The 268,366-nt window shown below is 52.9% G+C and overlaps 9 protein-coding genes across 26 annotated transcripts; 5 read left to right on the forward strand and 4 right to left on the reverse strand.

Moving 5' to 3' along the window:
• Positions 1 to 5,840: 5,840 nt before the first annotated feature.
• On the forward strand, positions 5,841 to 58,567 carry huwe1 (HECT, UBA and WWE domain containing E3 ubiquitin protein ligase 1). 13 transcript variants are annotated; one of them, XM_088932838.1, is made up of 82 exons: positions 5,841 to 5,884; positions 14,380 to 14,449; positions 14,714 to 14,812; positions 15,123 to 15,329; positions 16,094 to 16,246; positions 16,365 to 16,427; positions 16,801 to 16,878; positions 17,115 to 17,162; positions 17,252 to 17,320; positions 17,420 to 17,519; positions 17,963 to 18,063; positions 18,306 to 18,456; positions 18,593 to 18,720; positions 18,839 to 18,979; positions 19,644 to 19,749; positions 20,058 to 20,168; positions 20,832 to 20,933; positions 21,056 to 21,136; positions 21,281 to 21,387; positions 21,725 to 21,917; positions 22,111 to 22,202; positions 22,441 to 22,640; positions 23,297 to 23,354; positions 23,763 to 23,939; positions 24,098 to 24,343; positions 24,589 to 24,722; positions 24,944 to 25,053; positions 25,302 to 25,499; positions 25,741 to 25,957; positions 26,485 to 26,607; positions 27,249 to 27,486; positions 27,698 to 27,940; positions 28,088 to 28,210; positions 28,749 to 28,844; positions 29,897 to 30,166; positions 30,589 to 30,741; positions 31,290 to 31,417; positions 31,992 to 32,073; positions 32,816 to 32,992; positions 33,504 to 33,672; positions 34,579 to 35,072; positions 35,850 to 36,054; positions 36,534 to 36,701; positions 36,893 to 37,041; positions 37,374 to 37,440; positions 37,807 to 38,021; positions 38,171 to 38,382; positions 38,504 to 38,686; positions 39,121 to 39,293; positions 39,477 to 39,616; positions 39,806 to 39,881; positions 40,175 to 40,273; positions 40,650 to 40,780; positions 40,936 to 41,095; positions 41,390 to 41,618; positions 41,934 to 42,112; positions 42,330 to 42,419; positions 42,690 to 42,850; positions 43,053 to 43,098; positions 43,993 to 44,301; positions 44,441 to 44,651; positions 44,774 to 44,898; positions 45,579 to 45,799; positions 45,973 to 46,367; positions 46,949 to 47,594; positions 48,289 to 49,030; positions 49,532 to 49,632; positions 50,140 to 50,296; positions 50,412 to 50,544; positions 50,955 to 51,157; positions 52,517 to 52,770; positions 54,235 to 54,334; positions 54,473 to 54,622; positions 54,785 to 55,030; positions 55,279 to 55,396; positions 55,569 to 55,709; positions 55,852 to 56,139; positions 56,322 to 56,427; positions 56,514 to 56,631; positions 56,890 to 57,071; positions 57,152 to 57,342; positions 57,793 to 58,567. In XM_088932838.1, exons 2-82 carry the CDS (start codon positions 14,405 to 14,407, stop codon positions 57,893 to 57,895), a joined length of 13,734 nt encoding a protein of 4,577 aa, XP_088788964.1. In that variant the 5' UTR covers positions 5,841 to 5,884; positions 14,380 to 14,404; the 3' UTR covers positions 57,896 to 58,567. The 13 variants fall into 13 exon arrangements, with proteins under 13 accessions (XP_088788964.1, XP_088788997.1, XP_088788925.1 ...); XM_088932871.1 differs by having other exon boundaries at positions 52,517 to 52,599; XM_088932799.1 differs by having other exon boundaries at positions 50,412 to 50,543; positions 50,942 to 51,157.
• Positions 58,568 to 60,360: 1,793 nt separating this feature from the next.
• hsd17b10 (hydroxysteroid (17-beta) dehydrogenase 10) lies at positions 60,361 to 65,066 on the forward strand. The gene is made up of 6 exons (XM_088940504.1): positions 60,361 to 60,424; positions 61,537 to 61,701; positions 62,680 to 62,844; positions 63,037 to 63,165; positions 63,509 to 63,617; positions 64,138 to 65,066. The coding sequence occupies exons 1-6, from the start codon at positions 60,401 to 60,403 to the stop codon at positions 64,326 to 64,328; spliced, it is 783 nt and encodes a 260-aa protein (XP_088796630.1). The 5' UTR covers positions 60,361 to 60,400; the 3' UTR covers positions 64,329 to 65,066.
• A 673-nt stretch (positions 65,067 to 65,739) lies between these two features.
• On the reverse strand, positions 65,740 to 70,188 carry ribc1 (RIB43A domain with coiled-coils 1). The gene is made up of 8 exons (XM_088934380.1): positions 70,142 to 70,188; positions 68,696 to 68,923; positions 67,951 to 68,180; positions 67,494 to 67,608; positions 67,268 to 67,386; positions 66,847 to 67,068; positions 66,166 to 66,332; positions 65,740 to 65,982 (listed from the first exon to the last, which is right to left on the reverse strand). Exons 2-8 carry the CDS (start codon positions 68,892 to 68,894, stop codon positions 65,901 to 65,903), a joined length of 1,134 nt encoding a protein of 377 aa, XP_088790506.1. The 5' UTR covers positions 68,895 to 68,923; positions 70,142 to 70,188; the 3' UTR covers positions 65,740 to 65,900.
• A 204-nt stretch (positions 70,189 to 70,392) lies between these two features.
• On the forward strand, positions 70,393 to 89,020 carry LOC148839024 (structural maintenance of chromosomes protein 1A). Its single transcript, XM_088934365.1, has 25 exons — positions 70,393 to 70,794; positions 73,072 to 73,260; positions 73,792 to 73,904; positions 74,271 to 74,474; positions 75,222 to 75,460; positions 75,879 to 76,137; positions 76,448 to 76,588; positions 77,498 to 77,580; positions 78,344 to 78,551; positions 79,791 to 79,976; positions 80,536 to 80,715; positions 81,280 to 81,426; positions 82,187 to 82,324; positions 82,484 to 82,600; positions 82,701 to 82,807; positions 83,117 to 83,258; positions 83,449 to 83,594; positions 84,616 to 84,769; positions 84,979 to 85,092; positions 85,200 to 85,356; positions 85,618 to 85,772; positions 86,311 to 86,462; positions 86,994 to 87,063; positions 87,214 to 87,324; positions 87,563 to 89,020. The coding sequence occupies exons 1-25, from the start codon at positions 70,686 to 70,688 to the stop codon at positions 87,641 to 87,643; spliced, it is 3,702 nt and encodes a 1,233-aa protein (XP_088790491.1). The 5' UTR covers positions 70,393 to 70,685; the 3' UTR covers positions 87,644 to 89,020.
• A 745-nt stretch (positions 89,021 to 89,765) lies between these two features.
• On the reverse strand, positions 89,766 to 159,175 carry l1cama (L1 cell adhesion molecule, paralog a). Of its 3 annotated transcripts, XM_088937258.1 has the most exons (29): positions 159,066 to 159,151; positions 134,368 to 134,475; positions 128,192 to 128,552; positions 123,144 to 123,158; positions 118,606 to 118,711; positions 117,577 to 117,770; positions 116,036 to 116,158; positions 115,689 to 115,859; positions 112,154 to 112,265; positions 111,496 to 111,680; positions 110,095 to 110,226; positions 109,612 to 109,755; positions 108,454 to 108,565; positions 108,085 to 108,242; positions 106,939 to 107,098; positions 102,722 to 102,846; positions 102,379 to 102,480; positions 101,221 to 101,418; positions 100,744 to 100,814; positions 100,018 to 100,243; positions 99,641 to 99,756; positions 99,022 to 99,280; positions 98,497 to 98,619; positions 97,204 to 97,380; positions 96,994 to 97,107; positions 96,038 to 96,187; positions 95,081 to 95,212; positions 94,709 to 94,781; positions 89,766 to 93,743 (listed from the first exon to the last, which is right to left on the reverse strand). In XM_088937258.1, the coding sequence occupies exons 3-29, from the start codon at positions 128,319 to 128,321 to the stop codon at positions 93,503 to 93,505; spliced, it is 3,849 nt and encodes a 1,282-aa protein (XP_088793384.1). In that variant the 5' UTR covers positions 128,322 to 128,552; positions 134,368 to 134,475; positions 159,066 to 159,151; the 3' UTR covers positions 89,766 to 93,502. The 3 variants fall into 3 exon arrangements, with proteins under 3 accessions (XP_088793384.1, XP_088793394.1, XP_088793403.1); XM_088937268.1 differs by lacking the exon at positions 134,368 to 134,475 and having other exon boundaries at positions 159,066 to 159,175; XM_088937277.1 differs by lacking the exon at positions 123,144 to 123,158.
• Positions 159,176 to 204,287: 45,112 nt separating this feature from the next.
• On the forward strand, positions 204,288 to 216,036 carry LOC148839026 (vasopressin V2 receptor-like). The gene is made up of 5 exons (XM_088928966.1): positions 204,288 to 204,315; positions 209,807 to 210,165; positions 211,681 to 211,926; positions 212,399 to 212,840; positions 214,179 to 216,036. Exons 2-5 carry the CDS (start codon positions 209,809 to 209,811, stop codon positions 214,376 to 214,378), a joined length of 1,245 nt encoding a protein of 414 aa, XP_088785092.1. The 5' UTR covers positions 204,288 to 204,315; positions 209,807 to 209,808; the 3' UTR covers positions 214,379 to 216,036.
• Positions 216,037 to 228,406: 12,370 nt separating this feature from the next.
• Positions 228,407 to 233,632, reverse strand: cav4b (caveolin 4b). Of its 3 annotated transcripts, none has more exons than XM_088928999.1 (5): positions 233,373 to 233,601; positions 232,810 to 232,943; positions 231,345 to 231,511; positions 230,420 to 230,607; positions 228,407 to 229,782 (listed from the first exon to the last, which is right to left on the reverse strand). In XM_088928999.1, the coding sequence occupies exons 3-5, from the start codon at positions 231,489 to 231,491 to the stop codon at positions 229,632 to 229,634; spliced, it is 486 nt and encodes a 161-aa protein (XP_088785125.1). In that variant the 5' UTR covers positions 231,492 to 231,511; positions 232,810 to 232,943; positions 233,373 to 233,601; the 3' UTR covers positions 228,407 to 229,631. The 3 variants fall into 3 exon arrangements, with proteins under 3 accessions (XP_088785125.1, XP_088785108.1, XP_088785117.1); XM_088928982.1 differs by having other exon boundaries at positions 232,760 to 232,943; positions 233,373 to 233,543; XM_088928991.1 differs by lacking the exon at positions 232,810 to 232,943 and having other exon boundaries at positions 233,373 to 233,632.
• Positions 233,633 to 237,427: 3,795 nt separating this feature from the next.
• On the forward strand, positions 237,428 to 240,280 carry LOC148839028 (caveolin-3-like). Its single transcript, XM_088929042.1, has 2 exons — positions 237,428 to 237,592; positions 239,793 to 240,280. Exons 1-2 carry the CDS (start codon positions 237,428 to 237,430, stop codon positions 240,132 to 240,134), a joined length of 507 nt encoding a protein of 168 aa, XP_088785168.1. The 3' UTR covers positions 240,135 to 240,280.
• An 898-nt stretch (positions 240,281 to 241,178) lies between these two features.
• arhgap4b (Rho GTPase activating protein 4b) lies at positions 241,179 to 266,004 on the reverse strand. Of its 2 annotated transcripts, none has more exons than XM_088929018.1 (23): positions 265,035 to 266,004; positions 257,424 to 257,619; positions 256,792 to 256,954; positions 256,329 to 256,391; positions 256,062 to 256,247; positions 254,695 to 254,823; positions 254,369 to 254,590; positions 254,177 to 254,278; positions 253,128 to 253,325; positions 252,741 to 252,825; positions 252,266 to 252,293; positions 250,032 to 250,059; positions 249,445 to 249,505; positions 249,015 to 249,092; positions 247,864 to 247,998; positions 246,805 to 246,910; positions 246,087 to 246,311; positions 245,795 to 245,877; positions 245,506 to 245,686; positions 244,455 to 244,553; positions 242,445 to 242,611; positions 242,091 to 242,205; positions 241,179 to 241,980 (listed from the first exon to the last, which is right to left on the reverse strand). In XM_088929018.1, exons 1-23 carry the CDS (start codon positions 265,099 to 265,101, stop codon positions 241,974 to 241,976), a joined length of 2,724 nt encoding a protein of 907 aa, XP_088785144.1. In that variant the 5' UTR covers positions 265,102 to 266,004; the 3' UTR covers positions 241,179 to 241,973. The 2 variants fall into 2 exon arrangements, with proteins under 2 accessions (XP_088785144.1, XP_088785136.1); XM_088929010.1 differs by lacking the exon at positions 250,032 to 250,059 and adding an exon at positions 251,921 to 252,017.
• Positions 266,005 to 268,366: the final 2,362 nt, after the last annotated feature.

The following is a 268,366-nucleotide window of genomic DNA, read 5'->3' on the forward strand; positions in this document are numbered from 1 at the left end:
TTTAGTTTGGGGGGGGGGCGGGGGGATGGGGGTGGGGGGGAGGCTTGTATATAGTTTTGTGTAATTTCTTTTGATAGGTTTAAGAAAACAAGTTAAAAAATGTTTTTTGTTGTTTTTGTTTTAATTAGTTACCTATTTTTTACAGAATAATTAAAAAAAAATAAGTTAAAAAGTTAAGTATAGGAATAAACTAACAAAAAAATGAAATCTATAAATGATAAGAGCTGATTCTAGAAGCAGCAAGCAGCCTGTAGATGTGAAAAGTGTTTTGTTTTTCTTTCGGTATGATGTGAGGAAATTGTTAATGCTGTTAAGACTGGTTCTGTCGTTCATTTTGCAGTTGTTGCTGTTGTAGTGTGTGGGAAGACTGGACTGTAGCTGGTGCACTATGAGTGGGCATTGCTGTCCTGTCAGCAGTGGTTCTGAAGGTTTTTAGTTGGCTCTTCGGATCACCAGCACCTACAACCTCCAGAGCCCTGGTCCAGACTGCCCGTCCAGACCAGGTGTGCGTTACTGCCGCAGTCCTGGAGTTTTTTGCCTCGTTAAAGCCTGCGGTCCATTAAAACTGGCCTGGAACTGAGCTAAAGGCAAAATTGAAGCCCTCACACGGGGGGCAGCTGGAGTTCACAGCTGGGGACAGTGGCTGCTCATTTCCCGTGACCACAGGACACCCCCCTTGCCTTAAAGGAGAGGCCAGCCTTGTGCGTCAGAAAAACAGCACTTTCACCTTGAGTCTCACTTTCCTGTTGGTTCAATAGAAAAGTGGGGACCTGTCTTCTGACCTGCGTTCCTCAGCAGAGTAGAGTGGGTCCGTCCTGTAATTGGAGGAGCTGAGCTGGAGTTAAACCTGCAGGCTCAGTGGGCCCTCAGAGCCAGGGTTGGGTAGCCCAGCTGTACCAGTGGTGAGATACCCAGTGCCACGCTGCAGTGCCCACCACACAGGTCACGGGTTCGAGTGTCTGACCAGGGCTCTCCGGGCAGAGGCGCTCAGTCAGAGGGTGGGGTGGGATTAGTCAGCATGGCTCTCTCAGTGACACAGCGACCCCTGTGGCCTCCATGTGGGCAGAGCTATTAGTGGCAGACACTCCTCTCAACCAATCAGAGCTGATGGTCCAGCGGGGGGGGGGTGTTTCCTGTGACGTGTTAACAGACGATTGGCCGGAAGGTGGGAGAGTGGGAGGAGTCGGGGTTCCTTGTTCTCCCCTGCGTGAGGTCACAGGGGTCGTGGCTGAGAGTCCAGCCGTGAACAGCACACGGGTAGAGTTTCCAGTTCGGGTGGATACAACAAACGTAACTGGCTACTCTAAATTTAGGCAAAGAAAGGAGTTTGCTCTGGTCCTGCGTTTTCCCAGACACTGTGAGGAGCTGTTTGCAACCTGGCACTCCCTGGTCTGGGGGGCTGCTTTCACCATGAAGCTGATCCTTCTGTGCTCCTTACCTTAGCGTCACCCTCTCCATACCTCTATACATCTCTGCTGTGTGTGTTGGTTTAATTGCTGTCATTACGATGATTAATAACTCGGTTACTAGTTTAAAACTCTGCTTGCTCCTTTTTTAAGTCAATGATCCGGTTCTTGAAACGTTGAACGTCCAGAAGTGCACTAGCTGAGGACGCGGGGCAGGGGGGAGAGACGAGGACGCTGGGCAGGGAGAGGCCTGGGCAGATCGCCTTACATATTTCTCCCACTTTCCCGTTCTGTCTCTCTTACTCTGGCCAGGGCAGCTCCTTCAGCGTCGATTGGAGCTGTTGGTCGTACATTTATAGATGTGTTTGTGTGTGCGTGTACAGTAATGCCTACCAAGGTCTCTGGGCTGGTCCAGTCTCCAGCCATCAGATACCTGTGTGCTGGGAGTCAGAGCCAGAGCTCGAAATAGACTATCACAGGAGAGTGAGGAAATATGGGCAGACTCCTTGGACCTGCCCACCTTCCGGCCACTTATCTGTCAGCATGTCGCAGACAGCACCGCCCCCTACTGGACGGTCAGCTCTGATTGGAGGAGAGGCTTGTTACTCACTAACAGCACCGCCCCTCTCCTGTAGCATCAGCTCTGATTGCAGAAGAGGAGCGTCCCACACTGGCAACTCCGCCCCTCTGCTGCCTTCCTAACAGAGAATCATCTCTGATTGGAGGAGACAAGCGTTTCTCACTGACAGCACTCCCTCCCTAATTGAGAATCAGCTATGACAGGAGGAGAGCTGCCTCTATCACTGAATGTACCACATGCCTGCAGGCACCAGGGAGACCACAGGGGTCACTGTGTTGCTGAGAGCTGAGAGATTCCTGGTGGCGTTGAGCCAGTTCTGCACCACTGCCTAGGAAATTCCCATTTCAGTCATCTAGGGATGTAATCCAAATATGAACTCTGGATTATAGACTTCAATGTGTGCCTTTCTCATTGAATAAAGCACGGACTCATGGGAATTTCCGATAAAAGTAATTTTTAGTGCAGGACAAAACTGATCGTGTCTGGAGCTGCAGCTGAGAAGTGGACTGGTTGCTGAAAACTCTCATGAGACTGAAGACTGAGGACCCCACTGCTGCACATGCTCAACACACAGACAGCTGGAGCCGGGCTCAGCCAATCACAGTGCTCAGCCAAGCTCATGGGTGGAGCCTGAGGACCCCACTGCCTGCACACGCTCAGTACGGATAGCTGGAGCCGGGCTCAGCCAATCACAGTGCTCAGCCAAGCTCATGGGTGGAGCCTGAGGACCCCACTGCCTGCACACGCTCAGTACGGATAGCTGGAGCCGGGCTCAGCCAATCACAGTACTCTGCCAAGCTCATGGGTGGAGACTGAGGACCCCACTTGCTGTACACACACTTTGCACAGTGGAGAGCGAGACTTGAGTCTCTCTACCATCCAGTGCTAAAGTCGTGTCTTACAAGGATGCAGATGTATAGGGAAAGTTTTCTTTTTTGAGTGGAGCTCAGTATCACTCCATGCAGGCTGCTGTTTCGGTCTGGTGACAGTCTCAGGCCTGTTCCTCCTGCACCACTGAGATTGGGCTTCCATGTCCTGGCTGGGCAGCACAGGAGAGCCGATTGGAGAGGGAGAGAGATGCTGGGGCTAAGCCCAAGGGGATGTTCTGTTTCCTTCACGTTTCTTAAAAAATATATTATCGTGTGAGAGACATAGCAGTGGTTGAAGAGGGAAATTATTATTTTTCTAAAGCGCTCATCTTTTGGAGAGAAGGCCTGTCTTTGTTTAGATAAGAGTGAGCTCATTTTTACCCCCACTGTGAAGCACGGCCATGGTAGTGTGCTGACAGCAGTAAAGAGTTAAAGGAGTCACAGCATAACTCCTCAGTCCAGACTCCAATCTACACAAACACCTGGCACTGTCCCTGTGTCTGTCTCTCTGTACAAACACCTGGCTCTGTCCCTCTGTACAAACTCCTGCCACTGTCCCTGTGTCTGTCTCTCTGCAGAAACTCCTGCCACTGTCCCTGTGTGTCTCTCTGCAGAAACTCCTGCAACTGTCCCTGTGTCTCTCTCTCTGTACAAACTCCTGCCACTGTCCCTGTGTCGGTCTCTCTGTACAAACTCCTGCCACTGTCCCTGTGTCTGTCTCTCTGTACAAACACCTGCCACTGTCCCTGTGTCTCTCTGCAGAAACTCCTGTCACTGTCCCTGTGTGTGTCTCTGTACAAACTCCTGCCACTGTCCCTGTGTCTGTCTCTTTTTCCTTCATTTTCTCAGACACCTGTCTGTTTCTCTTGTTCTCTCTTGAACTACCTCCTTCACTTAATCCTTTCCTTTATTCCACACGTCTGGTCATCTGTCTAGAAAAGTCCATTCTTGTCTGGTGTCTGGCACAATTCTGTTATCTCCAGCACATGAGTGTTGCTGTAATAACTCTTAAACCTTCCTTTGAAAATCAGAATCAAAATGATGAAGTACCAAAAAGGGTTTTTAGCTGTGTACTGGACCCAGCCTTGTACTCCACCCTTTCCAGACCTGCTTTTCATACAAACTGAATGGACTCTTAGTTAATTAAAGAATATTTTTAAAACCAGGTGCTTGGTGTGAGTCTCAGTGCTGTGTGTGTTTGAGAAGGGTTAACAGTCCTGAGCTCGTGCGTGGTTTCTGTGTTACTGTCCTCTGGTAGGACTGATTCACAGACCAGCCGACGCACTGTGAAAATGACAGCACGTTGACAGACGTACAGTAGTGAGTGAAGGAGACTCGGCTGGATAAACTGACTGGCACGCTGATAAAGTCAGGCACTGTCTGATGATCTGACTAACTCCTGTGACTCGGATCAGTGACTGACTGGCTCTCCTGTGACAGACACACGGACTGACTGTTTCTCCAGTGAGTCTGACCCACAGACTGTCTCTCCTGTGACTCTGACACACACTCTCCCACAGACTGACTCTTCTGTGACTCTGACCCACAGACTGTCTCTCCCATGACTGACCCACAGACTGACTGTCTCTCATTTGATTCTGACCCTCTGACTGACTCTCCTGTGACTCTGACCCACAGATGATGAATTCTGATGAGGAATCCTTCTGGATAGCTCCTGTCATCCCAGAGGATCCCAATGGGACCTGTTTATTTCAGTCTTAAAGACTACCCCCCACCTGGGAGACACAGCGGCCATTCTGCACCAGCATGTCAGGGGAAGGAGAGAGGAACTGCTTCCTGGTTGACTGAAGGAGAACTTGAGAGAGGCCTGATTGTACAAACCCAGAGTTGAATTGACCTACGGTGCAGCCAGAACCTCATTTTAAAATCTCTTCAGAAGATACGGCACCTCCTGCAGCATGGTGTGTGTGGTCGCCACTAGTTTTGAAACTATGGTCCCCAGGGGGAGAAGCGCCACCTACTGTCCACCAACACTACTTACAATACAAACCCTTCTCCCAGCGCACTTCAAATCAAAAATCAAAGCTCACCTTTCACATATCACATCCCTTCACTTTATTAGCCCTATACAATTTCTTGCATTAGGAATTCATCTTTTCACAGACCCCAGCTTGCTCTCCATGAGACACACAGACAGGGAGAGAAGCTGGGATCAGCCATTTATACAGCACCCCTGGAGCAGCTGGGGTTAAGGGCCTTGCTCGGGGGCCCAACGGTGTAGGATTCTTCTGCCGGCTGTGGGATTTGAACCAGCAACCTTCCAGTCACAGGCACAGATCCAGAGCCACAGAGCCACCACTCCGCCTCTCTGCTGGGGCCTATGTCTGATTGCCCTACAGTTCATCTTGATTGTTCTCATTTGGAAGTTAATGTATTGTATTTTTGTCTTTTTCTATATCACTATGTACAATGTCATTCACTCACACTGCCCCACCTCCTCTGTCTCGATACAAAAGTGGGTAAAAGTGTCAGCTGAAGAAGTTAATAATAGTTCATATTCTATTAAAAACTCCTCGCTCTCCCTGTGGTGTCTGAAAGCAGACATGACTGACATCAGTCTTTACGGCCTCTTCATGTCTCTGTCTCAGCTGACAAACTGCAGTTACAGGGTCACTGTTTGAGAAGAGTGAGACTTCGCTGGACAAGAACACTGACAGCATTAAGTTCCTCAGAGACCCACTGTTTTTACCTTGTGTATGCACAGTTCAGGGTAAAGGCGTAGATATATACATTCCTCAGTACCGAAGCAGGAGAGAGGCTGCATTGTTCCGTGCTGCATCATAATAGCGTCTTGAGGCAACGCGGGCGTGTATGGGGGGAAAAGGATTTCAGCTGCTTCATGGCGGCCAGATAGGCGTGCTGGCGGAGCCTCGTTCTGATTTCAAGATGGCGGGCGTTGTGGGAGCGCCCCGCTGACAGTTTAGGAAGCCCCGCGCACTCTCGCGAGCCCTGTGTCTCTCCTGCTCGCTGGTGTAAGATGGCGGAGGCGAATTAAGCCGCAGCCCCAGGTAACCGATTAGATTTGCTCTTGTGTCGGCGGACGGGGAGCTGAAGGTTTCGGGAGCGGGGGAAATGGGACCCAGAAATCCCGGGAACGCAGGGTGAGGGGCGCCGGGGGTCTGTGTTGGACGGTGACCGCGGAAAGCAGAGGTTTTTCCCTCTCTGGGTCCGGGCAGACTGCTGTGTGAACCGCCATTTTTAATTTGCAATCTCTGAGTGAAAAGTAGTTTAGAATCGGAGGGGGGCTGAGGAGGCGGAGGGGGGAGGTTGGGTCGAGCGCTGTGTGTATGTATGTGTGTGTGTGTGTGGGGGGGGTGTTAGGGTTAAACGGGGTTATACCGGAGGGCCGAGCCGGAAGACCGGGGAGAGGCAGCGGCAGAGGGAGAGATTGCGGGTGGATGTGTGCGAGAAGGATGACAGGTCAGTGACAATGGCAGCAGCGCAGGGGGGCGGCGGGTTTGGGGGGTACAGGAGGAGAGAGAGGGGGTACCCCTTCAGGTCGGGACGCTGCTGCGAGTGCGAATGGCGGCGGCGGCGGCGGTGGAGGAGGCGGAGGAGGAGGGGTACAGGAGAGATTAAAATATTGGGGAGTCACACCTAGGAGAAAAGACGAGGAGAGAGGGGGAGGAGGAGGAGGTAAGGTTTCGGTGGGCCGTGTTGGGTTGAGCTCTGGCGTCTGTCCGCACGCTGTTTCATGTGTTTTTTTAGCACAGAAAAAAAAACCCCAAGTACCTGTCCTCTCACCACCAGGCGCGAACCGGCCAGTCATCGGCCGGCCGGTGCGCCGGCTTCTCCCGTTTCGAGCCCGGCCGAGGCGACATTTCTGTTATTGTTGATTTTTTTTTTTTGAATGTTTCTGCGTTGCGGCCGGCCGTGTTTTCAGTGGCGGCCCCGGGCCGGGTTGCCGGGGGTGGCGGACTGGACTGGACTGGGCCGGACCGGGCCGCCGTGACTCAGATACGGTGCCGGTGGTGCCAGTGTGCTGTCGGGGGGGGGGCGGCGGGAAGGCCGGACGGTTTGTCGTTCGTCGGCGGAGCGGAGCGAGGGGGGCACGGGGCCGCGCGCGCGCGAGAGAGAGAGCGAGAGAGAGAGAGCCGCCGGCTTGGGGGGCCTCGCCGCCCGCGAGGGGGGAGCTCGCGCGTGCCGGGGTGGTGGTGGTGGTGGGGGGGGGGCGCTCGAGCTGCTGCAGTACGGCAGGGGGGCAGAGCCCCCTCGCGCCGGGCCGGGCCGGGCCGAGCTGCAGCAGCGGCTCCGACTCCGACTCCTTCGCCGGCGTCTTCTGCCTCTGGGAAAGAGGCGTTTGATTAAAAAAAAACAACTATATGTACATACAGGGAGGCCGGCTGGTGTAACGGACCAGCCTCCCCCCCCACCTTTTCGCTGGTGCGACATGTTGCGACGCGCTGACACCTGTCCTTCAAGCGTGTGTTGTGTGAGCTGGAGTCGCACCGTGGAGACGGGTGCGAGGCTCCGAGGGGCTCCCGGCCGCTCTGCGGGCGGCGTGCTGGCCGCTCTCAGCTGCTCCACGGACAGCCGTGTCAGCTGTGGCGGAGAGGAGAGGTCTGTCCAGTTGCTGATGGACGGTTTTCGGATGCGAACAAGGCTGTGGCGTTCCAAAGCCCTGGGCGGGCGGTTTCTGCCCTCTGTGAGGCTCTCCTGTCCTTAAAGCATCGCGCTCTCTCTCTCTCTCTCCATCCCAGGATCTCTCTTGTTTTGGTTAAAATCAAGGGCTGCGGTGACCTCGTCTGGCCCAGCGCTTCTCCCTAGTCTAGCGTCGCCAGGCCAGAAACGTTTCCGATAGTCAGTTTCACAATTTTCCTGTTGTGACAGGAAGCCCTGTTTTGCGCGGGTAGCGCAGCTCGTGTGAAGAGTCTCCTGGCCTTCCTCCTCTCAGAAACGGCTCTAGATCAGCTGTTTCATCATCGGTGCAGTGATGATGATGAAGCTGTGTTGCTGTTGCTGTTGCCGGCCTTCAGAGACGCTGACGGGGAGAGTCCAGACTGGTCCAGTCTTGGTGTTGTTTTAATTGCGGGCCTTGGCTTCGGTGTGTGTAGATGTGGGGCGTTCTTCAGGGGATCCCAGACACTTGTGAGTTTCTGTCTCAGCCGAGATCTGTTCCACAGCTGAACCCCAAACGGCAGGATTGATTTGAATTTGTGCCATTTTTGTGATGTGGATTGTGATGTGATTTGCACGATTGTTTTCAGCTCTTAAGCAGGTTGGTCGTTGGATGTTTTAACTGTTGCGTTTCGTGAGTGATGCACAATTCTAGCCTCCCGAGCAGAAAATGTATCTTGCAGGTGTGCCGGTCGAGCAACTATTTTTTTTAATTTTATTTGATTTCAAACTTCGATGAAGCAAACGAGCTTCAGTTTCCATCTGGGGTGGAAGCCAGCAGCAGCAGGACTCTGGGGGGCCCCCGTCCTGGAGCCCTATGGTTCTGTTTGGCTGTTTGAACCCCCAGCCATCCCCAGAGTTACGCTGCTGTTTGGGAGCCGGGCAGGGCGGTGAAGTCGTGGTTCGCCTGGCGCGAGTGGGGGAGCCGAAACCGTTCCGGTGCTGAAAGAGCGTGGCTGTGGGCCCTCGCTGGCGTGCGGGCCCAGCGTGGGGTAGCGGAGCCCACAGGGAGAGCCGGGCAGCGGCGTGGAGCAGAGGTCGGGGTTCCGGACTGGCACCTGGAGGGTTGCGGGTTCAAATCCCAGGTGTGACACAGCCCGTTGGCGCCCCCTGAGCTGGGCGCTTGCTTGCTCCAGTAGAACGCCCAGCTGAGTGTCGGTGTCAGGGGCAGTGTGCTAGTGAAATACCGCACTGAGGGCGCAGACATGGTCTCGCCGTCGCTGGGGTCTTCAGTCGCCGCTGGCGGCTCCTCACACGGGCTGAGCCACAGAGAGAAGAGACGAGCGGTGTGGCACCCTGATCGGGTTTTTTTTTATTTATCTGTTAAACGCAAGACGAGTAGCGAGTCTGTACTTCGCGGAGCGGGGCCCCGCTGCAGGAAGTCCCCCCCGGAGCGCTGCTGACCAGCGCAGCTCTACCGCCCTGACCGCACAGGCGCTCTCCGCAGGCCCGTGTGCGCGATGATTCAGCGGTCTGCCTGCAGCACCGCAGCCCGGGGCCTAACGCCGCCCGCACGGCGGCTGTGCCCCAGCCCCAGGGGTGGGTGGGTGGGGGGGGGGGGGTCTGGAGAGCTAGCGCGGCTCGGTTCGTGGGTACGCGCGTGTGTGTGCCGGGCGAGGTGCGTGAAACGGGCACCCGGCTGTGGGAAACCAGCTTCCCCGTAGGCCTCAGTCGGAGCCGGGCGCTTGATTTCTGTTGAGTGCGGGGAAAACACAGGCGGCTATCGGGTTACAAAGCCGCGCCGCCAAAAGCCCAGACCGTTGCAGCGCCGGGCTGGAGACGTCCCTGAATAGGAATAAGCAGGCATAAAGGATAGAAGCCCGGTCCGCAGCTGTATTTTTAACCCTTAAAGTCCGCCTGTGTTATATGCGCTTTGTATGTGCCTGTGCTCACCGATCACTATGGCAACGAATAATATATACACGTTGTTCTCAAAAGAAGACTGAAAATCTCGCTATACACACTTGCTGCTGAAGTGTCTGAGCGCAGTAATACCTTGCTCACAGTGTAGTCTGATCATCGCGGCCCTATCGCCTGCTCTGCGTGTTGTGTGGCTGAGCAGCTGGACCCAGCTTCGCCAGCTCGTACGCGAGCGTCTGAGTCAGGCCCTGCGCGGTGTGTGAGGCTGAACTGTGCTGGGCGTGTTGCTGTTTGACTCTCAGTGTTTTGATGCTCCATCTCCAGGCTGAGGCTGACCGGCCACTCGTTGCACAGCCGGTCGAGCCCTTCCTGTCTTGGTACGGATCGGACCGAAGAAGCAGGGCGTCCCAGGCGCGTGTAATTGTACGTGCGGTGGCGTCGGCTCGGGTTCGCTCGCAGGAAGGTTGGCAAGGGTGGCGCGTTTCCTGGCGCTGGTTGATGCACAGCGGCCTGCAGCTGGCCAGCCCTGCAGCTCTGCCAGAGTCTGATCCGTTTTGCCTCCGATGGACGTATCAATGCCGTTCGTTTTAGAAACGGCAAGGCTTTGACTGACTGACTGACTGTCTGTCTGTGTCTCTCTCTCTGCTGCATGTCCAGCTTGGAAAGATGCGTTTCTTGGTGTTGTCTCGTACAATGGCCTAGTCATCAGAATTGCTGCTGTGGCCTTGGGTTCATTTCTGTACGCGGGGTGCTCTCCACATGGAGTTTGCATGTTCTCCCTGTGTTCACGGGTTCTTCGGTTTCCTCTGGATGCTCTGGTTTCCTCTGGAAGTCCAGAAACATACTGGTGTGATAACTGTGTTCTGTGACAGTTGGCCCTGGTGTGAGGGTGTGTGTCGGTGTGTGCGCCCTGCGATGGGCTGGCGTCCCGTCCAGGGGTGCGCCCTGCCTTGCGCCCGTTGCTTGCTGGGACAGGCTCCGGCTCCCCCGAATAGGAGGAAACGTTTTGAAAGTTGCTGGATGTTCCTCGGTGTTGTGCTGGTGCTCTGGGCGTCCAGACGGCAGCTGTGCTTTCCTAACGTTGGGTGTGGAGCCGCGGCAGTGTCTTCCTGACCTGAACGAGCACAGTCGCCCTTTGGCTTGTCTACACGTGTCCGAGTGCTGGGCTGTGGCTTGAATGCCCCCCCCCGCCTCGAACCCGTAAGGCTTTCGGTGACGCCGCTGGAACGGGCCCTTCGCTGGAAGGTGTGTGGGGGGCTCGTTTCCAAGGGTTCGTTTCTCGGCGTTGTGCTGGACGGTGGCGCGGTGGTGATCGTCGCCGCCTCACAGCGCTGTGGCCCTGGGTTCTGTCCGTGTGGAGTTTGTATGTTCTTCTGGAGACGCCAGCAGGAGGGCGGACTCAAATGGAGCCGGTCCGGACCGCTCCGGCCACCGAACGGGCTCAGAATTGGGACATTTTGGAGGGAATCCGAAGGCGGACAGAAATCTCTTTAGACGGGACCTCTGAGGGTATTGAGGTGAAAGCCGTGGGCAGGCCCCGAAGAAGCCGGTTTCTTGAGGCGCACGTGCAGCTGGAGACGCAGCGCCCCTTCCTGTTGGCTGGTTGACCCTTCCTGTGCCCTTGGGGTCCCGGCTGGACCAGCGGAACCTGGAATCCTGACTGTCGGCCCCCTTTTTCACGCGACATCTCGGTTTTCTTTCTGGGGTAATTAACGTTTTTGGTTTCGGGGTGCTGCGGGAGAGATTCTTTCCTTGTTTTGTTTTTTTTGCGGGCTGCTGCCACAGCTGCTCCGTCTTATCCGACGGCGCGGTGGGTGTAGCGGCGTGTCCGTGGGTGCGCTCCACGTGCGTACGGGTCTTTCGCCGCTGCCGAGCAGGTCCGCGAGGAGCGGACAGCGGGTTTCTGGCCTCGCCGTCGAGCTGTCCGTCCTCTTCCGCACGTCTCTGGTGCTCCGCTCGGTGTCTCTGGGTGTTGAGCCCGAGGGACAGAAGGAGGGCTGAAGCACTCGGACCTTCAGCTTGATGAGTGACGCCTGTTGATGAAGAGCAGTGAGGTGGCAGTTTAATTTTTAGGAGGAACTTCCATCTCTCCTTCCATTTTCTAACAGCTTCTTCCAGTGCTGGGTCACGGGGGAGCCGGGGCTAGCAAGCAACAGGAGCAGGGCTGGGTACGCCTGAGACGGGACGCCAGTCCATCGCAGGGCACATGCTCACGCCAGGGCCGGTTTTATCAGAAGCCAATATATATGTTTTTGGACTGTGGGAGGAAGCTGGAACACCCGGAGAAAACCTATGTGAGCCCAGAGAGAACGTGCAGACTCCACACGGATAACACCCCAGCTCCAGCCCCAGCGCTCCAGAGTAGCTGTGCTAACCACTGCGCCACCAGTGGAGCCCAGACTGGGAGCTTGTCAGGGAGAATTGCCCCACGGGAGCCCGTTTTCTGAGAATACAGGACAAATTTCACAGTAGGCGCGGACTCTTTCGGCCAGGTGGAGCTCTCCTGCTCTGCGTTCTGACAGCCTGGGTGCAGCAGTTTATTTCCATGCTGTATGGGTCTTCTCTGTGTCAAAAATTAGTTGTCAGTGCTGAATCTAGTGAGCCCCGTCTAAACAAGGTTCCTCCCCTGCTCGATGACCACAGTTCGCGACGGACTGGGCTCACTTTCTGTTCACTCTGTTGTGATCCCTTCCGGGTCTTCCGGCGAGCTGCAGGGTCTTGTGCATGCTGGCCTGATGAAGCAGTGTATTTAAATGAACTTCACGAGCCGACCGGCTCTTAATTCATGCACGTTTGTCCTCGTCCTCTTATCGCTGACTGCCCTTGGCTCTTGGGGTGGCTTTTGGGTTCCCTTTACGTAGCGGGCGGGTCCGTTTCCAGCTTTCGTAGGAGGTACGGGCTCTGGTCCGACCTGTGTTGGATGAAGAAGAAAAGTAACTCTGCGTGTCTGTCCATACAGATTTACTTAAATTTAGGTAATTTTCATGAAATGTGTAACTGCTGTTGGCTTATATGTAGAGGGGTCTTCAACCCATAAATAAACCCCAAACGGTCCAAGCTGCTGTGGAGTGGGAGTCTGGTCTGTTTTCCTGGTGTGGCACCGCTCACATCAGTGGGCAGGAAACTGGATAACTGCCCACTGGCCTTGGCCTTTAACTGAAATTCCCTCGGTTCCCTTTTAATAATTAGTTCCTTGAGTTGGTTGCCGTCTCTTGTTTCTGAACCGCCGATGGTGTTAAGCTTGTGGCAGCCGCGTCTTCCCACAGTGCACTGTGGCAGCGGAAGCTGGCCTCCTGATTCATTGGCGGCCGGCTGGTCTCGCTGTCGTGGTGCTCCTGGGGGTTTGGCAGCCGTCATTGGGTCGTATCGCCTCGTGTTTCCTAAAAGATTGGTGAATCGTTCGTGGCAACCCATGATAAATTCACGTATCTGCACACTGTCCGTGCAGTGGAAATCGGCGCGGTGCCCTACAGTAAAGAGGCATGCATCAGTACAGTGCAAATAAAGTTCAGTGCTGTCTGGAACGCAGTGGTCTAGTCCTGTACAGTACAGTGCTGTCTGTACAGTGCTATAAAGCAATAGAGTGTGTAACAGTATCGAAGACAGCGGAGTAATGCTGGAGCAGTACTGTGTTCAGAGTATAATGTCTACAGATCAATGCTGGAACTTGGAAGCAGCAAAGTAGCTTTCTTCTTGCAGTACATTGCAGCACATCTTAAGAGTGAACGGTGCTGTACTGCGCTACCGCACCCTACAGCACGTTCATCTCAGCACCTGTGGTTTTTGAATATTTTGCATGCATTTTGTCGAGGCTTGCAGGACAGCCCGTCTGTTGCAGGGCAAAGGAAGGACTGAAACAGTGTTGGGGAGTGGGAGACGGAGGGGGAGCAAGGCCGAGGCAGAGTAGGTAGGAGAGGCGGCTTCAGCAAGAAGGCGAGGAAGGAAGAGTTAAGGAGAGGAAGAGGGAGGGTGAACGAGGCAGAGCGAGATGGGGGGGGCAGGGTGCCGCTCCTGGCAGGGCCGGCTGTATTGATCTGGCAGGGTGCTCTCCTCCCATCAATCTCCTCGCGGGCCGGCAGTTTAATTTCATTAAGTGGCTGCGCTCTGCAGATCTGTGTGGTGCTGCGCTGTCCCGCTGGGTCCGTGGCTGTCTGTGTACGTCAGCGTGTCTCTTGAGCGGGAGGGAGAGCCTACCGCATGTTTCCGCGTGGCTGTTTCTGCCTGGGCCGTTTGTCATATTGCAGACCCGAGATAAATGTGAGCACTGGTGATGAACCGAAAGGGCTGAATGAGTCCTCTCTCGCTGGAGACTGGGAATGAGATGGCACCTGCTAACTGCGAGCACCAGCATCTGTTCGCTCAGTTGTTTCGAGTGATCGGAAAGACTGTTTCAGTGATGGCTAGTCCTGGTCCTGGAGAGGCCCAATCCAGCTGGGTTCACAGGTCACCTTTAAATTGACCGCTTCAAGAGACCGAACAGCTGCACTGTGGTGACTTAAGTGGTTAACGTTCAGTGCAGCCATTTAGAGGTTGTGTAATTAAAAACCTGCACGTCCTGGAAACCTGGACTCCCTTGACTGGAGTGAGCTTGCTAAATTAATTAGCCTGGTTGTTCCGAACCTTTAGAAACGCCCGATTTAAGTACATGACCTACTGGAATAGGGTTCTTGGACCTGGGCTGCGTGCTGTGGAACAAGTAGAAATATTGATGTGCTGAGGGACTTCCTGTTCATAATGTAGTTCATAAATCAGGCTCGTAGGGGCTGCTTGGAGAAAATGTCAGCTGTCAGTTTTCAATGGGGTGCCAGAATCTGCGGTTTTTCGACATCAAATGAAAAAGAGAAAGCAGCACAGCTGTCCCTGTATTATTCCTTCCCATGGGTGGAGTTCTAGAGGATTGGGGTTTGGGGCTGAAATATTGGGGCTGGCAGGAGGGAGCCCTCTCACAGGCGCAGTGGCATGGAGAGTTTCTCTGGCCCTCTCCCTCTTTCTCCCGATGCTCAACTCCTTCTCTTCTCCCCCGCAGGAGCAGAAAGTAGAAACTAGTGACAATGAAAGTAGACAGAAGCAAGTTAAAGAAGACCCCCACAGAAGCGGTGAGTCTTTGATGTCTTTCACTTTCCTTTTGCACCTCTCTCCCTCCCCTCTTTCTCTCCACCTCTTCTACAGCCCCCTTTTACTGTCCCTCGCTCTTTGTCTCCGTCCAGTTTACTTTCTCTCTCGGAATCAAAGGTGGTTTGATTTATTTGAGACTTCTGGAAAGCTGGATGCCCCTACCCTAGCTGTGTTAATTTAGTGTTGACACAGGCTCGGGATGATCAATGTGATGCGAGTGACCTGCCCTGTCTGTTTGCCCACAGCCTGCGGACTGCAGGACGCTGATAGACAAGCTGAAAGCATGCAGCGACGAGCAGCTTCTGCTGGAACTGCAACAGATAAAGACATGGAACATCGGGAAGGTAGGAGTCTGGGACTCGGTATCGCAGACTTTAAAAGCTCAAGTACTTGGAGCTCAAGCAAACTCCTCATTTACTCCTTGGTCTTTTCTCCTCTGTCCCAATCTCCTCTCCGATCTTCCTCCCTCTGACCTGTTCTCTTGTTGTGGTTTGTTCCTTCTCTCTCCATCTCTCCTGGTCTCCTCCCTGCTCTCGCTGTGTCATCCTCTCCCTTCCTCTCTGCCTCCGTCCCCCTTCTCCTGCTCCTTATCCCCCCCCCCCCTCCCTCTGCCCATCCTCTGTCCATTCCCCCCCCCCCCCCGCCCCTCTCCAGTGTGAGCTGTACCACTGGGTGGACTTGCTGGACCGGTTCGATGGAATCCTGTGTGACGCGGGGCAGACGGTGGAGAACATGTCCTGGATGCTGGTGTGCGACCGGCCGGAGAACGGCCAGCTCAAGAGCCTGCTGCTGGGCGTGCTCAACTTCACCGCGCTGCTCATCGAGTACAGCTTCTCCCGCCACCTCTACAGCTCCATAGAGGTACTGTGCCGTCAACACGGGGGGGTTGAATTCCACTGTTATCTCACAGGGGTCCTCCATTGATGTAGGAACCTCCAGGCCTTGAGTGCTGCGCCCCTTCCTTTAGAGCAGGGGTGCCCAGCTCTGGTCCTCAGTGGCTGCTGCGCGGAAGAGATTTTAATAGGTCTCTTTAAACCTCCAGCTTATTTATTAGGAGCAAAGGAAGGCTTCCACCTGTCCATTAAGGCTAAGGGCTCGGAACGAAAGAGAGTGGCCCTCTGGTCTAGATGTTCCTCTCATGTAGTGCTTGATTAAGACCTTGATCAAGCAGCCAGTTTTGCTTGTGGTTTAGTCGACTAATTCGTTCACTTAATTCAGATAAGTCATTAAGGTATGAGATGGAATGAAAACCGGGTGTTTGGCGGACGGTTTGGAAGAAGCTCCCCAGCCATGATATTATTCAGGAAATAGCCAGCTGAGTTCTTCAGAGCTACTAACCACAGAACGGGCTAGATGAGCCAAATGGCATCTTCTTGTATGTAATGATTCTTGTTCTTGTTTTGTTAGTTTTGGTGCTGCGTGGGAGTTAGACTATTAGTGTCTTAGAGAATGTCTTGCATTTTTGTAGAGGTGTTGTTTACACACTTTTAATACGCTGTAATACTGTGAAATAAACTGACATTTTTTTTCTTTCTCTTCTTTTCTCATTCTCATCTCTGTCCTGTTACCTCTCCCTTTTCCTTTCTTTTCTGCTGCCACACCCTCTTTCTCATGGGCCTCTGCAGCACCTGACCACCCTCCTGGCGTCGTGTGACATGCAGGTGGTGCTGGCTGTGCTCAACCTGCTGTACGTCTTCAGCAAGAGGTCCAACTACATCACCCGGCTTGGCTCGGACAAGAGGGCGCCTCTACTGGCCAGACTGCAGCACCTCGCCGAGGTTAGTGTGCGTGACTTTCTGCCTGGGTTCTGGTGTGCTCGTCAGCCTGCTGCTTTTCTTATCCTGTTTTCTCTCTCTATTCCCCCCCCCCCCCCCCCACCTGTGTGTCTGTCCGCAGAGCTGGGGAGGCAAGGAGAACGGATTCGGCCTGGCGGAATGCTGCCGGGACCTGCCTATGTCGGTGAGTTCCTGCAGGGTCTTCCCGCAGCGTTCCCACACCTCCGGGGAAAAACCACGTTCCCAGGCCTGGAAAGGCTGAGGTGTGCAGAGAGGAAAAGTTAAAAGAGGGAAATGAAAACGCAGGAAGTTTGGGGAAAATGTGGGTAGGGCTGTTGCGAGGTTTGTATTGAGACAGTTGCGAAGGGGTGTGGCACAGAAGGCCGGTGTGCAAAGACAGCTTGGAAACACTGTTCGTAAGGATGGGAGTGTCCAGCGGTCAAACATGGGTCCACGTGTGGTAAACCGCTCGCGAGGGAGAAATGAGGCTTCTCTTATCGTGTAGTGCTGCTGATTCGGTGCTGACTCTCTCTCCCTTTCGTTCTCTGTGTTAACAGAAGTACCCGCCCAGCGCGACCACGCTCCACTTCGAGTTCTATGCCGAGCCCAGCACAGAGGTCAAGGTGGACAGGAAGGTAGGCAGATGAATGTTGGGAAGAGAGGGATGTGGGAGAGGGGAGTGTTGGGAAAGGAGAAGAGTGGGAGGAGGAGGAGAAAGGGGAGGAAGGAGGAGAGAGGAGAAGTCGGGGGGGTGATAGAGGCCGGAGGGAGGGGATGATCAAAAGGTGGAGGAGTAAGAGTGAGTGACTGTTTGTCAGCTTGCCAGACACCTGCTTTAACACTGTGTCCTCTGTTGTTCTCTCTCCCCCAGTCAACCAGTAACACACTACACTACATTCACATTGAACAGCTGGACAAGGTAAGGCCACCTCATAGGTGTGGTCATTATTGTTATGCTTCTTTTCTATCCACGTTTCTCATTGACCCCGGCTATTCTGCCTGTTCCAGATCTCGGAGAGCCCTTCGGAAATCATGGAGTCCCTGACCATGATGTACAGCATCCCCAAGGACAAACAGGTGGGCCGGGCCAAACGCTCTCACTCACTCGCGCAGCTGCTTCGGTGCAAAAACAGAAGTGTCAGGTGCACTAACCCTGCCACCCTCTCTCTGTCTCAGATCCTGCTCTTCACACACATTAGACTGGCTCATGGCTTCTCCAACCATAAGAAGAGGCTGCAGGCAGTGCAGGCGAGGCTGCATGCCATCTCCATACTGGGTGAGGCACGGACGCGAGTGGTGTTGTGAGCTGTGATTCTGCCTGTGGTGCTCACAGCTGCAGCCAATCTACGACTGTACTAGAGAGAAACTTTATTTTAAATTGCGCCTTTTAATGTAGCCTCTTAAAGCGCTGTACTCCATGAAAAAAACAATGATGGGCGATGAAGAAAACAAGGGTTTTGAGTGTGGTGTAAGATGCAAATCAGTTAAATAAAAGCCCCACTGACAGGGAAGGTTTTGAGTCTAGATTTGTCAGATTTGAGGGAAGGTGAGTCTCTGATCCTTGGGGATGGAATTCCAGAGTTTTGGGGGCGTAGCGAGAGAAGTCCCCGTCGCCCACAAACTTTGTCTTCACCATAGTAGTGATAAGTTGTGATTTTTTTAAAGTGTTTGATTCCGCTTCAGTCATACCTTTTCCTCCCCCATGTGTGTGTGTTGCAGTATACTCCAACGCTCTGCAGGAGTCCGCGAATAGTATCCTGTACAACGGGCTGATCGAGGAGCTGGTGGACGTCCTGCAGATCACAGACAAGCAGCTAGTGGTGAGAAGAGCCTTCTTTCCTTTTCTTGGTCTCGGGCCTTTTTCCTTCCTCGGGCTTCCTCTCGCTTGGCAACCTTTCTGCATTGAGTATACCGGTGTCTCTCTTGTCTTGGGGCTTCGTTTCTGCCTCCTCTACGAATCTCTTCCTGTCTGTTTCTTTTCCCATCCCTGTCTCCCTGTCTGCCTGTCCTTCTCTGTGTGTCTTGAGTTATTTTCTCCTCACCTGCCTGCCCGTGTTTCCAGGACATCAAGGCGGCCTCGCTGCGCACCCTGACGTCCATCGTGCATCTGGAAAGGACGCCCAAACTCAGCAACATCATCGACTGCACCGGAACAGCCTCCTACCACGGCTTCCTGCCCGTGCTGGTCAGGAACTGCATTCAGGCCATGATTGGTAGGTTTGCCGCACAGGTGCAGAACCCCGGTTACCGAGAAGGGGGTTTAACTGGATGAGCTGGAGCTAGCTGATAGATCAGTCAGGTCCTGGCCTATTCCAATCATGCGGCCTTCTCCCTCTCTCTCTTGCCCAGACCCCATGATGGAACCCTATCCTCATCAGTTTGCCACGGCTCTATTCTCCTTCCTGTACCACCTGGCCAGCTACGATGCTGGGGGGGAGGCACTGGTCTCCTGTGGCATGATGGAGGCCCTGCTGAAGGTCAGCGAACGAACACGCCTCTCGGTTTCTCGGTGTCCCGCCTCGGCGTCCTGGTGCTTGTCGGTGCCTCTCCAGCTTGGTGTGTCTCAGCATCTCGGCATCTCCCCGTCTGTTCCAGGTGATAAAGTTCCTGGGGGACGAGCAGGACCAGATCACCTTCGTGACGCGGGCGGTCAGGGTGGTGGACCTCATCACCAACCTGGACATGGCGGCCTTCCAGTCCCACAGCGGGCTGTCTATCTTCATCTGCAGGCTGGAGGTCAGTATCCGTCCAGCCTTGCGCCCCGGGTCTGTTAGTTCGTTTGTTCACTGTCCCCGGCAGATGGCCTGCAGCGTTTTCAACTGTGAGCTTCGGTTTGCGCTGCATCTTGTTAGACCCTTTTTCTCTGGAACCACACAACACTGGTTAATCAGGCTGGAGACTTCTTTATTGTAATAAAGAAAGGAGGGCAGACAACATTAATAGGTTAACCTGGTCTCTCTCCCCCTTTCCTAAGGATGTCGACAGGCTTTTATTCTTGTAGATGTGCAAAATTGCCATTTCAAAAGCATAGCAGGTTGTTACCATATAAGGTGGGAACAAGGTCAGAAGGTTAGGGGGTGGGGGTCACTCTTTGTGCAATTAGCTAAGACCCCTCTTCCCTTTCATGTTGCTAAACCAAGTGTAGGAGTTACACCACCAGGAAGAAAAAACTTGAAGAAATGTAGGTCTGCTCAGAATGCACAAAGTGGTTAAGCAGTTCTTGAGGGCTTAGTTGCTAACTCATGAGATATATATATATAGGTTCCTTCAGTCTCCTGTATGTGGTCGGATGAGGTGGAGGCCTGACCTGCACATAGCTGTGTGTGGCTCCCCCTGTGCTGTGGGGTGTGTCTGAACAGTGCTGGGAGCATGTCTGACCGTGTTCTCTGATGCCCAATAGCATGAGGTGGACCTGTGCCGGAAGGAGTGTCCTTTCGTCATTAAGCCAAAGATCCAGCGGCCCAGCACGGCCACGGAGACCGAGGAGATGGAGACCGATATGGAAGGTCAGTCTCTTTCTGCCATCCCACTTGGTCTGTCCTCCTCCTCCTTCTTCCTGTTCTTCTCAGTGTCCCTTTCACTTTGCCTTCCTGCTCTCTTCTTGGAGGTCTTCATCACTCACTGTGCCCCATTCTCCCATCTTTCTAGTCCTGCCTCCGCCTCCTTTTAGTCTTTCCATCTTGCAACTCTTGCTGCCTGCCTTCTTTGATTCTTACCCGTCTCTTTCTGTCCTAACCTCTCCCATCCCTCTCCATGTTTCTGACTCTGCTTTCCCCTCTCACTCTTTCTTGCCTTGCTGTTTTTTTTTCCCCAGTTGCTGATGTGGCAATGGAGAGTAGCTCCCCTGGCCCCTCCACGTCCGCGGAGCAGAGAGCCGAGACCGAGGCCCGAGCTCAGAGCAGCGCTGCCTACACGCCCAGAGCGGGTAAGCACACCGCCGACTCTTGCTTAACACAGGGGCCTGTGACGGGCGGACATGCTTCACTTACTGCTGTGGGCTTCTTGCTCTCCACCGAGCTGTGCTGCCCATTTCAGGTCGTTGCATTAGCACATTTTGCGGTCATGAGTGTAGAATTGTCTCTTAATTTTTTTATAACTTATTTAATGATGAAAGGATTCAAAAATACAATATATACAAGGAAAATAATTTACTGCTTTCATCTTTCATTTTACATTATATTGTGCCTCTGCAGAAGCTTTAGGGGCCAAACGCTCCTCGTGTTCCTAAAGAAAATAATGATGCATGATGCTCTGTACTGCAGTGCTTCGTTTGCCCGGGCTACAGCAGTGCACTGAACTTCTGTGGCAACGGCTAGGTTAGCTCTTGCCCTTTAAGGGGTATTCTGACCTGTGGGCATTCAGTCATGATCCCTCAGCTGGTAGTTTTGCACCCTTGGCTCCTCAGCCAAGCGCCATCAACAAATTTTACGAATTCCTCTCGTATTGAGCAGGATTACTGTGGCAGCAACACCTAAATCAGTCGTGCAGATGTAACCCAAGAGGTACAGGAGTACAGTACCTGCCACTCACCTGTCTGTCACGTGCGTAATCAACAGCGATCTGTACATGGCTTGTGTGTCCTCCCCAGGTGTACAGTGTATCCCCCAGAGAGCTGCCCTGCTTAAGTCCATGTTGAATTTCCTGAAGAAAGCCATCCAGGACCCCGCCTTCTCCGATGGGATCCGGCATGGTACTGTGTTCCTCTCTACTGGATGCCTGCGGGCAAGATAGTTCTAATTAAGAAGTTTACCCTGGTGAGTTAGTGCCCTGGTCTCATCACTCTCATCATCCCCCTTCTCCCTGTCTGTGCAGTAATGGATGGGTCCTTGCCTACCTCACTGAAACACATCATCAGCAATGCGGAGTACTACGGCCCCTCTCTCTTCCTTCTGGGTGAGTGCTGACTCTGACCAGGGGATTGCGCAGTGATGGCAGATTCACGGTTTCACTCTCAAACAGTCATGGTCTTAAAACCTGAATTAAAAAGTCTGTAAATGTCCCTCCCATGCTTTCTCTCTCTCTCTCTCTCTCTCCCAGCGACGGAGGTGGTGACGGTATTTGTGTTCCAGGAGCCCTCTCTCCTATCCTCCCTGCAGGACAATGGGCTGACCGACGTCATGCTGCACGCACTGCTCATCAAAGACGTGAGTCCACACAGGCGCGGACTCCCCTCCCTCGCTCCCTTTCTCTCACGCTCCCTCTGTCTCTTTCTCTCTTTCCCTCTATCACGCACGCTCGGCGCTGAGCCCAAAACTCGCTCGGTTTGCATCCTCCCTTGCCGACAGTCGAACTCGCACTTCACCTCGTGGGCCGCTCTCTTGCTCATTGTCACTTGTGCCTTCCCTCTCCCCTCTCCCCTCTTGCCTCGTCTGTCTCGCTCACTCTTCCCTTTCCCTGCTCCCTCCCCTCCCCTCCCTTCCCCTCCCCTCCCCCCCCCCCCTCCCCCTTCACTCTGTTTCCCTCTCTCCCTGTCTCTCACAGTCTCTGTCTCGGCAGGTGCCGGCGACACGGGAGGTGCTGGGCTCCCTGCCCAACGTGTTCAGCGCGCTGTGCCTGAACGCGCGAGGGCTGCAGTCCTTCGTGCAGTGCCAGCCCTTCGAGCGGCTCTTCAAGGTGCTGCTGTCGCCCGACTACCTGCCTGCCATGCGCCGGCGGCGCAGCTCCGACCCCCTGGGTGAGCCCTCCTCGCCAGCCGTGGCTCTGCCAGCTGCTCTCCTCCTCTTCTCTCCCTCTCTCTCTCTCCGTGTTAGTGCACAGCCGTGTGCCAGCCGTCCCCTTTTCCTCCCTCTCACCCCTCTGCCACTCCCTCTCCATCTCCTTCCTCGCCTCCCTCCGTCTGTCTGACTCTCTTGCTCCGTCTCGTCCAGGAGACACGGCGTCCAACCTTGGCAGTGCTGTAGACGAGCTGATGAGACACCAGCCCACGCTTAAGACTGACGCCACCACTGCTATCATCAAGGTTGGAGCAAGACGGAGAGGGCGGAGGGTGGGGAGAGTGGGAGAAAAAAAGACCTGGAATTGTCCTGGAGTGCAATTCCCAGGTGCGGGGGTTCTTGGGTATCGGTACTGACATGTTGAGGGAACTGTGCCGCAACATGGAAACGAGGGAGAAGTGAAGAAAGTAAGAAATTGGCGGTAGAGATCGGTCACTTTTAGCCAATGGGGTTTATGTTGCTTTCTCTCTTCATGCGTCTCAGCTCCTGGAAGAGATCTGTAACCTGGGTCGCGCCCCGGAGTACATCTGCCAGAAGCCGTCCATCCAGAAAGCCGATGGATCGGTGTCGGCCCCGCCCCCACGCTCCAGCCACGCCGCCGAGGAGGCGTCCAGCGAGGATGAGGAAGAGGAGGAGCAGCTGCACACCTTCGCCCAGCCCGGGGAGACGGAGAGCAGCCGACAGTAAGAGAGAGAGAGAGAGACGAGGGAGAGTGGGAGGCCATTGTGTTCATACGTCTTGGTAAAACGGTTGCCAGGTCAGCAGAGTACTCCTCTGCTGCGCCAGTAAGGCTAACCTGAGAGAGAGAGAAAAAGAGGAACAGTTTACTTTCACACAACACAGGGAGAGAGGAGAGAAACGGGACGGTAGAAGAGAATTAGTCTTCTGACAGCAGAGGCAGTGGAGGAGTATGATGTTGAGAGCAATGGCCAATAAGAGGGAAAGAGATTAAGCACACAGGAGTAAGGTCAGAACTCCTTATTCCACCGAAGGGTTTTTTGTTTTCTGGAATAATAGACAGTATAGAGGTAAATGCAGTATCCACAGAACAGAGCAGGAGAATGAATGAATGGACAAGAAGAACAGAGAGCCTGAATAACGTAAAAAGACGTTACAAGACTTCAGTGTCGATGTAAACCTGTGAAAACCTGAAGTCTTAACTAACGAGAGAGAACAGAAGGACCAAACACATAAGACTGACCATGAAGAAGGAGAGAAAGAAGACAAGGAAAAGAGAGAGAGCAGAACAGGTGGCAGATTTTCAACAGACTGATTGTGACCATGAGGTTCAGTCTCTACGTGGGGTTTGCCTTTAACAGACTAAACTGTGTTGTTGCAGGGTCGTGGGCACAGAGGAGCGGATACCCATCCCACTAATGGACTACATCCTGAACGTGGTAAGTGGAAAGGCATCGCTGAGCACGCTGACACTGCGTCAGCAGCGAGACAGATCTGTCTCTGTGTGTGGTGCTTGTGGGGTCACTCCTCATACACACTCTCCCCTAAAGCATGCCGGTGTTGTGAGTTCCTGTAAACGCAGGGCTGTTGTTCCAGGTGTTCTCGAACATATACGGATTAATTAACAGACATCCTGCTAGATCGCTATCTTCCAGGAAGATGGAAATGTAATATCCCAGAACGAGCCCATTGATAGGAAGTGCTGTCTTTTAGCCTCCTGGCTGGTGTGTGTGTGTTTGGTTAGGTGAAGAAGCAGCTTGTGTGTGTGCTGTGTGTGGAAGCGATTCTCTGTAGTAGTGCCGGAGCAGTAATAACCCTGTGTGTGCATGGCTGCTCTCCCTCGACAGATGAAGTTTGTGGAGTCGATCCTGAGCAACAACACGACGGACGATCACTGCCAGGAGTTTGTAAGCCAGAAGGGGCTCCTGCCGCTGGTGTCCATCCTGGGCCTTCCCAACCTGCCAATTGACTTCCCCACCTCCGCCGCCTGCCAGGCTGTGGCCGGAGTTTGCAAGAGCATACTGGTGAGAGACTGGAGCGCGGTGGGGATAGACGGGGAGCGAGGCACTGGGGGTTATGTAATCAGGACTCCCTCTCTTCTCCTTCATCCCCACCCTCCCCTCTGTTGTTCTGCCTCTCCTTGCTCCCGTTTTTAATTTTCCGCTCTCGCCTCCCTGCCCAGACCCTGTCCCACGAGCCGAAGGTCCTGCAGGAGGGGCTGTGCCAGCTGGAGGGGATCCTGTCGTCCCTGGAGCCCCTGCACCGGCCCATCGAGTCCCCCGGGGGCTCCGTCCTGCTGCGGGAGCTGGCGGCCGCGGCGCCGCTGCCCGACCCCACGCTCTCCGCCCACGCCACGCCGCTGCTGCACGCGCTCACGGCCGCGCACGCCTACATCATGATGTTCGTCCACACCTGCCGCGTCGGCCAGGTGAGCAGGAAGCTGTGGGTCGTGGTGACGCGTGGTGTTTGGCTCCGGGGGTCAGAGAGACAAACAGTGATTAAGACCTCCGTTTGTGTGTAAATATACTGTAGCATTCCTGACAAGTTTTCTTTGCGGTGTTTCTAAAACCCTTTTTCTGGACAGTATTACCCCCATCTTTCTCTTTGCCTTTGCGCAGTATGTGCGCTGACCGTCTCCCCTCCCTCTCTCCCCCCCCCCCCCCCCCTCCGCAGAGTGAGATCAGGGCTATCTCAGTGAACCAGTGGGGCTCCCAGCTGGGCCTCAGTGTGCTCAACAAGCTGAGCCAGCTCTACTGCTCCCTGGTGTGGGAGAGCACTGTGCTGCTGTCCCTCTGCACGCCCAACAGGTGAGGGCCGTGTCTGTAGCTGCTGTTGTCTGTCCTTAAACCTGTACTCCATCTCTGGTACAACTGTCCTCGCAAAGCCGAAGGAGATGCGTTTTGCTGCAACTCAAACAAGATGTTTCACTTTCTTCTTTTTCCATGAAGTTCAGAGTGTGGCATTTCAGGGGGGTGGAGGATACAGTCCTGACTCTTTCCCACACCTTCCTCCGTATTGTCTCTCCCAGCCTGCCCCCGGGCTGCGAGTTTGGCCAGGCGGACATGCAGAAGCTGGTTCCCAAAGAGGACCGGGCGCCGGGGACCGCCACCACGACTACCGCTGGGGCACGGAGGACAGGTGAGGAGGAGCTGGCACGTGTACCCGAAACACGCGAGTGCACACCCAAGGCACCAGCTACCCCCAGACCCAGGAGCTATCCTGAGAGCCACACGATCCCTCTTTCCATCGCTGTCACTCCATTCAGCTTCCCCCCTGTCTTTCATTGTCTTTCTCTCTTCACTCTTATTGAGTGATCGTGGAGTAGATGTGGTAAAGAAGTGTGTATATTAATCCCCCCCCCCCCCCTGTACGTTCTGTCTCGGCAGAAGGGGACTCCGAGCCAGGAGCAGCAGTGGGCACCGCGGACCCTTCAGCGCAGGGCCTGCTGGAGGGGATGGGCCTGGACGGCGATGCCCTGGCCCCCATGGAGACGGACGAGCCCAGTGTGGCCGACGCCAAGGGCAAGTCCAAACTGACCCCTGCCATGGCCGCCCGCATCAAACAGATTAAGCCCCTGCTCTCTGGTAAGACTCTCTGCCCCCCTCCTTTCTTTTCTGTACGGAGACCAGCCAGCCCTCTTTTTCTGTCTCCCAGCTTCTCTCTCTCTGGCTCTCTGAGGGACTCTGTCTCTTTTTCTCTCTCCACTCCATCTGAGCGCACTTAGCGTAGAGACTTTCCTCTCTCTGTTTCAACACCGTGGCGGAGTACAAGAGTCCGGACGAAGCCCTTTACCCCTCCCTGCTGTCTTGGTCTGTTTTCCTCCAGCCTCCTCCCGCCTGGGCCGGGCCTTGGCGGAGCTGTTTGGGCTGCTGGTGAAGCTGTGCGTGGGCTCCCCCGTGAGGCAGCGCCGCAGTCACCACGCCGCCAGCGCCAGCACGGCGCCCACGCCCGCCGCCCGGGCGACCGCCTCCTCCCTCACCCGGCTGCTCACCAAGGGCCTGTCCTGGCAGCCGCCGCCTTACACCCCCACCCCACGCTTCAGGTAAGGAAGAAGGGGAGCCAGTCTGGGGCCCCTGCGTGATAAAAGCGCCAGAGCCAGGGGGACAGAGGCTCTGAGTTCAGACAAGCCAAGGAAGCGAGTGAAAGGGGTACCCTCAGACGCCACATATAGAGTCTGTGTACCCCAACTTTGAGACGAAGACACTGAAACCCAGGGTTAAGGACCTATAACAGTACTGTTTTCAGTGCACTGGTTCTGAGGTCAGCCCTTTTTATGTAGAAGGAGCATCAAGATGGGTATGCTCTTCAGCTGATTAGCAAGGCCAGCATTACTGCTGCATTAAATCTAAATTTATCATTTTACATTGCTGTTAAACTGGAAGACTTAAAGGATGGGCTGTTTAGGTGTTTCTGGCTCATTTACTTGAAGAAGTGGTGCTTCTATGTTGGTAGTGTTGGTACGAGGGAGAGAACACATTAAATGTAACAGGTTAAAATGTCTTGATTAAAAAAAAAGCTTACGTTTTTCTCCATCTCCCTGTCCTGCTTTTTTTCACCCCCTCGTTTCAGATTGACGTTCTTTATCTGCTCAGTGGGGTTCACGTCCCCCATGTTGTTTGACGAGAGGAAGTACCCCTATCACCTCATGCTGCAGAAGTTCTTCTGCTCCGGGGGACACGACGCACTGTTCGAGTGAGCACTCCTTTGACTGTTTTGACAACTGGGACTTTATTGGCTGAATTGCAGGTTGGGACAGGAGATCACACACTGGATTGAAGCTCTATTGAGTTTCCTCCCCCATGAGGACTGGAAGCTGTTCTGGTTCTGGCAGGTGTGGGAATTCTAGGATTAGGCAAAAATTCATCCCCAAAATCACAATCCTCATCCCAGAGTGTTTCTCACAGTGCAGCAGAAAGCGTGCATCTCTTGGTTTCTCCCCGCCATTGAGACACTGAGACATTGTGCCTTGCCATTCCCCCACTCCTGTCCTCGTTCCCGCTTTCCCATCATGCTCCTGTTCATGACGGCACACTAGACCCTCGCTCTCGTCTCACCCTGCAAGGGCGCCACGGCGTAGGACCGCTTTGATCGAGCACGTCGGCCTCTTGGCACGTTACGTCAGTGGTGGAAATTCAGTGCAGCTGAGCTCAGAGGTGCTGGGGATGTGTGAAGCATACTGCCTAGCCATGGTGTAGGTGCTGAATCCCGAAAGGGATGTGACTGACTGGATTCTGGAAACTCCTTAGTTTCCGACAACAAAATGAGCCAGAACTGCGTTCCCTGACCTCTTTGTATCATTCTCTCTCCCCAATCCCCCCGTCATTTCCGTGCAGGACCTTTAATTGGGCGCTCTCTATGGGCGGCAAGGTCCCGATATCGGAAGGCCTGGAGCACACCGAGCTGCCGGACGGGACGGGCGAGTTCCTGGATGCCTGGCTGATGCTGGTGGAGAAGATGGTGAACCCCACGACGGTGCTGGACTCACCCCACGCGCTGCCCGCCAAGCTGCCCGGGGCCGCGCCCAACACGCCGCAGTTCAGCGCGCTCCGCTTCCTCATTGTCACCCAGAAGGTCAGTGCGTGCGTGTGTGGAGGCGTTAAACAAGAGAATAATCACCCACGTCTGTCTGGTCCTCTGACTGTGAGAGTGCAGTCCTATTTCTGTGCCTCCATCTTCCAGACTGTGCACCCCAAGAGACTGTGCTCTCACTGTGGTGCTGAGGTCCCGCTTTGTGTGACCTCTTTCCATGACCTCCTTCGCTTCTCTCTCTCCCTCTCTCCAGGCGGCCTTCAGCTGCATCCAGAGCCTGTGGAACAGGAAGCCCCTGAAGGTGTATGGCGGGCGCATGGCGGAGTCCATGCTGGCCATCCTGTGTCACATCCTGCGGGGGGAGCCGGCGATCCGCGAGAGGCTGGCCAAGGAGAGGGAGGGGGGCCGCGCCGCTGAGGAGGAGGGCAGCGCCCCAGCCGAAGAGGGCAGCGCCCCAAGGAGGGAGCCCCAGGTCAACCAGCAACAGCTGCAGCAGGTAGGAGGCAAGAGGGGAGGGCGGGAGGGGGCGTTGCTATGACAGCCTGCGGTTTTGGAGTGTTTAGGTTGCAAGGGGGTGAGGGTGGGTGGTTTGTTACAGTGGTTGACTTTCTTTTCCATCCCTTCCCTTTTTCCCTTCTCTCAGCTGATGGATATGGGATTTACCCGGGAACATGCGATGGAGGCCCTCCTCAACACCAGCACCATGGAGCAGGCCACTGAGTACCTGCTGACACACCCTCCCCCGCTGCTGGGAGGGGTGGTCAGGGTAAGACACCTGCCATTCACACACGCACTCACACTCGCACTGCGTAACCTGCACACTACCACAGCAATATTGTCACGCACTGCATTGCGGTACGCTGTTTCACACCGTGCCAGGGCATGTTGTATACACGCCGTTAATCACACCTGAAGAATCAACGAGATGCTGCAGGTCTGATTGGGTCATTGTAGTGAGTTGTATCTTCACCCTATGTTTCACTTGACCACTTGCTGGGATGAACAGATCTTCAACTGAAGGGGAAGGACTGACACAATATGAAGAGTTTCATTAAAACATTTTTACATACAGGGAATATAATACAAAGCCTGCATCTGACCGCGCAGAAACACCTCATTTTTGGCATTACATGCGTGTTTGTGAAGGCTGTACACATGCATTTACATACATCTACAGTATATATAACGTTTATCTGCAGACACCATACACACATGCACACTCACCCACCGTCACTGTACACACATGCTGTGGTGTCTCGCATGTGCTGTGTGGTGATTGCGATGTGTGTGCATGTGTTGCGCAGGACTTGAGCATGTCAGAGGAAGACCAGATGATGAGGGCCATTGCCATGTCTCTGGGCCAGGAGGTCTCCATGGAGCAGCGCTCCGACTCTCCAGAGGTAATACATCCCCACGCACCGGCACCTACCGCACACACAGGACCACACACCAGCACACACAGGGCCACGCACCGGCACCTACCGCACACACAGGACCATACACCAGCACACGCAGGGCCATGCACCGACACCTGCCGCACACGCAGGGCCACGCACACCGGCACCTGCTACACCCGCACACACAGGGCCACGCACACCGGCACCTGCTACACTCACACATGCAGGGCCACGCACACCGGCACCTGCTACACCCGCACACGCAGGGCCACGCACACCGGCACCTGCTACACTCACACATGCAGGGCCACGCACACAGGGCCACGCACACCGGCACCTGCTACACTCGCACACACAGGGCCACGCACACCGGCACCTGCTACACTCGCGCACACACAGGGCCACGCACACCGGCACCTGCTACACCCGCACACACAGGGCCACGCACACCGGCACCTGCTACACCCGCACACGCAGGGCCACGCACACCGGCACCTGCTACACCCGCACACGCAGGGCCACGCACACCGGCACCTGCTACACCCGCACACGCAGGGCCACGCACACCGGCACCTGCTACACCCGCACACGCAGGGCCACGCACACCGGCACCTGCTACACCCGCACACGCAGGGCCACGCACACAGGGCATCGCACACCGGCACCTGCTACACCCACACACACAGGGCCACACACCAGCACCTGCTACACCCGCACACGCAGGGCCACGCACACCGGCACCTGCTACACTCACACACGCAGGGCCAGGCACACCCACAGACAGGGCCACACACACAGGGTCAGCTGCACGTGGTCGCACACTGCCACGCACACCGGCGCCTATTGCATGCATTTGTCAATAAACCTTTTTTTCCCCTCTCTCTGTTGTCCCTTGTCTGTTACTCTTTTTACTCTCCTTCTCTTCTCCTCCATCTTCTTCCTTCTCGCCTTCCCCTTCTCTTCTCTCCAATAATGTTTCCTCTCTGCCCTTGCTTTGCCCGTCTCTCTCTCCACGCCACATCGCTCCCACTTCCCCTTCCTCCCCACCCCCTCAGGAGGCGGCCCGTCGCCGTGAGGAGGAGGAGCGGCGAGCGCGGGAGCGGGCGGAGGAGGAAGAGGGGCGGTGCCTGGAGCGCTTCCTGGAGGCCGAGCCGCTGGACTCCACGGAGCTGCACAACTTCACCGACACCATGCTGCCCGGCTGCTTCCACCTGCTGGACGAGCTGCCGGACACGGTGTACCGCGTGTGCGACCTCATCATGACCGCCATCAAGAGGAACGGGCCCGAGTACCGCGACATGATCCTGCGCCAGGTGGTCAACCAGGTGAGGCACAGGGATGCACCTGTAATACACACATCCTAACCACAATGCTCTAGTTGTTTAGCGATGAAATGCTGTAAAAGCATTGGGTGTCTGACATGTGCCTGTTTTACACAGTGGTAGTTCAGGTGGGGAGCTGCGTCAGCATGCATAGGCTGCAAAGGAACAAGTAATAGGTTAATTCCATGCTGCATATGGAATATTCATGGAATTATTACTATTACTTGTTTTACACAGTGTTCAGGTATGAAATTAGTATATTTGTATTTGTGTTATATACCGATTTTTCACCTTCACGCTGTGTGTTGACTAATGCGGTTTGAGACGGCTAAGATTGCCTTATGTTAATTGTAACCCGTAATATACAAGCGTTATGTGCTCCTGTCTGCGAGGACTGCTCACCCTGTCTCTCCTGCTCTCTGCAGGTGTGGGAGGCTGCCGATGTGCTGATCAAAGCAGCCCTTCCGCTTACCACCAGCGACACCAAGACCGTATCGGAGTGGACCAGCCAGATGGCGACTCTGCCACAGGCCTCTAACCTGGCCACGCGCATCCTGCTGCTCACTCTGCTCTTTGAGGTACCGAGGCACCCCACACACACACACACACACACACACACACACACAAGCCGTTTTCCTCCCCAAGTTCAATGCTTGTGCCCGACAGCATATTTAAGTCTTTCCCTGTTCGTGTGTCTGCAGTGTCGGTGTCCAGTGGTATTAACTCCTTGTCTCTCAGTGGGGAGTCAGCCTAACTCTTTTGCTTTTTCAAGTCTCAATGCAGCATCTGTGTCCAGTGATATCCTCGCCTTGCCCATTTCTGTTTCTCCCTCGGTGTCCGGCACTGTACACTAACACCTGCTCCCTCTCCCGGTGTCCGGCACTGTGTGCTAAATCCCTCTCCCTCCCTCTGCCGCTGTCTGTCCGGCACTGTGGGCTAACTTCCTCTCCCTCCCTCTCCCGCTGTCTGTCCGGCACTGTGTGCTAATTCCCTCTCCCGCTGTCTGTCCGGCACTGTGTGCTAATTCCCTCTCCCGCTGTCTATCCGGCACTGTGGGCTGACTCCCTTTGCCGCTGTCTGTCCGGCACTGTGAGCTAACTCCCTCTCCCTCCCTCTCTCGGTGTAGGAGCTGAAGCTGTCATGTGCGCGGGTGGTGGAAACCAGTGGGATCCTCAATGTCCTCATTAAGCTTCTGGAGGTGGTGCAGCCCTGCCTTCAGGCCGCCAAGGAGCAGAAGGAGGTTCAGACGCCCAAGTAAGACGGACAGCCTTGCAATTTTTTTTTTTAATGGACTTAACGCCACTAAACCCTTTATTATAAATGTAAACACTCACCTTTATTTACGGACCATAGATTTGTGGGTGGTTGGGAACCCTGCACTGAGCATGCTGTCCAGACATTGCCAGTGTGTTCACTGAATGGTATCCACGCATATGCAGCCCACAACATCCGCACACACAGACCACTCCATCTGATGTCTGGGGATCACCCTGGACAGGCAAGTGCATGTGGCAGGTGGTTTTGCTGTGTCCTGCTGTGGCAGGGTTAATCCAAGTGGAGACTTGGTTCCTCTCTGCGTTCAGCAGCATATCTTAGTCTGCGGTGCGTTTCAGCTCTCGTGCAGGCAATCGGTTGGTTTCCGTGGATGTCTAGTGACGACACGGCTGCCTGGACGGTCCGGTCCGAGAGGGAGGGCATCACTGTTTTCCCTCATCCCTAAAGACAAAGGGAACTCTGAAGGCTCGTGGCACGGTGTTTCATTGCGCCCCATACCTTTGCAGAATTTAAAGTGTCCCGTCTCTTGTTGCCGCCCTTGCCCCCCCCTCAGATGGATCACCCCAGTGTTGCTGCTGATCGATTTCTACGAGAAGACAGCCGTGTCCTCGAAGCGCAGGGCTCAGATGAATAAGGTGAGCAAAGCGGAGAAACACAGCTGCCTTGCTCAGGTGTAACGAGGCGCGAGTATATTCGCATCATGAAGTGAAGATTCTAATTGGAGTTGCTTTACCTTCGCAAATTCAGCAATAATTCTGGTTTTTGAGAGTTTGCTCAGGGCTTTGCGTCATGGTAACATAACTGTAAAAAAAAAATCAAACCACACTTTGTTGATGGGTTGTGTTAATTTTTCTTAATGTTACATTTTAAACTTTTACTGATAGACAGCAAAAGAGACTTTTAGTCAAAAACAGAGGCTCCTTTCCAGGTGTGCTATCTCCTGTGGAGGTGTCCTTCCAGGGCAGGTGTGTGCAGGAGAAGGGAGAATACTGAGGCTGAACCCTGGGTTTGGGAGGGCAGGTTATCTGTGTTTTATGAGGGTGTTAAAAGAACAGGGCTCTGCTAGTCTTTGGAACAGGAGCATTCTAATAATTTTCTTTATAAGAGCTTTATTCCAGAAGCTGAAAAGTAGTGAAATAAAATTAGTGACTTGGCCATCTCAAGGCACAGGAGAGCTGAAAATGGATGCAGAAGCATTCAGATTAAGTAATGAGAGCACAGCTAGCACTCATCCAGCCGACGGGGTCTCCTGAGGGAATAGACACTGAAGGCAGACTGCGATCATGACCTCGGGGGCGCCGATGAGGGCGATAGCGTTGGCGCCGCTCGATCTGACATCCCTTTCTCTCCCCCCCCCGCCCCCTGCTGCGCCACCAGTACCTGCAGCCCAACGGTAATAACTGGCGCTGGTTTGACGACCGGTCGGGCCGCTGGTGCAGCTACAGCGCCAGCAACAACAGCACGATCGACACTGCCTGGCGGGGAGGCGAGAGCAGCGTGCGCTTCACTGCAGGCAGGAGGCGCTATACTGTGCAGTTCAACACCATGGTGCAGGTCAGTGCTGCACCAGACAAAACCGTCTGCTGCCTGCTAGGCATTACTGTAAGCTGCTGTGCTACATGTTGTACTCGATTCACAGTGATGCATACTTCGGTAGCATGCAGTAGGTCAATGCTACACCAGACAAAACCATGTATTACCAGCAATATATTATTGTAAGCTGCTGTGCTGCACACTGTACTCAGAATGCACAGTGATGCATACTTCAGTACCATGCTATATGCTGTGCTTACTGTTATAAGCTGCTGTGAGATTAGTGCTACACCAGATGAAGCCGTCTGCTACCTGTCATACAAGGTATGATGTCCAAGTTGTATTGATGCACCATGTCAGGATTCACAGGGCTGCACTGGACTTCAGGTTAAGCTGTTCAGTCCTGTGCTCTTGTTCTGTGATATACATGTCAAAACGGTGGTCTTAACATCCTGGCCTGTTTTTGAGTGTGATGAGATCGCTGAGATGAGCGACGAGATTTCCCCTCTGTTCCCACTCCTGCACTCGTCAGGTGAACGAGGAGACGGGGAACCGGCGACCGGTGATGCTGACCGTGCAGCGTGTGCCACGCATCGGGAAGGCCTCCAAGAATGGCAACGGGCAGGAGCTGGAGAGGGCAGTGGAGGAGAGCAAGGAGGCTGGAGAGAGAGCCAAGGCGGAGAACCCGCACTCTGACACGGGTAAGGCTGGCACGGGCTCAAGCAGGTGTCCCTCCGATTGCAAGAGGGGTGCAATCCAGAGAGGGACCCATTCAGAATCTTTTTGTCCACGGAGTGTGCAGCTCTTGTTATTTTATAAGAGTAAAATGTAAACGGACGTGTTCCTGACCCCTTATTATCTCTCACTGTAATGTTCTGCAGTGCACGAACAGTGCTGTTGCAATCCACGCAAACTAAAACCCGAAAATACATTTTCTCAGGCCTCTTCCCTGTGTTCTGCTATGTTTGTATCCGGTGTTGTTGCCTGGCAACAAGGTTTTGCTGTGCCAGCAGCCGAGTATGAAGGTGTCTTGCTAGATGTTCTGAGTGTTGAGACAGAATCCAGTTGATGAAGCATTAGTGCGGACCAATAATAATACTGCAAATAAAGCAAGTAATGGTGCATGAAATAATGGTGCAGACGATTTGCAATGGTTGGGCGTGTGAGATGCTGGTGTAGTGAGCTCTTAGTGTAGCTGTGATTCGACTCAATAAGGACTTCCAAATTGCAGTTTTACAATTACATTGTGTGTTAGTGAACAATAGCATTGTAACTAGAGGCGTTTCTGTATTGCAACAGTGTTCTGTATTGCCAACTACATTTTATCTGAATATCATAATAACAAAACTACGATAAAGGGTCAGGATTTTATTACAATCTCTAGTGACGGAGAATGTCAATGCACGTTGAAAAGTGTTACCTTTAAAGTTAGTGACGCGATGGAAGAAACTTATAAGCTGAACTTCGGAGGTGGAGGCAGAGAGGGTAGCTGGCCAAGGTCATGTACTGACACTGGACTTTCAGTACAGGTGGACCCACTGGCCGCCCTGTCCATATGTCTCCCCTGTGTTCACCCCTTCTTCACTCCTCCTCTCTCTCTGTACTAGTGCCCCCCCCTGCAGCAGTAGAGATGACCCCTGCCTCCAAAGAGAAGGAGCAGCAGCAGGAGAAAGACGCCAGCGCCAGCTTGCTCCCACCTTCGGCACCAGCAGCCACGCCCACTCCAGCCCCGGTGCAGCTCGGGCCTGCCGGTCCTGCTCCCGGTTCCTCGGCCCCCGCCCAGGAGAGCCCTCCGGAACCGGCCCAGGCGGGCGTGGTGATCCAGGGCCTCTCCGAAGACATGACCACGGTCCTGATCCGCGCATGCGTCAGTATGATCAGCGTGCCGGTGGACCCGGACACGCTCCACGCCACGCTGCGGCTGTGCCTGCGGTTGACGCGCACACACCACTTCGCCATGATGTTCGCCGAGCTGAAGAGCACGCGCATGATCCTCGGCCTCACGCAGAGCTCGGGCTTCAACGGCTTCACCCCGCTGGTCACCCTGCTGTTCCGGCACATCATCGAGGACCCCGCCACGCTCAAGCACACCATGGAGAAGGTACTGCCTCCGGGGGGGGGCGTACAGACTGACACCTGCCGGTGGGGTTTAAGAGTGACCATTACCAGTCGTATTGGAATCATAGAAAACAACTCCACTTATAGCGGAGTGGCTATTCCCGATAACGTTATCCCTGCCTTTCAGTTACTCCTGAGGTGTCACGTCCACCAGTTATTTCTGACACAATCGCATGCAGCAGGTGTCCGTTTTAACCTTTGAGTACTCCTGTGTGTCACAGACCTCCAGAGGCAGTTTCCTTAATCGTGTTGTCATGACTTTAGAAATATAGACAGCAGAGGCCTGGTTCAGGGCTTAAACTGAGGCTACAGTGCACTCAAGCCAGGCCAGAGGCAGATTTCTAACAGGACCTCCCCCTCGTGTTCCTTGGAACGATTTTTTAAGTTGGCACATCGTCGAGGACCCCTGCCATGCTCAGGAACACTGTGGAGAAAGTGGCAGGGTGGTAGGGTACAGAGTCAGGAGAATGAGGGGGGGGAAAAGATTTTTGTGGGATGGACTTGGGATGTAAGCGGTTAATCTCCTGCTCTTCAAGTTAAGAAATTGGCCAAAACCTTTAAGCTTTGGAAAAAAGCCAATTATTTAGATTTGCACCTCATTCGTTCACCCAGAAGAGAGGTGAAAATACTATAAAAAAGGCAGCCTTGGTTTAGGGTGGGGATTTAATTCAGCTGTGGAGGCAGAACATCCCATCTAACTCCCTGGGGCCCACCTAGTTTCATATCATTAACCTCTCCCGCCTGGTCTGTGCCCGTGCAGGTGGTGCGGTCAGCGGTGACGAGCGGGGCGGGCAGCACCACGTCCGGTGTGGTTTCGGGGAGCCTCGGCTCTCGGGAGATCAACTACATTCTGCGGGTGCTGGGGCCCGCCGCCTGCCGCAACCCCGAGTGCTTCACCGAAGTGGCTACCAACTGCATCCGCATTGCCCTGCCTGCACCCCGAGGAACAGGGACCGGTGAGAGGGGTGAGAGGGAAGACGGCCCGAGACACCTCACATGTCCGCCCCCCCCCCCCCCCCCCCGGGCGAGCCGAGAGGCTGGCGCGCGGCGGAGTGCGGTGAAATGGGGAGAGAGGGGTTCTGGAAGACGAAGGGGAAAGGGGAAGTTCTTGCAGGGTAGAGAAAATCAGAGGGAGTAAAGGGCGAGTGGACAGAGGGTGACAGGAGTGTGCGTCGTACACAAAAAAATACCTGATGGCGTTATAAAAAAAGCTGTAAACAAACATGCTGGTCTGCTGTGAGTTAACGACGGGGTTCGAAATACAGCAATGCATTGACACGGATGTGTTCATCATAACTGCGTAGGTGGGTCGGGCCTTCCCGGGCAGTTTGTGCCGAGACCGCTTTCTCACTCCTCTTTCTGCTTCCCTCCATCACTCCCTCATCTTTCCTTCTCTTGTTTTTCCTCCCTCCCTCTCTCCCTCTGCCCCCCCCCCCCCCCCCAGCCTCCGACGACGAGTTCGAGAACCTGCGCATTAAGGGCCCCAATGCAGTGCAGCTGGTGAAGACCACGCCTCTCAAGCTGTCCCCACTGCCGCCCATCCCCGAGCCCATCAAAGAGGTCATCTACGACATGCTCAACGCCCTGGCTGCGTACCACGCCCCGGAGGAGGGTGAGAGAGGCCGGGAGGGGGCAGGCATCTTGTCGGATTTTAAAAGTACAGAAATCTGTCTTCCTGCTGTGGCAGATGTGCGTTAACATGTCTTTCCCATGCTCTTTTTCTCTCTCTCTCTCTCTCTCTCTCTCTCTCTCGTCTCTGCTTTCTGTCTTCCTCCTCCCCCGCTGTGCCCGTCTCCCCCTCAGCGGAGCGTGGGGAGCCCCGGGGAGTGGCAGCGTCGGGCAGCCAGGAGTTGTGTCAGATGCTGCAGGATGTGGGAGATGACGTCTATCAGCAGTACAGACTGACCCGCCAGGGCAGCGACTACGACGCTCAGACGGCCTTCAATATCAACGTCAGTCCGCCTTTCTGCCCCCCATGTCCCCCTTCCCCCACCCCATTTTCCTATTTGTGTGAGTGCACGCGTGCGGTGTGCGTGTCGGTCCGTCTCTGTCACGTGGAGTGGTCTGTGTGTGGCCGTCCCCCAGTCGGGCTGAGGACATTGAGGAGTGAGGGAGGGGAAGATTTAGGGGGTAGGGGTGCCGAGGGAGTCCAGTGTGTGTGTGTAACGCGAGTGTTTGAACAGTGCCTTAAGTGTTTTGGTGGGGTTGGGGAGGTGTTCACAGTGCATGTCTGTACGGTTGCCGGTCTTTCCGAAGACTAATTTATATTTCCCTGTCTCTTCAGGCCCAGGTGTTTGCAGCTGACAGCAGTGCAGCGGAGTCTTCCCAGTCCGGCACTCCACAGGGAGAGGGTAAGCCTGTCTGCTGGCCCTGTTGGCACTGTACCCTCTGTATGCTCTCATCCTTCTGCCCCTTCTCCAGTTTGTCACGGGCTTTACTGCCGCGACAGCTTGAAACAGCAGCTCCCCCTCTGCTATGAAAGTACTCTTTGTTGTGCCGCGTGTACCCAGGTGTTGCCGAAACGCTGGGATGGGGAGGCCCGCCCAGCGTGGTAAGAGCTGGGTTTCTTTGTGCGGCCCTCTCTTGTGCCCGCTCTCCATGCTTGGTCACGCCCACTCGCCGTTGCTCGTTCACGCCTTCTCTCAGCGCCATGTTACCGCGTGGGGGAGCACATGTCCCAGTTTACTCACCCCTCTGTGTCTGCCTTGCTCCTGCAGCCTCCACTCCGGAGGAGGCCCGCGATGGGAAGAAGGACCGGGAGGGGGAGCGGGCAGCAGAGGACCCCCGAGTCAAGGCCAAGGCCAGCAAGCCGCTGATGCCCACCTCCACCATTCTGCGGCTGCTGGCCGAGCTGGTGCGCTCCTATGTGGGCATCGCCACGCTCATCGCCTCCTACTGCTACACGGCCGGCCAGAGCGAGCTCATCAAGGAGGTCAGAGTTTCTCCCCCTCCTGTCCCTTCCCTCTCCCTCTCCGTTTCCATCTTTCCCTCCCTCTTTGTTGTCCTTTTATTTGTCTGTTGTCTGCTAGCATCTCTCTCCTCTTTGTCTTGACCTCTCACTCTCGTCCTTTCTTCCTCCAGGACTGCAGCGTGCTGGCGTTCGTGCTGGACCACCTGCTCCCCCACACTCAGAACTCAGAGGACAAGGACACGCCTGCCCTGGCGCGGCTGTTCCTGGCCAGCCTGGCAGCCGCGGGCACCGGCACGGACGCCCAAGTCGCCCTGGTGAATGAGGTGAAGGCGGCTCTGAGCCGCGCACTCGCCATGGCCGAGAGCACGGAGAAACACGCGCGGTAAGCGGCACGCTTCGCACCCGCACGTCTTCCTCTTACTTGTCTTCTTGTGTGTTTGTTCTCTCCACCCTCTCCTCCCCTTAATCATATTAATCATATCTCCCCCTCCTCCTCTCCGCAGGCTGCAAGCGGTGATGTGCATTATCAGCACCATCATGGAGTCCTGCCCCTCCACCTCCAGCTTCTACAGCACGGCCGCCGCCAAGACCCAGCACAACGGCATGAACAACATCATCCGGCTGTTCCTGAAGAAGGGGCTGGTCAATGACCTGGCCCGGGTGCCCCACAGCCTTGACCTGTCCAGGTACAGGCGCCAGCACACACGGCGAATGGCGTGCTCCGCACTGTCTCTGTGTAGATTTTCGGGAGACCTCCTCAAGGAATTTGGGGTTGATTCCATACCTCATTTAAATGTAATAGATTGGATGATTGCCTCATTCTTGGTTCTAGAGGCTAACATTGACATGGAAGCACAGTTGTGAGGGTAACATCCTCCAGGGAAGGAAGTAGTCAGTCATTTGTCGAAAGCAATTGGAATTTTGTGCAGGTCACCGGTGAGATGAATTGGGCCAATGGTAAGCTCTGCATGAATTGGGTGCATATGTGCTCAGCATTTTGTGTGACTGCCTCTTGTCCTTTCTGGTGTGTACCTTGCTGTTAATTGATGGTGTGAGTGTCAGCAGCGTTATGCAGCTAATGTGTTTATTGACAGCACCTGCCTGTCTGTCTCCCCCTCAGTCCTAACATGGCCAACACAGTGAACGCGGCCCTGAAGCCTCTGGAGACGCTCTCTCGGATCGTGAACCAGCCCAGCAGCCTGTTTGGGAGCAAGAGCACCTCCAGCAAGAGCAAGACTGAGCAGGACACCGCCGGAACAGCCAGGGATAGCAACAGCAACACGCAGGACACGGGTAACGCACGCCGGGCCACTCTAACCTCTACCACGCTTGTCAACGGGTCACGCGCACTGACCCAAAGCCCCGATCAGGAGGGTTAAATTAACCCAGCGGAGTTCACGAGGTCTCACGTCATTGATATTTCAGACTGCTGAACATTTAAAGACTCCTTACCTCTCCTTCCTCCTTCTGTCTCAGGAGAACCCGGAGAGGCTGAGCCGCAGGAGGACAGCACCCCGGCAGCAGGGACGGACAACGACCTCATGGATGGGGAGGCGGAGGGGGACACTGTGGTGATTGCCGGACAGCCTGAGGTCCTCAACACGCAGGAGATGCAGGTCAGTACGCAGCAGGCTACGCCCCACGCAGCAAGTTACACAACAGCCCAGCACGCAACTGTACAATGTGTAGTGTGTAACACCGTGCAGCCCTGCCCACCACACGCCCACACCTCTGTGCATAACACTGCACTCGCTTTTCTACACCATGTAACTCGCGGCTTCAAGTCTAAACTCTGTGTGCGCCAGGTGGAGAACGAGCTGGTGGACCTGATCGACGAGCTGTTGGAGAGAGACGCTGGGACTGTGAACAGTGCAATCATTGGTGAGAAGCAGGGAAAGGGGTGGGGAGGGAGGGGGTGGATTTGGGGAGGAGAAAAAAAGGAAAATGGAGAGATCCGGTGATGGTATTATTGCTGAGAGCAGAAAAGCAGGTCGACAAGGGAGAGGAATGCGAAGGGGCGAGGGAGAATGAAGAACTGTTGTCAACTTAGGCCGAAAATGAGAGGGAGAGAAGGGGGTGGGGGGGGGCAGGATGGATGGGAGAGAGCATGTGTGCATCATTTGAGAATCTGAAAAGTTCAGCTTAACTGATGGGCTCTTGGACCTGTCACTCAGTGGGCCGCAGCGGCGAGGACGAGTCGCAGGAGGACGTTCTGATGGATGAAGCTCCCTCCAACCTGAGCCAGGCCTCCACGCTGCAGGCCAACCGAGAGGGTAATGACTGTATGATAACACGTCGTAACACCAATTGAAATAACGAAACACAGTGCAGCAGTGCTGTACTAACTCTGTAATTACCAGGTCATCTGTTTGTGTTCGAATATCCAGTGCAATTACAATGTAATAGACCCTTTAAAATCCAGTGTAGCCCAATATTCTCATTTCCTCCAATACTGTTGGAGTTGCATTGCAACAAAAAGTAATATAGTGGTTGTACAAGTACAGCATGACAACACCTCTGTTCTGTATGTGGTGGCTTTATTACCTGCTACGGCAGGACTCCTCTACAGTGTTCAGGCTGATTCCTTGCTGTAGTAATCGTGCGGTAGTACTACAGTAACAGCACTGTTGTCTGCACTCTGACTCTCAGACTCCATGAACATCCTGGAGCCGGAGGACGAGGAGCATACACAGGAGGAGGACAGCAGCGGCAGCAACGAGGACGAGGACAGCCAGGACGAGGAAGAAGAGGAGGAGGAGGAAGAGGAGGAGGACGACCAGGTCAGCCCCTGTACACAGATTGCAAACTGAGGGTGGAAAACGGACACCCCCTGGAGAGATTTCTCTCTGTCTCATACAGGCTATGGCTATAATGTGTCACAACCCCTCTCTCCTTATTTTTCTACCTTCTTCCCCCCTCCCTCCCTCCCTCCCAGGATGACGAGGAGGGAGACGAGGATGATGACGACGACGGCTCAGAGATGGAGCTGGATGAAGACTATCCCGACATCAACACTGCGCCGCACATCCGCTTCGAGAGGTTCGACCGCGACGACGACCTCATCATCGAGTTTGACAACATGTTCTCCACCACAGGTGAGAATGTGCTACCTGACCGGCAGCGAAGTTTATAACACAGGGAAGTACTCCCTGATAATGGCACTGCCTTCCGCTGCTGATATACTGCACAGAAATCATCAGGGTCGCAAGGACGGCAGTTTCCCACCAGTAAAAGATAACACTGTATGTAAAACTGTTTAGATGCAATTCAGCAACACAGGGTGAAGAGAAGCAGTGTAGACACTGATAATGATAGGAGCAGGGATCTGGTGTATTTAATTTGGCTTAAAAATAGTTTGTCATTACCTCTTTCTCCATCTCTCTCTCCAGCTGACATCCCTCCATCTCCCGGCAACATCCCGAGCACCCATCCTCTGATGGTGCGACACGCCGACCACAGCACCCTGACGCTAGGGGGCGGCGCCGGAGGAGGGCGGCTGGCCCAGGGCATTGGCCGCAGCCAGCGCACGCTACGCCAGCTGACCGCCAACACCGGGCACACCATCCACGTGCATTACCCTGGCAACCGACAGCCCAACCCCCCCCTCATCCTGCAGAGGTACCCCTCCCAGTCGGGGTGTATTTGTCACTTGGCTGCAATTACTGAGCACCCTGCTTCCCCCCCCCCCCCCCCCCATCTCCATATGGTGTGCTTGTGTTCTGCAGTTAACTAGTACGGTCTTGTTAACTTTTTACCTGCTCTCTTCTGTTTCCCTTTTCCTTCTCTCTGTTCCTGCCCTCCCCTCTTTCCCCCCCCCCCCCCTTTTCTCTAACCTCTCCTCCTCCTCCTCTGCCTGGTCCCTTTTTCCTCTCTGTCCCTCCCCTCCCCCCACCTGCTCTGCTGCATCTCTCTCGCTCTCTACCGGCCCCCCAGGTTATTGGGCCCCAGCGCCGCGGCGGACATCCTGCAGCTGTCCAGCAGCCTGCCCCTGCAGTCCCGGGGCAGGGCGCGGCTCCTGGTCGGCAACGACGACGTGCACATCATCGCCCGTTCCGACGACGAGCTGCTGGACGACTTCTTCCACGAGCAGAGCAGCACCGGCGGACAGGCTGGTGAGGCGGGTGGTGGGGAGAGCAGGGGGGGGGGTGAAGGGAAAAGGATGGAATAACGAGGGAGAATTTGGTGGAGGGGGTGGGGGTGGTTGTTGGGAGAAGAGCCACAATCAGACAAGGAATCAGACCGAGACTATGAAGCAGCTCGGAAAGACAGCTCCGCGTTCCTCTGGCTCCTCTGTCTGTGTCTCATCTTTAATACCGTCTGTCTTGGCAGGCACGCTGTCCAGCATCCCCACGGCCTTGACCCGCTGGACCGATGAGTGCAAAGTGCTGGATGCTGAAAGCATGCACGACTGCGTGGCAGGTAGGACACTCGCTCTGTTGTCCATCATAGGCGACTTCCCTGAAGATGCTTCCCTGAATCTGTTGTTTGTTTAATAGTTTTCGAATAACCCATATGCCCACTAGATTCTTGAGGAACATTCAGATTTTCCACTGCAGTGCTCACAGTGCAGCCTCAAACTCTTGAATAACCGCTTCTTTCTCTGTGGCTGGTCTCTTTCTTATTATATCCCCCTCTGTGTCCCTTTCCTCCCACCATTTGTCTTTTTCTCCTCGTCTGCTACCCTCTCAGTGGTGAAGGTGCCCATCATGCAGCACCTGGAGAGCCTGAGGGACGAGGAGCTGGAGGAGAGGAGGGAGAAGAGGAGGAGGCAGCTGGCCGAGGAGGAGGAGGCCAAGCAGAGCGAGAAAGCGCCCAGCGGAGGAGAGGAAGGGCGGGAGCAGAGCCTACAGGTCAGCGAAGGAAGGACAAGATTCCTGCGAGCTTCCTGTTCAAGTTGGCACCCTTGCTTCTTTCCAGAAGCGATTGCAAGCGATCACCCGCATTTCACCCTGTTTTCCAGTCAAAACCTGTTTCTCTGTGTGTGGGCTGTATTTATGGGTTTGCACAGCAATGCCCTGAGTCTTTCTCACCTCTGCCCTTTTAACTCAACAGGGCTCGGGTATGCGTGCCGTCGGTGCTACAGGACAGAACTCTGCTGGTACGTGCCTTCGCATTTCACACACTTGTCTCCCTCCTTTTTGCAAGCAACATTTGTATCACTTTTGAAGGCTTTCCACAGTGGGTGACGGGACTTGGCAACTTGTTAACTGAGCAGGTTTACAGGAAAATAAATGGAGTGCGGAGACACCCGAGGGACGGACAGTCTGGGCGTTGTGGGCTGAGGTAGTAGTTTGTATAGTTTTAGGATCATACCCGATCTCGGAGATAACTATACAGCCTACTGTCTTTCCCACGGCGACCCGCAGAGCAGCAGATTGCTTCTGGCAGGAGGAGTAAAAAAAGGAAAGAGCCCCACAGTCAATCACGGAGAAGATTGATCACTACTATCCAGTCAGAACCTGAGATCAGCTCTGCATGGAGAGTGTACAGCAGTGGCCTCGCCAGATTCTTGCTCTGGCCCGATATCAGCTACAGTATATTACAATGCGTCTGTTTTTTCTGTATGGTTGTGTGGTTCGTTTACGCTCATGTTGTATGCTGTCTGTGCGTCTTTAAGTGCGTCTTTGTTGTTTTTCCCCTCCCCTTTGGGTGAAACTATTGAGAGGAGGACCAGGGCTCTGCTGGGGTGAGGTAGTAAGTTGTGTTGTTGTTGGGGTTTGGGATGCGTGCCCCCTTGCGGAGATAACTATACAACTTACTGCCTTCCCCAGTGGAGCAGCTCCACACATCCCCCCCACCCAAAATCGCACAGGAACATGGAGGAGATGAGATACTGGGAACGGGGGTAATAATCGTTCAGACTCGGATGCCGACGTTGCCAGATGTTGCTTTTATTGCAGTTCCTGCTGTTTCCCTCACTACTATTTCTCTTTCCTTTTTCCTTCCCATTCCTCCCTTCCCTTTCTGTTCCCTCCCCCCTCTGCTTTTTAAGAGGTTGACCAGGCCCAGTGTGTGTCGTCCTGCCTTGACGCCCCCAGGGGATCTGAGGGATTCTTGACCGCGCCGCCCTCGGGCGAGGGCACGCCCACCGCCCCCGATGCCCTGGTTACCCTGGAGACCGCAGTCGCCCAGCAGCACCAGCCCATCGCGGAGCTCCTGCAGGGAGGGCTGCTGTCCGAGACACGATCCGATTCGCTGGCGGCTCTGTCGGGGGCGGAGCTCCCAGAACTGCCGGCATCTGATAGGCCAAGCAGCGAGGCCGAGGCGACGCAGATGGAAATGTCCCCCGCCCCCACCATCGGTGAGCGGGACCGACTTACTTGGACTGCCCGACGACAATGTGCCGTTTTGAGAGCCACTTGAAGGGCCGAGACACAACGTTGCTGATGTTGAATGACTGTTGTCAGCTGAGACTTTCTCCCCCCGTCTCTCTCTCCCAGCCTCTCTCAGTCCGGAGCGTGTCGAGGGCTCGGACGCGCTGACTGCCGTCAGTTCTCAGCTGGAAGGGTCTCCGATGGACACCAGCAGCCCCGCCTCTGCCGGGACCCTGGAGGAGCCTGCCGCCACGGCAACAGCCAACGAGGGAGCCAGGGAGCTGCCGGGAGGTGGGGCAGGCGTGGAGCCCGACAGCCAGAGAGAGGGGGACGTTAGGTCAGTGCTCAGATTCACCCTGAAACACACAAAAAGGTGGCAGTGCCTAATTTTGCCATACGAGATGATGTATGCATTTAGGCAACTTGTAAGTCCTGCATTCTCCTCCCTCCTTCCTGCAGCTCCGCCCCTGTCTCCTCCCCTGGAGAGACCCTGCCTCAGGGTGAGACCGTTGACAGCCAATCACAGGCCATCCAGGAGGAGCCCCTGCCCTCCACCAGCAATGAGGATGAAGACCCGCTGGCAGGTGAGCACAGTTAGACAGCGTCAATGTGATGGGCATTAAGCTGTTCCCGTCCAAATTATTCCTTTCCTGTTGCTGTTGCTTTTGTCACAGTGGTTATTTCCATCAGTTGTAAACTCTCTGACTATACAATGGTTTCCTTCCCAGCTTCTGTGTAAGCCCTTTGTCTATTGATTTGTGCTTTAGCTGAGTTCTTCTTCACAGGCTTATTGATTTCAGTTTTCCATCTGCAGCCTGTTTTTAAAAATGCTTTTGGCTCTCGTTTAGCTGATTGGGATTTGTAATGGGTATCAACCCTGTTCGGCTCTCAGAACTGCCCTCATTCAGGCATGTTGCCCGAGATAGCCTGCAGGGCCTGTGGAGGAGGAAAGAAATTTCCTGGTGGGCATGTTTGATGCAATAGGTTCTCTTCCCACCTGCCTCCGTTTATCAATAAACTCTTCCCCTGTGAGGAGCTGCCGAGTCATAGACAGGGAGGAGCAGGCAGATCAAGGCAGAGGCTGGTTACCGTCCTGTGTGCCGGTGTTGGAAACAAAGGGCTTTGAAGTCCCAGGACTGAGGGCCGAAACAGTAAAACCAGGAGTCTAAAAGAAAGCGCAGACCCCAGACGAAGGGCTGAGCGCTGCCATCTCAGTAGTGTAAACCCTTCTGCATTAACCCAACCGCTCCTCTCTCTGTCCCAGGGATTAATCTCCCAGAGGGCGTCGATCCCTCTTTCCTGGCAGCCCTCCCGGAGGATATCCGGCGAGAGGTTCTGCAGAACCAGCTGGGCATCCGGCCGCCTGCCCGCCCCGTCGCTACGACAACCCTGCCCACTCCCACACCCCCGCTGGTGGGAAGTGCAGGGGTCACAGAGGTCAGCCCCGAGTTCCTGGCCGCCCTGCCTCCCGCCATCCAGGAAGAGGTCAGTCTTGCCCTCGTTTCTCAATCACAAGCTCTCTTTTTTTAAACCCCGCCCCCCCCCCCCCCCCCCACCTTCCCACTTTCTTCTTTCTCCCCGTCCCTGGATTTTGGGTTCTTGGCGACTTGTGCCCTCTCTCCGCGGAGCGCTGACGCCCCTCTCCCTCCCCTCTCCAGGTCCTGGCGCAGCAGCGGGCGGAGCAGCAGCGGCGGGAGCTCTCGCAGGCGCCCCCCGGCGGCGACCAGCACATGGACCCCGTCACCTTCATCCAGACCCTGCCGTCGGAGCTGCGGCGGAGCGTGCTGGAGGACATGGAGGACAGCGTGCTGGCCGTGATGCCGCCCGACATCGCCGCCGAGGCCCAGGCCCTGCGGCGCGAGCAGGAGGCGCGGCAGCGGCAGCTCATGCACGAGCGGCTCTTCGGCCACAGCAGCTCCTCGGCGCTGTCCGCCATCCTGCGCTCGCCCGCCTTCACCAGCCGCCTCGGGGGCAACCGCGGCGTGCAGTACACCCGGCTCGCCGTGCAGAGGGGGGGCGCCTTCCAGATGGGCGGCTCTGGCACCCACACGCGGTGAGAAAGGAAACGCTCCGGTCTGCGTGCCTGCGCTCGTTCCTCCGCTCTGTAACGCCTTGGACACGTCTTTTCTCCCCTGTAGTGGCCAGAGTAGTGTTGAGCTTGTCTTCATTGTTTCTGTTCCTGTTTTCACCTAGGGGTCATCTGCAGTAGTTTCTGAGGAAATTGCTAACCCTGCTTTTCTTTCCATTTCTCCCTCTCTCTCTGCCTCCCTCTCGATTCAGTTCAATTCAAGGTGCTTTATTGGCATGACCGATGAGTAAAATCAGTGTTGCCAAAGCAAAACAAACACAAAAACAAATAAAATCTACATTTACATACATGTGTAATACAGAGACATCATAAAATATTTCCATATAAACATATGGAGCATTATTGGGAGACAGGCTCACTGTTCCTCAGGCTATGACAGGAGATCACATACTGGGCTGCCAGTTCAAGTTCCCCCCTCCCTCTCCCGGTCGGATTGGGAGTTGTGATTCTGGCAGGTGTGGGAATTCTGGGATTCATTTGTAAATCTGGGGAAGAATGTTTCTCTAATCCTAGAATATTTGTCCCTCTCTCTCTCCGACCCCCAGCCCCTCCAGCTCCAGTGTGGACTCCCTCCTCCGTTTGCGCGGCCGGCTGCTCCTGGACCACGAGGCCCTGTCCTGCCTGCTGGTGCTGCTCTTCGTGGACGAGCCCAAGCTCAACACCAGCCGCCTGCACCGCGTCCTGCGCAACCTCTGCTACCACTCGCAGACGCGCGGCTGGGTCATCCGCAGCCTGCTGTCCATCCTGCAGCGCAGCAGCGAGAGCGAGCTGTGTATCGAGACGCCCCGGCCGACCCCACCCGCTCCTTCCTCCTCCCAGGACGAGCGGGGCAAGAGGGGTTTGACGGGGGCTTCTGGGAAACTGGTGGCGGCTTCCTCCGCCCCAGCCGGCCTCCACCCCCCCTCTTCCTCTTCGTCGTCCGCCGCCGCCGCCCCCGGGCCCGCGCCGTCCTCTCTGGACCTCCTGAACCGCGTGGAGTCCCGCAGCTCCAGCCAGCTCTCCTGGCTCTCTGTTTCCATGGACGCAGCGCTGGGCTGCCGGACGAACATCTTCCAGATCCAGCGCTCGGTGGCGGGCGGGCGCAAGCACACAGAGCGCCACGCCGGGGGCGGGTCCACCGTGCACATCCACCCGCAGGCGGCGCCCGTGGTCTGCCGGCACGTGCTCGACACACTCATACAGCTCGCCAAGGTGAGCGCCGTTCCTGCCCGCCGCCATGCTGTCATTCAGTTCAGTTCAAGATTTATTGCCCCGTTGGGGTGATGTCCCTACGCAACGACAGACAAAATCTCACCAGCCAGGAAGTCAGTGAAACAGCGTTGCAAGATAAGATAAGGGAGAAGAGGGTTACGATCCACTGTTTGAAAAAGAGTTTGCAGTGGGGGTGAAAGATTTTCTGGGTCTGTTAGTATTAGAGCTGGAGACGCAGAGGCGTCTCCTGAAGGGGGAGGAGTATGAACTCGCAGCGGAGGGGCCGAGAAAGATGATCCGTAATGCACATTGCTTTCTTTGCCACCCTCTGTTTGTAGAGAACATTAAAGGCGATTTGATTTGCTCCCGTTCATTTGCTGCTTCATTTGACTAGTTTTTCCAGCCTATTAAAATCCTGATGTTACCAAACCGTGAGTGAGACAGTACGTTAATACACTTTCAGTCAAATACTGTTAGGATGGTTCTGTCTACCTTGAAATAACTGTTTCCTTAGAAAAGTCTCTTTTTTTTTTTACTCTAAGATTCTGACTGTATCACGCTCAGTCTTGCTTTTTGACTAAGTCTCTGAGCAAGTTTTCTCTCTCTTGCTCATTTTCCTGTCTTGTCTTTTAGTTCTGTCTCTCTAAAAACACCTGATGCCTCCCTTCAGCAGTTTCTCGATCTCTCTCACCAGGTGTTCCCCAGCCACTTCACCCAGCAGCGCTGTAAAGACCTGCCCTCGACCTGCGACCCTGACCCCCGGGATCGCCTGTGCGGTGGGGGTGGAGGAGGAGGAGGAGGGGGAGGGGGCGGGGGCGGTCGAGCCCCCGGCCAGCCCAGCTCCCTCCCCACCCCTCTGCAGACCCCGTCCTCAGCCACGCCCGCGCCCACCCCTACCTCCCCCCAGCCCACCTCCCTGACTTGTGGCGGCACCCTACAGGCCCTCGGGATCTCCACGGACTTTTGGGATCTCCTGGTCAAACTTGACAACATGAACGTGAGCCGCAAGGGCAAGGCGTCCATGAAGACCCTGCCACTGGGGGGCGCCGGGGAGTCGGAAGGCGCGCAGGGCAGTCTTGAGGCCTCCCCTCTGGGCCAGCTGATGAACATGCTCTCCCATCCGGTGATTCGCCGGAGCTCGCTGCTCACCGAGAAACTCCTGCGCCTGCTGTCGCTCATTTCCATAGCTCTGCCTGACAACAAAGCCACCGAAGTGCCACCTGGGCCTGGGCACCCCGCGGCCCCCGCGGCCTCTGCCCCCGCCCCGTCCACTCCTGCTACTGCCCCCACCCCGGCTGCCGGGGCGCCTGCAGCGGCCGCTGGAGTCCCCGGGCCGGCCGCAGTCCCCCTGGCTCCATCACAGACTGCTGCTGCCGTCGCGCCCACGCAGCCGCCCTCCACGGCCGCCGCCACTGCTGCTACAGCGACACCTGTTGGTAAGAAACTGCCGTGGCAGGCTGCCCAGTGGGTACCGGTATCTTGACGTCATGCGCGTCCCAGCCAGGGCTTTCTGTGCCAAACGTTCTAGCGCATCTGTTACTGTTCTGCGCCAGTGAGATGCATGTAGACTAATGGAAACAGTTGGATTAGGTTGTGTAAGATTTTTGTGTCAGCGTTTCATGCCAGGTTTGTTGTGCATAGCGATGCCCAGTTTGTGTCAGTGTGTATTGATTTGCTAAATGTCCGGTGTGTATCATTGTTAATAATTGGTATCTTAATGTCGGGTCTTTCTCTGTTCCTCGCACTCTCTTTAGCCCTTTTGTCTCCCTCTCTTTTCCACGTCTTTATCCGACCTTCGTGTCCCTCAGGGACACGCGGGATGAGATGCTCAGATCAGTGAGCCGCTCGCCAATCGAACGACGAGCTCGAAGCGCCGGTTAGCCGCCTCTGGCCCGTGGCCCTTCTCATGTTCTCGTGCTCGCCCTGTTCTCTCTCAGGTGTCAAGTCTCGGTCCCCAGTGCGCAGTTCGGACCCCGTGGGCGACAGCAAGATGGCCTCCACGGGGCTGACGGAGAAGCAGCTCCAGCTCTCTGTGGAGGTGAGAGGCAGTTGGGCCCCGAGGTGGGCAATGATGCACAAGGACGGGGGCAAATGCATCCCGCTGCCATGGTGATCAGACGCCCGTTTCACTGCGGTTTGGGGAATTATCGTGAGCTGCAGGACTTGGATATTTTATTGTGGATGGAGTACATCTGCGTGGACAGTGACTTGCAGCATGCTTGTTGCACTAAAAAAAAAAGCCCCACCTCTCCCAAGTTAATTCCTAAGATCACTTTGTTTTGACAGCTGGGCTCCTTTTTAACATTTTCATAAAAAATAAACCTAACGGGTGTCTTTTAAAGCCTGTCAGAAAGATTAAGAATTGACCTTTGGGAACTTGGTTGTGGGAGAGCCAGTTTTCATGTATTCAAATATATTTATGCTAATGAAAATATTTCTGCTGAATCTTGGGGTGATGGGTGACTAAGGATTTTCTGTTCAAAAGATCGTTGCTGTGTGTCCGATTCGGTTCCTGTGCTTATAGTGTTGCGTTGTGTGTGTGCAGGTCCTGACGTCACACTCCTGCTCAGAGGAGGGTCTGGAAGATGCAGCCAACATCCTGCTGCAGCTGTCGCGGGGCGATGCAGCGACCCGGGACACGGTGCTGAGGCTGCTGCTGAGCGGAGCCCGACAGCTGGGCTACACCCTCTGTAAACAGATCGGTCCGTACTGCTGATGTGCTCGGGCACAGTGAACCCGGCGGCCATTCGTTCACCTTTTCAGTGCGGCCGTACAGCAGGTTACCTGGAGTAATGCTTCCCTGTTGCTCTTCCTCAGGCACTCTCCTGGCAGAGTTGAGAGAATACAACCTGGAGCAGCAGAGGAGGGCACAGGCAGATGCCCACTCCCCTGATGGCACACCAAACGACGCTCCACACAGCACACCTTTGAAGGGCAAGATGACCAGCAGGTGAGGATGGGTCTAGTGGGAAAGACTTCAGAGCGAGACGGAAAGAATGAGGCGGCTGCCGACACACGATAAGCTCTGATCCGGACACATGGAGAGAGATCCTAACACAGGAGCTGATGCAGACACACGGAGAGATATACTGACCCAGAGAGGCCTTGATATAGAGAGAGGTGTGGATACAGACACGCCAAGAGAGATATACAAACAGCGAGTACTGGCACACTGAGAGAGAGACAACCGCAGAGTCACTAGTACCGATGCGCGGAGATATTGATCAAGACAAACTCGGACACTGCTTAACACTGCACATATAGGAACCTGGACGCATGCAGTGTTCTGTAATGGCTGTTTTATCATCTCCGTGGTGTTAACCTGTGTGTTTGTGTGTGCGCGCGCGGGCGGGGGCGTAGGTTCGACACGGCGGAGAACGTGGTGATCGTGGCGACGCAGAAGCGCACGCTGGGTGGCCGCGAGCTGCAGCTACCCTCCATGAGCTCGCTGACCTCCAAGACCTCCACGCAGAAGTTCTTCCTGAGGGTCCTGCAGGTCATCATCCAGCTGAGGGAGGACACGCGCAGAGCCAACAAGAAGGCCAAGCAGACGGGCAGACTGGGTAACTACGCTGCCTGTCCCGCCTGGGAACCCCTGGGGTGCTGTAGAGCAGGGGTCTCCAGGCCCAGTCCTGCGGAGCCCCGGTCCAGTTACTCTTGTGTAGTGACTTTTACGGCTTCACTAGATTTCCTGTCTCGGGGGCGAAAGCTCCCCTCTCCCACACCTGAGAGGCGTCAGGCTGAATTAACATTCCCACGTGACCAAGTTGTTTTACGATGGGGTTTGTGTAGCCTGGGTTTTTCTTCAAGAAGTGAAAGTTTGCTGGTCTTATCAGAAGGGGGGCAGGGGGTCACTGTTGGGCCTGATTTTACGAAGACCAACTGTGCCCTCGTTACGTCCCCAGCATGGCTCAGTCTAGGGGCTAATGGGGACTAACATGCACACCAGGGTTTAACGGACGGAAATGCACAAACAAAAAAACACTGATTACACTATTCTACAACCCAATACCCTCTAAACCTGACTCCCAAGAAAGGGGTGGCAAAACCAAAGCAAAGTCTTGCGCAAGCTCTCTACTCCATCTAAACGAAGCTATAACAGAAAACGTAAAAAAAAACGTGGATACCACAACAATCCCAGCCCTACACCGCTGCTTAGAAAACACATCCAATACGCCTGGCGTGTTCGCCGTTTCTTCTCCTCCCGTCTCCCCCCCCCTCCCCCCCCCCCCCCCACACACTCACACACACACACCCACCCTCCGGATGTCCCGTACCGTACTGCTCTCTTCAGCCAATCCAGAGAAGAGACCCAGTTTAGGGACACACCCACCTCGCACAGGAAGGGAATAAAAAAAAACCAGAACCTAACACCCTCATTCTCTGAGATTTCCCTGTGGCTTGAGAAGATGCTCTCCTGAGGTTTCCCCTCCGTTATCGAGGCACGACCCTGCCTCGTCGATCCGGTGTTGCTGGCGGGGCGCACGCAGCCAGGCCAGGCTGATTGCACTCTGTACTCATTTAGCGAGAAAGCACTCCTGACGGTACTAACTTGTTAGGAGCTGTCCCTGCCTCTCTGCGCACACCGTCCACAGTTTATTAATAGTCTTTGTTTGCTTCCTTCCCCCTTCTACATGCTCACTCACTCCCTTTGTCGTAGATCAGAGCCATACAAATATTCATCTGTTCCCTTATCTATTAAAGCAGTTAAATGGCAAGGGTAAATGCCAGGGGGTCAGTATAAGCCATTTATGCTGTGACTGTTAAACGATGTGTAAAATGTCATGACTTGTTTTCTTTCCTATAATGAGTTATGCATGTACAGTAGATGTGATGTCTTGTATTCAGATGTTCAGAAACAGTGTGTATCCATTATAATTTTCCCCAGGGGATAATAAACTTTCTCTCTTCCTCCCCGTCAGGCTCCTCCAGCCTGGGCTCTGCCAGCAGTATCCAGGCGGCGGTCCGGCAGCTGGAAGCGGAGGCTGACGCCATCATCCAGATGGTGAGGGAAGGGCAGCGTGCCCGCCGCCTGCAGCAGGGCCCCGCCCCTGCCGGCACGACCGCTCCCAGCACGGCCCCCGCGGCTGCCTCCCCCGCGGGCTCCACGCCCCCCGCCGCCGCCGCTGCCGGCGCTCCGAGCGTCGCCCTCCCTGGCACGGCCAGCTCCGCTACGGTTAGCATGAGCCGCGCCCCCCCCAGCCCTTCCCTCCGCCGCCGACGCCTCCACCACCACCACCATCGCCGCCGCCGCTGCTGGCCCTCGCGACAGGCCCGCTGGCTCCTGGGTCTCACCTTTGACCTCTGAGGCCAAAGTGACCATTTGAGAGGCTAGAGGGAAGCTACGCCAACACAAGTCTGGTTTGGGGAGGGCTGGGTTGCCACCCTGTCCCGAGTTTTGGATCCTGTTTGCCAGGGCTGTGGCTGAATGGTCCCGTGTGAGAGGACCCTGAGGGCTGCCCGAGGGTCACTGTCCCGGAGCAGAAGGGAGAAGTCAAGGACAAACATGAGGGAGGCTCTCTCGATCGGCTCTGCCTGTTATTTACTACTCATCCTCTATCATGGGATGATGGACAAGGGTTTCAGGAAGGCCGTAAAAATAAAGGAGTGTTGCAATAATAGTTTTGGGCCAGATACCCAAAAACACTTGTACCACCTGTCAAACAGGGAACCAAGGTCAGAGAATGTGGAAAATGACTGAATCTGTGCCAGAATTTGTATGTGAGCTGGGAGCTCCGCGCCGTGGTTGAGCCACTGTTTAGATCAGTCTACCTTCCTTCAGGAATGTGAGGCGCTTGCCTGAATGCAGCTGTCAGGGCGGGACCAGTGGTGAAGTCTGGAGTGACGTCCATAAATACAGCCGTGCGAGTGGCCCTTCATATTGTCACAACACGCCCCTCTCAGGCGAATTATCAGAGGCTGTTCTCATTGGGCTGAGCCATCATTATGAAAGGGAGGAGCTGTTTATGATTGAACTTGAGCGGAGAATTGTTTGGTTTGACTTAATTTAAGTTTGTCAGTTTCTCTTTGATTTACAGTGGAGTGCGTTAGAAATTAATACTGGAACTTCTACATACCCTGTGCACCACATGTGAAACGGAAATATTCCGTTCAGTTCATCCTGATAGAGAAGCAAGACATGCAGACACCTGCATACACACTCATTTCTTGACGTGCTGGCGGACTTGACCGACTGACGCACTGGCTGCCCGAGATGACCGCTGACGTGCTGACGGACCCTGGCTGGGATTGCACACTGACTGACGCATGCTCACTGAATGGCTGAACAGTGTGATTCATAGCCTGATTTTCCTTCTTGCAAACAAAGCAGTACTGCCTCCTGTCCCCCTGTCTCTTGCTCTCATCTGTATTCTTTTTTTTCTTGAATACTCATTTTCCATGTGTCTCTCTCTTATGTGTTCAACTGTCTCTTTGTGGATTCCTTTTTCTGCACATTGTTCTCAGGCTGTCTGTTGTTGTGTGGCTGTGCATGGCAGTCAGTCACTGGTTGCAGATTTGCAAGCTGGCTGAATGTGGTTTTCTGTATTAACCTCTGTTTCCATGTCTCTCTCTCCCCCATTGCTCTTCCAATCATCCTTACTGCCTATTCCTGCCTCCTCCCACTCTCTCTCTCTCCCAGTCGGAGGCTGCAGTCTCAGAGCCCCCTCCTGCCCAGAGAGACGACTCGCCAATGGATGTGGACCAGCCGTCCCCCCTGGGCCAGGAGTCCTCCAGTCTAGGTAAGAAAACCCAGATATCCCGAGTTCTTGCGTTGTTGTGTAGGTGGCTGGGACAGATGCCAGTGTATTTTGAGACTGCAGTGTGGGTGGCGATCTTCGGTACCTTACGGTTGTGTTGTTGATGATGTTGCTGTGTAGGCGGAGAGAACAGTGGCCAATCGGAGCGCGAGGAGAAGCTGCCTGACCTGCCCCTCCTGAGTGAGCAGCTCCTATTGGACGAGCTGTGGGACATGCTGGGAGAGTGTCTGAAGGAGCTGGAGGAGTCACATGACCAGCATGCTGTATTGGGTGAGACTCTGCGAACACACTGTGCATACTGCACATCATGCACTTTTTTTTCCCCATTACACTTGGTTCTGTTGAAGTGCGTGATAACGTAACTGACTTCTTCTGTGTGCGTGTTAACCTGTCTCTCCTCCTCCTCTCTCTGCTTCCCTCCCGTGACCTCAGTCCTCCAGCCAGCCGTGGAGGCCTTCTTCCTGGTCCACGCCACGGAGCGGGAGAGCAAGCCGCCCGTGCGCGACACGCGGGAGAGCCAGCTGGCGCACATCAAGGACGAGCCGCCCCCGCTGTCGCCCGCGCCCCTCACCCCTGCCACGCCTTCCTCGCTTGACCCCTTCTTCTCCCGGGAGCCCTCCTCCATGCACATCTCTGCCAACCTCCCGCCCGACACCCAGAAGTTCCTCCGCTTCGCCGGTGAGCGCACGCGCATTTGCCCACACGTGCCGGACAGAAATCAGGGCAATTAAAGGGACAAAAGCTGGGGCCAACACCTAGGGGAATAGTGGGAAGAATTCTGCAGGCAGGCACACTGAGACCAGTGCACACATCCAGATCCTGAAACACTGAGACCCTGCTGCAGTGATAGTGACTTACGTTCTACACCAGTCTAAACACGGTACATCTGTTGACTCCCCCGCCCTCCTCCTCCTCTCTGTCTGCAGAGACCCACCGGACCGTTCTGAATCAAATCCTGCGCCAGTCCACCACTCACCTGGCCGACGGCCCCTTCGCCGTGCTGGTCGACTACATCCGCATCCTCGACTTCGACGTCAAGCGCAAGTAGGGCTGAGTTTGCTCTTTGCTTTTTCTGAACACCTCGTTTTATGTTTTCTGCCTGTTTTTTCGCTCTCTCCCCCACAGGCTGTTCCTGCGCATCTCCTCGCTTGTCAGCTTCAGGCTCAGCTCGTGTGGCAGCCGAATCTGAACGCTCTTCTCTCCTTCTCTCGTCCAGGTATTTCCGCCAAGAGCTGGAGCGCCTGGACGAGGGGCTGAGGAAGGAGGACATGGCAGTACACGTGCGCAGGGACCATGTCTTCGAGGACTCGTACCGTGAGCTGCACCGCAAGAGCCCTGAAGAGATGAAGAACAGGCTGTGAGTCTCCCCACCCTGAGACACTGTAACACTGGAATACTGAGATGCTGTAATGCAGATAAACATGCTGTACGCACTCAGTGTACCTGTTTGCCCTTTCCTGTATTGGTGTAACTGTAGCCCCTTTCTCTCCCCGTCTCAGCTACATCGTGTTCGAGGGTGAAGAAGGTCAGGATGCGGGGGGCCTGTTGCGGGAGTGGTACATGATAATCTCACGAGAGATGTTCAACCCCATGTACGCGCTGTTCCGCACCTCTCCTGGAGACCGCGTCACCTACACCATCAACCCCTCCTCGCACTGCAACCCCAACCACCTCAGCTACTTCAAGTTCGTGGGCCGCGTCGTCGCCAAGGCTGTGTATGACAACCGCCTGCTGGAGTGCTACTTCACACGGAGCTTCTACAAGCACATCCTGGGCAAGAGTGTCAGGTACAGTACCTGGAGCACACACCCCTCGGGCTTAAAAGAGTGAAGGAGGTGCCTTTCTAATCTGTCATTCATGGCTAATATGCCAGAAAATGTTTGTACACAGTTCAGGCTAGACTTCCAAGATCTTCCGCCTTGTCCCTACTTGTGTGTCGCTCTTGGCTCCATGCTTGTCTCTCTGACAGGTACACGGACATGGAGAGTGAAGATTACCATTTTTACCAGGGCCTGGTATACCTGCTGGAGAACGACGTGTCCACACTGGGCTACGAGCTCACCTTCAGCACTGAGGTACCAGGCACCGCCCACAGCCCTCTCTCGGCGCCTCGTGTGTGTAGGGCAGTGCTTATTCGGTCTCCCTTCTCTCCCTGCTTCAGGTCCAGGAGTTCGGCGTGTGCGAGGTGAGGGATCTAAAGCCCAACGGAGCCAATATCTTGGTGACGGAGGAGAACAAGAAGGAGTACGTCCACCTGGTCTGCCAGATGAAGATGACAGGTGAGGGAAAGGCACACACGCACTTCCTGTGTTGGTGGAGTTAAAAATGGACGTCCATTTTTACAAAATGGCTATCTGTGCGTTGGGAAGGGTTGGAAAACTTGGATGTGCAAAGAAGTGAGGAAACTGAAGAAATGGTGATTAGATGTTGTGTTTTTGGGAGGGGAGTATGGCCTTTGACCTTTCACCTGTGCTGACTCTGGCCTGGATGAACATGCCTCTCTCCCCCCCCCCATTCCCCACCTCTGTTCTGTGCAGGAGCTATCCGGAAGCAGCTGGCGGCGTTCCTGGAAGGTTTCTACGAGATCATCCCGAAGCGCCTGATCTCGATCTTCACGGAGCAGGAGCTGGAGCTGCTCATATCCGGCTTGCCCACCATCGACATTGACGACCTCAAGGCCAACACAGAGTACCACAAGTACCAGTCCAGCTCCATACAGGTACCCTGGCTTGCTGTGTGCATCCCTCCTCTATGAATACGGCACGGTGCATTTATTAATACCGTCTCTCTCTTGCTCAGATCCAGTGGTTCTGGAGGGCCCTGCGCTCTTTTGACCAGGCGGACCGGGCCAAATTCCTCCAGTTTGTTACAGGCACTTCTAAGGTCCCGCTCCAGGGCTTTGCCGCCTTGGAAGGCATGAATGGAATCCAGAAATTTCAGATCCACCGTGATGACCGCTCCACTGACAGACTGCCTTCTGCTCACACCTGGTAATATACACTGACCTGAGCAGTATATACCCACTGCTCCACTGACAGGCTGCCTTCTGCTCACACCTGGTAATATACACTGACCTGAGCAGTATATACCCACTGCTCCACTGACAGGCTGCCTTCTGCACACACCTGGTAATATACACTGACCTGAGCAGTATATACCCACTACTCCACTGACGGACTGCCTTCTGCTCACACCTGGTAATATACACTGACCTGAGCAGTATATACCCACTGCTCCACTGACGGACTGCCTTCTGCTCACACCTGGTAATATCCACTGACCTGAGCAGTATATGCCCACTACTCCACTGACAGACACACCTGTATGCACTCTGTTTACTCAGTGTACCTCCATGAGTTTAACTGTAGCGAACTGGAATATTTGCTGGGTTGCATCTTCCTACTCCAGTGCTGATTCTTTGTTTCCGGCTCCATCTGCAGTTTTAACCAGCTGGACCTGCCTGCTTACGAGAGCTACGAGAAACTGAGACACATGCTGCTGCTGGCCATCCAGGAGTGCTCCGAGGGCTTCGGACTGGCCTAGACCGACCGACGTGGACAGAAAGACAGACAGGCGAGCAGGCAGAGACACATTGATGGACAGGCGAGAAGGACGAGTGCACAGACACCCTACCCCAGCAGAGCCTCTCTCTCTCTCTGCACAGCCTGGGACGGAGAGGGGTGGCGAGAGAGGAAGAGATCGAGAGACTGCGACGCAGAGGATAACGAGGAACGAGACTTTATTTCCTGTGGTTTTACCGGATGTTAATGGGGATGCTTTGTGCCTGGAGAGAGACTTTTCCTAGCTGACGTGTCTTGAGCAACTGAAAGGGCAAAACTAAGAAAAGAAGTTCAACCCTTTTGATTTGATTTTTTTTTTTTGCCGGGTGGGGAGGGTGGGAATGGCGCGGGGGTGCGAGTACTTCGTGCGCTGGTGTGAAGAAGACGAAGATGATGAAGAATTTCGAACAGCGGCTCCTCCTCGGGGAGTCTCCAGAGAAGCGGCGCGAGTCACTAGGTTCCAGCCTTCTGTCCTGGGTTTGCAGCCCGTCTATTTTTGAGCTTGGGGGGTAAAAAAAACAAAAAGGTGAAATGAAAATAGACAAGTAAATATGTGAGTTTGAAAATGATTTTTTTGCAAAGAAATGACAAAAAATAAAAAGTGCACCTGTATGAAAAATATTATTGTTATTAAAAATGACTTAAGAGAAGAACACCGCTGTGGCTCCTCGGCTGTTTCTGCAGGGGCGGGGATGTGTTGGACCTCTGGGTGGATCAGGGACACTGTTCTTGTCTGGGTCCTGGTTCTGTTCGTGGGCTTTTACTGAGGCGTTCGCTTTCCCTTTTCCAGGCCCCAAATAACAGCTAATTCATCCCGATTAATAAAGTATGAGATCCGTCATCCCACAGCCCCATTTCTGTGTTTTTCCTCCCGGTTAAGTAGCACCAGTGCTGCCCAGCTTAGTGACTGAGGTTCAGTGTGCGGAGGGTGGGTTTCTTCCACCATACTGAGGTTCTGATGCTCCGAGATCACCCCTAAGCCCTGAATCATCTTAAATCATTCCCTGTGGGTCAAAATCATGGCAGTCAGGCTCTGGTCCGCTGCTGTGAGGGTTATGGGGAACTTATCTGAAAGAACCTGTCAAAAGACTTTAGCACAAAGCTGCAGGGATATCGCACTGTCCACTCTCCAGGTTTCTTGGCACCAGACCCCGTTTTAAGTGGAGCTCTTATTTCGTTTCTCCTGAGCGACGCCATATTGGAAGCTGCTCCTTTAACTGGAACCTGGGATAGCAGCTGAGTAAATCTAGTTTTTACACCTGTGTTGCAAGGTGAAGACGAATGAATGCAGCGGTTAAATATGCAGAATTGCCGCCCTGGGCGAGTGGGCAGGAACTGGAGGCTCTGGGAATGTGTGTGTGTGTGTGGCTCTGTCTTACCACAGGCACAAGAGATTCACTCTTTCCTTCTCGGTAATGAGAGCGCTGCTCTGCTGACCTGGCTGCACGACCTCCAGCCTGTCCCCCTGTCCCGGCGGGCAGTCCTCACAACACAGTGGGGTAGGACACCTGCAGACCTCTGGCAGGATCCCTTAAAAAGCAATGGCTGGCCCAGAGCTCACCCGAACTTGGGCACCGGAGTCTGACTTGGAGGCGCTCGGTCATCATGGGGCAGATGGCAGCTTCGCACGTTGGGCTCTTCGGCCGAGCTCCCTGCCCCGGTTCCCGGGCCTGGCTCCGTCCTGGACAGGCGCAGGGGATCCGCTGACCTGCCCGCCCAGGGGCGCATGTAGCTCTCGCCAGCGCTCTGTGCTGACAGTGCTGAGGTAGCAGCGCTCTGTCGGGAATTGATTGTTTCACAGGCCATCGCTAGAGAGTAGTTTGGTAATACATGGGCAGCAGGAAAGAGCTTTCTCTAGCTCTGGTATCCGCCCAGTTTGCTAGTTATTATAATAGTGATTGCATTGCTTATTTATAATTGGGTTGCCAGTCGGGTTACTGGCGCCTGTGCCTGAACGTTAGACAGACGGTTTGGGCTGTAAATCACGTCGCATTGATGATTAGACCGAGATCGGAGATTGTGTTTTGACCTAATTTAGTTAATGGCATTAGTTGCACTTTACAGCCCTATGTGCTCCACAACGCTTCAGCTACAGTAGATACTCACTGAACCTACCGCTGATGACCACCAGCCACACAGATACAGCAGGTATTTTGTGCTAGCAGCATGGTCAAGAGTGGTTTACTCTCTGGAGCGCTTTTTATGGTGTTGGCGTGCGAAACAGCATGAGGGGGGAGTGTTCCCCTCTAGTGTGCAAAATGTATCATCGTATTATGTTCTTAAAGTTTAATATTGCAAGATAAAACGTTTCAGATCCACCAGCAACGTGAATTCAGTCGACGCCGTACGTCTTGCCACGGGGGCGGGGCGTTCGCGGAGCCCTCGGCCTGGATTGGCAAGAGGAGTTGGCGTTGCTCCGGTAACCAGCTGAGACCCCGCCCATTTTACGTCCCGGAGAAGGGGGAGGTGTTGGAGAGCGCGGACAAAGATGGCGGCCATCAGGAGCGTCAAGGTGAGGGAGAGAGAAAAATGAGTGAGAGTATCGGTGGCGCAGCGCCTTGCATGTCTTTTTAAATATGTAATAATATTTACAGCGCGGGGGTGAATGAATGTCGGGCCGGGTTTGAGAGGGTGGGAGCAGTTTTAGGAAGAACGTGCAGTAGTTAAGTCCCTTTCAATACCTGTATGGTTGTGTCAGAATTAAATTCTCTTTAAAGATGGAGCAGATTTTAAATATGTTTTATTATCGAATTGATATTCATATTTGTAAGTTGGGACCAAAACATTACAGCACACTCCACCTTTGTCCTGCGATTTGGGGGATCAGTGAGCGCTTAAAACTGTCTCTGATCCAGTTCATGCCCGAGTCCAGCTCCGTTCTGGGCAAAACATGAAATTAAATCCGTGCCTTCACTGGAAAGTCCTACTAGCTACTGGTCTTAGTGGTCTGAACATCCTTGAAAGTGACGCCGTGATAACGTGGTCTCTATCGGGGTTTTGTAAAGTTCACAACGGACTGCTAGCCAGTAGATACCAGTTGAACCTCGTCTGCGGAAATTCCCATTAGTGCCAGTTCTCAGCCCACCCCATCCCAGTCCTCCCAGTGCTAGATCGGGTCACTAAACATCCTCATTTCTGCCAGCTGGGTTACAACAGGGGCTACGGTCCCAGTACAGTAGAACAGTCCTGTTACAATAGGGGCTACAGTCCCAGTCCAGTAGAACAGTGCTGTTACAATAGGAGCTACAGTCCCAGTACAGTAGAACAGTCCTGTTACAATAGGGGCTACAGTCCCAGTACAGCAGAACAGTCCTGTTACAATAGGAGCTACAGTCCCAGTACAGTAGAACAGTCCTGTTACAATAGGAGCTACAGTCCCAGTCCAGTAGAACAGTCCTGTTACAATAGGGGCTACAGTCCCAGTCCAGTAGAACAGTCCTGTTACAGTAGGGGCTACAGTCCCAGTCCAGTAGAACAGTCCTGTTACAGTAGGGGCTACAGTAAAATTAGGTAACAGGATATTTAAGAAAAAGCTCACAATGGATTTTGCAATCTTGAGACACTTGTGTACAGTCTTATATCTTGAACTCTCTCTGTCTCCCTGTCTGTGTGTCTTTGTGTCAGGGAATGGTGGGGCTGGTGACTGGGGGGGCCTCAGGTCTGGGCCGGGCCACAGTGGAGCGCCTGGTCAGTCAGGGGGCCAGCGCTGTGATTCTGGACCTGCCCAGCTCGGACGGCGCCAGCCTGGCAGACAAGCTCGGGGAGCGCTGCGCCTTCGCGCCCGCTGACGTGAGTGTGTGAGACACGTGCGCCGACTGGTCTCAGTGAGGGTGTGTGTGAGACACGCGCGCCGGCTGGTCTCAGTGAGGGTGTGTGTGAGACACGCGCGCCAGCTGGTCTCAGTGAGGGTGTGTGTGAGACACGCGCGCCGGCTGGTCTCCGTGAGGGTGTGTGTGAGACACGCGCGCCGGTTGGTCTCGGTGAGGGTGTGTGTGAGACACGCGCGCCGGCTGGTCTCCGTGAGGGTGTGTGTGAGACACGCGCGCCGGCTGGTCTCCGTGAGGGTGTGTGTGAGACACGCGCGCCGGCTGGTCTCAGTGAGGGTGTGTGTGAGACACGCGCGCCGGCTGGTCTCCGTGAGGGTGTGTGTGAGACACGCGCGCCGGCTGGTCTCAGTGAGGGTGTGTGTGAGACACGCGCGCCGGCTGGTCTCCGTGAGGGTGTGTGTGAGACACGCGTGCCGGCTGGTCTCCGTGAGGGTGTGTGTGAGACACGCGCGCCGGCTGGTCTCGGTGAGGGTGTGTGTGAGACACGCGCGCCGGCTGGTCTCGGTGAGGGTGTGTGTGAGACACGCGCGCCGGCTGGTCTCGGTGAGAGTGTGTGTGAGACGCGCGCCGGCTGGTCTCAGTGAGGGTGTGTGTGAGACACGCGCGCCGGCTGGTCTCAGTGAGGGTGTGTGTGAGACACGCGCGCCGGCTGGTCTCCGTGAGGGTGTGTGTGAGACACGCGCGCCGGCTGGTCTCCGTGAGGGTGTGTGTGAGACACGCGTGCCGGCTGGTCTCGGTGAGGGTGTGTGTGAGACACGCGCGCCGGCTGGTCTCGGTGAGGGTGTGTGTGAGACACGCGCGCCGGCTGTCTCAGTGAGGGTGTGTGTGAGACACGCGCGCCGGCTGGCCTCTGGAGGATGAGTGTGAGTGCGGCTCGAGCCCTGCGGACTGTGTGAGCCTCAGTCCTGGCGCAGCAGCAGTAACCCCCCCTTCTCTCCAGGTGACATCGGAGTCGGAGGTCCGCTCGGCTGTCTCCATGGCCAAGGAGCGCTTCGGCCGCCTGGACCTGGCGGTCAACTGTGCGGGCATCGCCGTCGCGGTCAAGACCTACAACTGGAAGAAGGAACTCCCTCACAGCCTGGAGGACTTCACCAGAGTCATCACCGTGAGAGGGGGCAGCTGGGGTACCGGGGCAGGGAGAGGGGGCAGTGGTGGGGTGGGATGCGGAGGGAAGAGGGTGGATGGAGAGGTGCGGAGGACGCCCCAGGGTACGTCGGTGTTTCTCCGTGGCAGGTGCGCGGGCAGGGCCTGCTCTCTCCTGTCTCTCCCGGCACCCACGTCTCTGCATCTCTGTCAGGTGAACATCGCCGGCACCTTCAACGTCATCCGCTTGGCAGTGGGGGAGATGGGGAAGAACGAGCCCGACGCCGACGGACACAGGGGCGTGATCATCAACACCGCCAGCGTGGCTGCCTTTGATGGGCAGGTGTGTCAGCACTGCCTCACCTTGCTAAACACACCTGGGCAGGACTGCCTCACCTTGCTAAACACACCTGTGCAGAACTGCCTCACCTTGCTAAACACACCTGTGCAGAACTGCCTGCTAAGCACACCAGGGCAGAACTGCCTCACCTTGCTAAACACACCTGGGCAGGACTGCCTTACCTTGCTAAACACACCTGGGCAGAACTGCCTCACCTTGCTAAACACACCTGGGCAGGTCTGCCTCACCTTGCTAAACACACCTGGGCAGAACTGCTTCACCTTGCTAACACACCAGTTAGTGCACAGCTCTGTACATTGTGTGTCTTGACCTCCTTTTTCTCCAGGTGGGTCAGGCTGCCTATTCTGCCTCGAAAGGAGGCATTGTGGGAATGACCCTTCCTATTGCTCGTGACCTGGCACCCATGGGGATCCGGGTGGTGACTATCGCTCCAGGTCAGTACTGCCCCCTAGGGGTTGAGGGTTTGTATTACTGACTAAAGCTCCCCTTCAAACTGTTGCTGCATTTCGTAATTTAGTGGTTTTGAGGCAGACATTTGGAGGGGGGTGACACTGAGGGGAATTGGTTATTTTCTGCTATTTATTGTATTTTATTGCATGTGGGTCAATAGAGGTATGTCCCCAAAACAAATTTGCTGAACAAACAAATTTCATTTTCAGTGTGTAACTGACGAGGTCATGTTATCATTTGCACAACAATAGTGGGTTACCACTGCTTTGATCCAACAGTAGTAACACCTTGTGAATTTCTCTAATGGTTTGTGGGATCTTGTTAAAGAGTACAAACCACTGGTCTGACATTATGTCAGAAATGCAATATATAAATGTGAGGAATTCTACATGAATTATTCCGGCGTGGTGCAGAGCTGGGACTTTGACCTCGCAGAGGTACACCAGAGGCGTGGGCCTCCAGTGCCAGCAGTGGGCAGGTTACCCCTCTCTCCCTCCCCCGCAGGCCTGTTCTCCACCCCACTCCTGGCGGGCTTACCTGAGAAGGTGCGCACCTTCCTGGCACGACAGGTGCCCTTCCCCAGCCGGCTGGGAGACCCCGCGGAGTTCGCCCACCTGGTGCAGGCGCTGACCGAGAACCCCATGATCAACGGAGAGGTCATCCGACTGGACGGGGCCATCCGCATGCAGCCCTGAGAGGGCGCGTGAGGCTCGGGGGGAGAGACGGAGTCTCTCGCAGTTCCTTCTCTGACATACCGTCCAGTTTTCATATCGGGACAGCCCCTGTTAAGCTCTCGAGTCTGTGAGTCTGTGTCTCAGTTGCTGCTGTAAAAGCTTTTGTGTCTGTATCTACACCTGATGCTTATCAGAACCCCGTATGCACTAGAGCACACCTGGAGTACGGATTCCTACTGGCTCTCCTGTATGAAGGACTGCAGAGGCAAAATCATACCAAATCATGACTCTCTGAAATTGTTGCTGTACACTGAATACATCCTCATTTCGTTAATTCAGTAACTTAGTTTCACACTGATCTTTTCCCCTGTGTCTCTCTCACTGTGTCTCCTGTCCTGTTGTGTTAATGAGGGATCATCTCGTCTCTCTCGCCACGTTCACTGTGCTACTGTGTGTGTTCCAACACTGAGGGGTTCTCTGTTAGTGCCACTCTTGTTTGCACAGAGTAGTGTCCACACACAGCAGCCCAGGAGATGGGGAGACGGCAGGGGTACAGCGCAGATGGTTTAGTATTAATTGAACTGGTTGTATTGCTGTGTCATATCTAGGGCAGGGGATCGAGTCTTGAGTCATCTTGGACACAGGGGCTGTGAGAGGAATTCTGGCTGTTTCTGATGATAACACTCAATCTTGTAAATTTACAAAATTACTCTTGATTAGTAAAAATAAAATCATTTTTAAATCGTCCGTTTCATGGGAGTTGCTTCGTCTTGAGTTTTTTTGCCTGTACAAGACAACTGTCATCTATGAACTTTGAAGAAGTAGAATGGAATTTAATAATTATTTGACTTCACAGGCAGCACGGGGGTTAACACTGCTGCCTCACAGTGCGGGAATCCTGGGTTCAATTCCTGGGGTGCTGTCTGTGTGGGGTTTGCATGTTCTCCCTGTGTTCGCTTGGGTTTCCTCCCACAGTCCGAAGACATGCTGGTGGGTTAAGAGGCTTCTGGGAAAATTGGCCCCAGTGTGAGTTTGTGTGTGCCCGTCCATGGACTAGGGTGTACTGGACAGAGTCCATTCACCCACAACCCTGAATTGGAAGAAGTGGTAAGAAGATGGATGGATTTGAATTCACAGCCGACTGCTGTGGATACTGTGCACTGCTGGAGAGATTATTACCTGTGAGTGCTCCTCCATTCTGCAGCATAGAGGTTGTGGACAGGTGGCTGGAGGCTACACCTCAAGTTTAGAACTCGCTGTATTCATCTGAAACTGAGAACTACATCATCCTGAGCTTTGCCTTAAAATGAGTGGAGCTCTTTCAGTGGACTTCAATTTGCAGCAGTTAAGTGCTTGATCACGGCACCCAGGAGGTGAAGTCTGGAGGTGAGCTGCAAGCACACAACACACACAGAGACAGCGAACCAGAGTGTTTCAGCACCATCCTAGACTTTATTCAGCTCTGCGCTGGAAGGCTTGATGACAGGAGAACTGGGAAAATAAACTTGGTGAGTTAGTGTCTGTGGATACGAGTGTGTGTGTGTACATAGCTTTGTATCTGGCCATCAGTGTGTGTGTCTAGCTCTGTGTGCGTCAGCGTGAGGAGGTGTTGAACCGTGTGAAGTAGTGAGCTGTAGGCTGGTTGGTGTACAGCTCCTTCTCCAGGTACTGCTGGCTGGGGAGAGAGAGAGAGAAAAGGGGTGTTAGCACACTGCTGACCGAGAGATTGAAAGAGCAGATCACTCCAGCTCAGTGCTGCACCTGTGCTGGGGTCTTTCTCTGGGGCTCCGGATCGGCTAGACTGAGTTTCTGGGCGACCACAGGTGTGGGTGGCTGTGCTAACTACTGCTCCACTCACTGCAGTCTCTGCTCCCGGGCCAGCTGCGCGTTGTATCTGGCCAGCCGCTCTCGGCCCTCCCTCGCTCGCTCCAGCGCGTTCTCCTCCTCTTCCCTGGCCTTCCTCGCCGCCGCCGTCTGCAGCTGGCCCCACTGTGCCTCCGTCCGCCTCTCCGCCGCCCGCCGCCGCTGAGGGGAGGCAGCGCAGGAACACCGCTGAACATCGGGGCAAGGGCTCGGCCCCCCCCCGAGTCACACGCCCCGGAGCACCCGAGGGTGCTACAGTACCTCGGAGCCCCCCCCCACGAGGAAGTGAGAGGCGGCACATGGCTACCGTTACCCCAGCGTTCCCACATGGCCAGCGGGAGCCCGGTACGAGCAGCGCCCTTCATGTGCGTCCCAGACGGGCAGGCCCAGGACGCAGTCCGATCTCGTCAGGTCTCAGCAGAAGCGAAGACAGGCTAAGCCTGGTCAGAACTTGGAGGAGAGATCTCTGCTGCTGTTAGCAGTGGGGGATCAGTAAGTGGCTCTCTACCCTCTGGACCAGAATTTCCAACCCAACCCAGACTGATTCCAAATAATGGTTTTGCCTGTCTTTCCACACACGCCTCTTCCCCGTCTCCATATTGCGCTCTCGGTGTATGCCGTATGCACTTCCTCTCTCTTCCTCCGCCTCCCTGACCCCAGGGTTCCCCCTCAGTACCTCTCCCTCGGTGCACTGCTCCTGTCTCTCCCTCAGGATGGCGCTGTGCTGCTCGGCGCTCATCCCTTTCCAGCGGTCCGTCAGCACCCGGCCCCCGCCTGCCAGCCCCGCCTCCGCTTGCTCCGTCAGCAGGTCAGAGGTCACCTGCTGCCGCAGCTCCGCCAGCTTCTCCTGCTCCTCTCGGGCCCTCTCCGCCCTCTCTCTCTCCGCGCGCTCCGCCGCCTGGGGGAACAGTGTACTACAGCAGTGCTGCGCGGTTCACTGCGGTGTATTTACAGTGTACCAGAGAGCCCTGGCCTTGCGCATTACAGTACAGCACAGGCCATCCCAGTGAAGTGTAGTGCAGCTGAGTGAAGTCCAGTCCGAACCATGGCAGTACAACGCAGTTCAGAATACAGGCCAGGACAGAACAGAGTAGTACCTGAGCCCTGTGGTAGTCAGTGAGTGCAGTCTGGGCAGCTCTCTTGCACTCCTCCTCTAGAGCACTGAGCTGGACAGCCCTGAGGTCCTCCAGCAGCCTCAGTCTCTCACTGACCGATTCTGAAACACACAGCACATCCCTCACACTGTCACTGTGAACACACTGCATATCACAAACACCCTGATTAGTATGAAACTTGTATTAACTAATGTCCAGGAGTGTGCACCTTTGTGGTTTTGCTCTTGGCAGCGTCTGGCCCTTTCTTCAATCTGTGCTCTCAGCACTCGCTCATTTTCCTCCTTCTGTATCCTCCTCCTCTCCTTCTCTCCTGGATCTTCACCCTGAGCACACACATAGCACTGGGAATACTGCCAGACAGAGCACTGGGAATACAGCCACACAGAGCAATATTAATACTGCCACATACAGAGCACTGAGGATACTGACACACACAGGGCACTGTGGATACTGACACACAGCACTAAAAAACACACACACAGAGCACTGTGGATACTGACACACACAGCACTAAAAACAGAGACACAGACCAGCACCAGGAGCTGGATATGTTGTGCTAATTACATGATCGCAGAGCTCTTTTCTGTCTTTGTCTCTTTCTCTGTTTCTTTATGTGAGTGTCTCTGCCTAAACGTTTTTCTGTGCTGTCTATGTGCATGGCTGACCTCGAATCTTTGCATGCTGGCTGGCCCATACTGAGCATCAGGGTCGGTGAGACCGGCAGGGGAATCGCTGTGTATTGCACGAGGGTCATTAAGGTCAAAGTCCCGAGAGTCTTTGGGGCACTGCTGGGTTGCCCGAAACTCCTGTAGCTCCCGGGCCAGCTGGGCACGAGTCTCTTGTTCCTCCTGCTGACCCTGAACAAACACTGCATCCTGGGCAAGGCTGAGTGCATCTGAGAGAGACAGAGGGGTTAATACACACACTGCTGTACACACACACTGCACTGAGACAGAGGGGTTAATACACACACCGCTGTACACACACACTGCACTGAGACAGAGGGGTTAATACACACACTGCTGTACACACACACTGCACTGAGACAGAGGGGTTAACACACACACTGCACTGAGACAGAGGGGTTAACACACACACTGCTGTACACACACACTGCACTGAGACAGGGGGTTAATACACACACTGCTGTACACACACTGCACTGAGACAGAGGGGTTAACACACACACTGCTGTACACACACACTGCACTGAGACAGAGGGGTTAACACACACACTGCTGTACACACACACTGCACTGAGACAGAGGGGTTAACACACACACTGCTGTACACACACACTGCACTGAGACAGAGGGGTTAACACACACACTGCTGTACACACACACTGCTGTAGAGGGTGACAGTGACACTCAGCCAGGTGGGGGTGTGACCTATGACTCTGTCTCTCACCGAAGGCGCGGTCCCTCCGTCTCTCCGCCTCCTCCAGGACCCGCCGCTCCTCCACCTGCCTCTCCAGCGCCGGCAGGTCCACCCCAAGGGTCCGGACCCGCGGGTTAAACACCCGGCTCCGCCGCTGCGCCTCTGCCAGCCGCCGGCGCTCCACCGCCGCCGCGAGGGCTCCATCTACAGGCAGGTCTACTTTATACATCCCGCGACACTGCACAGCCAACACACACACTGAAGAAAAATAATAACAGAAGAACAGAATAAATAATGATAATCCTTACACTTACATACATCGTAAGGATTCGACATAAAAGTGTAAGGACTGTTATTATATATATACTCATTAAGTATATATGTGTATTATATATAGTGCTTCTCTGGACATGTTTACATTCATGTTTCGTGCTGCTCTGCATAAAGTTCTGGTGATACTCGTGTCTCAGTCATGAACAAGCAGTAATAATAACTCCCTACACTTATATAGCGCTTTTTCTGACACTTCACACAAAGCACTGTACGGGTAATGGGGACTCACTTCCACCCCCCACCAGTGTGCAGCCCCACCTGGATGATGCTCCAGTCCTCTCCCCACACACCAGCTCTCAGTGGGGAGGAGAGCAGAGTGATGAAGCCCGTTCAGAGAGGGGGGTTATTAGGAGGCCTTGATAGGTAATGTCGAGGGGGAGATTTGGCCCAGCACTGGGTGTGGGACAGGGCTGTCTGTACGCTGCAGGGGACAGCCACTGTCCTGTGACACTTCAGTCTCACTGCAATGATGGAATATCTGTGGAGTGGACCCGGGCAGACTTTAACGCCCAGTCCAGAGCTGCCTGCTGTCTGGCCTTCAGCAGAGAAGACAGACCTGTCACTCCCTACGAACGTGCTCTTGCCCTCCTGACAAGACAGTAGCCAAGACAGTGCTGCTCTGGAGTCAGTCAGTCCTGGGCTGAGGGAGCTGAACCTCTGTATTCCGCCCAGACTACATGAGGAACCGATACAAGTAGTCAAAGTTCTCTAAGGCAGCTACAGTCAACATAGTGGATTTCCCTCTGCTTTATTTGAATGAAAATTAGAATTGATCCAAGTGTGTAGAAGCAGATGAGCTTAGAACGAAGTCTATATTCTGGAAGAGATGGGACCCATAGGTTTACTGCATAGTGTCTCTCCCAGCCCCACACTTGGCTACCTGTGTGGACTGTATCTGTATCTCTGCGACGAATATAGGTTTTCATCCAAATTCATCTGCTCAAGGGAGCCTTGTTTTCCAACATCGCGGAGAGATTCTGTTTAGCAAGTTATCTTTGTTATAAACAGCTGTACAGCAACCCCACTGCAGTCTGCTTCAAGGTGACACACCGCCGTGATCCAAGCCAAGTCTAACAGAGGTTTATAGATGGTTGGTTTGCATTTGTTATCTGCTAGAAGAAAGAAAAAAACGACTTATCTTACCAGGGTTTTGGCTGCGTTTGCGCCAGGTAGCTCCTTCCACTAATGTGTGCCCAGAGCAAATCCAAATTGATTTGTTTCTAGTCAGCCGCTTGGGGTTCCTATGGAAACGAGAATCCACCACTCGCCCTGTTAATATGCCCTCACTCCCATTTAAGTCGACTGAAGGTGGTGCCCAAAAGGAAGATGGCCGGCCTTGGCGTCGCACGTCTTGCGTGCGGTTTGGACGTATGCGTGCTTGCCCGCGTGAGCTCGCGAGACCAGGGGTGGCGCTGCTGTTTGTTTTTACTCCGGTTGCGCGCGCGCTCCGGCAGTATTGTTTTCATTTAGGTTTTTGAAATATAATTTAATGAAAAAAAAACATTTTAGTGATAGATATATAAAATCTAAAGAAGGAGATATCGTATCTCCCAAGAAATAAAGCTATTGGTTGCGCAGGAGAGAAGCTGGGGGGCGGTTAACGCTGTATGTGAGAGTACATTTTACAGATAAACATTTGAACCAGGAATACGGACGTTGAAATTCGTTTGCACAAACGTTTTTAAAAATGGGGTATTTAAAACTGATAGAGATCGAAAACTTCAAGTCTTACAAAGGACGCCAGATCATCGGGCCCTTCCACAAGTTCACAGCCATCATCGGCCCCAATGGATCGGGTAAGGGCGCACAGTCGGCGGCGTTCAGGCGGGGCTTGGCCGTCTCGGGGCGGCCGGAGAGCGGACCCAGCCGCTACTCGAGGCCGGGGGTGGAGTAGGCCTCCGTTTCTGCATGGCGGGTTTATGAAGGGACGAATTCCTGCACGGTTTCTGGTTGTATTGCATATGAAGTCCGGTTTCATTTCTGAAGCCGGGCAGTTCTGCAGACGCCCGAGTGTGAATCGCCTATTTGTGCGTGCTGCGAGCGGTATGTCTGGCACAAGCCGACCCTGGGACGCGCAGGGATTTCCAGAGGGGCTGTCAGTGCGGGGCTTCGTTCGGGCTGCGGGGGCTGAGTCGCCGCTCGTCGGCGGCAGGAGAGGCGCTATCTGCGCTCTTGCCGGGCCGGGGGTGAGCCGCCGAGTAACCGGGCTTGTCCGGTAGATCCTCTCGCTCTGCAGACCTGCCCGTCCTGTACCCCCGCGTCATCTGGCTGTGTGAGCGCACACGTGTGTGTGTGTGTCCGTCCGTCTCGGCAGGACGCAGTCCTCGGCACTCTTCATAACGCAACGACGTAACTCCCTTTTAAAAATGCAGCTTCTCTGTAGGGGTGCAAGAACCCGTTTTAACAGGCTCGTTCAGTGTTTTTGAGTGAACGCCGTCTCATTTTCACAGTTACTGGAATTATTGAAAATGGGAGCCGTGGTTCTTGCATAAAGTATGTACCTCTAATCACCTGAGTGTTGTCGGTGTGTCTCTTTCGACAAAGAAAGATGCACAAGGCGTGTTTGCTTTTTCTGCCTCTTTGTTCAGCTGTAATTCACCCGGTGGAGGTGCAGTGTTTCACGTTGGGAAAATTAAGGATTACCTAGCAAGTGCATTCAATACACGAGATTCTAGCGACTAGAAGGCAGACGTACTCGCAGAGACGGGCGTGCAGTCCCCTGCCTGTATGATTCGATATCCCTTTCGCTGTGCAGTGTGAACCACACGGTTAACAAGCTGTCGCATATAAATCGCTTTCACCAGCCTGTGAGGCAAAGTCGCCACCATTGCGCTCACGGTAGGCAGGACCGAGCCCGTGCCCGAGCAGGCGGGCTCATCGAGAGTCCCCACGAGAGAAAAGAGGAGAGACTGCGGGGACGATACAGATAGAGGCTCCCAGTGGGGTGCTGGATATGGCAGACAGCAGCTGCACCCAGGATGACAGCGACCTGGTATGGCCAACTGAGAGCAGTGGGCTCTCTTCCACCTGCTTTCCCGGCCCTTCCCCCACCCGGTGGGCTCTCCACACTGGTAGCTCTGCTCCGGCAGCTATAGCCGGAGATTCGAGGCCGTGTTGGCTATCTGTAAAGCTGTCTGTCGGAGACTTTTTCCAGAAGGTGCATTGCGTGCCCAGTCTGTTTGAGGGGATAGATAGATAAGACTTTATTGATCCCGTAGGGAAATTGATGTGTTACAGCAGTCCAGCCCAAGACAAGCAAAAACAGACATCAGGATAGACAAAGTTATACAAAATAAATATAATATAAAATAAATAAATATATAGGTGTGTGCAAAAAATGCTAATCATAGTCACTGTAAAAACAATAAAATATGTGCAAAATGTGCATAGGTTTATACAGACTGATTTATATCAATCCCATTGGGGGGGGGGGGGAGGACTCAAATGCTCTAAGCTTCTCCACATCTGAGATCCGTGAGGCTTGAGGTTCACTAACTGGGGCTACGGCTGCATTAGACTGCAGTGGAACATGGGAACGGTGACCAATAGGAGGAGGCCATTTGGACCAGCTGTGGCTGCTTGGTAGTTCATTGCCAATTGATCTCTTCCAGCTGTTCCGTGAAAGAAGCCAGAGTATCAGCTTTAACAACATGGCTGGGCAGCTTGTTCCCTACTCCCACAGCCCTTTGTGTCAAGGAATGTTTCCTATTATCTGCCCGAAATAGATGCCCTTTATAAGCTCACTTGGCACCCGAGTGTTAAGTTGCTTCTCTGTTTAACGTCAACTTGTTCCTAATCCCAGCTCTCAGGAAAATGTGCCATTGAGTTGCTCATCACAGAGTGGAAGTTGATACGATGGGTGTGCAGGCTTCCTTCTGCTCCTCTCTGTCTGTGTGCAGTTGCACTGTCCAGCCCGATGTGCAGTAATTCAGTGGCCCCGATAAGGCTGGCGGTTGTAGTTTCCTGCTCTGGATTGAGCCAGGGTGAAGTGCCCAGTCTTTACAATGGGACAGGCAGAGTGGCGTGTTGACCCCTGACCCCTGCGCTTCCTTCCCGTGTGCCCCCCCCTGCAGGGAAGTCGAACCTGATGGACGCCATCAGCTTCGTGCTGGCGGAGAAGACCAGCAACCTGCGCGTGAAGACGCTGAAGGACCTGATCCACGGCGCGCCCGTGGGCAAGCCGGCCGCCAACCGCGCCTACGTCAGCATGGTGTACTGCGAGGACAGCGGCGAGGAGAGGAGCTTCACCAGAGTCATCATCGGTACGGTCTTGTCTTTAAAAGGAGGCGCCACCGTTGCGTCACGCTGTCGCATCTGGGGGCGCGGGGGGAGAGGAGCTACAGCAGGGTCATCATCGGCACGGTGCCCGGTGCTCTGCCTGAGAGTGCCCGCACTGCGTTATAGCTTGCAGTCATGGCGCCTTGAAGTAGCTGGTGATCTGTCACACGCACATTCGCAGCAAGAAGCAAATAGAAGTCGGTAGATAATCTAAACGAAAATTGGGAAAGTTGCCTGAGTATTCAGACTCGGCGCTGTGGCGCACCTGGATGACCTAAATGAGCCACACAGTGGAGTGGCCTCTGTGTGTGCGATAGTAGTGTTCACAGGATTTCACGGTGCGCTCCTCTGCTGATTGGTACGGGCGTGTTCGGGGAAAAGCAGCGCTCTTCCAGCTGCTGGCCTGAGCGCGGGCAGGGCGGTTTCGGAAGCGAGGAGGGGCTTCGGGCTGCACGCGGCTCCTCCTCACCACCCCTGTGCCTCTCCCCCTCCCCCTCCCCCTCCCCGCTCCGCAGGCTCCTCCTCAGAGTACCGCATCAACAGCAAGGTGGTGGGCCTGTCGGAGTACAGCGAGGAGCTGGAGAAGCTGGGCATTCTCATCAAGGCCAGGAACTTCCTCGTCTTCCAGGTACCCTTGACGGCGTTGCCTGTCCTGCCGGCCTCCGAATCTAGTGCTCCAGATCGACTGCCCCCCAAGACCAGAGCCTGGGGGGCCTGATGCAGTTGTTGGGTACCAGGCAGGTCATTCAGGGGACCCAAGGACACCCCACCTTGCTCCTTTTCTGGTCATGGTGCGGGAGGGTGCCATATGTCGATTGCTGGGTGGAGTTGCACTCGTGTTGAAAGCATCAGCTGTTGGTTCTCGGTTTCTTCTTGTTGTAAAAAAAGAAGGCACCACTGTTGCTTCAGTCGCAGTCCGGGGATTGTGAATATCGGATTCTGAGCGGTGTTCAAGGGACCAGGCGTGAACCCCCCCCCCTCCTTCCTTGCACAGGGCGCGGTGGAGTCCATCGCCATGAAGAACCCGAAGGAGCGCACGGCCCTGTTCGAGGAGATCTCGCGCTCGGGCGAGCTGGCGCAGGAGTACGACAAGAGGAAGAAGGAGATGGTGAAGGCCGAGGAGGACACGCAGTTCAACTACCACCGCAAGAAGAACATCGCCGCCGAGCGCAAGGAGGCCAAGCAGGAGAAGGAGGAGGTTGGAGTGCCGGGCACTGCGTTATACTCCGGGGATCCCATACGGATCCCTATACAAGAGGGGGTTCAGCTCTGGGACTCGGAAATGCAGGCTAAACTCTCACAGAAGTATTGTGGGACATGTATTATTCTCCTTAACACAGTAAAAGTACATCATGAAGGAAAGTAATTCTTAGGGAATATATACATGCAATATAAGAAAAAGAAATAATGTACAGACTAATCTTACTGTTTTTGAGCTCTGCTTTGTGGCACTATACTATATATACTATACAGTCTTCTAATGTACAGCTTTATTAATTATCCATCCTCTCTCCTTCCTTTTCTCTCTATCTCTGTTAATGTCTCTCATTTCTGTCCCCCTTTCTGTCCACACTCTGTTTATATCGCTCCCTCTACCCATCTCTCTGTCTGATCCCACTCCATCTCTGTCCTTCTCTCTTTCTCTGTGTTTGTCTGTCTCTCCTGTCTGTTTCTTCTTCTCTTCACACTCTCTCCCTCTCTCTCTCTCACTACCTCTACATATCCCTCTGCCTGATCCTCCTGTCTCTCTTCTTCTCACTCTGTTCATCTGTCTCCCATGTCTTTTCCTTCTTCTCTTCTCTCTCTTTCTCTCTCACTGCCTCTACCTATCCCTCTGCCTGACCCCCCTCTGTCTCTGTCCTTCTCTCTTTCTCTTGCTCATCATCTTCTCTCCTGTCTGTTCCTCCTGCTCTTCACTCTTTCTGTCCCTGCCCCCTGCCCCCAGGCGGAGCGGTACCAGCGGCTGAAGGACGAGGTTGTGCGGGCCCACGTGCAGCTGCAGCTGTTCAAGCTGTACCACAACGAGGCGGAGATCGACAAGCTGAACCGCGAGCTGGCGCAGCGCAACCGCGAGATCGACAAGGACCGCAAGAGGATGGACAAAGTGGAGGACGAGCTGAAGGAGAAGAAGAAGGAGCTGGGCAGGATGATGAGGGAGCAGCAGACCGTGGAGAAGGAGATCAAGTGAGAGAGATGCACAGCCTGTAAAGCCTGTTTTTTCCAGGTCCCGGAGAGCCCCAGTCCAGATACTCTTACAGGTCACCTGTTGCTGACGGTCATCAGTCACCTGAAGGGTGTTCAAACAGATGACCAAAGCAAGCAGTCTGTTCCACTAAGGCAAATAATGTAGGAGAACCAAGTACTCCTTAGTCATAGTAATAGTACTTAGATTATAGTCCAAAAGATCCTAAACTTCGTCATGTAACATATCGGTCAATTGGTCACAATGGAATCATTCCATATCCAGGAATTGGTGACATAGAAAACCTGCTTCATCGGGGGTCTCTGGCATTAGGATTGGGTTTCCCTGCAGCAGAGCAGTAACGGTTTCCTTGGCTCCTGCTCGTGCCCCGACACCACTTTCCGATCTCCTTTCTCCCAGGGAGAAGGATGCGGAGCTGAACCAGAAGAGGCCGCAGTACATCAAGGCCAAGGAGAACACGGCCCACAAGATCAAGAAGCTGGAGGCTGCGCGCAAGTCTCTGCAGAACGCCCAGAAGCAGTACAAGAAGCGCAAGGCCGACATGGAGGAGCTGGACCGCGAGATGGCTGCCGTGGAGTTGGCGAAGCAGGAGTTCGAGGAGAGGATGGAGGAGGAGGCCCAGAGCCAGGGCCAGGACCTCACTCTGGAGGAGAATCAGGTATTGGGGGAGAGAGGGTGAGAGAGACAGGAGCTCATCCCAGACAACAGACAGCTACTGAGAGAGAGAGACAGGAGCTCACCCTGGGGAAGAGACAGGTACTATGCTAACCTACAGCCAGTGCCAACGTCATCTTTGAGGCAAGGCGGAGGGATAAAGAGGATGTAAGATGTAAGAAGAGATCAGGCACAAGACTGCAGTCAGAAGATGAGTCAGATGTTAATGGGGGACTAAGCAGCTGTGCAGTGTTTGCATGTAGCAGGGTAGCTATTGTTCAGCGTCTTTCTCCATCTCCCTCACTCCCTCGCAGGTGAAACAGTACCACCGTCTGAAGGAGGAGGCCAGTAAGCGGGCTGCCACACTGGCGCAGGAGCTGGAGAAATTCAACCGAGACCAGAAGGCCGACCAGGACCGGCTGGACTTGGAGGAGCGAAAGAAAGTGGAGACTGAGGTGAGAGAGAGGCATTGGGGGATTGGGGGGGAGTTGGAGGGGGCGGGAGGGACTGAGGGGCGAGGGGAGTTGGAGGGGGCTGGAGGGAGTTGGAGGGGGCGGGAGGGACTGAGGGGCGGGAGGGAGTTGGAGGGGGCGGGAGGGACTGAGGGGCAGGAGGGAGTTGGAGAGGGTGGGAGGGACTGAGGGGCGGGAGCGAGTTGGAGAGGGCGGGAGGGACTGAGGGGCGGGAAGGAGTTGGAGAGGGCGGGAGGGACTGAGGGGCGGGAAGGAGTTGGAGAGGGCGGGAGGGACTGAGGGGCGGGGGGAGTTGGAGAGGGTGGGAGGGACTGAGGGGCGGGGGGAGTTGGAGGGGGCGGGAGGGAGTTGGAGAGGGCGGGAGGGACTGAGGGGGCGGGAGGGAGTTGGAGAGGGCGGGAGGGACTGAGGGGCGGGAGCGAGTTGGAGGGGGCGGGAGGGAGTTGGAGAGGGCGGGAGGGACTGAGGGGCGGGAGCGAGTTGGAGGGGGCGGGAGGGAGTTGGAGAGGGCGGGAGGGACTGAGGGGCGGGAGCGAGTTGGAGGGGGCGGGAGGGAGTTGGAGAGGGCGGGAGGGACTGAGGGGCGGGAGCGAGTTGGAGGGGGCGGGAGGGAGTTGGAGAGGGTGGGAGGGACTGAGGGGCGGGAGGGAGTTGGAGGGGGTGGGAGGGACTGAGGGGGCGGGAGGGAGTTGGAGAGGGCGGGAGGGACTGAGGGGGCGGGAGGGAGTTGGAGAGGGTGGGAGGGACTGAGGGGCGGGGGGAGTTGGAGGGGGCGGGAGGGAGTTGGAGAGGGTGGGAGGGACTGAGGGGCGGGAGGGAGTTGGAGGGGGTGGGAGGGACTGAGGGGCGGCGATCAATGGAAGGAGAGCAAGCTTTCTTTTTCTGTTTCAGGCCAAGATCAAACAGAAGATCCGGGAGATTGAGGAGAACCAGAAGCGCATTGAGAAGCTGGAGGACTACATCACCACCAGTCGGTACGGTCATGTCGCAGCCCTGCCACACGGGGGCACTGTCTGCCCCACCGGGCTGCAGAATCCTTCCGCCCACACACGGCGTGTGCCGATGGGGGGGGGGGGAAATTAAAACTATTTTGATTAATGTCATAAGAAATATTGAAAAATTCATTACAAACACTACTTGTCTCTTGCCCTAGTCTGGTGGGTCCTTTCTTTTGATACAATTCCATGTTTCTGACACTGGTCAGTGTTAGGTGTCCATTGCCGGTGAACCCTAATAAACTGTGCTTGGATGCAGGCAATCATGCAAAAGGGCACAATGAGGAGTCTGTCTCCTGTAGTAATTGGTCCACAAGCTAATTAATATTTAATATTCGTACCCACTTCTCACTGCAAGAGCTGCTCTGTTCCTCCGTGTTAAGCTGTACTGTTGCATCAACGGTAACAAGTAGTTTCCTAATGTCAGGTTGTATGTAGCACCGCCTAGTGGAAAGCCTGATCTACTGTCCCCACACTCATACAGCTGTCACACTGTAGGAGTCTCGGTGTCGCGTTAGTGCACCATTCCAAGTTTTTAGTGAATTTTCCATCTAAAGAACGAATGGGGTTTAAGCTCTGCTGTGGGATGGACTGGATGGTAGCTGTTGTCCGTCCTACAAGTCCGGAGTTTGTATTGTTAGCCTCCAGGCTCCATGTCAGGCGGTCTTTCTTGCCGGAGTTCAGCTTTCCTGGACGTGCGGGGCTTCCGCCATGTCGAACCCCTGCTTCCCTCTGCCTGCAGGCAGTCCCTGGATGAGCAGAAGCGGCTGGAGGAGGAGCTGACGGAGGAGGTGGAGCAGGCCAAGCGCCGCATCGACGAGATCAACACCGAGCTGAACCAGGTGATGGAGCAGCTAGGCGACGCCAGGATCGACCGGCAGGAGAACAGCCGGCAGCAGCGCAAGGCGGAGATCATGGAGAGCATCAAGAGGCTCTACCCCGGCTCTGTGGTGAGAACAGAGAGGCTGTCTGCACTGGGGGGGCCAGATTTCTCCAGGGGAGGAGGAGGAGCCTGTCTGATGAGAGGGGGCGGGATTGCCTGCTTGTTGAGAGAGAGGGGGAGGAGCCTGCCTAATGAGATGGGGGGGTGATTGCCTGCTTGTTGAGAGAGAGGGGGAGGAGCCTGCCTAATGAGATGGGGGGGGTTGCCTGCTTGTTGAGAGAGAGGGGAGGAGCCTCCCTGTGGTGGGGGGAGGAGCCTGCTTGTTGAGGGGGGGGGGAGCCTGCCTGATGGGGGGGGGGTTGCCTGCTTGTTGAGGGGGGGGGTGCCTCCCTGTGGAGGGGGGAGGAGCCTGCATGATTAGAGAGAGAGGGGGAGGAGCCTGCCTGATGGGGGTGGGGGGACTGAGTGGGAGGAGGGGTTTTTAGCGAGATCAATCCCTGTGGATTTTTTTTTTCAAATGAGAATTCATGTATTTTGCGATACATCTGTAGACAATATTAATAGTGGTGTAAAATATAGTGCTATGGTTGTGACACAAGTAGACAAAAGTAGATCGCTACTTATGACTTTAAGAATCCAACAGAATTCTTATGACTATAGACATTGCTCCTGCTTGTGTCCAGGCAAGATAAGTTTTCAGCCTCCTAAAATGGTTTGTGAATTTTAAAACACTGCACATTTATGATGTGTTGAGTTCCTATCTGCTTTTATCTTTCTTATGACCCCAGCATTGTATCTTAACCACAGGAATGGTCTTAAGGAAATACATTTTTTAACTGTAAGATGGAACATTTTCCCTCTATAGCATTGTCCTCCCATACTGCCAGAATTCCCTTTATGTGCAGTTGTCCTCATAGTAAGCATTCTGCCCCGTTTTGAGATAGTTTGGTCAATCCGTTAAAGGTGTTTAACCTCTTTGCAGAGCTCACAGATGCCTGTGTCTGTACAGGATTGCAGCAGGGTGACAGCACCATCAGGTTAAACTTGCAGCGCACTGAAGAACATTTTTTTTTTTATCCTTTCACAAACTATTGTACATGCAAGTGATCTCCAGTATCCTCTAAATCCAGTCGTTGAATTAGTTTTCACAGCAGTGATGCTGCTTTTTTTAAGAAACTAAAAACGCCACGTCACGAGTTCTGACTGTCCTCTGCACCTCATAGTTCTGCCGATGTTTCAAGCGCGAACAGAACGAGCCGGGTAGCGTTGCGTGGTTTAAGTGCGTCTCCCGATCCCTGTCTCTCAGTACGGCCGGCTGATTGACCTCTGCCAGCCGACCCAGAAGAAGTACCAGATCGCCGTCACCAAGGTCCTGGGGAAGAACATGGACGCCATCATCGTGGACTCGGAGAAGACGGGCCGCGACTGCATCCAGTACATCAAGGAGCAGCGAGGAGAGCCCGAGACCTTCCTGCCCCTGGATTACCTGGAGGTACCCGTGACGCTGTGCTGTCTGTGTGTCTGGTATTTCTTTGCAAGTTAGAGTCCCCAGTTATTTTTGCCATACCCACCTGAATTCGATCCGTCAGTTACGTGTTTTTTTCACGTTGGCTCTCGGCTGTGACCCCCGTGACCTCGCACAGGGGAGGGGGTGTGGGCAGACCCCTCTGACACGCTCTCCTTCCAGCCTCTCTCTGCTCTGATTGGAGAGGCGTGTCCCTCTCCCACAGAAGCCCACAAGCACACTGGAGACCCCCAGGGGGTTGCTGTGTTGCTGAGAGAGCCCTGCCTGACTGATCTCCCCCCCCCCCCCCCCCACACCCCCACCCTGTGACTGGCTGCCAGTGTCTGGAGAGTCCTGGCCACAGCCAGCTGGTGACACGATCCTGTGACCTGTGATCATGGAGCTCAGCCTGGTGCTTTGGCTGCTCAGGAGCCCTAGTGTGTAATGTGTTGTTTGCACAGTCATTTCACGCTGGTGAAAGTTAACACTTAATTCCCCTCCCCCCCCGTTTCTCACGCTCTCATTCGCCTTTCACTCCGCGCCCCAGGTCAAGCCCACGGACGAGAAGCTGCGTGAGCTGCGCGGGGCGAAGCTGGTGATCGATGTCATCCGCTACGAGCCGCCGCACATCAAGAAGGCGCTGCAGTACGCCTGCGGCAACGCGCTGGTCTGCGACAACGTGGAAGACGCCCGCCGCATCGCCTTCGGGGGCCCACACCGGCACAAGGTGATGCAGAACACAGCCCCGGTGTTGGGGACAGAGGCTGACGCACAACACGCACCGATACACAACTGCACAAACTGCGATCCTGCCCCACTGATCACAACGCACACTGATATACTGCCAATTGTTTCTTTAAACAAAACAGGTATTGGCTTCAGCAACATGTCTGGGTTGCTTGTTCCACACACCAGCAGACCTCTGGGTATAGAAGTATCTCCTGGTCTCGGTTTAAATACACTTTCCCTTGTGACTTCTGGTGCATGTTTCACTTTTCATTCTGAAGGCTGCGGGGTTGACTTTGTCGAAGCCTTTGCAGATTTTGAATTCCTGAATTGGTTCTCCAAGTAGTCTACTCTATTCAAGATAGATTCAAGCTCCTTCCCCCTGTCCGTGAAGGACACTGAAACAGGCGCACGCACTGACACTAGCACAGTGTTGGATGGAGACAGAGTGCTGTGTTTGTATAGAGCAGTGTTTAAACCTCCTCTCTGTCTCTGTCAGTGCTGTGGCAGTGTCCAGCAGCGTGCAGTGCCTTGCTGACCCCAGCTGTTTCTCGCTCTCTCTCAGACGGTGGCTCTGGACGGGACCCTGTTCCAGAAGTCTGGTGTGATCTCGGGTGGCGCCAGCGATCTGAAGGCGAAGGCCCGTCGCTGGGACGAGAAGGCCGTTGACAAGCTCAAGGACAAGAAGGAGAAACTCACAGAGGAGCTCAAGGTGAAACACTCGGAGCGTGGTAGGAACAAGCAGACACAGACGGGAGAGATGAACGTAACACTGAAAAACAGAAGAGGATCAAATCTGCATAGTGCTTATTAGTGTACTGTACTGGGACTGTAACAGGACTGTTCTACTGTACTGGGACTGTAGCCCCTATTGTAACAGGACTGTTCTACTGTACTGGGACTGTAGCTCCTATTGTAACAGGACTGCTCTACTGTACTGGGACTGTAGCCCCTATTGTAACAGGACTGTTCTACTGTACTGGGACTGTAGCCCCTATTGTAACGGGACTGTTCTGTTGTACTGGGACTGTAACGGGACTGTTCTACCGTACTGGGACTGTAGCCCCTACTGTAACGGGACTGCTCTACTGTACTGGGACTGTAGCCCCTATTGTAACAGGGCTGTTCTACTGTACTGGGACTGTAGCCCCTATTGTAACAGGGCCGTTCTACTGTACTGGGACTGTAGCTCCTATTGTAACAGGGCCGTTCTACTGTACTGGGACTGTAGCCCCTACTGTAACGGGACTGTTCTACTGTACTGGGACTGTAGCTCCTATTGTAACAGGACTGTTCTACTGTACTGGGACTGTAGCCTCTACTGTAACAGGACTGTTCTACTGTACTGGGACTGTAGCCCCTATTGTAACGGGACTGTTCTACTGTACTGGGACCGTAGCCTCCAGCTCTAATTCGGTATTGCCTGTATTAATGCGTTATTGTACTGATTGGGGCTGACTCTTGTATTGCAGGAGCAAATGAAAGCAAAGCGAAAGGAAGCGGAGTTGCGGCAGGTCCAGTCCCAGGCCCACGGGCTGCAGATGAGACTGAAGTATTCCCAGAGCGACCTGGAGCAGACCAAGACCCGGCACCTCTCTCTCAACATGCAGGTCTCTGCCGCTCTCTGCTTGTGCTGTCGTGACGTTCTCTCTCCCTCTTCTAATACCGTCCCTTTTCCTTGCTCTCCCCTGTCTTCTCCGGCTTCTGCTCGTCCTTTTCCTTTGTGCGTCTTTCTCACTCTCGCCCTCTGTCCCTCCCCGCGTCTGCAGGAGAAGTCGAAGCTGGAGAGCGAGCTGGCGAACTTCGGGCCCCGGATCAATGACATCAAGAGGATTATCCAGTCGCGGGAGAGGGAGATGAAGGAGCTGCGAGACCGCATGAACCTGGTACAGAGCGTGCGCCGCCCCGTCTCCGCCCGCAGGCCCCGCTGCACGGCCCCGCGCTGACTCTGGTGTGTGCTCTCGCGCCCTGTGTGTTGTGCGCTAGGTGGAGGACGAGGTGTTCGTGGAGTTCTGCGAAGAGATCGGCGTGAGGAACATCCGCGAGTTCGAGGAGGAGAAGGTCAAGAGGCAGAACGAGATCGCCAAGAAGCGGTCAGTCTTGCGCGCGCGCGACGCGCCCGCCTGCGTCGGCTCTCCTGTCTGAGCATGGGAGTTTAACTGGGATCTGTTTTCCTGTCTGTAAAAGAGATGGCTCTTGTGTATGTTAGTTTGCATGTTAAAAAATCCTGTTGGCCTCTCTCCTTCTTCCTTCCTCTGGTTAACACGGAGTTAATACCCCCTGACCCCTGACCTCCCCTGTCTTCCATTTCCCCTCTCACTCTTCCTGCCCCCCATTCACGGCTCTCTCCTCCGGGTTCATTAGCTCATGTGTTAACGGCCCCCATCCTCCTCGTCCCCCAGGCTGGAGTTTGAGACCCAGAAGACCCGGCTGGGCATCCAGCTGGACTACGAGCGGAACCAGCTGAAGGAGGACCAGGAGAAAGTGCAGATGTGGGAGCAGACGGTGCGCAAGGACGAGAGCGAGATCGAGAGGCTCAAGAAGGTACGGTAGTGAGCGCCCGACCTTCTCGACCACCTCAGGCGCTGCGGCGTTCGTCCGGACACCGAGAGACTGCGGCTCTGCGTCGTGCTGAGACTTGAGCTCTGCAGTTTACCAGGGGGACCGACGAAATGTAATGCGTGTTCTCTCCCTCTTTCTCTTTTCCTCTGCTTCTCTCCCTGTGTCTCGGCAGGAGGAGCAGAGGCACATGAAGATCATCGATGAGACCATGGCCCAGCTGCAGGACCTGAAGAACCAGCACCTGACCAAGAAGTCTGAGGTCAACGACAAGAACCACGAGATGGAGGAGATCCGCAAGAAGTTGGGGGGAGCCAACAAGTATGGAACTCCTTCTCCTGCACTGGCTCACACAGGCCCTCACACTGCACTGCACAGCACAGATACTGCACTGGCTCACACAGGCCCTCACTATACTGACCCACTGAGATACTGCACTGGCTCACACAGGCCCTCACACTGCACTCACCCACTGAGATACTGCACTGGCTCACACAGGCCCTCACACTGCACTGCACAGATACTGCACTGGCTCACACAGGCCCTCACACAGGCCCTCACACAGGCCCTCACACAGGCCCTCACACAGGCCCTCACCCACTGAGATACTGCCCTCACACAGGCCCTCACCCACTGAGAGACTGCACTGGCTCACACAGGCCCTCACCCACTGAGATACTGCACTGGCTCACACAGGCCCTCACTATACTGACCCACTGAGATACTGCACTGGCTCACACAGGCCCTCACACTGCACTCACCCACTGAGATACTGCCCTCACACTGCACTCACCTACTGAGATACTGTACTGGCTCACACAGGCCCTCACACTGCACTCACCCACTGAGATACTGCACTGGCTCACACAGGCCCTCACACTGCACTCACCCACTGAGATACTGCACTGGCTCACACAGGCCCTCACACTGCACTCACCCACTGAGATACTGCCCTCACACTGCACTCACCCACTGAGATACTGCACTGGCTCACACAGGCCCTCACACTGCACTCACCCACTGAGATACTGCACTCGCCTATAATAATAATCATTTATTCTTTATATTGGTTTCAGCTCTTGAAACAACAGAGATTGTCATAGCTGATTATCAAATGTTATTTTTATAACATTTTTTGGATGAATTATTATTCATCCAAGACTGATGTGTAGCATCACTGTGGTATGCTGTACTTGTTATACTGTGTGTTGTCGTCTGTTACACAGTATCTCCTCTCTTTGCTTGCACTGTGCAGTGTCCTTGCTGCATAATGTAGTGAGTGTTGTGGGTTTGTGTAGGTGGTGTGTGGTGCAGTGTTATATTTCCAGGCTGTGTGCCTCAGGGAGATGACCCAGCTGCAGAAGGAGGTGACGGCCATCGAGACCAAGCTGGAGCAGAAGCGCAGCGACAGACACAACCTGCTGCAGGCCTGCAAGATGCAAGACATCAGACTGCCCCTTAAGTCTGGCACCATGGAGGACATCAGCCAGGAGGAGGTACACCGCTGTACACTCTTCACTCAGTTCAGCTACCCAGCTTTACCCAATGACCAGCTGTGGAAATATAAATTCATAACAGCACTGTGTGTAATAACTACCCTTCCCTCTTTCTGTTTCCTCATTTTCTCCTACTCTCCCATCTTCCCCCTTTCCCCATCTTCCTCCACTTCCTGTCTGCCCCCCATCCCCATCTCTCCCCCTCTCAGGGGGGCTCCCAGGCGGAGGAGTCAGTGAGCAGCAGTCAGAAGACGTCCAGCAGCCTGCTGGCCAAGGAGGCTCTGATCGAGATCGACTACAGCGCTCTGGCCGAAGACCTGAAGGTACGCGCCGCCCCGTCCACGTGTCCCCGTCCATCTCTGTCCGCTCAGCCCGCCGGCTGTCGGCCAGCGCGGGCTGCTTGGCGTTGACCCCCCAGTCTCTTTGCCAGGACGCCCAGTCGGAGGATGAGATCAAGGCAGAGATGAACAACCTGCAGCAGCGCCTGAACGAGCAGCAGAGCATCCTGCAGCGCATCAGCGCCCCCAACATGAAGGCCATGGAGAAGCTGGAGAGTGTCCGCGACAAGTTCCAGGAGACCAGCGACGGTGAGGCGGGGGAGAGGGCGGAGTGGGAGAGACCCGGAGATGCGTGTTGGCACAAAGGGACAGGGGAAAGAGGCTCAGAGAAAGGGCACCAGAGAGGAAGAGCGACAGCGAGGGAGTGGGGGAGTCTGGGGGAGGACCGAGCCCAATCGGGGCGAGAGTAGAGTTGATGGGGTTGGGGGTGGTTTGGGTCAGAGGCTGTTTTGGGCACGTGCGTGATCCCTTCTCACACATCCTCCTCTCTCTCTCTCTCCCCCTCCCCAGAGTTTGAGGCAGCCCGTAAGCGAGCGAAGAAGGCCAAGCAGGCTTTTGAGCAGATCAAGAAGGAGCGCTTCGACCGTTTCAACGCCTGCTTCGAGTCAGTGGCCACCAACATCGACGAGATCTACAAGGCCCTGTCCAGGAACAGCAGCGCTCAGGCACGCGCTCCCCAAGTGACACCCACATCGCCATAGTGCCACGCACTGGAGCTCAGGCACACGTTGGCTGACACTCAGTCCCACAGGGACATGTACACAGCGACACGCACCTGTATTCCTGCTCGGGCACATATTGACTCACACTTCCATAGTGACATGAGCACACTAGCACACCCTGCCCATAGTGTTGCTCGCACAAACTTGCATTCCTGCTCAGGCACACACTACACAGAAACGTGCACCCTTGTACACCTGCTTCTCATTCTGTTTTCATTTACTCTTCTGTCACCCTCATGCAATGAGGTTCCAAAAGAAGAACTGATGGTTGCAGTCCTGTCACTTTCAGGTGTAATAGTAGATGTCCTCCCCACGTTCCCTGGTGTTTTTTTATAGTTTATTTCCACATTGATAGCAATAGAAACACACACACTAATACCCATATCGAGTACATACAGGTATACACAATTCTACACACACCACATGATTCTATACACTGGCTCTTTCTGTTTCTGATCCTTTATCTCTCTTGTCCTCTCAGGCATTCCTGGGCCCAGAGAACCCAGAAGAGCCTTATCTGGACGGGATCAACTATAACTGTGTCGCTCCGGGGAAGAGGTTCCGGCCCATGGACAACCTGTCTGGCGGGGAGAAAACTGTAGCTGCCCTGGCACTGTTGTTTGCCATACACAGGTGAGGGAGGGAGGGAGGGAGGAAGACTGAGGAAGAGTCAGAAGGAGAGGTGGTGGGGAGGGTGAGAGATACTGGGAATAAGGGTGCACAGATGGGGCGTTAATGGACTCTAACTGTATTAAGACCAATGGGTTAATGCACAACACAAGGAGGGTCAAAACACTGCCGTACAATGCACTGAGACAGCTTAAGGCACAGCACTGAGACGGTTTAATACACTGCACTGAAACGGACAGGTTAATGCGCAACATTGAGACGGTTTAATGCACTGCTGTAAACCAACTGCACTGAGACAGACGAGTTATCATATGTGCAGTTGTCCCTCACACTGAGACCAAGAGGGTAGTTATCTGTCTTGGCTTTGAATGGACTGTGAAAGGACTATATAAGTGTGAGGATTATTATTATTATTTCGGCTTCATCCTCGAATTTGAGAAGGGCTGGGCGATGGGGAAAGGAGGAGATATAGGCCCTGAGTAGACAAGTGAGGAGCCCTGCTCTGTGGTGACTGTCTTCCTGTTTCTCTCGTAGCTACAAGCCGGCTCCCTTCTTCGTGCTGGATGAGATCGACGCCGCTCTGGACAACACCAACATCGGGAAGGTGGGGTGCCATCGAGTAGACTGTGCATGTCACCGCGTCTCCAGGGAATTTGGGCTTGAATGGCAATCTGTGGAGTGGGTCTGTCGAAGTGTGTTGTTGTGTGTCAGTGGCAGTGTGGTGCTTTGTTGTAATGTCGGTGGTGTCCTGCAGGTGGCGAACTACATTAAGGACCAATCGGTGGTGAACTTCCAGGCCATTGTCATCTCCCTGAAGGAGGAGTTCTACACCAAGGCCGACTCGCTCATCGGCGTATACCCTGAGGTCAGCATCCCCCTCAACACACAGCACGAAGCAAGGGAGAGGGAGTGGAGTCCCTGTGCTCAGGCCAGCAGGAGATTGAAAAGCTACTGATAGGAGCACATTGTCTGAAAATCCATTTTAAGCTGCACGTGTTGGTGAATAACATAGTCTGAAAGGAGGGTGCCATTGTGCTTTGCTGTGACTGTGTGCTACGCATCAATTCATCTCCTTCCCTTTGTTTCCTCTCTCCCTCCTGCAGCAAGGAGACTGCGTCATCAGCAAAGTGCTCACCTTCGACCTGTCCCAGTACCCCGACGCCAACCCTGCCCCCAACGAGTAGGGCTGCACCAGAGGCGGTTCGGAGGAAGGCAGTGACCCCGCGGGCACGTTCCTCCAGCTGCGCCTGCTGGCCCTCCGCTCGGGCTGCCTGCGGGACCGACCACAGTCCAGTCTGGGGGGGCGGGGGGGGGGGTCACTCACTTTTTATTTCAGTTCAGAAAGGTGTGTCTGTTCACGGGGGAGCCCCTCTCTGCGGAGTGTCTCAGAGAGAGCTGCACTGCGCAGGTTCCCGGACAGACTCCAGGCGCAGCAGCGCCGTTTCCTTTCTGAGTTCTGCATTTTGACTTTTTTTTCTAATTTATCCTCTTTTACATCTTTAGCCTACAGCTGTCACCTAAAAGGGTGTTTTTAAGTTTTTCGGCTTGCAAGGCTGCCTTTCCTAATCATCAGTCCATGGTTTGGTTAGGGTGTCTTTTTTATTTCTGTGTTTTTCAGTTCCGGTTAATGACGGCGAACAGGATTTAACCATGTGGTTGGTTTTACCTGTTAATTCCTGTTTCATTTAGAAGAGAATCTTTTAAAAACTTTGCTGGCGATCTTAGTTTCACACCAGTTTTGGGTCTGTAGTAGAAGTACAGTTTTACAGGAGTTAACATAATCATGTTCAAATAAGGTGATGCAGCCAGTGCGAGTTGTAGGCCGTCGCTGTGTCTTGGAGTCACTTGTTTACTGGGTGTTTGTTGCTGGTGGTGCTGGACATCAGTGGGAATGGGTGCCGAGTTTTTTAGAATCTGTGTTGTCTAGTGTTTGCAGGCAGTTTTGTAGCCTATTTAATGCAATTTAAGCAGCAAGCACTAAACGGCAGCAGCCCAGTCCTCTTTGGATTTGAGAGGGTGTGACGCCAGCAGCCTCCTGTCGATGGAGGTGTGACGCCAGCAGCCTCCTGTCGATGGAGGTGTGACGCCAGCAGCCTCCTGTCGATGGAGGTGTGACGCCAGCAGCCTTGCTCACAGCTGTTACGCTCGTTGCTAACAGAGTGAACACGGTGTAAACCTGCCTGTAGCTCGGTATCCACAAGCTCAGATCATGTTGAGAGCCTGATGCGCGTCTTTTTTCATGTTTTTAATGTTTAACCCAGTGAATCTCATGGCATTTTGTTACAATTGTGTTATCCCTCTTGTACTCAAGTAGGAAACCTATTTTTTTCCTCTGTCAGGGACAGACCATTGTGTCAAAGGATTATAAAGATGTATGGAAAAAAAAAATCAAATCTCTATAAAATGGTTTAAAAAAAAAGAAACCTGAAGGTGACCAAGCCCTGTAGATTCATTCTGCTGTATCCGGACAGTTTGCAGCACTAGAGGGAGTCTGGCACCTGGAAAGTTGTAGTTTAATGTTTGTAAAATTATGATTAAAATAAAAATCTTTTTGTAGGAGAGTCTTTGTTGTTCAAGGACTTTTCCGTATTGTGCATAAGGTATCTATTCCCTCCCCTGCACCTTTGATACAAGCTCACTCCCTTTTTTTTAAACCCATGTGTGGTCTGCAGATTGAATAAATAATGCTCATAATGAACATCATAAATCAATCAGTGGTTTTTAGTGTGTGTTGGCCTTCTATGCCACAGTCCAAAGGGCTATAATCTTTAATTAGACTTGAATGGATACAGATGAACTGAGAGTTTTGTAAACTTACTGTGCCGGTCCACCAGTTGACTAATATTAATGTTCATCAGTCTTTAGGTAGAGACGTGTCTCCTGTACTTGGTTTTAAATGCACATCCATGCACGTCTTTACCGGTGGTTTGTAGGAACAAGCCACTCGGCTGCTTAATTGAACCGATGCCCCAATTTCCCTTCAAGAAACAACAAAATGACACCTTTGGAATAGGTAGCAGCTACCCTGTAGGTGAGAAGAGCCAAAAGTCCACCTCATGTTTTTTTTTAAGATCATAAGCTTTAACGTGCCTCTTCCATTGCAGTTTACCCAGGTATGATGAGCAGATTGTGTGTTGCAATCAGCAGTCTGGTTGTACACGTGCGTGCATGCGTGCAGTGGGAGCCTGTAACTGGGAAGAGTGGGTCTGGCTCAATGGTCCTGACTGCCGCAGAGACTCGGACAGGAAAAGGCAGACGTGGACAGACAGCCTGTCTTCTTTCACAAGAAATCAGCGAGGCTCGCAGTTGTCGCTTAATCATTATTTATTCATTTGTTAGCGCGGCAAACGCAGTAAGCACGAACAATGTCAATGGACCCTCCATCTCCCTTGAGAAAGACGCTGCAGATGCCTTCGTCATCAGTCCTATTCATATTTGCTGATATTTTGTTTTTTTTTTGCATTTGTTATTTATATATAAAAAGGAAAGGGAGAGAATTACATAACATACCAAACAAGAATATTTATACACTGATAATGCAGTTGTCAGGAATATTGTAGCATCAGTTCTTTTTTAAATTCTTTTTTTGCTCTCATTTGTAATAGTTTCTAACGAGTCATATTTTTTTACTTTTTTTTTGCAAGTTGTCTATCACTAAAGTAACTATGGAGACTATTTTTTTTCCTAAATGCTAAAAACAGCCAAATTACAAACAACATACAAAATGAAAAAGGGAAAAAAACCAGCCAAATAAAAAAATAAACACTTCCAAAATATTTTTTTAAAATAAAACAAATTCAACATTTGCAGAAAACAGCTAAAAAAAAATGACATTATTCCACAATCTCTTGGGATTATATTTACATTCACGAAGGAGCTCTTCCCCCAACCCCAACTCTTCCTGTTCCCCAAGCCCAGCCATGCTCAGCGCCTCACTGCCTGGGCACATATCGGACTTCGGACACGGGCTCCAAAGTGCAAGTCGATCTTGGTTCCCAGTTTCCCAAAGCTATTTTGCGCTGTTCCCACTCTCGTGAACTGTTTGCACCTTGGTTTTTTTTTTTTTACATGCTCGTTCAATCGGAAAGCACTATTTATTTTTTTTTTAGCGTTACAGTGGGGATACAGTTTGCTAACCCACCTTCTGGGATAGCTCCCAGCAGGGCTGGCTCCCAGCCTCGCGCGCCTTCTCTTGGTGCGAGAGTAGTATATGCAGCTGGAAGCTGAGCATGCTGGGATACCGCAGGAAATGGTGTTGACCACAGTGTTCCCAGACTGTTCGGCTGCCCCCCCCGAGAGACTGCAGCACCAGAGGTTTGAGGACAGCAGCCCAGAGAGCACCCCCCGCTGCTCCTGAACTGAGCCTCGCTGAGGGACTAGCACTTTGGTGGGACCTGTGGGTACAGGAACCTTTTTAAGGCAGGTTGAGTTTTATACCTTAAGGTGCCCTGGTGCAGAGTCATGGCTGGGTTGTGGGCATCTTACCTCTGGAATCAGACGATCGCTACAGCTGGTCAGTCAGCCTGACACTGTGCAGGCAGGGTGGGGCACCAGCTCTCACGAGGAGAACAAGTCAAGAACTTGGACACGGGGGGGGAAATTGCACAAGAAAGGAAATGATCCCACCTGCTTTCAAACCTATTTTTGAAAATAGATACAAGTGATTGCTGTATCTATACAGCTCCTGCCTGTAAACCACGGACAGGCTGGTGTGTGTTTCACACCCCTTCCCTGCCAAATGCCTGCTGGGAATCCTGCCCCCACTGGCTCTGGCCCTCATCTGGGAAGGCAGACGCCCACAACCACAACTCGTGACCCCCCCCCCCCCCCGACTGAGACAGCACAGCTTTAGCCTGCTCCACCCCTGTGTACCTGGAGAGCAGCTCTTGGGTTGAACCAGGAAAAAAATTAATATAGTCCCATGATGCACTGCGATAAATCGGTCTGTGCAGCGGGGCTAACCCTTCTGAGCACCAGGGGGCGCTAGGCCTTCCTCCACCCCAACGGACCAGCCTGGGAACCTTAACAATCAACCACCCACCCCACCCCCCCAGAGACACCATTTCTGTAAAGCCCTGGCGTCAAAAACGTGAACCTGGTATAGCTGGGGCTGACACAATTGTTCAGCACAGCAACATTGCTACACAAAGCCTCAGACACACACAGTATAGGATCTGGCAACAGATTAAATAATGGTAATAGATATATATATATATCTCTCGTGTATTGGTACATACGGTGAGCAGGATATGCATTATAAATACACCATTCAAATTTAAAAAAAAAAAATACAAAAGTACAAAGATATGAGATTATGGGCCGAGGTCGAAGTGCACAGAGCGGTTGACATGAAGGAAAATAACAGAAACGGTTTTAAAAAAAAAATTAAGGCATTTTGACACTGGAACCAGGAAACAAGGCTGGCGATGAAGAAAGTGAGAGGGTAGGCGTGTAGGGAAGAGACGACTTGCACAGACTAGAGCAGTCCGGACAAGACGCACGAAAGCACAATCCCTCCCTAAGACTCCTCCACAGGCGCATCACCAGCGCGGAAAGAGACCGAGTCCAAAAAGTAAGAAAAAAACATAACAACAACAACGCGTACTCCCTACACCAGGGTTTGGAATGCACCAAGGCTCTGCCTGTGAATGAATGGTAAAACTGGTTTACCATGTTTTACTGCCCTTACTACTGCTAAAACCTATTCGTGATTCATTACCCTTAGTACTGTGGTATAACTGGTATACCACACTTTACTGCTCTTATTACGATGGTAAACATTTCGGTTTCCCATCCTTTACTGCACTTATTATTGTGGTAAAATTGATTTACCATGCTTTACTGCTCCTTATTCTGTGGTAAAGTGAGTTTACTATGCTTTACCTCTCTTATTACGGTGGTAAAGTGAGTTTACCGTGCTTCACTGCCCCCATTGAAGTGGTAAAATGAGTTTACCGTGCTTCACTGCCTTATGCCAGGATTCTGTACACAACTCTCTTTTTGAAACACATTTCTGTCACCACGTCTGCCCTGTTGACCTGTTACCTCTCTCTCTCTCTCTCCCCCTGCGTCTCCTGTCTGTATTTACCAGTCAGGGATTCTCTCCCCTCTCCCTGCGTCTCCTGTCCTACTGTGTATATCCCGAGTAGGGAATTCTTGGTAAACTGCTCTCTCTCTCTCTCACTGTATCATCTTGCTGTAACCTCTCGTGTTGTGTGCTCAAAACTAGGGAGTTACCATAACTTAGAGGCAAGGGGGGCAGGCACACAGCACATTTGAAAAAGGCCCAAGCAGTGAGATCTGTAAACAATAATGGAGTTTCATTAATCTGATGAGATGCAGCAGGTTGATCTGTCTGTCTGGATGCTGAGTGTCTGTCAGTCTGGACAGGAGTCTCAGTCTGTGTATTGGCCTACAGACTGCAGTCTTGCTTTTGTGAGGAGCAAGGTGTCCGTGTTTTAGAATGTCTTACATCTCCATCTTTCAACCTCGTTTTTTTAATATCGATTTCCCTGTGTCTCCATCAGTCTACATCCCTTTTCCAGCACCAGTCAGATAGTCGGTGTGTCTGTGTCTGACCAGCACCAGTCAGATAGTCAGTGTGTCTGCAGTCCTGTCCTGCAGTGGTCAGATAGTCGGTGTGTCTGTGTGTCTGACCAGCACCAGTCAGATAGTTGGAATGTCTGTGTGTCTGACCAGCACTGGTCAGATAGTACGTGTGTCCGTGCTCCTGTCCTGCAGATGTCAAATAGTCAGTGTGTCTGACCAGCACCAGTCAGATAGTCAGTGTGTCTGTGCTCCTGTCCTGCACCGGTCAGATAGTCGATAATGTGTCTGCACGCCTGTAGAGCGCCAGTCAGATAGTTGGTATGTCTGCACACCTGTCCAGCAGTGGTCAGATAGTCAGTATACCTGGGTATCTGACCAGTGCTGTTCAGATAGTCAGTGTGTCTGTTAGATCAGACAGTAATTCCTGTGTCTGCCTGTCCGTTGGTCAGCGTCTCGGTCTGTCGGCCTGTCCTTCAGTCAAGGGCATCTGTCCCTCACTCCAGGGGTACCCCTACATGGTTGGGGTTGACAGGAGACGTGGCCCCCGAGCTGTCGTGGCCCCCAGGCCCCTGGCCTTCCCTCCGGCCGCTGTACTGCCCGATGAAGGAGCCGTCCTCGTTGAACTGCGCGTCGACACTGTCGCCGTAGTCCGCCAGGCTGTAGTCACTCCCTGGGGGCTTCACGTCACCGTTCAGAGAGGGCTGGCTGGCGGAGGACTGCTTCTCTTCATTGTCACTGAGAGAGGGAGGGGCAGAGGAGGAGGCTTAATACACACACTGCACTGAGACAGAGGGGTTAATACACACACTGCTGTACACACACACTGCACTGAGACAGAGGGGTTAATACACACACTGCTGTACACACACACTGCACTGAGACAGAGGGGTTAATACACACACTGAACTGAGACAGAGGGGTTAATACACACACTGCACTGAGACAGAGGGGTTAATACACACACTGCTGTATACACACACTGCACTGAGACAGAGGGGTTAATACACACACTGCTGTACACACACGCTGCACTGAGACAGAGGGGTTAATACACACACTGCTGTACACACACACTGCACTGAGACAGAGGGGTTAATATACACACTGTTGTACACACACACTGCACTGAGACAGAGGGGTTAATACACACACTGCTGAGCACTAACACACCACACACAATCACCCCTTGTAAAAGTCATAGCTGACATGCTGACAGGCAGGCAACACATTGCATACCTCTCCAGGGATCTGCCACCCAGAGGAACAGCGTTGTGAACAAGAGAGCAAGAGCCAGTGAACAAGGGTGCGAGGGAGAAAGCGATGTTAGTAAAACAAGAGCATTAAAACAGACATGAACTGATGCTATGATGTTAGAAAAAGCAGTATTTAAAAAAAATACCCTTAGCCATCAACTTCTAGAGCCCCATTCTGTGTCATGAGCAGCAGCTGTGACAGTAGACTCACTAGGGTGGCTGCTGAAAACTCTCATGGGTGGAAACTGAGGACCCTACTGCCTGCACATGCTCAGTGCGCACGCAGCTGGAGCCTGGCTCAGCCAATCACAGTGCTCAGCCAAGCTCATGGGTGGGGACTGAGGACCCCACTGCCTGCACATGCTCAGTACAAAGGCAGCTGGAACCTGGTTAGGCCAACTACAGGCCTGTAAGCACAGAGCTCAGTGGTGTAATAGCCAGTCTCACCTGTACTCCCCAAACGTCTCATCCTTCATGGGTCGAGCCTCCGAGTCCACATGGGCCTCTTCCTTGTCCTTCACTGCAGACAGAGAACAGACAAGGTCAGTGTCTGTAGAGTCAGTGCTGTGTGGTGGTATCAGTGTTGTGTCTGTGTCATATCTATCTTTGTCGGTGTCAACGTGTGGCTGTGTCACTATGTGCCAGTACTGTGCCAGTGTCATGTAGGTGTGTCAGTAACCTGTGGCTGTATCAGTGCTGTGACAGTACCTTGAGTCTGTATCATGCCGTATGGCTCCGTCAGTGCTGTGACAGTACCTTGAGTCTGTATCATGCCGTGTGGCTCTATCAGGTCTGTGTCAATGTCATGTGGCTGTGTACCTGAGTACTTGCCCCCTTTGCTCCTCTTAATGAAACAGAGGATCAGCAGAACCAGCAGAAGCAGCACAATGGCGCTAATGAGCCCAATGAACCAGCCCTGAGTCGCAAAGCCCCCACGTTCCTCCAGGGGCCCTGAGGGAGAGGAGGGGAAGGAGAGGGAGGGAGAAAGAGTCAGTCTCTTAACATCATGGAGTCTCAACACTATTAGAGAGAGGAACGGAGAAACTGGATATACAGGAAGACCACATTCTAGGCATCTTTAAATACAGCTGTAGCATGGGACCACTGTGTTCTGGCAGTACGGGTCTGGCCGGTCTGAGGCAGCAGGAAGTTACTGGGGGACTCAGACAGCGGAGTGTGGCCCTGCTCTTCTCCGTGCTTGACCTGGGCAGACTGTGGCTGCTCGCACAGCAACCCGAGGGGCTGCAAATCTGCTCTCTCAGCGCCCTGGCGGAGTGTGGGACACTGCCGCAGTGAGTCTGGAGTGCGCCGACACATCACCGCGATCCGGCATGGGCTGAGCACGGCTGTGAGGCTGTCCTGAAACTGCGCCCCCTTGTGACTCGCTTGCACCTTGCAGCGTCGTCGGCGAGAGCCGCAGCGCTACCCCCAGGTGGTGAAAACTGGCGAAGGGCTCCGACAGGCGTGTGTTTTGGAGGAAGGCACGCCCCCAGCCCTCGGTCCTCCTGCCCCCAGGCTGGCGGAGGAGGGGGGTGGACTGCGGAGCGTGGATCCTCCTGGCACAAGTGTGTGCTGACTGGGGCCCTCGCTGACGTCCCTACGAGCCTCCATGTGCCTCCATGTGCTCTGGCCGACCCTACTGCTGCGCTGCCCTGTGAGAATCCTGGTCCCGCTGGCCAGTGACACAGCACGGCCTGGTCCTCTCCTGTCATGATTTACTCATGCATCGATCCGGCTGACTCATTGATCGCCCGGCCGACCGGCCGAAAGTCTCACCAGGCCCCTCCGTCTGGATCTCTGTCTCCCAGAAGGTGTTGTTGCGGGAGATGAACTTCAGTCGGTACTGGGAGCCAGGGTGCAGCCCCTGCAGCTGGTAGAAGGCCTGGCTGGAGTTCACCTTCTCCGACACCTTCCATGGGTCCTGACCTGCACGACAATGACAGTTTGACATGCTGCTCCCACACGCCGCTCAGCTGCACAGGGCTTGCGCTAACTTACCCATCTGTTTAAAGTGTCCCAAACACAGTTCTCAGCCTTTGCATTTAAGAGCACAGCCATAAAGCATTAAGGCTTGAAAATCAAAGATTTTCACAAAGCGCAGTGAAGATTTAGCCCCCCTCCCACTCCACCCCGGCCCTTTTGCGAAGCCTGAATGCACAAACCGTTTACATTTTTAAACCAAGTTTAAAGTCACCAGTTATTTTTGTTACACCCAGTGGAATCGGAATCTCCACTTGGGCATTTTCCGCATGTCGGCTCTCACACATGACCCCCATGACCTTACGCAGGGGGCAACAAGGAAGTCAGACTAACACCGCCCCCTCCACTGGAGGATCAGTTCTGATTGGTGGAAAGGCTTGTCCCTCACCCACAGCACCACCCCCTATTGGAGGATCAGCTCTGATTGGAGGAGACTGAAGGAGAGGTCTATAAGTTAGCCACAGCTCTGCCTGCAGGGAGGCCACAGGGGTCGCTGTGTCACCGAGAGAGCCCTGCTGACTAATCCCACCCCGCCCTCTGACTGAGCACCTCTGCGCAGGGCGTCCCGGTCACAGCCGGCCAGTGACTTGACCCAGGCTCGAACCCGCAAGTCGCCAAGCTCAGCCTGCTTTCATGTCCATAAATTGAACCGGCTGAGCGACGATGGGGGCCCCCGGGTCACTTCAATGCCAGGATTAATAAAGAAAACAATTATCAGCCATGAACTGGAGTCCCTCTCCCTCCCCTCTCACCGTTCTTGTTCAGGAAGTGGATGTGGAAGTCGACGTTGCGGTACCTCTCCCCCGACACCCAGGTGAAGTTCGCGAAGGTCTTGCCCGCAGAGAAGCTGATATTGGCAGGAGGCCCTGAGGGTGGCAGGTAAGAGGGAGTGAGAGGGAGGGGGGTTAATTCCCGCGGGTGCTTGTCTCAGATCTGGCCTGCGTCGCCCGGCTGCGCCTCACCTCCTTCCAGCAAGGTGGCGGCGTCGCGGATGATGGGCTCCCCCTCCCCGGTGGCCGTGGTCGCCCGCAGGTAGAAGCGGTACGTGCACTCGCGGTCCAGCCCCGTCAGCGTCACGTTGCTGACGAGCGGCGACTGGTAGTGGCTCACTGCCATCTCGCCAACCTCACTGTCCAGGACTGTGAGACAGAGAGGGGAGGAGGGTTAATGACCACTGGCAGGAGGGACAGGACAGGAGACACAGGGGAAGGGAAGAGACAGGGGATCTAAAGGGGTCATAAAGGGGGGGAGGAGACACAGGCAACGGGAGGGTAATGGAGAAGGAGAGGAGACTCAGAGGAGGAGATAGGGAGAGGATAATGGAGAAGGGGAGGAGACAGGGAGAGGGTGATGGAGAGGGAGGAGACTCAGAGGGGGAGGAGACAGGGAGAGGGTGATGGAGAGGAGGAGGAGACTCAGGAGGAGGAGACAGGGAGAGGGTGATGGAGAGGAGGAGGAGACTCAGGAGGAGGAGACATGGAGAGGGTGATGGAGAGGGAGGAGACAGGGAGAGGGTGATGGAGAGGAGGAGGAAACTCAGGAGGAAGAGACAGGGAGAGGGTGATGGAGAGGAGTAGGAAGAGACTCAGGAGGAAGAGACAGGGAGAGGGTGATGGAGAGGAGTAGGAAGAGACTCAGGAGGAGGAGACAGGGAGAGGGTGATGGAGAGGAGTAGGAAGAGACTCAGGAGGAGGAGACAGGGAGAGGGTGATGGAGAGGGAGGAGACTCAGAGGGGGAGGAGACAGGGAGAGGGTGATGGAGAGGGAGGAGACTCAGAGGGGGAGGAGACAGGGAGAGGGTGATGGAGAGGAGGAGGAGACTCAGGAGGAGGAGACAGGGAGAGGGTGATGGAGAGGAGTAGGAAGAGACTCAGGAGGAGGCGACAGGGAGAGGGTGATGGAGAGGAGGAGGAGACTCAGAGGGGGAGGAGACAGGGAGAGGGTGATGGAGAGGGAGGAGACTCAGAGGGGGAGGAGACAGGGAGAGGGTGATGGAGAGGAGGAGGAGACTCAGGAGGAGGAGACAGGGAGAGGGTGATGGAGAGGAGTAGGAAGAGACTCAGGAGGAGGCGACAGGGAGAGGGTGATGGAGAGGAGGAGGAGACTCAGGAGGAGGAGACAGGGAGAGGGTAATTGAGAGGAGGAGGAGACTCAGGGGAAGGGGAGGAGACAGGGGAGGGTAATTGAGGGGAGGGGGGACATGGAGGAGGGGAAGATGAAAGGGGATTTTAAGGAAGTGAGAGCAGCACACTCACGTTTTTGGTACTGCAGTATGTACCCAGTCAGTATGCCATTGGGCTGGGCAGGGGGCTCCCAGTGCAGGGTCAGAGAAGTCTCTGTTGGGCTGTCGAAGTGAAGCGACACAGGCGGGCTGGGCACTGCAACACACAGACAACACAATGAACTACCAGTTCAAACAGAGAAAGCTCCCGACAGCAGGCCGATTTGCCCCCAGAAGGGATCATTACAGCTGCCTGCGCTTGTGGTTTCAGCCACAGTCCGCAAAGACGCATACACAGTAAACCCATGCGGCTGTATGAAATGACACATTAGCCAGGTGTGCTATGGCCTTCACTGATGCACCAAAGGACAACTGCACCACTGCTCGGGCCCTCCGGAGGTTACTTACATCTGCCTTCATAATCACGCACAGCAGGCTGAAGAGAAGCCTGGTCTGCTACTACTTTAAAGTCATGGGAGATAGCACATGTTGGACTACTGTACCTCCATTCCCAAGTGGAATATAAAGACGTCGGACAGTACCCCTCCCTCCCTCTCACCTCCCTCTGGAGTGCTGAAGGCCACCGGTTCGCTGGGCGGCCCCTCTCCTATCTTGTTGAAGACGGTCATGTTGACGGTGTAGTGGCTGTAGGGCCGCAGGCCGCTCACCACCTGCGAGTCCTTCGCCCCGCTGACCGTCACCACCCTGAAGTCGGGCCCCCCCGGCCCGTGCGGAGCCTTGTGACCTGCCCCGCGCTTGCTGGAGAAGCGCTTCTTACGAGAGCCGGCCTCCACCCCTCCGAGCCTCTTCAGGTAGATCTGGGGGAGAGAGGAGAGGACAGGAGAGGATTGAAGGGGAGGGAGAGGGATGGGAGAGTTGGGAGAGAGAGGAGGTGGGATGAGGAGAGGATTGAGGGGAGTCAGAGGGATAAGAGAAGAGAATTGAAATTTGCGAGAGAGAAGGGGGCAGGGGAGAGTTGGAGTTTAAGCAAGAGACAGAAGAGAGATGTGAGAGCAGGATAGTGAGGAGAGAGAGGGAGAGGAGTGAAGATGGAGGAGAGAGCATGGGAAAGGGATAGGAATGGAGAGGAAGAGTGGTTCAGGCAAGGGAACGGCAACATGCAGTGGATTGTGTTGATGTCTGTGCAGTGTAATACAGTCATCCTGAAATCCCCATACCTTGTACCCCAGTAGGTGTCCCTTCACACTCTCTCCGGGCACCTGGAACCACACAACCTTGATCGTAGTGCTGTCCTCTATCTCCACGCCCACGTTCATCGGGGCCTCCACTGGAGCTGGAGACAGACGGACAGATCTGGGGTCAGACACAGGGACACACACTTTGCACACACACACTGGGGTCAGACACACAGTGGGGACAGACACAGGGACACACACTCCGCACACACTGGGGTCAGACACAGGGACACACACTCCGCACACACTGGGGTCAGACACAGGGACACACAGTAGGGACAGACACAGGGACACACACTTTGCACACACTGGGGTTAGACACAGAGACACACACTGCCCCTGTGGGCAGGCTGACTCACTGTCCTCTCCGGAGAAGCCGATCACTGGAGAGGCAGGCGGACCCTCGCCCAGGTCATTGACCGCCTGCACTTTGATCTCATAGGCCGTGAAGGTGGGCGTGTTGGTGACCACAAAGTGGGGCGACTCCGTGAAGTTCTCGTGCCATTTGGGCTCCTCCCCCGAGGCCTGCCTCCACATCACCTTGTACTGAAAGCCAGGGGCTCCATGCTCTGTCGCAGGCATGTCCTGCAGGAGGGGTAACACACATGTACACTGTGAGGGGAGCTTAACACACACAGAGCACTGCGATCTGCTCCTAGAGAGAGGGAATGGGCGTTTGTACACACGGCACATTTATAGATCAGATGGCCGTCTAATATACCCTCACTGCACAACAGTGCGCACTCACATTGCAATATGTAAAGGAACAAGCAATAGGTTTATTCCAGGCTGAAAAGAGCAGAAAGAAAACACAACGTTTCGGCCGTGGAGCCTTCTTCAGGTGTGAGGGTCACCTCATACTTCAGCTCACACCTGAAGAAGATTCCAAGGCCGAAACGTTGTTATCTTTCTTCTCTTTTCAGAATGGAATAAACCTCTTACTTGTTCCTTTTTGTTTTGTTCCATGTGAATTTTATTATTTTTATTTGCTTTGGCAACACTGATTGTACCCATCGGTCATGCTAATAAAGCACCTTGAACTGAATTGAATTGAGAGAGAGAGGGGGGTGGGGGGTGGGCTGTACCTTCCATCTTATCACCATGTTGTCAGCGGACGTGCCTTCACCTGTGACATCTCTGGGGTTGCGGTCAGGGGCTGGTGACACAGACAGGGGCAGTTAGCTCTCCAGCACATTGGCATTGACTACCTCAGAGCAGACACACTGCGGCCTGTTCGTTTTTAATAAAATCTGCACAAAGCACATCATATAACTTGCGATTTGAGTAGAAAGCTTTATTGGGTAACTCATGACTTGGATATGGAGTTTCACTGGGGTAACCTGAGATTCAAATATTGAGTTTCACTCAATTCAAATAGAAAACATTCCATTTCAGACACAGGCCAGATTAGATTTTGACCCTTCCCGTACATTTGTTTAAAACCCAATTATTCCCTTTTGTCTAAATGAAAAAGCTGGCGAATTGGTTTCATCAGGCATTCCCAGAAAAGAGCCGGTAAGGACAGTATGCTCTTCTGCGAGATCGCACATCCCAGCTCTCACCAGCGTGGGGCGTGGTGTAGGTGTCCGAGGGCTCGCTGGGCTTGCCCTTGCCCAGCTTGTTTATGGCGATGACCCTGAAGCGGCTCTTGCAGAAGGGCCACAGGTCAAGGAAGGCGCTGGCCGAGTCCCCTGGCACTCTCGTCAATTCGTGCCAAACGCCCTGGCCCGTCCGCTCTTCCTCATACTCCACCACGAACTCTGAGAGACCGGGAGGGGGGAAGAGAGGGACATCAGTGCTGGGACACTGTGGCGCTGTGTCATTATAATCAGGTGTGTATATATCCAGGTGTGTGTTGTACAGTGTCATTCAGGTGTGTATATATCCAGGTGTGTGTTGTACGGTGTAACTCAGGTGAGTATATAACCAGGTGTTTTACAAAATGTCACTCAGGTGTGTGTATATCCAGCTGCATGCGTGATATACTGTGTGTGTATCTCCAGATGTGTATATTTCCTGGTTTGTGTATGTCCAGATTTGCTCAGGTGTGTGTACCTCTGAGTGTGTATGTCTAGGTGTCACTCAGATGTGTGTATCTCCAGGTGTGTGTGTTTCTAGGTGTGTCTATATTCAGGCATTGCTCAGGTGTGTGTATCTATAGGTGCTGCTCAGGTGTGTGTACTGTATCTCTAGATATGTGTATCTCCAGGTGTTGCTCAGGTGTGTGTATCTCCAGGTGTCACTCAGGTGTGTATATCTGTAGGTGTGTGTATGTCCAGGTGTTGTTCAGGTGTGTTGATGTCTAGGTATTCTTAGGTGTGTGTGTTTCTAGCTGTGTGAATCTTCAGATGTTGCTCAGGTGTGTATATCTGCAGGTGTGTGAATCTTCAGGTGTTGCTCAGATGTGTATATCTGCAGGTGTGTGAATCTTCAGGTGTTGCTCATGTGTGTATGTCCAGGTGTTACTCAGGTGTGTATATCTGTAGGTGTTGCTCAGGTGTGTGTATCTCTAGATATGTGTATCTCCAGGTATATGTATGTCCAGGTGTCACTCAGGTGTGTATATATGTAGGTGTGTGTATGTCCAGGTGTTGTTCAGGTGTGTTTATGTCCAGGTGTTCTTAGGTGTGTGTGTTTCTAGGTGTGTGAATCTTCAGGTGTTGCTCATGTGTGTATGTCCAGGTGTTACTCAGGTGTGTGTGCCTCCAGGCGAGCCTCACCCTGCATGGGGCTGTTGTGGTTGTCTCCAGGTGTCCAGCTCAGCCTCACACTCAGGCTTTGTGGGTCTGACAACTGTAGAGCATAGGGGGGATCTGGGTAGTCTGTCAGAGAGAGAGAGACTTTTTTCACATGTTCATAGTTTTCAATTGATCAAAACGTCAGGAATAAACCACTATACATAAACAAGGCAAAAGCCCTTTCTCTTTCCCTCTCACAGCACAGCACCCCCCCTGAGATCTGTTGAGATTAAACCTCTCTTCTAAAATCCCATTAGTAATGAAAGAAACAGAACATGAATAAACACGTTCAAACACTCCAGTCGGAGAGTCAACGATATCTTACCCACAACGGTCAGCATTGCACTGGCCTCAATGGTGTCCAGCTTCCCCATGGCAACACAGGTGTACACACCTATGTCGGCCGGCTCCACGTCCGTCACTATCAGGGACCTTTTCGTAAAGGTGTACCTGGACACACAACAAGGCCGCCACACCGTTACAGCCCAGCCCACACCACAGAGCACTGCCCACCCAACACATGCATCACCCAGCACAACACACACGGCACTACCGCAGCCCTCCTCCCTGTTGGTCAGCCCTCTCTCCTCCCTGACGGTCAGCGGGGTCACCAGCCCTCTCTCCTCCCTGTCGGTCAGCGGGGTCACCAGCCCTCTCGCCCTCCCTGTCGGTCAGCGGGGTCACCAGCCCTCTCGCCCTCCCTGTCGGTCAGCGGGGTCACCAGCCCTCTCTCCCTCCCTGTCGGTCAGCCCTCTCTCCTCCCTGTCGGTCAGCGGGGTCACCAGCCCTCTCGCCCTCCCTGTCGGTCAGCGGGGTCACCAGCCCTCTCTCCCTCCCTGTCGGTCAGCCCTCTCTCCTCCCTGTCGGTCAGCAGGGTCACCAGCCCTCTCGCCCTCCCTGTCGGTCAGCGGGGTCACCAGCCCTCTCGCCCTCCCTGTCGGTCAGCGGGGTCACCAGCCCTCTCTCCCTCCCTGTCGGTCAGCCCTCTCGCCCTCCCTGTCGGTCAGCAGGGTCACCAGCCCTCTCGCCCTCCCTGTCGGTCAGCCCTCTCTCCTCCCTGTCGGTCAGCGGGGTCACCAGCCCTCTCGCCCTCCCTGTCGGTCAGCCCTCTCTCCTCCCTGTCGGTCAGCGGGGTCACCAGCCCTCTCGCCCTCCCTGTCGGTCAGCAGGGTCACCAGCCCTCTCGCCCTCCCTGTCGGTCAGCCCTCTCTCCTCCCTGTCGGTCAGCAGGGTCACCAGCCCTCTTGCCCTCCCTGTCGGTCAGCCCTCTCTCCTCCCTGTCGGTCAGCGGGGTCACCAGCCCTCTCGCCCTCCCTGTCGGTCAGCCCTCTCTCCTCCCTGACGGTCAGCAGGGTCACCAGCCCTCTCGCCCTCCCTGTCGGTCAGCCCTCTCTCCTCCCTGTCGGTCAGCAGGGTCACCAGCCCTCTCGCCCTCCCTGTCGGTCAGCCCTCTCTCCTCCCTGTCGGTCAGCAGGGTCACCAGCCCTCTCGCCCTCCCTGTCGGTCAGCGGGGTCACCAGCCCTCTATCCTCCCTGTCGGTCAGCGGGGTCACCAGCCCTCTCGCCCTCCCTGTCGGTCAGCGGGGTCACCAGCCCTCTCGCCCTCCCTGTCGGTCAGCCCTCTCGCCCTCCCTGTCGGTCAGCGGGGTCACCAGCCCTCTCGCCCTCCCTGTCGGTCAGCGGGGTCACCAGCCCTCTCTCCTCCCTGTCGGTCAGCCCTCTCTCCTCCCTGTCGGTCAGCAGGGTCACCAGCCCTCTCTCCTCCCTGTCGGTCAGCGGGGTCACCAGCCCTCTCTCCCTCCCTGTCGGTCAGCGGGGTCACCAGCCCTCTCGCCCTCCCTGTCGGTCAGCCCTCTCTCCTCCCTGTCGGTCAGCAGGGTCACCAGCCCTCTCTCCTCCCTGTCGGTCAGCGGGGTCACCAGCCCTCTCGCCCTCCCTGTCGGTCAGCCCTCTCTCCTCCCTGACGGTCAGCAGGGTCACCAGCCCTCTCGCCCTCCCTGTCGGTCAGCCCTCTCTCCTCCCTGTCGGTCAGCAGGGTCACCAGCCCTCTCGCCCTCCCTGTCGGTCAGCGGGGTCACCAGCCCTCTATCCTCCCTGTCGGTCAGCGGGGTCACCAGCCCTCTCGCCCTCCCTGTCGGTCAGCGGGGTCACCAGCCCTCTATCCTCCCTGTCGGTCAGCCCTCTCTCCCTCCCTGTCGGTCAGCCCTCTCTCCTCCCTGTCGGTCAGCGGGGTCACCAGCCCTCTCGCCCTCCCTGTCGGTCAGCGGGGTCACCAGCCCTCTCTCCTCCCTGTCGGTCAGCGGGGTCACCAGCCCTCTCGCCCTCCCTGTCGGTCAGCGGGGTCACCAGCCCTCTCGCCCTCCCTGTCGGTCAGCGGGGTCACCAGCCCTCTCTCCCTCCCTGTCGGTCAGCCCTCTCGCCCTCCCTGTCGGTCAGCCCTCTATCCTCCCTGTCGGTCAGCGGGGTCACCAGCCCTCTCGCCCTCCCTGTCGGTCAGCAGGGTCACCAGCCCTCTTCGCCCTCCCTGTCGGTCAGCAGGGTCACCAGCCCTCTTGCCCTCCCTGTCGGTCAGCCCTCTCTCCTCCCTGTCGGTCAGCGGGGTCACCAGCCCTCTTGCCCTCCCTGTCGGTCAGCCCTCTCTCCTCCCTGTCGGTCAGCGGGGTCACCAGCCCTCTCTCCTCCCTGTCGGTCAGCAGGGTCACCAGCCCTCTCGCCCTCCCTGTCGGTCAGCAGGGTCACCAGCCCTCTTGCCCTCCCTGTCGGTCAGCCCTCTCTCCTCCCTGTCGGTCAGCAGGGTCACCAGCCCTCTTGCCCTCCCTGTCGGTCAGCCCTCTCTCCTCCCTGTCGGTCAGCGGGGTCACCAGCCCTCTCGCCCTCCCTGTCGGTCAGCGGGGTCACCAGCCCTCTCGCCCTCCCTGTCGGTCAGCAGGGTCACCAGCCCTCTCGCCCTCCCTGTCGGTCAGCGGGGTCACCAGCCCTCTATCCTCCCTGTCGGTCAGCGGGGTCACCAGCCCTCTCGCCCTCCCTGTCGGTCAGCGGGGTCACCAGCCCTCTCTCCTCCCTGTCGGTCAGCGGGGTCACCAGCCCTCTCGCCCTCCCTGTCGGTCAGCGGGGTCACCAGCCCTCTCGCCCTCCCTGTCGGTCAGCGGGGTCACCAGCCCTCTCTCCCTCCCTGTCGGTCAGCCCTCTCGCCCTCCCTGTCGGTCAGCCCTCTCTCCTCCCTGTCGGTCAGCGGGGTCACCAGCCCTCTCGCCCTCCCTGTCGGTCAGCGGGGTCACCAGCCCTCTCTCCCTCCCTGTCGGTCAGCAGGGTCACCAGCCCTCTCGCCCTCCCTGTCGGTCAGCGGGGTCACCAGCCCTCTCGCCCTCCCTGTCGGTCAGCCCTCTCTCCTCCCTGTCGGTCAGCAGGGTCACCAGCCCTCTCGCCCTCCCTGTCGGTCAGCCCTCTCTCCTCCCTGTCGGTCAGCGGGGTCACCAGCCCTCTTGCCCTCCCTGTCGGTCAGCCCTCTCTCCTCCCTGTTGGTCAGCGGGGTCACCAGCCCTCTCTCCTCCCTGTCGGTCAGCCCTCTCTCCTCCCTGTCGGTCAGCGGGGTCACCAGCCCTCTCGCCCTCCCTGTCGGTCAGCCCTCTCTCCTCCCTGTCGGTCAGCAGGGTCACCAGCCCTCTCGCCCTCCCTGTCGGTCAGCCCTCTCTCCTCCCTGTCGGTCAGCAGGGTCACCAGCCCTCTCGCCCTCCCTGTCGGTCAGCGGGGTCACCAGCCCTCTATCCTCCCTGTCGGTCAGCGGGGTCACCAGCCCTCTCGCCCTCCCTGTCGGTCAGCAGGGTCACCAGCCCTCTTCGCCCTCCCTGTCGGTCAGCAGGGTCACCAGCCCTCTTGCCCTCCCTGTCGGTCAGCCCTCTCTCCTCCCTGTCGGTCAGCGGGGTCACCAGCCCTCTTGCCCTCCCTGTCGGTCAGCCCTCTCTCCTCCCTGTCGGTCAGCGGGGTCACCAGCCCTCTCTCCTCCCTGTCGGTCAGCAGGGTCACCAGCCCTCTCGCCCTCCCTGTCGGTCAGCAGGGTCACCAGCCCTCTTGCCCTCCCTGTCGGTCAGCCCTCTCTCCTCCCTGTCGGTCAGCAGGGTCACCAGCCCTCTTGCCCTCCCTGTCGGTCAGCCCTCTCTCCTCCCTGTCGGTCAGCGGGGTCACCAGCCCTCTCGCCCTCCCTGTCGGTCAGCGGGGTCACCAGCCCTCTCGCCCTCCCTGTCGGTCAGCCCTCTCTCCTCCCTGTCGGTCAGCGGGGTCACCAGCCCTCTTGCCCTCCCTGTCGGTCAGCCCTCTCTCCTCCCTGTCGGTCAGCAGGGTCACCAGCCCTCTTGCCCTCCCTGTCGGTCAGCCCTCTCTCCTCCCTGTCGGTCAGCGGGGTCACCAGCCCTCTCGCCCTCCCTGTCGGTCAGCGGGGTCACCAGCCCTCTCGCCCTCCCTGTCGGTCAGCCCTCTCTCCTCCCTGTCGGTCAGCGGGGTCACCAGCCCTCTCGCCCTCCCTGTCGGTCAACCAGATCTCCTCACTTGTCGCTGTCGTCTGAGCTGAAGATCTTCCTGCCGTTCTTGCGCCACATGATCTGCGGAGGTTCAAACAAGGGGTCTCCTCGGGCGACACAGTGAAACGTCGCTTTTTCTCCAGGCTGCAGCAACAGAGGAGTGGGGACCTCTTCAAACTCTGTTCTGTCTGGGAGAGAGAGGAGCAAGGAGAGGGGTTAATACACACACTGCGCTGAGACTGAGGGGTTAATACACAGACTGCACTGAGACAGAGGGGTTAATACACACACTGCTGTACACACACACTGCACTGAGACAGAGGGGTTAATACACACACTGCTGTACACACACACTGCACTGAGACAGAGGGGTTAACACACACACTGCACTGAGACAGAGGGGTTAATACACACACTGCTGTACACACACACTGCACTGAGACAGAGGGGTTAATACACACACTGCTGTAAACACACACTGCAATGAGACAGAGGGGTTAATACACACACTGCACTGAGACAGAGGGGTTAATACACACACTGCTGTACACACACGCTGTACTGAGACACAGGGGTTAATACACACTGCTGTACACACACACACTGTACTGAGACAGAGGGGTTAATACACACACTGCTGTACACACACACTGCACTGAGACACGGGTTAATACACACACTGCTGTACACACACTGCACTGAGACAGAGGGGTTAATACACACACTGCTGTACACACACACACTGTACTGAGACAGAGGGGTTAATACACACACTGCTGTACACACACACACTGTACTGAGACAGAGGGGTTAATACACACACTGCTGTACACACACGCTGCACTGAGACAGAGGGGTTAATACACACGCTGCTGTACACACACATTGCACTGAGACAGAGGGGTTAATACACACACTGCTGTACACACACACACTGTACTGAGACAGAGGGGTTAATACACACACTGCTGTACACACACGCTGCACTGAGACAGAGGGGTTAATACACACGCTGCTGTACACACACATTGCACTGAGACAGAGGGGTTAATACACACACTGCTGTACACACACACACTGTACTGAGACAGAGGGGTTAATACACACACTGCTGTACAGCTCTGTGTATAACAGCGTGTGTACAGCAGTGTACAGTTGCACCAGGTCGTCTTACTGAACACTTCCAGGGTGGCATTGATGCTGATGTTGAAGTTCTCCACCCTGCAGATGTACAGTCCACCGTCTTCCCGCACGACGTCCGAGATATTCAGTGCCCCATCAGTGAACTGGGACACGCGCTGGTTCGAGAGAACAGACTCTCCCTTAAGTTCCCTGAAACACAAAACAGCTCACACTGTAGTACACAATCAGACACACTTCAACACACTGACACAGTGACACACTAAGAAATACACTAAACATGATGTGTAAAATGGGAGTATTTGGATAAAAAAATGTTTTATCAACAATTTTATCAAACAATTTTTGATCAAATGTTATTCTTGTGCACTATAGCCCTCGTCTCTGTGCCCCGCCTCCTCACCAGATGAGCCGGGGGCTCGGGGAGCCGAAGGCGTGGCAGGGCAGGTAGGCGTTCTGCCCCTCCGTCAGCTGGTACAACTGGCCGCTCTCTGTCAGGATCTGGGGTGGCAGGTCTGGAGAGGTGGAAAATAGTGGGAACAAGTGTTTGGGTCTTACTCCCACTTTCTAAAAACTAATTATACAGCTACATTAAAACAAAACCACCAATTCCCTCACCAGCCAACCATCAACTCAATCATCCAATAACTGACAAAGGACATCACTAACACACCAGATCTCTCCTCCTCACATAGAGCATCACTAACATACCAGATCTCTCCTCCTCACACAGAGCATCACTAACACACCAGATCTCTCCTCCTCACACAGAGCATCACTAACACACCAGATCTCTCCTCCTCACACAGAGCATCACTAACACACCAGATCTCTCCTCCTCACACAGAGCATCACTAACACACCAGATCTCTCTTCCTCACACAGAGCATCACTAACACACCAGATCCCTCCTCCTCACACAGAGCATCACTAACACACCAGATCTCTCCTCCTCACACAGAGCATCACTAACACACCAGATCTCTCTTCCTCACACAGAGCATCACTAACACACCAGATCCCTCCTCCTCACACAGAGCATCACTAACACACCAGATCCCTCCTCCTCACACAGAGCATCACTAACACACCAGATCTCTCCTCCTCACACAGAGCATCACTAACACACCAGATCTCTCTTCTTCACACAGAGCATCACTAACACACCAGATCTCTCTTCCTCACACAGAGCATCACTAACACACCAGATCCCTCCTCCTCACACAGAGCATCACTAACACACCAGATCTCTCCTCCTCACACAGAGCATCACTAACACACCAGATCTCTCCTCCTCACACAGAGCATCACTAACACACCAGATCCCTCCTCCTCACACAGAGCATCACTAACACACCAGATCTCTCCTCCTCACACAGAGCATCACTAACACACCAGATCTCTCCTCCTCACACAGAGCATCACTAACACACCAGATCCCTCCTCCTCACACAGAGCATCACTAACACACCAGATCTCTCCTCCTCACACAGAGCATCATTAACACACCAGATATTAACGCATTAATGCAAAGAGAGAGTTGGGGATGAAAAGCACTTACTGATGATGTGGGTATATGTGTTGGTGAGGATGGTGCCATGTATGTTGCTGGCCTCGCACTGGAAGACAGCTGTGTCCCCGAACTGCACGTCCGTCAGGATCAGGGTGCCCCCTTCCACACGGCGGCGATCGTCCTTCTCTATCTCTGCAACAGCATGGGACACAGGTGTCATGATGCATATGCAGGCCAGAGTACATGTACAATGAGAGGACAATTGGAGCTTCTGCGCTAGTACTGTCCAGCGTGTCAGAGTGCGGCGTGTACAGTCGGGACAGCGGTCTCCAGCGTGTCAGAGTGCGGCGTGTAGTCGGGACAGCGGTCTCCAGCGTGTCAGAGTGCGGCGTGTACAGTCGGGACAGCGGTCTCCAGCGTGTCAGGGTGAGGCGTGTACAGTCGGGACAGCGGTCTCCAGCGTGTCAGAGTGCGGCGTGTACAGTCGGGACACAGTAGCAGAGTGTAGCACAGATTTAAAGATACACTCACCATCCAGCCACTGCCCATTCATCCTCCAGCGCACGGTGGGAGTGGGGATTCCTTCAGCCTCACAGTCCAGGCGCATTGTCTCCCCTGGCGCATACAGACCGCTCTCGGGCACACGTGTCCAGTAGGGGGCAGCTGACAAGACACAGCATGGCATACTCAGAGTTTGTGCACATGTGTGAGTGTCTTAGTGTGTGTGAGTATTGCCTATTGAGAGTCACCCAGTTTGTGTGAGAGTATTGCCCAGTGAGTGTGTTATTACCCCGAGTGAGAGTACTGCCCAGTGAGGGAGTTATTACCCCGAGTGAGAGTATTGCCCCGAGTGAGAGTATTGCCCAGTGAGGGAGTTATTACCCCGAGTGAGAGTATTGCCCAGTGAGGGAGTTATTACCCCGAGTGAGAGTACTGCCCAGTGAGGGAGTTATTACCCCGAGTGAGAGTAATTACTCTGCCCAGTGAGGGAGTTATTACCCCGAGTGAGAGTACTGCCCAGTGAGGGAGTTATTACCCCGAGTGAGAGTATTGCCCAGTGTGGGGGATTATTACCCCAAGTGTGAGTACTGCCCAGTGAGGGAGTTATTACCCCGAGTGAGAGTACTGCCCAGTGAGGGAGTTATTACCCCGAGTGAGAGTACTGCCCAGTGAGGGAGTTATTACCCCGAGTGAGAGTATTGCCCAGTGAGGGATTTATTACCCCGAGTGAGAGTATTACCCCATGTGTGAGTATTGCCCAGTGAGAGTTATTACCCCGAGTGAGAGTACTGCCCAGTGAGGGAGTTATTACCCCGAGTGAGAGTACTGCCCAGTGAGGGAGTTATTACCCTGAGTGAGAGTACTGCCCAGTGAGGGATTTATTACCCCGAGTGAGAGTACTGCCCAGTGAGAGAGTTATTACCCCGAGTGAGAGTACTGCCCAGTGAGGGAGTTATTACCCCGAGTGAGAGTACTGCCCAGTGAGGGAGTTATTACCCCGAGTGAGAGTATTGCCCAGTGAGGGATTTATTACCCCGAGTGAGAGTATTACCCCATGTGTGAGTATTGCCCAGTGAGAGTTATTACCCCGAGTGAGAGTACTGCCCAGTGAGAGAGTTATTACCCCGAGTGAGAGTATTGCCCAGTGAGGGAGTTATTACCCCGAGTGAGAGTATTACCCCAAGTGAGAGTATTGCCCAGTGAGAGAGTTATTACCCCGAGTGAGAGTATTGCCCAGTGAGTGCGTTATTACCCCGTGTGAGAGTATTGCCCAGTGAGAGAGTTATTACCCCGAGTGAGTCATTACCCTGCCCAGTGAGGGAGTTATTACCCCGAGTGAGAGTCATTACCCTGCACGGTGAGAGTTATTACCCCGAGTGAGAGTCATTACCCTGCACGGTGAGAGTTATTACCCCGAGTGAGAGTCATTACCCTGCACGGTGACGGTGAAGGTGTGTGTTGCCTTGCCCTGGTCGTTGCTGGCCGTGCACTGGTACTCCCCATCGTCGCTCTCCACCACGTTCTCGATGCGCAGCAGCTTCCTGTAGCTCTGCAGCGAGGCCCTCGCGGCAGGGAGGTTGCCATCCTTCCGCTTCCACTCCAGGTGAGGCGTGGGGCTGGGAGACAAACAGGCAGGAGGGTCGGCTGTCCTGCTTCCTGACGGATTCATCCCTTTTCCCCGCACAACACTCCGCCCGCACCCTTGAGATGGCGATGCCCGCCGAGCGCAGGCTCCAGGAGGCGAGAGAGCGACGGACGGTCCATCTCCCCGGAGATAACAAATCGAATCCCAGAATTCCCACCCCTGCCAGAATCGGAACAGCTCCCGATCCTACTGGGGGAGGAATGTCAATAGAGCTGCAGCCCAGTATATCACCTCCTGTCACAGCCCGAGGGACCCTGAGCCTGTCTCCCAGTGATGATTTACAGTACGGATTACGTGATGTCTGTTAATATCCAATAATGTGTCTGTACTGGGAATGTCTGAAAGCGTGTTTACTGTTCCTGCGTAGGAAACACATGAGTAGAACTGGAGGAAGAGTGAGAGTGAGAATTATGGAGTGAGTGCAGGAGTGACAGAGGGACTCACAGCCCCTGGGCGATGCACTCCAGCTCCAGGGTCTGTCCCCTCAGCGCCATGTGGGAGCTCTGCGATCCTCTGGGCAGCAGGAGGCTGGGCTTCCTGTTCTTCACCGCGTTCGCTGGAGACAGAGAGAGAGATAGGGGGTGGGGTTCGCCTCGCGCAGACAGATGGGGCGCATCGGGGTGCCCTGGTCTGTCCACACAGGCATGGAAAAACAGCGGGCAAGAAACAGGACTCTGCAGGGCCCAGTCCCCCAGGCCCTAGAGGAATCGGTCTTAAATTCCTGACTGCAGAACATCACCCTCCTCCTGCGGGGCTCTGGGTAGGGTCCCGGTGCCAGCAAACTGGACAACTGTCCAGCTGTGACCCTGACTCCTGGTGCCCTGCCCAGCTGCTCCCAGGAGCTCGGGGAGAGGAGCCCATAGACAGTGCAAGAGCTGCTGCTCTCCATATACAGCACTGAGCATTCCTGCTGCCACCCAGCTCCCAGAGTGCATCAGTGTGTGTCACTCTCAAGTCTCAGTGTGTGTCAGTCTCAATGTGTCAGTGTGTGTCAGTCTCAGTCTCAGTGTGTCAGTGTGTGTCACTCTCAAGTGTCAGTGTGTGTCAGTCTCAGTGTGTGTCAGTCTCAGTGTGTGTCAGTCTCAGTGTGTCAGTGTGTGTCGTCTCAGACTCAGTGTGTCAGTCTCAGTGTGTCAGTGTGTGTCGTCTCAGACTCAGTGTGTCAGTCTCAGTGTGTGTCAGTCTCAGTGTGTGTCAGTGTGTGTCAGTCTCAGTGGGTGTCAGACTCAGTGTGTCAGTGTGTGTCAGTCTCAGACTCAGTGTGTGTCAGTCTCAGTGTGTCAGTGTGTGTCGTCTCAGTGTGTCAGTGTGTGTCGTCTCAGACTCAGTGTGTCAGTCTCAGTGTGTGTCAGACTCAGTGTGTCAGTCTCAGTGTGTCAGTCTCAGTGTGTGTCCGTCTCAGTGTGTGTCCGTCTCAGTCTCAGTGTGTGTCAGTCTCAGTGTGTGTCAGTCTCAGTGTCTGTCAGTCTCAGTGTGTCAGTCTCAGTCTCAGTGTGTGTCAGTCTCAGTGTGTGTCAGACTCAGTGTGTGTCAGACTCAGTGTGTCAGTGTGTGTCAGTCTCAGTGTGTGTCAGTCTCAGTGTGTCAGTGTCTGTCAGTCTCAGTGTGTCAGTCTCAGTGTGTCAGTGTGTGTCAGTCTCAGTGTGTGTCAGACTCAGTGTGTCAGTGTGTGTCAGTCTCAGTGTGTGTCAGTCTCAGTGTGTCAGTGTGTGTCAGTCTCAGTGTGTCAGTCTCAGTCTCAGTGTGTGTCAGACTCAGTGTGTGTCAGTCTCAGTGTGTGTCAGTCTCAGTCTCAGTGTGTGTCAGTCTCAGTGTGTGTCAGACTCAGTGTGTGTCAGACTCAGTGTGTCAGTGTGTGTCAGTCTCAGTGTGTGTCAGACTCAGTGTGTGTCAGACTCAGTGTGTCAGTGTGTGTCAGTCTCAGTGTGTGTCAGTCTCAGTGTGTCAGTGTGTGTCAGTCTCAGTGTGTCAGTCTCAGTCTCAGTGTGTGTCAGTCTCAGTGTGTGTCAGTCTCAGTCTCAGTGTGTGTCAGTCTCAGTGTGTGTCAGACTCAGTGTGTGTCAGACTCAGTGTGTCAGTGTGTGTCAGTCTCAGTGTGTGTCAGTCTCAGTGTGTCAGTGTGTGTCAGTCTCAGTGTGTCAGTGTGTGTCAGTCTCAGTGTGTGTCAGTCTCAGTGTGTCAGTGTGTGTCAGTCTCAGTGTGTCAGTGTGTGTCAGTCTCAGTGTGTGTCAGACTCAGTGTGTGTCAGACTCAGTGTGTCAGTGTGTGTCAGTCTCAGTGTGTGTCAGTCTCAGTGTGTCAGTGTGTGTCAGTCTCAGTGTGTGTCAGTCTCAGTGTGTCAGTCTCAGTCTCAGTGTGTGTCAGTCTCAGTGTGTGTCAGACTCAGTGTGTGTCAGACTCAGTGTGTCAGTGTGTGTCAGTCTCAGTGTGTGTCAGTCTCAGTGTGTCAGTGTGTGTCCGTCTCAGTCTCAGTGTGTGTCAGTCTCAGTGTGTGTCAGTCTCAGTGTGTCAGTGTCTGTCAGTCTCAGTGTGTCAGTCTCAGTCTCAGTGTGTGTCAGACTCAGTGTGTGTCAGACTCAGTGTGTCAGTGTGTGTCAGTCTCAGTGTGTGTCAGTCTCAGTGTGTCAGTGTGTGTCAGTCTCAGTGTGTGTCAGTCTCAGTGTGTCAGTGTGTGTCCGTCTCAGTGTGTGTCAGTCTCAGTGTGTCAGTGTGTGTCAGACTCAGTGTGTGTCAGTCTCAGTGTGTCAGTGTGTGTCAGTCTCAGTGTGTGTCAGTCTCAGTGTGTGTCAGTCTCAGTGTGTCAGTGTGTGTCAGTCTCAGTGTGTGTCAGTCTCAGTGTGTCAGTGTGTGTCAGTCTCAGTGTGTGTCAGTCTCAGTGTGTGTCAGACTCAGTGTGTGTCAGTGTGTGTCAGACTCAGTGTGTGTCAGTCTCAGTGTGTGTCAGACTCAGTGTGTGTCAGACTCAGTGTGTGTCAGTGTGTGTCAGTCTCAGTGTGTGTCAGTCTCAGTGTGTGTCAGACTCAGTGTGTGTCAGTGTGTGTCAGACTCAGTGTGTGTCAGTCTCAGTGTGTGTCAGACTCAGTGTGTGTCAGTGTGTGTCAGACTCAGTGTGTGTCAGACTCAGTGTCTCAGTGTGTGTCAGTCTCAGTGTGTGTCAGACTCAGTGTGTGTCAGACTCAGTGTGTGTCAGTGTGTGTCAGACTCAGTGTGTGTCAGACTCAGTGTGTCAGTGTGTGTCAGTCTCAGTGTGTGTCAGTCTCAGTGTGTCAGTGTGTGTCAGTCTCAGTGTGTGTCAGACTCAGTGTGTCAGTGTGTGTCAGTCTCAGTGTGTGTCAGTCTCAGTGTGTGTCAGTGTGTGTCAGTCTCAGTGTGTGTCAGTCTCAGTGTGTCAGTGTGTGTCAGTCTCAGTGTCTCAGTGTGTGTCAGACTCAGTGTGTGTCAGTGTGTCAGACTCAGTGTGTGTCAGACTCAGTGTGTCAGTGTGTGTCAGTCTCAGTGTGTGTCAGTCTCAGTGTGTCAGTGTGTGTCAGACTCAGTGTGTGTCAGACTCAGTGTGTCAGTGTGTGTCAGTCTCAGTGTGTGTCAGTCTCAGTGTGTGTCAGTGTGTGTCAGACTCAGTGTGTGTCAGACTCAGTGTGTCAGTGTGTGTCAGTCTCAGTGTGTGTCAGTCTCAGTGTGTGTCAGTGTGTGTCAGACTCAGTGTGTGTCAGACTCAGTGTGTCAGTGTGTGTCAGACTCAGTGTGTGTCAGACTCAGTGTGTGTCAGTGTGTGTCAGACTCAGTGTGTGTCAGACTCAGTGTGTCAGTGTGTGTCAGACTCAGTGTGTGTCAGACTCAGTGTGTGTCAGTGTGTGTCAGACTCAGTGTGTGTCAGACTCAGTGTGTCAGTGTGTGTCAGTCTCAGTGTGTGTCAGTCGCAGTGTGTCTTCCTGTTTGGCAGTAGCTCAGACAGCTGTGCTCCTGGCTGTCTATCACTCACTGGTCATGACCTTCAGTTTGATGGGCTCTTTCTGCAGGATGGTGCGTGCGCTGATGAACTGGGCGTGACAGATGTAGTCGTCTCTGCTGTCTTTCTGTGTCACATGAGAGAAATACAGGTTTCCATCTTGGCCCTGCGTGACGCGCTCGTTCTGCTCGATGTGCCGCAGGACTGAAATAGAGAGAGAGAGAGAGAGAAAGAGCCTCATTTACCCATAGGCAGACTCCTGCCCCAGTCAGACCCAGAGAGCTAGACTCTGGAACAGCAAGAGAGACAAGAGGAGACTCGGAGACAGACAGGAAGAGGTACCGTGGAGGAGAGGAAGACAAACAGGTGGCAGGACTTACATTCGTCCATCCAGTGGATATATGGGGTGACAATGCTTTTCGGGGGGTTACAGGGCAGGATCACGCTCTCCCCTTCCTCCACCTCCTTCGGCACTATGTTCTCCTTCTGCCACTTCGGCGGCTCTGGCACACAGTGGGGACAGGACTGCAGTCAGGCACAAGTTGCTGACATGTGGAAAACCAGCTGCACGGTGAGACTGAGCAATCACAACTTGTTTTTCATAGAACTGGAGGCACATCTTCCCAAAGACAGCCACAGCATCCACTAGGGGGTGCTAACGCCCTTCTGTCCAGCTTCCTTCATTTAGATATAGTGTCTACAGACAACGCAGGTAAAATCTCTTGGCCCCTCTCCTTCCTTCAGTGAAGGACACTGCCCCGAGCCTTAAACAGGCAGACATTCCTCTGCCTCATGCCTGGATGTGCTGACCGCTTGTGCATTTCTAAGGCTACCGAGACAGCGGTTTCATCGTTTGTGATCTAAACTGGTTTTGTATTCATCAGGCTGCCTCTGACATTACTCCCACACTGGCTGCCTGGACAGGTTTCCCAGTTCTGAGATGAGCAGCAGAGCTGCTGTAAAGGCTATATGTTCATTTGCAAGGCCAGCAGGACCTCACAAAGACACTAGGACCACACAACATGATTGCAGTTTTCTTTTATAGGTGAACGCAGGGCTGTGCGTATGCGTGTATAAAAACACCCTGACACACAGAGAGCTATTGATCCCCCAGGAGCCCTTTCTCTGCAGCACGGAGACTGCTGTGTGACATCATGGGCTGCCCAGTTTCCTGGGTAACAGTTGTCAAGGCAACGGTGGGGAGGGACTGACAGGTAGCTTCTCTGTCTTAAGCGTGCTGAGCCAGGGAGAGCCCCCAGCTGCCACAGAAGTGGATCCGAGCCTGAATGCGCACTGAATTATTCTGCACAGTGCATGTTTAGTTCTGTAGCGTGGAATTAATGTTAATTACTCAATGAATTACATACAGAGCTGTGTGACAAAGTGCAGGACACTAGACTCCACCATGACTAGTCCTGAGCAAAATGGACTGTTTCTCTTTCTGCAGGAGCAGAGACGAGGGAATCCTCATAGCCAGGCTATTCCCGACTTCCCAACTTACACTTCAGCAGCGGAAAAGAGCTTCATTTCTGTTCTTTACCCCCAAAACTCCTGCGGCTGAGCTTCCTGCCTCTGTTAAAGAAATGACCTGTCTGCTGGGGGCTTTCCTCCTGCGAGCTGGCGGCGAGCTCAGCAGACAAGCAGGGCTGGGCTGGGGAGCATCCAGAAGAAATTCTGGATAACTTTCCGCTAACTCTGCCCAGAGGCAGCTCGGGAATCTTGGAATTCCGGAAATTGAGTTCCTGTTGCAACACCCTGCCAGGTGGCGGGGCGGCCCGGTTGGCGAGAGGGCTTCGGGTTCAAGCCCCAAGCTGTGCCGCACCCTCGGCCTCTGTCCCTCAGGCCCCCCCCACGGCAGCGGGAGTAGGGGGGTGCGAGCCTGCCACGAAGGGGCGCCTCTGTGCTGACCGGCCGCACTCACTCTCGGTCACCAGCTGGATCTCGCGCGTCATGGCGGTGCCCAGGTTGTTGTCGGCGTAGCAGCGGTACGTGCCCTGGAACTCGCTGATGGGGCCGTTGCCAGCGGTGACGCTGAAGGTGCCGGTACCGGGCTGGGTTCTGAAGCGGTGGTCAGAACTGGGCCTAAACTCCACGCCGTCCTTCACCCAGCGGAACCTGGGTGGGGGGGGGGGGGGGGGAGGGGGAGAGAGGCAAGGAGAGGTTGAACGACTGGGGTCCCGGGACAGAGCGGGGGGGGGGGGAGGCACTCCTGCTCTGACCTCGCAGACGCACACCCTCTGCCCGGGCTGGTGTGACCTGACCGCACCAGTCACTGCCATATCTGAACTGGGCACGAGGACAAGGCAGGAGGCTGATCCTGACCACAGTGCCCAGAGCTGGGCCAACGGCCATTCAAACTGGACTCCGCCCTCTGTGACCTAGGAGCTGGACCTGTTGCACCAGCCCAGATATCAGCAGATAGATACGGAGCATGCACTTCCCGGAGCTTTCCCAGCGAACGGCAGAATTCCCGGGAGCCCCTGCCACCGGGATGGCTGGGAATGGTGTGGAAGGGTGCGGGTATTTGTTGCATGTCTAGTGGCTGTGTGTGACCAGGCCCTCAAGGGCAGGGCAGTACTGCCCACTGTGCCTCTGCCAGCAGATGCCCAAGAGCCACTGCCCACATTCGCACAAGCACACACACGACACATGTACACACAAACATGCATACTTGTACACTTGTACACAGGTATGCACACGCGTGCACACACCTATGCACACATGTACACATGCACACACGTATGCACACATGTACACATGCATGCACACATGCACACACGTACACAGGCATGTACAAATGCGCACATGTGTACACACACACACATACGCACAAGCACACGTGGACACTCAAGTTCTCTCCACCAGGCTGGGGTCAGGAACACAGACTCCAGAGATGGGCGAGTTGGTGAAGGCAGGGAGGGAAGGGCAAGGAACGTGTGGTCACACTCACGAAGGGCTGGGCGAGCCCGAGGCCTCGCAGGTGAGGGTGATGTCATCGCTGGAGAAGGCAGTGAGGTTCCTCGGGGACTGGGCTGTGATCACAGGGGGCTGGTCATCTAGAGAGGGAAAGGGGGGGGTTAACACACACACTGTACACTGCTGTGCACTAGCGCAGCACTCAGAGACAGGGAGGGAAGTGATCTGAAGACCTCTACTGAAACAGGCTTGGAAGACAGCAAACAAAGCCAGCCTTCTGTTGTTTGTGCAGTGACACTGGTGGACCAGCAGGTGGCGCTGTCTTTCTAGTTCTCCTTATTCCTTACAGCCCTCCAGAGCAGCGCCCCCCCACCATGTCATTAAACATAGTTCCTATCTGCTGTGCACAGTGAAAAATCTTATTCAAAATAACTTCTTACATTGGGATCTAAGAACCACAAATTCTTTGTTGGTGCCTGTTGTTGCAGGGCAGGAATAATGCATTCCCATACTGGATTAGCACACATGGTAATCCCAGAAGAGAAATTCGGTCTAGGATTTTGTTTTCTCGCACAGCGGCACTAACACAATTACAGTTGGGAGTATGTCCCCGTCACCCCTGTGCACTATGAGGAATTATTCCCCCAGCAGACCTCTGTCTACAGCTTTGCTCTCCTGTCCACACTCTGTTTAACCCTGTCCCATACACAGAACTGTTATTTCCACAAGAGGAGATGTCTTGATCGTAACACAGCGATGCTCTTCTGCTAGAGAAAATCCATCCACAGTAAAATTAATCCAGCTGGTTCCGATCTAAAGCGCAGAAGGCAGAGGAGTTCCTCTCTCTTGCCGCTTGTGTCCTGCAGGGGGAGCTGCTGCCTACATGGGCAGGGCCAGACCACTAGCATCTCTTAAACGCTGTGGAGATTCCCCAGGGAGACATAAGCTATATAAATGCAAAACACTAATATTACAAATAAGTGTCATTTTTCTAACATATTTCCTTGGTGTAACATGGCCTTGATTACACTGTCCTGCATTGTCTGTATAAAAACCTGTGTCTCTTCTTTAAAAGTAGATATTTACATTTTAATGAAATGCGCATTATTAAAAAACTGGTTTCACCTCACCAGGCCAATATAAAGACAATTTGAATTTAAAATTTGAATTTTGGCAAGAGAGGCGGAGATGGAGAGAGGAGACAGAGAGATAGGAGAGGGAGGAAGAGAGACTGGAGAGAGAGAGAGATTTATTAAAACCATCCGTGGCCTCAAAGTCAGATGAGAGGCATCCCGGAGACAGAGATAATAAGAATTTCTGATCTGATGAAATTTACTATATTATAGCCTTCAGGCTCCTCTGAGATATTGGAGTCACGAAGGTTAAACTCTCCCTCCATCGCTCTCTCTCTCTCTGTCTCTCCCTGTCTGTCTGCCTCCTCTTACAGGCCTGACTGGGCCCTTACAGTGTTGCACAACAGACCATTAACAACAGCAGCAACAGGTAATTAAGTACAATAGCTGCAGTGTAGAAAATAACAGGCGGACGTTCTTAACTGAAGTTGGGGAAGGATGATGACAGGCAAGCTTCTCACCTCCGCTGTTCAAAATCAGTATCATTGCCCACAGCAGCTGTCAGAGCTGTATACTGTATATGTATCACAAGCAAACCCCTCTTCTCCTCTCATGTCTGCTTGTGCAACCCTCATCTCCCCCGTCCCCACGCCTACAGCCCCCCGTGGTTAACGCCTCACTCCACAGCGGGCCCTGGGGTTTAATCCAGGTGTGGAGTGAGACCTCAATACTCAACAAACATCAAACACTTTTCATTCTTGAGGGTCATTATTCCATCCATCCATCCATTTTCTAACCGTTTCTTCCAATTCAGGATCTTGGGGGACCTGGAGCCTATTCCAGCCAGCAATGGGCACAAGGCAGGGTACACTGGAAGTGCTGCTGGGAGAGGTGTTAGTGGGGCCAGCAGGGGGCGCTCACCCTGCAGTCTGTGTGGGTCCTAATGCCCCAGTATAGTGACGGGGACACTGGACTGTAAAATAGGCGCTGTCCTTCAGATTAGGCTTAAAACAGAGGTCCTCTCTGTAGTCAATAAAAATCCCAGGGTGTTTCTCGAAAAGAGTAGGGGTGTTACCCCTAGTGTCCTGGCCAAAATTCCCATTGGCCTTTACCAATCATGGCCTCTTAATAACCCCCCTCTCTGAACTGGCTTCATCACTCTGCTCTCCTCCCCACTGAGAGCTGGTGTGTGGGGAGAGGACTGGTGCATCATCCAGGTGGGGCTGCACACTGGTGGGGGTGGAGGGGATCCCCATTACCTGTAAAGCGCTTTGTGTTGAGTGTCCTATATAAGTGGAAGGAATTATTATTATGACACCCCTGGAAAGGATGCCAGTCCAGTGCGGGGCACGCACAGACACACACGCACACACTCACACCAGGGCCAGAATTTTCCTAGAAGCCAAGAAACTTTCCAGTATGTTTTCAGACTGTGGGAGGAAACCCACACAAACACAGGGAGAACATACAAACTCCACACAGATAGCACCAAAGGACTCGAACCCAGGACCCCAGCGCTGTGATGCACCAATGCTAACCACTGCACCACAGTGCCACCCTGTCATTATTTTATCTCAGGACACTGAAGATAGCGATAAAAGAACAGCTTGTGTGCTGACTGGCCACTGGGGAAATATCCAAACATCATACTTTGTGTCTCCCATGTCTCTTTAAGAGAAACTGCTTTTCATTGCTCTACTGAAAGTAAACATTTAACATCTCTGTTTTCTGCACTCAGAGACAGGTGTTATCATGGGCTTCAGTGCAACTGTTTTTATCTTTGGGGTTTCCTGCTTGAAGAGATTCATTCAAGAAGGCAATGGAACATCCTTCTCAGATGGGCAACACTAGCGATTCATGCTAAGCAGAAGAGCAGGACTGAGGGTCAGGAATTCTTCAGTGTTGTTCTGCGTTTAGAGCCTAGGAGAAGAACTGCTTCTGCAGGTGCCTGAATGATCTGCCAGTACAAAAACTATGCCATCAAACACACTTCCCTCTTATCTGTCATGAGCTCATTACAATTGGACATTGTTTTATCTGCTGGGAGAGCAACATCTATTTTTCCCTGCTGACAGAGGGAGCACAGCCTGTCATCTCTTCTGTGGTCACTGAGCCTGTCCACTCTGGACAGCCAGGTCTGCCTGTGTCCAGGTTCTATGTCCAGTTTGTGGTCACTGAACCTGTCCTCTCTGGACAGCCAGGGCTGCCTGTGTCTCCCAGTCTCTATGGTCAGGTTGAGGTCAATGAGCCTGTCTTCTCTGGACAGCCAGGGCTGCCTGTGTCTCCCAGTCTCTATGGTCAGGTTGAGGTCAATGAGCCTGTCTTCTCTGGACAGCCAGGGCTGCCTGTGTCTCCCAGTCTCTATGGTCAGGTTGAGGTCAATGAGCCTGTCTTCTCTGGACAGCCAGGGCTGCCTGTGTCTCCCAGTCTCTATGGTCAGGTTGAGGTCAATGAGCCTGGACTTCATCAGGGTCAGTTTCACCCTGTTGTCTTTCACCCTGGTCAGGTACTTGGCCAGTGTTTCCAGACATAATCACAGACTACAACCTCAGAAAATGGCAAAAGCTCTGACCCCCCAGTCACACAATCAGCTGCAACCCACAGAGTCCATGCGGGTCATGTGGAACAGAGAAGACTTGGGATATTTTCTCACTTTCCCCCCACAATTCATCATCTTTTAAATCCACTGAAGAACAGCAGAGTCTCCAGTCCTGTGCAATCAGTTCTCGGAGGTTTTCTAATCTGATAACTGATACCATCTGGTGTTGGACCGTACACTGTGATTCCACTACCGAGGCTAATCGCGGTGTCTCTGCTTAGTACACATTTCCTTGCAGAGTCATGCCTCCTCCCTGCAGTGATCACCAGAATGAAACCTTCCACATGCTCCTCTGGAATCTCTCACTGCTCTGCAGTTCTCACATGTTATCCATTAATCACTGAGGTCTGCTTGTGTTCACTCAGCCCTTACACTAGCAGTTATCATCCTTCAGCTGAAAAAGCAGAATTAGGACTCCAGCCTGCTTAGTAATTAATGGCCAATATCAAACGTACTATTTTTGCCAGAGGTTACAATCTTACTTAATCTGCAATTAAGCTGTATGAGGCTTTTCCATCTGGATTCAGATCACTGCCTAGTACAGGAATGGCTCTTGTTGGGTTACTAATGATCTGCTACTGGGTGTTTGCTCTGTTTTTTTTTACCCCTTCTTGTCCTGCTGGTCCTCAGTCCTGCCCTTGGCACTGTTGCTCAGACCATGAGAACAGTTACAAATGAGAGGAGGTCATTACATCTTTGAGGAAGCCACTGCTTAACCAAAAATACCTCCTTTACCCTCCCGGAAATGCCGTAAAACGTCAGGTCAAGATGAGTAGGGATTAGAAATACGTGTGTTTCCCAGGGAGAGAGGTGGAGGAGATGAGAGAGCGAAGGGAGAGAGGAGAGAGAGTCCCAAAGACAGAAAGGCAGGGAGGCAGGATTAAAAGACAAGACACTTACTCTGCGTTTTGTTGTCTGTTGGTCCGGGACAGCAGCAGGGACAGAGGAAGACGCTGGTGTTAGTGATGCACATTCACAGACAGGCAAGTACAAGACACTTATTAACATCGTTATCACTCTGCATTGATGCATGGGCTGTAAGCGCTGGCCTGGCTGCACAGACACGGTGTTACCAGAGTGGCGTGTGGCTGGGGGGGATGCAGACCTGCATCTGCACCACTGATCCCGAGTTGGTCTGGTGCCTGTTTGGGCACCAGCAGCCCATCGATGAACGTGAGCAGTCTGAAGTCTGAGACTGCACCACAGGGCTCAGTGCAGGGACCTTTTCTACTATTCATACAGCATGTTGCTGCATGGTCACATTACTCACATTCACGGACCCAGAGTTTACCACCATTCTGATGACACTCACAGCGATCTGCAGCCCAAACCAGACACTACTGCTGCAGCATCAGTGCTTTAAAGGTGCAGACCTGATGTTATGATATAAATGCAAAAAGTTAGACTGTGACAAGACTGGGTTTATGCTCCCAACAGCAGTTAAACAATGTTGGTGACTGCAGTGTTCTTAGCGATGGTGCCGAAACGAAACCCTTAATGGGCATTCAGCATAACACTGCTCTGTGAACACCCTCATTCTGCCTATCTGAGGCTGAAATACGGATACACACATTTATTTATTCAAGTAATGCCTTATTCACTGGGGTATCTTCTGAGGTACTAAATAGACTTCAGTGTATCCAGAAGTCTGTCGCTCCTGTTTTAGTTAAGAGCTCTCTGCCTCAGCACTTAACGCCCGTACTATGGTAAATTGCACTCATTCGTAGTGTAGATTAGTGTATGCTTGTGTATAAGACACTGAATAGTCGAGCTCCAGGTTATCTTAAGGACTTAGTTCAGTTCTTAATCTGAGATCTGTTGATTCAGGCCTTCTCACTGTGCTGAAGACCAGACTCCACACAGTGTGACAGAGTCTTCTCACTCTGCTGAAGACCAGACTCCACACAGTGTGACAGAGTCTTCTCACTCTGCTGAAGACCAGACTCCACACAGTGTGACAGTCTTCTCACTCTGCTGAAGACCAGACTCCACACAGTGTGACAGTCTTCTCACTCTGCTGAAGACCAGACTCCACACAACACAGTGTGACAGTCTTCTCACTCTGCTGAAGACCAGACTCCACACAGTGTGACAGTCTTCTCATTCTGCTGAAGACCAGACTCCACACAGTGACAGTCTTCTCACTCTGCTGAAGACCAGACTCCACACAGTGTGACAGAGTCTTCTCACTCTGCTGAAGACCAGACTCCACACAACATAGTGTGACAGAGTCTTCTCACTCTGCTGAAGACCAGACTCCACACAGTGTGACAGAGTCTTCTCACTCTGCTGAAGACCAGACTCCACACAGTGTGACAGAGTCTTCTCACTCTGCTGAAGACCAGACTCCACACAACATAGTGTGACAGAGTCTTCTCACTCTGCTGAAGACCAGACTCCACACAGTGTGACAGAGTCTTCTCACTCTGCTGAAGACCAGACTCCACACAACACAGTGTGACAGAGTCTTCTCACTCTGCTGAAGACCAGACTCCACACAGGCTGTTCTCTTATATAGATCCTGGAGTGTTTTAAAAGGGCTCGTAAGTAAAATTGTTAATATTTCCTGTAATCCTGTGAGCTGTATGCGCTGGTAGAGATTGTGTTAGCAAAGCAGACAAGCAGATCGGCAATGATGATTAACATTTTGCTGCTTTGTGAGTCCTCGTGCTCGCCTTTGCAATGTCACTGAAACACAGCTGCCCACAGGCTGTGTGTAAGCTGTGTGACTGCGTTGTGAATCCCTGCTGCTTGTGATGACACGGCGTGCGAGCTGTGTGCCAGTGCATGCTGTAAACACTGAAACACACAATTACTGATCAATTAAGCACAACAAACCACAGGCTCTCCTCCTCTCTCCTCTCTTTGTCTCGGGGCTCTGAGACACTCCGAGAACTTCTTACTTGCCACAAGCTGGATGTACAAGTTAAAACATAACCTGCAAACATTTGTTGATTATGAGCAAATCAATCCAGATGGAGAGAATTGATGTCTTTTTATGAATGGATGGGTCTTTCGGAGTTAAGTCCGCAGTTATATATTTTTGATGCTTTGATTGATGTGTTTATTGAGTGGGATTCGTGATGGCTGCTCATGCTTCCAAGTGTGATTAAAAAAATATAGACTGTGAAATTGAATGGATTATATATTTTTCTCACACAATTGAGTAATCCAGGTTATTAAGAAGCCTCTATCCTTTACTCTGTTGCTTTCCCTGCCTCTCTCTCTCACAGTCTCCTTCCACCCCCACCCCACCCTAAGAGTCAGTATGACACAGAGCATCACCCAGCTGCCATGGCAACCGCTTCAGCACCACACTGACTGAGTGACACACGCGCCCTGTGTGTCACAGACTGTGTAGCACTGCGTTTCAGACTTGCACAACCGTCACCAGGAGAGCAATACTTCCCACGACCAGAGGCAGGGCCGATGTGTGGAGAGGGGAGATCAGAAGAGGGCGAGGGAGAAACTGGAGGAACGAAGGACAGAAGAAAGCAAACGAGGGTGGGAGGAGCCAGAGGCAGGAAGGAAAGGTGCAAGGAGCAGTGGGAGAGTAGGAAGGAGATTGGAGGAAGAGGCTGCTGCACTCTCAGGAGGACAGAGGGACAGATGATGTGGAGAGGAGAGGGGAGCAGTGAGGAGGGGTGTGTATGTAGGGGGGGCCGGAGGGGATTTGACAAGTGGCAGTCTGGTCCGTCGCTCCCCTCCCCCTCCTGGAGGAACAGATGCTGTAACAGAGGAAAGGAATGGAAGGAAGGAGGAGGGGGGGGGGGTCCCAGTGGGATTTAAAACAAGCTCAGTGCAACCTGTTTCTGTGGAAATAAACTGAGCCCTCCACCTCTCCCTCCCTCCCACTGCCTCCTGGCCTGTTCTCTCTTCCCTTAACCCCCTTCCCTGCCTACAGCCCTCTCCCCAGTCTCTCTTTCCCCCACGATCCGCCTTTCTTCCACACTTCCTCTCTCCCTCTCTTGTTCTCTGAATCTCTCCCCAAGTTTTCTTTCTCCGCAGTTCTGTTTTTACTTCCTCTCCGTTTTGCTCTCTCTGTTCCCGACACACGGAAAAGGTCAAAGTCAGGGGCTGAAGTGACAGTCAGATGGATAGATTAACCTCCGACCTCCTGTCATCTTCAGCATCCTGAGATGTTGCATCCTTGCTGCCCTGACCTATGAACTGTGAACTTTACCCTTTTGGGCATGACTTCAAAACCCTCGCCTTGGTGACCCCAGTGGTTGCTGGTTTTCCATCAAGCTGGACTGTCAATTACTTAAATAAAGTAACATTGATTTTTTTTAATTGCATTCTGCGCCTGCAAGTTTTTAAGTTACTCATCAATCCTTGCTTTATCAAGGAGCTGTTTATTCTGGGCAGGGAGCATGGCACCCTGAGCCTAGCCTGGAAGTACGGGGTGCCAGGCAGGATTGACCCTGGATGCACAAATAGCCCATCCCAGGGCCCACACACACGCGCACAGGGAGAAAAACAACTGGGAAGCACAAATGAACCCGGCCAGCAATGTTTTGAAAGCTGGGAGGAGAGCACAGCTCCCAACCAAAACCTATGTGAACATGGTGTTGGGAGAACATGCAAACTCCAGACAGAAGGAGTCCGTTTGGATTTAAACCCAGAACACAGGAGCTGTGAGACACCAGCGCTAACCACCCTGTGTTAACATGCCACCCCTTAAAGGTTCTAATAATTTTTGACTAAGATAAAATCTGACATTTCAAAAGAGCAGTCAAAAGAAAGAGCAGTGGATACTGGTTCTCAGGAGGCCCTGGACGGAGAAGCCATGCTCTGTCTGTACAAGAGAGTCAGACAGTCAGGGAGGGGGACGCTCTGTGTCTGCTCTTGTGCGAGTCTGTAATGCTGTGTGTGATGGGAGCCGAGTAGATCTCATCCGTAAATGAAAACTCCCATCATCAGACTGGTACAGTGAGACCAGGACAATCAGAGTAGCTCATCCATGACCAGTTTTTTTATCATGGAGGGCAGTGCAGTGCTGTACAGTCCAGCCCTCTCCTGTACATACAGTAGGTGACCACACCACCTTGAAATGTAAGGAAAGAAGACTGCTGTAAAGTACAATTCAGAAGTGTAGATGTATAGTCCAGACCAGTGCTGTAGAGTACAATCAAATACTTCTGAGTACAGTCCAGGCCAGTCCAGTCCTGTAGGATACAGTCCAGGCCTACCCAGTGCTGTAGAGCACAGCCCAGGCCTATAAAACGCAGTCCAGGTCAAGCTAGTGCTATATAGTACAGTCTGGTGCTATAGAGAACAATTTAGTCCAGTGTTATAATAGCACTGGATTGTGCTCTGAGTCCAGTCTAGTGCTGTACAGTCCAGGCCAGTAGAGTATAATATTCCAGTGTTCTTGAATACAGTTCCAGGCCAGTTCAGTGTTGTAGAGTATAATAGTCCAGTGTTGTAGAGTACAGTCCAGTGTTGTTGAATGCAGTTCCAGGCCAGTCCAGTGCTGTAGATCACAGTCCAGTGATGTAGACCATAGTTGTTTAGTCCAGTCCCGTTTAGTGTAGTACAGTCCAGTGCTGTAGAATACAGTTCAAGGCCAGTCCAGTGCTGTAGATCACAGTCCAGTGATGTAGACTACAGTATAGTGCAGACCCATGCTGTATAGTCCAGTCCAGTTTAGTGTAGTACAGTCCAGTGCTGTAGATCACAGGCCAGGGATGTAGACTATAGTGCAGACCCATGCTGTATAGTCCAGTCCAGTGCTGTAGCATACAGTACCAACCAGAGTCCAGTCCACTGCTGTAGGGCATAGTGCAAGTCCAGTATCATATAAGACACAAGAATTAGTAACCTAGAGAAAACAGTGAACTTCAGCACAGTAAGGAACATCAGATTTGAGCACAGTAGCTCACAGACAGCAGCAGGGGGAACATTGGCAGTGGAAATAATATTTAATAATAAAAATGGGTACTCACAGCCTTTGGGAATGTGGATAATAGCTCTGGATGGCACTGGAGCATGAGAGAGGAGGAAGAGTGCGAGGAAGAGGAAAAGTGGGGAGAGACAGCACTCCCCACTGGAGGCACGCTGACACTGCAACTTCATCGTCTTGTCAGCCTACACTCCCATGAACACTCTCTTTTCTTGCACACACTCACACACACACACCACCGTCTCCCGAAGCAGGGAGAACACCGTCGCTGTCCGTCCCCTCTTCTCTCCTCTTCCTCCCTCCTGGGTCTGCTTCTTCCTGGTGTACAGCCCGGCGGAGCCGGAGTGTGTCAGCGCGCTCAGAGAGCCTCTCTCTTTCCCTCACTCACTTCCTCCTGCCGTCTTCTGGAATAGAGAGGGAGAAGGTGAGTCCAGAGAGAGAGAGGGAGACAGGTGAGAGGGCAGAGAGCAACTCAGGTCTTTGTCAGACCACAAGCTTAATGGCAGGTACAGTCTGGCCTCCCTGAGGTTCCCTACTGGTGCAGAATGGCTGCACTGCTTCACCCAGGTGAGGCTGCTGGGGCAGAATGAACACTGTGCGTCTCCCAGGTGGGGCTGCTGGGGCAGAATGAACACTGTGCGTCTCCCAGGTGGGGCTGCTGGTGCAGAATGAACACTGCGTGTCTCCCAGGTGGGGATGCTGGTGCAGAATGAACACTGCGTGTCTCCCAGGTGGGGCTGCTGGTGCAGAATGACTGCTGTGTGTCTCCCAGGTGGGGTTGCTGGTGCAGAATGAACACTGCGTGTCTCCCAGGTGGGGCTGCTGGTGCAGAATGACTGCTGTGTGTCTCCCAGGTGGGGCTGCTGGTGCAGAATGAACACTGCGTCTCTCCCAGGTGGGGCTGCTGGTGCAGAATGGCTGCTGTGTGTCTCCCAGGTGGGGTTACTGGTGCAGATTGGCCACTGTGTGTCTCCCAGGTGGGGTTACTGGTGCAGAATGGCCACTGTGTGTTTCCCAGGTGGGGCTGCTGGTGCAGAATGGCCACTGTGTGTTTCCCAGGTGGGGCTGCTGGTGCAGAATGGCCACTGTGTTTCCCAGGTGGATTGCAAACGGTGGTGGTGGTGTTTGTTTCTAGTACTGGCTATGGCACTACAAAGGAAGAGCTGCACCAGTGTCTGCAAGCCCGCGGCACCGTGTGCAAGCAATTAGAGGGAAACAGGAAAACAGCCCGGACAAGCGCAGGAATACACTGGCACACAGGATAAAGAGGGAGAGAGAGACCGAGTATGCAGGAACAGACATACAGATAGACAGGCTACAGAGGGAGAGAGACAGACAGACTAAGGCACAGAGAGTGAGACAGATACAGGGATAGAAAGTGAAGCACACAGACACAGTGAGACAGGCTGTGACTGTCAGTGTTCAGTAACAGAACTGTAAGTATGGGACAGGTTGGGGCGGTGAATAATTAACACAGAGGGGAGTGTGTAGTAATGAACCCCCCCACCAGACAGACTAACCCTGAGGGATGGAGCTGGGGGGGGGGGCTTGTACATGTTATTTCATTTTCTCTTTACCCCTCCCCCTCTCTTTACAAATCCCTCCATCTCCCCAGCTGGAGATGTTAAATATTTAAACAGCCCATGGTACAGTCACGCAACATTGCACACCAAGCACAGAACCACTCCATCATCACCAAATCTGCACAGAACTGTAAACACACCCAGTCCAGCTCTTCGTCACCGGTCTGTACAGAACTGTAAAGACACCCAGTCCAGCTCATCGTCGCCGGTCCGTACAGAACTGTAAAGACACCCAGTCCGGCTCATCGTCACCGGTCAATACAGAACTGTAAAGACACCCAGTCCGGCTCATCGTCACCGGTCAGTACAGAACTGTAAACACACCCAGTCCAGCTCATCGTCACCGGTCCGTACAGAACTGTAAACACACCCAGTCCAGCTCATCGTCACCGGTCAGTACAGAACTGTAAACACACCCAGTCCAGCTCATCGTCGCCGGTCCATACAGAACTGTAAACACACCCAGTCTGGCTCATCGTCGCCGGTCCGTACAGAACTGTAAAGACACCCAGTCCAGCTCATCGTCACCAGTCTGTACAGAACTGTAAAGACACCCAGTCCGGCTCATCATCACCAGTCTGTACAGAACTGTAAAGACACCCAGTCCAGCTCATCGTCGCCGGTCTGTACAGAACTGTAAACACACCCAGTCCAGCTCAGCATCGCCGGTCCGTACAGAACTGTAAACACACCCAGTCCAGCTCAGTGTAAACACACTACAGATGCATGCTGCCCAAGTGAGAGTGAGTACACTCAGTGGCAGTGTTAGCCTGAGAGTGTTTGGGTGGGAAAGAGAGAAGGCGAATTAGACAGGGAGAGAAAGACAGATCGATGAGGCTCTCAGTCTCATTCTGTCTGGGCTGAGTTCCTGTTACACAGTAATTTGACACGACTACTACTGGGGCACAACCTTGTTTTTGGTCTATCTTACTCTCCTGCCTTTCCTCCCCCGCTCCATCCCCATCTCTCCCCCTGATCCTTCTCCTTTCCTTCATCCCAAACTGCTTCTCTCCCTCTCATCCAGTGACCTGATCAGCACTTGTAGGAGTGCCTGCTTGTAGCGCTTATATTATAGTCTCGCATTCAAATTGAAATGCTCAAAGCTTTATTGGCATGACTGAAGTGTTAGCAGTGCCAAAGCTACAACAGCTGTCTGTCTTGTTCAGTTATTCACTCAGCACGCCCGTCTGTGAACGCAGAAGCAGGATTTCTCCCTTTCCATGACTCCGTATACACGCAATTATCTCTTTCTTACCTTCTCCCTCCTTCCTCTCTGTACATCTCCCGCCCCACCCCACCTGTCTCTCTGCAATCATCTGCTCATCTCTCTCTCTTCCCCTTCAGTGCACATCAGCCATGCTGAGGTCTCCCTGCTGCGTGAAGGTATCGCTCTCTCCCTCCTTCTCCCCCTCTCCCTCGCTCCTTTTTCTCCATCCCCCCATCTCTCCCCTTTCTCCTCAATCCGTCCATCTCCCTCTCCTGGCCCCAGGGGTTCGCCTTAATGGAGGGGGGGGTGTGTGGTATTTAACAAGCACTCTGGTGTTAAAGGTCAATAGGAATGAATAGTGCGGCAATGCAAAGTGACAGCTTACATTAGACTGCACAGAGAGAGCACTGCGCTGACACGTCACGCACACACATCCACCCCCACACACACACGCTCACACATGCACAGACACGGAAACAGGCACGCACACGCAGAGACACGCACCGGTAAAAAAAAACAACCACAGGATTTCTGTCATGGCCATTTCTAAAACAGCAGGTGGTTTCATACATCCCTTACATGTACAGTATGTGTAGACATACAGTATATATATATATGTCTGTGTATTTATGTATTTAAGTATATGGACGGGTATATGTAAGTATATGTGCGTATGGGTATAAGTATATACAGTATTTGGATGGGCATATGCAAGTATATGCATATAGGTGTAAGTATATACAGTACATGGATGGGTATATGCGTATAGGTGTAAGTATATACAGTACGTGGATGGGTGTATGTAAGTATATGTGTATAGGTATAAGTATATATGTGGATGGCTGTATGTAAGTATATGTGTAAAGCTGTAAGTTTATGGGTATAGGTGTAAGTACTGTATATATGTGGATGGGTGTATGTAAGTATATGTGTAAAGGCGTAAGTATATATGTAGATGGGTGTACTGTATCTCTGTATGTATCCATGCACACCTGTATTTGTGGGAGTCTGGTCCAAGCTGCACAGCCATATTGTTGAAGCTGATTCCTCCGATTTTTTTTACTTGGATCAATTACCTGCTAACTACCAAGCGAGCCATCTGTGGAGGGGCCGCTTGGCTCCCTCTCACCTGTGCACATGCGCAGACAGATAACATACTGTACCTCTCTGGCCGTCTACCTGTCTGACAGTGCATCTCCCCCCTAGCGTGCCCACGCCCGAGTCCCTCTCTGTCATCTCCTCCAGCTCTCTCTCAACTTCAGATCCAACTGGGTTTGGGACAATAAAGGTTGCCGGGGGCAACTACCCACTTTGCTGTCCACGTTTCCATGACAACAGTGTTTCCCTCTATTCCCCGTTCAGCTGTGGAGGCTAATTCATTTCCAGCCATCCTTAAATCTGAGAAATCTCAGATCAGAATAATAGTAATCAATTATTTAGAAGAAAGAGGGACTACGAGAGAGAGTGAGGGAGAAGAGATAGAGAGGGACAGAGACAGGGAGACAGTGCACTCTGAACAATACTTCACCGAACAATTCTTGAATACAAAAGATGAATCGTTATCTGTAGGAGGGTGCTGGTGAACGAGAAGGATGTCAAGATGGAGGGAGAGAGAGAGAGGGAGATGAAAAGAGAGAGGCGGGGAAGAGGCCAGAGAGGGAGGGGTGAAGGAGGGCTGGTATTGATTTGACCCCTTGTCCTCCTCCTGCCGCAATCTCATCCAAACTGGTGAGGGAGTCACTGACACACACACACATTCCCTCTAGTCAATAACACACACACATTCCCTCTAGTCAATATCACATACACATTGACCCCAGTCAATATCACACACACACATTCCCTCTAGTCAATATCACACACACATTCCCTCTAGTCAATAACACACACACATTGACACCAGTCAATATCACACACACACATTCCCTCTAGTCAATAACACACACACATTGACACCAGTCAATAACACACACACACACATTGATACCAGTCGATATCACACAGACATCAATAACACACACTGCCACCACCCAATATCATACACAAGTCAATAACACACACTACCACCAGCCAATAACACACACAAGTCAATAACACACACTACCACCACCCAATAACACACATACACACGAGTCAATAACAAAAGCAGCCACCACCCAATATCACACACACACACCAGTCAATATCACACACACAAGCCAATAACACACACAAAGTCAATAACTCGCACTGCCACCAGCCAATATCTCACACACACGCACACACGTCAGTAAGTCACACTGCCACCAGTCAATAACACACACAAGTCAATAACACACATAGACCAGTCAATAACACGCACTGCCACCAGTCAATATCACACACACACACACACACACAATGCACAGTGGGGACAAACTTCATGCACTGACTTCCCTGGATTTTCAATATGAGTTTGTTCTAAATACGAGAGCATGTTTTAACAAAAAAAATCATGCAGGAGTTGAGGCCCAAAACAAAAAAAGATTTTTTTTTTCTCCATCATCCTCCTCAGATGGACAGATAATTACTTGACTAAGGCTGACGAATCGGCAGAGGGCTCAGCAGCTCATCGTTTAAATGTAGGTGTGAATCATCTCTGTCGCGGGCCCCTCTGGCCCCCTCTTCCCAGAAGGCGCCATCGCAGTGACCAGTGAGCAATCATTTCTCACTACCCAGGCAGCTCGGGGCTTGACGCATCCTGCAGGGCCTGACACAGATGCTCTCGTTGAGCTCAGAACAACACCTGTGGTCCTGACTCGTCTTAGAGCTTCCTGTCTGCTCATTGCAAAGCACTCGGCCTCTCGTTAAAGCTATCAGCGCCTGGAAACCTGCACTGAATGAACCCTCTGTGAATCTGGGTAAGCAGGCAGGAACCCAGAGACAGAGAGAGACCGATGCGTGATAGAAAAAGAGAAAGAGATCAAAGATGAGAAATTCCACTATGTGACCTAAATTATTAATGAGCTGCAGAGAGAGCTGGAGAGGGAGGGGGGGCTGTTAAACAGCTATAGTTTTACTTGGTCTGCATCAATACTACACTGGGCAATGTGAGATCCTTCACGATGTGGTCACTGCTGTGAGACCGACTCTCTGACTCACACTGACGTTCACTGCGGCTCCTACCATTGGCCAAGTCAGGCTCCAGCTGTCTGTACTGAGTGCGTGCGGACAGTGGGGTCCTCAGTCCCCACCGAAGAGCTAGGAGTTTTTAGCAGCCAGTCATGAAGGGACCGCAGTATTGGGGTAAGAATAAAGGACTCTTTGTGCTGCCCGAAAAATTATTTTTTTCCATTCTCCTCCAAATGCTATCCATTTAGAAATGCAGTAGGGGCTTCTATCCATTGCACAATTCAGCTGAGGCGTCTTACAACAAAGGGAAATGAAATTTCAGCATTTTACCCGTCTTACCAGAGTAGGGAGTGTGTGTATGTGTGTGTCTGGTCTCTCCTCAGAGGTGTCTGTGTCCGTTTCCCCTGCACTGCAGAAATCCACGAAGCTACAAGGGAGACCTCAGAGCTGGAGGAGCAGCAGAGAGAGACAGAGGGGGGGGGGAGGAAGAGAGAGAGAGAGGGAGGAAGGTAGAGGAGGAGAATGAGGGAGGGATGCAGAGGAAGAGAGACACAGGTAGAGGGAGAGAGGGAGGGAGAGGCAGAGGGGTGAGCAGAGAAAGAGAGAAATTATTAAACATAAAAAATCAGTTATAGTTAAAAAAGGCAATCAACCAACTGAACTAGTCTCCCTGTACCCGTTTCAAGCTTAGAAAACAGCTCAGGACAGGAGGCTAATAAGCGTTGAATCCAAACTCCAATTCACCCCCCGGATTAAACTATTCCCCATGAGCGTGGCAGAGGTCAGTACTGCCAAACTCCGACTTCCCTTTCCCTGCCACGGAAACGGCTTGCTCTGGGCTCCTCTGGGAGCCGGCCGGATGATGTTCCCAGATCAATAGGGATTGGAGTCACCGGGGGAGCCGAGCCGGTCTGAGCCGAGCCCCGCCCTCCTGGGACCTGACGAGCTGCCCGCAGACTCAACAGGGGGGTGTCCGACCACGATCCCAGAAGAGTGGGGTCACACTTGTCGCTTTCGCTAGCCGGGTGGCCCACGGGCGTGTCTCCGCGTTTCAGGGTGAAATCCCATCAAATTAAAGGCAAAAATATTAACCTCGCCCCCTCTAAAAAATACCCTTTTCTTTAAGCTGAAAGGGGTCACTGCCTCGTTAATGTAATTAGCTCACTCCACTTTCGGATCAGCTCCCTCCCTGGTTAGGAGTTCTAATTAAACACAGAGGGAGCTCTGGAGAGCAAAGGATTATTAATTCATCCTGGTGATCTATTTGAAGATCAGACTGCAGAGCAACACTGGGGGCTCACACTTTCACACAACATGGAGAAATCACCCCCCCCAAAAGAAAAATGAACTGCGGTAAAAACACAAATTGCCAAAAAGACTCAGACCGTGTGACTGATGGAGAGAAGTGTGCTGCTACCCCAAGCCTGCTGCTGCTGGTGTCACTGCTGGCTCTGCCCTGGGACGTTCATAGCCTAGAGCTGGTCAGTACACTGCCCAACTGGGCACTGCTCAACCGGACACTGCTCGTTGGGCACTGGCCAACTGGACACTGCTCAACCGAACACTGCCCAACCAGACACTGCTCAACAGGGCACTGCCCACCAGGTGGTGCTCACTGGGCACTGCTCAGTGGATACTGCTCAACAGGACACTGGACACCATGTGGTGCTCACTGGGCACTGCAGGGAAGGGGTTGTAGGGGAGCACAAGTCCCATCTCTTTGCAGGACCTGGGGGGAGGTGAAGAGATTCAGCACCCTGGACAGCAGCTGATGTGGCCAGCCCATCGCCACACACCTCCCCTCGGGCCACCTTCCAGGGCAGCTCTTGTGAGCTCACGGTTCTACCAGGCTCTCGTCTCGCGCTGCAGAGAAGTCTCCGCACGCAGTCCCGCATCGCCATTTCAGCACCGACCGTGCCAGAGGAGAGGGCAGGGACCCCAGCCAGCCGTGCTCTCCAGGCTGCCAGGCCTGTCCTGTCCCGCCCCTACACTCGCTGAGACCCTGGCTGCCTGACAGAGCTCTTTCCCCGCTAGGAGAGCCGAGATTGACACCAGAGACAACCAGGCTGCTCTCTGCTGCCAGGAAAGGAGCAGCACAATAAAGACTTTCAGGAAGAGGGAGAGGGGGAGCAGCCAGTACTTTGGATTCCCTCGGCAAACAGCTGTGTGAGATCCTTGGATGAATGAAGTGTTAACTGGATGGGCTCAATAGCCTCCTCTCACTCATTTGTAACTTTTCTTGTGTTCTTATGTTCCTGATGACAGAGGCTATGGAAGGTTCTGTGACCACAGCCTGGCCACAGAAACTGGATACAGACAGACCTGGCTGACCAGAGAAGACAGGCTCAGTGACCACAGCCTGGCCATAGAGACTGGACACAGACAGACCTGGCTGCCCAGAGAAGACAGGCTCAGTGACCACAGCCTGGCCATAGAGACTGGACACAGACAGACGTGGCTGACCAGAGAAGACAGGCTCAGTGACCACAGCCTGGCCATGGAGACTGGACACAGACAGACCTGGCTGCCCAGAGAGGACAGGCTCAGTGACCACAGCCTGGCCGTAGAGACTGGACACAGACAGACCCAGCTGTCCAGAGAGGACCGACTGTGCTCCCACTGCCAGCAGGGAGAAGAGCACTCTGGGTCAACACTCTTCCCAGAAACAACGAATCCTCTCTATTACTGCCCCCGTCCCCTCTCTCCCCTGATCCACGCACACAGGCTCCCAAGCTCTCGCACTCAGACTGGTGCGCTCAAGCAGAAAACATTTTAAAAGGGCGGAAGTAATGTGCTTCCATTCGCCTCGGGAAAATAAAACAGATTTTCAAGTAAAAGTCGCAGATAAAACCGACAAAGTGATTAAAGATGATGGAAAAGCCATTACAGGACCGACCCTTCTCCTTTCCCGGAGTGACCTGTAAACACCTCCGCATCCGAGCAGAAGCCGTTGCCATTAGCAGAGCAATAATGGGGTCAGCAATAACCCGAGCAGCGACAGCCACAAGGCTCAGGCTCATGGTCATGAGACTTCGGCACTGGCTGTAGGAAATATGAAAATCCAAGAGGCTTCCATTGGGATTTTGGGGTTCCAAGTTTCAGAGTTTTTCCTGGACCACTAACAATTCTGGGTGGCATGGCAGAGATGCTGTGCCCTCTAGTCTAGATGTTGCTAGTTTGAGTCCGGGCTGTGTCACAGGCTGACTGCGACTGCGACTCCCCGTGTGGTGGGGGGACACTCAGTGAAGTACGGGCGGGGTTCACCAGACTGGACTTTGCTCTGGGTTTGTCCTGAGTTCACTGGGCAACAGTGCCCCCCTGTGGGCGAGAGCTGCAGTCGCTCCTCCAGCCGCCGCTGTGACAGCGCTGACGACACCACAGCCCCCAGTCGCTTTGGTGGAAGGGGTTCACTGGGTGAGGTCCTCAAGGGCGGGCGAACCCAGCTGGAGCTTGGCAGGTCCAAGATGGAAAGAAAACAAAGCTCAGCTGATACCCTCACAAAGGCTTCAGAGCATCAAGCCGGGTTTAAATTAACAGTCTGTGATGCGTGTCCCATAAAGCTGACAAAGCCTAGCCGTTTTTCACTTCAGAATGACCAGCGATTTTTGTAATACCCAAACAGATTTTCAAGTAAAAAATTAGACCAGTCAGCTGTATGTTTTTCACTTCTCTTCTCTCTGACCACTACCGGAGGATCAACTCTGACTGGACGAGAGGGCCGTCCCTCACTTGCAGTACCACCCCCTACTGGAAGATCATCTCTGATTGGAGAAGAGGCATTATTCATCCCACACAGTACCTTCCCCTTACTGAAGGGAGAGCTCCGATTGGAGGAGAGGCCTGTCCCTCACCCACAGCACCAAGAGCCTTAGAACCGAGGAGGCCACAGGGGGTCAATGAGAGCCGAGAGAGTCCTGAGACACTAATCCCACCCCACCCTCTGACGGAGCACCTCTGCTCGGGGAACCCAGGTCACAGCTCGAACCTGCGATCACAGAGCTCATCCCGAGTTGGGGTCAGTGCATTTACCTGCTCAGCATGCTAAAAACAACATGCTTTGAGATGACAAAGCCGGCGGGCATTCCCGATTTCAGATTACAGCTGTATTTGCTTTAATGAGGATTAATCGGGAATTAAAATGTTGAGAGCTCATCTGCACGCAGCTTCTGAATTGTGTAAGTAACTCGCACTCCGAGGCTCGGTCATGCTGTGGAGACAGTTCGGCAAGCCAAAATCCATAATAAAAAAAAAATAACAGATCTTCTTACAGCCCCAGTTTTCAAATGGCTTGTTCTCAATTAACACACAATCTACAAATCAGGCCGGAGCACAGCAGCTGCCCACAGCCAGCTGGAACAGCCAGACTCCAGGTGTGCACGCTGGCGAGTCACATGACCGAAGGCTTACAGGTGTAACGAGATAAAGATCGCAGTTCAGTGACTCGCTTACACACTCACTGACCGGCACATTCATTGTGAACTCACTGGCAGACTGGCACATCCACGCACTGAGCTGACTCACTGGCACACTGACTGACAGACTGATCAATTAAATCACTGGCACGCTGATCAACAGACTGGCAGACCACCACACTGACAGACTCGTGAGCACACGGACTGACAGACTCGGGAGACTCCAGGGGAGAGATCTGGCCGGGGTGTTTGAACTCCAGAGTCAGTGTGTGAGCGAGAGGGGCTGAGACAGACGAACAGAAAGAGTGTGCTTGTGTGCGTGATGCTGAGAGGACACTGAGGCCGTTGTTCAGTAGCGTGGCTGTGTGGGTGTGTGACTCAGCGGAACTGCCCTCGATCCTGTGACCTTGGTGATGATGTCATGGCGAGAGCACGCGGAGAGAGAGATCGGTGGAGTTCTGGCAGGATATGGAACCATCCCGGACCGGTGTCCACAGCCGGTCCTCTCCAGAACTCTACTGTGGTCACCTAGCCTCTATTTTGTGAGCGCTCGGGTGAGACAGGATATTTGGACAGGGATAAAGGTCCTTTTGGACCTTTTGGACCATGATAACATTTAATTTTTGTTGTACTTTAATACCATTGATCCAATAGGATGTGTCCTTGTTCTCCAGGTGTGGTCCGGGTTCTTGAATTGCTGCTCTGGGCTGAACTGGCCCAGTTCTGCCCCACTGGAGCAGCCCTCCTGTGTAGTACCCTCAGCAGGGTCTGTTCTCCCCATCTTCATCACCACTTCCCCCTCTCGCTCACACTGTGCCCACAGGCAAGGTTATAATGAGCTGGTAGAGTGGGCACACGTCACTGATGCCATGATCAACAGCGAGAGACATCGGGACATTCCTTCTGCTGCAGCAGTATCTCCACACACTCACTCACTCAGACACCAGAGCCCTGTCACACTGACACTGTGATCAACAGCTGGTCACAGAGAGAGAAAGTGTTCACTGCATCAGGACATTCCTTCTGCTGCAGCAGTATCTCCACACACACACACACACACACACACACCAGAGCCCTGTCACACTGACACTGTGATCAACAGCTGGTCACAGAGAGAGAAAGTGTTCACTGCATCAGGACATTCCTTCTGCTGCAGCAGTATCTCCACACACACACACACTCTCACTCAGACACCAGAGCCCTGTCACACTGACACTGTGATCAACAGCTGGTCACACAGAGAGAGAGTTTTCTCTCCTTCAGGATATTCCTTCTGCTCCAGCTACAGTATATCTGAACACACACTCACACACTCCTGAAGGACATTCCTTCTGCTCCAGCTACGTTATATCTGAACACACACACTGACACACACTCCTGAAGGACATTCCTTCTGCTGCAGCTACAGTATATCTCACCACACACACTGACACACACTCCTGAGGGACATTCCTTCTGCTCCAGCTACAGTGCATCTCACCACACGCATTCTGTGAAGTGTGTATGGTTTACTCCCGGCTCACTATCTGCGCAGCACATCTGAGTGATAGTGTGTTGTGTGCAGCGGGTGTGTGCAGCATGCTTTGTGAATACAGCCCGTCGTGTGCTGTGGAGCACATGCAGAGTTTTTTTAGGTTGATTGTATAGGGCGGCTGTGTGCAGCTGTGTTGTGTGGAGTGAGGCGTTTACGACGGGCGGCGTGTGCAGTGCCTGTTGTGCAGTGGGGTGTGGCGTGCGGGCAGGGCTGGATAGCGGGGTGTACACAGCGTGCTGGGGCGCAGCGCCTGTCCACTCGGTGTCGATCCCTGATCACTTATTCAGACTCCCTGCTGCTTCAGTCCCACACCCCTGCCTCATGCCGGCGTTGCCATGGCAACCCCCCGACTCCCACCGTACAGTACACTGCGTCCCCTCCCCCACCTCCTCCTCCTCCTCCTCCTCCTCCTCTCTCCTCCTGTCTCCTCCGTGCCTTCAGCCTTCCTCCTCCCTCGCCTTCATCTCTGCGGGTTTCCGCTGAGGTGCGGCTCATCAGGAGTTCCCTAATTACCCTCCCTCCATCTCTCTGTCACCTCTACCTCTCCTTCCCCGAGACGTGCTCGCTCTCTCTCTCTCTCTCTCTCTCTCTCTCTCTCTCTCTCTCCCTCCATCTATCTTTGCTTCCAGATCAGGAGGCGCTGAAAGGCGGCCCGAGCTCGTTCTCGTTCACGCGGCTTCGCCCAGCGCCAGGAGCGGTTCCGGAGTCTCCGCCTGCCCTGGGGACTCAATCTCTTCAGTCCTGAAGCCCCTGGGGCTGACCCTTAAGGCCCAGGCACCTGCCATGTTTTATTTGGGGGGGGGGGGCGGTTGCCCGGATTTGCGGATTTCCTGGAGACCGTCAGGGAACAGCTGGAAGAGATCCCCGGTGCGAGAAGGCAGGGGCCAAGCGGGATTGGAATGCTCTCGCTTTTCAGCCTTCCGGCCCTGCTGGAGGTCCGAGGGCCTGGGATACGACGGCCTGACTTCCGCACCGGGAAGCGCCACGTGCCGACGCCCTCTCCCGCGAGCGCCGGTGCGGAGCCGGGCTGTCGAAACGCTCCAGCGGGAAGGAGCAGCTAAAACGCCGCTCCTGGCGGGCCGGCCCGCGTCCCAGAGGGACTGATGGGTAAACGCCGCACACGCCCAGCCCGTGCCGGAGCGCGGGATCAGTCCTTCTTCCCAGAAGGATCCCTCTCCTGCGATCACGGACGTCTCTGTGGCCAGACTATTCTTTCTGAAATTCCTCTCACGCTCAGTGGCGTGACCAAATAATGCACATTTGTCAAAGTTCAGGACAATGACATATAATAAGAGCAATAATAATGCAGGGCAGCATGGCTGCCTCACAGCCCTGGCGCCCTGGGCTCAATTACAGGGGTGCTGTCTGTGTGGAGTTTGTATGTTGTATGCTTTAGCGTGGGTGTCCTTCAGGTGTTCTGGTTTCCTCCCACAGTCCAAAGACATACCGGTGGGTTAACTGGCTTCTAGGAAAACTGGCCCTGGTGTGAGTGTGTGTGTGCCTGTACAGTATGTCTGCCTGCAATGCACTGTTGTCCAACCAGGGTGCACCCTGCCATGTGCCCGTTGCTTGCTGGGATAGAATCTGGCTCCCCCCGCCACCCTGAGCTGGAAGAAACAGTTAGAAAATGGATGAATGGGTGGGTGGATGATACTGTGATCACTGAACTGGTCCTCTCTGGACAGCCAGGGCTGCCTGTATTATTCAGTCTCTATGGCCAGGCTGTGGTCACTGAGCCTGTCCTCTCTGGACAGCCAGGTCTGCCTGTGTCCAGTGTCTATGGCCAGGCTGTGGTCACTGAGCCTGTCCTCCCTGGACAGCCAGGTCTGCCTGTGTCCAGTCTCTATGGCCAGGCTGTGGTCACTGAGCCTGTCCTCCCTGGACAGCCAGGTCTGCCTGTGTCCAGTCTCTATGGCCAGGCTGTGGTCACTGAGCCTGTCCTCTCTGGACAGCCAGGACTGTCTGTGTTGCCCAGTCTCTATGGCCAGGTGTGGTCACTGAGCCTGTCCTCTCTGGACAGCCAGGTCTGCCTGTGTCCAGTGTCTATTGCCAGGCTGTGGTCACTGAGCCTGTCCTCTCTGGTCAGCCAGGGCTGCCTGTATCGCTCAGTTTCTGTGGCCAGGCTGTGGTCACTGAGCCTGTCCTCTCTGGTCAGCCAGGTCTGCCTGTATCGCTCAGTTTCTGTGGCCAGGCTGCGGTCACTGAGCTCTTCTCTAGGCTCAGCGGGGCCTTGTAGCCGTGGCTGTTCTGGTCAAGGCTCTCCACTTGTCTGTTTCTATTCTCATTTTCCAGGGAGAGACAGTGGCTAGAGGCTGAAATTTCTGCTTCTCTGTCTCCGTCTGGCTCTCCGCCCCCTCCTCTCCCTCTGTCCCTCGTCTTCCCCGCTGTCTCTCAGTGACAGGAGCATGTGTGTCAGTTCGTGTGCGTGCACCCGCTGTGGTTCGAACCCTGAGCAAGGCGATGTGACAGGATGCGATCCCTTGCTGGCAGCACTCGGGGGAAGAGAGAGAGAGAGAGAGGAGGGGGGAGGCAGGGGAGGGGTCTGGGTGTCTTTGTTTAAGCCCCTGGGGAAGAAAGACCTGTGAACCACCCAGTGATGCCGAAATGTAGCTGCTGACTCACTGAATGTCAGGCACACACACACACACATGCACACTCAAACATATACTGTAAACACACACACACACACACACAAACGTATGCACACTCACAAATTCATACAAATGTGAAAACACTTGTACACACGCAGACTCAAACCCATAAAAAAAAACAAATGCACACTCATACACATGCTCAAACACACAAACACATTGATGCACACACACAAGCGCGTACAGACTCAAACACACAGAAACGCATGCACACTCAAACACACATTCATACAAATGTAAAAACACACATACACACACATTCATAAACACAGGGCACTCACACATACACATTCATTAACATAGACACACAAACGCACAATGATTAGGCATCTGAAGCACAGTTAGGAGTTAAACTAATGTATATTTCGAGCATCGAAAAATCAAAGCCTCCACCTCTGTTTCCTGCTATGATAACATCTTGAGTGTTATTAATAGAGCTGGGTGAGAAGAAATTAAGGCTGTCATTAAGCAACTCTGATTCACACTACTCAGAGTCTTCAAAAACATGATCAAGGCAATTCAAGCTCAGCTCTTCACAAGCAGATAACATGCAGAAATTCTGAATACTTCACATTTACTGAGAATAAGGACCCATCAGGCTAACCCATCGCATCTAATGGATTCACAGTCAGGTATTCTTAGCCCCCAACATCATTTGTTCCACCAGACCTACGGATCCAGAAAGCTAAACACTCTACCGTTCATTCAAACGAAAGAGCACAATTCATTCAAAAGAAACGCTGATCTGTCAAGATTAACTTGTTTTACAACAAAGGGGCTGCAATTGCAGAAGACGGTCATCACAGAATTGTGTTTCTTAATCAAGAAGGAAAGATGGCGAGATCCAAGGATTGTGCAGAGTAGTGTGTGTACTGTATGTTCACACAGATATTTACAGTACAAGCAAAGCGGTTGTAAACATCCATCCATTTTCTAACCACTTTATCCTGTTTCGGGGTTGTGGGGCAGGATACCCCCTGGAGGGGACGTCAGTCCATCACTGGGCACACACTCTCACCAGGATCCATCTCCCCAGAAGCCCATTAACCTACCAGTATGTCTTCGGACTGTGGGAGGAAACTGGAGCTCTGTGGAAACCCACACAGAGAGCATCCCAGGTCCGGAACTCAACCCAGGGCCCCAGTGCTGCAAGGCAGTAGTGCTGACCCTTCCGACACTGCTCTGGCTGAGCTTGGAGACAGATACTTGGAAAAGGAAAAGGCCCGCAGGACAACGACCCACAGCTGCTTCTGCACCGACCAGATGTCACTGAACTGCTCTGGGATCAGCTTGATGACACAACGAACAAAGAGCACCATGCCATGTTAAGGCAGCACCTTGAATGCAAAAATGAGCCACTGCTGGGATGCCAAGAGCTGGGTGAAATCAGACATCGTCACTTGTGGATAAAGCGAGGATGGCTTCAGCTGACTCTTCACTGAGCAAAAGGTGTGAAATCAAGAAATTCCGACACCCTCTAATGAGCACGTCTCGGCTACCTGTTTCAACAGATCACACAGCACTGCTCCGAGAGGGGGGAGACAGAGAGAGGAGAGGAGATGACAAGTCCATATTTGGAGTACATCAGTAATAACTGATATCAGTAATACTTGAGCTCCATTGGGAACACTGATCTCCTGCCATACCTGGAAGCACCTCTGGATTTAAATGTGTGTCAAGACAGCGAGGCAGGGAAGGAAACGGAGAGACAGAGGAACGGGAAAGGCAAGGAACGGACTCTGAAAGAGCGACAGATTCGCACAGAGAGACAGAACGGAGGAGGGGCGCGACCCTCCTGTCAGAACGAATTTTGTCGTTTTGCACCAGAAGGAAAATAAGAAACATTCGTGTCAGGAGGAGGGGGAGAGAGGGACAGATCCTGCCGGAGAGCCTGCAGGGACTTTCCGTTGGCAGGGAAGCATGGAGACCAGGACAGGGAGACGGTCCAGTTCCTGGAACTGGCGCAGCAACACGGGCCGGGAGCTGAAAAGTGGGATTGATGCAATGCCGGGACCGGGGCGAGAGCAGGTGGTGGCTCGGGGGTCCGATCTGAGACTGTCTGCACCTCTGCTAGGAGAGAGAGCGCTCCGAAGATATCCTGGCTTTATAAGGGCATGGCAGGCCACAGGGGAGGGGAGGTACAGAATGTGCGCTGAGGCTGCTGTGAGGAGCTCGTCAGACAGATAACTTAATCGGGAGAAGCTCTTGGGAAGAGCCTGCGTTACAGGAGACTGGGCCACATGTGTGCGACTCCGGCAGGAAAAAGAGAGAGGAAGAGATGGAGTGAGAGGGAGAGAGACAGAGAGAGAGAGTCCAAGTTTAACGAGAGCAATTGAGGCCTGTAGCTCTGAACTGCCACTTCGGTCACTGACACTGATACACACAGACACTGACACGCACACACACTGACACACTGTCACAGAAACCAGCACACACAGTCACAGACACCGACACGCACACACACTGACACGTAGTCACAGAAACCAGCACACACAGTCACAGACACCGACACACACACACACACACACACACACTGACACGCAGTCACAGAAACCAGCACACACAGTCACAGACACCGACACACACACACACACACACTGACACGCAGTCACAGAAACCAGCACACACAGTCACAGACACCGACACGCACACACACTGACACGCTGTCACAGAAACCAGCACACACAGTCACAGACACTGACACACACACGCACACACACTGACACGCAGTCACAGAAACTAGCACACACAGTCACAGACACCGACACACACACACGCACACACACTGACACGCAGTCACAGAAACCAGCACACACAGTCACAGACACCGACACACACACGCACACACACTGACACGCAGTCACAGCAAGCAGCACACACAGTCACAGTAATCAGCACACAAAGACATCAACATAATCGCACTGACACTTAGTCGCAGGCTCCAATACACACAGTCACAGACACGCACATTGGCACTCAAAGACCCACACAGTGACACCAATCCGCCTGTTTGAATCTCTGCTGTAGTGCACTGTGTGTGGTCAATATGGCTGCACAGCACACACAGGTATGGAGTGTGTATTATATATACACTTCGGATTTATAATTTTAAAAATGCTTTGGTAAATATGAAACCTCATTATATCAGTAAAACATTTTTCAACTGGAATTTGTGCTCACTCAGACCTCCAGTCCAACTCCCCCTCCTCCCCGAGCTCTGTTAATTATCTAATTGTTTAATTATCTCCATCAGCAGCCTCGTCAGGGGCTGGGGCTGCTGCTGCCGGAGAGAAGAGTGTTCATCCAGGCCGACTGTGCTGTGACAAACACAGACGCCTGTGACAAGAGCAGGCTTCTCTCTATACAGTAGGTTACTCTCCTCTCTCCGTCTCTCTACAACGGAGAGCAAGCTGGGGTATGTGGAAAAGACAAACTCTTAATGCAAGAAATTAATGCAAGGTCTGCCTGTGCCTCCCAGTCTCTATGGCCAGGCTGTGCTCACTGAGCCTGTCCTCTCTGGGCAGCCAGGTCTGCCTGTGCCTCCCACTCTCTATGGCCAGGCTGTGCTCACTGAGCCTGTCCTCTTGGACAGCCAGGTCTGCCTGTGCCTCCCACTCTCTATGGCCAGGCTGTGCTCACTGAGCCTGTCCTCTCTGGGCAGCCAGGTGTGCCTGTGCCTCCCAGTCTCTATGGCCAGGCTGTGCTCACTGAGCCTGTCCTCTTGTACAGCCAGGTCTGCCTGTGCCTCCCAGTCTCTATGGCCAGGCTGTGCTCACTGAGCCTGTCCTCTCAGGGCAGCCAGGTCTGCCTGTGCCTCCCAGTCTCTATGGCCAGGCTGTGCTCACTGAGCCTGTCCTCTTGTACAGCCAGGTCTGCCTGTGCCTCCCAGTCTCTATGGCCAGGCTGTGCTCACTGAGCCTGTCCTCTTGGACAGCCAGGTCTGCCTGTGCCTCCCAGTCTCTATGGCCAGGCTGTGCTCACTGAGCCTGTCCTCTTGGACAGCCAGGTGTGCCTGTGCCTCCCAGTCTCTATGGCCAGGCTGTGCTCACTGAGCCTGTCCTCTCTGGGCAGCCAGGTCTGCCTGTGCCTCCCACTCTCTATGGCCAGGCTGTGCTCACTGAGCCTGTCCTCTTGGACAGCCAGGTCTGCCTGTGCCTCCCACTCTCTATGGCCAGGCTGTGCTCACTGAGCCTGTCCTCTCTGGGCAGCCAGGTGTGCCTGTGCCTCCCAGTCTCTATGGCCAGGCTGTGCTCACTGAGCCTGTCCTCTTGGACAGCCAGGTGTGCCTGTGCCTCCCAGTCTCTATGGCCAGGCTGTGCTCACTGAGCCTGTCCTCTTGGACAGCCAGGTCTGCCTGTGCCTCCCAGTCTCTATGGCCAGGCTGTGCTCACTGAGCCTGTCCTCTCAGGGCAGCCAGGTCTGCCTGTGCCTCCCAGTCTCTATGGCCAGGCTGTGCTCACTGAGCCTGTCCTCTTGGACAGCCAGGTCTGCCTGTGCCTCCCAGTCTCTATGGCCAGGCTGTGCTCACTGAGCCTGTCCTCTTGGACAGCCAGGTGTGCCTGTGCCTTCCAGTCTCTATGGCCAGGCTGTGCTCACTGAGCCTGTCCTCTTGGACAGCCAGGTGTGCCTGTGCCTCCCAGTCTCTATGGCCAGGCTGTGCTCACTGAGCCTGTCCTCTTGGACAGCCAGGTCTGCCTGTGCCTCCCAGTCTCTATGGCCAGGCTGTGCTCACTGAGCCTGTCCTCTTGGACAGCCAGGTCTGCCTGTGCCTCCCAGTCTCTATGGCCAGGCTGTGCTCACTGAGCCTGTCCTCTTGGACAGCCAGGTCTGCCTGTGCCTCCCAGTCTCTATGGCCAGGCTGTGCTCACTGAGCCTGTCCTCTTGGACAGCCAGGTCTGCCTGTGCCTCCCAGTCTCTATGGCCAGGCTGTGCTCACTGAGCCTGTCCTCTTGGACAGCCAGGTCTGCCTGTGCCTCCCAGTCTCTATGGCCAGGCTGTGCTCACTGAGCCTGTCCTCTTGGACAGCCAGGTCTGCCTGTGCCTCCCAGTCTCTATGGCCAGGCTGTGCTCACTGAGCCTGTCCTCTTGGACAGCCAGGTCTGCCTGTATCGCTCAGTTTCTAAGGCCAGGCTGTGGTCATTTAGCCTGTCAGCTCTGGACTCAGCAGGGCATGTGGTGGTAGACTTTCTAGTCACTGCTTTTTTGTGTATAATTTATTGCTCTCTTCTGTGTACTGATTAGCAGTGGGTACAGGCCTAATTTGGCCCTGCACACAGTGTTAGATGTTTTTCTCTACACACGGAGGATGTTTTTACAGAACTCTGTGCAGGACTTCAATGGGCTGTTGGTCCCTTTTGAGGTAATCTTGGTCTGCGATTGGACCCCACACTTCACTGCCTTATAGGGCACTGGTTTGGATCACACATTAAAATGTATTTCAGATATACTCCCTGTGTGTGTCTCTCCGTCACTCTAACTGTCTCACAACAAGTAAGCAGCCAGTGGTGCTGTAATGAGGCACATATTGCCCTCACTCATCATACAAACAGCTGACAGAGAAGCCAAATATTTACACTGAGCAAGACTGAACACTGTGCTCCGTCTCCCCAGCGTCCCGTGAAATGCAGATTGAGTGTGTTCCTGTGAGCTGGGCCGCCCGCTTCAGATTAAACACAGCCCCTCTCTGGGATTCACTGACCTCCGATACCTCCGCTCAAATTGAAATTCAAATTCCACTCCAAAGTGCCTGGCTGCAGCCGTGACAGACTCGGGGAGGGAGGGTATCCTTGACCTTTAACATCCATTATTTCACCCATCAAAGGAATAAGGACAAAGTGGAGTCCAAAGATCCAAAGACACGCGTCCCAGAGGAACAATAACAGGGGCCAGCCCGGGAGGGACCCGGGCGAAGGAAAGGCAGGAGCAGCTTTCCAAGAGGCTGATGGCTCAGGCCGCGAGTCGACAAAAGGCGAGACGCTCAGGGGACAGGAACGGACAGGTAGACTGTCAGAGAGACTGACGGACTGCAGGAGACATCCAATCCAATCCCAGAAATCGCACACCTGCCAGAATCGGGACAGCTTCCCGTCTTGCTGGGGGAGGAAACTTGGCAGAGTTGCAGCCCGGTATGTGACCTCCTGTCCCAGCCCGAGGGGCCGACAGCCAGCCTGTCTCACAGTAATGTGCTATGTGATGTCCATCAATGGCCACTGATATGCTGTTGTTTTTTTTACTGTAAATGCTCTATTAATGGTTTCTGATTTAGCAAAAAGACTGACTGACCAACGGACAGAGACAGAGAGAGAGACAGAGAGAGAGAGACTGACCAAATGACCGATCAACTGACCGGACAGAGAGAGACAGAGACTGATTGACCGGACAGAGAGACAGAGACAGTCTAACTGACTGGTGAACAAAGAGAGTAAGACTCACATCGGCTAATTAATATAAAGCACTTTGCTGCCCCACACAGAGTGAAGGGCTGAGAGAGCACAGAGGAGAGAGGGAGGGTGAAAGTACTGATACAGGCCCTAATATGTCAAGCACAGCGTTCAGGAGCACATCCTGTAATTCATGCAAATTGCCGCTTGTTAGGAGTGACAGCTAAGGACGACTGACTGACTCTGTTCAAAGGATTTATCGGCTTTGCAGCTATTTACCAAAAACCTCAACGTCTTCTCCTTGATAGACGGGGCTGTGAGGGCCTGGAACAAGCTGTCCAGCCATGTTAGTGAAGCCGAGACCCTCCTTTTGGGAAACCACCGGATGAGATTCTCGGATCACTACATTACCAAACAGCCCAGAGGGGCTACCGGCCTCATACTGTCTGTAGCCTGTCTTATATTTGCATGTTCACACCAGTGTTAAGTTGTTGTAATGCACGGTACATAGATACATTGCACATTGCGTTGCTACACTGCTACACGAGATCCTGCAGTGTCCTGCTGTGGTGTAAAGCTGGTACTGAGCATGTGCCATGGAGCAGAGACCCAGAGAGGGAGAGGAAAAAGAGAGAGCCGTTTCAAAGAGCTTTCATGAAATCTGTTTTCCCTTTCTGCTCCAAATCAGCTTTAGGAGTCTGAGGCAGTGTGAGCAGCAGGATCAGCAGCACATAATCCCTCTAACCCTATAGAGCTACTGTACGCACACACAGAGTCCTAGACACGCACACACAGAGCCCTAGACACGCGCGCGCGCGCACACACACACACAGAGCCCTAGACACACACACACACACACACACACACACACACACACACACACACACACACACACACACACACACAGAGTCCTAGACACGCACACACAGAGCCCTAGACACGCGCGCGCGCACACACACACACACACACAGAGTCCTAGACACGCACACACAGAGCCCTAGACACGCGCGCGCGCACACACACACACAGAGCCCTACACACACACACACACACACACGCACACGCACACACAGCCCTAGACGTGCACATAGAGTATACTAAAGATGCGCGCACACAGAGCCCTAAACACACAGCTTTAGACATGCATTGACACACACACACACACACACACACACACACACACACACACACACACACACACACACACACACACACAGAGCCCCGCAGACACAACCCGACTCACGACGCCAGACACACACAGACACAAGCTAGCAGACACGGCTATTGCCACACACGGACACACACGGAGCAGTAAAGAAATGCACAAAGGATCACAGACGCAGGGCTGTTGTGTACGTCAGAGGCCCAGGGACACTGTGCGACACCTCCTTGAGGCCCCCTGGCTCCTTCGCCTGCTGTGCCGCAGTGCCCAAGCCCTGATCCAGCTGGCTCCTGGGCACAGCTCGCTCAGCTTGCTCCCAGACACCCGCTGAGACTCCGGACTCCGGCAAGGCTCCGGCCCGCGCCGGCTGACAGGCCTCCCTCCACACTGCGTTTGTGCACAGTCACAGTCCATTACTCCATGTGTAAGGAGCACACTAAGCCCCCCAGAAACCCAGCAATAGGAGAGTCTCTCGGGATAAGACACCGTGTGTAACAGGATGGGAGAGGCAGGGAGAAATTAAATTAGAGGGAGAATGGAGAGTATTTACAGTGCGGCACCAATCCCAGCCCACGCGTTTCTGCTCCTAATGGGGATCCACCTCCGACAGACAGGATTACACGGGATGCTCCCCAGCCCAAGTTCAGTATAGGGGAGTGCATGATTAACACACTCTTACTGGAGCCCCAGTACACACACACACACACACACACACACACACACACCTGGAGTACAGACTCTTACTGGAGTCACTGTACACACACACACACACCTGGAGTACAGACTCTTACTGGAGTCACTGTACACACACACCTGGAGTACAGACTCTTACTGGAGTCACTGTACACACACACACACACCTGGAGTACAGACTCTTACTGGAGTCACTGTACACACACACACACACCTGGAGTACAGACTCTTACTGGAGTCACTGTACACACACACACACCTGGAGTACAGACTCTTACTGGAGTCACTGTACACACACACACACACCTGGAGTACAGACTCTTACTGGAGTCACTGTACACACACACACACACCTGGAGTACAGACTCTTACTGGAGTCACTGTATATAACAACAAAGAGCTCATTTGGTACAAGACTGACGCTGATGCGGTAATGTGCCTCTCACTTGAGTGGAAAGCTCTCAGTGCAGCGAGCGCAGAGAGGAGTGGATAATTGCCTTGTCGTGTCTGCTGGGCAGCGCTGCTCCAATCACAGGTACCCACAGCAGCAGTCTGCACTGACCCCAGCTGACCTGCTGCCTGCAGGCAGGCCAGCCTCCCGCAGGGCCAAACTCCTGCAGCACAGCACAGGACACTACAGTAAAACTGGGTACAGCATGGTACAACACAGTGAATCAGGGCACAGCATGGTACAACAGGATACAGCAAGGGGAAACAGAGCCTATCCCGGCAAGCAATGGGCACAAGGCGGGATACATCCCTGGACAGGATAACTGTCCATTGCATCTCCGACAGACACACACCAGGGCCAGTTTACCCAGACCCCAGTTAACCTTCCAGCATGTCTGTGGACCGTGGGAGGGAACCAGAGCACCCCTAGGAAATCCAAGCGCACATGCACACTCCACACAGACAGCACCCCAGGAACTGAACCCCGGACTCCAGAGCAGCAAGGCCGCAGTGCTGACCACTGCACCAGCGTGCTGCCCCCGAATCCATCACCTTAAATCTAAACCAATTAACCACAAAGAGAGTGAAGAGTGCAGAAAGCTGCTGCAAGGGGCAGGCTGTCGCCGGCCCCTTGATAGCTCAGCTCCTCACTGCTGCCAAGCTCTTGAAACGAACCCAGAGCTGAGACACAAGCTGCTGGGTTACAGCCTGCACAGGCGTCATCTTCTACCCCTGCAAAGGCTGGAAATTTGAAGTTTCCTAAGCAATGCAGCAGTGAAAAGACAATTCCATCCATGTGAAGGAGCTGAAAACAATTCAAGAGTTCAAATGAAACCCATTATTAGGGTCTGTTCAGGAATTATTTATCCAAGCGCTCGGCTGCCGCAGGACTGGACCCTGCTAGAGGTCAAAGGGCGTGGACGACAAAGTTGTCTTCTGGTTTGTGTTCAAACCCCAGCTGTCAATTAAGCAATTAGCCTAATTGACTTCTTAGACACAAGTAGGAAGTTTCTTCACGTGTTTCACGTGAAAACCACTTCAATAAAAGCTGCAGCGACTTTAAAAAATACATCTCTGAGCCTAGCTAGAAATATCACAATTATGTGGTTATTTAAAGAATTAAATGAGCTTTGCAATAAATGGCAGTTTCAAACTAAAATGAGGCTCCATTATTTATGCAATTCTCCTCTCCCTCCTCCTCTCTCCATTACTCCTCTCTCCTCCTCTCCATTATTCCTCTATCCTCCTCTCTCCATTACCCCTCTCCCTCCTCTTCTCTCCATTACTTCTCCCCATTACTCCTCTCCTTCCTCCCTCCATTACTCCTCCCTCCTGTCTCCATTACTCCTCTCCCTCCTCCTCTTCCTCTTTCCTCCCTCCTGTCTCCATTACTCCTCTCCCTCCTCCTCCTCCTCCTCCTCCTCTCCCCATTACTCCTCTCGTTCCTCAACCCCCTCCTCCTCCCTTCCCCCTCCTCCCTCCTGTCACCCATACATTCTCGAGGTCAACGCCCCTCAGTGCTCTGTTCCTGCCGTGCCAGGGAGAGGGACAGGAGGAAACGAGGACATTCTTTCCATCATTCAGCACAAAGAGCCCATTCTGCCGGGGCTGGGGTCCGTCCAGGAGGGGTGGGCCAGTGCATCCCGCAGGCCCCCGGTCCACTGGACCCGCCGGAAGCACAGAGGAACGACAGACACGCAGACAGACAGAGAAAAGGAGAGGAGAGCGCAGAGCCGAGCAGGAAGCAGAAATGAAATGACCGGCAGGATGTGGAATAAATCTCAGTGTCTCCACTTTGTCTGGATCCGAGAGAGTGATCTGATCTTCAAGAAAATGCTTCTTTTATTAGTTTATAGCCCTGTGCTTCCGAGAATACAGATCAGCTCCAGTCATCCTTAATCCAGGATTTCCTAATGTTACCAACATCACTGTATCTGCACAGTACTGCAAAGACACTCGGTATAGCTCAGCAAAAGCCCAAATTCACTCTCCCGTCATCAGATCCACACAGTTCTATAAAGACACTCGGTATAGCTCACCATAATCCCAGATTCACACACCCATCATCATCAGATCAGCACAGTACTATAAAGACACTCAGTATGGCTCATAACCCCAGACTCTCTCTCTCTCCCCTCATCAGATCAGCACAGTACTGTAAAGACACTCAGTATGGCTCATAACCCCAAACTCTCTCTCCCCTCATCAGATCAGCACAGTACTGTAAAGACACTCAGTATGGCTCATAACCCCAAACTCTCTCTCCCCTCATCAGATCAGCACAGTACTGTAAAGACACTCAGTATGGCTCATAACCCCAGACTCTCTCTCCCCTCATCAGATCAGCACAGAACTGTAAAGACACTCAGTATGGCTCATAACCCCAGACTCTCTCTCCCCTCATCAGATCAGCACAGTACTGTAAAGACACTCAGTTCAGCCTACACCTGTAATATTACTCCAGTCTCTACCCAGGCCTTCCCTCTCTATCCCTGATTCCCTCTCCCCCTCCCTCTGTCCGTGCTTGCTCTTGCGGTCCTGTGATTTCTCTCCCAGCTCCGTCAGCCGCAGTGCCTGTGTTTCAGTGCTGGCCCCCCCTCAGGGCTGTTCTCCGCACTCCTTTAATCAAAGTAATGCACTCCTGCCCCCCCGTCTCCTCGAACTCTGGCTCGCAGGCAGCGCTGGAACCCAGACCTGCATGTCCACAGGTCTGATGGCTCTCCGCGCGTTACCTAACCGAGCCAAGTTCAATTAATTCGATGTTTCGTCATCACTTCTTCAGCTGCTGGGAGTTACGGTTTTTCAATTTCAGGGATGGAAACAATGAAATCGTCCTTATAAATCAGGTGATTACCTTAATAAAGAGCTTAATGAATGAGGATCTGCTCTCAACGGATTCATCGGGTTAAGTAAAGGATTAGTGTCCTTATTAAGAGCTGGGGTCACAGGTCTGGATTCGGGGAATATCGTGCGTCGCCAAAGCAGATAAAAAGAATTAAATACACAGGATTACAACAAAATCCCTCTCTTCCGTCCTCTTCATCTTCCTTCCTCCCTCCTCCTCCTCCTCCTCCTCATCATCATCTCTCTCCATCTTCCTCCCTCTCTCTCCTCCCCGCCTGAGCCTCTCTCTCCCTCCCTCGCTCTCAGTACTATAATGCCAGGGCGTGCCAGGCGCGCTCTCCCCTGTAATGGAGACGTGTATTTTAATCTGTCAGTAGATCGTCTGATAGTCTCCTGGCCCCTGCACTCAGGCAGTAGGCCGATCAGATGGACTGTATTGATCCTTTATAGCAAATGCAATTCTGGAACGATTTGTGAACTGCGTGTCTCTGGGTAAAGGAACTGTCCAGATAAGAGCTCTGCGCTTCACCCCTGCGCTGGGAGAGAACTATTCAGCCTAAGACAGCGTGACGCTCGGCTGAGATCAGTCCTGAAATGCCAGGAGAAAAAGGCAGGGAGCCAGCGAGCCTGAATGTGCTGTGGATATACAGGGGCAGCAGCACTGTTCAGAACAGGGCTGGATTTTTACAAACCGCCAGCACATGTATTAGAGAGATGTGAAGAGACATGGTTCGCCAACACTGTCCTCTCTGAGTTAAGGACATGAGATGAGCAAAAAAAACCTTTAGTCAAAAGCGATGACTGGTTAGTGATTATTCCCTGATTAAACAGAGATTTTCTGCAAATCAGGAAAGTCTCTCGTCTGTCCTCCTCTCCCTCTCTTTTCCCTCCGTCTTCCGCTCTCCCACTCTTTGTCCTCTTCCTCCCTATCCTCCACTATTCCTCTCTATCCCCCTCTGTTCCCTCTCTCTCCCTCTCTCTCTGTGACCTTGCACCTCTCTCTCAGACAGCGAATTCATTACTGGACAGGAGAGACTGGGAGGACTCTCCAGCCTTTTTTAAATGTAATCATTGTCTCTCTCCCTCTCTCCCCCACCTTTCCTCCGTCTGCTCCTCCTCGCTCTCGCTCTCGCTCTCGCTCTCGCTCTCGCTCTCTCGCTCTCTCTCTCTGACCCCCGACATGAGCCGCAGTGTCCCCTCGCAGTGCCCGCCCACCAGGCACAGTAAACACTGTCTTAACATCGCAGGACACAGGTTGCGGGTTCCAAGAGATGCCGTTACGTTCTACAATCGTGCTCCCCAAAATTGAAGGAGCAGACGACACGGTTCCCCAAAATGCACCCCGACGCTGGCGTGTGCAATCCATCTGTCCTGACGGGCTGCTAAACCTGGCAGGCCGCGAGGTGTGGCACACCCCTCCACCGAGACATCAGTCTGCAAGGTGGGTGTGTCTCTGCAGTGCCACCTCTTCCAGTAACTCGCAAAAGCTTAAAAACCGTGCGGAACGTGGGCGAGGAAGAGCACCAGGAGAAAGCGTGCTTGCCCTCTGCTCAGGAGGTAGTGGGACATCGATTGTCGAAATCACACACGTGCACTCGTGCACACACGTGCACGCGCTCACGTGCACTCGTGCACAAACTCGCGCGCACACGTACTGTACAAGCGCTCACGTGCACTCGTGCACAAACTCGCGCACACACGTACACGTGCTCACGTGCGCGCACACGTACACGTGCTCACGTGCGCGCACACGTACACGTGCTCACGTGCGCGCACTCGTACACGTGCTCACGTGCGCGCACTCATTTAAAACCTCTCTCTCATCCCCAATTCATGGGACACTGCCAGCTGCAGCGCAGGGCTCGACTGAGACCATGAGAACTGGTTTTGTCAGAGAGCTTGTCACAGACTCCTCCGGGGCTCTGAACGAGCTGCTGGGTAATTGGGACTCCAGTCTGTAAAGAACAGCAGCTTGTTGTCAAGTTAATGCAAAACTGGATGCAAAGTAGTGGTGAGCTAAAATTGAAGTGCCCCGTCTCTAAGCTTTCGTGGCAACTGAACTCTTAATTAATTAGGCCATAAAATATCATTATCACCTTTTTCATTTGATCTTTTCCAGGTGTTTTGAAATTTTGACAATTAGCCAATTTCCATAACATTTTCAAAGGGAGGTGAAACTGCTGCCTACTCAATAGTCAAGAGCAATTAAAAGGGTTTTGATCAAGTTCGGGGTGGAGGTAGTGGGGTCTCATTCCCATTCCACAGCAGGCTGATCCAGTCCAGGTTTTCACAATCTGTGCACATGGAGCAGAATCGCACTGCGTTGACGAACACGTCTGTCTGTCAAAGCTTTACTCAGAACCGCAAAACAAGCACAGACGATACAACTCCAGGTCCGGGTGTCAGCCAGCACCCAGGAGAGGATGCAGCTCATCGGGAAAACCTGGAACGGACGAAGTCTGCTCTGCGGTCGGAGTCAGCTGGGTATCCCCCCTAGGAAAATAACGTTCCGAGTTCCGGAGCGGAGACAGAAGGACAGGGCCTGTCCCGAGAATGCAGTCTGCCGCTCCGGGCCCTGTACGTCGCTACTGTACAGACATCAATAATTCAATAACAGATACATTTTTAATCGTGGGAGGAAGAGATTTCAGACACAAAGCCGTCCTGCGCCCCGACTGTCTGCGGACTGCCTAGGTACACGGGCTCCAGGAATGGGGATCCCCTAATAACAGGCTCCAGGAAGGGGGATCCCCTCGTAGAGGAAAGACCAGCATTAGGGCTTGGAAAACCCAAAGCTTTGCCCCCCAGCGCCCTCCTAACCCGGAATGGGACGGTGTAGGAGAAGGGGACACTGCCGGGTGGGAGGTCGAGTCTATTCCTGCCGGCCGATGTCTCAGAGGGGCGATCAGACTCCGAGCTGCACGACCGCTCCTCGGTTACAAGAGTCACCTGACCGCACAGCTGGAACCCCACGGAAAATCAATGCACAACTCCCCCGCCAGGTACTAAGAAATCAAATCTGAATTATCGACTAATTGTTCTGTTCCTCGCTCCGACTTAGGCTCACAGTCGGATCCACAATCTCCCCCCCCCCCGCGCAGACAACATATCCTACTCCAACCAACACAAACCCTCTCCCAGAAGCGCGGCCACACACCGAGCACAAAATGGAGCAGGCACGAACACAGCAGCACTGCCTCGTGGGTCATGCAGGGCCAGACAAAGACGCTGCAGAAGAGAGACATCAATCTGGTGGGTTGAGGGGGGGGGAGAAGAAAGATGTTTTGGGGGGGGGGTGATGGTGGTAGTGGAGTTCAGTACAACACCCCAGCCAGTTCTTTCAGGCCATGTCCATCCCACAGGAAGATTGTCTTATCTCTCTCTGTGCCTGGCGGCCTCCAGTCCTGCCTCCACCCACCACCGTTCTTGTTCTCTTATCTAATTAAGAAGAGGCTCATTAAGCTCATTACCGGTCCAGTCAAGCAGTGGGGAGCTGGGCTGGTGCCCCGCAGGCATTGCGGAGACACCCGCGCCCCGTACGGCTGCCTGCCAGACAGACCCGACGTCACCTCAGGACAAGCCGAACCCTCCCCGCGCTGCGCCACCCGAACGGCACCGCGCTTCATTCGCGGATCCGGACCGCCGGGAAAGGCCCCGGTGTCGGAACAGCCGCTCCGAGGCGCTCTGCAGACGCGGGAGTGCCCGAGCCCGAATGAGCCCGTGTGCGGGAGAGCAGCCGAGACGCGTTTCAAGCGCTGGTTCCTTTCGCGCGAGCGCGGGGGCTTCCTCTGCCGAAGCGCGGTGCGTGGGGGGGGGGTTACTGCCAAGGCAGCGGCGAGCCGCACTCGGACAGGGACGAGCGTTTTCCCGGTGTCTCTGCTGCGGCATCCCCCGTCTGCGCGCAGCACGCCCACGCACACGGACACGTTCGCCGTGTGCTGTTTACACTCAGCCCCAGGCGCGCCGACACGCACACACACAGGCAGACAGGCACTGACACGCCCCGCGAGTCCTGCAGCCAGCACCTCGGCTGAAAGGAGCCGAGCCGAGCCGAGCCGAACCGGGCCGGGGGGGGTTCTCGGACCTTCGACACCAAGCGACTTAGCTGTGCACAAGTCAGGAAGAATTAATCCACCCCACACACACACAACAGAAATTACATTAGCCATTAGGGGGGAAATAAAACCACCACATTGAATGTGCTCCCCGTGATACAATCCTCGGCTTTCGGCCGGAAGGGCAGCTGGGAGGAGGACGCCCGCGCACGCCCGGGACTGGGCTCAGTCTGTTTGGACGCTCACCCGGGGGGGGGTCTCCCCTGCGCGAGGGCGCCGGCCGCCCCTCCAGCACAAAGATAAAAAAAAAGGGCGAGGAGGCGAGCGCGCGGACCCGCTCCCTCCCTGCCCGTGCCCGTCTCGCGTCTCCAGCCCCCTCCGTGCGTTAACGGCGCCCTGGCGGCCGGACCCCCGTTTTGCAAGAGGGGGGCCATTCTGCAGAACGCCCGGGGGGGGGGGGGCACGTTCCGCGACCTGGACCTGCTGGGGGAGCTGCGCTGGAGGCGCCCGGAGGGACACACGCACCGGGCTGGCAGACGGCACGTCCCCCCACCCCACACGCACCGGCAGCAGGGCCGGCCACCCCTGACAGCGGAAGACCGGCAGCTCCCGAGCGCCTCTGCCTTCGTGCTGCTATCACCAGGGAGACGACGGTCCCCGAGACTGACTCGGTGCGAGGCAGGGGCTATTTCGCATCGCCGAGCTACAGCAAGGCGCGGTGCGGTTAGCGGGGGGTGAGGTGTGGAGGAGATGCGGCGGCGGGTCCCCTTTAATGAGCCACCGGAATACACCGTCCCTCGGCGGCACCAGCCCCTTGAGCGAAGGACAAAAAGCAGCAGTCCGCTCTTTTCCTTACCTTAGCAGCGAGAGCGAGGTCTGCCGTCAGCCTGCGGTATCTGTCCGTCCTGCTGTCTCTCCCTCTGCTCGCAATAAATTCTCCTCTCGGCTCTTATTGATGCTGCGGCGATACGATACACACCCCTCTCTCCTTCACTCCCGCCCGCTCTGATTCGCAGCTGGGTAGCAGTGACATCATCTCTCTCTCTCAATTCAATTCAATTCAATTCAAGGTGCTTTATTAGCATGACCGATGGGTACAATCAGTGTTGCCAAAGCAAATGAAAGTAATGATATTTACATGAAACAAAACAAAAATAGAAGTAAAATAAAATCTACAGACATATTACAGACATTTACAACAAAGACATATTATACAATATTGACATATTCTGTAGGCGGCTGGAGCATTATTGGGAGACAGACTCACTGTTCCTCAGGCTGTGACAGGAGATCACATACTGGGCTGCCAGTTCAACTGAGTTCCCTCCTCCCTCTCCCAGTAGGATTGGGACCCGTTGTGATTCTGGCAGAATCACTCTGGCAGAATCTCTCTCTCTCCGTCTCTCTCCAGTTCTCCTCTATTCCCTCTACACCTCCTCCCTCCCTCTCCCTCACCCCCTCCGCAAAATAAAAGAGGAAATCACTTTAAAATCGCATCCTCCTCTGTTTGTCTGCTCGGATGAAGCGTGTGTGTGCGTGCGTGCGCGACAGCGGGGTTGCCATTAGAACCCATCACTTCTGGCTATAACGAGCACGAAGCAGGGTTGCGCCCCCTAGCGATGCCAGTGTTATTCCCCACACACTGGGCTGGGAAGGCAGGAGCAGGGCGGGGCTGGGCGCTGGGTGTGGGGGTGCGAGCGCGTGGGTGTGTCCGCGTGTGTCTGCGGCCCGCGTGACGCCGCGCTGAATCCTGGAAGCGTCCGTCTCGAGCTGCAGGGCTGGGCTGCGGCAGCGCGGCTCTGCGATGAACCCGTGCGCTCCTGCGTGCTTTACGTACGGCTCCGCTCAGCACAAAGCACACGCCGCCTGTGCGACGCAGGGGTTTCCTCCCGTGTTGCGCCACCTGCTGTACGAGACGGGAGTGTGTTGGCTGTGATGTACTGTAGCAGGTGCACAAGGCCGGGGTCAGCCTGACAGGCCGTGTCGCTGCACTGGAGAGCAAGCCGTCAGAAAGATGTAGGAAAGTGTGAGAAGGGAGTCTGTCACCCCTGTCACTCAGACTGGGGTGTGTCTCACTCTCTCACACCCTCTCCTCTCACTATCTCACTCTCTATCCTCTTCCTGTCTCATCTTCTCCTCACTATTCAATTCAATGTGCTTTATTAGCATGACTGATGGGTACAATCAGTGTTGCCAAAGCAAATAAAAATTCACATGAAACAAAACAGAAAATTAAAGTAAAATAAAATCTACAGACATTTACAACAGACATATCATAAAATATTTACATATACTGTTAACATGTGGAGCGTCACACTATCTCAGTCTCCTTTCACTATCTCACTGTCTATCCTCTCCCTGTCTCACTCTCCTCTCACCATCTTACTCTCCTCTCCCTGTCTCACACCCTCTCCTTTCCCTCCTCTCCCTGTCTCACTCTCCTCTCACTCCTCTCCCTGTCTCACTCTCCTCTCACTATCTCACTCTCTCTTCTCTCCCTGTCTCACTCCCTCTCCTCTCCCTGTCTCACTATCCTCTCCTCTCCCTGTCTCACTATCCTCTCCCTCCTCTCCCTGTCTCACTCTCTCTCCTCTCACTATCTCACTCTCCTCTCACTCCTCTCCCTGTCTCTCTCTCCTCTCACTATCTCACTCTCTCCTCTCCCTGTCTCACTATCCTCTCTCTCCTCTCACTATCTCACACTCTCTCTTCTCTCACATTCAGAGAGTTTTATTAGCATGACCAATGAATTACAGTGTTCAGTAGCTTAAGCAACAACAATGTGCACAATGTTTACAGACAGGTACAACACAAACATATTCTTGTTATTATGGGTGAGGCCGACTGTGACAGGAGGTGATATACCGGGCTGCAGCTCCGTTAAGTTTCTTCCCCCAGCAGGATCGGAAGCTCCTCTGATTCTGGCAGGTGTGGGAATTTTGGGATTAGATTATTTTAGGGAAGAATATTTACTTGTTCCAGGAGTATTTCACAAAGTGCACCAGAAAGAGCATCTGTCTCTGCTTTTCTACGGCCAGGCTGTGGTCACGGAGCCTGTCCTCTCAGGGCAGCCAGGGCTGCCTGTGTCCAGTCTCTATGGCCAGGCTGTGGTCACTGAGCCTGTCCTCTCTGGACAGCCAGGGCTGCCTGTGTCCACTCTCTATGGCCAGGCTGTGGTCACTGAGCCTGTCCTCTCTGGACAGCCAGGTCTGCCTGTGTCCAGTGCCTATGGCCAGGCTGTGGTCACTGAGCCTGTCCTCTCTGGACAGCCAGGTCTGCCTGTGTCCAGTGTCTATGGCCAGGCTGTGGTCACTGAGCCTGTCCTCTCTGGAGGACTGTACTTCGTCAGGGCCTGTTTCTTCCTGCTGTCTCTGCCCTGGCCAGTGTGCATCTTTCACTCTCTCTCCCTCACAGATCGGCTCGAATCTTCTTTAAAGCCTCTTTCTCTCTCTTTCTTTCACACAGACAGATGGACGGCTGCACAGGAGGCCTGGGGTCTTCGCAGGAGCAGAACGCAGAACTGGCTCCAGTTTTAAATTTCCGGCTGCCGGACAAGAACTGATGAGCACAAGCCGAAGGTTGGACAGACCAGCTCTGTTCTTTCTCTCTCTAATTCCCCTGCGTTTCCTTGTTGCCTCCTGCTCCTCTCTCTCTGTTGACCACCCCCAGCAGCTTTTCACATTGCTGTCTGCTCTCTTGTCTGCTGTTCATTTCCTGCACCCTCACTCACTCTCTCTCTCTCTGCTTCTCTGTCTCTCTCTCCCCAGCAGGATGGAGAGAATTCCTGTCTGTCTCTCTCCAGCAGGCGGAGAGTCTCTCTGCAGCAGGGTGTACAGAGTCCATGGTCCTGGAGGTATTGGTCCTTGTGTGCAAGAGAGACAGCATCAGGTTCTGTTGGCATCCCGCAGCTGGTCTCACTGTTTGTACAGTGTGACTGCTGAGCCCAGACTGACACAGGAGAACCTCAGACATGGAGATCTCTTACTGAACTGAGAGTCGGGGAGCAGATTGACGGTTCCCATGTTTTCCTGGTGGGGTTTTAATATAGTTAAGCAGCTCCAGCCCAGGAATCTCGTGGGTTCCCCAGGAACGGCCAAACACAAAGTACAGATGGATCTATAGACTAGAGACGTTTGAGTGGACTGCGGAACGCTCATTAACAGCAATTACACGACGGAATCGTTAGTACAAGTATGGAGAGATGGAGGCAGGGAGGGAGGGAGCGATCGGAGAGCTGGATGATCCCAGAAGGAGAGAGAGAGAGGGGAAAGGGGAGAGAGGAGAGGCAGGGAACTTGCACTTGTGGGAAAGCGCAGAGCCTGCATTGCATTTACATCGGAATTCTGTGTTCTTCCCATCGGATGTGCTTATTAAGGTGCCATTTGTCAGTGGGGCGAGCCGGGGGAGCCTGTGATCCCGGGATGATCCTGACTGTCAGGGCTGTGTGGCGCGGTAATTGGATTTACAACTGGAATGACTCAGCCACTGCTGACGGGAATCAATTAGCAAATAGCTAAACGGGCCGAGGAGAGGGGGGGGAGAGCGAGCGAGAGGGATCTGAGGAGACGCTGCAGTGTAGCACTCACTTAGACTCTCCGTTTGAGAAGGCAGGCAGTCCACCTGTTGGCTGACTTCCAATGTGTCTCTTCCTCACACAACATCGATGGTACCAGAGGAGGTGAATGGCCGTGGGCAGAGGCAGACTGTGACCACAGCCCGGCTGTCCAGCTGGGAATCCGGCTGCCCAGGGTGGCCAGGCTGTGCACGTGGAGACAGAGATGCAGAGTGAGAGCAGGTCACCGGAGGACTCGGCTCCTCACAGAACAATGACACGCTCGTCACCAGAGCGGCCCGGAGCCCAGCATCCAGAGGACTTCCTCTTTCCCTGCTGCAGGGCGGGGAGCTGGGAATCGGGGACACACAGGGCCGGGAGTCAGGCGCGGAGAGAGAACAGGCTGGGCAGGGGACACAGCTGTGGCTCTCCGCGGCACAGCGGACTCCAGGGATGGCTGAGAAGAACCCGGAAAAAACATTCTGTCTGAAGAACTGACTCTCCACCTAGTCTCCCTCTCTCCTTCTCTCCATTCTTTTCACTCTGTCTCCCTGTCCCATTCCTCTCTGTCCCTCCCTCTCTTTTCCCATTTCAAATTCAAATTCCCATTCCTCTCTCTCCTCTTACCTCCCATGTCTCTCTCTTTCCTGTTTCTCTCTCCCTCCCCCTCTCCCTCTGTCATTCTATTTTGACCTTTATACTGTCTCCGTTGCGATCTCCCTGCGTCCCCGGCCTGTGCCCACCAGCAGATATGTGATAGCAGCCCCTCCCTTTTCACACCAGGAACGCTTGAATATTCGCAGAAAGCTGTCGCTCCTTTCCCTGCTGCCTTCCTGCCTCTGGAATTCTGGTACAGGCTCCCTTAACCAACCAGGGTGCTGCATGTGTCTCCCCCAAGCTTCTGGTGCCAGTTCTCGCTCGGGAGAGAACGAGATATTCAGAAAAGCCCCTCTGGCACGCCCACCCCTCGAGCCTTTCATCATCTGACGCTCTCAGAGCCCCGCAGTGCCCGGCGGGCGAGTCTGGGCCGATTGGAGGGCTGGGGCGTCTCTCGCTGACATCACCACCAGCCTGCAGCCACCCGGCAAGTCGCTGCAGAGCTGGGAGCTGAGAGCATCCCTCCCTGTGCTCTGTAATCTGCCAGCCTGCCAACTGTGCCCCTCACCTGGGCAGTCCTGATCACATGACCCAGGGCTGTAAAACCCAACGACCCTTACGAATGAATGTCTTCAATGGAAACCGTCTGTACTCCAGAAGGCCCTGGCCTTACTGTCTATCTTACAGCGTATTACTTTACTGTCTATACTCCAGAAGGCCCTGTCCAACTCTTTCTGGGGGTAAACTGCTTGGATGACTTTCAGGGTCGCTCACCGCGTCTCCACACGACACACAGCTCCTGCAGGCGCCTGGGCACAACGTCGTGGCTGACATGCAGAGTAAAACGAGCACAGCTTGACATGGAACTGATGGCCCAGGCCTGCCAGTCACAGTGGATTGGGCACGAAACCCTGAGCGTGTGTGACCACTCCTTGTGTGCAAGTGTCTTCCTGCAGGCTGCTGTGGTGAATTCACTAGGCCACGGGCCCTGTCAGTACCAGCCGGCCAGGGCTCTGCATCTGTTCTCCGGCTACAAAGCATCAGCTAAGTGGTGGCGATACAGGACCGGTTTTTTTAACGGTTCCCAAGATTATTCCTGAAATGGGAGAAAGAAGCCGGTTTGCTCGGCCTTCACTTGATTCGAGGCTCTAGATCGTGGTGACAGTGCAACATCATCGCCGTCGACAGCGCCTGGAGCCTCCTGCCCTCTCAGTACCCAGTGGAGAGCCGGGCTAGGATAAGGAGCCAAGAACAGCCTGTCTGTCCGATTTGATCATCTGAAGCAGCCGTGGGCAAGACGTCTGGCTGACATTACTGGGAGACAGCGGGAATCAGGCTTTTTCAGGAGAGCTGCTCTGTAACCTGCTGTCACCCACAGTTCCACACTGCCCTTTAGCAGAGCACTAAGTGTCTCTGTCAATATGTCATCTGCGTGTACTGTGTAATGCAGGTCTGGAAGTGTGTGTGTCTCTGTGTTGAAGTGTGTGTCCGTCTGCATGTCTGCCAATGCTCTTGAGTCAAAGTGAATCAGTGAGTGTGTGTTTCTCTCTGTGCACATCTGTGTGTGTGTGTTGATCTGTCTCTGTGCACATCTCTGTGAGTGAATGTCTCTGTGCATGCATGATTGTGTCTGTACACGTGTATCTATATGCATGTGTGTCTGTTTGCCTCTTTGCATGTTTGTGTATTCTGTCTCTGTGCATGTTTGTGTGTGTCTGTCTGTGTGTGTGTGCTTATGTGTGTACGTCTGTCTGTCTGCGTGTGTGTATGTCTGCAAATGCGTATCTTTGTATCTGTGTGTATGTGTATCTGTGTGCGTCTATGTGCACGTGTACAGAATAACAAAAACAACAAAAGCAGGCAGAAACAAACGCCCAGATCTCCGCACACCAATCCAGGAGCCACATGGAAACTGCAGTGTTAATGAATCCTTCAATCAGTGGAAAACCCTATCCATTATGCCAATCACAACCATTAAAACAATTATATTAACGAAGCCCCCTGCCCTCCCAGTGCAGTGTGCCTGATTTATGCGTGGAGAGTGAAGAGGGGCATATGACCAGCCTGCGCTAATGGACCCTGGCTCTCGTACAGGAGCGATTCTTCACAGAGTGCTTCCTCCCTGCCTTCCAGCAGATCCAGCCTCCGGAGCTGCGCTGCATCCATCACAGGAGCAATTAATCACCTCCTCTCCCTGGCCAATTCTTTCCACCTGGGCATTCTGGCATTGCGGTCGACCCGAATGCGAGACACAGCCAAGAGAAGAGGAGCCGGCAGACCAGGGAGGATGGAGGCTGGGTCTGGTGGAGAAGCCCCTTTCTGACTGGGGCTGGGGTTCCCGACACGCCAGGGCACGAGCACTCAAGCAGCTCCGTCACAATTTCCTGCCTTGGTCTTTTTTGGTTGTGGTTTTGAGACTTTCAGCAGGCAGTGAAGTAGGCACTGAAGGCACGGCTGTTTGGGCTCAGCAGTGGTGCTGACTGCACAGGTGCACCGGTGTCTGAACCCCAGAGTGCTAGTGCCCCTTGTGCACACGTGCGAGAGAGAGAGATTGGTAATGCCGTGAGCTTATGGGTGCTTGACTGGATGATTGATACCCTCCACTGCCCCAAGACCGCTGTGACCACAGCGGGGTGCTCAGGCAGCTTGCTTCAAGGCAGGTCCAGTCCAGTGCAGGCCTGGAAATAACACTTCCTGCCACGAGAGGGAGCCGAACACAAATACCTGGAGGACAGCGCGGTGCTCCAATCATGGCCTCCTTATGAACCCCCTCTCTGAACTGGCTTCGTCACTCTGCTCTCCTCCCCACTGAGAGCTGGAGTGTGGGGAGCCCACTGGCGCACTACGGCTGCCGTCGCATCATCCAGGTGGGGCTGCACACTGGTGGTAGTGGAGGGGAGTCCCTATTACCTGTACAGCGCTTTGAGTGGAGTGTCCAGAAAAGCGCTATATAAGAGTAAGGAATTATTATGATCTCCTGTGCAATGCAGGGTGGCCTGCAGCCCCCACCCCACACTCATCAATAAGCCAGTGAGCCTGAATCTCTGGGCGTGTGACAGCAGTGGTGGGGAGACAGGCCCTGTTCTTGCTGACCGGACAGGCTCATGCACCAGCGCTCCAAATGCACAGTAGCGTCTGCGCTCTGCCAGGCCGTGCCGGTGGGAGAGCAGCACAGCAGCTCTCCCTGGAGCAGCCCAGAGAGAAACAGACATGTACCGTCTCGGCCGCGAAGGTTTTCCTGTCTCTTGATCAGCTGCCAGAGAGCACAAGCTTCAGCTTATGTTTTATTTTATGTTCGTGATGTTTGCACTGGTTTTAGCTTTGACTGTAAATGATGTCAATTGGACAGAGCCCAGCACCCCCACCTCCCACAAACGTCCATGTACCAATACCTTCCTAATACTGCACACTGTTGCTTTCCATCACTTCTGTGGTGCATTTGCTGTTATACTCATGTATACTTTTTCCTGTTTTTTGTCTTTGTTTTTGTCTTGTGCTGTATGCTGCATTGCTTGCTGCTTAATTTGCCTTCCTGGGATGAGTGGAGTATTTTGAATTGTATTGAATTTACTTGTACTGTATGTATTACTTGCGACACGATGGATAATTGATATGGCTCGGCCGCGCACTGCCCTCTTGTGGCCGCACTGTAGAATCACACGCTGCCGTCCTCCAACAAGACAAACGTAGGCCTACAGCGCCCCCTCCTGGCTAATGGGGCTCACAAGGAGGCTGTAGCAGATGCGCCGTGCCAGGATACTCATCATGTATATCATCAAAATCAATATATATTACTGGGCACATTTAAACATGTCCACCCTCGATGTAAACCAAGGCGTATCAATTTATTGTGCAAAGAAACAGCTGGACAAGATCCTGGGATCAATTCCCTGTGAACTATTGAACGGGCTTAGAAGGGATGAATGGTCTCTCCTCTTACTCTTAAGCTTTCTAATGTCCACTAGTGTTTCTCAAGCCCTGTTTGTGAGTGCTGCTTCATAAGCCATTAGTCATGCACACACTCGGGCACAAAGCTCTGCAGTTTGTCGTCAGGCAAAGGAACTGGTAAATTACCCTAAATTAGGTCAACTAGGTAAATTAAACCTAAAATGTTGTGACACTATAAAAAAGGCCAACGGAGACTCTTCTCTCTTAGGAAACTCAGCTACTGTAAGGTAGATACAACTATTCTTGCACTTTTCTACGAATCATTCATCGAAAGTGTCTTCACATACTGCTTCACTGGCTGGTCTGGCGACGCAAGTACCGGTAACTGCAACAGGTTGGGTAAATTAGTGAATATAAGTGGCAAAATAATCGGGAATAGTCAAATCAGCTTAATTATCTTTTATACTCGCCCGCTCCATTGCGAATTAACACGTCTCCCATGTGGGAGACGCCTCGGTGCCCCCGGGTGTAAAACCAGCAGACTCAGGAAATCTTTCATCCCGCTGCAATCACACTCTTCAGCGATGCGCAGTAACCACCTCGTCCCTTGCTCCTGATCTCCTGTAACACGGCTGTATTCTCTTCCCCTTTGCTGGTGTTTATCGGTCACCGTGTTGCGTTTGACAGAGCAGTAGAACAAATCTCCCCTAGGGGACAATAAACGCTCGAGTTGAATGGAAAGCGGAGAGACCCGAGTTTGCTGAAGGTGTTCGGCCTCAGGCGTCCGACTGCCGAGAAGCTTCTGCAGCTGGGGAGCTCCTCAGGCACTCAAACAACTGGGTGAGAGAAACGCTTTAGCTACAGGGCCGACGTGTTATTGTCAGTGATTTCTGAAGAAAAAACGACGAGTGTTACGTCCCCAGCGTGGCTCATTCTAGGGGCGAATGTGGACTAACATACGAGCCGGGCTTTACGGACGGAAATACACAAACAACGTGTAGGATGTCGGGAAACTGTTGGGAAGAAAAAAAAACGGGTTAAGTGAATACAAAACCCCCAACTACACTATTCTACAGCCCAAATTACCTGCTAAACCTGTCTCCCGAGAAAAGTCTTCCGCAGGCTGTCTTTACACTCTATACTAAACTAAGCTATGACGGAAAACTAAACAAAAAAACCACGGGTGCCACACCAATCCTGACCCGACACGACAGCTAAGAATCAAATCCGCCGTCTCTTCTTCAGACAGCCTCGAGGGGCCTCCGGGACCGGCATTTAAAACCGGACCGCTCCCTTCAGCCAACCCGGAGAGAGACCCAACTTGGGGACCCGCCCACTTTCAGAAATGTACCCCCGCACGGGAGAGAGCCAAAAAATAAACAGAACGTAACAATGAGCAACGCGCTCTCGAATAGAATCGGGCTTATTACAGAACTTGGTTGTGTGACATGGGGACCCACCTATAGATCTGTAGATGGGTGACATACACTGCCAAAGGGCACGGATTACACAGTCCTGATCATTGCTCCGCACTGCGGCCTGTAGACTAGACACATACTGTACCGTACATTGCTCACTGTAACAGGATTGTAACAGGACTGTTCTACTGTACTGGGACTGTAGCCCCTATTGTAACAGGACTGTTCTACTGTACTGGGACATTAGCTCATATGGTAACAGGACTGTTCTACTGTACTGGGACTGTAGCTCCTAGTGTAACAGGACTGTTCTACTGTACTGGGACTGTAGCCCCTATTGTAACAGGACTGTTCTACAGTTCCCTCTGGGGGCAGTGTATTCTGTATATTTCACTCCTGAGCCCTGTGCGCTCTTACTGCTTACTGTGATGGTAGTAGATTCCTCTACCGAGCTGTTCTCTGCACAGCTGTGTTCACACGAACACATACACTGTAAACATTAAATACATCATATAATCCACACACATGCACATGCACTTCATGCATAAAGTATATTGCATAATAAAATGCAAACAGTGACTACTGCAATACAACTAAAAGGAAATCATTCCTGGACTTCACAGACCCTGCAGAAATAATTTATGACGGTTTTGTGTAGAAAGACTTTGTGCAAGTCATGTGTTAAGTAACCCGGGGAGTGCCTGAATAAACTTCTTTCACGCAGGGAATTTATAGCAGCCAGTTCAAACTTCCTTGTGTGAGTTTCAGGACGTGGGAGGAGAGCAGAGTGCTTCTAGTACACCCATGTGAAGACGGAGGAGGACTAATGGAACATACTGTAATAGTGATGTCCAGCAGGTGCTCAGAAAGCCGGCGGCTCACAGGAAACCCTGGCGTGGATCAAACCGCTGTGCAATGAGAGCCTGATCCATTTCCCTGGGAGAAGCACCAGAGGGCAGACGCTGTTGCTGGTGGGGAAAACCTACACTCAAAAGTGTTCAGTGAGAAGTTACTGATGCATGGCATTTTTAAAAAAAAAAAACTTTTTTTTAGGAGATACTGTTACGCTGCATCAAGACGAATCTGTGTGCATGTGACCGTCGCGGTTCCGCCCCGCCGGATCGTCCCACTACACCTGGGGCGCGATCCCGGGTCTCCGGCGTAACGCACCAGGGAGCCAGCCGAGTGAGCTAAAGGAGACCTCCCCCAGCCCAGGCGGCTGAGGTCCCTGCTGCGCGCAGGGAGGGCAACGACGTCACCGTGCCCAGACCAGCTCCGCTACATATACTGCATATCTGTCACTGCGTAGATCACTCTTCCTGGTTACTGCCCCCCAGGACCCCCGCATTCCCTGAGTGCCGGTGTGTCCAGGAGAGATGACAGGAGGCTCGGCTCTATTTCTGATCTCCTTTCGCGCTGAGGAAGCCAGTGTTCTGGGATATTTCGGGAAGCAGCGCGCTGTGGTGCTGGGATCAATCGCTTCGTTGGGAGAGTATTCCGGGTACCTGCAGTATTCCCCACAGCCTTGCTTGCATGAGCGCCGGGACCAGCTGCGCCAGGTGGGCTCTGCGCTTGCTCTGGAGCAGGTGCGGTGCCGGGGCTGGGACGACTCCCGACAGCACACCCGCACACCCACAGCCCTGTGGCACTGCAAGGCACTCTCTTCCTGGCAGTACTGCGGCTTGTTGGCATCTGTGAATAATTGCAGTAGCAGGTAATCCAAGTGCGCCAGATTATTGAGAAGCTGGGTTCTCTCAATGAGCTGTCTGTATGAGTTAGTATCCCAGCCACAATCCTGAACGCAGGAGATGAATTCCACATGTTCGTGGGACACTGCTGCCGAGGGAAAACGCCAGAAGGATTGGGATTGCTCTATCTGTGTGGTGTGGAAAACAGTATCCTGAAAACAACTGGGAATACATCTGCAAGGAAACATTCTGGGGTACTGAGGCCCCAGCGGAGCCGAACTCTGACTCTCCAGGAACGTTTCTGACTGCCTTCCAAAGTGCAGTTCAGCCGGGAAGACCCACAGCACCCCCCCATCCTCATTTTCCTGCAGGGGACGCCCCTGTCCCCCCATCTGTGAGGGGGTGAGTGGTGTACCAGGCTGGAAAGTGAGAGCAGTAATCACGTCCACCATTGATTCGGTGATTAATCACTTAATTAATCAGCCCACAGAGACAGCAAGACTCTCTCTTGACAAGAGCAAATATCAGTATTATTATTGGCTGTAAAGAGGAGAGAAACAGCAGAATCTGGCAAAAACACATCAGTAACAGTAATACTTTAATTCTGAACATAATGCAAAGGCAATCACAGAGCTCAGACGCTGCTGAACAACAGCGAACGCAAACTCCTTTTCCCACAGCGTCAGGCTCGCACCAGGGCCTGGTGCAGCAGTGGGGTGATTCGTCCCCTGGGCCGGTGTGAGGGGTGCCGGGCCTTTCTGGGGCTCTGTGTGTGTGTGAACCTTCATACTGCACAGAAAGAGAGACGCACTCCACCTGCTTCTGCTGACACAGAGGGGCAGGTCAGCAGGTCGGAGAGACACGTCTCCCTTAATGGGCAGCAGGCAGATAATAATTCCTGATAATAATTCTTTACAGTTGTATAGCGCTTTTCTGGACACTCCACTCAAAGCGCTTCCACAGCGTAATGGGGATCCCCTCCACCCCCACCAGTGTGCAGCCCCACCTGGATGATGCTCCAGTCCTCTCCCCACACACCAGCTCTCAGTGGGGAGGAGAGCAGAGTGATGAGGCCAGTTCAGAGAGGGGGGTTATTAGGAGGCCATGATTGGTAAAGGACAGGGGGAAATTTGATAATTGATTATCTGTTCTGAATGTTTGTCTGTGACGAATCCAGACTGATAAGTATATTTCTAGAACATTGTGGGACAGGCCCTGGTGTTTGGCCGGTCTCTGGCTCTGTGCTGTCCGAGGCGCAGTGCAGATCCTATCTCTCGGCGACCACGAGCCCTGGCCACCTGCCAGGCCACTCACCCGGGAAGCGTGATGACTGGACGCTTCGCCTGGTCAGTCTGGGGGCTCCGCGGTCTGCTTCGCCAGCCTGGCCCGAGTGGTGGGGGGACAGCTGGGGATAGACGCCCTGTGGGATGCCAATGTCAGCTGGCAAAGGGTTCAAATTCCACTTCTCATTTCGAGGGAACGACAAGTACTGCCAAAGTGCTCATAATGTGTAGGTGCCAACACGCCAAGGTGGGGTTCAGGAAATCCCGAGATATTTTACCGTTATGGGTTTCATGCATTTACTGGAATGTTTCCAGATTTTGGGAAATCCCTGGTTAACTATTTCAAGATTTTGTGAAATCCCTGGATTCACATTGTTCTTGCTGTAACTGCGTGATTCAGCTTCAGCTTAAACAATCATAGTAATACATTGAAATCACATGGTTGTATATTTACATGGTTGTATCACATGGTTGTATATCAGTTTATCAACCACACACATGCACACACACTGATACAGGCCTGCTCTCTGCACATGTGTGTAACCACACACATGCACACACACTGATACAGGCCTGCTCTCTGCACATGTGTGTAACCACACACATGCACACACACAGATACAGGCCTGCTCTCTGCACACGTGTGTAACCACACACATGTACACACACAGATACAGGCCGGCTCTCTGCACATGCTTGTATGTTACCACATTCACATACACTTGTGCAGATACTGGCCTGCTTGCTATACATGTGTGTAAGTACACACAGGCACGCAAATACAGGCTTGCTCACCACACATTAACCATTCACGTGTAACCACACACACGCACACACACTCTCCTTCTCTCCACCTCAGATTCTCAGTCTCCTGCCTCCTCTCCCTGTGTGTCTCTTAAATTCCCCCGGACATGTCTTTCTGCCCCTCGTTCTCTGCACCCCAGGGGATCTGGGGTGTTCAGGATGCTGGCTGTCTCAAGGTTAACAATGGAGTCCCCTCTGTGGCCAGAGCAGGCTGTCCTTCGTGTGGCTTGGGCACATGACAGGCTGAACATCCGTTTCTGAAATTCTTCGTGTCACAAGCGATCATTTCAATTGTTTGGACTTGTTCAGTTAATTATCTTAATAGAGAGCTATGTAGACGTCCCAGAAGTCCCTAACCCCTCTCTCAGGGCAGTGACTCAGGCAGAGGGAATGCTGTGGGACCCTCCGACCCCCTCCTCTCCACACGCCCCCCGGGGGCTGACATTGGGAGTTTAGAGCTCTGTCCCAGTGGCTGTGTGTGTCCGTGTGTGTGCGCTCCTGCACACGGGCTGGCGTGCATGTTCCTGTGCACAAGCGTGTGTGCTCCTCTCCATGTGTGTGACTGATCCTCTAGGCACATGAGTGTGTGTTCCTGGACGTGTGTGTCCGTGGGTGTGCGCTCCTGCACAAGGGCTGGCGTGCATGTTCCAATGCACGAGCGTGTGTGCTCCTCTCCGTGTGTGTGACTGATCCTGTGTGTGACTGATCCTGTAGGCACATGAGTGCGTGTTCCTGGACATGTGTGTGTCCGTGGGCTGGCGTGCATGTTCCAATGCACGAGCGTGTGTGCTCCTCTCCGTGTGTGTGACTGATCCTGTGTGTGACTGATCCTGTAGGCACATGAGTGCGTGTTCCTGGACATGTGTGTGTCCGTGGGCTGGCGTGCATGTTCCTGTGCACGAGCGTGTGTGCTCCTCTCCGTGTGTGTGACTGATCCTGTGTGTGACTGATCCTGCAGGCACATGAGTGTGTGTTCCTGGACATCTGTGCGCGTGCGCATCCTCTTGCACCAGCGCCCATCTGTGCTTCGACGTGTCAGTGAGTTTGTGGATCACTTCATCACTCTTCTCTCTGCTACCATGTCTATTTTTGGCAAAGTGCTGGGTGGGGATTATGTGTTCATGAACAACAGACACGCTGGATAACCCAACCGGACCGGTGAACCTCTGAACCTGCCCAGACAGCCCTCTGTCTCCCCCAGCCTGAGAGCCCCACTCTCCCCTCCGGTCAGTGCAGCAGAGTGGCTCTGTTGGCACGACCTGCAGGCACTCATCTTCACACACACTCTTCATCCCTCCCTCCCTCCCTCTCTCCCCCTGTCTCTTCCCCTGTCTGTCTCCCTGGCTGGGATTGCTTTCCACATTCTTTGGAAAAGCTGACTTTCTCACTGGGTTCTCTGCACTCCCCAGACTGCAAACTTTCTGCAGCGATCTGCCTCTTTCTGGGGATTGAGAGATGGGGAGATGGAGAGAGGGATCGATAGAGCGAAGGAGGGGGGAGAGGGATTGATGGAGAGAGATGGAGAGGGAAAGAGGGAGACAGGAATTGATGGAGAGGTGGAGATAGAGAGAGGAAGGGTGAGGGAGAGAGAGAGATGGAGAGATAGAGAGAGGGAGGAAGGAGAGGCAGAGATAGAGAGATAAAAAGAGAGAGAGGGAAAGAGGGAGAGATGGAGAGATAGGTTTACAGCTCCAGTCACAAAGCGTCTCTCTACTATGGACAAGGTGCTGCTCAGACATGCTGAGTCCCACATCCTCAGGAGCAGAGAATTCAGGACGTGGTGCAGCACCACCAGGGAGGACACAAACTAAACTGGATGCTGTTCCAGACAAATTTGCAGACAAGTTCTCTGTTCAAATCACAAGTGTATCTGAATCACGAGTTACCCCAATAAAACTGTCTGTTTGAATCACCCCTCTTCTCTGCCTTAATCAGGGGTGGCCTTAATTTAGGGCGAAAACACATCTGCTCTTCATGTTTCACGGGCGAAGATGGTAGCAGATGCAGACGGTGAAACCGCAGAACAGATCAAGTGCTGAGCTTCAGTCAGATTTGTGCCGGGGGAGCATGCTGGGTGAAGGAATGGCGTCACTGCGCACTGAGGGCTCCCCGTTTCCCCATTGCACCAGGTGACACCCAACTCTTCCCATCATCCACCGGGGCTGGGGGGCGTCTGGCACGTGGGCTCTGGGCTGGGGAGGGAACAGTATGCCCCTGGAGTAGTCACCTGTGCTAATTGTTCTCGGGGACACAAGCACTGCTAGGCTGTGCTTTGACAGCTGTTCTGCAAGTGCGGAGGCTCACCATTGAGTGTTGTGTTTATCTTTTATTCCACTTTTCAGCGTGGAATTAGCCTCAGGCCTGCAGGCCTACGCAGCTACAGCTTCTTCAGGGTCTGATTTTACCGCTGTGGAAACTGTGACAGTCTGGGCAGTGTGTTCTGTCTTCCCTTAGAGATCCATTCAATTACCTCCTGCTTCCCTCTTCTCTGTGTGTGTGAGTGTGTGTGGTGCCTGTGTGCACGTATGTGTTTGTGCATTTGCTTTTGTGTGTCTGTGTGCCTGTGCACCTGTGTGAATTTCTGTGTGTGTATGCTTGTGTGTCCATGTGCATAGTACCTGCGCACGTGTGTACTGTATGTGAGCGTATGTTTTTGTGTGTGCATGCCGTTGTGTGAGGGAGTGTGGTGCCTGTGTGCACACGTGTGTGAGTGTGTGCACATACGCTTTTGTGTGTGTGTATGCATGTGTGTGTATGTGAGCGTGTGTTTCTGTGTGTGCATGCCTTTGTGTGTGTGCGTGTGAGACGGTGTCCCTGTGTGTGTGTGTGTGTGTGTGTGTGTGTGTGTGTGTTGCCACTTTGTGTGTGTTATATTTTCGGGGATTATTCGTTGCATTTGCAAATCGTTCACAATATTCTTGAAAACCCAGCAGAACAAAAAGAGAATTCTGCACTTCTGAGCACCATGCAAACACCTGTCCCAGAGTACTCCTTCGGAATGCTCTTATTAGGGATTTCAAGGTATTGCTCCTCGGCCCCAGCTGGAGGGAAGGGATTGAAGGAACTCGCAGGTTTTATAAACTCAGCCAGATCCGAGGAAACAGCCCTCGTACACATGGAGAGGTGGAGAGGACCCTTTCCAAGAACAGCAAGGACAGCAGTAAATCGCCTGGGCTGGAGATGCACTTGGAGCCCAGAGCGGCCCGTGATGCTAACCAGCACACTGTGCAGGCTGCCTGTGACTGCGCACCCCGCCCTCTCTCACCCAGCGCTGGGGTTCACCCTGACAGTTAGGCTCCACGGCCGAAACGTTGTGTTCTCTTTCTTCTTTTTTTCAGCATGGAATAAACCTATTACTTGTTCCTTCTCAGGTCATGCCAGTAACGCCCTTTGAATTGAAATGAATTGCATTGAAGAAGATGAGGAAGCAGAGTGAGAAGCGAAGAGATTGGTTTTTGGAGAAGGTTGGGCTTGGATGACTGTTAGCTTTTGGGAAAGAAGGGAAACAATCTTTCAAGATCCCCCTTCCCCCTCTCTCCCTGTCTCTTGACTGCTGTTCCAGCACAAGGCCGTTCGGAGGGCTCTATTGGCCTGACCGAGGCAGCGCAGGCCAGCACCAGCACCAGCAGGACACCGGGCGGAAACACCAGCTCTGCCTGCTGATTGGCCACAGGGAGAGAGCCGAACAGCAATCAAGCAGCAGACGCCTTTCCTCCCTCTGCTTCCCCGTCTCCCGCACCTCCCTCGCCCCCCTCGTCCCTGTTAGTTGCTTTTTCCTGCTCTCCGGGGCTGAGGAACGCTGGCGCTTTCTCTCGGCCGGTCGGCTGTGCGCAGAACACCCTGGGACCAGGTGTGCTTGGATTTCTGTTCACAAGTGAGGGCAGGTATGTGTGTGCGTGCGAGTGCTTGTGTGTGTGTGTGCGCAGAGTTACTGAGCCTCAATAACCTGCCATTTTCTCCTTCTGTTCAGTTCATAGCTCTCCAGAATGTGTACACCCACAGTATATACAGTATCAACAAATCTCTACATCTCAAGTACAAGTGTCCCCTGGACCCTAACCCTTCCCTCTAGGCTACTTGCATCTCCAGCACTAATCTTACCCTTGAACTGAGCTGTAATTGGACCTCTGTAACCTTGACTCTGATTGGACACCTTCCTCCCCCTGATGGGGCCCTAACCCCAGCTCCAGCTCTGCAGGAGACCCTGACTCTGCCCGACCCTGCTCTTGAACTGAGAGTTAACACGGCAGTGTTAACTGGAGCTCGGGTCACAGTCACGGTCACTGCCACTGCCTGACAGCTCCAGGAATCCACATCAGGCTGATTTATCTGCGTGAACCCAGCGGAAAAAATGAACAGAAGCAAACCGAATGGAAAAACCGATGTTTCCTGTGGGCTGGAGACACAGCGAGGCTCCTGTCACAGCGGCAGGTGACACAGTGTTTTAATTGCGTTGTTACACAACACCCAGTACGCCGAGCTGAGAGAGAGAGGAGCAGGGATTTAAAGAGATAGGGAAAGGAGAACAGAAAGAGAAGAAGGGATTTAAAGAGGAAAGAGAGAGAGAGAGAGAAGAGGGGATGTTCAGTGGCAGTTCAGTTGGAGGAGGGGGGTCTGGGAAGGAGAGTGGAGAGGCTGGACACACTCCGGAGTCTCGTGCTCCTCGTCCTTCATCACAAGCTCACAGTGAGCTGGAGCACAACCAGGCTGCAGGACAGGACCATGTCCTGGACAGGACGCCAGTCCACCTCCGGGCACAGGAGGGCACCTGTACACTCCCACACTCACTCACACTCGTCACTCTCTCACACACACTTTCACTCTCTCACACACACTCATTCACTCTCTCACACTCATTCACTCTTATACACTCCCACACTCACTCACACTCGTCACTCTCTCACACACACTTTCACTCTCTCACTCACACTCTTTCACTCTCTCACACACTCATTCACTCTTATACACTCATTCACTCACTCACACTCTTTCACTCTCTCACTCACACTCTTTCACTCTCTCACTCACAATCATTCACTCTTATACACTCATTCACTCTTATACACTCATTTACTCACTCACACTCTTTCACTCTCTCACTCACACTCTTTCACTCTCTCACACTCATTCACTCTCTCACTCACTAATTCACTCTTATACACTCATTCACTCACTCACACTCGTCACTCTCTCACTCACACTCATTCACTCTCACACTCGTCACTCTCTCACTCACACTTTCACTCTCTCACACTCATTCACTCTCTCACACACACTCATTCACTCACTCACACTCATCACTCTCTCACTCACACTTTCACTCTCTCACACACACTCATTCACTCACTCACACTCATTCACTCTCTCACTCACTCTTTCACTTTCTCACACTCATTCACTCTCTCACTCACACTCTTTCACTCTCTCACTCACTCATTCACTCTTATACACTCATTCACACTTATTCACTCTCTCACTCACACTCTTTCACTCTCTCACACTCATTCACTCTCTCACTCACTCATTCACTCTTATACACTCATTCACTCACACTCGTCACTCTCTCACTCACACTTTCACTCACACACACTCATTCACTCACTCACACTCGTCACTCTCTCACTCACTCATTCACTCTCTCACTCACACTCTTTCACTCTCTCACACTCATTCACTCTCACACACACTCTTTCACTCTCTCACACAATCATTCACTCTTATACACTCATTCACTCTCTCACTCTCTCACACAATCATTCACTCTTATATACTCATTCACTCTCTCACTCACAATCATTCACTCTTATACACTCATTCACTCACTCACACTCATTCACTCTCTCACTCACACCCTTTCACTCACACTCTTTCACTATTTCACTCACACTTTCACTCTCTCTCACACTCTTTCACTCTCTCACTCACACTCCTTCAATCTCTCACTCCCACTCATTCACTTTTTCTCACACTCATTCACTCTCTCACTCACACTCATTCACTCTCTCACACTCTTTCACTCCCTCACTCACACTCCCTCACTCTCTCACTCTCAGTCATTCACTCTCTCACACACACTCATCCTTTCACACACAGGGGGGTGCTTTAGGGACACAATTAACCCAGCCTGGACAACAGGTCTACGTCCTGTGGGAGGCATCCAAATCATCCAAAGAAAATGCCTGCAGGGACCCTGCAGACTCCACACAGACAGGTGCCCCAGGCCAGAATCAAATCTCGGGCGCTTGACTTACTTTCTGCCCCAAGACAACACTGATTCCTTTTTATTAATTGTATGTGCATTGTTTGTATGAACATTATTACATTTTCTCCTTGAGCTCAGACATCTGATGTAGCGGAAATCAATTTGCACCAGTGATCGTTAATGCTCCTGTGATAACTGCCCTGTTTTCCTTGTAAGATCATCTCCTGCTGGGATTCAAATAAAGTGATAACTGCAGGTTTGCTTTAGCAGAGCTGTAATTGATCGGTCGTGTCAATAAAGCGTTTTGAATTGATTTGCCGTGGAACACGAGGTAAAAGAACCTGGAGGAAGGGAGGGGAACATTTCTTTATTTTTCCGTGTCAAGCGTTTCTCGCAGGTGTCTGGTTTAATTCCGACTCCACATGCCTCGCTGACTGCTCTCCCTGCGTTAATCCCCCCCTGCTGGTGGGATTGAAAGAGGCCCTGACTTCCTCCCTCTCTCACCTGTGGGCTGTTTCAGCTAAGATTGCCCGGCCCTGCTGCTCCCTAATTGGGCAGGGGAAAGGTCAAACGCTAGCACCAGGAACAGCCTCTCAGAAGCAGACTTCACCGCCGGGCAGCTGGTCTCAGCGCCAGAGGGACAGGTGGTCAGAGGGAGAGAGACCCAGCGCAGAGATGTCACTGTCCGGACAGGCCAGTGCAGATTATATATGTATATATTTTTATATATGGAGCAATGCGAAGGTTAAGGGTGGCACAGTGGTCAGCATTGCTGCCTTGCAGCGCTGGGGCCCCTGGTTCAGTTCCTGGGGTGCTGTCTGTGTGGAGTTTGTATGTTCTCCCTGTGCTTTGTGGCGCTTGTGTGTGTTCCTCTGGGTGCTCTGGTCTCCTCCCACAGTCCAAAGATATACTGGTGGGTTAATTGGCTTCTGGGAAAATTGGTCCTGGTGTAAGAGTGTGTGTGCTGTTGGACAGAGCAGTTAGAAGATGGATAGATGTGAAGGTTAATTCCACTCTGAGAAAACAGAAAGGAGAAACATGTTACTCCAACAGCCAAAACATTTAGTTTCTTCTTTCTACTTTTCAGAGTGGAATTAACCTTCACTTGTTCCTTTGCAGCCAATAAGCTCTGACACAGCCCCCCCTTGGACAGCTTACGTCTGTATATAAAGCGCCAATGCCCATACTGTGTCATACACACTGTCTTTACTGAGCTTACTCTGCAGGCCAGGGAAACGAAGCAGTTGGTCAGGCAGTCATGCGGCCGGTCACACACCCGGGCTGTGGTGGTGGGACAGAACGGACAGAACGGACAGCTGGAGGGGACCTCGCTCTTCCCACCCGGAGGCACGTTGCTGGCGAGCTGTGACTTCTGGAAACAGGTGGAACTCCCAGCTGGAAAAACAGTTCTGGAACAGCAGCCACAACAATAACAACAACAGCACATCAGCGCATGTTTACGAGCATCGTGTCCAGAGTGAATGAAGCCCAGCTCTCTCCCTGTCCCTCGGGCCGGGGCAGTGGCTATATATATACTGAGCGCACCACCTGCTATTTCCCAGTCCGGGAATTTTGGGCCGAATGTCTTGTTTTTGGGAGGAAGGCATCACAGATATTTGGAATCCAGCCACTGCACAGTAGTCTCCTGTCTCCTTCTGTGGCTTTCTGGCCAGAGTGGTCACTCACAGCCGCTCTGTGATCACTGAAGACACACTTCATAAAGAATAAAGATCTGCCCTTCTTCCTCTCTCTCCACCTCTCTCTCCCAGTCTCCTCTCTCTCCACCTGTCCACCTCTCTCTCCCAGTCTCCTCTCTCTCCACCTGTCCTCCTCTCTCTCTCCCAGTCTCCTCTCTCTCCACCTGTCCACCTCTCTCTCCCAGTCTCCTCTCTCTCCACCTGTCCTCCTCTCTCTCTCCCAGTCTCCTCTCTCCACCTGTCCTCCTCTCTCTGTCCCAGTCTCCTCTCTATCTCTGTCCACCCCTCTTTCTTTACCGGGCCCTGACCCAATTCTCTGTATCTCTCTGTCCACCTATCTCTCCTCTCCCTTCTCCTTGTCTTCCCCTCTGACTCTCTCTCCCTCCCTCTCCTTTTCCTCTCCTGTCTCTTTATCTGAGCCCCCATCAGGCCATCTCTACCTCTGTCCCACTCAAATCCAAGAAGAGGTTAAAGAGTCCCTGGCAGGGTCACGTACAGTGCTGTCAGGGCGGTGGGGTCAGTGAAGTCACCTCCTGAAAGCTCTGCACAATCCCTCTGCTTTCCCCTCTCCACTGTCCCTCCTCCCTCTCTAAACCCTCCTGCAAGCCAGGTGCACCGTATCTAAAATGATTTTGATGAGACAGATTCCTTCATAAAGCCAGCAGAAAACAGAAGACTGATGGAGTCTGTATGTCTTGCCAGGGGGAATCACAAAATGAATATGCTTTTTGTCAGAAAGATCAGATCAGAACTGGGAATATGCTCACCTAGACCTACCGCCCAATCTGTTCTGGACTTGTACTGGAACAGATTCACTGCTGTTACCTTTAAGTACAACATTTTCTAACGATGATGTGCCTATTGTGTTTTCATACATGATGCCAAATGAATCACACCAAATAGCCTTCTCCCTTTTAAAACGTGGCTTATGTTAGCAATTTTTAATTATATATTGTATAGAAGAAAGTATCCAAGACTGCTTTTTAGTCCTTTTACAATAGAACTAAAAAATCATAGCACAGACGAACAGACCTGTTACAATAGGGGCTACAGTCCCAGTACAGTAGAACAGCCCTGTTAAAATAGGGGCTACAGTCCCAGTACAGTAGAACAATCCTGTTACAATAGGGGCTACAGTCCCAGTACAGCAGAACAGTCCTGTTACAATAGGGGCTACAGTCCCAGTATAGTAGAACAGTCCTGTTACAATAGGGGCTACAGTCCCAGTACAGTAGAACAGTCCTGTTACAATAGGAGCTACAGTCCCAGAACAGTACAGTTCCATAGCTTGAATAGTTTACCCCAGAACCTCTTGTATGAAATGCAGTTGGACATCTTTCTCAGAAAGAGACAATTAAGAGTAGCCAATCAACCTGGAGTAGTGAGAGAAAGCCTCCAGAAACAGACACCCCAGCCTGGAATCGAACCCAGGACCCATTACTGAGAGTCTGTGGTAGACGTACAGTACAACACGTGCTACATTTAAACTCTCTGTGTCTCTCTCTCTCGTCTGTGTGTTAATCCTGCCTTCCACACCACCCCACCCCACACATACCCCCCTGGGGGTTTCCAGCACCCCCGCAACGCTCCAATCCTCCCAGTAATCCCAGCTCACAAAGGGCCACGCGCCGGGGACAATAGGCCTGGAGCCGCTGGAGCAGGCTGGTCCTGTCTCTCTGGCGGCGGGGGGTTGGGGTGAAATCCAAGACTTCAATGGCGCGGTGCGCTAATCCGGTTATCGCCTCGCAACCGGGGAAGGATCTGTAGGCAGCTGGCGTGACAGGCCCTGCCGTGACAGGCCTGCTCCATTGTTCTCCTGCAGGAGCGCCCCACCTGGGCGTGGACAGGAACTCTGCTCAGCCACGGGCTAGCAGACCCTCTTCCATCCTTAGACACGTCTCTCCTGTTGGTCCTCCTGGAGTAGGATTCGTACCACCCTTCTGTCTCATGGTTCTTGACCTGAGTGACTTTAGATTTGGATTTTGTGACGCCATATAACAGCTCTACTTGACCTTTGACCCCCCCCCCCCCGCTTTACAGCTCTACTTGACCTTTGACCCCATACATAACAGCAGTACCTGGTCTTTGACCCACACAAACCAGCCCTATGTGACCTTCATCGTACACAACAGCTTCCTATACATTAACAGTCCTGATCAATTATTGCTCTATTTTTAAACTCTATTTGGCATCACCAGCTGTAACCTCCGACCTCTGTAACTCCCCCCCTCTGGGTGAGCCCCTCCTGAGTGCCTTTGTGAGTGTTTTCCAGCTCTCCAGAGCAATGCCTGCAGCCAGTGGCATCCGCGATATCGTTTAGCATGTAATTTCTGCACAGCCATGTCTAAGCACAGGCCTCAGTGCACAGCTGTGCCCAGTATTGTCCAGTAGTGTGTGGGACACAGTACAGTATCGTACCCCAGCGCCACCCCTGTATCCTACTGTGCAGTGTTTCTCTTACACTGTTCCAAAAGCCTTTACTTTAGCTTTCCAGCCGATCGGAGCAATTCTAGATGAAAAACAGACGTTTCAGAGTGACAGGTGACGACTCCTGCTAATTACAGACACTCTGGCGGCAGTTTAATTTCCTCCTCCCTTTCGCTGGAGTGGAACGCAGAGTGACAGGCTGGAGAAGTTGGGGTTTGTTTTGCCGTTTCAGAAACGCACAGTTTGGGAGCCCAGCGAGAGGAGGCTGGGTCGGGCTGGGTCGGGCCGGGCCGGGCTGGGAACGGCAGGGCAGGCGTCCTGTTTGGCACCCGACGCCTCGGTGTTCCCCGGCCACGAGCTGCGGTTTCTAGGAAGTGTTGCTCAAGGGTGGGGGTGGGGGGGGGTGAGTTCCCCTCTGCGCCAGACCGGCCAAAAAAGAAAACATCAACGAATTTCAAACACATCTCCGATCCGGAAATAACAAGACTCATGACAATTATAAATAACTGAATGTTTTCACGCTGAATAGCTCTAATCCCTGCCTGGCCAGGCTGGCTGTAATTTTAGAAATTTATCTGGCTGACGCGTTTAATCCTAAATGACTTACATGTGCTCCCATTTCCACAGCTGGGTGTCGTACTGCAGCGAGCCGGGCGCTGTACCTAACTCAAGGTCACAACAGCACCCAGTGTCCCACCCGGGATTCGAACCCCAGTCCAGAGCTCTAAAGCGCTGTGGCCTCTTGTAGCAGGCAGGGCAGTTTGCACAGCCTGCTCCAGCAGAGCTCTGCGGGCTGAGACACAAGGCTGCAGCCTTCTCCACACCTATGAGGGGGGAGAACTGAGCGAATTCCTGAATCCTGAATCACAGTGCAAAACAGAGGGAAGACAAGGGATGGAAGCTCCTCATTCCGACCCCTGGCTGCTTGTTGGAAAACAACTGAAAGGAATCCAGGAAACAACAACACTTAGACACGTTGCAAGAAATACAGAAGGAGCCCATTTGAAACTCTGTCCAAATTGGCTCCAGTTGTGGTGACCCTGTTGATCCCTGTTCTATACAGTGTGTGTATTAACTCCTCACTCTCTGTTCTCTGTTACAGTACAGTGTCAGTCTGTGTATTAACCCCTCTGTCTCAGTGCAGTGTGTGTATTAACCCCTCTGTCTCAGTGCAGTGTGTGTGTACAGCAGTGTGTGTATTAACCCCTCTGTCTCAGTGCAGTGTGTGTGTACAGCAGTGTGTGTATTAACCCCTCTGTCTCAGTGCAGTGTGTGTGTACAGCAGTGTGTGTATTAACCCCTCTGTCTCAGTGCAGTGTGTGTGTACACAGTTCTGAACAGTCTTGACGACAGGCCCAGAACACGAATGACTGACCTCTGGCTCTGAAATAAATAGCCCCCTGTTGTAACAGGACTGGAGCAGGACTGACTGGGCAGGCCGAGGAGAAGCAGACTCTCTTCCAAAGTGGGACAGTTCCGGGGGGTTGATGGGGGGCGTTGGATGAACACTGGAGTCTGAATCTGGGATGTACTAGCTTGGCAAGTGGACTCAACGGGCCTGTGGTATCTGACGCTCTCCTTCCAGGAAAGGACATGAAGATAAAGAAACCGGCAGGGAAGGAGGAGGAGGAGGAGGAGGAGGGAAGAGGCGTGCAGCAGAAGAAGATGGAAAAGGCAGCTCAGCAGCCACGAAAGTCTCCCCCCAGTGCGTATTCGCCTTGTGGAATCTCTTCTGGAAGCGATTTATCTGGAACCAGCTGGATAGCCAGTCACATCTGGCACCTGGAGACCTCACCAGAAACACATTAGCGGGCAGCAGCGAGCCAAGCCAGGTCACCACAGGGCACGTGGAGTCTGCGCCGAAACCAGTAAATAAAATGAAAAATTGTTACAAAGCAGATGTGGTTCGCATTAAAGCTAAGAAGCCATAGATTAAAGGCTTAATTTCGTTTGACATTTCAGGCTTTAGCACAGACGTTTTATTTTCTCCTGCAGTGAATAGGATGTTCAAAATGTCAGCTGAGGCTGGTAAAACAGGGTGCTCGAGAGCTCTCCCAGCAGTCAGGTGCTGACCACATAACCACATGCTCTCTGCCTGCCTAGGAGCTGACCACGTGACCACGTGACCAGGTACTCTCTGCCTGCCCAGGTGCTATCCAGGTGACCACATGACCAGGTGCTCTCTGCCTGCCCAGGTGCACAGGTGCTCTTTGTCTGCCCAGGTGTTATCCACGTGACCACGTGACCAGGTACTCTCTGCCTGCCCAGGTGTTATCCACGTGACCACGTGACCAGGTACTCTCTGCCTGCCCAGGTGCTATTCAGGTGCACAGGTGGTCTTTGTCTGCCCAGGTGCTATCCAGGTGACCACGTGACCAGGTACTCTCTGCCTGCCCAGGTGCTATTCAGGTGCACAGGTGGTCTTTGTCTGCCCAGGTGCTATCCAGGTGACCACGTGACCAGGTACTCTCTGCCTGCCCAGGTGCTATTCAGGTGCACAGGTGGTCTTTGTCTGCCCAGGTGCTATCCAGGTGACCACGTGACCAGGTGCTCTCTGCCTGCCCAGGTGCTATCCAGGTGACCACGTGACCAGGTGCTCTCATCCTGCCTGAGCACAGACAAGGGCACCTGATGGGATCCCCACCTCAATCCATGACGCAGGGGGTGCCCTGTGCAAACGAGCAGCCTGGAGACAGGAGTGTTTTCATGCCTTCCTCTCTTACCTGCACAGACAGAGCAAGTAGAACGGCTTATAGCTTGTTGTTTTCCAGGATTCTGGAGTCCAGGGGATTCTCTTAATCTCTTTCCAAACTAAGTGTTGTGCAAATTAAGGCCCCTTTTTAGAGAAACTGGGCGATAATAACCCTGGAGACCCATCACAGCCAAAAATATTAAAACAAACATTTAAAAATCCAGCCAGAGAAAATATCTGTCTTTTCTCTGGCTCAGACTGTTTCTCATACCTCTCCCCTGCTCTGCTCTCCTCACTGGCGACAGATTGAGCTTACAGTTTACAGAAATGGGTTTGCTGACTGTGTGAGCCTCCATCTCTCTCTCTTCTGACCCTTCCTCTCTCTCTCCCTTTATCCCTCCATCATTCGCTCTTCCTCTAGAGTCATTCTGACTCTTCTCTCTCTCCTTCTGTCCCTCCATTCTCCTCTCTCCTCTGACCCTTCGTCTCTCTCTTTCTCCCTCTATCTCTCCTCTCTCAGGTGTGTGTATGGGTATGGCCTCACACTCTCAGCACAGGCTGCTGGAAAGCCCCAGGGCAGTGTAGGGAGTGGGGTGGAAGTGTACCCTAACCCCACTAACCCTAGCCCCACTGGCCTGCTGGCTAGCACTACTGCCTCCGAGCTCAGGGCCTTGGCTACGGATCCAGGCTAGATTATACTTGGTGTGCTGTACACTGGTGCCCCCCAGTGGTGTGGCAGATCCCACTCCTATGCCCAGCGGGTGCTGGGGGCTCTCCTGTTGCGCAGAAGAAGCAGGTGACGCCTGCCCGCGTCAGGAAGGCCTCTCTCTCCACAGAGAGCCTGAGAGTCGAGGCAGCAAAGCCCAAGAGGGGTAACAGCTGTGGTCTCCCACACGGGGGCACCAAGAAAATAACGACCCGGTAAAACGCCATTAACATTACACAGGACGTTTCTGCTTACTCCCCTCCTTCTCGTCCGCGGCTCCTTGTACTTGTGGCCTCAGGCCAAGCCCGGCCCAGGAAATGTTCTCGAAGCTTCTAGAACGTTCCCAGTGGGCCGAGGAGACCAGAGGCTTCTCAGACTGCCTCCGGGGCCCCATTCAAAATTAGCTCGTGCTTGTTTTCCTCCACGTTTCCCATCACACCTCTGCTCCCTTGTCACGGCTTCCTGGAGGTGACTGCACTGATAACTGTCAAGGTACAGTACGTGCTTTATGTTCACTTTACTACTCTTTCCTTTCTTTAACAGAAAACTGCAAAGTTCCGTACTTTCTGTCATTGTCGCAGGGTCACTGCATTTCTGCTCTTTTGTTATTTGGCATGTTAAAGTTGATTTGCACAATGTGGCAAAGGAGAGCTTTTTCCCAGTGTGCAGTGTTTTTTGTCATCAGCTCAGGGATGTATCCTCTGTCTATAAGCAGGACTGGGTGTACTTGACCGCCCCCTGCAGGTTAGGTATGAGATACTGCAGCTGGCGGATCAGGTGAAGAAAAGTCAATAAAGCACTGCAGCCCATCTGCCCTTACTGGCACTGCTGTGTGCCCAGTCTACACAGCCCCAGTGAGCCCCCAGGAGCCCCCAGTGAGCCCCGCTGCACCAGACGATATCTGGCCATCCAGCGGCACTTTCCTGTGGTTGCATCGTGTAAGATTCTGCTTGGGGGTGTGCGTGCTGTGAGCGTGGCATGTCTCTAAGCAGACATTACAGTGTTTTCACTGCAGGGCTGGCTGGACTCCTCTCCTGGCAGGCTCCTGTGTATGAGAGGGAGGGAATGCCTTTCTGTACAGCCTGAACTGCAGGCCAGCAGACAATCTGTGGAACACACAGACACACACACTGCACACTAGCCTTCCAACACAATCTGTGAAACACACAGACACACACACTGCGTGCCAGCACACAATCTGTGAAACACACTGACACACACACTGCACACCAGCCTACCAACACAATCTCTGAAACACACAGACACACACATTGCACACCAGCACATTCACACAAAATCCGAAACGCACACACACTGCAGGCCAGTACATTCACACAATCCATGAAAAACACAAGCCAGCACACAATCTCGGTAAGATAAGTCATGTAAGCACAGTCACTGCAGGACACACTGACACTATTGCACACGAACACTGTTCAGTACAGTTACACAGGACACGCACAGACACGCTTTCTACAGAATGTGCGCACACACAGGTACTGCCACACACACTGGTGGACTGTCATTGACACATAACGACACTCAAACACACACAGTGCTGTACCCAGTTACTGAAGGAAAGACATACTGAGGTTCTCAAACCCCACGTCCTGTCAACAGATGAAACAAATCAGCTGCTTTGTTGTGGTCTAACCCAGCCCTCGTAAATCTCAGCTCTAAACAGGAGAGTCACTCCACTTCGCCCCAGGAGAGAGAGTACAGCACAGCTTGGAGACCATTACTGCCTGTGGCTTACAGGCTGTTCTTCATCACTGTTATTGCTCTGGCAGAACCCCGCCACATCACGCTACCCAGAGACCGTACCTGACACAACACCAAGCTCAAAACGGAGCAGACACAAACACGGCCTTGGGTGCCACGCAGGGCCTGAAGCAGACGCTCTAGAGGAAGGGCGATGGCGATGCGTGTGCCTTGCAGACATGAGGCAGGCGGTCACCCCTGTCAGGGAATGCAGAAGACCTCTCCTTTGTCTCTAATGACATTTTTGCATCTTGACATGGATTTCTGATGCAAGGGAGTTGGTCTTTGGATTGTTCCTGCCAGCAAAATCTAAAACCTGAGTTTGCAGGAAGAAGGGAACCGAGAGCTGGGAGAGCGAGAATGTTTTCAAAACCCGGGAGAAACCTGGTTTGCCAGTGGCTGTAAAAGTGTGAGCCGCCCTGATGAGGTCACCCACTCGTTTCTAACCTGGAATGTTATTTTTGGGGCGGGTGGATGGTGTTTTGGTACATGATTGTGAGCGTGGAGTATCCTTTGTCTTGCCTGTTTGTTATAACGCTTAAGATTTTGTCCAGCTGAATGTTAAGTGAGAAGGTGCTGTTAAAGGTCTGTCTCTCTCCTGCGGGCCCCCTCTCTCTCTTTCTGTAGTTCTTCCTGGCCTCCCTCCTCCCCGCTCTCTCCCAGATTCCGAAAGGACTGCGTTGGCATAACGAAACAGCATGTTTTTGCCCAGACACCCGAAGTGCAAGCATCAACGCCCTTGTGCATTAACACACAAGCTCTGGGATGCTTGCTCAGCTGCTGCCCCCTTCCTCCCCCAGATTCAGTCTCCGAATCTGCTTGACCGGTGCGTCCACAAAGAAAAGCAGCAGGAATTCCAGTTGGAGCAGTAAGGCAAAGGACGTGTCTGCAGGCACACGGCAGAGCGGGTACACAGAGTGCAGAGGGCAAGGCTAGGGCATGGTTGTCATCTCATGGCATGCTGGGATACCTCCAGATACAGATACAGATACAGATACAGACTGTGTCTTGTCTCTGGGTACAGACTGTGTCTTGTCTCCAGATACAGACTGTGTCTTGTCTCTGGGTACAGACTGTGTCTTGTCTCCAGATACAGACTGTGTCTTGTCTCTGGGTACAGACTTTGTCTCCTCTCCAGATACAGACTGTGTTCTGTCTCTGGGTACCGAGTGCGTCTCCTCTCCAGATACAGACTGTGTCTTGTCTCTGGGTACTGATTGTGTCTCCTCTCCGGATACAGACTGTGTCTTGTCTCTGGGTACAGACTGTCTCCTCTCCAGATACAGACTGTGTCTTGTCTCTGGGTACAGACTGTGTCTCCTCTCCAGATACAGACTGTGTCTTGTCTCTGGGTACTGATTGTGTCTCCTCTCCGGATACAGACCATGTTTCCTGGATACAGACTCCACTGGCCCTCCTCTCCTCTGCTCTACTTGAGGTGAGTCCTGCACTGGAAAAGCAGCTTTTTTACATTTAGAAAATATTCTGCCAAGAGCTGTTGGAAAAAAAAATATTTGTGTCAAGAAAATTCAGTTTTCAGCCTTCAAAGTATTTTTTCCCTTGTGTTTCTTTCTATGAAGTGCTTGACTGGCACCCTAATTGGACTCAACAATTTCAGACATGAATATTATGCTTTTTTCTGCTCCGCATGTCAACATGCTTGTTGACCTCTGGCTCTTCCAGACAGACCACACAGCACACACACCTCTCAGGGTGATGACATCAACAGCATGTGAGCCCAGGGCTGTGTAACTCCCTATATAATCTCACGACACATGCGCAGAGCGAAGGAGAGAGATTCTCACAAAATAAACACAACTAGCAGAATAATCCCGATCTGCCTGAAATAGCAAAACTGCTACAACTAGCACAGCATTTTCTACTGCCATTCCTGCAACTACTAATATACAGTAACTGCATCGTGGCTGTTTGTGATGTTGCTGTTACTACTGCAGCTACAATTGTTTCTACTACTGTTACTGCACTATTACTACTGGTGCTTCTGACACTATTACTGCTCTGTTACTACTGCTGCTACTATCTTTTCTACTACTGTTACTGCACTATTACTACTGGTGCTTCCGACACTATTACTGCTCTGTTACTGCTGCTGCTACTATCGTTTCAACTACTGTTACTGCACTATTACTTCTGGTGCTTCCGACACTGTTACTGCTCTGTTACTGCTGTTGCTACTATCGTTTCTACTACTGTTACTGCACTATTACTACTGGTGCTTCCGACACTATTACTGCTCTGTTACTACTGCAGCTACAATTGTTTCTACTACTGTTACTGCACTATTACTACTGGTGTTTCTGCCACTATTACTGCTCTGTTTCTGCTGTTCCTACTATTGTTTCTACTACTGTTACTGCACTATTACTACTGGTGCTTCTGACACTATTACTGCTCTGTTACTACTGCTGCTACTATCTTTTCTACTACTGTTACTGCACTATTACTACTGGTGCTTCCGACACTATTACTGCTCTGTTACTGCTGCTGCTACTATCGTTTCAACTACTGTTACTGCACTATTACTTCTGGTGCTTCCGACACTATTACTGCTCTGTTACTACTGCAGCTACTGTTATTTCTACTACTGTTACTGCACTATTACTACTGGTGCTTCCGACACTATTACTGCTCTGTTACTACTGCAGCTACTGTTATTTCTACTACTGTTACTGCACTATTACTACTGGTGCTTCTGACACTATTACTGCTCTGTTACTACTGCTGCTACTATCTTTTCTACTACTGTTACTGCACTATTACTACTGGTGCTTCCGACACTATTACTGCTCTGTTACTGCTGCTGCTACTATCGTTTCAACTACTGTTACTGCACTATTACTTCTGGTGCTTCCGACACTATTACTGCTCTGTTACTGCTGTTGCTACTATCGTTTCTACTACTGTTACTGCACTATTACTACTGGTGCTTCCGACACTATTACTGCTCTGTTACTACTGCAGCTACAATTGTTTCTACTACTGTTACTGCACTATTACTACTGGTGTTTCTGCCACTATTACTGCTCTGTTTCTGCTGTTCCTACTATTGTTTCTACTACTGTTACTGCACTATTACTACTGGTGCTTCTGCCACTATTACTGCTCTGTTACTGCTGCTGCTACTGTTATTTCTACTACTATTACTGTTTTATTACTGCTGCTTCTACTACTGTTTCTACTGCTATTACTGTTTTATTACTTTTGTACTACTGTTTCTACTCCTATTGCTGTTCAGTTACAGCTGCCACTACTATTGGCAGAACCGTAACACAGGTATTAGTGATATCATGCAGTTGTGTTATTAAATTCAGGTGAGTGTGGATAATGACATGTGCGGTACGAGCATGTAATAAATGCCAATGGTTAAAATAACAAAGGGAGATGAATGTAGAGCAAAGATGAATCCCTGTGTAAACTTGCTGAATTACCTTTCAAATTTATCATGGAAAAAGATCTTAGGGATACTAATGATGTCAGTAGTCCTTCTAAGAATAATATCAGCTGTAATCCTTTCAATAAGCAAGAGCCTCTAATGGGTCCTGGTTAAATAAGCAATTATCGTGATCGTTAATATTATTTATTCTTGCTAAAACAATATCGGCCAAATTAGAGATAATGGCTGGGAATGGCTGTGAGAGCTCCTGCTGTTATTCATCTTCTCCGTGTGCTGCGCTGCCCCAGCCAGAGAAAACACAGCAGCAGGTAATTATGGCAGACAAAGCCAAACTTCATCTCCCCCTCAATTTATTGAAAAATTGCTGGAGCAAAACACACTCCTTCCTCCAGTACTGTCTCCATAAAGATGCCTCACATATCATTTTCCCCTTTTTTTCCTGTGCCTTTATTTTACCAGGTAGGAACAAATTCCAAATCACACAGGAGGGATTTTGCAACAGGAATTCCTATCGGGATTTGAACCTGCAATCGTCAGGTCCAGAATCCAGACCACTGTCTCACTCTGCTGCCTGTGTTATGACTCAGGTGCACCACGCAGTCTGAGCTTGAGCGTTAGCAGAAGAAAAGGCTGCAGAGTTTGGCTCTCGTTCTCACGAGCGAGCGAGCGATCGTGTGCTGGGTTTGCACTTTAAAACCGTGACTGTATCGCTCCGTTTACTGGGAGCCTGCGGTGTCACCAACACGCCTCGAACCTGCGGACAGAAGTGACCAGGAGAGGTGGAGCGGTCAGTAGGGGCCGAGTCCATGACCATAGGATCTTGGTCGGTGGAGCTTCTGGTTATGGAATAACGGTTCCGGGGAGGGTTCTGATTGGGGTGCGGGAGGGGTAGGGAGGGGTGCAGCCCCGGCGTTGCAGAATGAGATTTTTGGGGGCTTCGGCAAAAACATGGCTAGGCTGTACAGGGTTCCGAGTGACCCCTCTAGGGCAGCGGTGCCTCAAAACTGCTTCAGGCATACACCCTGAACACGCAGCATGTTCAGCACATTGTTAGCTCAGCTGGCTGATGCGTTTATCCAAAGCAACGTACTGTACTTGCAAGGGTACAAAGGCTACATCACACCAGACTTTTTAAACTACAGCGTTGCAGTCACAGGTACAGAGCCCTGACTGGCTTCACACTGCTGCCCAATTATAATAATAATAATAATTGCTAACAGTTATATAGCGCTTTTCTGGACACTCCACTCAAAGCGCTTTACAGGTAATGGGGATCCCCTCCACCCCTACCAGTGTGCAGCCCCACCTGGATGATGCACCAGTCCTCTCCCCACACAGCAGCTCTCAGTGGGGAGGAGAGCAGAGTGATGAAGCCAGTTCAGAGAGGGGGGTTATTAGGAGGCCATGACTGGTAAAGGACAGGGGGAAATTTGGCCAGGACGCCGGGTTATACCCCTACTTTCTTCCCCTGGGATTTTAATGACCACAGAGAGTCAGGACCTCGGTTTTACGTCTCATCCGAAGGACGGCGCCTGTTTACAGTCCAGTGTCCCCCTCACTATACTGGGGCATTAGGACCCACACAGCCCCCTGCTGGCCCCACTAACACCTCTTCCAGCAGCAACCTTGGTTTTTCCCAGGAGTCTCCCCTCCAGGCACTGGCCAGGCTCCCAGCTGGGAGCTGCAGGGTGATGAGGCTGCTCTAGTCTCAATCAGGGGCGCCCAAGTCTTGTCTGGGTGAACCACAGCACAGCAGGCCTTTCAGGGTCACCCTTAAATCATCAGTTTAAGGAACACGTGTGAGCTCTGTTCAGACAACAAATAACGAATCAACTCCCAGCATCCCCACCCCTGCCAGAGTTACTGATCCTACAGGGGGAAGAAACTCAGCTGAGCTGCAGCCCGGTGTGTGATCTCCTGTCCCAGCCTGAGCCTCTCAGATATTACTACCACTGGTATTTAATTGGTTCAAATGGGTGTAAATGTCTTGTTAATTGGTATAGCTTCGGAAACACTGGCATGGCTGATGTAATTCATCAGCCATGCCAGCACAGCTCATTGAATCTAAATCTGAGCATTGCTCAATTTAGTACGTTAACTGGGTTAATTAAGGCAGAATAAAACGAGCAGCTGCGAGTCTAGAGAGTTCCAGGGTGGTTTGAGTCTCAGTTGACATGATCTCTGAAGGACTTGGTGGAGTGGACAGGTCCTCACAGTCTGGGGTTTCAGGGACGACCCCGGCTCTCCGCGGGACCAGGCCTGGACACCCCTAGTCTGCTGCGTCCCTTCCAGTCCCCGTGCTCTCCCAGTCACCCCCAACTTTACAGACGCCAGATCAAAGCAAATAAGCAGCCTGTCGGGCTCTGATCTTCCCTGCTCTCTCCATTCCTCTCCCTCCTCCTCCTCCCCCCTCTCCCGTCCTTCTGCTGTCAGTCGTGTCCCGTGGAGAGACGGAGATGGGAGGGAAACGCCTGGAATGTAGGAGGTGACCTCGGAGCTGTAGGACGCAGGGAAAAGGAGGGAAGGAGAGGTGGAAGGGGAGAGGAGGCAGAGTGTGTAGGGAGTGTGCGCCGGCCCCTGCCAGGCTCTGACACTGAGGAAAGGATGAGTGTCTTGTCTGCCAGTGATGGACACGACGCCGGGCCGATACTCTGTGTGCAGATCTGAGCTGGAGCTGGGACCCTTCTGAGCCACAGCCTTTCAGTTTCTATCTGCTCAGTGACACACACAAGCACACACACTGATATTCACTGATGCACACCCGCAAACACTAACACATGCTGATATTCACTGAGACACTAACACACACTGATATTCACTGATATACACCTGTAAACACTAACACACACTGATATTCACTGATACACACCTGCAAACACTAACGCACACTGCACACATTCACTGATACACACCTGCAACCACTAACACACACTGATATTCACTGATACACACCTGCAAACACAAAAAACACCATGTACACACTGATACACACCTGGAAACACTAACACACACTGATATTCACTGATACACACCTGCAAACACAAAAAACACCATGTACACACTGATACACACCTGGAAACACTAACACACACTGATATTCACTGATACACACATGTACACGCTGATACACACCTACAAACACTAGCACACACTGTACACTGTTAGGTGCACACACGCTCTGATATTTCACTGTTACACACACTGCAAACAACCAACCACACACACTGTGTTACAAGCACTCTGACACACTCAGGCATCTCCAATACGCCCTCCACAAACTGGACACGGACAGGCAGACACGCCTGCTGACAGGAGCCTGAAATATTAATTACGAAACAAAAATCTCTTGGCAGAGGTTTGTGTTTCAGTCCACCCCCCCCCTCCTTCAGTGCCCCCCCACGAGCACCTCTCCTCCCAGCCTGAGGAGCAGAGGAAACGGACCCGCTCGCTCCTCCCTCCTCCACAGAGGACAGCAGAGGGGAGGAGGGAGAGGGGCAAGCAGGGGAGGCTATATTTAGAGCTATCGCCCGTCCGCTTAGACCTGTAGAGAGCTCGGAGCTCAGAGCCGGAGAGAGACTGGCCTGCAGGATCACTGATCGAGACATCTGATTTCACGCACATACGCTCGCAGACACACTACAGCACTCTGTAACACATGCACCGTATCCACTCTATAAAACTCACCGAGACACTTCAGCATGCACAATCACACACACAGGCTGTCTGTAACACACAGAAACTGCAGCATGCACAATCACGCGTAGATGCTCTATAACACACAGGCACTACAGTGCGCACTATTACGCACAGGACACTACAGAGTGCACACTCGCACAAAGACACTATAGCCTGGACACAATCACATACAGACACTACAGTGCCCACACAATCACACACAGACTCTATGACAGTACAGCTTGAAGACTGAATAACACACACAGGCACCACAATCACACACCTCCTGGCCGGGCTGAAGCACACTGGGACTGGACCACTTTTTCTCTCTCTCACGCTTTTTCACTGTTTTTCAATTTCCACTTTTCTGTTGGGCTGGATTTGGGATCTTCCACTTCACAGACCTAGGATTATTTCTTAAACAATAACTGGGAAGTACAACATGTAAAACTTTGCAGCGACTATTTCAAAATATGTCTGAATCTAAGGCTGCTCAAAAAAATGGGATAAGTATTTTTATCAACTGAGTTTTTGAAGGCAAAGGACTGGCTTGGTTCCATTTTCTTCTGCTCTTTGACAAACCTTTGAAGGAAGAAATAGGAAAACAAAAACATTTGGGACACAAGCAAATCAGTTTCTTCTACCCCTGAGAAGACGGACCACAGGGCCGAATGTGCACTGTTTCTCCAGGAGCGCAACATGCACTGACACAGGTGAGTGAGAGACCCGGAGAGGAGAGGAGAGACACAGAGAGAGGAGAGGAGAGACAGAGAGACAGAGAGAGGAGAGAACAGAGACAGAAAGAGGAGAGGCAGGGAGAGGAGAAGAGAGAGAAGGAGGAGACGAAAGGCAGAGGGAAAGGAGGAGAGAGGCAGGGAGAGACAGAAAGAGAGACAGAGAGAGGAGAAGCAGGGAGAGGAGGAGAGAGGCACAGAGAGGAGAGTCCGAGAGAGACAGAGTGAAAGAGGGACAGAGAGAGGGACGAGGAAAGGTGGACAGGAGAGACAGAGGTGGACAGAAGGAACAGAGCAAAGGGGTCGACAGGCCAGGGAGAGAGGAAGAGATGCTGTGGGAGTCTGGTGCAAGCTGCCCAGACATGTTGTTGAAGCTGATATTATAGCCTCATTCAAGAACTGTCTGGGCGAGATGCTGGGATCAATTAACTATTAACTACCAAACTGGCTGAATGGCCTGCCCTGGTCTCTTACCCCTTTTATGTTGTTAGCTGCTGGTGTGTGTGAGCGCACTGTCAACACTGACTCACCGCCTCCATTCCACTGACCAAACACTCCACTGCCTGCCGGTCACTCACGGTCACTCTCACTAGTCAATCACTTGACGAATGTCCTTCCTAATCGGGTTGTCTCTCCAGGATATTTTGGGGGGAATACAGTTGCAGTGTGCAGATAAAGATATGTTTGGAAATGGGTCTCCACAAAATGGCTTTCAAATATGTATTCATCACCAGCAAAGGTGGCTCCTATAGCTGTGAATATTCAGGTTATTTTTCTTTGAGTTTAGAGTTTATTTAAACTGTTTATAGAGTTGATTTCCCCCTTTTCTACAAGCCAGTGCTTTTCCAGCAGTGACCCTGGTCAGTCACCTTGTGTCAAGACATTAGACAAACAACAATAATCATAATCATTTTTGAATCGAATCTCCTTCCTCTGCTGTAGTTTGTGCATTTGTCCCAATAATTCTGTCGCTACGTTTTTCTTCAGCACAACTTTTGTAAAGTAGATTAGCTGAAATAATTCTCGTGCTTTTACTGTATGATGGGAATTATTTCACGTGCTCTGGGAACTGAAAAGGAGGATTATCATGGATCTGTCACTCCGAAGATATGCTCAGTATGTTATCAAGTATTTCCTAATAACGTTTGCAGTTTTAAGGTTAAATTTAATATGACATTCTCGTATGCACATGCAGTGCCCTGTAAAAGCATCCACCCCCATTTAATGCCCCATCTGGGCGAATTACAGGTGATGTTTCCGCATTTCATGAAAGTGAATATTCCTGATCAAAACCCGAATGCTCAGACAGAACACTTTTACAGATGAACGAAGTTAAATGTCGGCAAAATCTACAAAGACAACTTGAAAACTAAAATGCGTCGCTCGTGTGAGCGTTTCCCCTCCTTGTGATCTAAATTAAGAAAACGACTTTGACAAGTGACAGAATTAATTGAGCGGCCTCTGTCTGTGTTCAATAATAGTGATTCCCATATGTCAAGAATAAATATATGAAGGAACAAGTAATAGGTTTATTCCATGCTGAAAAGAGAAGAGAGAAAAACAGAATGTTTCAGCTGTGAAGCCTTCTTCAGGTATATATTCATAAATATATGAATAAAGCCTTTGTAAGTTCCCACAACTATTTGATTATTACATATTCTAATTAGAAGCATGCCAAGCACGTTACTAGAGCAGTATGGGTGAAGTGCCTGGGCTCTAGGGTACAACAGTAGTGTCTCTGCTGGCATTTGAACCCACAACCTTCCAGTCAGGAGAGTACAGCACATGAAGCACTGCTCCACGCTGTGAATCATTAACACTGTGCTACCTGCCTAGGCCAAGAGCGGTACTGGCACCCTGCGTGTAGCTGTAATTTTAAGAAGTGAAATAAAACTATTTTTAAACTCTGGTAATTTTCTAGTCATGCCTCTTTTAAGTTTATTGAATGCACATTTGCCCTAGGCTGTATTCCAGGCAGTATATTAAATTGTTTTGTGTTATAGTACATGTCATGTGCAGTACACGAGCATGTATAGCCAGCGTAACATTTTTCCCCACTGAGGTGCAGCGCTGCAGGTCCAGCTGGAGTGGTTGTACTGTACACTCTCCCTCGCTCCCACCGCTGAACAACCCCATTGAGATCGCCGCGCTTTTGGAATAGAAGCCCACAAGAGAATTTTACAGGGCATTTCCGGTAGCAGGTTTCTCAATAGAAATCTATATTTGCTTGTTTTTGCACAGTGGAAGAGAGATTAGGAAAGGAGGAGCGCCGTGGTGGAATTTAGAAACGAGCTCAGGCATATGTTTTTCCACTTTCTACAATAAAGTTTGAAATATTGTTACAGTACAAGGACTTTAAATTATCTCAGAGTAGTTGAAAGGCAAACCTTTATGGAGCTTTCAGAGTTAGATGATTCTTTTACTGGTGTTCGTTTTAAACCAAGTATTTTCTCCCCTGTGTTGCTCTGTTTTCACTCAGTTTGTAGGCTAAGCCGCAGCCTGTCAGAATTCTTCTCTTTTCGATGGGGTATAGACTGGCTCTGGAGAGCCCCAGTCCAGTTACGTTTATTACACCATATCAATTATTTAAAGAAACAAATCTCCTGGTTAATTAATCACAAAGAAATTGCTCCATGTCTGTAGGAATTGGAGATTTAATGGGAACTTACAAAACCTGTTGGACTGGGGCTCCCCAGGACCAGGCTTAGAAACCCCTAACTGGACAACTGGACCAGGACTCCAGTCCCAAAGAGCCCTGGACTGGCTGGACTGGGGCTCCCCGGGACCAGGGCTGGTGACCCCTGGACGGACTGGACTGGGGCTCCCCAGGACCAGGGCTGGTGACCCCTGGACGGACTGGACTGGGGCTCTCCAGGACCAGGGCTGGTGACCCCTGGACAGACAGGACTGGGTCTCTCCAGGACCAGGGCTGGTGACCCCTGCACTGACAGGACTGGGACTTCCCGGGACTAGGGTTAAAGACATCTGTTATGGAACGATGGGATTTTTCATGTGTCTAAAATAAAATAATTAGCAAAAATAAAATAATACATAAGCAAACAACTGTGTTTAAATTGAGAGTCAGTCTGACCTGCCAGTCTGAACAGCACATATAGTACACCAGGCTAGTACAGGACTCTCAACCTCCCAGTAGCCCAAGTACTGACTGGATCATTAACTGCTTAATTAGCCCGGGTGCTGCAGATGACTTTGATTAGTGGGTGTAGTGCCAGGAAACCCAGGAGACGAGACTGACCACCCCTGACTGCTCTGCTATTCCGAAACCAGGCCCTTCTGGGTGAATTTGGTCCAGGTTTGGATCTTGAACCTTTTGGTCCTGTACACCTCTAGATTAGAGCCTGTCAGCAGGAGTGACAGAGCGGGGAAAGCTCACCTAGCAGTAAATCGATCAGCTGGGGCCTGGTGCTCGTACACACAGTCATTGCTTTGCTCTTGCCCCAGCGCAGTACTGCAGAGAGGCCACACTGTGCCGACAGCTGGCTGTGAATGTATTCACGCCCCAGATACGCCGGAACATAGGTATGCCAGCACCAGCAGCTGGAGCAGCTTCAGGTTTTATCAGCCTGGACATTTGCACATTCCACAAGCACATTCAGTACACCCACAGACTGAGCAACAGGTCACCAGAAAGTCTGGAGAACTGTACAACACAATCCCTTATTGCTGGATCCTATGATTTTTCATATTAATTTTCTTCAGGCTTCAGACAGAGACCAGGGTCTCCGTTCTTTTCCAAGGCTAATAACACAACACAGATAGCCCTATGTACTGCGACTGGACTTTTCTGTCTTTATCCCTCCTCCATGGCTTTCAACTGGTGGAGATTTAACAAGGCCTCTTCTGGGATATCCCACAGGTCGCTCCGAACACTGGCTACAGTTCAGAATTCACTTTGACTAGCTGAGACAATTGCCACTCCGGTTAGCTAGTAAAGAGGCAGATGCAATGAAAATCAGAGCATCCAGATCCCTCATCTTCACCCCTGGCTAACAGGAGGGTCTCTTCATTCCTATTCCACCTCTACTCTTAATGGCAGAATTGAATCTGCTGTTGACTTCACAGGTGGCATGGTGGTGCAGTGGTTAGCATCGCTGCCTCACAGTGCAGAGGTCCTGGGTTCAGTTCCTTGGGTGCTATCTGTGTGTAGTTTGCATGTTCTCCCTCTCTATGCGTGTGCCTGTGTGTGCCCTGTGATGGACGAGCTTCCTGCCCAGGGTGTACCCTGCCTTGCGCCTGTTGTTTGCTGGGATAGGCTGTGGCTCCACTGCAGTACTGTACTTAGAAAAGTGAATGGATGGATGTTGACTTCACTGACCCTGATGAGCACTGTTTCCAAGTCCAGAGCATTTCAGGTTCATTAGAAAACCTTCAAGATCAGGAAACAGCATCACCCACCTCTAAACCCCGGGCTGGAAAACTTCTTTCATGGCTCCAATAGGATTTTCACCCTCAGTGATCCCAGATGCACATTCCAGGTTGTCTGCCTACCAGATGCAAAACGCACAGGCTGTTGTCTCCGTGCGGAAATAGTTGAAGCTGCTCCAAGTGTGCAAACGCATCTGTTACCAATAAATAACTCCGGCTCTGAGCCCCAGTGTCCAGTGTCCAGTGTCCAGCACAGAGCCCAGAAGCACCTGTGCATAGGACCACGCCGTGCTGACCCCGAGCCCAGACTCCTGAGGGAGGGGCTTATGGGACAAGACTCATTTTCACCTGAATCTTGATCCTTTTACATCTTGGAATTCAAAAAGGGAAAAATAATAAGTGTCCATTAATCTACGTCCTGCTGACCTCTGTGCCTCTGCGTACAGCAAGAGAGAAGCTCCCCCCTCCGTCTAACCTGTAAAGAACAAGAGACTGTAGCCTCCCTCCTCCTCGATCCTGGGACCATGCTGGCAGAGGATGGGGAGAGCAGAGGCAGTGGGAAGGACCGAAGGAGGATGAGAGGATGAGGGTGAAGGCCCAGGCCAGGAAGGACAGAGCGGGACAGAGGGAGGGAGAATGAAGAAGGAGATGAAGAGGTGAGGACGAGGGAGATGAAGACATGAGGACGAGGGAGATGAAGATGTGAGGACGAGGGAGATGAAGATGTGAGGACTAGGAAGATGAAGAGTGTGAGAGATAGGGGAGAGAGAGGGGAGTGTGAGACGGGGGAGTGAGAGAGAGATGGGGGAGTGTGAGATGGGGGAGTGAGAGAGGGGAGTGAGAGGGAGATGGGGGAGTGAGAGAGAGGAGTGTGAGAGATGGGGGAGTGTAAGAGGAGTGTGAGAGATGGGGGAATGAGAGGGAGATGGGGGAGTGAGAGAGGAGTGTGAGAGATGGGGGAGTGTGAGAGGAGTGTGAGAGATGGGGGAGTGAGAGAGATGGGGGAGTGAGAGAGGGGTGTGAGAGATGGGGGAGTGAGAGGGAGGTAGTGGGAGTGAGAGAGGAGTGTGAGAGATGGGGGAGTGTGAGAGGAGTGTGAGAGATGGGGGAGTGAGAGAGAGGAGTGTGAGAGATGGGGGAGTGAGAGGGAGGTAGTGGGAGTGAGAGGGAGATGGGGGAGTGAGAGAGGAGTGTGAGAGATGGGGGAGTGAGAGGGAGGAGTGTGAGAGATGAGGGAGTGAGAGAGGAGATGGGGGAGTGAGAGGGAGATGGGGGAGTGAGAGAGGAGTGAGAGGGAGATGGGGGAGTGAGAGAGGAGTGTGAGAGATGAGGGAGTGAGAGGACTGTGAGAGATGAGGGAGTGAGAGAGGAGTGTGAGAGATGGGGGAGTGAGAGAGAGGAGTGTGAGAGATGGGGGAGTGAGAGAGGAGTGTGAGAGATGGGGGAGTGAGAGGGAGGAGTGTGAGAGATGAGGGAGTGAGAGGGAGATGGGGGAGTGAGAGCGGAGTGTGAGAGAGGGAGGAGTGTGAGAGATGAGGGAGTGAGAGAGGAGGTAGTGGGAGTGAGAGAGGAGTGTGAGAGATGGGGGAGTGAGAGAGGAGTGTGAGAGATGGGGGAGTGAGAGGGAGGTAGTGGGAGTGAGAGGGAGATGGGGGAGTGAGAGAGGAGTGTGAGAGATGGGGGAGTGAGAGGGAGATGGGGGAGTGAGAGAGGAGTGTGAGAGATGGGGGAGTGAGAGAGGAGTGTGAGAGATGAGGGAGTGAGAGAGAGGAGTGTGAGAGATGAGGAAGTGAGAGATGGGGGAGTGAGAGGGAGGTAGTGGGAGTGAGAGGGAGATGGGGGAGTGAGAGGGAGGAGTGTGAGAGATGAGGAGGAGAGCTCGAGAGATACAGGGGCAGAGTGTCAGAGCTGGAGCTGAGTGCTGTTTTTCCAGAGCCCCTGTGGTCCTCACAGGGGTAGTTAATGATTACGGCGTGTTTGTGAGTGCAGGTCTGCGTCAGGCTGGACTCCGGCTTCCAGCTCCACAACAAACCCAAGAACGGACTACTGAGCCCTGAGCCCTGCTTCTCCCTCCTAAATTCACATTCAATGAGCTCTATTGGCACGACCAACGCATTACAGCGTTGCCAGAGAAATAACAATTAACAAGACATTTATATCTACAATTATAACAGATTATTGTTAGGAGATCACTGAGAACTGGGCTGCAGCTCTGCTGCGTTTCCTCCCCAGGCAGGATGGGAAGCAGTTCTGGTGCTGGGATTGGATTTATAGCCCTGTTCCCCTGCCCCTCCCCTCCTCTCTCCCCCTCTCCAAGTTCACATCGACCCAGGCGGATTTGAAACAGGCGGGTTGCGCTGAGTTCTGTCGGACAGGGTTGTTCTGCGCTTCAGACAGGTTTGGTTCCTTTCTGGTCAGCACCGTGTCAGGGTTTGTTTTCGTCCTGCTGTGATCAGGCTGGCTCTGTGTGCAGGAGAGTGCCATGTGGACGGACCGGACTTGTCTACGGGATTCTCAGTAGTCTGAGGTTAAAGGACTCGTTGCTCTTGACAGGTCTTTGAACCTGGTTTTGAGTTTTTATGTTGCCTTCCTGAAGCTTTTGGCCATGTGTAGAGAATAATATTAGCACTGTTTGACTGTGCTGTTACTGTAGCTCCTATTGCTGAAACAGGACTGTTCTACTGTACTGGGACTGTAGTCCCTATTGTAACAGGACTGTTCTGCTGTACTGGGACTGTAGCTCCTATTGCTGAAACAGGACTGTTCTACTGTACTGGGACTGTAGCTCCTATTGTAACAGGACTGTTCTACTGTACTGGGACTGTAGCTCCTATTGTAACAGGACTGTTCTACTGGACTGGGACTGTAGCCCCTATTGTAACAGGACTGTTCTACTGTACTGGGACTGTAGCTCCTATTGTAACAGGACTGTTCTGCTGTACTGGGACTGTAGCCCCTATTGTAACGGGACTGTTCTACTGTACTGGGGCTGTAGCCCCTATTGTAATAGAACTGTTCTGCTGTACTGGGACTGTAGCTCCTATTGTCACAGGACTGTTCTACTGTACTGGGACTGTAGCCCCTATTGTCACAGGACTAGAGACTGAGGAGTTGATCAGTCAGCTATAGATCTACAGGTGCTGTCTGAACAGGGGAGTGCTGAGGAGGTGATCAGTGGACTATACAGGTGCACGCTGAACGAGGGACGTGATGAGGAGGTGCTTACAGGTGAGGACTTACTGTGCAGTCCTGGTGTGCCAAAGGAATCAAGCACAATTACACAATTTAAATCCTCACACGCCAAAGACTTTGCTAAACGAATACAGTATGTCCTTGTGAGCCAATGCTTTAATCAATGGTCTCAACCGTGAAGCCCCAGCTGGAGCAAAAATCCAGAAGCTCTTTGGCTCCCGAGCCTGACCTCCAGGCGTGACAGGGCAGAGAGCAGAACTGGGCTATCTACTGCCCCCTGGAGGATGCAGGGGTCATGGGGTGTGCCAGGGTGAATGGCAGCCCGCCTGGTCTTCTTGGAAATTCCTTGACCCTGGGGGGGGTCACACAGATTGCAATTGCTCAGCGGTCAGCAGCTTCCACACTATAAACAGACTGGCTAGCTGTGGGGGTCGTATACAGTTGCAGACAGGAGCCCTGACCGCCTGGGTCAGAATCAGCGCTGTGCAGCGATTTATGATGTGCGATTTGTTCTGTTTGTTTAACTTTACTTTGTCAACAACACCTCTTCTCAGGCTTTGGAAGGGTTGTTAACGAGCTCCAGGGCTTTACCTAGCTCAGGAGACAGGCCCACGGCTCTCCTGCCTGCAACTGTGAGAAGGAGAAGCCCGACTGGGGTAAGTGTGACAGCTACTGCTTCCCAGGAGAGCAGCTCCTCGTTAACCTCGTCTGCGGCGTCTCGTGGTAAAAGCAGAGTGAAATTGTGGTGAAAGCAGTGTGAGGCGCTGAGAGATACGATACCGGAGGATGCCAACTGCAGCCAAGCACGCTAAGCGTGTGGTAAAAGCAGAGTCAAAACTGTTAGTTAAGTGTGGCCAGGTCTCGTGGATCTGTTCAATGTCGCATGCTGTCCGAGACGCCTTTCTGCAGCAAAACTCGAAGGACATGATCGAGAGGAAACGCACCCTGCTTGAAACACAGAAGAAACAGGAAGCTGAAAAATAAATGGGGTGAGGAAACAAATACGAAACATCTAATTACTGAAGGCAAAGTAGGATGCCTCAACCGAATCTCTAAAAACTGTGCAGAAGTGACCAGGACAAAACTCGACCAACCTAGGAGAGACACCGTCCTAGAATCAGAAATAGGTGTGAAAAGTTCAACTCGTGACAAAAATGGGGAAAATAAAGTCCAATCTTCGAAATCAGAAACTTCTGTCTTGCAGGAGAGCACCAAAATTTAGAGGAGTGTTTTTAACAGAAGAAAATCACGTCGTTGAGGTTTTACAGGTTGCTCGCCCGGTAGGGGGCGCTCTTGTGCTCGCTTGCTTATGCCCCAGCTGTCATTAGCTGACTGCAGCCGGGGTGCTGCCAGGGCTGGGTTGGCTGTTGCAGCAGCAGAGCCGCCCCTGGTGGGCGCCAGGCGGTCCGCAGTGACTCAGTGCCCACCCCTGAGCCACACGGCGATAGGCTCTGTCAGGTGGGCATGTCAAAGGGGTGCAGGCACGTGTCCTCATTCTGCTGCTGGCTGCAGGACACAGATAGTCAGTGGCCTGTCCCCTGTTGTCTGGGTATGAAATAGAAAATCACTGCTGATTTAAACATTAAAAAAAAATAAGTCTTTCGTGTTTAGGCAGCAATTAAGCATGGTAGTAAAACTACAGTTTATAAAGTTGAGTCATCTTAATCGTAAGAAAAAGGATTGTTTATGAGCATCCCTGCCAACTTAAGCAGTTTATATGTTTCTTTCTGACTTGGTAAAATCTGGTGTGTGTGGCGGGCTGGACCTGTGATAGACATAACACAAGAAAGGTCACAAGTGAGGAGAGGTCATCTGAGCCATTTAGCCCATCAGGTTCCAGTAGCTAATTGAAATGAGGATCTCATCCACGTGTTTTGGCTTCAGCAGCATGGATGGGAGGCCTGTTCCCTACTCCCGCTATCCTTTGTGTAAAGAAGTGGCTCCTTCCCTAACTGGAGCTGGGGTATGGGCTTTAGCAACATGGCTAGGCAGCTGGTGGCAGACCCCCACCAACTCTCTGCGCTGTGAGAGCAGTAACACACACATCCTGTTGGCACTGCTGGAAACCACACACAGCACAACGTCACCCCCTCGTGTACAGCCCCTCGCTGTGCGCCACGCCGTCAGGGTCCGCCCCAGCTCCTCGTCGTCTGCCATTGGACCCTTTATACAGCACCCCCCAGAAGCGCAAGATCAGGAACCGAAACCCCTGCCCCCTCTGGCCGCCAGACACACTCTGAGCCCGCCATGCTGCCCAAGCGCACACGTTGACAGACGGCGCTCATGCCCACAGGCAGGAGCGTTGGCACTCCCGCCTGCACTCGGGCACCATGGCGACCAGCTCTCTGCGTTCAAACAGGTGTGTCGGGCTGCCTATCAACTAAAAACGTGAGAACAATGAGGGTCGAGAGGACGACTGTCGGACAGTCTTAGCTCGTTTGTTCTTTTTTTTCAGTTGCTAATTGATCCCAGGGTCATATTTAACCAGTTCTAGGAGGACGCCAGCGTATCTGTTTTGACAACGTGGCTGGGCAACTTGTTCCTAAACCCTGCGAAGGATTAAATTCGGAACGAAATCTGTGCCCTTTCCTGTAGTTTCCCCTTTACGTCCTCTGGTTCGTATGTTCGCTGCCGATCCTGAATCCACCGAGTTAACTTTGAAAAAAAAAACCCAACCACTTCAGCACCATGAGGCAGAGCTGCCCGTTCTGCAGATTGAGTCAAAACAGTTGTCAGAGCACACAACAAAAAATATCTTGCATGGAGGCCCTCCTGAAACAGCTGGGGTTGTCTCCCATTATGTAGGGCACTGTGAAAACCACCCAGCAGCTCCCTGTGGTTTGATGAAGACCAGTGCGCTGAAGAGGATCGCTAGACTTGTTTCTGACGCCTCTATCTGCAAGTGCGCAGAGCGCTCATCCATGCGGATCCACTTACACAGCTGGGCGCTTTACTGCAGAGATCTGGCCACGGCACATCGCCCAGGGGGACAGCAGCAGGGTCCCACCTGGGATGTGAATCCACAACCTTCCCGGAATGAGCCCTGAGCCCCGGGCACACCCCCCCCCCACAGCTGTCTCCAGTCTCCGGGATTGGGATACAGCGCTTGGCGGAGCTGCCCGGCTCTGATCCCAGCAAGAGCGCGGTCCAGCGGGGTCTGTAGGCTGTCTCTAAAGACATTTTACCACTCAGGCAGGCAGTTAATGGAGAAACGCGAGCTTGTCTTTGGAGACAACACCTTCACACCTACCCCCCCAGACACCGGGACCAGGACACTCCTGACAGAACCGATCTGAACCGAACAGAACCTGGCACTGGTGCCCTGTCTATACGTCCCTGATTGCCTGTGTCCTGTAGCCCCTCGGGACTCTGGGATCAGGAATGCCCGCGCCTGGATTTGTAATGTACCGCATACAACAAACAGCAGGATTAAGGTGATGATTACCACACGCTGCTAGTTACTTTCCAAGTCCTGTCAGCCATTGAGTCACATTCTATTTTTACTTCATTTTACTACTTTCTTCTCCAATCAAACGAAATGCCTCAAGGGCTCAGACTAGTCCCATACAAATAGTCTGGGCACTTTTACGTTTTATACGATGATGCAGGTGTCTTTTATACATGCCACACACACTCACAAACCACTTATACACACACACTCACGTACCACTTATACACACACACACATGCCACACACACAAACTTATGCCATTCATACACACACTCGCCACACATAAAGCTCGTGTCGCAGGCCTGTTCCCTTTACTCTGGCCGGGTGAGAGACGAAAGGGAAATGATCGCTCCTCAGGCTGTTCGATGGCCACTGGTAGTTACTGCTGACACTACCTGCAGGACTATTAACACACAAGTGCCCAGGTCAGCCTCCTTAACACACAACAGCCAAATCCACTGCAACAGAAAGGGTAACAGCTCGGGCATTCAGTGAGTAGAATACTGTGTAGAGTCAGCTAAACATGCAAATCCACTCTTCTACAGTACATTTTACTGTAGTCCTTATAGTAACAGAACTGTTTTTTACTGTACTGGGACTGGAGCTCCTATAGTAACAGGACTGTTCCACTGTACTGGGACTGTAGCCCCTATTGTAACAGGACTGTTCCACTGTACTGGGACAGTAGCTCCTTTTGTAACAGGACCGTTCTACTGTACTGGGACTGTAGCTCCTATTGTAACAGGACTGTTCCACTGTACTGGGACTGTAGCCCCTATTGTAACAGGACTGTTCTACTGAACTGGGACTGTAGCTCCTATTGTTACAGGACTATTCTTCTGTACTGCATGTGTGCTGCAACCTTAAATGGGCTCTTCTGTTTTCTTTGGGAGTGTTTGCTGTATTTAATCCTAGTTAATCCTGTAAATTTATCTATAGGTGCTACACAAACACAATTCACTCCCCCAGTATGCAATAACAGATGTGCCTATGTGAGTGTGTTAAAAATGAGGTCCAGGCACAGAGCCAACTATCTTTGGAGAGAAAGTACAGAAAATATCGTGGTAGGCTCTCAATCACATCAGACTGAGTGGAAAAGAGTCATTTCTCTGGATTTAGTATTTTAATGAGTTGCAGGCTCTTGTATACAAGCCAATTTTGGGAGTTGAGTAATTCACACTTGTTACTATAACTCCGTCTAAACGGGATGTGTAGAGCTATTATACTACTAAATACATATCGTTTTTCTGTCGGATCAGCAGTTGTAGCACAGGCTGCAGTTCGCAGTACGACCCGGAGTGGATCCAATTTGAATCCGAAGCTCCGGGCTGGATCGAATTTGAATCCGGATCTCCAGACTGGATCGGACTGATCTGTTGCCTGGAATCTGGGGGGGGGGGACGTTTCTTTGCAGAAACGTGTTTTTTTACTATTATTTTTGCTCTTTTTTTTTTCTTTTGTCCTTTGTTATTTTTTCCCATTTTCGGGCTTTCCGAACTCAGACAGGTAGTCGAGGGGGCTCAGCTACGGCGGCCGTGTCTCCCCCTCGCCCCTATCCCCCACCGCGGAGTTCAATTTGGCCAGCAGGAGCCGTCTCTTTCGGGCTTTTTCTCGGTTCGAGGGCTTTTTTAAAAAAAAAAAACACACACACACGAGAAGCGGACGGATCGGCTACGCAGGGGAGGTTCAGGCCACGGAAACAAGCCGCGGCCCGCCAGGGAGCCGGCTGACGTCACGCACCGCCTCGGGGCGCTCACATAGCCCCGCCGCCGCGACCCCCTCGCGCCGGCCAGATTTCCGCGCTGAGCTCCCCGCGCGACGCCCCCGGAGCTGCAGGCGGGCTCTGCTGGGTCTCACCACCACAGCTGTGTTCAGTTCCGGTTTTTCTAGAGTTTTACACTGACTCCCGGGGCTGGAAAGCACCAGGATTGACTACGCTTCACCAGCCAGAGCCCGGCCTTACTGCACATCGCGAAGCTGTGCCAGTGTTCACACGTCCAGCCTCGCTCTGTACACCTGCACACACTGAGCACTGCGCACTCTGTCCACCTGCACACACTGAGCACAGTGCACTCTGTACACCTGCACACACTGAGCACAGCGCACTCTGTCCACCTGCACACACTGAGCACAGTGCACTCTGTACACCTGCACACACTGAGCACAGCGCACTCTGTCCACCTGCACACACTGAGCACAGTGCACTCTGTACACCTGCACACACTGAGCACAGTGCACTCTGTACACCTGCACACACTGAGCACAGCGCACTCTGTCCACCTGCACACACTGAGCACAGCGCACTCTGTACACCGCACTTATTGGGCACAAAGGCTCTGCACACTGGTTATACACTGGATACTGTGGGCTCTGCACACTGGTTATACACTAGATACAGTGGGCTCTGCACAGTAGTTATTTACTGAATACAGTGGGCTCTGCACACTAGTTATACACTGGATACAGTGGGCTCTGCACACTGGTTATACACTGGATACAGTGGGCTCTGCACACTAGTTATACACTGGATACAGTGGGCTCTGCACACTGGTTATACACTGGATACAGTGGGCTCTGCACACTGGTTATACACTGGATACAGTGGGCTCTGCACACTGGTTATACACTGGATACAGTGGGCTCTGCACACTGGTTATACACTGGATACAGCGGCTCTCCCTGATGTGACAGCTCTCTGGACTTCTGCTCCTCCAGAGGGAGCAGAGATAGGCAGGTAGAGAGAAAGAAAGGCACTCTCCCAAACTAAAATTAGACCTTCCTCCATTTCTTCCAGTCTCTCCACGACTCTCTGTCTCCCTCACTCATTGACAGCCTGGGAATGTGACAGAATTCGGCAAGTCCCACATCGTCCAATGGCAGTGTGGGAAACTGGGAGAGAGGACCTGCCTCTCCGTGCCCTGACTGCAGTCTCTCTCTCTCTGTGCACACACACACTCAGGGGCCCTGCGGCTGCTTATTTCTCTGTTGATTCCTACCAGTTAGCAGGCTGTGTCCTCCTTCCTACACAGGAATGGAGAATCAGTCCTGGCCGCGGTCAGAGCCCCAAGGCTTCGGTGCTGGTGACGGAGGGAGGACAGTAGCCGGGCCCGAGGGTTTCGAAAACGCCACACTCCACAATGGGACGCTCTGGCGGGGCCTGTACCCGGGCTGGGAGGGCACAGGGAACAGCAGCGCACTGCCGTCCCACGAGAGGGACCTGGAGCTCGCCCGGGCCGAGATCGCCGTGCTGGCCACCATCCTGGCGCTGACCACGCTGGGCAACAGCCTGGTGCTCTGGGTGCTGCTCCAGCGCCGCAAGCACCACGCGCCCATGCACGGCTTCATGGTCAACCTGTGCTTGGCGGACCTCGTCGTGGCCTTCTTCCAGGTAAACCGGGCTGGGGCGGGTCTGACTGGGGAAGGGGCACAGCAGGAGGCACGTCGGAAAGCTCTGTACGACTCGGTGCAACCTGTGCCACTGGCTCAGACACACCCACTGAAGCCACGGCACGCCCACTGACTCTCTGACACGCCCACTGACTCTCTGACACGCCCATCAACTCTCTGACACGCCCACTGACTCTCTGACACGCCCATCAACTCTCTGGCACGCCCACTGACTCTCTGACACGCCCCCACTGACTCTCTGACACGCCCATCAACTCTCTGACACGCCCACTGACTCTCTGACACGCCCATCAACTCTCTGGCACACCCACCGACTCTCTGACACGCCCATCGACTCTCTGGCACGCCCGTCGACTCTCTGACACGCCCACTGACTCTCTGACACGCCCACTGACTCTCTGACACGCCCGTCGACTCTCTGACACGCCCACTGACTCTCTGACACGCCCGTCGACTCTCTGACACGCCCACTGACTCTCTGACATGCCCACTGACTCTCTGACATGCCCGTCGACTCTCTGACACGCCCAACGACTCTCTGACACGCCCGTCGACTCTCTGACACGCCCACTGACTCTCTGACACGCCCGTCGACTCTCTGACACGCCCACTGACTCTCTGACATGCCCACTGACTCTCTGACATGCCCGTCGACTCTCTGGCACGCCCACCGACCCTCTGGCACACCCACTGACTCTCTGACACGCCCATCGACTCTCTGGCACACCCACCGACTCTCTGGCAAGCCCATCAACTCTCTGGCAAGCCCACCGACTCTGATAATAGGAGCACACATGAATGGAGCTACAGTCACATCTGACCAGGGGAGTGTTGAGGAGGTGATCAGTGGACTGCAGATCTACAGGTGCTGTCTGAACAGGGCAATGTTGAGAACGTGATGTATTGTGGCTGTATCTCCTACTGTAACAAGACTGAGAGTGAGGAGGTGATCAATATCTACACAGCAAAACAGCCTTGTTACAATAGGGGCTACAGTCCCAGTACAGTAGAACAGTCTGTTACAATAGGAGCTACAGTCCCAGTACAGTAGAACAGTCCCGTTACAATAGGAGCTACAGTCCCAGTACAGTAGAACAGTCCTGTTACAATAGGAGCTACAGTCCCAGTACAGTAGAACTGTCCTGTTACAATAGGGGCTACAGTCCCAGTACAGTAGAACAGTCCCGTTACAATAGGAGCTGCAGTCCCAGTACAGCAGAACAGTCCTGTTACAATAGGGGCTACAGTCCCACAGTTCACCTGCAGATCTATAGTCTACTGGTCACCTCTTCAGTCTCTATCCTGTTCAAACACAGACAACACTTAAGTACTTGGCGCAATCTGTGCCATCAATGTGCCAGTGCCATCAATGCCATGCCATGTGTGACCCCAGCAGACCTTGCTGTGAGATCGGCTTAAATACGAACACGGTCACACAGGGGCGCTGCCGCCCTTACCTCCGGCCTGACCGGCCGACTCCCGAATTCTCTCCTAGGTGCTGCCCCAGCTGCTGTGGGACATCACGGAGTATTTCCGCGGTCCGGACGTCCTGTGCCGCATGGTGAAGTACCTGCAGATCGTGGGCATGTTCGCCTCCTCCTACACCATCGTGGCCATGACCTTCGACCGGCACCAGGCCATCTGTCACCCCATGCTGGCCTACCGCAGCGGGGGGGCGGCGCGCTGGAACCCCCCCATCACGGTGGCCTGGGCGCTGTCCCTTGTGCTCAGCCTGCCACAGGTCAGCTGCGCCCGCAGTAGCACCACCTTGTACAGCGCCTTTGGCTTCCAGAGCCTCGGGCAGGGAGGTTACTTCCACGCTGAAAAGGTTAAGAAGAGACAGCATTCCAAAGCTGTTGTGGCTTTTTCGGGTGAAGCTTTCTACAGGTGACACGTGCTAAAATATTGTGGGGTTTTATTTGTTAGCTTTTCAGTGTGGAATCAACCTCAACTTCTTCCTCTAAGGAGAAAATAAGAACATAAGAAAGGTGACAGATGAGAGGACATTGTTAATTGATCCCAGGGTCAAATTTTTTAAAAAGAAGTCAGGGTATTAGTATTAACACTAGCGTTGGGCAGCTTGTTCCACACTCCCACCACTCTTTGTGTAAAGAAGTGACCCCCCCCTCCCAGTCTTAAATGCACTGCCTGACCCCGACTGAGGCCGCGATCACTGAAATGTTTCTCTTCTGACCTTCTCTTCCTGCCACGAGGTCTTCATCTTCTCGAAGTCAGAGGTCGCGCCCGGCGTGTTCGAGTGCTGGGGCCACTTTGCAGAGCCCTGGGGCCTCAAGGCGTACGTCACCTGGATGACGCTGGCGGTGCTCGTGGTGCCCACCGTCATCATCACCGTGTTCCAGGTGCGCATCTTCCGCGAGATCCACAACAACATCTACCTGAAGTCGGAGAGGGTCTCCGCCGAGGTCAAGAAGAACCAGATCGCCCTGCAGTTCCGGAACGGAGGCGGAGGGGGAGCGGGCAGCCACCCCCCTCACCACTCCCACCACTCCCACCACTCCCACTCGGGCGTCTCCAAGGCGATGTCGAAGACGGTGAGGATGACGCTGGTGATCGTGCTCGTCTACGCCATCTGCTGGTCGCCCTTCTTCATCGTCCAGCTCTGGGCCGCCTGGGACCCCAACCCCCCTAACCAAGGTAGCCATTCCCGCTGACCAGGCCAGGGACGTTTCAGGAGTCAGGAACTAAGGAGTTCAGCATTGGGCTTGAATGCTTCTAGAGCACTAAATCGGGATTCTAGGGCGGGGAGGTGGGATTAGGGTGAGAGAGGGATTTACAGCAACAAGGGTACGGGTAAAATCAGGTTATGGATTAGGATTGGGATTAATATTTGAAGTTACTGTTAAGGATTGGGATTAAAACTGTAAATACAGTAGGGTCATGGCTCATAGTAGGGGAGGCTAAGGGTCTGGATGAGAATTCAGCGGCTCTATTAGGAGTGGATTAAGGTTAGTTGTGACAGGGTGAAGGTTAAGATCAGGTGTTAGGGCTGGGGTTACGGCTGAACGTTGGGGGTTTTGGGCCAAGCTGAGGATAAGCATCTCCGAGTATTGTCTCGGCCCAACCCTCTCTCCCTTGATATTTCCCACGTCTCGCCTCTTTCGCCAGCACGGAGCAGTAAACCCCTTCTCTGCTCTTCACAGTCCGCAGCAAGGCGCCTCCGTGAAGAGGGAGACAAGCTGCCCTCTCGCCGGCTCCCTCTCCACCTCTCCGCCTGCCTCGCCCCCCCTCACTCCCCGCGGTCTGCTCCAGTACAGCCCAGACCAGCACGTTCACCATACGAGACAAGAGCGCCGTAAAAGCAGGGCATCGCGCAGCATTGGAGTTTACGGTGCCGTAGGGCAACACTAGGGAACGCCAGGATAAAACTTTGGAAACAATGGGTGGGGCACGAAAAAGAGAGAGAGAGAGAACAAATTCTGGGACGTGCAAGCCAGCTGTGTTACAATAATTAAGCCTGTGTGAGACGGGCGCTCGTAAAGGTTTAATTAGGAGAAGCAGGAGGAGACGGGGCATGCCTGTAATGTTCCCTCCTGGGAGCACAACAGCCTGACAACAGCGCTGGCCATGCTGACACGCCGCCTACACGATGGTGACTGCCTGTGTGAGAACGATGTCATTTACGAACCTTGTGCGGGTCTCAGGTAACTGAGGTATCCAAGGCAGGCGACGAGGTAGAGTGCTCGGTTATTCCAGGCCGGGTCAAGTGCAGAAGAGAGGCAAACAGATCCGATAGGGGCAAGGCAAGAGCAAGAAATCCAAAACCAAAACCAAAGAGGCGACGTTGAGGGAGTCCAGACGAGGTAGAAAGGGTACTTGGGAGGAAAGGGCGAGGTGAGCTCAGGAAGCGGAAGAGATCCTAATACCGAGTGATGTTACCGGGTGAACTGAGGGTTTAAATAGGGAAATTGGATAATGAGGGGTTAATTGAGACCTGCGGCAGCCATAACAGCCTGTCCTCCCTCCTGCCCCCAGGCGTGGCGTTCACCATCCTCATGTTGCTGGCCAGCCTGAACAGCTGCACCAACCCCTGGATCTACACGGCCTTCTCCAGCAGCGTGTCCCGGGACCTCAGCCAGCTGCTCTGCTGCCGGCGCTGGGCCAAGAGGAGGAACTCCCTCCCCGACGACTCCAGCACCACGGCGTCCACCACCATCAAGGAGACCGCGTACTGACTGGGTCGGGGAGCAGGCGGCACCGAGCCACCCTGGAGCGCACGCAGAACCAGGGACCCCTGCACGGGTCCCACTGCTGTCCGAGAGCCTTGTGCCGACACAAACTGTGCACGTGCAGTGTTGGGAGACGCGGGCAGAGACAGTGCACTGAGAGACGGAGACTCACCGTCTCACCACTAACTCCCACCCCACTGCGCACTGAAGGACAGGGAACGAGAGAGGACGTGCCCAGGGGTGCCAGCAAAACACGACTCAGTTATCTTGTCTGAGCATTCTGGAGTCGTGTGACCGATGCGCAGTTCAGTAACAACATCTGCACTCGTTAGGGCATGAGTACCCTGCACAGGTGAAAATGCATACAGATTTGCAAGTGGGGAGGACATTAGAATAGAAGTGCTGTAGTCTCTGTGCTCAGAGACCTCTCTGCAAACCTGGCATTTCTAAAGACTGACAGCAGCTACAGGGCAGAGGGACTAAGAATGAGATGTGTAAGAGGCAGAATGGCACCAGAAGGGCAGGAGAGCTTGGCAAATAAACACTTGTACTCCGGTCTTCAGTAACACTCAGACTCCAAGATAATTGGAGGGGAATTTATCCTACTTTTCTGCAAATTGAGCTCCGTCACTGGGGATGAAGGAGGATCAGCTGCCCTCAGAGCAGGGTGCAAGGGAAAAAAGAGAAAAATCATGTTGCATGCGCTGAGTCCCACTTACTGCCAACTCTCCCTGCCGTCCCAGGATTCTCTGCGACTCTGGATACCTCTTCCAGGTGCAGGGTATGAGCAGGATTTTAACCCTCATATTGAAACATTCTGTCATTGCAGAAGCCAATGTTTGAGCAAACTGTGATCAAACTGTGATGTGATTCCACTTCATCGTAACAATGTCACGAATCCCACTTCTTCCACCAATGAAACACTGCACCCACCTGGGTGACACACTCTACAACGCCCAACAGGACAAGCTGGTCACTGCTGTCACCACGAGACGGCAGGCACCTAGCCAGTTTCAGGATGACTAACCCCCCTGCCTTTTCTTATTTTGTTATCCAATTGCCATCAAATGCTATTTTTTTTAAAAACCAGAACAATACAGAACAGATTGATGCTGCTGCTGTCTCAGTTTCTCTCAGGCCTTTGTGCAGAACCAGCCTGGGATTCTACCACTTCAAGCAGGGACTCCTATACAGAAGCTATTACCAGATATGGCTGTACCCGGACATTTCCGAACATACTGAGAGGTGTTAAACTATGATTTAGTGCTAGCATTTATTCTGGTCACTGTCTGCTTGAGAAAGAGAAACTGTCTTGTTGTCTTTCTGCTTCACAAGCATACTTTTAGCAACGGCCAGCAGCCCGTACTAAAACTTGACACAGAGCAAATAACTATGCAACAGGAGCCTGAGGACCATCTCTGGTTCGCAAGTAGCATTCACAAAGCATTCAGCTCTTGGATGTTGTTGTACTAAGTGAATATTAAAGTAGCAATCAGAACTATAATGGAAGTACTTTACAGAGCACAGCAAATCTATACAAATCCCAAACTTAAAAAACAGTGTATTTTAGGCTTTCTTCTGACATACAGTAGTTGATGGAAGGAGAGACTTAGAATTGAAGGTTGTAATTTTATTCCTTGTATTATATTAAAATGTAGAATTCGGGATTCACTGTGTTTCCTTGGTTTTTCATGTTTTGTGGTTCTGCTTTAGGAGTTTGATTTTCCCACGGGTGTGGCAAAGACTTGCCCATTGTCCGTGGATAGTCCCGAAGAGACACACACACATCTGATAAATTCAAAATAAATTCAGCTTTACCCTGTGTGTGCGAGAGTGATAGAGTGTACGAGCAATTGGTTGCAGTAGAGCGAAGTATTTTTATTTTATGTCAACAAAACCAAAGATTTGTTCTGAAAAGGCTGTTCGACTAAAAAAATAAATAAACACAAGTCCTGGAATGTTGTTGAAAAGCAAAGTTAAAAAAAACAACCCTGGGAGACTTTATAATTCGAAACACAAATCAAGTACATGAAGCCTTTGGGTGAAAAGGGAAGTTAATTGGAAAAGTCAAAGTTTGTAAACTGGACCCACGTGTTGCGAATGAAAAATGCTTTATTTTAAAAAGCAAGTTTTCGTTTAATCGATCCCATACAACAGCTGTACACAGCCTCACCCAGCCTGGAACTGACTGGTATGTGTTTTTGTAAATATGTAACAGTTTGTAAAAAGCTGTAATTTAATTGTTTGTATCTGGATTACGTTGCATCTGACTCACAGTTTTCAGATTCCTGAATAAGCACACTCAGGTCTCACCATTAAAAATTAAAACAGAGCAGCTACTCCGAGACTGGCACAGTCCAGCCTCGAGCTGTGAGTCTGTGAGGAAGGAAATACTGACACGCTGTGGACGGTGTGTCTGCACTTCCAGAAAGATACACTTTACTTTTTTCAGTGTGCGTCGCTGAGCAGGAAATCATTCTTCTTCTTAATCGGGAAAAAAAAACAAAACGCTTCTGATCTCCCAAGAATCAAGAGCTCCCCTTCTGCTGCGTGATTGTCATCATCCCCGAAGGCCAGCACAGTGACAGAAACAGGAACAACGAAGGTCCCGCTGGAACGGCAGCCTACAAAGGCTGGTTTTGTGGTTTGGAAAGCCTGTCCAGGACCACACTGTTACTGTTTGAAAAATGAAAAAGATCTGAATTTGAAACCCTCTAGTTACCCCTGTGGTCTGCGCTGAAGAATATCCCTCAGGCCACACTCCCTGCATTTCAGGATCCTGGGCACGCAGAGCAACACTGGCTTGGTACTGAACAGGTTTGTGTCTTGTTCTTTGTTCAGCGTTCGGTGGTGAAGCAGTATAACTGTAGAACACGTCAGCAGGAAACCGCAGACTGCTGCTGTACGTGGTGTGGGTGACACAGTAGGGGGCGCTCCTCCCTCTGAAATGTTATGTCCATGACAATGCCCCAGTATGGCGACCAGCAACACTGTGCTGTAGAGTAAGGGCCCTCCAGATGAAACAATTTGAGGTCCTGACTGCTCGGTCAGGAACTCCGATCCCAGGACACTGTGGTGGGAGTAGGCATGTTCACTCCAGTGCCTGGATTGAATTCCACTCTGGGTTTCAACCATCTGCCCTCCCTAAAGATCCCCCTGTTTCGCCGGTGAATTAATTTCTCACTCCTTCACCCAGATGGTGCAGCTGGTGCAGAATGGCTGCTGTCTGTCACCCGGGTGGATACCCACGGGGGTAACAAGACGTTTCTCCTGTTCTAGGTTTTAAATTGGCTTCCAAGCAAATTAGTTATATTTCTTAGGACTTTATTTGTGTCCTCTAAATGACAAAACTGTGTCCTCTGGTTCATGCTTCAAAGTTCACACTGAAGGAAGTTGACTTTGTCAAAACTTTGGAGGATTTTGAATCTTCTCTGTTCAAGACTTTCTGTTTCTGTTCCTCCGGCCTGTCAGTGGAAGACAGCCCCTTCAGAACACAGCTAATTTCACACGGCGCAGTGGAGCCGACGATGCTGGATCTGGATGTCTGTTTTGACCCCGGAACAGGAACTTGTCCTCCACCTGGCTTTTCCAAGCAAGTTCCCTATGAAACAGTCACAAGGATTGTCCATCCATCCATCGTCTGACCCCTTCCTCCACTCCAGGGTCACAGGGGAGTCTATAACAGGGCAGACACACGCACTCACACCAGGGCCAATTTTCCCAGAAGCCAAGTAACCTGCCAGTATGTTCTGGGACCGTGGGAGGAACCTGGAGCACCCAGAAGAAACCCACGTGAACATGAGGAGAACACACAAACAGAACCCCAGCTCTGGCATTGACCCCTGGGCCCCAGCTCTGCCTGACCGCTGCGTCACCAGGGGACCTCATACACATAACAAGGTGCTGCAAACGTACAGAGATGTTGACATTTGTCCTATAGCAGAGGTGGAAATAGGTCCTGAAGACACGAGCCATGCTGATTTCTGGGACCTGTCAAAAAATGCCCGTCTCTTGTTTGCAACATATTTTATGTTCTTTTCTATCTTATGGGGAGGTGGCTGTACATTAACAACTGAGAGTAAAACGTAAGTGAGCAGCTTGCTCAAATGTATACTTATTGAAATGCAGCAGAAAGTGCCGTTGTCATTCTTCATCATCAGTCAGAAAGTCCTGCTCTTTTCCTGCCACTACTGCGGAAGGATTTCTGGGACTCGTTAATGCCCTAATGACATAAGCCCAAGATTAGCAAGATTCCTCATCAGGATTCCAGCGGAAGAGAGAGAGAGTTAGCATCCGATGAGCTGAGGCCCTGTTCCTCATAAAACACTACTTCCAAAGACGGATTTCCCCCGGATGGCTTGTGTGTTGGGGCGCACCAGCCTGCATGGCATCGGTCTGCGCCCTTCTTCTCTGTGGGTGGTTCCATCGGTAATGCGCACTGATGAGACTAACATAAACCACTGTTGTTTTTTAACCTTCTGTCTAACTCAGACCTCTTTCCCTGCCCAGCAACACACTACTCACCAGCCTGTGGCCTGCAGATCACTCATAAAGGAAAGAAACTCGACGCTAACGCCTCCAGCTTCCAGCTGATCAGCACTCCACATGCATCATCAGACCCGTACGGGACAGGACAGCTCCTCGACACGCAGACTAACCTGCCCACGTCTGAAGGGCCGTGGGGTCAGCAGGTCACTGCAGGAGGGAAAGCACAAATCACTCAGCTCCCCTGCTTACTGTCTCCACGCCCGGCTCTGTCTCATGTCTCTCCACCGTCTGTCTGCCACACTCACAGGCTCCGGTCCAGCGAGCTCCAGTGGCATGACCAGTGGATTACAGTGTTGCCTGAGCAATAACAACCATCAGGAAACACACGTTTGCAGCAGTAACGTTTGGTGTTTGAGAGTCTCAGTCCCTGTTCCTCAGGCTGCGACAGGAGATCACACACCAGGCGGCAGTGCTGCAAAGTTTCCTCTCCCGGTAGGATTGGAAGCAGGTGTGGGAATTCTAATACAACAATAATAATTCCTTACAATCTCTGTTTCTTCTTCTTTCTAATGTCAGTGGGAGCACAGCCTGTTCTCTCTGGACAGCCAGGTCTGCCAGGGCACTGGGTTGAGTTACATTTTCAAACTGCCAGAGCCAGATATTTGAAAGGGGGGTTTATACTGATCCAGCACTCTCAATCTGTCTCACTCTCACTGTCTCCCCATCACTCTCAATCTGTCTCACTTTCACTGTCTCCCCATCACTCTCAATCTGTCTCACTCTCTCAGTCTAGACTGTATCACTCTCAGTCTGTCTCACTCTCTCGCTGTCTAGTCTGTATCACTCTCAGTCTGTCTCACTCTCTTGCTGTCTAGTCTGTATCACTCTCAGTCTGTCTAGTCTGTATCACTCTCTGGTCTGTATCACTCTCTGACTACCTCCCCTGTCACTCTCCATCTGCCTGCCTCACTCAAGCCCCTCTCTCACACACACACACGATGTGGTTGTTAAGGAAGAAGACAAACACTCTCTGAATTAAACGGAGTCAAGTAAAAACATAGCCTCCAGCTGTGATGTTAAAAGGATTACATTTCCCAAAATGATGAAAATTGCACATAATTACAAAAAGATAAAGTAAGCAAGGCCCTGAGCCTCTCTCACACTCACACCGGGGCAAGGAAGGAGGGGGGGGGTGTGGGAGGAAGAGGAGGGGAGAGAGGTGGAAGGAGAGACAGGGTCTGGTGAATTGGGGCGCGAACGAGGGAACAGGGCTAGAGGGGGAGAGAGGGGCGGGCTGACAGGAGAGAGGGAGGGAAATGGGTAGAGAGCAGGCGGGAGGAGGAGCAGGGGGCAGAGGGGTTGATCCGAATCGCAATCTCCAATTTCCTGTTGCCTGTCCGGCAGAGAGTGTGTGTGTGTGTGTGCGCGCGCACGAGGGCTCTATAAATCCTATAGAAAGCCCTGCTACTCCAAAACACCCTATAGAGATACCCTCTACACAAATCCTATAGAAATCCACGATACTCCACACAAATCCTATGGGAATCCATGCTATTCCACACAAATCCCATAGAATTATAAAGGACAAGCTGTAATTACAGTTCTTACACAAATGACAGTGGGAGCTAAACCGACTGTATGATACCTGCCACTGCACACAAGTCATATAGAGATGCCCTGTACATGAACCCTGTAGGGAGTCTGAACACTGGACACCAGGAGTGGCCAACCCTGGAGGCTAGATTTCAGGATATACCAAACGAATCACTGAAGGGATCCTCAGTTGCTCAATCAGTCTGTGTGCTGCAGATGACTGATAATTAAGGATTATTGGCATGCAGTGGTGGGACAGTAGGTGCAGCGCTGACCTCCCCTGCTGTATATGAGCCCTACAGGTGGCCTGACACTGTACACAAGCTGTCCATACACTGTGGCACAGGAGACCTTCAACACGTCACAGACATCAGCAAAATCAAGAAGGATGAAGATGAGACAGTGAAACACGAATAATGACAACTCAAAACTAAAATACCCGGGATTGTGCTGTAATGATTTTCACAGGTAAGTTTTACAAAGGAGGTATCTCAAGCTTGTGCCAAGTCCTCTTTTTTGTCCACATTTGTGTCTAGAGTTCTCTTACAGGAATGGAGCCTATTCCAGTTTCAGTACCGTGAGGCGGGCTACTGAGAATATGAAGGCATTTCCTTAAACGAAGGGTGATGAGGATCTGGAACAAGTTACCCAGTGACATTGTTCATTGCTGGAACACCTACACTGGCTTCCTTCAAGAATCGGCTCGATGCTTGGATCCATTCATTACTGGAAACCCCAACGGGTTTGTGGGCCGAATTGGCACATGTAACCTTTCCTATGTGTGTCTGAGAACACTCATGAGCACCCCTCCCTGGGCGCGGAGTCACCCCCCAACAATGGTGGAGTTCATTTCTGCTCAAAGGCACTACAGCCACGTCCGCCTGCGGACCACAGGCACATGGTTCCGATTACGGGTCCCGAGCCCCTGACCACTGTTCTGCGGCGGCCCGTCTCCATACAAGGTGTCCGATTGTGTTTCTCCTGGAGGTCCCGGTGCCTGGTGGTCCTGCTCTCCACCCCCCACCCCCACCCGCTGATGTTTAAAGAATGCTCGGTGCTGCTCGGTGGAGCGCTGGGACAAATCAGATTTCACGCTGGATGTACTCGGATGGTCGACCTTTTCCCCGGTACGCTGTTACAAAACTGGGTCCCGAGCCAGGATCAAATCAGCTCTAATCACGGACTTTTCCAAAATACAAATCTGTCTTCAATTTCCCTGTGAGCAGTCTTCCGGAACATGGGAACAGTTCAGAGAAAGAGCCCTTCGGCCCCGCGGCGCTCAGCTCCTCTCCCTCTCGCTCTGGGAGGGATTCTTCCACACTGCGCTTACCTCTTCCTCGGCCCCGTGCCACTCCTCTCCCTTGCTGGACCTCTCTGTACCTCTCTGTGCCTTGCGCGGCTCCTGCCAGCTCTGTCCCCCTCCTCCGTACCTGTATCTCTCCCCACGCTGAAGACTCCAGCAGCTTGCAGTCACCCAGTACAGCTTTCACAGCTTCGGTGCTGGGGAGATGTTCCCAACTCCTGCTGCATGGCAGTTTGATCCGATCCGGGCTTTACGGTGAGCTGCAGGCGCTTGTACAGTACTGTATATATAGTATGTCAGCACCAGCTGCTGGATACTGTATTTCACACTTGGCAGCTTGTTTGGCATGTAAAATAAACCTGCGCAGGTCTACCGCACGTGTGATTTAAAACGACATGTCATATATTTCCTTTTCTGGCTCAGCGCCACGGTCTGTGCCACAGCACAGACTAAAATCTGGAACAGAGCGGGTTCGAGAGTCACTGGGAGCTTGCACCAGAGCCTGCAGCTCCGCGTTGTGAATCCAGAACTCTGGTCTCCCTCAGACCAGGAAAAAAGAAGGAATATGTTCGTTCACTTTTTCCTGGACTGAAGTTCCAGTCATTATTATGTTTTGAATTTTACTTAATACATGCCTGTCACTAATTATGGTACATTTATCTTAATTAACAGAGTGATCACAACATAAGTGTTGCTAAGGCAGAGCTCTTTAGGCCCAGAACTCGTGAAGTGTCTGTCCAGCAGGGAAAGAGACGTACCTCCCCAACACCGCCAGCGTGCACACAGCAGCAGCAACACAACACCAGGCATAAAGCAGAGCTGCCACTAACACAGCACTATCAGGTGTCACTTGGCCTAGCCCTGCCTGAAGACACTTGGCAGAGTGTCACGTTTATACGTTTACTTGGGTAGAAATGGTTCATCGTTTTTTTAACATCCTGCCTTTTTATTCAAAAAATAAATGAAAAGGGGAAACCGGATACCAAAAGGTGTTGGTTTACTAAGTGCCGACAAGCTGAAATGCATTTCCAGAGGTGAAGGACTGACCTCTCACATTCCTCTGGGCTGCAGTGGGCGGCCTGCCTCCCTGCCTGCAGGGATGCACTGTGTCAGCTGCCGGCCGGGCACCAGGGGGAAGAGGAGGAAATCGGACATTTTTAACGAGGTTAAGACCTGTTGCGCACAACATCTGAAACTCATCACCTGAAACTCAGAGGACACAAATGCGAAAAGGCAAGGAAACCAGTGAGGCGAGAGGCGATTTGTTCCGAATGTCATCTCCTCCGGACCGCCAGGCTCCGCGTTCCCTTCCAGCCTGATCAACCCGCACGTCTCGGCGCCGAAAAGAACCCAAGAGCAAACCTGCAAGGGATTCCCTCCGGTTTGGACTTTTCCTTCATCTTCGGAAAATCGCTTTTCTGTGATTTCCCCTGCTGCTCGCCCCGTTATTCAGAAACACACGTGCTGAGCAGAAATTCTGTTGCACAACGCGGTGAGCTCATACTTTTCTTACGACACCTTGGAGAGTGCGAAGGGAATGTGTGTGCATGCGTGGAGTACTGTACACAGACTCTAGTAGCTCAGAAAATTCTTCAATAACAGGGGCGACACAGGTTAGCGCTGCTGCCACACAGCAGCGGGGATCGGGGTTAGTGCCCTCCACTGTTGTCTGGGTGGAGTTTGCACGTTCTCCCTGTGTTGGTGTGGGTCTCCTCCGGGTGCTCCGGTTTCCTCCCACAGTCCCGACACATACTGGGAAGGTAATTGGTTTCTGGGAAAAAACTGGCCCTGACGCCAGTGTGTGTGTGTGTGTGTGTGTGTGTGTGTGTGTGTGTGTGTGTGTGTGTGTGTGTGTGTGTGTGTATTCCCTGCAGTGGACTGGCGTCCTGTCCAGGGTGTACCCTGCCTTGAGCCTGCTGCTTGCTGGGATAGGCTGCAGCTCCCCAGTGGTTAGAGAATGGACGGATTGAATCACCTTGTATAAGACAATTGTAAAGGCACATATACATCTCCTTCTGCCCTGTGGAACAGACCGGACTCCGCAGCTTGCTGCCGTTCTGCATCTTTGATCCAGCCGATTCTGAAACACCCGAACCACCTGCAGCACCTGGTCTTGTGAAGCGATTAAGGCTCAGTTCGGCAGTGAATTTACTGGAAGGCTCCAAGTCCTGCAATAGACGTGCCAAGGATAACTGCAGTACCCCTGTTCTAAAATCTATATATTCCCCCCCCCCCAAAAAAAAATGTTTGAGCTAAGAAAATATCAGTTAACCTTTCTCCACAGTTACCGTACCTCAAACTAAATTACTTTCAGGAATTATTTAAGCTGTTCTGCAGCACTGGGCCCCTGAGAGTCCTCCCTCCCCCATATCAGAGCCCCGATGTGCCCACAGCACAATCGAGATCTCGCGCCAGTTAGCCCATTTGCCCCCGAGAGTGCGAAACCTCAAGACAGCGCCCCGCGCTGAGGGGGCAGAACTTTCACCCGCGAGACCCCCGTCTCGGCATGATCGCAAATGACTCCGCTTTCTGCTCGTTAATATTCCTAGTCATCTCGTGCAGCCCCCTGTGGTTTTAATTGCATTATATCAGCCCGCAATTATTGCTTCAGGAAATGGTAACGAATGCAAGAAAAAAAAAAGCCAAATAATTTCTTCTAAACGGTTTATAGTCTCCTAGTCCGCTTTAAATAAAACGCCCGTGTCGCTCGGTAAATCGTGCTAGGGTGTGAAGCCTGCCGTCTGACATAAAACCCACTTGGAGAAAATATCCACTGGCTCACTGAAAGACGTTTTAAATATATTTCTTTCTGTCCGCGGAGATGCGTCTGCTTGCCGTTAGCGGTTGATGGATTTGATTAAGCTGTTCAGAAGGAGCCTGTGCCGGTGTTCCAGACTGAATTACAACACGTCTAACGAGATCTACTTAACAAGTTTTCACTGTCACGTACAATTTAAAACGGCAGGCTGCTAAAGTACTTGTTTTGACTTTTTGTAACTCTGCAATATCGAGCAGAAAAATAACCCCGCTCCCGTGTGAGCTACCGCACGGAATAAGCGCTGTCGGGTTTCCACGGCCGCACACCGGAATATCATTCCCGGGTCATTTAGCGTTTTCCTCCACGCCGCGCTGCGCCTGTCCTCACCTCAGCCCGGACCCCCGGAGCGCCGCGCTCAGGCCGGAAGTGGTCAGCTCCCGGGAGACGCTTCGACACGCGCGACCCTGCTGTGCAGTGACGTCCCAGCCCTTCGTGGTCATTCGCTACGGCTTCAGTAGGACGCGTCAGTCTCCAGATCATCACGTCTGTCTGCTGGTGCCGTGATTCGTCCAGCCCTGGGAAGCCGAGGGGTGGCACGGTGGTGCAGTGGTCGGCATTGCTGCCTTGCAGAGCTGTCTGTGTGGAGTTTGCATGTTCTTCCCTGTGCTCGTGTGGGTCGACCCCTGCTTGCTCTGGCTTTGTCCCACACTCCAGAAAAAAAAAAACATGCTGGGGCGTTAATTGGCTTCTGCAAAAAAATTGGTCTGTGCCTGTCTGTGTCTGCGTCTGTCTGCCCTGTGATGGACTGGTGTCCTGTCCGGGGTGTATCCTACCTTGTGCCTGTTATTTGCTGGGAAGACTGCCTTCCCTGTTTTGGAAAAAGTGGTTAGAAGATGGATAGAAATCACATTTTTCCAGCCTCCACACTGTGGGTACAGAGATCACCAGCTTCAACACTGTGGGCACTTAAGGATCACCAAACTCCACACTGTGGGCACAGAGATAATCAGCCTTCACACTATGGGCACAGAGAGATCACCAGCCTCCACACTGTGGGCACAGAGATAATCAGCCTTCACACTGTGGGCACAGAGAGGTCACCAGCCTCGACACTCTGGGCACAGCGAGATCACCAGCCTCCACACTGTGGGCACAGCGAGATCACCAGCCTCAACACTGTGGGCACAGAGATAATCAGCCTTCACACTGTGGGCACAGAGAGATCACCAGCCTCCACACTGTGGGCACAGAGCACTCGCCACCAGTCTCCACCAGACAAACATTCTTCCTTAAATTACCGGTTCTAATCCCAGAATTCCCACACATGCACAAACAGCCCCCAGTCCTACAGGGGGAGGACACTCAGCCCGGTGTGTGATCTCCTGTCCCAGCCTGAGGGACAGAGAGTGAGTCTAATAAGAACAACAACAACAATCATCAGTCTGAGTTGGAAAGACAGGACAGTAGAAGCCAGTGAGGGAGAGAGACAACGAGAGGACAGAGAAATGAGAACCAGACCTAAGAGCAAAGAGAAACAATCCACAAAGAAGATAAGCAAACACCCAGCAGTCAGCAGTGTTTGAATCTCACCCAGGCAGAGCCGACACAGGCACCCAGAGACCTCAGTTTGATCTCGGGGCAGCTGTTTTAATCCTCTCTCACGCGAAAGCAGCGGAATGTGATCGGAATCAGCAGAGCAATTAAGCAGGGCGAGGGGGGCAGCTCCCAGTGCGGCCTGGGAGCTGCCCGTCACTGCGGGATCGGAGATGGAACAGATCCCAGTTCCCACGCTGCGGGACGCTCCAGCCCGGATCCCGGGCAGAGGGGGTGTCCGGGCCTGGTCCGGCGGAGAGCCGCCAGCTGCTCTGATCACGCCCCGCGCGGTGCAGTCAGCTTATCTCTCGGTGACCTGTCTTGTGAAGGTATCCAACGCCCCGTGAAAGTGTGCCAGTGTTTCATATTGTCCCTGCACATGCGGCTCCAGGTGGTTTCCCCTCCAGCCTGGCGGAATGCATACGACACAGTTCTGGAATGATCCACATTCTCTTCCCCATCACCCGGGAGCCTATTACAATGAATTGCTTCCGTGTGGCATGCAATCACTCCCAGGCTTCCAAAGCCTTTTCCAGAACTTTTCCAGAACTCGGATGTAAAACGAGGGACCTGCTGGATTTTGCAGGTGTGGGTTTAACAGGGCTCAGTGCACAGACACATCGTGCTTTAAACTCACGAGCCCAACCCGAGATGGAAAACCACTTGAGAGAGTGAAGTTATGTCGCCACCCAGTGGTGGTTTTGCAGAACTGATCAGGCTAGGGGGTGGTGATGCAGCTACACGCAGTGGTTATTGTGTAGGTATTGACTTTGTGAGTCATAAGGCACAAAGCACCAGGCTACACACCTGCCATACGAATGGAGCAGGCAGTCTGGAAGGGAGAGAATGATTAATTATTTCAGCTTCCTGAACCTGTGCCCTTCAGTGGACTTGCCCAGAGTTACGCAACTAATCCAGATGATCCAAATAATTAATTGTAATTAATAATTAATAGCCCTGTCGGTCAGCACCGGACACTGACTGTTTGGCACACATCTCAGCCCCGCCGGTCAGCGCTGGACAATGACCAGTCCGCACACATCACAGCCCCATCGGTCAGCACTGGACACTGACCAGTTTGCACACGTCTCAGCCCCATCGGTCAGCGCTGGACACTGACCAGTCCGCACACGTCTCAGCCCCATCGGTCAGCGCTGGACAATGACCAGTCCGCACACATCACAGCCCCATCGGTCAGCGCTGGACAATGACCAGTCCGCACACGTCTCAGCCCCATCGGTCAGCGCTGGACAATGACCAGTCCGCACACATCACAGCCCCATCGGTCAGCGCTGGACACTGACCAGTCAGCCCACGTCACAGCCCCATCGGTCAGCGCTGGACACTGACCAGTCCGCACACGTCTCAGCCCCATCGGTCAGCGCTGGACACTGACCAGTCCGCACACGTCACAGCCCCATCGGTCAGCGCTGGACAATGACCGGTCCGCACACGTCACAGCCCCATCGGTCAGCGCTGGACAATGACCGGTCCGCACACGTCACAGCCCCATCTGTCAGCGCTGGACAATGACCGGTCAGCCCACGTCACAGCCCCATCGGTCAGCGCTGGACACTGACCGGTCAGCCCACGTCACAGCCCCATCGGTCAGCGCTGGACAATGACCGGTCAGCCCACGTCACAGCCCCATCGGTCAGCGCTGGACACTGACCGGTCCGCACACGTCACAGCCCCATCGGTCAGCGCTGGACAATGACCGGTCCGCACACGTCTCAGCCCCATCGGTCAGCGCTGGACACTGACCGGTCCGCCCACGTCACAGCCCCATCGGTCAGCGCTGGACACTGACCGGTCCGCACACGTCTCAGCCCCATCGGTCAGCGCTGGACACTGACCAGTCCGCCCACGTCACAGCCCCATCGGTCAGCGCTGGACACTGACCGGTCAGCACACGTCACAGCCCCATCGGTCAGCGCTGGACACTGACCGGTCAGCCCACGTCACAGCCCCATCGGTCAGCGCTGGACAATGACCGGTCAGCCCACGTCACAGCCCCATCGGTCAGCGCTGGACAATGACCAGTCCGCACACGTCTCAGCCCCATCGGTCAGCGCTGGACACTGACCAGTCCGCCCACGTCACAGCCCCATCGGTCAGCGCTGGACACTGACCAGTCCGCACACGTCTCAGCCCCATTGGTCAGCGCTGGACACTGACCAGTCCACACACGTCTCAGCCCCGCTGGACACTGACTGGGCCACACACGTCACAGCCCCATGGCCTCTGTCTGTTGCCCTGGGCGACTCCTCAGGTGATAATAACCATCCTTTAGGAACAATCTCTTGAATGTCTTTATTAACACATTGGCTTCTCTAAAGAGTTCGTCTCTTTTTTTTACAACAGTAGATACATCAACACACATTTAAAAATAAAAATAGTAAATTTAAATCTCTAACATTTTTACAATCTGAAAGTTTCATTTGGCAGAAGCTTATCAGAGCAGGGGAGTTTGTAACTAAGGTTTTATCCTCAGAAGAAAATTTGCTCTGTTTTTCCTCTGCAAGAGACGTGATAAACGAGGGTGAGGAGAGTGAGATTCTGGCGCTCCAGCAAAATCACTTGTTTTTCTCCTCAGCATAGATCTGGAAATTTAATTGGGGACCAAATTCTGCACTAGAGCATAACGCTTTGAGAGCTGAAGTGTTCAGTGAGGCTCTGTGTGTTCAGTGTGAGAGCTGGAGTGTTCAGTAAGAGGTGGAGTGTTAAGTGAGGGCAGGAGTGTCCCATGAGAGCTGGAGTGTCCAGTTAGTGTGATAGGTCAAGAGAGCGGCCAGGCCTGGTCCAATGTCCAGCCCAGCAGGTGGTCCAGGTGCGTTTGTGAGCACTGGGAACTAACGAGGCCTCCACGAATAAAACCAACAGAATCAGCAATCATTCCTCCCCAAGACGCCCCGATCTGGAATCGTCCGCTCTCTGGGACCTCCCGCGCTCTGCCCCAGCGCCGGTCCCAGCGTGGGCGAGGCGCGGGCGGTGCTTGGGCCTCGGACAGGAACGGGAGAGCCACAGCGCCAGGCAGAGGCACCGGAGAGACTACGGGCCAGGCGCCACCTGCCCGGCCGTGAAGGAGCTCCGGGCCGTGTACTTGCCCTCCTTTCAGAAACGGAGGCCAAAGGGGGGACTTGTGAGACCTGCTGGGTTGTGGCTGTCTAGGACCAGGGCTGGCCTCACCAGCGCCTGTTCAGAAAGCTTCTTGATTGCCCAAATACTCATGAATACCGTAAACATTATTATTCTTAAAACAACAGTTTGCATTCCCTGTTGTCACCCCAGAGGATCCCAAAGTGCTTATGGGGAGGGGGATCCACTTCACCCCCCTACTGAATTGCAACTCCAGCCCCACTTCACAGCACGTCGGGGAGAGGAGTGAGGAAGCACCACAGCAGCTGAACTCAGGGGCACTTGAGGAAGGCCAGACCGCAGGAGGGGCGGCTCTCCGGAGACCAGGAGCCGTGGTCAGACCACCGCCCGAGCCCACCCTCTCTCCACTCCTCTCCCTCGCCCCCTCACTCCTTGGACACACGGAGATAGACGCGGCTGCAGCAGCGCCCCACGCTGGCGCACACTGGGGCCACCAGCACCTCCAGCAAGCTGGCCCACAGGGAGCGCAGGGGCGGCAGGCTGATGGTGCACAGCTGGATACAGGGCATCACGCACCTGGAGAGGGGAGACAGACAGAGACAGGCAGGAGGGGGGGGGGGTTGGCATGGAGAGTACTACTGCGTCTTTCATCACATCTGTTCAGGACTGTAATTCAGCAACATGGATGCTCATTCATGGCGGCTCAGTGCTGCAGTGGTTTGCATTGCTGTCTTGCAGCTCTGGGATCTTGGATTCAATTCCTGGGGAGCTTTCTGTGTGGAGTTTGCATGTTCTCACCTCCCCCCCATGTTCGCAGGTCTTTCCTCCAGGGGCTCCAGTTTCCTCCCACAGTCCAAACACATACTGGTAAGTTAATTGACGTCTGGAAAAATTGGCCTTGGTGTGAATGTGTGTGTGCCCTGTGATTGAACTGTGGTGTACCCTGTCTTGCGCTATATACCATTGCTTGCTGGTATAGGTCCTGGCTCCTGCAAGACCCTGAATGAGATGAAGAGGTTGGAAAATAAATGGATGGATTCTCATCTGTTGCATTTTTAATGTGTGTCAGTACATTAAAGGGAATTTGGGATTAGAGACAGGCAGGAAGAAAACAGGGAACTGGACTTCAAAAGCAGGAATGAAGCCTCACACTTTCAGCTAAAGAACTTGATGAGATTGGCACCCCTCCCCCCACCACCTTCACACCCCTCACCAGATGTGCACACAGCTGAGGCAGGCGAACAGGAAGCCAGCAAGGAGAGAAACGGGGATGGCACACAGCACGGAGATACCGCGGTAACACCAGAGTCGAGTCGCCTCAAACACGATGTCACTCCAGGTCCACACCCGGTCGAAGCTGTGGAAGGAGGAGGGCTCGGCCAGCACGTCGTTGAACTCCACCTGTAGCGCAGACAGAACACAGTCACACTGAGCCACCGCAGTGTGTGTGTTAACCCCTCTGTCTCAGTGCAGTGTGTGTGTACAGCAGTGTGTGTATTAACCCCTCTGTCTCAGTGCAGCGTGTGTGTACAGCAGTGTGTGTATTAACCCCTCTGTCTCAGTGCAGTGTGTGTGTTAACCCCTCTGTCTCAGTGCAGTGTGTGTGTACAGCAGTGTGTGTATCAACCCCTCTGTCTCAGTGCAGCGTGTGTGTACAGCAGTGTGTGTATTAACCCATCTGTCTCAGTGCAGTGTGTGTGTACAGCAGTGTGTGTATTAACCCCTCTGTCTCAGTGCAGTGTGTGTGTACAGCAGTGTGTGTATTAACCCCTCTGTCTCAGTGCAGCGTGTGTGTACAGCAGTGTGTGTATTAACCCCTCTGTCTCAGTGCAGTGTGTGTGTACAGCAGTATGTGTATTAACCCCTCTGTCTCAGTGCAGTGTGTGTGTACAGCAGTGTGTGTATTAACCCCTCTGTCTCGGTGCAGTGTGTGTATTAACCCCTCTGTCTCGGTGCAGTGTGTGTGTACAGCAGTGTGTGTACTAACCCCTCTGTCTTAGTGCAGTGTGTGTGTATTAACCCCTCTGTCTCAGTGCAGTGTGTGTGTATTAACCCCTCTGTCTCGGTGCAGTGTGTGTGTATTAACCCCTCTGTCTCGGTGCAGTGTGTGTGTATTAACCCCTCTCTCTCTCTGGTACCTTGAGGTGCTGGTTGACTCCGCGGGGATCCCGGAGGTCGGGTTTGGGAGGGGGCTCTGCAGGCAGCGGGTCAGGAGCGCTGCTCCTCACGACGTTGCCCTCCTCCCCGTCGATCTTACACTCCACCAGGTAATCATCCGACAGCATGGCACGGCAGGAAGGGGTGGCTGTGGGCAGCGCAGAGCACAGAGCTCAGTTTCAATCCACAGTGGCATCCAAGCAACCTCCTTGAATGCTTCTCCTAAACTGCTTTCAGTTAAGGAGACTTCTAACGGTAGTTTTACTGTCAATGCTGTGGATGAAATGAAGCCAAGAGCTGGTCAACAATGCACAGCCTTTAATCCTAGCCTGATATGCAAACGACCGTGGGTTTCCACTGGGAAGAAGGCTGAAGTCTCTGGACAATGAAATTTGTGGATTTGTGGGTCAAAGCTCTTATTCGGCATTGGTAAATAAGAGTGTTGAGCTTAATGAGGTTGGAACTCTCGTGCTAATGTGGAACCGTCTTCGCATTGCTCACTCATGACACGCTGTAACAGCACTGCTCGAACTCCAGCACTGTCCAGTGCAGACCCCCACTGGGCAGCAGTCTGATCCAGGACAGGTCTGAGCATGATCTGAAAGCTCTAGCATGAGGGTGGACACCAGGTACGGACGATTTCAAGCCTGATATATTATCTTGAGTGAATTTACGGAGGTTACCATACTTTAATGGGCTGTGCAGGATTACCATTCTGCTTCATCGGTACTCAATACACAGTTAAAAGCTGGAGCAGATCAGCAGGCTATCCACTGGGAATCTAATTAGAGTCACAGGCTTCTACCACAACACTCTGTGCTATTAGTAGTGTGCAGGACAGCATGCCATGAATTGTATGACAGACAAACTTAAGAATGGAAGCAAGGCTTCCACCGAGCAGCAGCCAGGGGTTTGGGATTGCAGCACGAGCTCTGGGCCCTTGTACACACTGCACTGATGAGGCACTGGAGCCCGTTCAGCTCTCATCAGTGACAACTCGGGTGTGAAGCAATGATGATGACATCACTCTGAACAGGTGCACCAATGCACCCCCTCCTGGCGTGGCTAGCAGTGCCGCCTGGGGTCCCCAGTCCCCCCCACTGACACCCCCGGAGCGTGGAACGGGACGCGGGCCCAGTGGTGTCCGTGCGTGACAGGAAGTCCGCGTGGGGGTGTCGACTCCCCTGTGATCTGCTCTGACAGAGGCTTCGTTAACAATAATCAACAATAATCAACGTCCACCAGCTCAAAGGGTTGCAGGTGACAAGGTGACCATCTGAGAGTCTGTGAGCTCTGGCCAGCGGGCAGGGAGGTGCTGGGCACTGGGGCAGTCTAACAGGGCAGGAGAGCCTGGCACTGTCCCGACCACACCCACACAGCAGGGCACAGTACTCACTGCAGGAGTGCAGCAGCTTCTGAGTCTTCTCCTTCTGGGGTAACTCTCACCTCCTCCCGAACGTGGGATCAGCACAGCCGTCAGCTGTCTCGAACCCGGAGCTCCTCTCTGCACTGACACGCCCCTCAGAGGCTTTTGGCGATTGCAGAGGTGGAGAGCAGGCTCTCTGTAGTGTCTTGAATAACTTGATTCAGACAGAGAAGCATCTTAACTATCCATAACCTTCAAGGAGGGCTCACTAACGAACATGTACAGTATAGTTTAATGAACACTGTTCATTAATTGCTGCATCTGTGTTCAATTTTGCTGTTGCAGAAATGCATGCGACTGTTGTTAATATTACAGCAAAGTATTAATGTGTGTGCATGGGTGCATATATCCATGCACATAAATACTGTACTGGAATATAAACTGTACCATATATTAAATACTATACTAAAACACAAACTCTCTTTAATTTTCTCCAAAGGGAATTTTCAACTAAGAGGACTAGCAACCCTGGTATTTAATGTTCTTTTAAACACCGTCCCCTGTCTGTCTAAATTTAGAGGACTAATTCTGTCTCCGATCAGCCCGCAGTGCAAGAACAGAGACCCCCAGCCCTCATACTCACGCCAAACTCCAGGAGATCCCTCTCAAGGCTAGATCTACACTCGTCCCCTCCAGCCGGGCTTCGAAGAGATTGCGAGGGGAGAGTTCCAGGCGTGCTCCAGAGTCCTGGGTGGAAAGTCCAGCGCCGATGGCCACGGGGTGCCGGGCAGGTTTTCCCAAGCGCTCCTGCTTGGGAAGTGGGAGAGTGGCCGCTGTGGGGGGCTGGCAGTGACCGCCCCTCCCCCCCTGGCTGTGGGGGTGCGTGTGAGAGTGCAGTGCCCAGGCGCAGAGCCGGGCAGGATTAGCGCACCATGACAGCTCGGCTATTTTAGGGCGAGGAATGGGCAGGGTGGGGTAGGTGGGAGAGAGGGATGGGGATCACATTACAGGCTGAGGCTCTGCTGCTCCTCCGCGCTGCCTTCCTTGATCCATCCCCAGTTCTCTTACCCCTTCCCATAATCCGAACCAAGCTCCCGACTGGCTCTCATGTCCTGCCCATCTACTGCCCCTGCAGCACCAGACTGGCCGTCGGGACTGTATATGGGGCTGGGCGCACAGGGCATGAAGTTCTTCCTGTCAGTGAATGTGAACCTGCAAGCAGCTCAGCTTTGTCACACCATTTCCACCCTGTAGCCTGGTCTTGGTTTTTCTCAGAAGCTCAGCAAGGCAAGGAAAATACCACATTGCTGCTGTAAGTTATGACAGTGAACCAGTAGGTGGCACTATTTCCTACACTGTGGTGTCTTTGACAGAGGCTGGACCTTGTCAGTACTGGAATGGGAGACCAAGCAGAACCAGGTTACTGCTGTAAGGGGTATTGGTGGACCAGTAGGTGGCGCTCTTCTACAAGAACACAATATTTCAAAGGAATGTTGTTCTTCAGTTCAGGCGTTAAACACGAGCTGACTACCTGGTCAAATAAAGATATCAGTGATGCAGTTTGTAACAGTTGGGGTCTTAAACATAGTGGTCTGAGCTTGAAAAATCTGGCCCTTCTAAATTTTCCCCTAATTTAACTAGTGAAGTAATTCCTCTCTTCTCTCCTTGATCTGCCTCAGCAGTGGAGCTGTAGGAGCAGAATGGCCGCTGTGTGTCTCCCAGGTGGGGCTGCAATTTTGTGGGGTGTGAACTTACATCCCTCCTACAGGTAAAGCACTTTTAAACTCTTTTTATAAAAAAGCACTTTTAACAAAAGGCAAAAGGCGATGAGACAACATATCTGTGGTCCCACTCGTTACCAGATGGAAATATTTGAACAAAGTGGTCTCTTAAACCATTTATACGCTTTACTGATTGAATGTTTCTGACTTGTCTTTTGCAAAACATGTGAGTTTTAAAATATGTCCTGTTTCAAAACACTTCTGGGGTTATGTGCCAGATGGCACCTGTAAAGAAAGCAGACGAACAAATGTTTTCGGATGTGAACTAAAGTCACATGGCTGCCTGTTGAAATCTCATCCAACGACAATTGGAAATAAAAACGAATGTGGGAGGAAGGGACGAGGGGGCGTGCCCCGGAGCAAAGTGGGCGGGGTGCAAAGCAAGGAGGCGGTCCTAGAGCAGGAATGGGGGCGGTCCTAGGAGAAATGGGAGGGGATTTGGGAGGGAGTGGTACAACAGCAGAAAAGGGGAGTGGCAGTTTACTGGGGCAGGAGGACAGCACCAGAGCATGTGAGTGCATGTCAGACCAGTAGGCAGAACCCCCCCAGACCAGGGGGACCGCAGATCAGGAGAGGGAACAGGTGTCAGATGGGGTGCAGCAAAAGAACAGAGGAAAGTGAAACATCAGAGTGGCAGACGGGGGGGGGGGGGGGCTCCCAGAGGGGAGATGATGGGTGGAAGGAGGGGGTTACTAGAGTTGGGAGGCTGGTAGGCATTGTAGATTTAAGCACAAACTAGACAGATGCAGACTCTTCCAGTTCTTAATGAAGAACTGCACTTACGCAGATCTCATATACTGCATACACACTACCTTGCCACCTTGTTTACACTGGAACCTCCTGTATTGAAGAGTTGTGTATCATAATTGTCAAGCAGAGCATTGTCCTCAATGGACCGGAGCCACGAGCGAGTACAGGAGAACTCTTCTGGATGACCAATAATACAAAAACAGTGTTGATTCCATATTGAACTGAAACCCATCTGCCGCTCCTCCTGGGGGGCTGGCTGCATGAGGCCGCCGATGCCTCAGACGCCTCTGACGCTCAGGAGCGGGAGGAGTGTGTCTAATTTTCTCCCTGGGAACAGCTGCGCTGCTCGTAAACCAGCGGTGTCGGGTGTCTGCCGTCTCTGACCTGTGGGTGTGTGTGTGTGTGTCAGCGTGCTCCTAGATCATCAGGTCCTCGTGTTACAAGAGCCACACTCCTGTCTTACTGCCTGGGTGTAACACAGTGTAATACAGCACAGCAAAGCTGGGGTACAGCACAGCGATTGTGGGCACAGAGATGATGGGGTTCAGCACAGTGATAGTGGCTACAGAGATGATGGGGTTCAGCACAGTGGTTGTGGGTACAGTGATGATGGGGTTCAGCACAGTGATTGTGGGTACAGTGATGATGGGGTTCAGCACAGGGATAGTGGGTACAGAGATGATGGGGTTTAGCACAGCGATTGTGGGTACAGTGATGATGGGGTTCAGCACAGTGATTGTACAGCGATGATAGGGTACAGCACAGCGATTGAGTGTACAGCAAAGATGAGGTACAGCACTGTGATAATAAGTAAAGTGATGACGGAGTACTGCAAAACAATTGAGTGTACAGTGATAATGGGGTTCAGCACAGTGATAGTGGGTACAGAGATGATGGGGTTCAGCACAGTGATAGTGGGTACAGAGATAATGGGGTTCAGCACAGCAATAGAGGTACAGAGATGATGGGGTTCAGCACAGTGAGAGTGGGTACAGAGATGATGGGGTTCAGCACAGTGATAGTGGGTACAGAGATAATGGGGTTCAGTACAGCAATAGTGTGTGCAGAAATGATGGCGTTCAGCACAGCAATAGTGGGTACAGAGACGAAGGGGTTCAGCACTGTGATGGTGGGTACAGTGTTGATGGAGCACAGTAACATTGAGGTACAGCACAGGAATCCGCCCCCCCCCCCCAAAAAAAAAAATAACCCCCCAGTGTCAGATATCAGAGGTATCCTTAGCATCAGAACCTTGGTGCTAAAATTAACTCCGTCTCTCCTTCTCTCCCACTCCCACAGCCCCTCCCTCTCTATTCAAGACCCGGCGCCCGAAAGGGAGACAGGGCACGGGAGGGCCAGTGAAGGGTTAATGCCAGCGCGGTGTGACCCTGTGCCCTCGCGCTGACAGTGAGGGTGTCAAACTCACCTGCCGTGCCAGCCCAGCCGCCTGCTGTCGGCACGCCGCGGAGAGACAGGGAGTGGGGAGTCCTCACGCCGTCACTGCCCAGCGCTGACCGCTGCAGGACACGCCACCGGGCTTGTCCAGAGCAACGAGCAGGTGAGAGACAGCCCAGCCCCTGTTCCCACCGTGCGGGGAGTCGGGAATGACCACGTCTGCAGGGGGGGACAGACATCTGGCCGCGTTGTGGACCCGGGTGCAGAGAAATGCCATTGATGTTTTATTCGTGTCCGCTGAAAGAAAGCTCTGCACCGTCGGCCGGGTGTTTATTCGGAGCAAAGATTAAAAAAAAAAAGAAAAGGCGCATTCAGCACATTTTTGCCCTGGGGGTTAACATGGCGAGAGGAGCTCAGAGCTCCTGTGTGAGACGTTAGCAGGCAGATTCTGGGCAACAGGAGCTGTTTCGGCACGAGAGGGAGAGTAAGTGGGACTGAGACAGAGGGAGTGTCTCCGAAACTGAAGAGGGAGAGAGGGGACCTTAGAAATGGGAAAGCTTTTAATTCGTGGAGCACCCGTCTGGGGGTACTCTTCGCTCTGAGCCTGTGTGGCTGTTTGTGGGGGCAGAGCTGACCCAGTGCTGTTCTACTTGCAGCCCAGGGAAGCACTCCACCGCCCCCGCCTGTCGGCTTGCCTGCTGCTCGCTCTGCGCGTGTCGGGGGACGTACTGTACAGGGAGCGTGAGGGGGGGGTGTTTCTGGGGCCCCAGTGATGGCTGAGCCCCAGAGAGAGAAGTCTGAGGAGCCCCCGGAGTCCCAGGACCCCACACCTGCGTCACAGGCCCCTGAAGCTGAGAAGAAGGAGAAGGAGACCATAAGGAGAGAGATTGACCTGGTCAACAGAGACCCCAAAAACCTCAACTCTGAGGTCATCACGGTGAGAGGAGCACCTTAGACTACACACTGACCTTAGAAACTAGACAGACACACTGTCCCCTACTGCACACGCTATACACACACTGTCCCCTACTGCACACGCTGTACACACACTGTCCCCTACTGCACACGCTATATACACTGTACACACACTGTCCCCTACTGCACACGCTATACACACTGTACACACACTGTCCCCTACTGCACACGCTATATACACTGTACACACACTGTCCCCTACTGCACACGCTGTACACACACTGTCCCCTACTGCACACGCTATACACACGCTGTACACACACTGTCCCCTACTGCACACACTATACACGCTGTACACACACTGTCCCCTACTGCACACGCTATACACACGCTGTACACACACTGTCCCCTACTGCACACACTATACACACACTGTCCCCTACTGCACACACTATACACACTGTACACACACTGTCCCCTACTGCACACGCTATACACACGCTGTACACACACTGTCCCCTACTGCACACACTATACACGCTGTACACACACTGTCCCCTACTGCACACGCTATACACACGCTGTACACACACTGTCCCCTGCTGCACACACTATACACACACTGTCCCCTACTGCACACACTATACACACTGTACACACACTGTCCCCTACTGCACACACTATACACACGCTGTACACACACTGTCCCCTACTGCACACACTATACACACTGTACACATACTGTCAACTACTGCACATGCTATACACACACTGTCCCCTACTGCACACACTATATACACACTGTACACACACTGTCCCCTACTGCACTGCACACACTATACACACACTGTACACACACTGTCCCCTACTGCACTGCACACACTATACACACACTGTCCCCTACTGCACATGCTATACACACTGTACACACACTGTCCCCTACTGCACACACTATACACACTGTACACACACTGTCCCCTACTGCACACACTATACACACACTGTACACACACTGTCCCCTACTGCACACACTATATACACACTGTCCCCTACTGCACATGCTATACACACGCTGTACACACACTGTCCCCTACTGCACACGCTATACACACGCTGTACACACACTGTCCCCTACTGCACACACTATACACACACTGTCCCCTACTGCACACGCTATACACACTGTACACACACTGTCCCCTACTGCACACGCTATACACACGCTGTACACACACTGTCCCCTACTGCACACACTACACACACACTGTACACACACTGTCCCCTACTGCACACACTATACACACACTGTCCCCTACTGCACACGCTATACACACTGTACACATACTGTCCCCTACTGCACACGCTATACACAAGCTGTACACACACACTGTCCCCTACTGCACTGCACACACTATACACACACTGTCCCCTACTGCACACACTATACACACACTCTCCCCTACTGCACACACTATACACACACTGTCCCCTACTGCACTGCACACACTGTACACACTGTCCCCCTGCTGCACTGCACACACTGTACACACACTGTCCCCTACTGCACACACTATACACACACTGTCCCCTACTGCACTGAAAACTCTGCACACACACTGTCCCCTCCTGCACTGCGCACACTATACACACACTGTCCCCTACTGCACTGCACACACTGTACACACACTCTCCCCTACTGCACTGCACACACTGTACACAAACTGTCCCCTACTGCACTGCACACACTATACACACACTGTACACACACTGTCCCCTACTGCACTGCACACACTGTACACACACTCTCCCCTACTGCACTGCACACACTGTACACGGACTGTCCCCTACTGCACTGCACACACTGTACACACACTCTCCCCTACTGCACTGCACACACTGTACACGGACTGTCCCCTTCTGCACTGCTCACACTGTACACAAACTGTCCCCTACTGCACTGCACACACTGTACACAAACTGTCCCCTACTGCACTGCACACACTATACACACACTGTCCCCTACTACACTGCGCACACTGTACCCTACTGCACACACTATACACACACTGTCCCCTACTGCACTGAAAACTCTGCACACACACTGTCCCCCTGCTGCACTGCACACACTATACACACACTGTACACACACTGCATACACATATAAAGACACACATACAGAGACACACTGTCCACCCACTGCTGTACTTTGTCTCGCCCTTCAGGTGGATTTCCCAGATGTGGTAGCAGAGCCGGACAGCTACCACACCGCTGACGTTATCTGGTCCCTGGGCGAGCGCGTCTTCACCCGCTCCCAGCCCTGCTGTTACCGCGCGGTGTCCACGCTGCTGGGATTGCCCATGGCCCTGCTCTGGGGTGTGATCTTCGCTGCCGCCTCCTTCTGCCAGGTGTGGGCAGGGGGCCCGTGTGTCAGAGGCTGTGGGGTGGGGCTGTACTGGGCACGGTCCCTGATGACCCTCTGCCTGCGCCCCTTTGCTGACCCCCTGTTCCACGCACTGGGGGCAGCCTGTACTGGGGTCCGTGTTGAGGTGGGAAAGAAGAGCTAAAGAAACTATGCATTCACAGGCAGACTGACCGACAGTGTAGACAGACCTACTACTGTAACAGGACTGTTCTACTGTACTGGGACTGTAGCCCCTACTGTAACAGGACTGTTCTACTGTACTGGGACTGTAGCCCCTACTGTAACAGGACTGATCTACTGTACTGGGACTGTAGCTCCTATTGTAACTGGGCTGTTCTGCTGTACTGGGACTGTAGCCCCTATTGTAACAACGTTGTCTTACTTAACTGTGACTTTTGCTCCTATTGTAACAGGACTGTTCTACTGTACTGGGACTGTAGCCCCTATTGTAACAGGACTGTTCTGCTGTACTGGGACTGTAGCCCCTACTGTAACAGGACTGATCTACTGTACTGGGACTGTAGTTCCTATTGTAACTGGGCTGTTCTGCTGTACTGGAACTGTAGCCTCTATTGTAACAACGTTGTCTTACTTAACTGTGACTTTTGCTCCTATTGTAACAGGACTGTTCTACTGTACTGGGACTGTAGCCCCTATTGTAACAGGACTGTTCTGCTGTACTGGGACTGTAGCTCCTATTGTAACAGGACTGTTCTACTGTACTAGGACTGTAGCTCCTATTGTAACAGGACTGTTCTACTGGACTGGGACTGTAGCCCCTATTGTAACAGGACTGTTCTACTGTACTGGGACTGTAGCTCCTATTGTAACAGGACTGTTCTGCTGTACTGGAACTGTAGCCTCTATTGTAACAAGAGTGTTCTTCTGCACATTAAATGTAGACCACAGGTGACACATTTCGAAGCTGTGAGAAAAGGGGTTTTCATTGTGAAAAAGTCAAAGACATAAAATAAAGTGTAATGTGTTTGATTGTATCCTTTCAAACCCATTCCTGTTTGTACGACATGTTGGGCTTATCGTATTGTCCCAAACCCAAAAAGAACCTGTTTAGAAACATTCTGAGAAAATCCCTTGAAATATTGCCCGTTTTCAGTCAGCTGTGTGTTCATGTCATCTCCCCTTAACCCCTGGGCCTCCACAGCAAGAAGAGGGAGAAGAAAACCACTTTAAAATCTAGCACGTCTTTATTTTCAGCATCATCACACTTCTCGTGATTTCAGGCTCAAGTGACACTGCTGTGGCTGTACAGAACACGGGTGCGAGGCGCTGGGGGTGTGGGCCTCGGAGCGGGGGGAGACCGGGCGGGGAATCCCTACAGCACAGCGAGCGTCTTTCCTGAAGAAAGGGCGAGGGGGGCAGGCGTAGAGCCAGGGAGGGAGGAGGCGTCAGACAGGGGTGCCAGTGGGAGTGGGGGAGACGGGAGACTTCAGACTCATCTCCCCCCTCCGGGACACAAGGAGCTTTGCAAGTGTGATGCATGTTGTTACACGAGAGGGGATACCTCTCTCTCTTCTCTCTCCCCTTTCACTCCCTCTCTCCCCTCCTCTCCCTCTCTCTTGCTCCCTCTCTCTCTCCTTCTTCTATCCTCTCCTCTCTCCCTCCTCTCTCTTCCCTCCCTTCTCCCTCACTCCCTCTCTCCTCCCTACTCCATCTCTCTCCTCTCTCCCTTCCGTCTCTCTCCTCCCTACTCCATCTCTCTCCTCCCTCCCTCCCTTCCGTCTCTCTTCTCCCTACTCCATGCCTCTCTCCTCCCTCTCTCAGTCATGCTGCTCTGGTGTGGTTTTGAAAAGCCCCCTCCCCCTCAGCCCAAAGGTCTTCTTCTGCGTGGGGGGGTTCTGCTTGGGGTCAGGGGTCGCGGCGGAGCGGCGGGTAGGCGTGATGGGGACGTCAGGGGGTTCCTCGCCACGCGGCACCTGGCGCAACGACAGTAGTTCCTTGAACACGGAGTTCATCTGCTTGGTCAGGTCCTGGGAGAGAACGCAGAGGCGCAGTCACACCGGGCACAGGCAGGCCGGAGCCGCGCAACGCCCACGACACGGTCGCAAGAAGGACAGCTGGACGGCCGCAACACACGTACCTTGTCCAGCTCCACCGGCCTGTCCGCCTGACCGCTCCTCTCTGCAGTGACACCGTGTCGCCCCATGGGGGCGCCAAACCCCACACTCTCCAGAGTGTTCCTCCTCTCCTGGAGCCTGGAGGAAGACAGGGGACGGGGGACGGGAGAGCAAGGGAAAGGGGTGGACAGGGAGGGAGAAAGAAGGTGGGAGATAAGAGGAAGGGGCAAGACAGTGTTAGTAGTGCTCCTTCTGCAGTTATCATGGCTTTATTATAATGCTGTAAGATTCTGCAAAAGCACTGGAGTAGTGTTGTAATAATATGGCAATGTGACAGTCGTGACAGTGTTCTAACACTGTAGTAAAGGGTTAGTTACCTGTCGGCGGAGTCAGGGGCCCCTCGCGGCCCCAGGAAGCGGCCCTGTCCCGGTGGAGGGGGGGCATCAGGCGGGGTGGCTCAGCGAAGAGGGCAGTTAACTTCCGGGTCGGACTGCTGCCGCTGCGCTTCCGGGGCAAGGAGGCACTGTCACTGTTCACCCGCAGCCTGGAGAGAGAGGGAGAGACAGGGAGAGAGGGAGAGACAGGGGGAGAGAGAGGGAGGGAGAGAGAGGGAGAGAGGGAGAGAGAGAGAGAGGGAGAGAGGGAGAGAGGGAGAGAGAGAGAGAGGGAGGGAGAGAGGGAGGGAGAGAGGGAGAGAGAGAGGGTGAGGAAGAGATGGAGGTAGAGAGGGAGGGGGAGAGAGGGAGGGAGAGAGGGAGAGACAGGGAGAGAGAGAGACAGGGAGAGAGGGAGGGAGAGAGAGGGAGAGGGAGAGTGAGGGAGAGGGAGGGAGAGACAGGGAGAGAGGGAGGGAGAGAGAGAGAGGGAAGGAGGAAAATGAAGACGATGAGGGAGAGGGAGAGAGAGGATGAGGGAGAGAGGGGAAGAGAGAGGGAGAGGGGGAGAAGAAGAAGAAAGGAGACAGGAACAGAAAGGACATGGGGGAGAGAGAAGGAGAGGATGGGAGGGACAGACGGGGGAATGGAGGGATGGAGACACAAGGGAAGAAGGAAAGATTAGATTCTACATGGGCAGCACTGGAAGAAGCTCACGTCAGGACCTGGACATGAATCTGACAGTCAGGACTAGGATTTGCAGCTGAAACATTTATTATCTAAATAAAACAACTAAACAAACAAGTTGGCCTCTTTATCCACTCTGTTGTTTTCTCCCCACCTTAATATGAGTCCCTGTTTCCTCTGTCATTCTCTGTCTCAGTGCAGTGTGTGTGTACAGCAGTGTGTGTATTAACCCCTCTGTCTCAGTGCAGTGTGTGTGTACAGCAGTGTGTGTATTAACCCCTCTGTCTCAGTGCAGTGTGTGTGTACAGCAGTGTGTGTATTAACCCCTGTCTCAGTGCAGTGTGTGTGTACAGCAGTGTGTGTATTAACCCCTCTGTCTCAGTGCAGTGTGTGTATTAACCCCTCTGTCTCAGTGCAGTGTGTGTTTACAGCAGTGTGTGTATTAACCCCTCTGTCTCAGTGCAGTGTGTGTTTACAGCAGTGTGTGTATTAACCCCTCTGTCTCAGTGCAGTGTGTGTGTACAGCAGTGTGTGTATTAACCCCTCTGTCTCAGTGCAGTGTGTGTGTACAGCAGTGTGTGTGTTAACCCCTCTGTCTCAGTGCAGTGTGTGTATTAACCCCTCTGTCTCATTGCAGTGTGTGTTTACAGCAGTGTGTGTATTAACCCCTCTGTCTCAGTGCAGTGTGTGTGTACAGCAGTGTGTGTATTAACCCCTCTGTCTCAGTGCAGTGTGTGTGTACAGCAGTGTGTGTGTTAACCCCTCTGTCTCAGTGCAGTGTGTGTGTACAGCAGTGTGTGTATTAACCTCTCTGTCTCAGTGCAGTGTGTGTGTACAGCAGTGTGTGTATTAACCCCTCTGTCTCAGTGCAGTGTGTGTATTAACCCCTCTGTCTCAGTGCATTGTGTGTGTACAGCAGTATGTGTATTAACCCCTCTGTCTCAGTGCAGTGTGTGTGTACAGCAGTGTGTGTGTTAACCCCTCTGTCACAGTGTAGTGTGTGTGTACAGCAGTGTGTGTATTAACCCCTCTGTCTCAGTGTAGTGTGTGTGTACAGCAGTGTGTGTATTAACCCCTCTGTCTCAGTGTAGTGTGTGTGTACAGCAGTGTGTGTATTAACCCCTCTGTCTCAGTGCAGTGTGTGTGTACAGCGGTGTGTGTATTAACCCCTCTGTCTCAGTGCAGTGTGTGTGTACAGCAGTGTGTGTATTAACCCCTCTGTTTCAGTGCAGTGTGTGTGTACAGAAGTGTGTGTATTAACCCCTCTGTCTCAGTGCAGTGTGTGTGTACAGCAGATCTAAGCTCTCTGTCTGTCTATCTCAGTACCGGCTGCTCTGCTCTCCAGGTGGTTCCTCAGACAGATTCCCGATGCTTGCTGCCTTTCCATCTTCTCTCCTTCCTCTCTGCTCCAGACGCTTCTGAGTCCTGAAAGTGAGGAAGACATCACTGCAGGATTCACAGAATCCCCACTGTATTCTACATATTTAGCATATGTTGCAGATTTATAGAATTATCTGTTTTTTTGGTACAGCACTGTAGTGCACTGCAGCAGTTACAGTACTGTAATGCACTGTAGTAATCACAGTACTGTAGTGAACTGCAGCAGTCACAGTACTGTAGTGCACTGTAGTAATCACGGTACTGTAGTGCACTGCAGCAGTCACAGTACTGTAGTGCACAGTAGTAATCACAGTACTAGAGTGCACTGCAGCAGTCACAGTACTGTAATGCACTGTAGTAATCACAGTACTGTAGTGAACTGCAGCAGTCACAGTACTGTAGTGCACTGTAGTAATCACGGTACTGTCGTGCACTGCAGCAGTCACAGTACTGTAGTGCACAGTAGTAATCACAGTACTAGAGTGCACTGCAGCAGTCACAGTACTGTAGTGCACTGTAGTAATCACAGTACTATAGTGCACTGCAGGAGTCACAGTACTATAGTGCACTGTAGCAGTCACAGTACTGTAGTGCACTGCAGCAGTCACAGTACTATGGTGCACTGTAGCAGTCACAGTACTGTAGTGCACTGTAGTAATCACAGTACTGTATTGCACTGCAGCAGTCACAGTACTGTAGTGCACTGTAGTAATCACAGTACTATAGTGCACTGCAGGAGTCACAGTACTATGGTGCACTGTAGCAGTCACAGTACTGTAGTGCACTGCAGCAGTCACAGTACTGTAGTGCGCTGCAGTAATCACAGTACTGTAGTGCACTGTAGCAGTCACAGTACTGTAGTGCGCTGCAGCAGTCGCAGTACTGTAGTGAGCTGTAGTAATCACAGTACTGTAGTGCGCTGCAGCAGTCACAGTACTATAAGATGCTGCACCAGTCATAGTACTGTTCCAGGGCTGTAGTTTAGCTGGACACTCACCCCTCGGGCACACTGATGTACTTATGGGGTATGAGACCCTTGATTCCACCTAGCTCCCCTCTCCACCAGTCTCCAGAGGCTTTGTTGTGCAGGATGAGCATGTCTCCCTGTTTGAACGACAGCTCCTGGGATGAGCGGCCCACATAGTCATACAGTGCCTGTGCCTCAACCTGGTCTGACTCTGCAATAGAGCACAACGTGCAGACAGTAATGCAGACATCAACGACACACATTCACTCACACGCTCGTCTTTGCCGGAACTGAGCAACAAGCGGACCCCCGCACTCACCGTCCTCACTGGCGGGGGGGTCAGGCAGGGCATCGGGGTCCCCATCTCCCTCCTCTGCGATGGGCTCGGGGAGCAGACTATCACTGCGGGCACACAGGTAGACCGCATCAACAGGCAAACTGACTCGTTTCAGCAGAGGGCTTTACTGTGGTGGTGGTGAGAACAGGTGTGGTAATGGGAGATGGGACTGGGTATCCATGGCAATCCTGGTACCTTCTTGGCAAAACCACGGGAAAGGCACATTTACCACCCTGGACCTTCAGGACCCTTCACCGCGGTGCGGACCACTCACCAGTAGTCGTCCAGGGTCATGCACTTCTCATACAGCGGCCCCGGCAGCTCGGCGCCGGAGGGGAAGACGGTCTCGTGGTGCAGGATGACCGTCTTCACCAGGGCGTTGACCTGGGCCTGGACCGACACCACGTCCACGCTCTCCGGCACGCTCACCAGCGTCGGGCCGAAGCACACTGCCAGGTTGTAGGGGTCCATCATGTTCTCATCGCTGTACTGAGACAGGCTGGGACAGGGGGAGGAGAAAGGCGCGTCAGCTCGTTAACTCGTCAGCTCATCAGCTCTTCAGCTTGCTGGCTCGCTGACTCGACGGCTCGTCAGCTCGTCGGCTCGTCGGCTCGTCAGCTTGATGGCTCGTCGGCTCGTCGGCTCAACAGCTCGTCAGCTCAACGGCTCATCAGCTCGATGGCTCAACGGCTCAACGGCTCAACGGCTCGTCAGCTCAATGGCTCGTCAGCTCAATGGCTCAACGGCTTGTCAACTCATCAGGTCATCAGCTTGTCAATTCCTTAACTTGTCAGCTTGTCATCTCAGCTCATCATCTCAGCTCGTCAGCTCATCAGCTCATTAGCCTGTCACCTTGGCACCTCGTCATCTCAGTAGCTCGTCAGCTCGTCACCTCATCAGCTCAGTAGCTCGTCAGCTCGTCACCTCGTCACCTCGTCAGCTCGTCAGCTCCCACACTGGGAGAGACCGCGAAGGAGGAGGCAGAGACTCACTGGTTGAGGAAGGCGAAGAGGTATCTCATGACCACGAGCACAGGCCGTGGGAACGAAGACACCACTCTCTTAATGTGACACGCTCGCTCCAGAGAGTTCTCCACTTCTACAGAGAGAGAGACAGAGGGAGAGGGACCAAAAACTGTATCATGCTACTGTATTTGATACAGTTATAAAGTACTCTTCCAGTTTGCGACGGCATTGGGCAGCAACACTGGCAGTATTTAACAGAGATAAAACTTCACTCTCTAGCAGACATTCTGAGGTGGCCTCATTGCTCTTACAATGCAGGTAAAACTGGATTCCATGCATCTATTATTTCAGAGTAAATCTCCTTGCATCAATCAAGGGACCAAAAAAACAACTGTGAGAGCCCTAAACTGTGAGAGGAGCTGCAGCTATGAAGTGGACTGGCTGCTCAGTATCAGCCAATCACAGTGCTCAGCCCAGCTCATGGGTGGAGACTGAGGACCCCACTGTCTGCACACGCTCAGTACACCCAGCTGATCAGCCAATCACAGCACTCAGCCCAGCTCATGGGTGGAGACTGAGGACCCCACTGTCTGCACACGCTCAGTACACCCAGCTGATCAGCCAATCACAGCGCTCAGCCCAGCTCATGGGTGGAGACTGAGGACCCCACTGTCTGCACACGCTCAGTACACCCAGCAGATCAGCCAATCACAGCGCTCAGCCCAGCTCATGGGTGGAGACTGAGGACCCCACTGTCTGCACACGCTCAGTACACCCAGCTGATCAGCCAATCACAGCGCTCAGCCCAGCTCAAGGGTGGGGGCTGATGAACCCACATTCTCAGAACAGACAGTTGGAGCCTGGTCCAGCCAATCACAGTGCTCGGTGCTGCACACGGGTGGAGACTGAAGACCCCAGAGACTGAAGAGACTGAAGACTGCCTGCACACACTCAGCACAGACACCTGGAACCGGGCTCAGCCAATTATATCTCTGGGTTACGTGCAGGTATACAGCCAGTGCAGCATGCATATAGTAACCCAGGCACTATACAATGCAGTATTGAGAAACGGAGCGGATTTCTTACGGACACACTCGATGAGGTCATTGAACTTGTCTTTGGGGAACAGCGGTGTCTCTAGCCCCCGGAAATACAACTTCAGCACGCCAGCCACAGAGTCGATGTCATGGTCACCCTGAGAGTCTGTGAGGGGGTCGTCACCTGGGGTTCAAGTACACGTCAAAACCATGTCAATACATCCTTAAAATATACTGTAAGCGATGTTAACACATACACAGCATCTTATTTCTGTTTCAATAATCATTCAAAACCGACATCTTGTTTAAATACTGTCCAGGCACACCTCATCCAGAAGATGATTACACCTGTCACTAGTGCATTAGCAGTTACTTACGAAATACACAGCTGTCCAGTACACACTGTACTGTACAGTTCATTATAGTGCACAGTAACAGTACATACAGCTCAGTGGAGCACAGCGTAGTACAGAGCACTGAGGTGTAATACAATAAATATAGCTCAGTCTAGCATAGTACAGTACAGAGTAACTCAGCAGTGTAAGAGCAGTGTAGCACAGTGAGTCAGTGTGGTACAGTATAGTTCAGTGCAGAATGGTTCAGTGTGCAGTAGAGTACAGTGCACAGTGATTCAGTGTGGTGCAATATAGTACAGTGCTGAGTGATTCAATGTGGTTCAGTATGGCACATTGCAGTATAGTACAGAGATGTGTAATACAGTGCAGAGTGGTTCAAAATAGTGGAGCATAGTTCAGTGCAGTATGGTACAGTATAGTGCAATATAGGACAGTGCAGAGTGGTTCAGTGTGCTGCAGTATAGTGCAATGTAGTTCAGTGCAGATTGATTCAGTGTGGTGCAGTATAGTGCAATATACTGTAGTATAGTGTATAGTGATTCAATGTGGTATAGTATTGTACAGTGCAGAGTGATTCAGTGTGGTGCAGTAGAGTACAGTGCACAGTGATTCAGTGTGGTGCAGTAGAGTACAGTGCAGAATCAGTGTGGTGCAGCATCGTAGAGTGCAGTGCAGAATGGCACAGTGCAGTGCAGTACAGTACAGTTAGCACAGAGCACTTCAGTACCTAGCAGTGCATTGAAGTAGAGTACAGAGCAGTTCAGTACAGCGCAGTGCAGTACGGACAAATACAGTGCAGTGTATCAGTGCGGTGAAGTACAGTTCAGTACACAGATTGCTGTACCTCTCTCAAAGTCATTCCTGATTTCATTGACCTCTGACTGGGAACCGGGCACTCTGAAGATCCCCTCATGGTGCAGACCTACCAGAGAGACCACAGCAAGGACAGTCACTGAGCAAAAGAGAGAGCTAAGGGACAAGGTTAAGAGACCACGATCTAGATAATCGGTCTCAACATTCTCATGCAGCCACTGCATGGAGGATCGAAGTCTCGGATAAAACCATCAGGCTGGGAAGCTTGTTCCTGGACCTGCCATGTCTGTGCATAAAGACCCAAAGGGATCTCCTTCTATTTTCCTCTGACCCTGCTTTATCAGGGAGCTTGAGTTCACAGTGCACTCTTTGTGAATTTATCAGCCCTCCTCCGGTCCAACATGTTTAATACAGCACAGCTCCTGAGTGTGTATTGCTTATTGCGCCGACCCCGTTCTCACCATGCAAGTTGATGAAGCGAATGCAACTCTCCACCACCAGAGGAATCTGCTGACCAGAGCTCTGACAGGAGCAAAAGAAACCCTCTGTTAGACACACAGACCCTGCAGTCCGGGAGTACACACAAGCACACCGAGAGACACAGGGCTGGCTGTGACCATTTCTCGCTCTGCCTACTGTAGTGCAAGAGAAGAGAAGATGATCTTTCCTCATTTTATGTGGGCAAGGTTCCTTTCAGTTTAGCAATGAGGCACAGTGCAGGGGAGCAGTTGATTGGTTAAAGAGACGAGACCGGTGCTCCAGTGCAGTCTCACAGTCTAGAGCTGGGGGAGTCTGGGGGATGTTGGTGTGTGTTTGCGTGACAGGGGTCGACCCTCTGGGTGGTCCTGCACTGTCGTTTTTTTACAATAAGGGTCAACTCCCTAACAGGTAACCTGCTAATTTCCACAGAAGTGACCAGGAGGGGGCGCCAGCCCAGACAAGTGAGGATGAAGGGGACATATTACAAATGGGTCGGTACAGGGGCAAAGGGAAGAATTCATGTCTAATGTCAGGGAAGTAGCTCTAGAGTGCAGTAACTTTCCAGTACCTGAGTCCTGGACATTCTTCGTCTCCTCCTGCCAGACAGGCAGCGAAGGCCAGACAGACAGAAAGACAAACAGGCAGAGAGTGTGACAGACAGAGACACACACACACAGACACAGAGAGAAGGGGTTAGCGATCAAGCCGTCTGAGCGCAGATGCTGGCAGCGCTGGGAGCTGTTAAGGCACAGTGCTGCAGTGACCGACAGCCAGGGCCAGGGCCAGGAGAAGTAAAAGAGAAAGAGGGAGAGGGAGGCAGTGGGAGACAGGGGGGCAGCAGGAGGGTTAGGGAGGCAGGGCAGAGGGACAGAGAAAGGCGGGGAAGGATGAAAGGGGAAAGATTGAGAGAAGATATATTTAGGGATGGGCAGAGAGAGGGGGCATTGGGATAGCATAGGAATAGGAGGGCATTTGCCTAGAGGTAACTACACTACAGAACAGCATATACTGTAGGTTGAGGATGGCTGCAATGTATTGCAAAGGGATTGCAAAGGGTACTGCAATATTTGGCAGCAGACTGTAGTGGGCTGTAGAATATTGCAGGAGGACAGTATTTGGCAGAAGACTAGTGGGCTGTAGAATATTGCAGGGGGACAGTATTTGGCAGAAGACTAGTGGGCTGTAGAATATTGCAGGGGGACAGTATTTGGCAGCAGCAGACTGTAGTGGGCTGTAGAATATTGCAGGGGAACAGTATTTGGCAGAAGACTAGTGGACTGTAGAATATTGCAGGGGGACAGTATTTGGCAGAAGACTAGTGGGCTGTAGAATATTGCAGGAGGACAGTATTTGGCAGAAGACTAGTGGGCTGTAGAATATTGCAGGGGGAGAGTATTTGGCAGAAGACTAGTGGGCTGTAGAATATTGCAGGGGGACAGTATTTGGCAGCAGCAGACTGTAGTGGGCTGTAGAATATTGCAGGGGGACAGTATTTGGCAGAAGACTAGTGGGCTGTAGAATATTGCAGGGGGACAGTATTTGGCAGCAGCAGACTGTAGTGGGCTGTAGAATATTGCAGGGGGACAGTATTTGGCAGCAGACTGTAGTGGGCTGTAGAATATTGCAGGGGGACAGTATTTGGCAGCAGCAGACTGTAGTGGGCTGTAGAATATTGCAGGGGGACAGTATTTGGCAGCAGCAGACTGTAGTGGGCTGTAGAATATTGCAGGGGGACAGTATTTGGCAGCAGCAGACTGTAGTGGGCTGTAGAATATTGCAGGGGGACAGTATTTGGCAGAAGACTAGTGGGCTGTAGAATATTGCAGGGGGACAGTATTTGGCAGCAGCAGACTGTAGTGGGCTGTAGAATATTGCAGGGGAACAGTATTTGGCAGAAGACTAGTGGACTGTAGAATATTGCAGGGGGACAGTATTTGGCAGAAGACTAGTGGGCTGTAGAATATTGCAGGGGGACAGTATTTGGCAGCAGCAGACTGTAGTGGGCTGTAGAATATTGCAGGGGGACAGTATTTGGCAGCAGCAGACTGTAGTGGGCTGTAGAATATTGCAGGGGGACAGTATTTGGCAGCAGCAGACTGTAGTGGGCTGTAGAATATTGCAGGGGGACAGTATTTGGCAGCAGACTGTAGTGGGCTGTAGAATATTGCAGGGGGACAGTATTTGGCAGCAGCAGACTGTAGTGGGCTGTAGAATATTGCAGGGGGACAGTATTTGGCAGCAGCAGACTGTAGTGGGCTGTAGAATATTGCAGGGGGACAGTATTTGGCAGCAGACTGTAGTGGGCTGTAGAATATTGCAGGGGGACAGTATTTGGCAGCAGCAGACTGTAGTGGGCTGTAGAATATTGCAGGGGGACAGTATTTGGCAGCAGACTGTAGTGGGCTGTAGAATATTGCAGGGGGACAGTATTTGGCAGCAGCACTCCAGTGGCAGTACCTCCACGAAGGTCAGTAGGTCTCCAGTGAACAGCTTGTGGTTGTACTGGGAGCAGGGGCGCGGCCTCCTCACACGAACAGACTGGCTGGACTGCAGCCTGGAGACAACCAGCCGTTTAACAGCATGCATGCCCACACACACACACCCGCTGTACCACAGCAGAGCTGGCACACACGCAGTGACCTCGCTACTGGGCTACTGCACTGGCACTGACTGTGGTCCTGTGACCTGCCGCTGACATGCACACACGCTGACACACAGGGCGCCCAAGGGCACCGGCTGGTGACCAGCACATGACCACCAGGATAAGGCGGCTTGAGCTTCGGCTGCAGTTTCTTATCTTACCTGGTGGGGTCGCTGTCGATAGCTTCCGCTGGGAGGGAGAGAGAAACAGAGGCAAGGAGGTTTAAAACACATGACACCACACCTGTGACCTTTTATCTGTACTTATTTTCTATGAGGCGCTGAGCAGCTGTAGTATTGCATTGAGAGAGTGTAGTGTGCAGTGTGGGAGAACACCCTTCTGCGTCTTGGCCCTGCACAGGGAATCTGCATTGCACTGTAGTAGCCCAGCCATTGTCTGTCTTGTCTTGTCTCGTTCCTGTGCCCTGCTGTGGCATCATGCTTTACCACAGCACCTGTTGCTTTTCTCCTGCCTCTGCTGTGCTTTGTGACATTTTACTCTCCTTTTCCCATGCTGCATCTCAGCAAAGGTCTATCTTGGCTTTGGTGTCGTGTCCCGTTCTCGTCTGCCTGTGCTGTGCTCACACTGTGCTATACTGTCAGGTACTGCACGCACACAAGGGGGCGCTCACGGCACCTTTCTCGATGGCCTCCTTCAGCAGGTCGTGCTTGGCCTGGAGTTTAGAGATGAGATTGCTGCCACTGAGGTACTCCTTCACTTTCTGAGAGGGAGAAAGAAGGAGGAGGAGAGAGATGGACAGGGATGGGAGGAAAGAAGGGGGCGCAGGGAGACAAAGATGAGAGAACGTCTAATAATTATGAAATATTCATCTATTCTTAATTCATTTGCTCTGTAGCAATTAAAATTGCCAGGGAGGTGTAATTTGTTTCCAATACCCCCCAGGATAGCTTCAGGATGTCAGGCTGAAGGTCATCTTGCAATGTTAGACACCCTTATCACTATTATTGAGCAGAAAGGACTGGAAGTCCCTCCCCCTGCAGCTCCGTCCAATGGGAGACTCACGTTGAAGTAGAAACTCTCGGACTCCTGCTGATTGGCTCTCTTCTTGGCCAGGCTGGACTTGTTGCCAGTGGGGTCAGGGGCGCTGGCCCTGGACTGCTCTGCTGACTGCCCGGCTTGGGGGGTGTCAGGGGAGCTGTACTCCTCCGTGCTGATGGAGTCCAGCAGAGCCTTCAGAGTGGCCCGCAGGGTCTTATTGACCTGAGACGGGAGGGAAGGAGAAAAAGAGGCGGGGGCAGGTTAGAGGATGTGCCGGTGTTCTGTATAATAGAAAGAAAAAGAAGAAGGATATGTTGTTTGCCTCTTTTTAGTAAGAGGACAGTGCTGCACATTGCACAGTGTGTAAAGTGCACAGTGTGAGCAGTGTGTACAGCGCGTCAGTGTATAGTGTGTACCGTGGAGTGTATCGGTGCTGTGTGTGTGGTACAGGGTATCGGTGTGCTGTGTGTGTGCAGGGAAGTGTAGCAGTGGATGGTGCACACTATGTAGTGTGTCCACAGTGCACTTTATAAAAGTGTGGTGTACTGTATCAGTGTACAGTGTGCGTGCAGTGTGTCAGTGCACTCTGTATGCAGTGAAATGTATAGCACCGTGCATACATGGAGTGTATCATTGTGTAGTGTGTGTGTGGAGTGTATCAGTGCACTGTGTGTGCAGTGAAATGTACAGAACCATGCGTGCATGGAGTGTATCACTGTTTAGTGCATCAGTAGGCAGTGTATCGTGTGCAGTGTATGTGAAGTGTATCAGTGCACTGTGTTTGCAGTGAAATATACAGTACAGTGGATCAGTGTGTGTGCATAGTGTATCACTGTGCAGTGTGCATAGAGTGATTGGTATGGAATGTGCATGCAGTGAATCGTGTGCAGTGTGCATGCAGTGAATCGTGTGCAGTGTGCATGCAGTGAATTGTGTGCAGTGTGTATGCGGTGTATCATGTGCAGTGTGCATGCAGTGAATCGTGTGCAGTGTGCATGCAGTGAATTGTGTGCAGTGTGCATGCAGTGCGTCAGTGCGTCAGTGTGCAGTGTGTGTCCAGCATGGTGTCGTACCTCCTCAGTTTCAATCGTCACGGAGGACAGTCTGGACTGCAGCTGCTGGAAGCGCGTCTCCAGCTCGTGGCGCACCTGTGCTTCGACGCTCACCTCGCACACCTGGAGGACAGAGGCAGGCAGGGGGGGTCACAGCCCTGACAGAGACACACAGGCGAAGCCCTGGCGCCCTGGCGCCGCAGCGGGACAGACCTGGTCTCCCTCGTGAGGCTGGTACTCGAAGCGGAAGGGCAGGCAGAAGGCCGAGTTGTTCATCTCCAGGATCTTCTTCTGGTCGCTCTGGGGGTCCAGTCCCTGGATGGCCGTGTCCAGCACCACCAGCGCCTCCTCCCGAGACTGCTGCACCCGCCGCTGGGCCGACAGGTAGCCCCTCAGCGCCCCGCCGAGAGACAGGTGGAACCCCAGGTCACAGCACTGGCAGAGCGAGAGGGCGAGAGGGGGGAGTGTCTAGTGAGCAGCTGGCAGTGATGGACAGCCCTGTGCACGACTGTGGCTGGTTGGCGGCGGGCCGGACTCACGTCGATGAGGGTGCAGACGTCCTGCAGGTAGTACTTGTTCATGGCGGCGTTGGCGGCCGCCAGGTTCAGCAGGTAGTCGTTCCGCGCCTTCGTGCACTTCAGCTGTGCCTCCTGCAGCTTCACCAGCCGCTGTCCGGGACGGGAAGCAGAATCAGTATTCCTGGGGTGCTGTCCGTGTGGAGTTTGCATGTTTCCCCTGTGGTCATGTGGGGGCCCTCCACTTGTGCTCTGGTTTCCTCCCTCACTCCTACGACTGGCAGGTTAATTGGCTTCTGGGAAAACTGGCCCTGGTGTGAGTGTGTGTGTCTGTGTGCCCCGTGATGGACTGGCGCTCCTGAGTGTATCCTGTCTTGCACCTGTTGTTAGCCAGCAGCAGTGCTGACCCCCCCCCCGCCCACACACACACACACTATCACACTGAGTGCTGTGTCCAGTTGGGAAATCAAAGAGCAGGAGCGTATTTGCAGTGGTGAGGAGAGGTCTGAAAGTCTCTGTGTACGGCTGAGGGAATAAGAGGCAATGTGTGGAAGTGCTGGGGTTGTGTTTTCATGCTGTGTCTGCAAAGAGCAGCCCTACAGGACTCAGAATAGGGACGCGGGCAGTAACCTCTGCACCAGCGGAAAATCTCTTCTTATTTCTTTCTGGGAGATTTCCACTGAACCTGTCACACTGTCACCACACTAAACTATCACACTGTGACCACAGTGAAGTGTAACAGACCATACACTGTATTATACTGTGACACTGCAATCCTACTGTACTACACTATCACACTGTGACCACAGTGAAGTGTAACACTGATCACACACTGTGACACTGCAATCCTACTGTACTACACTATCACACTGTGACCACAGTGAAGTGTAACACTGATCACACACTGTGACACTGCAATTCTACTGTACTACACTATAACACTGTGACCACAGTGAAGTGTGAAACTGACCACACACTGCAATCCTACTGTACTACATTATAACACTATGACCACAGTAAAAATCAATTCGACCACATACTCTATTGAACTGTGACACCGTGACCGTGTAATACAGTGTTTTATTCAACAGATTCCCAGCAGTTCTATCCATTTGTGATTTTGCTATGAGCTGCAGGCTCTTGCACAGTCAGCACTGAAGAAATAAAGAACTGGATATGAACATGTTCTGTACATTTTTATACATTTCTATTATTGTTTTAGCTTAGCAACCAGAACAAAGCATTTCAGTCTGTGCAGTTTCATTGAAAAAACAAAAAACACACAACAGCCTGCAGCTCAGAGTAAGACCTGGAGTGGCTCAGGTTGCAATGCAGTGGGAGTCTGTCTCATTTCCAGCTCTGTACGTTTGCTCTGGGGAACAGTGTGTCACCTTCTCTTTCATTCGCTCCATCTTCTTCACAGAGCTCCGCCTCTGCTGCTTGGGGTCGCTGCCTGATTGGCTGACCCCCTGGTCAGCTGACTTGCCCATGTGACGCTCTTCCAGTTTCTCCGCCTCCTTCATCTTCCCTTCTGCACTGAGGCTGTCAGTGTGGTATTGGTGATAGGTCTTCATGGCCTGGACATTGCAAACACACAATTAACTCACATCGCTCATAATGAAACACACATAATAATAAAATTAATGTATTAAACTCACTGTCTGCAATTCGCTGGTCACCTTCAGGAGCTCATCCTGCATCTGCAGTCCAACCTCTTTGCTCTGAGAGAAGGCAGAGAAACTTAATTCAGCATCCGCACAGCAGGGCTACTCAGCTTGCAGTTTCTGTACCATTTTCATCAGTGCATTTCTCATGTGCATCAGTGTGTCCGTGTCACAGTCAGTGTGACAGTGTGTTAGTGTCACAACCAGTCTGTCAGTGGTACAGTCAGTGTGACAGTGTGTGAGTGTGTTAGTGTCACAAGCAGTCTGTCAGTATATCAGTGTCACAGTCAGTGTGTGAGTGACAGTCTCACAATCACAATCAGTGTTTCAATAACACAATCACAGTGTCAGTGTGTCAGTGTCCACACATGAAAGCCAGGCCCAGTGCACTACAGGACGATGGTGTCAATGTCCATGTGTCAGGGTCTCGTCTCAGTGTGTGTTGCAGGTGCTGTACCTTCTTGGACAGCCTGCCCGTGTCCTCAGCGATGTGCGTCAGTCTGACGGTGATGTGGGCGCTGCACGTGTCGCCCAGCGCAGCGTGGTCGCGGCTCTCCTGCCGGGTCTGGTTCAGCAAGAGGTACCAGCAGTTGACAGGCGACAGGAGGTTCTCATCCTTCCTGAGAGAGAGAGGGAGGGGGGGCAGGGAGGTCAGAGGGCGAGACCCCCACACCCGGCACCTCTGGGACTCTGCGGGCTCCCACTCCAGTGAGCTGTATGGTCTATAAGGCAGTTAACTAATTGCACTCTGCTTCCTTGATTGGTGGAGAATTCCACCTGAAACATTACTGCTGCCGGACGAATCCTGACTTTCTGACATTTGCAGTAAAGGGTTGACTTCTGTCTTACTGCATTTTCAAATGGAGGATCTGTTCAGCGTTATGTTTTTACTACAATGGTCCCAGCATGCCTATCTGACATGACCTTTGACCCCTCAAGGACAAGTGTCTAGAAACATTTGCTGCTGACATCCTGAAAGGATAAAGCATTTCATTGCACTTGTGCATATAACAAACTGAACTGAAGAGAATGGGAGCGCATAATAAGATCCACAGAGAACACAAAAGGCTCAACAGAAGCAGAAATTACTTGAGGTTCTGCTGCTCCTTGGGGTGACGGATCTTGGAGGAAAACCTGTCGACCAGCTTTTCCAGAGAGCGGGAATACTCCAGCTCGATCTCGGCCCGGCGTCGCAGGAACTCATTCAGGTCCTGGATCAGCTGGACCCGCAGCTCCACCTGCACATCCAGCACCTTCAACTGTTCTGACAGCTGGGAGCGCACCTCTGACAGAGAGAGAGACACAGGGGTTAATACACACACTGCACTGAGACAGAGGGGTTAGTACTCACACTGCACTGAGACAGAGGGGTTAATACACACACTGCACTGAGACAGAGGGGTTAATACACACACTGCTGTACACACACACTGCACTGAGACAGAGGGGTTAATACACACACTGCTGTACACACACACTGCACTGAGACAGAGGGGTTAATACACACACCGCTGTACACACACACTGCACTGAGACAGAGGGGTTAATACACACACTGCTGTACACACACACTGCACTGAGACAGAGGGGTTAATACACACACTGCTGTACACACACACTGCACTGAGACAGAAGGGTTAATACACACACTGCTGTACACACACACACTGCACTGAGACAGAGGGGTTAATACACACACCGCTGTACACACACACTGCACTGAGACAGAGGGGTTAATACAAACACCGCTGTACACACACACTGCACTGAGACAGAGGGGTTAATACACACACTGCTGTACACACACACTGCACTGAGACAGAGGGGTTAATACACACACTGCTGTACACACACACTGCACTGAGACAGAGGGGTTAATACACACACTGCTGTACACACACACTGCACTGAGACAGAGGGGTTAATACACACACTGCTGTACAAACACTGCACCAATAGAGAGGAAAAAGGGTTAATACACACTCTATTCTGAGAGAGAGATGAGGGGTTAATAAGCTCACAGTCTTGAGACAGAAAAGATACAGTAGAGGCATTAATACCACACTGCCAGACACAAACATCTTAGTATTTTTTAGTAAATATTCTATAAAATGATTGGGAAAAGTAACTCTTTTTGAAACTGGGAGTGTAAATTGAATCCTTCTCTCACAGTGATATACTGTAGGTCCCAGAGCGCGTGAGTGATTTAAGTGGTGTGTTAACCAGTGTGGAAATACATGCACACACACACACCACTCACTCACACCCCCCCAGTGCTCCACTTCCTTGCTGTCTGTACAGCCTCACAGGCCCTCTTTGTCAGCCACTGAAGAAAGAGCAGAAAGCTATAAAGGAGCTCAGAGGCTCCTTCATGTGAAGTCTGGCAGGAGGAAACTTTACTGGGTGCTGCAAATGAATGTGTAGAAATAACACACAAGGCCCAGAAGGCCTTACCTCCGTCTTAACCTCTCTCTTTCTCCTCTCCCTGAATCCCTTTCTCCCTCTATCCTCTCCCTGTATCACCTCTCCCTCTCTCCTCTCCCTGTCTCCCTCTCTCCTCTCCCTGTCTCCCCCTCTCCTCTCTTCCTGTGACTCTTAGACAATATTCGAGAAATAATTCTGCTTTGGTGCTGAAGGACTGGATGCTGGCTTTTTTCTGGCAAGACAAAGAGAGCCAGGAAAGAAATCAGAGGGGTGAGCAGCCAGGCCTGTGGTATTCCGCAGGCCACTGGAGTCCTTCCTGTCCCGTAGCCTGATGCTCACACAGGAGCTCTGAATCAGGCCAAGACATGTTCTCTCACACTTCAGCTCCTGCTGGGCTCTTCTGTTCGACTGGCGGTGCGAGTAGCAGAATACCTCCTGTTCCACTTAGCTTTTCAACAAAGTCTGTGCGGAAGGTCAAGACTCTCTGCCCCACTCTCTCTCAGCTTTCCTCTCTGACCCGCTTACTGTAATACCGACTGTGTAGAGGGCAGGTGGCTCAGTCCTTGCGTGTGCACGCCGGGAAACGAACCAAACTCCCATCACATGGCAGTTTGATCCATTCCAGGTTCTATCAGGGGGCGGAGCAGTGATGAGAGGAAGACTTCGGTACCAGTCATAGTGGTGATGCAGAAGAAGAGCACGCACATGGTCAACATTAAATTCCACACAGGTCCATGCAAAAGGTCTCAACTCCTGCCCACTCACCCCATCGCTCCCCATTCCATTAGAGAGAGCGGGCTGTCATAAATATTTCATAGCATGTCATTTAGACAGTTCCACTTATACCCTTCTTAATGCACCACCATACTGCCTTCCCAGCCTCCCACAGGGACCATGCCCAAGGGTCAGAGGTCACACTCAGCATTATCAACCAGCCCTGGAACACGAGCTGGGAGCCAGGCGGAATCTGAACCGAGACTGGTGTTAAAGGGGAATGGGGATTTTCCACAACAGAGACTGAAACTGGTTTTAAAAGAGGAATCAGGGGGTTTGGATTTGGAATCGAGAAAGAGGAACGGGGAGCAGGGCCAGGGCCGATACGATCGCGATGGTGAGAACCGACTGGCCGAGCAGGAGGGATAAACCGCTGTAAAGAAGACAAGCACCTCAGCCCCCCACTCCATTTATAGCCCATCAGTTCAAATAATAACTCAGCGCAGAGAAACAGCCTCGGAGTGTCAGGGTCCGGGAGGGCAGGAGACAAGTCAGTGTAATTTATGGGGAGACATTTTCAAGCTCACACTGGCTAGCTCTGTGGGTTGATAAGCCCCCCCCCCCAACCCCCGTCCAGACAATGTGGAGAGGGAGGATGCACTGGACTGGAGCTGGGGCAGTACAGGGCAGGAGCTGGGGCAGGTCTGGACTGGAGCTGGGGCAGTACAGGGTAGGAGCTGGGGCAGGTCTGGACTGGAGCTGGGGCAGTACAGGGTAGGAGCTGGGGCAGGTCTGGACTGGAGCTGGGGCAGTACAGGGCAGGAGCTGGGGCAGGTCTGGACTGGAGCTGGGGCAGTACAGGACTGGAGCTGGGGCAGTACAGGGCAGGAGCTGGGGCAGGTCTGGACTGGAGCTGGGGCAGTACAGGACTGGAGCTGGGGCAGTACAGGGCAGGAGCTGGGGCAGGTCTGGACTGGAGCTGGGGCAGTACTAGACTGGAGCTGGGGCAGTACAGGACTGGAGCTGGGGCAGGTCTGGACTGGAGCTGGGGTAGTACAGGACAGGAGCTGGGGCAGGTCTGGACTGGAGCTGGGGCAGATCTGGACTGGAGCTGGGGTAGTACAGGGTAGGAGCTGGGGCAGGTCTGGACTGGAGCTGGGGCAGTACAGGGTAGGAGCTGGGGCAGGTCTGGACTGGAGCTGGGGCAGTACGGGGCAGGAGCTGGGGCAGGTCTGGACTGGAGCTGGGGCAGGTCTAGAGTGAAGCTGGGGCAGTACAGGGCAGGAGCTGGGGCAGTGCTGGACTGGAGCTGGGGTAGTACAGGGCAGGAGCTGGGGCAGTGCTGGACTGGAGCTGGGGCAGTACAGGGCAGGAGCTGGGCCAGTGCTGGACTGAAGCTGGGGCAGTACAGGACTAGAGCTGGGGCAGTACAGGACTGGAGCTTGGGCAGTACAGGGCAGGAGCTGGGGCAGGTCTGGACTGGAGCTGGGGCAGTACAGGATTGGAGCTGCACTCTCTCACACACACCTGCACTCTCACACACACCTGTATTCTCTCTCACACACACCTGCACTCTCTTCCACACACCAGCACTCTCACACACACACCTGCACTCTCACACACACCTACTTGAACTCTAACACACGCCTGAACTCACACATATACACACATGTGCACTCTAACAGACATATACCTACACACATTTTCACACACATAACTGATCTCACACACACAGTCATGGGTAGAGACACTCCCACTCCCAGAAACGCTCAGAGTGACAGAACATGCTTAAATAACTACCATTTCAAGCTCCGCCGCATGACTCATATCTGGTATGAAAGGTGTTACTGGGTAGATTATAGAGCAAAGCAATTATTGTTATTATTAACTGCTGTTAATGCAACACTTGCTGGAACTACTGCACAAACATGCCTGCTGTACCTGCCTGCTGACAACACAAGCAGCTATACGAAGGGACCAGCTCTTTTAGGAGCAGTTCTGAGGAAAGTCAATTACATGCACTCACACATGCTCATGATGTGCACACAGAGCTGGGGAGATATCTTGTCCTTGCAGAACAAAAATTAGTTGAACAAAGTGACCAGGACTGTTGGCAACATCATCAGATCTTCCTTGGACGCAATTAACATGTCTCTGTATGTGCCCACAATCTTAGATGACCCCTCTCATTCACTCTTTTTAGAACATACTCTCCTACCCTCCGGGAGGAGGTACTCTATCACCCGGGGATAAGAGAGCATTAACTTCCTTTCTACCTCAAAGCATTCAATTGTTGAACAATGAAAAAAAATTGTTTGCAGCTAAGGATCATATTACTATTATTGTTTTTACACTCTCTACAAGCTAATTGTCTGTTTTTTAATCTCATGGTACTGGAAGAGTTCTGCCTGAGCAATTTTACTAACTTTGTTTTGTATTACGGTATTGTACTGTTGTTCTATTGTTGTCATATATGTTATGAGCTCTTGATGTGAAGACAAATTCCCTTAGGGGCAGTAAAGGCTAATTCAATGTTTTAGTGCATCACGGGGCTCGTGTTGTTTACGGTGAAAAGTGGAATTCAAATCCTCTCTTGTGAGTATTTTGCACCAGTGCCTCTCCTGTTCCTTTTGTGCAGTTTGAACGGTGAGGTCTGGGAGTGTGTTGAGACTGCTGTGTGGGGTTGTTGGTCTGGTAGGAAGGGACTCTGATACCTTCCTTAATACAGATGTCCTTCTTCCTCCTTCAGGGATACATCCCAAACTCTGGGAAAGGTCCCGACAGGACTTTATCCGAACCTTCTCTACATGATCCCAGTGGCATCTAAAATTCCAAGAACCGTTCCCGAAACGCTCTTGCCCGAAGGAAGGCGAAGGCGGACCAGACTCGGACTCGCAGAGCCCACTGGACCCTGCCAGTTGAGACATTAGAAACAAAGCTTTGGTAACTACCAAAGGCAGAGCTCGTGAGGAAGAACACCTACAGCTGTGATCACGTCTTTGTACGTGTACATACAGTATATTTCTGATGAGAAAGTCACACATCTGTGTGCATAAACTAGACCCCGCTGAGGACTGCAGAGCTTGGCAGTCAAATGCTGGACCTACTAATGCAGTCAATTCGTCCGTATGAATTGAGCCCAACCAGCTCTTTAAGTTTGTGATGCATTTCTAATTAATTGGATCATAGAATTAAGGAGTTGTTTGTACTGCAGGCCTGAGCCAGGCTGGGGGGGGGGTCTTGACTTCTCCAGCTACAGAATCTCCAGAGCACAGCCCAGCCAATCACAGGTGAGCAGGGCCCTGATTGGTCAGGCCGCTGGCTCTGTGTTTTTGGCTGCAGGGCTGTTGCTCCGTCTCTGAGGATTCAGCTCACACAAGCCTCCTTCCTCCCTGCTCCCCCCTCCCCTGGCTCTGCTCTCTTTCCTCAAACAATTCTTGACAATAAGTATACATTTCAAATGTGCACATACTGCTATAACAACAGCACTATCAAATCCACACGCTCTTCTAAGCATCTTTATCACAATAGCATGTGATCATCTTCCTCCTTCTTCTCTCTCTCCCTCCTGCATCTCTCTCTCCCTCCTCCCTCTCCTGCCTCTCTCTCTCCTTCTTCTCCCTCCTTCCTCTCTCTCCCGCCTCTCTTTCCTCTTCATCCTGCCTCTCTCTCTCCCTCCTCCCTCTCCTGCCTCTCTCTCTCCCTCCTCTCCCTCCTTCCTCTCTCCCTCCCTCTCCTGCCTCTCTCTCCCTCCTCTCCCTCCTGCCTCTCTCTCTCCCTCCTCTCCCTCCTGCCTCTCTCTCTCCCTCCTCCCCCTCCTGCCTCTCTCTCTCCCTCCTCGACTCCTCTCACCCCTCTCTGACCGCAGGGCCACTACGGCCCTGACTGACGAGAGGCGGTAGCAGGAGTCTCTGATTCGGGTCTGACCAGCTGCAGCCCCTTGCCCAAACCACTCTGACAAGGCAGAAGAGTGAAACGTGTGGCACTACGCGCTCCACCCGGCCATCTGTTCCAACAGGCTGCAGAGCAACGCTACCACTCGTGCTGTCCAGCTCCTGGTGCCGGCGTGCGTGCAGTACGAGAGCCCGCCGTGCTCAGGCCACCTGGAGCGCATCACACCGCTCTGCAACGGGAGTCTTATCCGTCCCCTTGCCACAGGGCTGACCTTCGACCTGGTGTGAAGTGGGTTTCTGTTGCCCTTCTGTTGCCCACTGCTCAGCCCCGCACACCCCTTCCCTCCGGAGGCTCAGTCAGACCTCAAGCCCGAAAACAGGGGCAGCTTCCCGGCTGGACCGCCCCCCCCCCCCTCCCGAGCCCACAGTCAGCAGGTCCACAGTGGCCGGTCACTGCCCGGCTCGTCTGCGTGAAAACTGCAGCTGGAAGCCCCCGCCAGAGGCGTAACGTTCATCTCGTCCGACTACGCGCTCGTGATCAGTCTCAGTCTCAGTAAAGGGCAGAGGAGCGAGCGGACGCTGCACCAGCACTGCGGGTGGTGCTGTACAGGCAGGGGCAGCAGCAGTGACGCCCTCGAGCACAAACGAAGCAAAGGGAACTGATGAACCTGAAGAGTTAACTACCACCGGTGAGAATTAGAAATGGGAATTGGTGAATAAACAAGTCTAGCTTTGATAAACCACAACTTTACCACAGCTACCACTGGGGAAGAGGGAAAACATCATCAGAGCTGATGTCACCAGCTTCGGACACACATTTTAACGTTACGTGACCCTTTGAGAAGGGCTTCCACCAGTGTGCAGAGCACCAGCTTGGTTCTCTACCCTTAAACTCCAGCTACATTTCTGAGGGAGACTGAGGGGAGATTTTGCTTGAGGTGTTTTAGACCCTTGTCTTCCAGTCCACAGACCAGTCCCTGCTGTAACTGTAACTGAAACTGACATGACGGAGTGAGTCGCTGCCTTGCTGTGGATACAAACAGACAGGGGAGAAACGCTGTTCCAGACAGCTGGTCATAGGGTGTTCAGGGGGGAAGTTAAGGGGCAGGTAAGGGTTTTAGATCAGAGGTTTTTAGGCAATTTGATTCAGGGCTTCAGAACCTGGGAGTCTAGATCCTGATTTCCCACCTCCCACCTGGGTAGGGCTCCCTGAGTTAATTCTAAAGGTCAGCTTCCTGATTCTGCTAAATCAGCTCATGCTGATACCACAGCCTTTTAATGGCATTTATCTGCAAAGGAAATAACGATAAACCTGTCAGCTGTGGCTCCTTTAAGGCCTTTTACAGCCTGTCGGCCAGATCAGCAGCTGAGCGCTGAGGGTAAGGCTGATCCAACCCTGGTTTGTGGGTCACTGGCCGTCCAATGCAGGACGGACCAGGACGGGCCCACCGCAGGTGTGGACACACAGACCACAGTCCACACAGTAAACACCCCTAAAATTTGAGGAGACCCGTTGAGGTGAAGCAGCGAGAGTGAGGGGTTGAAAAGAGAGGGAGGAGAGCAAACGTGAGCATCAGAGATGAAGAGAAAGACAGCCGGACTTTGAGAGACAGGTCAGAGGTCAAGAGGGAGACAGAAGGTCCCAGGGGTCAGGTCTAGGTCACCTTACCTTTGATCTGCATCTCGTACTCCGCCAGGGTGCCCTTCTCCTTGCGCAGCTTGACGTGAGACGACATGGCTCAAGCTGTAGGGGGTGCTCTCTCTGGACTGGGGCGGCGGGCGGTCTTCACAGTGCTGTACTCACTTCGGCAGCTGCCCTCACCACAGGAGGGGCAGCATGGCAGTGGGGGGGCTAGAGGTGTCCAGGCCCAGCGCTGCCGGACAGTGTCCAAGGCTGGAGTGCGCTGCTCCTCCACAGACCTCTGCCGTCTTGCCACGCCTGACTCCTGCAGAGCACAGCAGCACTTCCGCAAATGAGGCTTTCTGGTTGTTGGGTTTTTTTTGCTCGCAATCAGACTTCAAATGATTTTAAAAAGAGGGCAAAAAATTGGTTTTGTGCTGGTGTTTCAGGGGAACAGAGTCGAGCGCGAGCACACCGACAGAAGAGCAGGGTGCGAGTGAGTGCGGGAATCTGGGCCTATAAAACGACAATAAATCAATTCCAGTCAATTCCAATAGTCTGCAATAATTTCAAGTTGTTTCCTGCAATTTCCGGTGGTCCGCAGTAATTTCCGGTGGTCTGCAGTAATTTCCAGTGGTCTGCAGTAATTTCCAGTGGTCTGCAGTAATTTCCGGTGGTCTGCAGTAATTTCCGGTGGTCCGCAGTAACCTTTAGCTGCTGTGTCTGGTTCTGTCCCTTGATCAGTCCCTGTGGGTGTCGGGAGAAACCCAGCAGGTCGGACTGTGGACTCTCCCCCTCTGGACTCTGTCCTGAGAGACTCTCGAGGAGATCTGAAGGTTTGGGTCTGGCCAGGTACGCAGTACTTCCCCACACCACGCCTGGAGGGGCTGCTCTAGAAAGGCGCTCAGTTCGATCAAGCCTCAGTGAAGGGGGGCCGACAGACTGATTGTCTTCTCTGTCCCGAAAACCTCGTCATGGGTTTTGTGTCCTGGAAAGCACGTCAAGAAACCTCTGCTCCCTGTAAGACAGTGAGAGACCCATTCAAACGCGGGGCGTAACAACCAAACCTTACTGCTGAGCCCCTTCGCAAGCCAGGATATAGGCAAGAAACACCTTCAGGAAGGAAAACGCTTGAAAATGACCCCTGAGGAGCCTGGTTTTGCTAGAGATCTGCGTACACGTATAACCTAAAATGCATCATCTTACCTCCTGAATCGTTCGCATTACTACATACAGCTGGGGGGGGATTATCGTGCTATTTTAGCAAACCCTAAAATTAGTCAAGGCTGCAAATGCAAACAATCGCAACCCAGGAAGTGCCGAAGCCTGGCCAGCGCTCAGAGTTTTGAGCGGACAGTCAAAGAGAAGAAGAGCAAGGCAGAGCCGGGAGAGGAGAGGCGGACTGCCAGACAGGGAAGCACAAGGCGTTTGCCTTCAAACATGTTTAAGCATGGAAATAAGAAACTGGGCGTGAAAAGTCCCAGATTCAAGAGTTGAGAACACAGAAGCAGCATTTCTGAAACCAGTTTGGCTGACAGACTGTGCTGCGACTAGATCGTAGCGAAACTGAGGCAGCGCCCATTGTGGCCTACCTGCAGATCACGAAGTGTTAATGAAGAGGCAGCGAGGAGAGCACAAGCCTGACGCTTGCTTGCACGCGCACTGCTGCAGACATAGGGGTCAGAGTGTGAGAGGGGCTGGGAGTGGATCACATGAGCCGGCTGTGACGGGCTGGGCTGTACTTCACAAAGGCGCCTATTTATCCCGACTCCTCCAGCCCAGCACCCCCCGGGCTCCCTCACAGACCTCGACTGTTCACACTCACCTGTGTTGACACTCCTAAAACCTCCTTCAGGAATCACAAGTCAGACAGAGCAGCCTGATCCGCTCCAGGTTTCACTACAGGCTGCAGGTTCTTGGGCAGAAGCCAATGTCAACAGGTCAACAATCCTGTTTCTCTGTAACGGCTCTTCTAAGTCTCGTGAGCTTTGCTGATCACCTGCACTGATTCATCTGAAGTACCACTTCCCTTACGAATCCGAACTCCTCCCCTAGAAAATGGTTGCCGAGATAATTGAGTCAGCAGCCTCATGTAAAGCCCTGGGTGCCAGAATTGTGGATCATGCATCTAGGCAACTGGAGTCTGCGACAGTCTTGCGCTCTGTGCCAATCTCAGTATTTATTCACTCCCAGCAAAACTACCAGTAGAGATCCCAGTGTCAGAACAACACCCCACACTGCTCCCAGTGTCAGAACAACACCCTGCACTGCTCACTGCTCCCAGTGTCAGAACAACACCCTGCACTGCGCACTGCTCCCAGTGTCAGAACAACACCCTGCACTGCTCACTGCTCCCAGTGTCAGAACAACACCCTGCACTGCTCACTGCTCCCAGTGTCAGAACAACACCCTGCACTGCTCCCAGTGTCAGAACAACACCCTGCACTGCTCACTGCTCCCAGTGTCAGAACAACACCCTGCACTGCTCACTGCTCCCAGTGTCAGAACAACACCCTGCACTGCTCCCAGTGTCAGAACAACACCCTGCACTGCTCACTGCTCCCAGTGTCAGAACAACACCCTGCACTGCTCACTGCTCCCAGTGTCAGAACAACACCCTGCACTGCTCCCAGTGTCAGAACAACACCCTGCACTGCTCACTGCTCCCAGTGTCAGAACAACACCCTGCACTGCGCACTGCTCCCAGTGTCAGAACAACACCCTGCACTGCTCACTGCTCCCAGTGTCAGAACAACACCCTGCACTGCGCACTGCTCTCAGTGTCAGAACAACACCCTGCACTGCTCCCAGTGTCAGAACAACACCCTGCACTGCTCACTGCTCCCAGTGTCAGAACAACACCCTGCACTGCTCACTGCTCCCAGTGTCAGAACAACACCCCACACTGCTCCCAGTGTCAGAACAACACCCTGCACTGCGCACTGCTCCCAGTGTCAGAACAACACCCTGCACTGCTCACTGCTCCCAGTGTCAGAACACCACCCTGCACTGCGCACTACTCCCAGTGTCAGAACAACACCCCGCACTGCGCACTGCTCCCGGTGTCAGAACAACACCCTGCACTGCGCACTGCTCCCAGTGTCAGAACAACACCCTGCACTGCGCACTGCTCCCAGTGTCAGAACAACACCCTGCACTGCTCACTGCTCCCAGTGTCAGAACAACACCCTGCACTGCGCACTGCTCCCAGTGTCAGAACAACACCCTGCACTGCTCCCAGTGTCAGAACAACACCCTGCACTGCTCACTGCTCCCAGTGTCAGAACAACACCCTGCACTGCTCACTGCTCCCAGTGTCAGAACAACACCCTGCACTGCTCCCAGTGTCAGAACAACACCCTGCACTGCGCACTGCTCCC

The sequence above is a fragment of the Atractosteus spatula genome, chromosome 2 (assembly GCF_055471065.1).
Source record: "Atractosteus spatula isolate fAtrSpa1 chromosome 2, fAtrSpa1.hap1, whole genome shotgun sequence".
Classification (NCBI taxonomy): domain Eukaryota; kingdom Metazoa; phylum Chordata; class Actinopteri; order Semionotiformes; family Lepisosteidae; genus Atractosteus; species Atractosteus spatula.

Bases quoted from the DNA above. Each gene is read 5' to 3' on its own strand.
- LOC148839028 (XM_088929042.1), top strand. From the start codon at position 237,428: ATGGCTGAGCCCCAGAGAGAGAAGTCTGAGGAGCCCCCGGAGTCCCAG. The intron at 237,593-239,792 runs GTGAGAGGAGCA...CTCGCCCTTCAG, and splicing joins TCAACTCTGAGGTCATCACG to GTGGATTTCCCAGATGTGGT.
- huwe1 (XM_088932799.1), top strand. From the start codon at position 14,405: ATGAAAGTAGACAGAAGCAAGTTAAAGAAGACCCCCACAGAAGCG. The intron at 17,520-17,962 runs GTGAGGCACGGA...TGTGTGTTGCAG, and splicing joins GCATGCCATCTCCATACTGG to TATACTCCAACGCTCTGCAG. The intron at 47,595-48,288 runs GTGAGCGCCGTT...CTCTCTCACCAG, and splicing joins CACTCATACAGCTCGCCAAG to GTGTTCCCCAGCCACTTCAC.
- hsd17b10 (XM_088940504.1), top strand. From the start codon at position 60,401: ATGGCGGCCATCAGGAGCGTCAAG. The intron at 60,425-61,536 runs GTGAGGGAGAGA...TCTTTGTGTCAG, and splicing joins CGGCCATCAGGAGCGTCAAG to GGAATGGTGGGGCTGGTGAC. The intron at 63,618-64,137 runs GTCAGTACTGCC...CCTCCCCCGCAG, and splicing joins GGTGGTGACTATCGCTCCAG to GCCTGTTCTCCACCCCACTC.
- l1cama (XM_088937268.1), bottom strand. From the start codon at position 128,321: ATGAAGTTGCAGTGTCAGCGTGCCTCCAGTGGGGAGTGCTGTCTCTCC. The intron at 117,771-118,605 runs GTGAGTGTGACC...CCCCCCACCCAG, and splicing joins TCGGGCTCGCCCAGCCCTTC to GTTCCGCTGGGTGAAGGACG. The intron at 112,266-115,688 runs GTGAGTGATAGA...CTCTGTCTCCAG, and splicing joins CAAACTGAAGGTCATGACCA to CGAACGCGGTGAAGAACAGG.
- LOC148839026 (XM_088928966.1), top strand. From the start codon at position 209,809: ATGGAGAATCAGTCCTGGCCGCGGTCAGAGCCCCAAGGCTTCGGTGCT. The intron at 210,166-211,680 runs GTAAACCGGGCT...ATTCTCTCCTAG, and splicing joins TCGTCGTGGCCTTCTTCCAG to GTGCTGCCCCAGCTGCTGTG. The intron at 212,841-214,178 runs GTAGCCATTCCC...TCCTGCCCCCAG, and splicing joins CCCCAACCCCCCTAACCAAG to GCGTGGCGTTCACCATCCTC.
- cav4b (XM_088928991.1), bottom strand. From the start codon at position 231,491: ATGCTGTCGGATGATTACCTGGTGGAGTGTAAGATCGACGGGGAGGAG. The intron at 230,608-231,344 runs GTACCAGAGAGA...TCTGCGCTACAG, and splicing joins GAGTCAACCAGCACCTCAAG to GTGGAGTTCAACGACGTGCT. The intron at 229,783-230,419 runs GTGAGGGGTGTG...TCCCCTCTCCAG, and splicing joins CTCAGCTGTGTGCACATCTG to GTGCGTGATGCCCTGTATCC.
- arhgap4b (XM_088929010.1), bottom strand. From the start codon at position 265,101: ATGTCGTCTCACGTCAAGCTGCGCAAGGAGAAGGGCACCCTGGCGGAG. The intron at 257,620-265,034 runs GTAAGGTGACCT...TCTCTCTGTCAG, and splicing joins GTACGAGATGCAGATCAAAG to AGGTGCGCTCCCAGCTGTCA. The intron at 249,093-249,444 runs GTGAGAACGGGG...TCTCTCTGGTAG, and splicing joins TCGCTTCATCAACTTGCATG to GTCTGCACCATGAGGGGATC.
- LOC148839024 (XM_088934365.1), top strand. From the start codon at position 70,686: ATGGGGTATTTAAAACTGATAGAGATCGAAAACTTCAAGTCTTACAAA. The intron at 79,977-80,535 runs GTACCCGTGACG...TCCGCGCCCCAG, and splicing joins TGCCCCTGGATTACCTGGAG to GTCAAGCCCACGGACGAGAA. The intron at 85,773-86,310 runs GCACGCGCTCCC...TTGTCCTCTCAG, and splicing joins CCAGGAACAGCAGCGCTCAG to GCATTCCTGGGCCCAGAGAA.
- ribc1 (XM_088934380.1), bottom strand. From the start codon at position 68,894: ATGTATAAAGTAGACCTGCCTGTAGATGGAGCCCTCGCGGCGGCGGTG. The intron at 67,609-67,950 runs GTCAGCCATGCA...GTGTGTGCTCAG, and splicing joins CCAGCATGCAAAGATTCGAG to GGTGAAGATCCAGGAGAGAA. The intron at 67,387-67,493 runs GTGCACACTCCT...TGTGTGTTTCAG, and splicing joins CCAAGAGCAAAACCACAAAG to AATCGGTCAGTGAGAGACTG.